The sequence below is a fragment of the Hippichthys cyanospilos genome, chromosome 5 (genome assembly GCF_059441005.1).
Source record: "Hippichthys cyanospilos isolate Australia breed blue-spotted pipefish chromosome 5, RoL_Hcya_1.0, whole genome shotgun sequence".
NCBI lineage: Eukaryota > Metazoa > Chordata > Actinopteri > Syngnathiformes > Syngnathidae > Hippichthys > Hippichthys cyanospilos.
The window spans coordinates 3035001-3321837 of NC_142373.1; the positions used below are offsets into that span (position 1 = coordinate 3035001).

The following is a 286837-nucleotide window of genomic DNA, read 5'->3' on the forward strand; positions in this document are numbered from 1 at the left end:
TCCACTATTGATGAGTGCATCGGCAGAATTTATGAGAGGGGTCTGATTGCAGGATGTAGGACGGGGGCGCGTAGTTTCAAAAATGGCACTAAAAGAACTACACACCACCTGGGGAGGGGTTTTGTCTTTATAGTAAAAAGGGGGTGTAATTTTTTTTTAGGGAGGCCTTAATCCTGGTGTACCGTATAGATCAGACATATCCAAAGTCCGGCCCGGGAGCCAAATGCGGCCCGTGATCAATTTCCATCCGGCCCGCAGTCTCCGTCATAAAATCAATAACGTTTGCCCCGCATGGAGAATGAATTCATTCGGCAGCAGCGCTGTTACCTGCGTGTGCTAAATGCTGCTATCTCTAGGCTCATATAGGAACAGCAAATTAGTATATGACTAATAGACTGTATGAGCCCCTAATTTTCTAAAATGGCGACAATCAACAAAAGGAGGAAAGTTGAGCTGCAGTGTGACGCAGTGAGCTGCGGTCAGCACCAGCAGCTTCATATCGCCAACTTTTACTGACAGCTGGATAAGGACACGTTTCCTAGAGATTCGAGCATTTGGTAAGAAAATGCTAAGCTTGTTCTGTTTGACGTATTTGTGCGAGAAGACATTCTCGCTTATGAACTTAAATTAGAACCATGTGAGGACACGGCTACCGGAATCTCACTTAAAAGACATCTTGCGCATCCACACTACTGCCATAGAGCCACACCTGGCCTTTGTCCTGCACTCTCAGTTTCACCCATTATACTCATGCGGGCAAGTCATTTTTCATTTACTATAAGTCTGAAAACGTTTTTTTTTTTGTTTGTTTGTTTGTTTTCACTCCAGAATAATAACCATTTAAAAATCCAATTAACATTGATAGTTACTAATTTCCTATTATAAATGAGCCTTGCACTTGTTGATATGACTATTACTTGTTTATTCCTCTGTTATTGTGTTTAAAAAGTCTATAAATATTAAACTGCCTTGGTGAGATATATTTGTTTTATGTTTTAAATGTAATTTGCACCCAAGAGTACAATTACTACTGTTCAACTGTTACAAAAAAGTAAATTAAAGTGTTAAAAAAAGTGAAGTGAATATTCCATTTCAATATTTAATGTCAATTCAATTTTGATATGCATGTTTCAAATGAACCAAAACACATGCTTAAGACAGCAGAAATGAAAATATTTATAGAAAAATGTATAGAAATATTTAATTTACATCACATTGATAAATAAATCTCTTACCTATTCCATGTTCAGGGTTTGTTGTCAAGTTATTGTACATATTCACAACATACACATTTGAGATTCATTCATACACAGATTTTACCTAGATTTTATTAAATGGTCAAGCAACCTTTTTCTTCTGCTCTTTTTTTTATATTTGATTAATTTAAACCTTTTTGTGTGTGTGGTAGGTGTAAAACTATATTGAGAAGTTTTTGAGAACTGGTATCTATGTCACACATTTTTGTCTATTATTATAATTCTGTTGCAATAAATGGAGCTCAAATTAACTTAAGATCTTAATGGGAATGCCCTTGTAAGTATGACATTAAGTATGACAATTACGTATGGAATACTAAACAACATTTTGGTATATCAACAAATGTCAAATAATAAAATAATATTAAATAATATTGTTTGTTTTTATGATGATTCTCTTCTAAAAAACACGCATATATAACTGAAGTAAAAGATACCAGTTGTCTCACGTGCCTTGTGACAGCCCAACGTTACCTTGGCTAGGCTTCAGCGCACACATGACTCTGAATAACACAAGTGCAATGAAAAATTGAAAGCTGTCTCATTTTCTTTCAGGTACAGTTTGTACCGACTAGAGCTGGGATTACTCATTGTAGTCATTCCAGATTGTCACAAAATACCCAAATATAGAAGATGCTCATCACTGGAAGGGATTTCTCTGTACAAAGGCAACAACAAGAAATACAAAACCTTTAATCAGTGTCTTGGAAGCAATACAGCGTCACGTGCTCAATGGAAATGTTCCACATGTCATATTTAAGTACTTATCTCAGGCAAAGTGTTTTCTTACCATGCGGAGTGGAATGCAAAATATCTGCACCAGTGGTGAGACCTGTCATTAGTGTCTGCAATGGCATATAATTCTGTCATTGTCATTAGCTGTGTATTGTATCCAGGGATGTTGAGCGGGAGGGCAGACAATGGCCAGCGCAGGATGTTGAACCAATCACTAATCAAGAGCACAGAAAAAAATATTATTTAGTTTAAAATTGTTTTATCCGGCAACTGTTGCCACCGTTAGGTGTAGTAACTTTCATATAATAGAATGGAATGCCTTTGTTGTCATTGTACTCAGGTATACAACAAATTTGAGAGCTCTGCCTCGATTGGTGCATATTATGTAATAATATGAACAATAAATATAATAATATGTAAATAAACGCGATGTAGAATAGCTACATAAACTGTGTTGCGGTGGCTGGAGGTCCCTGACATTTTAGTTATTTTCTGTACGTATATTTTATGCTTGTATTTTGTTTCAAACACATCTAAAGTATTATAGCCCAGTTTCCCGTATAAGGATTAAACCCAAACCTAAATTATAATTTTCATCCAGGATTGATTAAAATTGATTTCTTAGGTATGGTTTAATATTGTTTCAGTCTAATTTTAGTCGTAAGTTAAATAACCTGTTATGAAGAAAGACAAGAGCCTATCTAGGTCTTGATTTTGACTCACATCAAACCTGGCCAATAGCAGCTTTAAATTCTGAATAAAAGATGAATGCTTAGCTGTGATTGTTGATTAATATCTGTCCCGGTTAAACTGAGATGTTTGGTCAACCTACACATGAAAGATAGAAGATAGAGATAAATAAAGATAGAATTTTCAGCACTTTGAGGCATCTGTTGTAACCACTTTTACACTATTGCTGTACATACATTACTGCTAAAATATAGTATCCAATAATGTATTTGTATATTAACAATAGGTCTCAATATACAGTATGCAATGCATCTGTGATAGTTTAAGTAATATTTTCATTGTAAAACAGAAGCTTATTTAACTAACATAAAGGATTTTTTTCAGATTTAAAAGTTGCAGTAAAGACTGACAATATTTGCATCAGTGGAAAGAATTCTGATGAGACAGATGGAACAATAGGCAACACAAAACACAACAAACAATAGCGTCACATACTGCCATACAAACATGTAATGGAAGGTGTCACGCCATAAGTACTTTAATGTCAAGTCTTTTCCCACCATCTTAACGTGGAATGCAGAAATTCTGCACAAACTGCATGTGTCACTACTGTCTGTAATGCCATGGTAAATTTTCTTTGTGAAAGTCAAGAGGTTTGGCAGGACCAAGATCAGTGGCTGCCTATGATATTCACACGAACACCTTCTGTGATGTCAGACTCTCGAATAAATACCTCTCATGTGCACATGTACACATTACTGGGCTACACAAGCTATTTTCCGGAGCTTTTAAATGTCAATAAACCCGCATCAGCCATTAAAACTTTTCATTATACGCGATGCTCTCAAAACTGAAAAATAAAGAAATAAATAAAAAAATGTCCACAAAATTTTATTTCTTATCGCAGTTTAATATAAGAAGAACTGCATTTTAATATAACACAAACATATTAAAAATAAAACAATAAATAAAGAAATGGCTTGCACTCACCAAGTCAAACGGCGGTCACAATCGATCAGGCTTTTCAATAGCTCCAATTTTTCTTGACCTCTTCATGCTCTCTTTCTCTTCGCACTGAGATGTACAGTGTATCCACTCGGGTATCCCCAAAAGTTTTTTAAAACACTGTAACACATTGAGGAGCTCTCTTTACCTTCGAACTTTGATGTACAATACTGTATATCCACTCGGGTGTCCCCGTAAGTTTTTAAAAGCAACATAGTGCGTGTGTCCAGCCGTGCTTTGGTGTCTCGTTGCTGCCTCGGTTAAACAATTTAAGTTTACAAATCCAGTGTAGCTCCAAACACCAAATCCATCCTTTGCAAACAAAAGGCATTCCCATCAGAACTACTTGCCAGGATTAGCTCACGCCCCTGGTAGCCCAGTCAGAGATATGGCCAAGTCGGTACAGGTTAGCTAATAGCTACGCTACGCCTCTCGCCAAAGCCAACACCGCATAGCTTGCATGTTGAGCATTGCACCGCCTTCGTGCAGTGAGCATCCTCTCACGTCACGTTCAACGTGAGGCCTCTAGATGGCGTTCTCATGACTCGATTCGCTATTAAAGCTGTCTATGAAGTTATACGGGCCGCTCATATTCATATCCATCTGCGCTTGCGCAGAAGCCTGCAACTGTTTAGGCAAAAGCACTACCGCCTCTGGGAGCAGGCAGATTACATATAGTCTAATGACAAAATTTAGCTGAATTTTAATTGGTTAAAAAAATCCAATTTAAACCTACAACACGAGAACGAATGTAACCAAATGGATGTGACACGAAAAGAACAGAATATGGAGAATAATTTTTGAAACAAAAAATTATCGAATATATATATTTAGTAAAAATGAATATTAAGTTGTTTATTAAGTTATACAGGCCGCTGATATACATATCCATCTGCGCTTGCGCAGAAGCCTGCAACTGTTTAAGCAAAAGCACTACCGCCTCCGGGAGCAGGCAGATTACATACAGTATAGTCTAAATTTAATTTAATTTTAATTGCTTAAAATATCCAACTTAAAACTACAACACTAGAAGGAGTGTAACCAAATGGATATGACACGAAAAGAACAGAATATGGAGAATAATTTTATAAACAAAAAAAATATACAATATATATATTTACGAAAACTGAATTTAAAATGAAAATGACTTTCATTATCATTATTATAATTTTGATTGTTTATTATAGTTATGATAATGACGTCTGCAAGCAGATGCCCTGACGGACCATATATATATATATATATATATATATATATATATATATATATATATATATATATATATATATATATATATATATATATATATATATATTATATATATATATATATATATATATAGATAGATAGATATAGATATATATAGAGATAGATAGATAGATAGATAGATAGATAGATAGATAGATAGATAGATAGATAGATAGATAGATAGATAGATAGATAGATAGATAGATGGATAGATAGATAGATAGATAGATAGATAGATAGATAGATAGATGATATGAAACTGACCAAATATTGAAATTTAGCCACCTCTCCATACATATATTCAACTTGTGCTTCTCTCTCGAGTTAACCTTTCTAAATAAGATGCCCATTTTTGCACAGTCTAACTCAACAGCTGTCTTTGAAGTCATTGTCGACGCATTTCTGGATGGAATATTTTTCGGTTCTCAGAAAAGTGTGACTGATTAGTCAAATTAAGGCATGGCAATTCTAGGTGGGGGCGGATAATCCCAGGGAAAATGATTGTTTTTGTCAAGTTAAGTGTAATTGTGATAAAATAAGGATTGTCATGTTTTTTTTCAGGCACTTTGATGAACTTGCGTTTTTTTTCTGTTTTGACAAACCTTTAACCTTTACATTGTGTCGGTTGGCAATGTTATTTGCCATTCATTTGTCTGAAGATGGTGCTGTTGTGTTGATAATTAAACAATGTTCAGTTCGATTTTCACTTTGTATTCTGCTTGAAACAGCTAGATATGATTTAAGTCCACCGGAGTAATATTATTTATTTTTCAACCATTTTCAACCCGTAAGCTATTTGAGTTTATTTAAGGTCGCAAAAGGTGTTTGCGGGAAGGTCAATAACGGTCTCGCTGTCACCACGTCAGACTTGACGGCACGCTATTCACCGAAGATATTATAAAGAAAGTGTTTACAGCTTTGTCTCTCGCAGCCCAAAGTGGTATGTATGAGTTAAGGTTTTTTTTTTTTATGTGTGTGCGTTATATGTGTACAATATTGTCCATAGCTGACATTCTTTTTGTATGTGTCAGTTCTATGGTGTGAACTGTTGGAAGCAAGTGAACATCTGTAAACATCAGTGAAAAGAACCTTGGTTTCTCCTTTTTGCGGACAAAGTCGGCATATAAATGATGTAAAATATATAAAAAATATTGAGCGAACACGATGTGGAGCGAGGGAGGGAGGAGTACCGCGAGCGAGAGCGAGATGTTGAGAGAGAGAGAGGGCTATCGCGAGCGAGCAAAAATGAATTTTGAGCGAGCACCTTCTTTTCAATAGTTCTTTTTCTGCGCTCAATTTTTTTTTTTTGGCGCGCTTGCAATTGTGGCACAAACATAACGATTTACACACTTCCCATAAAGTGCTAAGAGAGAGCTTTCCGCTGATGCGGATGCAAAAGACTGGGTGGGGCGTTTTTTTGTGGAGTGGGTTAACCTCACTTTTGGTACATTTGCATCCATTGTGACATTAGTCAAATCTGACGATAATGAGAATTTTTTTTTTTTTTTTTTCAATTGAAGTGGTATTAAAGCTACTGTTTACAGTCTTTCAATGTTTTCAGTTTTTTTTAAATCAAATTAAGTATGAGTAAAGTCAAGTAAAATAATTATTTACAGACATTTTTTTTGTCATGTAACATCCAAACATCGCATTTTTTTAAAGGTATGGTAAAATCTTATATTTAATATGGGGTTTATTTGAAGCTTAGAACAAATAGGCAATGTACATGTTAAATGTGATTCACTATAAGAAAGATTCAGAATACGAACTGCACTCCGGAATGGATTAAATTCATATCTAGAGGTTCCACTCTATATAAATGGAATGGAATTTGTTTAAATTTCCCCACCATGTAGAAATTGTGGGTTCAGATCCAGTTTTGGAATTCCTTATGGAGTTTGCACATTCTCTTGGGTTTCTCCGGGCACATGCCAGCTTCATCCCATATTCCACAAACATGCATGGTATGTAAATTGAACTCTAAAATTGTCCATAAAAGTGTTTATGAGTAAGACTAGTTATTCGAATTTGTGTGTCTTGGGATTGAGTGGCTATCAATTCAGGATGTACCCAGCTGTTACCTTTGGACAGTTTGGATAAGCTCTCGCATGGCTTCGATCCACGTGAGGATGAGCATCTAAGATAATGGATGGACGGATGAATCATAACCACCAAGAACTTATAATGCTTATTTCTTTGTGAAATAATTTTACTGTATTTTTTTTATTCCATTTTATCTTCTGATATTTGCATTTTATGGATTAATTTCCTTTATTTTCATTTCTTATATTATATTTGATCTTATCTTAATGTGTGCAGTGATATGTTACAAAAACATTGAACACCTTAAAATGAAATGACAGAAAATATGATGTAATCACTGCTGTCTTTGCAGTAAGCAATTATAAATAAAATGTATTAATGGTACTTACATTGTACTTTGTCAGTAAAAGTACAAACATTGATGCACTGGTTAACCATGAAAAAAATAAAACAAAATATAAAGTACATTAAGCATTTAGATGTAAAAAGAAATGGCAGATAATAAAAACACCTCTGACAATTGTATTTTATATACAGTATGTAAATCTCAAAATACAAAGCAGGTGCAACAGTGCATATAAATATAAAATAATATAAAAAAAAAAAAAAACTGAAGTACAGAAAAGAGGGGTGGAAATGTTTTTGTAATTTTTTTCTTTTTCATCTTTCAGTTGATATGAATGAACAGAAAATGAGCAAGGAGGTCTTGTTTTAGCACCGGAGAATATGCACTAAATCAAATAAAAAGTAAGCAGAAGCAGCATTTCTGGCTGATTTGTACACATTTCTCGATTTCCTCACAGTTGAACAACTTGACACAATAGTGAAGAAAAGTGTTGTGGCCTCTACATTATGTTGGCTTGGTCAGAGTCGGGCTTCAAAATCTGCAGTGTCACTATGAGCTTAATGGACCTCCTGAACCAGGGATAGAAAATTGCATATATCAGCGGGTTGAGACAGGAGTTGAAGTAGAACATGCAGATTATAAAAGTGGCCGATGATGCATTGAGCACCGTGGTTTGTCCCGAGATGACAATGCAGAAATATGGCATGATGCAAACAATAAACACCACCACCAAAATGCCGAGAGTCCTGGCCGCCTTCAGCTCAGAACTTTTGGTGGTTGCGCCCTGCGGTGCAATGGTGCCCACATAAGAGTGCATGGCTCGTGCTTGAGACACAGCCACCGCAAAGACCTTCACATACAGAACCACAATGACAGTGATCGGGCCTACAAAGGAGATGAAAAGGTCTGTCGTTCCTGCAGCAAATGTGACTGAAATCACACACTCACCTACACACGTGATGAACCTGCCCGGTTGTTTCATACTGTCGATCGTACACAAACAGTGGAAGACAAATGATGATGACCAACATAATAAAATAGAGACATCCACCCTGGTTTTTGTGACCTTGATGGTGTAACGCAGAGGGTCACAAATAGCCACATAACGGTCGACGGAGATGCACACCATGATTCCTATGGAAGCGGATGTGACGGAGTGATCCACAATAAAATACACAACACACATCAATTCACCAAAGAACCAACAACCGCCAAGAAGGGAAATCTGAAAGAACATGAGGAATCCCACCAACAGGTCGGAGGCCGCCAGAGAAAGCAGTAGGAGGTTGGTGGGGGTGTGCAGCTGCCTAAGAATGACAGAAACACTTTAAAAAATACATATCGGCCTTCAATTGTACAAGAAGCAGTTAAAGCATTACTTAAAGTGAGAGATGGAGATGATGACCAGCAGATTCAGAGTGACTGTAACCAACGAGATGGCTGACAGGAGCATGTAGGCGCTTATCGGAGGAGGACCCTGCGCACTGCTGCAGGAAGTGTTGACGAGCAACGGGAAGCACCGCTCAACTTCCAGCGAAGTCTCCATCATCACAGAGAGCAGCAGACGAGCCTCCGCTCCCCCACCCCCAACTTTTGCTGTACTTGGCTTTTTATGTTGTCTCTTTCCAACGACGTAAGACCACATGGTACCATACGTCTCTTTCTCCACCCTCGTCCTCTTCCCTTCACTATCCTCCCATTATTTGGGGTCAAGGTATCAGTATCTATTCCAATCATGAAATATTTTTATCTTTTTAGGTAATATGTTAAGTAACAGGTAAAAACAACAACTGATAAACACTTAATTTAAATTGTTTATGGATCTAAAGAATGGCCCTTTGGTGTGATTGGCCACGCAGCAAGTATGAAACCTGAACTGCTGAATTCATTTCTAAAAATGACCAAGGATGAAAGCACTCACATCGAGCCAGGCTATTTAAAAAAAAAAAAAGCGAGGAACATGCAATGTAAAAAAGAAGAATAACGGTGCTGTAGGAGAAAAAAACTGGCTCTGCTACATCCCAGAAAAGTGAAAGTTTTCTGCGGGGCTCTCCTTTCCGGATCCACTGTTAAGTACAAAGCAACCTCACTCCCCTTCCCTCGTGCGACAAAAAGTGACTTCACAAAAGTGACCCTGCAACAAAACACCTCCCGTAAAGCTTAAATGACATCCTTTGACGCTTTTGGTGTGAACGCAGCATAAGCGTGGGCGACGGGACCTGTGTATAGGAGCAAGCTGAGCGTTGCCTGAATGAAAATGTCAAGGACCCTTGAGGGTGACATGAGAAAACTGCCCTATGGAAATACGCTGATATCAAAAACATTTTTATCCCATTTGTGGTGTGGGTTTTATTTTGCCTGCTTTGGTTGTATTGTTTGAATTGGGTTGTGTATCATGAAATGGCTTTACCTTAGCGTTCGCGGGTTGATGCTTTCTTGCTCGATTTCTTGTTGCTACATTCACTCGAAGCGCACAGAAGTGCCAGAATTATGTGCGGCTATACTTTCAGTTGTGTAGTTTGCTTTGGTGTATACTACGTGCTTCGATCGTGTCATTAGTTTCGTTTCTCGCAAGTCTTATCACAAATTTAAACGAGCTGTCAAATTGCTTCTTGGTGCAGCAAGCATCATAAGAAATTTAGTTGTCGTACGGCAAGTTATATAACGATCTTTCTCATTTTTTAACAGACCGGTGTATTAACTGGTAATATCATTTTATGGGAATAAAGCTGCCAACTCATTTTCCACTGTACACACATTACTGCACGGGTGTCAAACTCAAGGGCCAGGGGCCAGATCTGGCCAACCACATCATTTTATGTGGCCTGTGAAATACTGATTTGACTTTAAGTTTCTTTCTTTTCTTTTCTCTCCTTCCTTCACATTCCTTCCTTTTTCTCCTTTCATCCTTCACATTCCTTCCTTTTTTCTCCTTCCATCCTTCACATTCCTTCCTTTTTTCTCCTTTTCTCTCCTTCCTTCACTGCTTGTGTCTCTCACTCCTTCCTTCCTTCTTCAATTGGTCTCCCTTTCCTCCCTTCCACTTTTCCACCTTCCTTTCTCCCTCTTCACATTCCTTCCTCCTTTATTTCTTCCTTCACCCCTTTCATTCCCTTCTCCCTTTCCTTTCTTTCCTCCCTTCCTCCCTTCCTTCAGATTTCTTCATTCCTTTCTCTCATTTTATCTCCTTCCCTCCTTCCTTCACATTTCCTCCCTCCTTCCACCGTCCCTCCTCCTTTCGTTCCTTCCTTGTACCGAACAAACAACCTGATTGCTAAATGGCGTAATAATCCAAGCTGACTTGCTGCCATGCTGGGGGTCAGGTGCAAAGAGGGGGCCAAATGTTATGTATTGTGGATTCCCATGCGCAAAGATTGTCACCAACCTCATGGACTTTGATTTATAATTGCAGAGAAAATATTGGACTTGTGGTAAACACATCTACCTCACACTTCTGAGTTTAAATCTGGGCTTTGACCATCCTGTCCTGAGTTTGCATGTTCCCCCCATGCTTGTGTGGCAGCATGGATTATCTCCAGGGTACTTTGGATTCCCAGCACATTTTAAAAACATGAACACTAGGCTAAATAAACACACTAAATTGTCCTGAGGTGGAAATATAACACAAATGTTGTCTTCCCACTCTGAAAAGTTGAAAAGTTTGTCATTTTCATGTAATTAAAAATACACCTTTAAAAAGACATAATTCCACAATCTAACTTTGATTGGATGATTAGTGAAAGGTGATGATCTTAGCATGTTGTTGAAAATACATTTTATAATCATGAATGCCTCCCATTCCTGTTTCAGTAGCCCATTCCTCACCTGCGTGTCCTGGTTCCCCAACAACTAGCAGGGACCTGAATGCTATTACTTAAGGATTCAACTCAATAGTAAGGCTTGCCATGATCGTAATCAAACCCAGTTTCTCCTGTGTAGGGTGTAAGGTGCTGGCAGTTTTTTTTTTCTTTCTTCTTTTTAAACCAGAATTATTCTGATTGACCTGGGTTTATTTAATTTCATTCCTGCTATTTTTTATGGTAGTAATGAAAAAACACTGGGTTTTCCTTAAATCAGATATATTTACAATCAATTTTGAAGTAAGTATGGACCATAGTGAGCAAAATTTAAAGGTTTTAGACATATTTTGAAATTCAACAAGCTTAACAGCTTACACATTTGAATGACTATTTAGAGGATTGTTTTGATCACACTTGATGGAATAAATACACCCCAGTTTTAAAGGACAATTTTTAAACGAAATTTGGACCACATTGAAAAGGCTGTAATGGTAGCAGATTTTAAAATAATATTTTTGGACTCAATCTAGAACATATTGGGCTGGCTTAACATAACACAACCCAGTTTTCAGCATTTATTTTTGGACTAAGTTTGGACGTCATTGGACAGGTTACACACAACCAAGTTTTCAATTACTATTTCTGGAAAAATCTTAAGCCTTAAGTGAGACAAGATCAGGGAGCAAGAATAAGCTTTCGTGTTCTTGTTACTTATAATTTTAATTTTGACCGGAGGCAACAATTCAAAACAAGGCAAGATGAAAAAACCCATATAAGAACACCTGGGAAAGACACAAGTGGCCAAAGTGAGTTGATTGTTAGACAGTCATTGGTCAGCTTGCACTGATGTGATGACTTTTATCATCGATCCATTCATCCATCCATTTTCTAGTCCCTTATCCTCACAGAGTTCTTTGGCTTGCTGGTGCCAATCCCAGTTGTATTTGGGGAGTAGGCAGGGGGCAGGGGACACCCTGAACTGGTTGCCAGCCAATCGCAGGGTACACAGAGATGAACAACCATTCACCCAATCACACATAAGGACAATTTTGTATGTCCAATTTACCTGCCATACTTGTTTTTGGAGTGTGGGAGGAAGCCGGGGTGCTGGCAGAGAACCCATGTGGACTCGGGAAGAACATACAAACACCACGCAGGAAGGTGGATTTGAGTGCTAACCATTGCTGCAGTGATCCGCCCCCTTTTGAGTATTCATGTGCTTTAATAATGTATTATAATAATAAAATACTTGTAGTTTTGACTGCTACTAAATGTTGTCACTCATGACATTTTCCTACTACTGGTGACACGTCGTGGACCCGAATGTGACCAATCAGTCCGTGACATGTTAGAGCTATCACCACAAATATCCACTTTTATACCCTTTTTTTTTTTATAATATGAAGAATGAAATCTGAAACCTAAGATGAAAAGATGTTTGCATTATCTTTGTAAATCCTGTCTCTCTCTGCATTTGTGCAAGCAGTTATTTGGAGTGACTTCCTACAAAACAGACCTGTTACTGGAAAAAAAAAATCTAATTAAAACTGTTGAAACAATAAAATGTAATAAGAATGTATTTTCTTTTTATAGACAAATGCATTTTAAATGCAATATTCATGTTGAAACTTTCTGGTCACCACTTGGCCACATCAAATGGCAAACCATGTTGTGATTGACGCAAAAATCGCAAATCGATCGTTGTGATAATTTGACATTAAACCCAGAACACACACATAGCAATTTTAAAACACTCAGGAATTAGCTGTAACCTTAAAGTCTAAAAATCTCAGATAATTTCCTAACCTGCTATTCGAATTTTGAAGTCTTCATTCAAACTCTTTCCTAAAATTTTAGATCAATATCCTTATCTTGTTCCTATTCTTTTTTTGATTGCTCTAGACATTTTAAAGATGAATGTGTCAAAACCTTTAATGTGATTTTCTCAAAGATAGGGATTTCAATTTGGCAACATTCAAATTGCTGTAATTTCATCAATAGTTGAGCTATATCAATATTTAAATTTTCATTTTCACCATCACACCCACACACACCCACATAAATAGTTTATACGTATATATACAGTATATGAATAAAAAAAAAAAACACACACTTTCATAGTTGGGCCATGCCATTGACTTAACACATTTCTGAGCTCCTAACCCTAACCTTAACCGTCACAAAAGATTGCCTAACCCTAACCTCAACCAAAATCCAATTCAAAGACATACTCCAAAACAGTGTTTTGACCCTCAAGAATGCTCTGAACTTGTAGGGTCCATCAAATTTGTCCCCAATTTCAAGAGGTCCCCACAAAGCCAGTAAAACATGGGATTTGGTCCACACTATGTAGCAAAAACCAAGGACACACACACACACACACACACACACACACACAGAGTAAAACATTTGCGGTTCTGCTGTAATGTCCCTGAAAAAATAAAAATAATTTAATTAGATAGTGAATCTCAATAGGTTGGAAGCTCTATGAAATCAAACATTTTAATATCACATTGTTTTAAAAAACAAATATATGCAACGAATGTCCGACACCATTCAAAGCTATCTTTGACAATGTCGAAAAACTTAAAAATAGAATAAAGCTTTAATACATTTACATCAGGTTGTTCTAAATGCTCCTATGATGACCAAGGCATAACTTGCACTGATGTCTGATGCTTTTTCCTGTCATACCAAACATGATCCACACTTACTGAACCATGTGTACCAGTACTCCTCTAGAGTACTCTATGTGGTATGTAAAAAAAAATGAAAAAGGTGCATTGTCATAATTCACACTAACAATGTATCGCAAAATGTACAAAAGTAATACAAAATATACTAAAGCAATACAAGCTACAAAAATCTGTGAGGAATCGTCTGTTTTTCACAACTGAAAATTGCTGCCAGCAAGCTACTGCACATTAAAGCTCCAAAAGGCATAACCGATGTACAGAATGACATGATTAAATATTGAACCAAAACAAATGCAACAACCAAAGTTGTTTGTATTATGCTTTTTTAAATTTATGTGAGACCAAAAAAAAAACCAAAACAAAAAAATACCAACATATTGCTTTTGAAATGGATTTTTTTACTCAGCGTAATTTTTCTTTACGCTGACATAATAGTTATAAAGACAAAAGAAAAGCGGTTTTAAAGGGAGCAAGTGTTTTGATCTGGACAGCTTATAGTTTGAAAGCTTGCATGTCTACAATACAAACTAAATCAATCAGTAGAAGACCAATAACTCCAGACAAAATATCCACGTTTGAAACAGAATGTAGAAAGTGTTCTATTCAGCACGGCGTGAAGGGTGGAAAGCATGCTGGCTCATCTAAACTATGTTGGTCAGGCTGGAATCATGCTGCAGGATTTGGAGTGTCACAATAAACTTGATCGACCTTCTGAACCAGGGATAAAAAATAGCATAAATCAGCGGATTCAAACAGGAGTTGAAATAAAACAAGCAGATGATAAAGGCTTCAGATGACGCATTGAGCACAACATCCTGGCCCGAGATGGCGATGCAGTAGTAAGGCATGATGCACGCAATAAAAACTGCCACCACCACGCCTAGGGTCCTGGCTGCCTTCAGCTCAGAACTCTTGACCGTTGCGCCTCGCAATGTGATGATCCCCACGTGGGAACGCGCTGCCCGTGCATGAGATACGGCCACCACAAACACTGTGATATACAGAACCACAATGACAGTGAGCGGGCCTATGAAGGAGAGAAATAGGTCTGTAATTCCTACAGCATACGTGACTACAATCATACACTCACCGACGCAAGTGTTGAATCTGCCTGGTTGCTTTAGAGAGTCGAAAAAACAAAGAGAGTTAAAAACTAACGAAAGAGACCAACACAGAAAAACGCAGATTTTAACTCTTAATTGAGTGACTTTGATGGGGTAGTGCAGAGGGTCACAGATAGCGATGTAGCGGTCGACCGATATGAGCACCATGCTTCCTATGGAGGCGGATGTTATCACGTAATCCAGAACGTTATACGCAACGCACATCAAGTCGCCAAAGAACCAGCAACCATCCAGGAGGAAAATCTGAAACAACACGAGGAAGCCCACCAAGAAGTCTGAAGCGGCCAGGGAAAGCAGCAGCAGGTTTGTTGGGGTATGCAGTTGCCTGAAAAAAAGAAACGCTTATTACAATCCCTGGACATAAGGCGCGATAGTGCAAATGTAAAAGAGGCATAATGCATCACTTGAAGTGAGAGATGGAAAACATAACCAGCAGGTTGAGAGTGACAGTGATCAGCGAAATGGCTGATAGCAGCATGTAGGAGAAAGCAGCAACTGAGGGAGGACGCTGTGCCTTCCTGCAAGAAGTGTTGACGAGCAGAGGGAAGCAGAGTTCAGCTTGCTCTGACATGGTCATAAATTGCCCCTCAACTCAGATAGCTCTTTTTTATGATGATATTCATAATGTAGTAGGTCCATAGCCCATGACAGTAGCTACGCCTCTTTCTCCATCTCGTCATTAAAATTTTCCATTACTTCTCAATCAGTACTACCTGGGAATTAAAAGAACTGTGAATAACAATTTTACTTGCCAAACTAACCAAATGCAATCTTTCTGTGAATGCTCTTAGCGCTTTTTGCAGTGTATTCATGTGTTTTTAAATGACACACTGTTTGCGTGTTTGTTTTGTCATTAAAACACACACTAATAAAAATAGTGGGAAGATGAATGTTGTCTAAATGGGTGACAAGAGAAATTAGTTTTGGTTGCCAGTGTTTTTTGTTTTTTTTTGTTTTTTTTAAGAGTGTTAGCCCGGACAAAGTTAGTCCACATCAATATTGAATAACCTTTCAGAGTTAAGATGCAAATAAAACCCAACTTTTTAAAGGAGCACCATCGCTAGGATCTGTGTACTTATTACTGACCAATATTCAATAGTTTGAAAATCATTATGACCTGCAGGACTCATTCATTCTTTACTATGGCCGAAACAACCTTCAGCCACTTTTTGTGACGCTAACACAGATGATACCATACCATCACTTTCGAAGATATCATGTTTTAAAAAAAAAAAAAAACAAGCATAGATCTCTCTATATTATTTTTGATATATGCTTCATTAAGATTGATGGAAAATAGCATCAAAGTTTGAGCGATAATTCAAAAATAAGAATAAATGAAATGTTTGACAAACAGGAATTGCATTCTGTCCTGTTTTTGGAGAATTACGGTACTCATGGAAACATATACATGGGCTGCTTACCTCTGTGACTGGTTCATGAATGAAGTTAACAAGGAGAAATAAATAAATGGCACCCGTTCAGCACCATTTCTGTGAAGTGCCACCTTTCATACAAGCAATCTCTGCAGTGAACTTTAAGTACTAACCACATATGTATGTGTAGTTGTACAAACCCTATCAGATTCAAATATTTATAGCTAACTATATGGGCAATTCCTACTTTTACTTCAAAGCCCCACAAATCATTTAACCCTTTAACTAGATAATTTAACCCAATGACAATATTTACTTTCACGAACTGTTGCAGCACAATCACATATTTTATGCTTGCTTGATTTGTTTGAGCCAAGCAAAGTTAATGACACCTGTCATGCTGACACTTTGAGCTCACACAGGCCTGAGCACTTTGAACTGTTGCCGTCAGGCAGATATATGGTAGGAAACATACATGGTCGGTGTAATGTACACTCCAAATTTACCTTAGGTGTACAGAATCTAAGTGTGAGAGGTTGTTCATTTCTGTGTGCCCTGCGATTGGCTGGCAATCAATTCAAGGAAAGGACCGGCATAGGATAATGGATAGATGAATGTAGTACTGTATCTTGCATGAGCCATATATCACAATATGAGTTCAGTGCTCATTTTACCTCTGGTGCCTGGGACTCGCAATACTAAAAAACTATGGGTCCCGACAGAAATGTTTGGAGTCCCAAAAATTGCACAGTAAAAAGGACAAACGAAGTGCAAGGTAAAAACAGCATTTACAATTCGTGAGCAAAAACCAATAACATATTAACAAATGTCAAAATAAAACAGTGGACCCCCGGGTTACAGTGCCCCTGGCTTGCTTTTTTTTCATGTTGCGATGTGGAATACTGAGTTTTTTTCCTCCCCTTTTTACGGTATTTTCCCTGCTTTGCGACAAAAACTACTGTCATGATACTAGGGGCTTGATGACTTGTGCACTTATTTTCTGTTGTGGTCAAACTGCCTCCATGCAATGCGTCACTACAATATTAGTTAGTGTCTCCTCACGAAAATGCTGGTGGGCTATTGGTCACCCTCACTTGTTTCAAAATGGCGTAATGGTAAAGCTTTGTTCTATCGTGAGTGGTTACAACACCATATTTATAGTGCATTTTACTGCCTGATTCAAACTAGAATGGGTTCACCATGGGTCCCAAGGTTGCTAGTGATGTTAAAGAGAGAAGTAAAAAGAGGATTTATATGGAAAAGATGCTAGAGATAATCAAGAAATACGTTAGCCTAGCCTAGGCTACTCTTACTGGGGAATATGGGCATAACAAGCACCACTCAAAGGTAAATAAAATCCTTTCTATATTTTTTTATTCATGTTTTCTGATTGAATACATGTATATTATATATATATGTAGCACTTACTATACTGTTTTGGTACCATTTTTTAATATGTATGTACAATTTTGATGTTTTTACCTGGGGTTATGAATGCATTAGCCATTTAACTTAGGTTTGGATTGCCCGCCATACGGTGAATTCGCCTTATGAGCCCAACCGCCGAACGGATAAATCTCGTAACAAGAGGGCCCACTGTATATAAGGCCCACAGCTTGATAATTGGTAACAATGTTTTTCCTCCTGAAGGTAGACCTTTTGAAAACCAGTGCACCATCCAGAGCACGAGTTTCAAACTCATTTAAGCCTGCAGACCATATGGAGGAAAATCAATTCCCAAGTGGGCCGAACCAATAAAATCATAGTACACATTCATATATGTTAGAAATAACCCTGGAACACGAGCAGATTGAGAACCCCAACACGATAAACAAGATGATTAGCATCAAAAGAGTTTTATTAATAAAAATCGCACGGCAAGCGTGGACGAGTCCAGAACACAAAGTGCAAACACTCTAAAGTACAAAAAGTGGGACCAAAAGAGTCTAAATGCCAGAGTCAATGGAAAAAACACAAGGCACAAGGGAGCAGAGTCAGCAGGTGAACTATCAAAAAAAAGTACAACAAAAAGAGGCCACAGGGGTGCGGAGGGCAAAAAGGCAAAGGCGCAAAACGGCAAAAGACCAAGTACAGACCAAAAAAATGCACGGAAGCAGATACTCAGAAACAGAACGCTGGGAATCAGACTGGCCTTCACTGGGGGGTGTCTTATAGAATAACCCTGCGACTGTCCTCCAGCACCGGCCGCCTTAAAAAGGCCTTGATGATGATAGCCCTCAGGTATGTGGCCGGTGACCCCTGCCCCTTGCTGAGGCTGCCTAGAACAAAATGCACAATCAACAGGGAGTGTGACAATATAACTTTAAAACAAAAACTTCAAATTTATTATTCATTTCTAACACTGTCCAAAATAAAGCAAGTACAGTACATCACTATTAATCATAAAATATTAACAGTACGATTAATCATAAAACATTTCAAGTTTTTAAATTTATTAAAGTAATTCACCTCCTTTTTGTATTTCACAAAATTATCTCCTAGAGTCGGTTTAAACCCATTTGTGGGCCAGGACAAGGGTCGTATGTTTGACACCCCTGATTCAGGTGCTATGTCTGTCAACTAACACTAGCTCAAAGCTGTTTTCTCAAAATTATCATCCACGTAGTGCCAACAGACTATACCATAAATGACAATATTAATAAGCAATGTGTGCCTCGTTTATGTGGAGTTAATATAGTTGCAATGAATTACTGAAGTAATGCAAATTCCCTTGAAAGCTCGGACAGCAAATGAATATGGTTGTCCTGACACAAGGAAATAATGTTAACTGACTTAGTATAAACTTAAGACACACTGAACTTAAGACACATTTATGTTGCCAAGCTAGCTATGACTTCATTTACCTCCCTCATTCCTCTCTGCTTTATCCCTGCTGCATCTCGGGAGTTACAGTTTAAGTTATCAAATATTAAACTTACTGACTTCTTCTTGTGATGCTCCTGTCCTCTCCCATCCTTTGCAAAAAAAAAAGGCATTCCCATCAGAACTATTTGCCAGTGTTGGCTCACGCCCCTGGTAGTCCAGTCAGAAATATGGCCAAGTCGGGACATGTTAGCTAATAGCCACGCTACGCCTGTAACGCAGCCAAAAGCCAACATCACGGAGCTTACTTGTAGAGCATTGCTCTGCCTCTAGATGGCAATCTTATGACTTGATTTGCTATTACAGCTGTCTATTAAGTTATACCGGCCACTCACATATCCATCTGCGCTTGCGCAGAAGCCTGCAACTGTTGAAGCAAATGCCCTAGCGACTCCGGAAGCAGGCAGATTACATACAGCCTAACGACACTACTTAGCTGAATACAAACTGGTTAAAAAAATCCAACTTAAAACGACAACACTAGAAGGAGCGTAACCAAATTAATAATATGACATGGAAAGAACAGAATATGCAGAATAATTATATAAATAAAACAATATCTAATATATATATTTCATAAAAATGAATTTAAAATTAAATTGACATTCATTATAGTTATTACGCGCACATTCATTATAGTTATGATAATGATGTCTGGTTATGTTGGGCCAATTGAGAAGGCCTTGCAGACCCTGACGACCCACCACTGCTAAATAGTATGTATGCGGCATGTGCGCTCTGAAGTAGATTTGTTTTTAATTGATGACATTTTTACTGGAGAATCATATCCCCCAGCTACTGGAGCCCCAGTGAAATGTGTTTGATGACGCAACTACCGTGAGGCTCAAGGCGTGAGGCTCATGGTGTGAGCATAATTTATTTAACAAAGTTGTGTTCTTTTTTTCCGTGAGATCAAAATAAACATGGACCAAGTTGTCAAAAAAGTCAAATTTCTTTGAATAAAAGAGTAGATGGATGATGATTCATATTTTGATGTCAAATTAATGATTTGAAAGTATGCGTCCCCTGTCAAAAATTATGCGTCTGGGACGCAGGTAAACGGGAGACTGTGAGTAACACAAAAGTCAGATCAATCATATTCACAATGGAAGAAACAGAAACATAAATTAATTTAGTAGTAGTAGAAGTAGTACAGCAGTAGTGGTTTTATCTTCAAGTTTTGCATATTATTTTTGTAACATGCTCACAATGATGAAATGATGAAATGAAGCGATTAGGTCAACCAGCATCACACAGGGCCCCTGGGCATTGACAGCTTCAAGCTATCATGTATTGAGTGGAACTTGGATGCTTGTTCACACGTTCAGCTTTTGAAATGTTGCTGATAAATTTCTGTTGTAGTTACCTGCAAAATTATTAGATAGCTCTGGGGCCCAAGAGCAGGTAAAGGTGACCCTGCCCATTAGAAGGAAAAAGTTGGGCCATGAGGTCGGATTGATCCGCCTTCTCCGCTTGAGCATGTATTAGTTTTGGGGAGTGCTGACAGAAAATGTGCTTGGGGTGGGGAAACAGTTCCATAAAATGGAAATGAGGTTCCTCTATGCCCAGGAGGTTTAGCATTATCTCCATGACTTCCAAAGACTTAGTGTTCCCCAACCTTTTGGTTGCAAAACGTGTGTAGCACGCTCTGACCGTGACAGTTTGAAGGGCTTTAGAAAATTGTACCCCCCCACCGCCCACCCAGTCTTTGGGACCCCCAAAAGTCTCAGATATTAAGATTTTCCTCCAGGTGCTTACATGGTCCCCCATTTGTTTGTGTTTCTGCATTTATCTTATTTTACTTGCTATTCCTGATCAGTCTGCCCCGCAAAAAATGGAGGTCCACAGTACAGTCCTATTCCTTTAATCAGCCTTATTGTGTGTGTGCAGCCAGGAAAAAAAAAATCACACAATACATTCATTATTTGCAACTGTATAGTCACCTCATAGAGTTCCTCTTTGCTGTCACATAGCTTCCAAAGTGGCAACATTAAAAAAATTAGTCTGACTGATGCCAGCCTTCATCTGAATTTTTGCTTCTGCCACTCACTCAGTTGGTCACTCACACATCTCCGTCATGTGAGCCATTCAGGGGAATTTAACATAAAACAAACTGTTGTTGACAAGAAGGTTCATTCTCTGTAACTGCTTAAGTAGTCTATTTGTTTCCAACGTATTACTGATTAACTTAAGTCCACTTGATTAATTTGCATAAATGATCAACATAACTATTTAACATACACGCCGTTCCAAGGTACTTTCCCTCCTTCATCGTCAGCTACAAAACATTTACTTATGAGGGAAGGCTGATGCCTTCCTTATGTTCAGCAGCATTCAAAATCTGTTTTTTGCGTTTTGACAAAATTAATATTTTCTCCATTTAGAATTTGATTTAAAAGATTTAAAAGAAATTGTACTTTTAACAAACACTGTACAAAATTGCTGCAGTTTGGAGGAGGTTGGGTCCAATAGTAAAACAATGTAATAGAAATTTAATTTTGAGTATATATTGGGTTTGTTTTTTGATCAAATAATAGAGGACAAGCACTCAATTACACAGTATTAACATTAAGATGCCATTGCTTTATTATAAACATGTAAAAGATGCTAAATGTCATGATCAAGATCTTCTTTCCAACAGTGTGTAAACTGCACATGTGTACATACAGTATGAAACAAATAAAAGGGGTGTAAAGGCACAATTGACAGAAAGATGTGATTTCACAGTATTATAACATACACAACAGATGATCTCTGTTAGGAGTAATCCCTATCCCTCTTCCAACCCCACACACACACCATCATTAGAAAAATACACTTTTTGATGACACTTTTTAAAGGTCCTCTAAATGGATAGTGTGGTCTGATGTGGACAACTTGAAAGTAGAATACATACAATACAACAACATACAATACAAAATAAATCCATGAGTTGAAGACCAATAACTCACAAGACACACAAATGAAGGCATCAATATTCGAAACATAGTCGAGAACATTTTCTGCGCAGCAAGCTTGTCTACATTAATCTGGTGTGGCGAGAATCTGGCTGCAGAATCTGCAACGTCACAATGAGCTTGATGGACTTTCTGAACCAGGGATAAAAAATAGCATAAATCAGTGGATTCAGACAGGAGTTGAAATAAAACAAGCAGATGATAAAAGCCGCAGATGATGCATTGAGCATCACGTCCTGGCCTGAGATGGCAATGCAGAAATAAGGCATGATGCACACAATAAACACCATCACCATCACACCCAAGGTCCTGGCTGCCTTCAACTCAGAACTCTTCACAGTTGCGCCACGCAATGTGACGATCCCCACGTGGGAGCGCATGTTGCGCACTTTAGAAACAGCCACGACAAACACTTTCATATACAGAATCACAATGACAGTGAGAGGGCCAATGAAGGAGAAAAAGAGGTCCGTCATTCCTACAGCGTATGTGACTACAATCACACATTCACCTACACAAGTGTTGAACCTGCCTGGTTGCTTCAGAGAGTCAAAAAAACAAAGACAGTGGAAAACTAATGAAACAGACCAACATATAAAAACACAGATTTTAACTCTTAATTGAGTGACTTTGATGGAGTAGTGCAGAGGGTCACAGATAGCCATATAGCGGTCAACTGATATGAGCACCATGCTTCCTATCGAAGCAGATGTTATCACATAATCCAGAATGTAATACACAACGCACATCACGTCGCTAAAAAACCAGCAACCTTCAAGGAGGAAAATCTGAAACAACATGAGGAAGCCCACCAAGAAGTCCGCAGCAGCCAGTGAAACCAGCAGCAGGTTTGTGGGAGTATGCAGTTGCCTAAAAAAACAAATGTGCATTTTAATCTTTGGATTCGGACACAAGGCATGACAGTAAAATGGAAAAGAAGCACAACGCATCACTTGAAGTGAGAGATGGAGATGATGACCAGCAGGTTCAGAGTAAAGGTAATCAGAGAGATGGAAGACAACAACATGTAGGAGAGAAAAGCGACTGAGGGAGGACGCTGCGCTTTTCTGCAAGAAGTGTTGACGAGCAGAGGGAAGCACAGTTCTGCTTGTTCCGGCAATGCCATCGTTCGGGAGCTGAGATGCCCCTCAACTCACCCAGCTCCTTGTTTCTTGACAATATTCATACTGTTGGTTCATACTATATTACAGTAGTTACGCCTCTTTCTCCTCCTCCTCCTGGTAGTCTTCCCTTATTTTCACATCAGTGTTCTCAGGGAATCAAAGAAATGTAAATCACGTAGTTTTGCTAGCAAACCATGTACAGTCTTTCAGTGGATATTCTTAACTCTCTCAAATCATACCCATCTCTACGTGCAAGTGAGTTCATGTGCTTATCATAATGATAAAATAATTGCATTGACGTCCAGTCAATAACCCATTTAAATCCCACATTGGGAATACATGGGGAATTCTCCCATTGGAAATAAATTATGAATTATTGAAGGTAAAAAAAAAATGTAATTATGGGAAAATATTGGAAATGATGAATTACTGGAATAATGGGAACAATCCCTAAGGCGAGATGAATGAGCTACAGTAAATATTGAAAAGAGGAAATGTGAAAGCTGTAAATGTGAAATGTAAAATCATGCAATGTTAAGTCAATGGGATTTTTGGTATGGAAAACAGGAAATTGTGGGAAAATAATGAATAATGGAAATGAGATAAATCCAAGCAGTCGTCACATGAATACTGTAATTTGAATAATATGAAATTGGAATGGTGTGAATCCGATAAACTCGTAAAGAGTTGGAATGCGTCCAAAAAGGCAGAATAAGAATAACTAGAAAATGTGCAATTCCTTAAGAAATTGTGTGTGACGGCGAAATAGCTGAAGGGAGAGGCATTGAATGGTGGAATGATGTGGAATGTTTGAATGGTATGAATATGTGAAGAAATGTGAATTATACAAAGTTGGAACGGTTTGAATAGCCCAAATAATGAAGAACAGTTGTGTCCAAAGTCCGGCCCGAGGGCCAAATGCGGCTCTTGGTCAACTTCCATTGGGCCCGCAGCCTCCGTCATAAATTCACTAACGTCTGGCCAACATGGAGAATTAGTAAATTTGGGCAGCAGCGGTGTTACCTGCGTGTGCTAAGTGCTGCCATCTAGGAACAGCAATTTAGTATATGAGTAATTAACTGTATGAGCCCCTAATTTTCTAAAACGGTCACAATCAACAAAAGGAGGAAAGTTGACTGCAAGGGCCGACGGTTCAAGGACGAGTGGAAATTGCTAATTACAAGGTAGCTGCGCTGATCGCAAAGCATTGCAAACCTTTCTTTGAATTTGTCAATGACTGTGTGATGACAATGGTAAAGAATATCAATCAATCAATCAATCAAATTTTATTTATATAGCCCTAAATCCCCGAAGTCTCAAAGGGCTTCACAGATGAAAAGAGGGCGTACAGAGACATCTTTTCAGTATAAGGTACACAACAGCATCCCCTGTCAAAGCTCCCAGAAGGGGAAGGAAAAACTCAAAAACCCCAATTTGGGGAAAATCAGAAACCTCCAGAAGGGACCACAGGTGGGAGGAGCCCCCTTCCAGGCCCACAGGTTGAAGTGGATGCTGCATGTACCAAATTCAGACATACACATCAACAATATCAATCACAGAAAACATATTGTGCTATATAGTGCAGTGATGTCTTGACAGCAGGCAAAGCCATTGGGCAGGAACCATCCCACATTCCAACCAGGTGGACCGCAGACGGTCCACGAATATATGTCCTGAGAAGCAGCAAGAGTTTGCCAAAGTCTGCCTGGCACGTAACACTGTGGCACGCAGGATTGAAGAAGTGTCATCAGACATCAAAGGACAATTAAGAGTCAGAGGAAAGAAGTTTGACTTTTTTCACTATCTTGAGACGAAAGCACAGACGCCTCTGACACTGCTCAGTTACCTATTTTTTTTATAGAGGAGTGGACAACAAAATGAATATTACTGCTTGACTTACAAAGCCTGAAAAAACAAACAAGAGGGACAGATTTATTCTCTTCTGTTTGCGCTGCCGTGGATGACATGAAACTAAGATTAAGATTAAGAAAATTAAGATAATTCTGGATGGCGCACCATCAATGACTGGCAAACAAAGCGGATTAGCAACACTGATAAGTAACAGTAAGTGAAGAAGAAGGGAAACTGCAAAACTCCATTGCATCATTCATCAGCAAGTTCTGCGTGCTTAACATCTCCGATACGAACATGTTATGGGACCGGTGATGAAGGCAATTAACTATATCCGCTCTATGCCACCTCCATCCGCGCAATGCCACCATCAGTTCCAACAGTTTCTCAGCGAGATTCATGCGGAATATAAGATATTGTCTATCACAATGACATGAGATGGCTCAGTCGGGGTTCTGCACTGTCACGCTTCTACTCACTTAGGCAAGAAATCGGTGAGTTTTGGTTGAAAAAGGACAACCTATGGAAGAACTAAGTGACCCTATGTGGCTGGCTGAGTTGGGGTTTCTAGTTGACAATACAAAGCATCTTAATGTCCTCAACACCAGTCTCCAAGGACCAGATGCAGTCATAAGCCAACTATATTCACGTGTCAAAGCCTTTGGAATCAAGCTGCAAATGTTTGAAAGACACCTGTCGTCGAGAAATCTTGACCAGATTCCCACAGAGCAATGTCAGTGTGCAAAAAGGAGGTACGCGTCAGATATTTCATCTCTGGCTGAAGAGTTTAAACAACTTTTCAGGATTTTTCCAGGTATCAAGAAGGAGATTGCTCTTTTTTTCCTCACCTTTGTCCGTGGACACAGATGATGTCAAAGACCATTTGCAGCTGGAGGTCATTGAGCTGCAGTGTGACGCAGAGAGCCGCGGTCAGCACCAGCAGCTTTCTCTCGCCAACTTTTACCAACAGGACAAGTTCCGAGAAATTCGAGCATTTGGTAAGAAAATGCTACACTTGTTTGGGTCGACGTATTGGTGTGAGAAGAAATTCTCGGTTTTGAACTTAAATAAGAGCCGTGCCTATCGGACTCTCACTTACAAGACATCTTGCGCATCCATACACTGCCATAGAGCCAGACCTGGCCTTCGTCCTGCACTCCAGATCTCAGTTTCACCCATCACACTAATGCGGACAAGTCATTTTTCATTTTCGATGTCGGAAAACGTTTTCACTCGTTTTTTGGAGTTTTCACTCCAGAATAATAACCACTTAAAAATCCAATCACATTCATAGTTACTAATTTCATATTTTAAATGAGCTCTGCACTTGTTGATATGACTATTACTTGTTCATTTCACTGTTATTGTGTTTAAAAATTCTATAAATATTAAACTGCCATGGTGAGATATATATTTTTTTATGTTTCAAATGTAATTTGGACCCAAGAGTACAATTACCTCTGTTCAATTGTTACAAAAAGCGAATTAAAGTGTTAAAAAAAGTGAAGTTAAGTGAATACTCAATTTCAATATGTAATGTATATTCAATGTTGAGATGCATGTTTCAAATTAACCAAAACACATACTTAAGATAGCTGAAATTCAAATAAAAAAGCAAATGTTAAACACAGAACAGCTCGCTGAAATGTACTCAAATTAATTGCTGTTACATGTAAAGAACGCTGCCAAGGTTGGCTCCCCTACATTTTTAACACACCAAATTTTGTAAAAGGTTTGGACATCCCTGATGTAGAAGATACAAGAAAAAAGTGAAAAAAGTTGAATTGTGGGAAGAGGAAAATGGAATTCATGGAATGGCGGACAGCGGGGTAATCGATTAAAGTTGGAACGATTTGATTAGGCCAAATAATGTAGAAGATACATGGGAAAAAGTGAAAAAAGTTTAATTGTGGGAAAATTTTGAATTTTGGGAAGAGGAAAATGGAATTCATGGAACGGCGGGCATTGGGGGAATCGATTAAAGTTGGAACGGTTTGGGTAAGCCAAATAATGTAGAAGATACAAGTGAAAAGCTGAAAACGTTAAATTGTGGGAACATTTTGAATTGTGGGAAGAGGAAAACGGAAGTCATGGAATGGCGGGCATTGGGTCAATCGATTCAAGTTAGAACAGTTTGAATAGGCCAAATAGTGCAGAAGATACAAGGGAAAAACTGAAAAAAGTTGAAGTGTGGGAAAATTTTGAATTGTGGGAAGAGGAAAATGGATTCACCGATAGAATGGCAGAATTGAAGGAATGGATTTAAGTTGGAAGGTTGGAAATCGGATGAGGAATGGGGAAGAGAGAAAGGTACAATGTTTTGGTGAGAACAAGGGGAATGAGGACTTATGGGCAAAATGAATAAAATAGTTATGAATTACTGGAATGTGTGAATATGAGTAATGATGACAATGTGATATGAATTCGCTGAATGTTGTGAGTGTGATATGGGGAAGATTCAAATAAGTAATGTTAAATCTGACATTGGGATTGAATTTTGAATTGTTATGGGTGAAAAATATGGAATTATGGGAAAATATTAAAATGTATGAATACAGTAATTGGAATGATGGGAATGATCCATCAGGCAAAATGAATGTTAAATCTTATGTATGTATAATGGGAAAGCTCAGAATGTGAATTGTTAAATGTCCAATTTGAAATGAATATTGGGATATGGAGGTGAAAAACATGGAATTATGGGAAAATATTTAAATGTATAAATTATTGGAATGATATGAATCAACCATAAGGCAAAATGAATGACCGAAATATTGTAAATATAAAATGTGAAATGTTATAACAGAAAAAAACAAAAAAAATTTTAATGGCAAAGCAGTTTGCATATGTATATAAACAGCAATATTTTCACATTTGACCAAATATTTACACATTTTTGGTTATTCACAAGGTATGTGTTTATGTGCATACATGTGTTTTTTAAGCCCTTCACTTGATTTGTGTGTGTGTGTGTGTGTGTGTTAATGTGTGGTAAATGTTCCTGGATGCGAGAGTACATTTCAAAATTTGCACACGCACACACACAAAAAAAAAGTGTCCGCTTTGTTCACCTCAATTGCGGTAGCCGCTAGAAATATACAGTAGAAGCACTATGCTAGATGCTAGCGCTTCCCTCTGTGGTTTTTATCGAAGATTCTGGGATTGAATCTCTGCTGATATCAGTGGATCTGTATCAGAATCCATGCCTCTTGACACATTCTGCTTGGCTTCGGTGTATTTGCCAATAGATTCTTGGTCAAATTTTGTAAAAATCTTTGAAACTACGATAAATGCCCCGTATACGCTGGAGCTGGTGATTTGAGATGATGTAATGTCACATACTCATAACCACAGAATCCACTCCATCATCTATGTCGAGGGTATAAAACTGCGGCCCGGGTGTGGATGAGATGGTTTAATTTAGCCCCCAAGATGATTTTGTGTAGCACTGAAAAAAGAAAAAATGAATACGACCAAGTTCATTAGTCATCTATGATACCGTACCACACCTCCATTGTTGCGGCGGCTGAATAGAGTTGTGGCCATAAGATGGTCTGTGCCTTTTGTGGCGGGAGTCCATGAACTTGCTGGTGGACACCGGCAGCAAGGGATGCCGTCAAGCAGAAGAAGGAGTCCTATCGGGACTTTTTGGCCTGTGGGACGCTGGAGCCAGCTGACAGGTACCAACTGGCCAAACAGAGTGCAGCTTCGGCGGTTGGCAACAAACAAACTCGGGTGTGAGTTCGATGAGGCCAAGGAAAACGAATTCTGGATGACTTCGATGAAATTCTGGTCTACCATCTTGTGTCATAAGAGAGGGAAAGCAGTGTGTACGATGGAGACACCCTCCCGGTCCCCCTTTTTAAGGCAGGAGACCAGAGAGTGTGTTCCAATCATAGAAGGGATCTTTCTCCTCAGCCTCCTCGGTAAGGTCTATTTAAGGGTGCTGGAGAAGAGCGTCCTTCGGGAAGTCAAAACTTAGATTCAGAAGGAGCAGTGTGGTTTTTGTCTTGGCCATGGAACAGTAGACCATCTCTGGACCCACAACAGGATCCCGGAGGGTGCATGGGAGTGTCCTGTTCTGTTTGGATTTGGTGGGTTATTTTTGTTGTGGGATATCAGGGTTTTATGGATTCTGATTTTGTGGGTTTTTGTTCATGTTTTTGTTCCCCATGACAGGTTCTCGTTAGTGTCATTGTGTCCACCTGTCTTTGTCAACCTGCCCCAGAGTGTTGACCAATCAGCTCCCTCTGCCAATTATTTCCTGTCCAGCTGTCTTGTGTTGTCTCGTTAGTTGTGTTGGTATTTAGCCTCCAGTTTCATTTCAGTTTTTGTTGGGTTATTGTCATATTGTCAGGCTGTCTCTCTGTCAATCAAAGTTTCGCTAGTCTCCATTAGTTTTATTCTTTTTTCTCCCGAGTCCGTTGATTCTAGTTTATTTTTGTTTTGTGCTTTTTTCTAGTTTTTGGTTGGTGCTTTGTATTTTGTCCACTACATTGGTTTTTGATCCTCTTCACTATTAAACCATTGTTTTTTTGGAATTCATTTTGCTTCTGGCTTCCTGCATTTGAGTTCACTACCCGCCACCACAGCACCACCATGCACCTCACGGACGTAACAGGGTCTTTGCCCAACCAATCTACATGTGCTTTGTGGACTTGAAGAAGGCATTCGACTGTGTCCCTTGGAAGTTCTGCGGGTGGTTCTTCGAGAGTATGGGCTACCAAACCCCCTGATCCCTGTACCACTAATGCCAGAGTTTGGTCCACATCTCCGGCAGTAAGTCAAACCCACTTCCAGAGAGAGTGGGACTCCGCCAAGGTCCCCCTTTGTCACTGATTCTGTTCATTATCTTTATGGACAGAATTTCTAGGTGCAGCTGAAGCGTGGAAGGGGTCTGGTTTGGAGGTATTAGCAGCTCTCACTGGAGCGGTTCATAGCCGAGTGTGAAGTAGCTGGGATGAAGGTCACCATCGCCAAGTCTGAGACCATGGTCCTCAGTCGGAAAAGGGTGGAGTGCACTGTCCAGGTCGGGGATGAGGTAGGCATCAGGTTAGGATGCCTGCCGGATGCCTGCCTAGTGATTGTTCCAGGCATGTCCCACTGGGAGGAGGCCCCAGATACATTTTAAGACACACTCGGGGACTGAGTCTCATTTGGACATGGAACGCCTGGGGATTCATTAGGAGGAGCTCGATGAAGTGGCTGGGGAAAGGGAAGTCTGGGCTTCCCTGCTCGAGCTGCTAACCCCCGCGACCCGACCCCTGGATAAAGCTGAAAATAATGGATGGATGGACATATCCGAGTCTGGAGTAATATATCTGTCAGTACAGAAAATATACTATAAACTATTCCAATTTACAGTACATCTTGTTTAATTCATATTTAATCACCAATATATCGTAGTCCTTGATGTTCTATTAATTTTCTTATGATAATATACAATAGAAATATTCACATTTACAACATAGCTTTAAACCATATTTAACTACAACATACCATATTTTCCGCACTATAAGGCGCACCTGCTTATAAGGTGCACCCTCAATTAATCACATACTTTAAAACTTTTTTTCCATATATAAGGCACACCGGATTATAAGGCTCACCCTCAATTAACCACATATTTTAAAACTTTTTCAATCACAATATAGTAATACTCAAAGTAATAACAATAATAACTCTAAACTCTCAAGAGCATAATTATATAATTCAATGTCAATATGACCAACCTTGTTCAACTGTAAACACACAAAATAAACAGGTAAACCTTACTTTATCTGTTCATTCCCCATCTACGCATCCAAATCTCAATATTGATCCACATATAAGGCGCACCTGATTATAAGGCGCACCATCAGCTTTTTTTTAAAAAAAATAAGGCTTTTAGGTGCGCCTTATAGTGCGGAAAATACGGTACTTATTTGCAATATATCATTTTCATTATATCAATAATCTATAAAGATAATAGTTTTTATGTTTTACAACACTTAGTTAATTGTTTATCTTGCAGCCTCAGTTGTTTGTGTTTTTTTCCTTCATGACCCTCGTGATATCTGCCATTCATGTTCAGGCTGCCCTGGAAATAGGTGTCCACTGTATAATCTGTTGCAGTTCTGTTACCGGTCTTTCTATATGAACAGTCAGGGAAGAATCATGATTTCTAACTTTATCTCAATCATTTTTTATCAAGCATCTTTATTATTTCCTGTTTTGTGGGCATCACATGGATGTTTTCTTTGCCATCACTTCCCTTCTGAAGTGGAATCAGTGAAAGAAACAGCCTCCACATTTTTGTTTCAGAAACTTTTTGTTTCCGTACTCTCAGTTGGTCCCTCTCATGCGCATGGTAAGTCAAATGCACGGGCATTTAATACGAATATAAATACAACTGGTTGACAAGAACATCTCAATACCATCTATTTCCGAATTATCAATGGTGATGGCGCCACACAAAAAAAACACACAAATAGTGTTTTGGGTCAATTATTTAGATACATGAATGTGCCAAAATTAACGTCAAGATATATATTTTCTTTATTGTAATAGTATATTAAAAATGTAATGAACTTTCAATTGATGCTGAACAATGCTGTGCTGCATGCAATGGGAAGAGGAAAAGGGTCTATGACTTGATTTTTTTTTCTTTTTTAGATAAAGAGGACAAGCAAACAACTATATTGCAGTCACTCAAACTGTCACTGCTTTATTGCCATACCTATCTAGACTAATGCTGCAAATATGTCACGATGATCAAACTGTTTCTGAGTGCTTTCTATGGCAATGAAAAACAAAACAAAAGGGGGGCAATGGAACAATTGGTAACAATTCAAATGATGATCCTCATAGTGTCATACATTATACGAATGCATTGTAACTGTGAGAAATCTTACTATTTTACAGGATGAAATGCTTTTAGTTGCTCCCAGCAACCAACTGCAGTTTGACTGATGGTAGATCTCAGGCCTTTTTCAGGATCATGAGATTTGTTTGCAGTATATCTGTGAGGATGTATGGTCTCTTACAGGATAAAACAGATTTGATTGCTCCCAAAAACTTAATAAGCTAATCACATGGCAGAACTGTTGTACAGAATGCCTTGATTAAATATTGAAGCAAAACTGGTGCATCAGCCAAAACTGACTCCGTATTTTTTTTTTGTTTCTTTTTCAGTTCTTTGAGACACATTCTATCCTTCCATTTATGCTTTCACACATAATTCATGTTAATTAGATTTTGTGTGGAGTATTGGAGTTTTTTTTTTTTCTGCACACTTAATAACGCAAAAAAATCAATAAGTCCCGAAGCAAAAAAAAAAAGCCATCAAAAATAAGTCTTTTAAATAGAGAATGTGTTCTAAATGGACAGCTCATAAAAATCATGCATGTTTGTCAACAGTACAAGTGAAATCAATCACGAGAGGACCAGAACCTCTCATGAGAAATGAATAGAGACAGAATGGAGAAAATGTGACTGAAGGGTGAACAGCGCGCTGTGTTGTCTACATTATGTTTGCTTGGCTGGAATCAGGATGCAGAATCTGCAGAGTTAAAATGAGCTTTATGGACCTTCTAAACCAAGGGTAGAATATAGCATATATCACTGGATTCAGACAGGAGTTGAAGTAGATAATGTAAGTTATTATGGCTACAGATGAAGTATTGAGCAGAACATCCTGGCCCGAGATAGCGATACAGAAATATGGCATGATGCACACAATAAACACCAACACAACCAAACCAAGGGTCCTGGCTGCCTTCAGCTCAGAACTTTTGACAGTTGCACCTCGCAGAGTGCCGATCCCCACGTGGGAACGTACGGCCTGCGCATGAGACACAACCACCACAAACACTCTTATATACAGAATCACAATGACAGTGAGTGGGCCTATGAAGGAGAGAAAGAGGTCTATCATTCCCACAGCATATGTGACCACAAAAACACACTCCCCTACGCAAGTGTTGAACCTGCCTGGCTTCTTCAGAGAGTCTAAATGACAAAAACAGTGGAAAACAAATGAAAAAGACCAACACACAAAAACACAGATTTGAACTCTTAGTTGAGTAACTTTGACAGGGTAATGCAGAGGGTCACAGATAGCCATGTAGCGGTCGACTGAAATGAGCACCATGCTTCCTATCGAGGCGGAGGTTACTGTGTAAGCCAGGACATAATACACAACACACATAAAGTCACTAAAGAACCAACAACCATCAAGGAGGAAAATCTGAAAAAACAGGAGGAAGCCCACCAAGAAGTCTGCGGCGGCCAGGGAAAGCAGCAAAAGTTTCGTGGGAGTATGCAGTTGCCTAAACAAAGATAAACACTTGTTAATTTCTCTGGATTAGGAAAAAAGGCATGACTGTATCAATGGAAAAGAAGCACAATGCATCACTTGAAATGAGAGATGGAAATGATGACCAGCAAGTTCAGCGTGAACGTTATCAGAGAGGTGGTTGACAGCAGCATGTAGGAGAGAGCAGTGACAGAGGGAAGATGCTGTGCCTTCCTGCAGGAAGTGTTGACGAGCAGAGGGAAGCACAGTGAGGCTTGTTCCTGCATCGCCATCTTCAGGGAGAGGAGGACAAGTTGCCCCTCAACAGAGTCATCTGTTTTTTTGATGACAATACTCAATGCTGTAGGTAAATAACATATTACAGCAGCTACGCCTCTTTTTCGTCGTCATGATTATAAATCCTCCCATAGTGTAACATCATTATTCTTCGGGGATCAACAACACTTCAAATTAAGAAGTAAATTAAGATATTATAGATTAAAATCTGATATATAATGATGCATGAGCAATACATCTTGAGAAAAGCCCCTCGGAAAGCATTGTTTTGAGCCCTATGTGACTATTCCCTGCATGCATCCCATTTTGCTGTGGACAATGAGTTCCAGCAATTTTGTGTTTTTGCATTTCTAACTTAATCTATTAATTTTTGGGGAATGCATCTCCACCTTTTCATGAAAATCCCTGCTTATTGCTGTTTTTTCTCAATTGTTTTTTTTTGTTTTTTTTTTTACAGTGGATTTTAAACATGCATAAATCTAGTGCATTATAATAACCTGTAAACAAAAAAAAACAAGACTATTAAAATAAACAAAGAAAACATAGCAAAACAGAATTACAAATACTGAACAGTGTTCCCTTGTTCTTGGCAGTTGATGGGGCAGTCGATGAGCCCCGAAATTTAAAGGGGCTGTATCAAAAAAAAAAAAAGAAAAAATTGCAGATTATTTCTTATGACCTATTAGAGCTTTGAAGGAATCAATAACTCTTGACAAAATAAAAATGTATGCGTGCCCATTTTTTTTGGCAATGGCACTTTGGCAATGGATGCTGTTTGGTATATCAATTCGAAACCTACTTTTAAGGGCGGAATAACTAACTCATTTATAAAAATAATTCCATGCATGCCATGGAGGTGGGGGGGAATGTCATTAGAGTGAAAAACTTCCCTTCGTGTTTGTTTTTGCAAACATGTTCCTTGCATTTAGGGTGTGATTAAGGCATTTATTATATTTTTTCACTCACAATACTTATGACAGGCAGAGGGCCAGAGAAAATTATTCAATGCCGACTCGTCTTTTTAGCGATATTGCAAGTCCTAGCTCTGTTCTGCTTCGTAATCTCTGATTGCCTCATTCTCGTATCATTGGAGCCGACATGTATCACTATATCAGAGTAACTAGTGTTGCTTGCACTACGCTGGTGTCTAGGCCTCAATGTCGAGTGCTCTAGCCCCTGGAATACACATAACTGTGGCTAAAACGATTATATGTCTGAGCAGGCTCACCGTGGCTAGCAGTCAGTGCAGGCGGCATAAATTTCTGGGTACGTAGAACAGAAATGAGTGCAAGAAATCTTAGCATGAGAGCAAAATTATCTGGTGGGGACTGGCAGGATGATGCAGGTTCATATAGAGGGCATGTACCATATTTTTCGCACTATAAGGCACACCCAAAAGCTTGATTTTTTTTAAAAAAGCTGATGGTGCGCCTTATAATCCGGTGCGCCTTATTTATGGATCATATCATGTGCTGACTGCATAAACTATGGTTTATGTCTAAAAATCCAGTTCAAACCGACCTGGCCCGAGGGTCAGCGCGATTCATTAACTTGATTTGCAGGCCCAACCCGATTTTTTTTTTTTTTTTGACGCCTTAAGAGTGTGTGGCACCACACTCATGTTTGTCATTTAAATTTCCCTGACTTTCGTTTATTCGTAACTTGTTTGTGCTCCATAACAAAATAGCGGGTTAGAATATATCATGCGTGCCGAGGAAAAACTAAAAAGATGGCGGCGCCAGGCCCTCACCTACGCTTGGCTCCCCACTCATAACGTTGCATATTTTTTGTTTAAATTTCCCTGACTTTTGTTTATTCATAACTTCTTTGCGCTCCATATCAAAATAGGTGGTCAAAAATATATCATGCATGCCGAGGCAAAAATTAAAAAGACAGCATGCCTTCACCCGCGCTTGGCTCCTCATTCATACCGTTGCGTGTTTCTTGTTTAAATGTCCCTGACTCTCGTTTATCCGTAACTTCTTTGTGCTCCATAACGAAATAGCGGGTTAATATCATGCATGCAGAGGAATAAATGAAAAAGACGGCGGCACCATGCCTTCACCCGCGCTTGGCTCCTCACTACTACCGTTGCATGTTTCTCGTCTAAATTTCCCTGACTTTTGTTTATTTGTAACTTCTTTGTGTTTCATAACGAAATAGCTGGTCAAAAATATATAATGCATGCAGAGGGGAAAATCAAAAGGATTGCGGCGCAGCGTGTTCATGAGTGCATGGCTTGATCTGGATCTATTCTGCGGCTCCTGTTTAGTAGTTAAATAGCAATTACCAATAACGCATTCTCTGTTTTATCTGATTTTTTTAATAACAAATATTTGTTAGTATAATATCCATACAACACTTATATTGCATGAATAAAGTTTATATTCTATTAATAAAGTTTGATGACTTTGCTGATTGTTTTTAATACATTCCCTTGTGTGAAGCACTATCTAGTGGCTGCATAACACAACTTTATCTAGTGGATGCATAATGCAACCCCAGCCAGTACTATGGTTTCAACTCTATGTGCGTTTTACAATCCGGTGCGCCTTATATAAGACATTTTTGAAACTCAGCCATTCATTGATGGTGCGCCTTATAATCCGGTGCGCCTTATAGTCCAGAAAATACGGTAATTGGGTGCACCAGGAAGTAATGGGCTGATTGAATGGAATGTTGTCAAACCAGTTGAAAAGGGAGAATGAACTGGCTGAAGTTTGCAGACTTCGGCCTTGTTTACACATTTTCAAAACCTTATCCCGTACACTTTTGCTTGTTAAAAAAAAGCCTCTACAAACAAACACATTCGTGCATATTTCAATCAATTTACAGGCATACCGAGCCATTAGATGGCAGTAAAGATTATATTTTTACAACCTTATTTATAAAACGCAATCCCCAATTGCAACCAGTGTAACATTTTGCATTAAACAAGCAAAGCCTACAACACTAGTCAAAGCACAAAAAGAAATAAAAAGGAAAAAAAAAACCCTCAAAGTTTCCTTACAATGGCCACAATCCTGTCCAACCTGAAGCTGTGTGATTTTGGGTCATATGCAGAGCAGATAAGCAATAAAAGCCGAGAGTCGCTTCCTTGAAGTATGTGCGTAAGTGACCTGTATAAAGTGATAAAGATAAAACTCAGTTTTTGACTGGCCTGACATCTACATTTTTAATGAATAAAAGAACCACAGGGACATGTGGAAAACAATACAGAAAGCAGACATATATCTCCTGTCTGCAAGAAATCCAGTTTTGGGTAAGTTACTTCAAAGCTGTAATGCATTATTTATTACTTATTATTGTAATTTCAAAGTGATTTGTTACATTACAATACAGTATTACTGTATTTCAAATGTAAGGCATTACACTAGTATTGCAATACTTTTATATTACGCTCACCAACATAACTGGAAATATGAACTCTCAATTTATAAGTTTGCTCTGTTGTCTTTTATTTATTTATTGTGCTACATTAGGCTCCGGTTAGTACATCTGCAGAGATCGTGGTTCGCTTTCATCTCTGGCAACCTCTCTGGTGGGGGCATATTCTTTCAAGTGCCCATGTGAGTTTTTTCCTGGTTCTGTTTCCTGGTTCCTCCCACATTTGAAGGCTAGGTTCACACTGCAGCCTAAAGTGGCCCCATCCAATGTGTTTCTGATGTTTTAATGGCTGTGTGAATGACACAGATCCAATGTTTTTACATGCGACCCAAATGTCACATAATTATTCTAAATTACGCTAATCAATATCTATAATATATCTAAATCACACTGATGAAGATGTGTGTGTGGGGCTGATTGTCTGATGAGCAGTGTGAGCGATGACAGTTCTGCACTAATGAGCATTTCTCCTGTGAATGTGATTTTTTTTTTTTTTTTGCGTGATGCAAACATGAACAACCAAAAAAAACCCATTAAGGCTCAAAGACAAAAACAGCAGAGCTATGTTTAATATGAAACAGAACGGAGAAGAAATTGTATTGTGGCCATCATGACATTTGAAAATATGAGTGTTTGTTTACAATATGTTGGACTGGCTGGAGCCAGGCTGCAGAATCTGAAGCGTCACAATAAGTTTGATGGACCTTCTGAACCAGGGATAGAAAAGGGCATAGATCAGCGGATTCAGACAGGAATTGAAGAAAAACAAGTAAATGAGGATAAAGCCTGAGGATGCATTGAGCAAAATGTACTGGCCCGAGATGGTGACACTGAAATAGGGCATAACACATGCAATAAAGACCACCACCACCACACCAAGAGTCCTGGCTGCCTTCAGTTCAGAACTCCTGGCAGCTAAACCCTGCGAGCGCTGCAACATAACAACTCCCACGTGAAGGCGCACAGCACGCGCCTGAGACACAGCCACGAAGAACACTCGCATGTACAGAAGCATAATGACAGTTATTGGGCCTATGAATGACAAAAAAAGGTCAGTCATGCCTGCAGCATAACTTACCACAATCTCACATTTGCCTACACAGGTGTTGTATCTTCCGGGTTGTTTTAGAGTGTCCATAAAACACACATAGTGGAAAATGAAGGAAAAAGACCAGCATAGCAAAATGCTGATTATGATTCTTTTTTGGGTGATCTTGATAGGGTAATGCAGAGGGTCACATATAGCCACGTAGCGGTCAATTGAAATGAGCACCATGCTTCCAATTGAGGCAGAAGTTATCATGTAATTCAGAAGATAGAATATCACGCAGCCCAGGTCACCGAAATGCCAACAACCTTCAAAAAGGAACATCTGAAACAACATGAGAAAGCCCACGAAGAAGTCAGAGGTGGCCAGAGAAAGCAGTATCAGGTTTGTGGGGTTGTGCAGTTGCCTAAACAGAGAGAAACATTTCATGATTATTCCTGGACTTGGTCATAAATCGAGACTGTTCGATTGGAGTCGGAATCACGATGCGCTGACTTGTAGTGAGAGATGGCGATGATGACCAGCAGGTTCAGAGTGATGGTGATCAGAGAGATGGCCGACAGCAGCATGTAGGTGAGAGATGTGGCAGAGCGAGGATGCTCCGTCTTTCTGCAAGAATTGTTGACAAGCTGCGGGAAGCACAGCTTAGCTTGGTCCCGCATCCCGTTCATCACAGAGATCAGAGGACAAACCGACCCTCAACTCGGCCAGCTTTTATGACTGCAAAGCTCAGACATTTTCTATGATGTACCGAAGTGTATCTTCTCCTCCTCCTTAGCACCCTCCCATACTTTGTCAGTAATCTAGGGGGATCCCAAGCAGAGACAGTTTTTTTTTCTGCAGCTTGCCTTGACCACACTGAGAAGGCAGAAAAATCCTGTCCTCTTTAAAATGGAAAGTGATTGTGATGCAAGAATAAAATAAAATAAATATTTTTTAAAAAGCTCACACCCATGCGCACACGTATACACACACACACACACACACACACACACGCACACACTATATGCACTATACAATGCAGGACTCCCATCTGGGCTCGTTTCCGCCTTGGCCACTTCGTTTGGCAGTCGCTCAGTTCAACTGAGGCTGGGGCTGCTACATCGTCCTGGCGTAACAGAAAGTCAAAGTGTGCGAGGCTAAATGAAAGTTCATGATGAACTTTACCGATGTTATTAAGTGTGTCTCTACTGTGGCTTGTGGTCATGCGTGACGTATGTTGAATATCAACAATAAGGCAAAAATAATTTAAAAAGAAGTGTCTGCGACGGGAGAGTGAAACGGAGTCATCTGCTGTGGCAGGCGCCATCTTGCACATAAGATCAACATTAAATGACAAACATGCAAATGCTCACATTAGAAGTCTATTCTCGAGAAATTAAAACGACAACAAAAAAATAAAACACCTGGCGTAAACAGCGTGAAATACATTCCTTTAGCACGAAAAAAAGGTCTATTTTCATGCTCTTATTTTTTTTGGACACTCAAATAACTGTTGGCCTGAATGTAAACAATGCATCGCCACAAGGCGCCAAGGCATCTCTACAGTTTCATGGTAAAGAACATTATTTAGGATGACTTGTGGCCTGGAAATGATGTCACTCACCAAAGACTACTTGAGAGTTCCAAAGAAATGCATTTGTGTTAGCAAGTGCATGGCTATGGGTCCAATTAAGAGCTTGGGTGGGTTGTGTAAAAAAAATAAAAAAACACTTCAGGAGTTTCTTATTTGCATCCGAATCACAACGGCGCCGAATTATTTCTACGCCACCCGTTGTGTCTTTCTAAGTTCCCAGTTGCTGAGTATTTGTTACTTGCCAGCCTAGCCAATTTGACATTGATACTTTCTTTCCTTCCGAGTTTTTCCATAGTTGCTGCATTTTTGGTTGTTACTTTTAGCTGTTTTCCTGTTGGCTCCGTTCCCTGTTTCCTATGGGTGTGTACTTATAGCATAAACAGGTTTTCTTCTATGACTATTTTTGTTGTACTTTAACCTGAGATCGCCTTCCAGTTGTACTTTGCATTTGTTATTTTTGTCCTCCCACGTGATGCGTGCACTTTTTCTTTTATAAAATTTTTTGGGGACTCTATACGAGCTGTCCTTCTATCTGGGGTCCAGCTGCCCAATAGTTCCCTGTTACGAACGTAACACATTTAAATGCAAATTGGATGAACCAAGCAGAGTTTAATTCTCTGCTTGGTTCATCAAATTTTGTTTTGCTTGTTTCTTACAATTTCTTGAAAAAAAATGACACTCAGCAATGACTTGTATTGTCTAGCACTGATGTGATCAGACTATTGAATTCATGAAATAAGAAATGAATGTTTTTAAAACTTCTGAATACCATCTGTCAGAAAACATACACGCAACACACATGCAGTTAGCGTATTTTTACAGCTGATATTTTAAGTTCCAAATCATAAAATCACTGCTATATTTGCTTCATTTCTGGGGCCCTTTTAAGCAGAGATAGAAGCAGCAAACAAGTTCTCTTGCGTGTGAAGTTATATAATACATTTTCATGTCAACTATTGTTCTGTGGGAGCTCATCATTGAACTGGTACATGTCATTGTTCAACTGTCAAATCATCTTTTTGTATTTGTGTCACTTGGGGTTGGAAACTGAACAGGCTTTAGGAGCTCTTTCTTTTGTCTTGAGACATTCAAAATATGCAGCATGCTGTTATACATGGTAAACACACAAGAGAAAAACTGAGAAAAATATTCTGATCTTGCTGAACTTTGCAAATCCTTAACAAAAAGATGTCTGCACAGAACGCCATATAACAAAACCTACAAATGGCATGTGCAGTAATTATGCCAGCTCATGTTTGCCAGCAGTGTAAGGGTTGATATCAGGGCAATCCATTTAGATTTGTCAACAGCAATTTGACCATCTCAAAATGTTTTGATATCGCTGCTGTTCAATTCATTATTTTGTCATATACCGTATTTGACTTTTAGGTGGGCGGCTCGGTGGAAGAGTGGTTAGCACTTTCGCCTCACAGTTGATCGTCTCGAGTCGATTCCAGCTGGCCGGAGCCTTCCTCTGTGGAGTTTTCATGTTCTCGTCAAACCTGCATGCGTTCTCTCCGAGTGCTCCAGCTTCCTTCCACACTCCAAAAACATACATGGTAGGTGCATTGGACACTCTAAATTCTCCTCAGCTGTGATTGGGAGCGTGAACGGTTGTTTGTTCCTGAGTGCCTTGCAATTGGCTGGCAACAAGTTCAGGGTGTCCCCCTCCTACCGCCCGAAGACAGCCGAGGATGGATGAATGAACGGACGGACTTTGAAGTGCAATTTCAGGTTGAACTTTTGAATTCATAAATCCATTGGTTCTGTTTCAGTACTATTTGTACAATTTTCTGTGACTTCTCCAATCTCATCTCATCTGCATCAGCACTTTGTGCGACTCACTTGTCATTTTCACAGTAAAGTCCGTTCCTGTTCTTTTGTTTTTATGTCCAACAAAAAATGGTAGAATAAATTTCAGTGCTGACCACTTCTTTTTTTGCTAAAAACGACGTTAATAGTTTGGATGGATTAAAATATTCAAGAAATCACACGACGTACGACCATATCAGTCACACGTTCACTACTGAGAGCACTAAATTCCCCGCAGCCTTGATTGCCCAAGCAATGAAACGTGATCATCTACAGTTAGTGGTGACCAAGCGTGGTGAGTCATCACAAACTGACACCATGAGTCAGGTGTATCTTGACCTCCACAACAGAGGCTCCACCGAACCCGTAACCAATCTAACGAACCCCTGGGGTTGGATTGAATCCAGATTAGGAACCTTTGATTTGGTTAGTATGTTGTTCGAATGCGCTGCATCTTTTGTATGTAGCTCATTTCTGTGCGATTAAAGCTAAATTTTACACACATTTTTGTCAAAGTTTTGGTTGAAACCAAATGATTCCTTAAAAGTTTGATAAAAGTTGTGTGACATTCAAATTTGTTCAATAATATAACAAATTATTTTGAATTAATATGTATTGCATTAAAAAGTAATTTGCATAACACTGAAAGACATTCAATGAAATGTTACATAATGCAACTACATATAGCATTTATGCAAGTTACACAACAATGACTACAATTTGTGACAAGCGCTGTGAAAGAAAATTTGTTTTTCACCTTCTGCTTGAGATAATTGTCAGCGTCCCCACAGCACAACAACAACTCTTTTGCAATGGAATGTTGAGTGACACGAGGTAATTTTCAAGCAGCTCTCTATGACTTAAAGACACACAAGTAAAAAGATTGAGCCAGTGCTTCCTCAACACAGAGAAATCCAAGCAAACCTCAACATACAGATTCAGCCGAGAAGGTAAGAGCGCAAAGACATCATGATATTTGAAAACAGATTTCAAGAAACACAGTATTTGCAAGTAATGTAAAAACATAAAATAAAAAATAGTATTTAGTTTGATCCTTTAATATGATTCTTTTTTGTTCCTGTGAAACACAATGGTCGAACTATTAAATCTGACTCATCGTTACATGGATTTTTTTCTCTTAGTCTGGTCATAAAAGTAATTCTCAAAATTTTTCACATCTACACTGTAGGTTTACTTCTGCCCAACAGCACCACTCTCCAGCAGTGTTTGTGAGGCCCTGCGGAGGTAACTTGAGCATGGTGTTTTACCCTGAGATGCAGCGCCCAACATGTGCAACGACTATGGTGTTTGAAGTCAGCACAAAGTGTGCAATTTTTTTCAAATTTTCCATTGAGTCCTCAAGCAACCTTTTAAAGTAAAACTACTTAAACGTCCATTTTTGCCTGTCTTTGCGCTGGTGAGTCGCCGCTCTGTTTGGTTGCAAGGTTAGCAGAATTCAGCTGCCAAGGTGTAGTAGTTTGAATTGAATTACCTACGTTCATTTCAATTGAATCTTCAAAGGTAATGCTTCAACATTTGCCCTTTTATAAGTAACTAAATATATTAAATAAATAAACATAGACTGTATTTTCCGGACTATAAACCACACCGGCATATAAACCGTAGGATTAAAAATTGAGAAAAAAAAAAGTCACGGATTACCCACACTGGACGATGCATGTCATAACATCAGTTATTTGTGCAAAAATGGTATGTGGAAGTTTAGTCAACTGTATGTTTGTCTTGCTATACAACATTCTGCTGGAATGGGCTCCAGTTTAGACACAACTCAAAGATGAGCACTTTAGAAAATAGGTGGACAGATTGGGTTCATAAGAAGAAATATTGAGTGTCCACAAAAATGTTTGCAATATTTACTACCCCACTTTTGCGAGGCAGTTTTAAGAAGGGGACCTATAACAGGTGACGGCTCTGGACCACTTTAATTCTGCTTTTATAACCCGGTCATCATGCAACATGGCAGCCCTCGGAAAAATGTGTGGGTGCAGTAGTAACGATTCAAACAAATGCATTTTTGTTTATTTCAGCTGCTTGAGAGGCAGTGGAGCTCCAAAATGTTCATCTTGTACCTGGCAATACTTTGCACTCTCGGTAAGATGGCGAAGCAAATGTGCCAGCAAGTTCTGTGTTTATATTTTGTAAATGTGTCAAAGTTCTTTGCCTGATCAGTCAGCCTTGTCTCCCTGAATCATGCAATTGTTTAAAAGCGAATATTTTGAAATGCTGTTTAGAATGTTAATACACGTGACAGCTGTTCCTACTGTATTCTTCAGGCTCTGCTGTAATGAACCAGACTTTCACCAACTTTGGCAATATCAACATCTCCACATGTCCCATCACATACTACGGACACAAATATGAACTAGTACACGTAAGTAACGCACTCAAGTCATTTTTTTTTTCCTGCAGAAAGAAAGAAAATGGACTTTAAACGGCTGAAAATAAGAAATATTGAGTCCCTCTTCTTATGCAGCAAAATCTTGTTAATGCCTGAAAACAAGTGTTGGATATGAATACCAATTTCATAAAAAATGATTCAGAGTTACAAGATTTCGATTAGAACTGTTTTCGATTCATTTCAATTCTATTCACTCTAGTATTGATTAGTGTAAGTTTATTCATGAAACATCAATCTTTATCAATCAAATGCATGGTTTAAAAAAACATACCTAAACACACAAATATTTAATTCTAAATCAAAATATACAAAAGTATTAGTTGGCCACTTGGTATTACATGAATGTTTCGGTTCATTGATTTCTTTGTGTGTTTTTCTTTTAAACAAATAAAAAATCCTTTCAATGCATCTGTATTCAAGCTCATGATGCTTTGATATGCTACTCTCGCGCATTGAGAAGATCTCATGACATGCTAAGTCACATGAAATTACGAGAAAGAGTATTGAAAGAAACGATTGCCGGTGTGATGAATTCGTAACGAATGAAAATGATGAAAATGAAAATACATTTGTCAGACATTTTTTTTTAACTCCAGCTTAAACCAAAACAAGCAATGTTTTCATTCGGTTTTATTTATGGGGACTATTTCTACATACGTTTAGCAATCCTAAAAGCTTCAAAATGATGTGTAGGGCACAATGACACATAATTAGATTAAGAGCTTCTCAGTTTTCTATGAGGAACCTGCATAACACATAAAACATTTGCTAGTCTTCGGCAGGACTAACTGGTGTTTCTTGAAAGTTTATGCCAACCTCATTTTCTCCTTGTCATCTTGTAATCAGGTGGCCTTCAACAACAGCAAATTTGCACTTTGCTTCTCCGACGCATATGAAGATACAGACCAGAACGACTGTATCCTTGTCTCTGGAGGAATGGCGGACAATGGCAACTGGTCTGTACTCACGCAAGAAATACCCACCGGATCCGGCATTCATGAAATGTTACCAAGCCTGAAGTATAGTGGGCAATGTGTCAACGTTATACCTCTGAAAGACAGTCACCATTCCCAGGTGGGCTTTGTTTTTTTCTGTTTCGCCTACTGACAAATAATTGTCATGTGTTTGTTTTGAATTTCACATCAACAGATTCAACAAGTCGAACTGGGAAACTTTGGAAAACAAGCAATTTTGGCCATCAAAACATATTCCGGGTACACGGATATTGATCTTGTAAGTATTTAGATTACTGTCTAAATAAACTAAATCATTACCTAACGGCCGATACCTACAGTGTATATGATCAAGAATCATACAATCATTTCAAGTATTTTTCTATGTGGACTGAAAGCATCGCTGAGGCAGCAAAGGATTGGGTTGTTAGGCACAATAGCATGAGAAATTTACCCAAGAAAATAAATGTGCCAAGGGTAGCTACATTTAAAAAAAAAAAAGATCAAAAAGCATGTATTTATGATTCCAATGGCAAGAGAGGAGACTGGCTGGGGCAAAGCAGAAATCGACGGTATCATGATGGTAATTTTTCTCGAGTTTTTGAGAAATGGTTGAGATCCTTATGCCAGGTTTGTTGGATACTCAAGTTTGTTGAACTGATCACATATCAACTAGACTAAGGGCAGTTTCAAATTAGGTTTTGCTTTCACTTTTTCCCCATATTTTTTAAATATATTTTTCTGCCCTCACCACATTTTGTTGAAAATGCATAATAAATGTTTACCTGCATTTTAAAAAATTCGTTTGGATTATATCAGCATGTTTCCAATGCACTCGAATGGACAGCCTATCACAGTTGTATGTGGATTTTTGGTGTTCTTGGATAAGCCCGGCTCCTATCATTAACCGGCAGTGGGATAACACTAGAATTAGAACTATTATTCACAGTTCAGAGACTCGAGTTCAAATCCACCTCGCACCAGCCTTCCTGTATGGAGTTTGTATGTTTACACTGAGCCCTCATGGTTTCTCTTCTGTCATCATTTCTCTCTTTGTTCTGGTTAAAGCAAAGTTGTGTAACAAATGCAAATGCAGAGTACAATTGGACATTGATAAATTACAAGCTACAAATGACAGACTTTACCTGGAAAATCAACAGTGGCAGTCAGGCAAAATGTCTCTTTATGCATATATTTACATATCGATGACTACAAGTTGTGACTAAGCGCTGTTAAAGAAAAATAGGTTTTCACCTTCCTCTCATAATAAGGAATGGATAATTAGTAGCTTCCCAACCACCCAAAAATAATAACAAGTTTGCAATGGAATGTTGAAAGACAAGACTACTTCCAAGCTTCTGTCTGCATCTAAATGACTCAAAAGGACTAAAACTGAGCCAGTGTGATGATAAGAATGAGCCAACCAAACCATAAGATTGGCCTCTTTTTCATCAATCTTCATTATAACTAAGACAAAATATATTCTACTTTGTAAGTGTCTTTGGTTTAACCCATAGGTGGCAGACATACAAGTAAATGGCCAAACAGTTTCAAAGCATGTGTTTCCAACCAATGAAACGAGCATGGGCATCATTAAGGACATAAGTGGATGCAGAATGGCAGGTAAGTTGATCAAACAGGACCAACTGTATATTACGATACCCTCACATGGATCTCACCTTCTCAAATCCCAGGCTTTGTTTACATGACCAATACCACTGTAAGTGACCCATACATTTGCTCTATGGTGACATGCGGAGTGAACGGGGTTGTCACTAGGGTCAATAAATGTCCTCCCATGCACCATTGCCAGGGCAATGGCAGGTAAACCAGTGTGCTGCCCAAACGCTTCATCTTCCAGCTCCCTATAATGATGCTATTGTTTGTATGTATCCGTATGCGCTCTTTCAGTTGTGCCTTCAACACCATGTGCACTCTGACCGGTTCCACCATCATCGATTTCGTCGGCCGGGTTCACACCGTCTCTGACCGCTGTGGATACAATCTAATGACGTCAGACGCTGTCCCAAATGTTCGGGTCCATGGGGTTTTCCGCGAACGGCGCCGTAAAGATGTTTGCTTCATGGACCACGTGATCCTGCATCTGGACAGCCAAGATGTTCGGATTAGGTTGTTACAAGGTGGCAGAGTGGAAGTGAGTGGAAATGAAGGATTCTGAAATATGATGATTCATCAGACAGTATATAGTGGTAAATTCTAACCAGAGGTAGCTATTGTAGGCTTATTTTGGTCTTGGTTAGAATTGCACACTGTAAAAACCGCTGCACCACAAATCTGGGGAAGAAAAACGAAAATTTGTACAGTTTCTTGTTTTAAGCAACAACAAAAAATCTGCCATGTTGTAAGATTTTTTTTCCTTGCTTAGAAAACCTAATTCAAGGCTTTTTGTTCCTCCAACGGTTTTATGAACAACCTGAGTAGTTCCAAATAAAATTCAAGCAAATAGTTCTCAAAATAAGGTAAAAAAAAATAAGTAAATGTTCTTAATTTAAATTGTCTTGCACTTTTGTACCATGGGCAAAATTCATTTTCTAATGGTTCTAAGAACAGACCAAGTGCAAAAACAAGCCAGACATTGTTCATTTAAGCAATTTCCAAATCAAATTTAAACAAATAGTTCTCAGTATAAGGTACAATTTAAGAAAGTAGTTCTTATTTTGAATCGTCATGCACTTTTCTACCTTGGGTTTGCAAAGCACATTGAAGTGATTACGCATTTACTGACTAATTTACTGGTAAATTGATTTAAGAAAACATGATTCTCAAACCTAGTTTAACTTATATTACAGTGTGTACAGAATACAGTATATTTTTTATGATAAGCCTTCTTTTACTTTTTCAAAATCGACTTTTTGCACTGTACTTTTATGCTCCCAGTTGTTTAGAGTGCATCCAACAAGTGCACAAGAGAGATCAAAACTGTCAGCCCACATACATTACACAATTTCTCAAGGACTTTGTTGTCAGTCAAGCAACATCATTTGGATTATGATAGGATTCCTGAACTAAAATGTGCTCTTCTCATGGTTTAAAGATAAACAGAGAGCTGCAGGACATAAGCGCTACAGCGAAAATCTTCCATGGCGTGGAAATCTCCAAGGACCGGAGTGGAGTCACTGCCACAATATTAGGCTCCAACTATACACTTTCGGTTTTCTTTGATGGCAACACTGCGCAGATTCACCTAATGGGTATGGATCAAAATTATTTAGAACTTAGTGTTCAGTCTGTCACGTTATGGCCAGCAAAAATTCATGTTGATCTCTTACACACACAAACACACACACACACACACACACACAATGCTGAACAATCAAACAGACAGTGCCATCTTGTTGCTGAATAGAATAGAATAGAATAGAATAGAATAGAATAGAAGCTGAATAGTTTGTCAACATATGCTAAAAATGCTATGTTTCCCTATAAGTAGAATAAAAAAATGGTTACTCTTTGAAGGACATGGCCTATGCAGTTTCTGATAAGCATTGAGAGAGTTATCAATTACATCAGACTTTTATTCTTTGTGAGTGTGTAATTGAAGGTTGTTATTAGTAGCCAGCTCAATGGTCATAAGACGAAAAAAGCTGCAAATTCTTCTGTTTTGGAGGATTATATTGCTGTTCTTTCTCCACTGACCTATTTTTGGCCACTGAACCATTGTGTGCAAAGAGTATTAGAAAATAGTTGGACTTGAAGGACAATACCATTGAAACAGCCAGTTAAAAGGAAAACAAGCCTTTGTGGGCTGCGTCTAAATTAGCCTTTGCAATTGGGATTGCTTCAGTGAGTTATTATGCATGTTCTGCCTTCAAAGGTACCTTTCCCAAAGATACTGTCTGAAAGAGCCATGAAATGAATAATTTCTGTGATGAATCAAAAAAAAAGTACCAGAGTGCGTTACACAACTCATATATTCTCCCCTCAATATTGTCAGGCAAAAATGCATCTGTTGTTCGTGGACTATGTGGCAATTCCTCTTTGGATTTTAATCAAGAGAGAATTTCTGAGCACAGCAACACTGGGTAAGTCCACAAACACTGAAGCAGCTATTTAAATGATTGGACTGTTTGCTAATTGTTTGGTGTTAATTACCCAAAAAGGTGTGAGACGCGACACGAGGAAGCTGATGAAAGTATGATAAACTGCAAAACCTCAACTGAATGGTAAACACACGCTTAGCGGTTAGACACATTCATGGACACAAACTATTTGTTCCCAGTTTAACACCCACATTCCACGTCTTCTTTCTCGATATTCAACAGGTGCCATCTCATGTGGCAAGATCCCTTTAGCCAGTGCCATGTGCACATCGACCCAGAGCCCTATGTGTCAGCTTGTGTCAACAATTTGTGCCAGTATCCTGCAGTGGACGGTCTAAAGTGCCACTTAATGGAGGCGTATGTCCGAGCCTGCCGCAATCAAAGTAACGTCAACATTGACGGATGGAGGTCGTTGGCTAACTGCGGTAAGGACGATGTTTATCATAACACAAGCTCTCGGTCATACAGATTTCTTTTCAGTCCACTGGCTTACTTGTTATAGCATATTTCTATGAGTAACAGCTTGTAAGACTGTCAAGGACACTTTACATAAAAAGCTGGTAGAACATTCCGGAGCTTGGAAGCAGAGTGGCTTGAAGCGTCTGTTCCTCATGGTACAACGCTAAGTGAGAGTGAGTGCTGGTATGATGGAGGTAAAGAAAAAAAAACAGACACCCCAAATCCTGTGGGTTTGACTCAGGAGGAATTTACTGAGATGGTCAAGCTTCAAGCTGGGAAAATGTAATTTTGGTGTCCAATTGTGAGAATTTAGAATGTCTGATAAAAAGGGAACCAGGAGTTCATCTCTTTGGCCCCAGGAAATAAGTCTAGGGCCACAGCTTAATGGAACAATGTGTAATACTTAGACAGTTACTTATTTTAAAACCTCGCTAATAAACTTTAATAAGATGTAAATAAATGTATTCTATCACATCAAAACATTCAATAAGATGTAAATAAATGTGTTCCATCACATCATCATTTTTTTTATATTATTGTAGTCTGGTAAATTACACAGAGAACGCCGGGGCTGTCATGTTTTTTTTTTTTTTTTTTTTTTTTAGCTCCGGGACGTCAAGGATAACTTTTGTCAACGTAATACAAATCATGTGCGAGTGAGTTACTGGTCTGTATGCCAATCACAAATAAAAATAGAAAAAAAAAAGGAAACAGAGGGTTTGTATACGGATCGTAAATAAAAGAAGGAGAAGAAAGGGGAAGGGGGTGCTCCACGCAGAACAAGTTTCAAGATAGTACACAACAATCGGTTTGGGAGTTAGGATGACCAGTTATTCTATGCATTTGAGTTATTCACCCACTGAACAGAAAAAAAACCCACCAACAAAGACATCGCGATACAACCAGATTTTACCTTACTTTGTGGCTTCCTTGTATCGTGTACAGCCTGCTGCATGCGCCGTATTGTCACCTGTTGTTAATATGCCTAGGTTTTGTAGATTCCGCGCTTTTGTGCACTGAAACCAATAGCGAATTGCATTTGTATTCGTGCACTCTCTCAGCATATGCCTCCAAATAATGGGCTCTCTGGGACACCAGAATATACATGCTGCATTCACTTTAAACCCGTAAACGGCCTTTCTTAATTTTACGCTACGCGGCTTTCAGTCGCTTAGTAGGGAACTAATGAGAAGCTTTTTTGCTGACAGAACAGAATGCGGTCTTTGAGGTAGAAATTGAACCAGTCTAAGGCAGTGGATATAAGGGAGTATTCATTGTTATGATTTTTTTTTTTTTCAAAGAACCCTATAAATTTGATGATTGCATTACCCTTCAGTCCAACTGCTTTAGGGATTCTCTGGAATGACGGTTTCATGATAAAGTTGTTGATTTTTCATGATATCGTATCCAGATGCTGGTGCTCAGGACCTCTGCAGAGACAAGTACTGTAGTGAACACGAGTTCTGCGGTGAAGGCTATGATGGAGAAACCCACTGTCTATGCCGGGCCATTTTTGCCTCCAACTATAGATCTACAGACAAGTTTGGTGTGTCCGGAACAACACATCACAATTCTTTCGGAATTTTCAATATTGTATTCACTTTTCGCTAACTATGGTAAAATCTATGTTCAGGTGAGCCAATGGCTTGCAGACATTCGTCTGCATCGATTGACATGTTTTGTTGCCTTCTGGAGGAGAAAGGCATTGACTATACAAAGCTGCACCTTAATGATGAGCGATGCAGAGGTGTCATTGACAAGGAAACTCACATGGTGAAATTCAACTTCACACGGGATAACACCTGCGGTGCAATTATCAAGGCTTGTACCCCTCAAAAACGCTGTTTGATTGCTTGTATCTAGACAGCCATAGATACAGTAAACTAACATTCTGTGCACATTTTATTTGAACTTTAAGGCAAACACCACAAAAATTACATACCAGAACCTCATCGTGACTCCTAACATCTCTACTGTGGTGACCCGTTCCAACAAACTACTTATGGATTTCTCCTGCCATTTTGACCAACCAGACCTTGAGGGCATGGCCATCAGAATGATAGACAGGTGAGCAGTTGGTGTCCCATCTCAGTTACACTATCTAAAAATGTGTATGAGATACAGAAAACAGCTTCTCTATTTTTGTTGCTTTTGCTTTGTAGTCCCGTGATTAAACACTTTACGTCAGGAGAGTGGAATTATACCTTGACCATGGCAGCATACACGGACCCTGAGAGAACGCAACTCATAGAGCTAAGCACTGGCGTCAGGCTAAATCAGAAGATCTGGGTTGAGATGAAGGCTAATGGATTGGGTGGAAGTGCAATATCCCTGGTGACAGATTCCTGCTGGGCCACAAATCAGTCGGCTTCAACTGGTAGTCTTCGATATGACCTTATCAGTGGAGGGTAAGTATCGATCAGAAGGTTAACAAAGATGTGGTTGCTGGCTATATCCGACATTTCTGCAATGCTGTTTCTGAGCAGATGTCCCAACCCGACTGATGGGACGATCAAGATTGAAGGAAATGGAGAAGGAACATCTAACTACTTCTCGTTCAATGCTTTTAAGTTCTCAGATACCAACAATGAAATGTTTCTGCACTGCAGAGTAGAGCTGTGCGTTCAACAGGGGGACTCTTGCAATCGGGTAATTTAGAATTTACATACAGTACGTTCACAAAAATGGTACCAAACCATTTCAAACTCAGGCACTGATTTTTTTTTTTTTCTCCAGAAGTGCAACCATGCAGGAAGGAAGCGGAGATCTGTGCCTACAACTATTGTCACTGGAAGTCCTTCGATCATCACCCTGGCCTGGGCTTAAGATAAAAGCATTATAACCACAAATCTGGGTGACAATTCAACTTTGTAAACTGCTGTTGCTAAAGCTCTTACTCTGTATTATCATTGGTCTTACAATCAGTTGCTTTTTGTTCATCCCATTATTGTATTTGTGCTTTGATGAGTTTTAAAGTTTGTGCCTCAGGAACTGTATAGCCCCATTCGTGTTCTCCCACTGGTTCTCCTCATAAACTTTCTGCTGCTATGGTGACATTCTCTTTGTGTCGAGCTTTGTTGAGCAGCTATTGGATGCTGTGGAATTAAGCTCACCAATAATATTTCAAAGTATTTGCAGCAGAGCTGGGCCATCTGTCACCTCATTGACCAGTCGCTGATGAAATGGTCACCTTTGGCAAGTGCTTCCACATTTTGTGCTTTATTATGTAAAGCTTTGTGGTAAATACACGGACCGTCTGTACGGACCTTGATTGATGGACGTGAACTCGACTCAGCCGGTGGTCAGTCAGTGTAATTTTTTTTCAAGGCTTTGCGTCATCAAGCATGCGCCAGAAATGCACAAGCGCTTGAGTAACCTTACAGTGACAGTGTCGGTGATGGGTCAACTTGGCAACAGATTCTGATATGCTGTTGCTGTAATTCCGTCAACGCCGCAAGTTACTGCTTCGTGCAGCAACATTTTTTCCAAAAGTTGGAAATGAACGCAGACCATGACTATCAGAGTTGTCAAAGAGCCTTGCTCCTGTTTCCATTTGAGTTCCACTGAAAATGACGTCACATGCAGGGTGTTTGGGAATTTGGAGAAATTGTATGTACTCTATATTATGAAAGGCTGTTGCAATGTTTGCTCCAGGATTTTTTTTTCAGTGCTTGCAGGTGGTCCGGAGAACCGGGGAAGTATGAACAAATGACATGGCTGCATTTTAATGCTAGCTGATTAAAAAAAAAAAAAAGAGAGAGAGAAAACAAAGATTTGGTGGGGAAAAAATTACATCTAGAGGTGTGATGTAGGGCTGAATGATTTAGGGGATCATTTCAATTGCAATTTTTGTGACAAATAATGTGATTGTCTTTAAACTTGCAATTATTATTATTCATTATTTATTTTCACAAATCAAGCTTCAGTGCAATTGCAACGTAAAACAACATTTAAAAACATGACAACAAAATGTCAAAACATGAAAAACTACTACTCTAAGAATACAATGACACCATCCGGGGTTCCTAAAGGCTCATGATGTTGTGGGGCTGTCCTGGTTGACAGGCCTCTGCAACATCATGTTGACATCATGGACAGAGCCTCTGGATCAGCGAACTGGGGTGGTGATCCCTCTTTTTAAGAAGCTGGACCAGAGTATGTTTTTCAACTATAGAGGGGTCACAGTCCTCAGGGTCACAGTCCTCAGGCCTTCATGATAAGATCTATTCAGGGATGCTGGAGAAGAGGGTCCGCCAGGAAGACGAACCTCAGAATCAGGAGCAGCAATTAGGTTTTCATCCCAGCCGTGGAAGAGCAGACCAGCTCTACACCCTTGACAGGATCTTCACGGGTGTGTAGAAGTTTGCCAAACCAGTCCACAACTGTTTTGTGAATTTGGAGAAGGCATTCAACGGTGTCCCTTGGGGAATCTCGGGGGGGGGGGGGGGGGGGGGGGGGGGGGGGGGGATTCAGGAATACCTGGTTCCAAAATCCCTAATTTGAGCTGTTCAGTCACTGATAACACCAATGTCAGTTTGGGCCGCATTGCTGGCCGTTCTCCAAAAGTCTTTGCCTCCCTGTGCGTGCAGATACACTCGCACCTACTTGCTATCATTCTTGAGCAAGCTCCACACCATCATTAAAAAATGAGGCAGTAAATTCGGTGTCAAAATGTTTGGCCACGACGATAGAAGGCCTTTAATCGAATGAACTGAATCTGTTGTTTTAGGTGGAAATCTACTGTGGTCTACTGTGTTGGATAATGGAGATTTATTTTTTTAATTTTTAAAAGTGAACCCTGTCCTGTTGGTAGTAATAATCTTGAAGTGAGTAGTGACAGTTTACAGAAGTCATAGTTCAGTGCATGTCTTGGTTTTGATGTCACAGTTTGGTCCACATTTTTGGTCCAAAGGAAAAGCAACAAAAAGTCCAAGAAGCCATGATTTTGGTTTTTGTTCATTTAGTCTTAGCTGAAAGTAGTGCAAACAACAGTTTGACCAAGATCATGTAATTTAGAATATATTGAGCCACCTTGGTTTGCGATGCATATTACCCCTTAAAAGTACTTGTTTGTTCTAATGTTTTTCCTAAAAAAGATAGATAAATAAATACAGGTTTGTTTACATTGTCAGAGATCATTCTAGTGGCATGGGAAGTGTATACAGTATAATCATCATTATTGTAATTGTTAATAATTAGTAATTGTTATCATTTATAGAGTCATCAGTGGTATCTTTTTATATGCCCTGCAAGTATAGCAGCTTTGTGCTTTAGCCTCACTCAAAAATTTGAGTTATGCGAACCTACGAATCGAAACAGTGGAATTGAACCGTCCGAACTGAGATGGGTCAGGATAAATGCATGCATCATTGCATCCCTAGAACATATTATGTAAAGGCAATCAGCATTTCCCGGTGCTCACAATTTACAATACATTGTAATTTCAGCAGTAAATGTGTCAGTTTGAAACAATTCTTTGTATTTTAATGTTACACGTCAAATATTACAAGTGTGTCTAAACTTCAGCTTTTACTTTTTTAATTAACACCAAATTCAAGTTATTGTTTGTTTAAACTTTAATTTTAGTTTTGGTGGGTCACCTGGGAGTCATTAGGAAGACATCTTGCGCCAATGTTGACATGTTCATTAGTGCAATGCTTGTATCATGACAGTTAATGGTTGTTTGTTTCACACCTTTGATTGCATTCACGTCATTACGGGGCCGGAAATGTACAGTAGCAAGTGTGTGTATGTGTGTGTGTGTGTGTGCGCGCGTGGGTACCTGTGTGTGCATGTGCACGCACACGCACGTGCGTGTGTACGTGTGGCAGCATCACACGAAAACATGATGAAACCAAATAAACACAAATGCTTGTCTTGTTATTTAAGCGTAAGAAAGTTTATGATGTAACCTTCACAAATCAGAATAACTTTTATATTATAAACACTACATGCTAAACATGTACACATGCATGCACACACACACACTCGTCATTATTTTATTCTATTCAGATCATTCATTTTTGTTCTAACCCTAAACCCCTTACCCCAAACGTAATATATATATATATATATATATATATATATATATATATATATATATATATATATATATATATATATACCCTATTTATCGGACTATAAGCCGTGACTTTTTCCTCATGATTTGAGCTCTGCGGTTTGTAGTCCAGTGTGGCTTATCTGCTGTTTTTTTTTCCACCGGCCAAGCAAATGTGTGTATCTGGTCAAGGAGTCCGTTTATGGAGCAACTTAGAAATCAAACTCAAAAGATGTGATTCAATGGCTGTGCTCAAAAAGAGTTTTAATATATATTATTAAAAATATTTTTAAAAATGTCTAAATTGAATAAGAGCTTGTATAAAAGTTTGTGGCGTGTAAATTTGATATACAGTATACAGTATATAGGATTGTATCTGTAGTATTATGATTGTATATATTATTTATGTGCAGTGTCTGCAATGTTCACTAAATGAATTTATCAATTAAACATTAAACATTTAGACAGAATGCTGTCAAAGTGTTGATTTCAAGTTTGAACTGCTATTTAATATCGATCTAGCCATTTTCTATAAAAATAATGTTTTGACTAAACATACAGTCTGTTAAAGAGAGGATGTTGCAGTTGGTAGACAATTATTTTTTTTTTTTTTAAATACTTTTATATACCACCTTTTTGCATAAATATCTGATGGAATGACCTGCGGCTTATAGTCCAGTGCGGCTTATCTGTGGCAAAAGATATTTTATTTTTTTTGTTTTTGTTTTTTTGCTCAATTTTGTGGCTTTTCTTTTGATTTCCACTGCCACACGCCTTTGTGCCTCGTCCACCAACTCAGTGAAAAGAGCAATAAATTACGCATGCACCTGCCCTCACCACTGCAGTGCAACACTTAGAATATCAATAATAATAATGACGTGTAGAAGTTAATACTGTATACTGTATTCATTAGAGCAATCACATTGGGTACCTCTTATGTACAAGTATCTTCCACAATGCTGTGACAATATTTCCATCAATATTTCTTTATTTTGTCTTCTTACAGAAATAAGTACTTGGACAAACAGTATGTTGTCATCCAAGATATTATGGTGCCTTTAGTGGAACTTTTTGTAACACTTTAGAGTGAATGGCACTCAACATTTTTGATGTTCATAATTTGAGGTTGTAATTTCACCCATACGTGTGTATATGATGTAATATGTCAGATAACACTGTATGTACCTACATTTCAACTTTTTTCTTATTTTTAATTTCTGTAGCTTAAATTGAGGTTAGCGTGAGTTAAATGTTCAATGCATGTTGTTGATTGGGAAGTCATGAGGAAGATTGACATGTTTATTAGTGCAATGTTTGCATCACACCTGTGTTTTTCACACCTTTGATTGCTGCCAGCTCATTACAGGGCACTAAATGTTGCAGGTGTGAAACCTGTGCGTGTGGGTGTGCGTGTGAGTGCGTGTGTGTTCCTGTACAATTGTACTTGTGGCAACCGATTTGAGTTTTCTAAAGTCAATGAGGATATTTTGGAGAAGTGTGGACATTTAGGCTGATCCTCACTTGTTCAGACCTCTTTGAGGGTCAAAACTTGCTTTTAGAGTAAAGGTTTGAATTAAGTTAGGGTTAGGCCAGCCTTTCTGATGATTAGGGTTAGGGGCCAGGAAATTCATTAGGCTAATGGATGTCCTCACAAGTATAGTTGTAAAACTTGTGTGTGTGTGCGTCAGCTTCACTTCAAAACATTTTGAAACCAAACACATAATAAGAATGCTTGTTCTTCGTTTTAAGTGTAATCTAAGTTTGTCCATCACAGTGCAACTTCGACATTAGAAACACTACATAATAGTATGTACACAATTAAACACACATCCGCACTTTTCATGACTGTATCTTTTTCCAAATCATTACTTTGTGTTCTAATATTTCAAAAAAACAAAGACGTAATAATAAATACGTATGATAAAAATACAAGACTGAATCAAAATCAATCTCTTCATCAATCTGGCAGGCACAATTCACTGGCAGTGAATGTTGCATTCTCATCAATTGGCAGATATTTGTTTGTACTTGTCACAACGGACTTTTAAAATGACAAACATGACCAATCACAGTTCAACTGTTACCAAGTGCCTGGCAGACGTTTTGCAAAGAATTGAAACCTTGAACGAACCTCCACATGAATGCGCATTTTGGTACCTTTGCCAACAGTCAAGTATTTTTGCCCTCAGTGAGATGGGGGCTAGGCTACCTATCTACCAAACCCAACCCCAACCATTTATCCTCAGACGCTACAGTCCAAATGAAACTGAGATGGCATTAGACCCATATTGATGATGTCATCCTTCCCATCAAAATGACAAAACGTCTGCTCATCAGATGTTTCAAATGATTATCCTGGCCGTGCATTCTGTGATGTGTGTTTATTTGCTTAGAAGCGGTTAAGGAACAACAATCATAAATGCCCAACTTGTACAATATTTAACCTGAAGGCCGCATTGCGACGTTATCTTGTGGTTCTAAGAAATAGAGCTGCTTTGATAAACGTATATACCGTAACCCCCCAATTATATGGCACTTTCCCTGATAAGACTTTCCCTTAATTTTGGGGTCAATTTCTGGTATTTTCCATGTTACTGTGTATAAGACGCACCAACACTGGAAACAATTGAAAAACTATTGCAAAATAGAATAAATCTCATCTTTTATAAACTCTTACAGTTTTCTTGTATCTGGTTAGGTCTCTTGATTGACATTTTTTTTAAGAATCAAACTCAAGAATAGCTAAGAACCAAAATCAAAATGAAGAACTGGGATCGGAAATTGAAGAGCTGGTGTCGGAGTCGGACTCGTCCAAATTAATGACGTGTTGGCACGTCATTGCTGACATGTTTGTTATTGATGGTGTAACTTATTTTGAAGGTAATTCTGTGGTTTTGGCGGCTCGGTGGTGCAGTGAATAGCGTTAAAGGGACCCGAGTTCAAATCCAACAGGCCTTCCTGTGTGAAGTTTGCATATTCTCCCCGAGCTCGCGTGGGTTCTCTCCGGGTACTCCGGCTTTGGTGTTCCGGTGTTCCCCGCCGACTGCCCAAAGCCAGCTGGAATAGGCACCAGCAATTCTGCGACCCTTGTGAGGATAAGGGGCTATAGTAAATGAATGGATGGATGGATACTGTGGCTATAAATGCTCAGTACATTTTACCTAACCTTTACCCAAAAAAAATACACTATACATCGTTGCAGCATTATGGAATGGTGGAGCTGTCCATGTGGAGTGAACATTGTTGATTGGGAAACTTTTTTCAACATATTTGCAAGTACAGTGCATTCAAATGCATTAAAATAGAGTCAAGCATGATTACAAGTCTGTTCGAATGGTTTTTGTCTTCTATATTGTCTTCAAAAATATTGTAAGTAGTAGGTACATTAAGAAGGTTGGGAAATGAAAAAAAATAACCATAACTACCTTTTGAACGTTTAGCTTGCTATTTCTCTTTACTCTCATACAATACAAGATAGATTTTTTTTAATTGCTGAAAAGAGACAATTTTTAGGGAGGTCAACGTAAGCAATACTTTGTTTTACTTGTAGTGTACGTGACAAATGAAATCTAGACAAATTCAGACAAATATAAAAAAAAAAAAACATCTTCTATAGTTGTAGGGCAGGCTGTTATAAATGAGAACCGACACCCACTATTTAAGTGTCATATCATGATATTGCCATCCTCGGGAAATAATAGCTTACTCCACTGTCATCCCCCCTGCATTCCCTGAAGGATGCAGGTTAATGAACATTATGGTGCATTAAAGCCTAAGGTTAAACACCATAACTGGCTTTGTTTTCATGTTACACTTATATTACTGTGTTATGATTTAATGTTTTAATGTTTTGCAGTTTAACTGTAAAACCACATACAGGGTGTTAACTTTAAGTGTAGTACAAAAACAGAAAAAAGAATTAGCATGAGTGCAGACAAATGTAGACCAGTGCCTGATGAATGACAGAAAAATGTAAAATAACTTGCCAAATGTCAGCCTCTAGTGGTAGCGGACAGCCAGATAAACCGGAGATTACAATTTTGTCTGGCTTGAAAAAATGACAGACCGACAATGATGAAAAGGGGCGGGGCTCTGACGAATGATGAATGTCGGACCAGCAAAATAATGTAAGTTACTCAGCATCTGATGATTACCAACTACTCGACCTACAATCATGTAAAATAAATGTCCATTGATGTGGTCAATCTTATACACATCTCATTCACATGTAAGGCATGTTGTCTTAGATGTGAGTAGAGTTCAATTTTTGGCCACAGCTAAGTCTCAGACTATGGTTTTACATCGACTGTGACTATTGCAGCGCTACTTCTTACAAGACTGCAACAAGATTCTTTGGGCATTTTTTTCCCAACGATAACTATTTTTTTCCTGTCAAGTTCAATCGCAGGTTTTCACCTGTTTACACTTGTCTCTATTTGTGGAGCACATCTCATTTAAATGTACCATACCACAACAAGTGACGATCTACTGTGGTTTACATACAGATATCACAAAAGAGGGTCATGTTTTCAATAATTATTGTAATTATTGTTAGAATACCCCCGCCATACTCGACGCGCTGACCATAAATAAGATTATATATAAAACTTGTATACACACCCACGTATACACATAAACACACATCCTAAAATACAACATGACTGGAAGTTTGATTGACATTCCTTCTTCTTCTTTTTTTTTTTCCTGGGGACTTTGGCGATGACAGAAGTCCCGGAAAAGAAAACGGAAGTGAAAGAGTGTGAAAAGTTTGTGTAAGGCCTGAATACAAGGAAACTGAGCCCATGCTAACTACCTAAAAGTCAGCCAAGTGAACCATTACACGATGGGACAACAGGTTTATACACTTTTATGTTTGAAGACTTGAATAAAATGATTGAATTTTACAGTGTAAAATAAAGAAGAAATGAAAGTTAGTTGAGGTGAAGAGGGCGGGTGTTCATCCATCAATCAGTGGATGAAATGCCACCACGTGATATTCCCGTAATGATTATAAAACGAACACACCACAAGAGACTCGTCCAGTCTCCGGGTGAGTGGCTCCTCCTCGTTCCTCCTGCTTCTTTCGGCTGGCGATGGAGAGCGGCGAGTTGTCCAAACTCTGCTACCCGCAAGCGAACACCTCATGCAGGACCCCCAAGCAGCCGCCCGGGCAAGCCATGCTGATCTATGTGCTGCTGTCCTCTATCTCTCTTCTCACCGTGGCTCTGAACCTGCTCGTCATCTTTGCCATCTCCTACTTCAGGCACGCTTCGTTTGTCGTTTGTTCACACCGGATGCCGATCTCATGATATTGCTATGTTCTCTCCAGACAGCTGCACACCCCCACAAACCTCCTCTTACTGTCTTTGTCTGTGTCCGACCTCCTGGTGGGCCTCTTGCTCATGCCCGTGGAGATCCTCTACATCGAGGCCTGCTGGCTCCTGGGCGACATGGCGTGCACGCTGTACTACGTGGCCGACTACGTCATCACGTCGGCGTCGGTGGCCAACATGGTGCTCATCTCGGCGGACCGCTATGTGGCCGTCAGCCAGCCGCTCTCCTACCTGAGGCAGGTCAGCCAGAAAAGGGCACGTGTCGGCGTGGGGCTGTGCTGGCTCTGCTCTTTCATCTACCGACTGGTGCAGCTCCACGATCACCTGGAAGAGCCGGGCAAGTCCATCTCCTGTCTGGGAGAATGCGTGGTCGTAATCGGTAATGTGGCTGGCACGGTGGACCTGGTGTTTACCTTTATTTTGCCCGTCGTTGTCATCCTCATGCTGTACCTGAGGGTGTTTGCAATCGCTGTCAGCCAGGCTCGCAAAATACGCACGCGAGTCGGTGTCGTCCAGGGCCAGCGCTTGGTGAAGAAGAGCGAGTTGAAGGCTGCCAGGACTCTGGGTATTGTAGTGGTCTTCTTCCTGATTTGTTTTATTCCCTATTATTTGCCCACCATAGTGGGCGAGGACACCCCCGTGGACGCCACCTCGGCCGACTTTGAAATCTGGCTGACTCACATTAACTCTTGCTTAAATCCCATGGTTTATGCACTTTTCTACCCGTGGTTCCGTAAATGCATCAAGCTCATCTTCACGCTTCAGATCCTCAAGCCTGGATCCAGGGATGCCAAAATAATCTAGTGTGCTTTAGCCGGAGCTCTTTTTCCACATTTTAGCATTAAAAAGTTATTGTTTTTGTTTCCAATAGTTTCTACATATGTACATACAGTATGTGTTGCTCAGCAACTATTTGCTGTCTAAACTCAGCATTCATCTGAATGAATGTGTTGAGCTTTTGAAATAGCATCTATTGTGAATTGGCATTAAAATATATTTTTAATGTTGACTATTGTTACGAATAAACAGTATCCCATTTATTTCTTTTAGAGTTCCATTGGGTTTCATTTTAAAGGAAGCTTCACTGCTTTGTATTGAGTCCACATGTGCTTTGGCATGTTTATCATTGATTTTGTGGTAGAAATGTCTGAATTTGATGATGACAAATTTCAATCAGTACACAATGCCATTTTTTTTCTCGTTTTTCTGTTGCGTGTTGATGTTCAACTTTGAACATTTGTATTGTTACTATTGGTTCCAAGTTCTATAATTTACTTTTTTTTACAGAGAATGCTGACTAGAATGTGCTCATCGTCCTAATGAAGCAGCCGGTGCATTTGTTGGGTTCATCACGAATCTCCCACAATTGGTTTCATGCTTGTGTCCATGCTATTTAAGCAAGTACAGTAAATACTAACTGAAAACATGTTTGGCATACATAAAAAGTCCTATTTAAAAGTTGGGCAGCGGACATACTACTGCATTCAGTGTCACGAGGCTTGCAATACTTTAAAATAAGGAAGGCCAAGCTACATTTCCTCTCATAAAACTAATGAATCAAGGACATAGAATTTCAAGCAAACTGGAGAGCAGTGTCAACCTCAAATTTTATTTTCACTGCTTTATTGTTCTTTTTGGTCATTTAACTGTTATCACACTCACACATGTGACCTAAGAGTGGTAACATTGCACAAATACTGTATTTGAATAAACACATTTCAATAAACGTCAGCTTGAAATCCACACTTCAGTTTTATCTTTAGAGGATTTTAGCCATTATTTTATTCGTTTACTATCACACCACATGTTGAAAACTAAACAAATTATTAGTAGGTTGCCTTAAATGTTTAAAATTTAAAAAATGATGTCAGGCACCAGTAAAGACGACGGAAAACAACCAGGCCAAGATCCTGTGGGACCTCTAGATCTAAGCAGGCAAATTGGTGGTAGCCAATCAGCCTGATAATATTGTGCTTGTGCATTGTCTCATTGAAAATATCCTGTGGTCCAAAAGTAACATTGCGGTTGCGGGCCATCAACTGTATAAAGATCCATGGCCCAGTAGAAGTTTAACTGAAACAAGAATAACATTAGGGATCCTCATCCGGAACGAGTCTGTACCGTACGCTGTTAATCTGTCCGGAGGTCAGCCGACACTCGCGGAAGACAGCCGGAATCGGCCCAGAAGTCATTGCTATCTGGGTAATGATAGATAAACACCAAAAGACAGCAATTGTGATACATGTGGCAAACCCGAGTGATAACAAACAGAAGAGGACACAAAAAGCTGGAGAAATACCAACAATTAATATAGGTGATGATTACATTGTATTAGGTTGCATTTGACTAAATGTCATCTGTCACATGCACTATAAGTAAAAACTTATAGTTTTGCTACGCTTTAATTTATTAAATACGTCTCTTGCGTAAAATACGTAAAAAATGTCCCTTTTTTTTAGGGAATTCAAAACTCCTATCTTGCATTTACTGGTTAAAACCCTATCAGAGTGAGCTTGTCACTTTGCTATGTACCCATTGGTTACTTCAGTCTTTTTCAAATACTGTAACCGATGTCAAGGTATTTTCATGCCGATTTCAGTCACCGTATTATTTTTGCACTCGCTTCTTTATTTTTGCATACTCCAGCCAGTGCATGTCATATTTTAGCCAATAGATGTCGTTGTTTTCCTATTTATGGATTGATGTTCTTAAAACGTTTGGAACAAAACATGAAAATACTGTTTTTGAGATTATGTGTGGATAAATGAATTTAAAGTGTTTAAAATGACGGGTGATGAATGTTTGCAAATGATGAATGAAGCAAACGTTAATGCACAAAGGAGGGTGTGGGGGGCATCTAGGGTATCAGTAATAACACTCGTCATCGGAAAAGGCTAAACAGAAAGACAGCATAGAGCAGACATGTCCAAAGTCCAAACATGTTGCTTTTTTTTTGTTTTTTGTGTGTGTGTGTGTGTGTGTGGGGGGGGGGGTATGAAAAGATTGCCTTCATTTTGACAGGGGGTGAATTCCATTTTAGCAATCCAACTTGTACGTAAGTATAATACACAGCCCCTCAAGGTGTGGTCAGAAGATGTCATTACTTTCATCACGGAGACATGTTGCTGTCACATTGTTGTACAACTTAAGGTCTTCTTCCAGCAATTTCTGCTCTGCAACAGGAAGTGCCCCATGCCCCCTTTTGGGGGAGGCGTAGAGTTGTTGTCGAGGGTCGGCCGGGCTAGCCATGACCCGCCACGCATCTCCTTTCAGCTCCTCAGGGTAGTCATATTCGGAGGGCATCGCTCGCAGAGAACGCCGTTCTTCAACTTGGGGCTCGTCGTAAATGTGATCCGCTTTCCCATAGAGCTGCGCAGGGTTGCGGCCCTCCGGGGCCTCTTTGCAGAGTCGGTTCGGGTTCAACGTCACCTCAGAGTATTCGCCGTCTTGCTGTTGGGGGGGCGCCGTGCACGACCCTGGTGTGACGGGTGACGTGCACGACGCAGGAAAGGTCACCTGTGAATACGTGCCGTCCATCGATGGCAGCTCCGAGGTGCGGGGGCAGCTTTTTCCAGAGACTGTACCTCCGGCGTCATCTAGCTCCAACCCACCGAGGCCTGCCACCATCTGTGTCATGCCCACCTGACACATCGATCAGTGGCAAATCTCATCATCATGTCATGTAATGATGTCAACATATTGTGGCATCACATTACGATGAGTACTTACCTGAGGGACAGAGGATAGCCAGTCATGGGTATGCGGCGTGGGAGGTAAGGGCGGCAGGTTGACCTTCCGGGAGGGATCTCGCCTCATGGGCATGCTCCCTGATGTTTGAAGCGCTCGCTGAATGCTAATGGCCGTCTCCACCGCCTGGAACAGGGAGTGTCCCTCTTTGGTGTCAAACTCAAAACTACCTTCGCCGGATGCACAACGACGACCTGCCTCCACTGAGAAAGAGCTCTGAAACGCACACACATAAAGCGCCTTACTATTATGTGTGAGTGTATTTGTGTGAGTGTGTGTGTGTGTATGGGTAACCTTGTCCCGCCCAAAGCGGCGAAGGAATTTGTATGGCCAGGACATTAGCGTAACGCCCTGAGTGTCCAGCAGGTAGAGTCCATCTATACTCGCTCTTAGGATGCCGTCACCCTTTAAATTGCAACGGTCAGATGATGCCGTACTACGCACATGCACCTGGAAATCACGCCCTAGACACACACACACATATAAATACGCACATGCAGATACACAAAAACAAGCACACACATACCGTATAAGTGTACAATGCATCCGGATAGTATTCACAGCGCTAAATTTGTCCACATTTTGTCTTCCTACAGCCCCATTTCCATTCATCCATCCATTTTCTACAGCCCCTAGGGTCGCAGGCTTGCTGGTGCCTATCCCAGCTGTCTATGGGTAGTAGGCAGGGGATATCCTCAAATGGTTGCCAGCCAATCACAGGGCACAGAGATGAACAACATGCAAACTCCCAATAAGAAGGCCGAAACCAGTTGGAACTCGGGACCCTGAACTGTGAGGCGGACATGCAAATCTCTCTCCCACTGAGCCGCCCAGCTTCATTTTAAATTGTATTAAATTAATCTCTTTACATGAAAAATCCATAAATAATGCCCCAGTATGACAATGTGAAAAAAAATCACTTCACATTGTTATAATGGGGTATTGTATCCTTATATTGTACCCCAATATCCCATTATGACAATGTGAAAACAGTTTTCACATTGTCATAATGGCTTATTGCTTTGGGTATTTTTTGACATCTTATGAATAGCTTAAACATAGAAAACCGAGAAATCCTATTTATATAAGTATTCACAGCCTTTGCGTCATAATTTGTTGACCCACCTGTGGCAGCACTTACAGCATCAAGTCTTCAACATAACATGATGCCACAAGCTTTGCATACGTATCTTTAGGCAGTTCTGCCCATTCTTGATTGCAATAATTCTCAAACTTCATCAGTTTGGATGGGAGACGCTCTTGCACAGCCGTTTTAGGGTCTCTCCAGAGATGTTCATTTGGATTCCGAGTGGTTCTGAAGCCAATCCTTTGAGATTTTGTGCTTCAGGTGATAGTCCTACTGATAAATGAACCTTCACCAGAGTCTGAGATTAAGTGCGCTCTGGAGCAGTTTTTTATCCAGAACATCTCTGTATATTATTGCATTTTTCCTTCCATCTTAAGCATAATACTGGCACCATCATGCTTCCCTGTAGGTATAGTAGTGGCCTGGTGATGAATGGGGCCTGGTTTCCTCCAAACATGATGCAGGCAGGGCATTCACACCAAAGAGTTTAATCATTGTCTCATCAGACGAGAGAATTCTGTTTCCCTGGTCTGAGAGTCTTTCAGGTGCCTTGTGGTGAATTTCAAGATGGCTTGGCATGTTCCTCCTACTAGGGCGTGTTTTTTTTTTTCTGGCCACTCTACTTATAAAGGCCTGATTGCTGGACTGCTGCAGGGATGGGAGTCTTTCTACAGGGGGCTCCTATCATCACAGCTTTGACAGATTGACCATCAGGTTCCTGGTCACTTCCCTGACTGAGGCCTTTCTCTCCCGATCGCTCAGTTTAGATGGACGGCCAGCACTAGGCAGAGTCATGGTGGTTCCAAACATCTTCTTTAATGAATAATGGAGGCCACCGTGTTAATTGGGACCTTCACAGCAGCAGGCGTTTTTCTGTATGTTTATGTGCCTCAAGACAATCCTATCTCTCAGGTCTATAGACAATTCATTTAACTTCAAGCTTTTTGTTTGTGCTCTTACATGCATGGTTAACTGTGGAACTTTATATAGACAGGTGTGTGCCTTTCCAAATCATGTCCAATCAACTGAATTTACCACAGGTAGCCTCCAAATGAACAATGGAAACATTTCAAGGATGATTGGTGAAAAAAAGGAATGTACCCAAGCTCAATTCTGAGCTTCAAGTCAAATGTTGTAAACACTTCTGTCAATGTGATTTTTAAAGTGTTCTATTTTTAATAAGATTCAAAAAATGTAAATAAAAAACACGACTGTAAAAACATGACTTAGTCATAATGGGGTATCGTGTGGAATTTGTGGAAAAAGTGAAGCACTCGCAATACTTTCCAGATGAACTGTATGTCAATGAACAGTTTTCCTTCAGTTGTAGACCAGTGTACATTGCCCCCCTGTGACCTTTTCAGTTACAAGTGTAACACTTTCCAAGTGCTTACAGTAATTTCTAATAATTGGACTAGTGCTAAGTTCGTCTACTAGAGAAGTGATTAAATAAAAACCAAATAAATGATCACGGACCAGGGAAAATAAGTTTAACAGCCGGCTTATTTTAGTTGAAAAGAAAACACACAATTAACATACAGCAACATACACACAGATAAACATAGAATTCAACATGAGAGTGAGAAAATACAAGACTATTTCCCTCTTCTGTTGATTTTGGTTATCTACCTTGTCTATTTTAACTTATTTAGTTTAAATTGACTTCTTTCTCAACCCGGGTTGTTATATTATTAATTCGAATTTTATGTCTTTAATCTGTTTTGAGTACACTCTAATTTCAACCATTTAGTATTATTGTTGTTTTACAAAAGAATAATACTTCACAGCATTTCCATGGGAATACAAGTGACAACGTTCAAGTCCAACAATTCGCGAATGCGTAACGTCAAATGCTCGTTGTCTGAGGTTCCAAGATTAAATCCCGATTTATAGTTCTTCTGGACGTCCTGAATGTTCGATCCTTATAACTGTAATCCACAGTGGTGAAGGGAAAAATGGATCAATCCTACCAGGTTCGTGGCAATGTTCAGTTGTGTCCAAGTTCTGTTGCTCCCGCACGAGGCACGATCCGCGGAGCTCAAGGGTAGCTCGCCATCTTGAATCGCACAACTTGGAAGTCCACCGTCAAGACTATATCGTTCAGTGGGTTTGAACCGATTTAAAGACGTGGAAGACAAGTTGTGAACCGGACAAAAATCCTTTGTCGTGGCAAAAAGAATTAACAAAAGAGTTCCATTGACTTTTTTTCTCAAAACTTCTCGCTGTGATATAAATACAACCGCGACTTCTCCAACAGCCAGAACGGGAAAAAAAAAAAGTCAAGTGCGCAATCATGGTCACGTGCCCATCCTGCTACGCGACGTTCAAAATAAAAATTAAGGGTCATTTAATCATTTAAATTGACCATAAAAATAATAATACCAAATTATATTTGGAATGTTTTAATCTTTTAACACGCTTTTCAGTCATGCTAATCTATTTTGTGTTTACCAGGAAGTAATTTATGACTATTTTATTAATAGACTTTTACTTTGGAAGGTCCGTCTTAACCAGGGTTACACCCTCCCCACTTAAATCTATGCAAGTCCCTTTTGCATAATGCACAGGAATGCACAGGTTAAATGACTTTTATTTCGTGAGTTTCAATAGAACCAGTAACAGCTTCACTTAAGCTCTGGAACAAAGATTGAACTATACTAATAAGTGGATTCCCTAATTGGGGATAGGTCAATTGTTTGGGTTTCGCTCTTTCTCTTGAAGATCTTCTGACAACTTGGTTTGTTTCAGAATTAGTTTCTTCATCATTATCTTTCAAAGCTTTTGTGTCATCTTCTTCAGTTCGGTTTGTCTCTTTATCAGTCTTTGAATTTGGATCATTGTCCATTTCCTTCGACTTAGTATTAGGTTCTCTTTCGGCTTCAAGTGTCAGTACATTCCCTAGTTCTGAAGACTTTTTCATTTCAGGCAATCTATCAATTTCAGGTGATTTGTCAGTTTCGTGTAAGTTGTTTGATATATCAGGAACATCTGATTCAGAACTTTCATCAGAATTGTTAGGATGTGTCCTGGGAAGCACTACCTTGTATTCCTCAAGCGACCTAAAAATCTCCCGTGGAGGACCCGAAGGGTGATACAGGGGGTAGTTGTCCTCTTCCTCAGAATTATGGTCAAATTCAGGATAGTCACAATCAGGCATTGGGCGTCGCCGTGTGCTTGGTCGACTGAGCTTCTCTGGTATTGCAGGAGGAGTCATAGGAGCAGTTGGCAAAAATCCACATGGTAACAAAAGGTCTCTGTGAAGAGTTCTCGTAGGACCATTCTGATGCTCTGGACTTACTACATACACAGGCAGGTTATCCTTTTGACTCATCACCACATGGACAACAGACTCCCATCTATCAGCCAGCTTGTGTTTACCCCGAAGTCGGACGTTCTTCACAAGCACACGGTCACCAATATTTAAGACAGATTCAGTTATGTTTTTGTCATATCTGGTTTTATTGCGTTCAGCGGCTTTAGTTGCACTTTTGATAGCCAGTTGGTAACTCTCTTGCAGGTGAGATTTGAGAGCTTTGACATACTGTGAATGTGATTGTCGCAGTTGCTGGTTCAAGGGAAGATTAAAGGCAAGGTCTATTGGTAGTCGAGGCTGTCTACCAAACATTAGCTCATAAGGAGTAAACCCTGTACTGTCATGTTTGGTACAGTTATAGGCATGGACAAGTGGCTTTACAAAGTCACGCCAATGACTCTTGTCTTCATCTTTCAGGGTACCCAGCATGTTTAGTAACGTCCTATTGAATCTTTCCACAGGGTTTCCTCTGGGATGATAGGGTGAAGTTCTAACTTTCTGTATTCCAGCTAGGTCACAGAGTTCTTTAATAGTTTTTGATTCAAAGTCCGTCCCTTGGTCACTGTGTAGTTTCTCTGGAAAACCATAGTGGATGATAAAATTTTCCCACAGAGCCTTGGCTACAGTTCGAGCCTTTTGGTTTGGTGTAGGGATCCCAACAGCATACTTGGTGAAAAAGTCTGTGATTACAAGGACATTCTTTGTGGCACTGCGGTCTGGTTCAATGGACAAAAAGTCAATGCACACCAATTCGAGAGGTCTGGTAACCTGTATGTTTACCAGGGGTGCAGCTTTTTCTGGCAGTGTTTTTCGACAAACACACCTGTGACAACCTTTGATTTTTTTCTCTATGTCTGAAGCCATTTTTGGCCAGAAGAATCTGGTTCTGGCCAGATCAAGAGTACGGTCAAAACCAAGATGGCCCATGTCATCATGTAGACTTCTCAATACCATAGGTCTCAGGCTTTCAGGAAGAATGAGTTGATACTGAGTTTCACCTAGGTTCCTCTTCCGGTACAGAATACCATTCTGCAGCTCAAGCTTGTTTAGCTCACGTAGATACATGGAAAGTTGGGGAAGTTCATTCCGTACTGTAGGAGAACAGGTTTCACCTGTTTCGAGTTGGTGTATGATTTCATTTATTGAAGGGTCATTTCTTTGACTCGGTCTTAAATCCTCTTCTGACATGCTTGGGATGACAGAAAGGGCATCACGCTGACCAAACTCATCAGGAATAGCATCAGCAGACATAGACAAAGACATTACAAGTGGGCAGGTGAGAACATCGCAGTTGGAGTCAAAAGACTGGAAGACCAGATGTTTTTCACAGATTGCTCTGACTGTCTGAGGAGGAATGTCAGTGAAAGGGTCTGAACCAGGTAGATGATGTTGTACAAATTGATGAATTCTCTCTTGCTCTTTTAGAGAAACACTATCGTTGACTGGTTCGGGGTGAGGACGACGGGATAAACCATCTGCATCAGCATTCTGTTTTCCTGCTCGGTATCGAAGATGGAAATCGAAGGATGAAAGGGCAGATAACCAGCGATAACTTGTTGCATCTAACTTAGCGGTGGTCAAAATATAAGTTAGAGGATTACTGTCAGTTACTACAGTAAAAGGACTGCCATACAAGTAATCGCAGAATTTTTCGGTTACAGCCCATTTGAGAGCAAGAAATTCAAGTTTGTGAGCAGGGTAACGGCTTTCACTCCTTGATAGTCCTCTGCTCGCGTATGCAATTACTCGCATTTCTCCATCCTGTTCTTGATAAAGGGCTGCCCCCAGCCCGGTCGTACTGGCATCTGTATGTAGTACATAGGGCAACTTGGGGTTGGCAAATCCCAAAACTGGGGCAGAAGTCAGTTTGTTTATTATGGTTTCAAACGCTTGCTGGCAACTTTCTGTCCATCTTTCGCCAAAGGGGGACTTCGGCTGATAATACTGCAGATCCTTGGACTTGGACTCATTGCTCTTCCTCAGCGGTGGATATCCAGCAGTAAGATTGGTAAGAGGTTTAACAATTTTAGAAAAGTCTTTTATAAACCGTCGGTAATAACCGGCAAATCCCAAAAAGGAACGGAGCTCTTTCAAATTCTTGGGAGTTGGCCATGTTCTTAAAGATGCAACCTTTTCAGGGTCCGTCTCAACACCGCGTTGGGAAACAATATGGCCCAAATACTTCACAGAAGTCTGGAAGAACATACATTTTTCAAGTGATAACTTCAGACCATATTCTTTGAGACGATTGAGCACATGGAAAAGACGAGCCTCATGTTCTTCAAGCGTATCTGAAAATATGATGAGGTCATCTAGAAAAACGAGGACTTCTCGTAGGTTGAGGTCACCCATACATTTCTCCATCAATCGTTGAAATGTACTGGGAGCATTCGTAACACCCTGAGGCATTCTGTTGAATTCATAGAATCCCAGTGGGCAAGTGAAAGCTGTTTTGTGCTTATCTGTCTCTTCAACTTCAATTTGATAGTATCCGCTCTTGAGATCAAGGACTGAGAACCACTTAGATCCTGTGAGAGTCGAAAAGGCTTCCTCCAACTTGGGAAGTGCGTAGGCATCCTTGATTGTGTTCAAATTCAGCTTTCGGTAATCAACACAAAGTCTTACATCTCCATTCTTCTTCCTTACCACAACTATTGGCGAGGAAAATGGTGATTCAGACTCACGTATTATTCCTGCTTCACTCAGCTCTTTCAAGTGCTGGCGTACAGCATCAAGATCTTGCGGTCTTATTGGACGAGGTCTGTGTTTGAAAGGACTTTCATCACTTAATTTTATTTGGTGCTTAACTTTGCTGGTGCATCCAAAATCTGTGTCATGTAGTGCAAACACTTCAGGCATAGAACTCAACTTTTCTGTAATCCGCTCCTTCCACTCGGCAGGAACTGGAGAATTTGAAAAGTTTGGATTCAGGTTAGTGGCTTTCAAGTTAGATTGTTGATTGGGTTGCACTATCCCGTGCACAGGGTACATTTCTGCAATGACACTTTTTGCAGGAATGCATATGTCATGTTCACTTTCATTTCTCAAGACCACTGCAAGCTTTTGTGAGCGCTTTTCAGGAAGACTTAGTAAACAATTGGTGACCATAACACCACCGGGCAAGGAGGATGTGGAGGGAGACTCGACCACTATCCACTTCCCTGGCGCTTCAAGGTTTACATGTACATTGCCTTCCAAGACTCGACTTTGGCCTGCAGGAAGAATTTCAGGCTCTTTTCCAGACAGAGTGACAAGCCCAAGACTGCCGTTGTCTTCCATTTTTTGTCTTTGTTGTAACACGCTTAGCACCACTCTGTATCCATGTGGAAGAACACTTAAATCTGTGTCAGTCAAAAGAAGACCTTCAAAAAGAGGGTCAAGCGTGTTAGTGCCAATCAAAAGAGAGGATTGGACACTAGAGCGTGTATCTGGAACAATTAATGCAAGGGAAGACACAGTGAGTTCAGTCCCAAAACAATCCTTTGGAAAGGTAATATCAACACCAATGTAGCCTGAATATGGAACATTTCCACCATTTGCGGCTTCGACTTCCAACAGATCTTGAATTGGATGGATTTCCAGGTGTGGGAGATATTTTTCATAGAAGGACTGAGACACTGTGGTCACTTGCGAACCAGTATCGAGAAGACAATTGCATGTGGTTTCATTGATTTTAACCTGAGCAGTGTACTTTGCTCCAATCAATCCTTTAGGTATCTTCTCAGTAGTGAATCGGCTAGTCAAGAACCTCTTCTTGGGTTTTTGTGAACGTTCGGTGGGACTAGTCTCAATTTCAGCACTCATTTGTCCCTCCATGAGTGCTAGTTTTAGTTTAAAGATTGGGTTTTGTTTTTCTTATCCCAAAGTGACTGCTTGTCTTTCAATTGTTTTCTCTTGTCAGCAACTAAAGATGGATTAGGTTCATTTGAGCATGAAGATATGATGTGACCATCTTCTCCACATTGAAAACAATACCAAGGCTTGGGTCTTTTAATTGCAGCTTGAGTTGACAAGGTGGCTGGTTCAGGTTCTTTGGGTTCAGCTTTGGTCTTGCTCTTGGCAGTTTGACTGGATCCTTTCTTATAGCTTTGTGGCTTTAGCTTAGTGATATGGCTCTGGAGTTGTGTGATCTGAGCTCTTAGTTCTGTGATAATGTCGTCTTGAGGAATTGCCGTTGGTTGTCTTTTCTTAGGTTTAAATCTTGCAAGTTGACCTTGTAGCTCAGTTATTTGAGTTTGCAATTCAGCAAGATCAGTTTGTTTGAGAGAATCAGAGACATTATCATCAGTTGCAATAGTTTGAGATGCTAATTTTGGTCTGGTAGCAGCAAAATGTTTTTTCATTCGACTTTCTTTTGCTGTTTGTTTGTCTTCTTCTATTCTCAACTGTAGCAGGAGATTGGTGAACGTAGGTGGTTTATCTTTCATTTTTTCCAGCTGAAGATCTGCCAATAGGGTATTATCCCAACATCCGCGACAGAACTGACGCAAAAGGTGACGATCAGCTTCACTAGGTTCTACACCACCTCTATTCAGGGCTTTGGAAAGAACTGTTTGCAACCGATGAAGATAGTGTGAGGGCTTTTCACCTGGGTCTTGAAGTGTGTTAAGGAATCTGGCAAAAAGTTCATCACCATCCTCTACTATTCCAAAGGCTGAGTTCAAGAGTTCAAGGTAGGATGATGGTAAGGCATTAGGCCCAAGAGGTTTCACGACATTTGCAGCAGGTGCCACAAGACTGTCCAAAATCTTCCTTGAACGGTGTAAATCTGATAGATCAGGATCTTGAAGTATGAGTTCAACACTGTGACGCCATGTATCAAAATCAACCTCATGACTAGGACAAGGTATTTTTCCAGAAAACTGTCGGAGTCGGAAAGAAGTACTCATCTGCAACACAGGAGCTTCACTTCGGACTATGTGTTCAACAACAACCTTTTGCACCTCGGGATGAGTTATAAAGCTTGTTGGTATATTGGATGGAACATCATCTTGTGATGGGTCATTTAATTTTTGTTCTACCGGTCGATCAGCAGTTGTAGTCGGTTCACTTTGTCTTTCAGAGATAGAACTCAAATTTTCAGATGTTTCTGGGTTGCTTGCAACAGATTGGGAACATTGAGAAAGATGCTCTTGCAAAATAGCTTCAAATGACTTGCCACTTACTTTGGAAATTTTCTGCAGTTCACTGAACAGACTGTGGGTGGCACTATTTGTAACAGCTGAAATATACTCTGCTGACAGAGTTCGGATCTCATAGGTTACTTTGTTCGAGCACTCAAGTGTGTAAGGCAGTAATGATTCAAGAGCTGTCACGGCAGATTCACACTCATACTCCACAATGGCATTTTTGTGGTAAGGAGAATGAGGTTCATCAATTTTAAATGTTCTTGCAATTCGGCCATATCTATTCAGAAAGTCTGTTAACTCTTCATCAACTTCGGTGTCAGTTATGCCAGTAACTATAACCGAATTTGGAATTTTTACATCTTCTTTATCAACTATGTCCATTTTTCTTTTGTGGCTGGGCCTATTTTTTTAAACCTGGGTCACGGAAAGTTATTTGGTCCAATCACTTCTCCTGGCTAGCTCGCCACTTCTGTAACACTTTCCAAGTGCTTACAGTAATTTCTAATAATTGGACTAGTGCTAAGTTCGTCTACTAGAGAAGTGATTAAATAAAAACCAAATAAATGATCACGGACCAGGGAAAATAAGTTTAACAGCCGGCTTATTTTAGTTGAAAAGAAAACACACAATTAACATACAGCAACATACACACAGATAAACATAGAATTCAACATGAGAGTGAGAAAATACAAGACTATTTCCCTCTTCTGTTGATTTTGGTTATCTACCTTGTCTATTTTAACTTATTTAGTTTAAATTGACTTCTTTCTCAACCCGGGTTGTTATATTATTAATTCGAATTTTATGTCTTTAATCTGTTTTGAGTACACTCTAATTTCAACCATTTAGTATTATTGTTGTTTTACAAAAGAATAATACTTCACAGCATTTCCATGGGAATACAAGTGACAACGTTCAAGTCCAACAATTCGCGAATGCGTAACGTCAAATGCTCGTTGTCTGAGGTTCCAAGATTAAATCCCGATTTATAGTTCTTCTGGACGTCCTGAATGTTCGATCCTTATAACTGTAATCCACAGTGGTGAAGGGAAAAATGGATCAATCCTACCAGGTTCGTGGCAATGTTCAGTTGTGTCCAAGTTCTGTTGCTCCCGCACGAGGCACGATCCGCGGAGCTCAAGGGTAGCTCGCCATCTTGAATCGCACAACTTGGAAGTCCACCGTCAAGACTATATCGTTCAGTGGGTTTGAACCGATTTAAAGACGTGGAAGACAAGTTGTGAACCGGACAAAAATCCTTTGTCGTGGCAAAAAGAATTAACAAAAGAGTTCCATTGACTTTTTTTCTCAAAACTTCTCGCTGTGATATAAATACAACCGCGACTTCTCCAACAGCCAGAACGGAAAAAAAAAAAGTCAAGTGCGCAATCATGGTCACGTGCCCATCCTGCTACGCGACGTTCAAAATAAAAATTAAGGGTCATTTAATCATTTAAATTGACCATAAAAATAATAATACCAAATTATATTTGGAATGTTTTAATCTTTTAACACGCTTTTCAGTCATGCTAATCTATTTTGTGTTTACCAGGAAGTAATTTATGACTATTTTATTAATAGACTTTTACTTTGGAAGGTCCGTCTTAACCAGGGTTACACAAGCAACCGCAGACATTCAAATATATCATGAGCTCACAATGCCACCTAATCGTCAGAGTGAGAAATTAAGTCAATGGTGGCTATCTTGCATTGCCACTCACTAAGCGAGCCTAATTTACCTTGAGATTGAATTTTCAGCTGTCCTTTTCCTTTTTTTCTCATAGTGGGGCACGTTCAGAAACACGGTACACTCCTATTTGTGTAATTGTACACTGGTTCACGCAGACTGTTCAGACACTGAGCGCATTTCTCAACTGTGTCATTTAAAAATTCAATTTGCACTAAAAACTGAGTGCTGGTGCATACACCCAAGTGTGTTGCCCGATGATTATTTGTATTCACCCATTTTGACTGGTTTGTGGGAAGCAATTTGACATAGCCGCAATTCTTTGATAGCGTCAACAGCGTTCGAATTTTTGGCAACACTTTTTTTTTTTAAAGAGAAAAATAGCTTGTCACGGAAATAACGGCTCTGAGACAAACGTTGTGTATGGTGCTCCTTTTTTCTTGTGGGCTTTTTTCTTAAGTGCTTGTTCATTCTTGTGTGCTCCTTTTTCTTTTTTGCTCATTTTTCTTGTGTGGTCTTTTTTTCTTCCTTTTTGTAATTAGGCTTTTTTGTTTGTATTTCATCTTTGGTAATGTGTTTTTTTTTGTTTGCAATTCCGTTTTTTTGTTTCATTGGTTTATTCTTTTTGTGTGAGTTGCAAATCAGGGTCACCGTAATTTGGCACTCAGATTTGGAACTCAAATCAAGCAGAAACTAACAAAAGGGGCTCGGTCTCCATGAACATACCATTTGGAGAGTAACGCTAAAGCATGGGTCACAAGACAGAGATAATTTACTCTGAATGACAAGTGCAAACAGTGAAGTTGGGATCCTGGCATAAAATGCTCCAATAACCATATTTTCGGGAAAAACAACAACAACAACAAAAAGACAAGCAAGACTTTTCAATAGCAGTGACATTGCAAGAAGGTTGCCTTCTAACTTTAGCTGCAAAAAGCCACTGTTACTGTAACTTTTTTTTACATCTGTGCAAGCAACACAGTGGACCATGTGGTCCGACTTAGCATGTATGCCTCACAACCGCATTTTTCTGGCTAAGAATATTTCAAACAGGTGTTTGCAACCTGTGTACGTACTTCACTTTCCAACCCCATTCACAAAAAACATATGCACGTATGCATGTATGCGCTAAGTCTGTTCATTTGAGAATACATACTTGCTTTGTGATATTCAATGTATGATGTGCTTTTGATGCATGTTTTGGATTTTTTGTTTTTTAAGTATGTTAAAGTTCTCACGTTTACATTACTTCCATTTGTGGTGGCTATCTTCACTTATGTAGTTTAATCGAAGTTATGCCTGCTTCAATAGTTAATTTAATAGAGTCCACATTTGCTTTCAACAAAAACAAAAGTAGTGTTCACAGTCTGGAAAACTCATTTCCTGTTGCATGCTTTGAGGCTAAATTCTCTCTCTCTCTCTCTCTCTCTCTCTCTCTCTCTCTCTCTCTCTCTCTCTCTCTCTCTCCCCTTCTCTTCCTCCCTAAAACACACACAGTTTTTCTTCTATTGTAGTGGGGACACCCCACTGACATAACGCATTTTCTAGCCCCTAGACCATCACATCAGATTGCTTTTACCATACCTTTACCCTGCCCTCAACCAAAATACACCAAATGCAAGTCTTGTCCCTCAAAAAGAGGTCTTGGGGTCAACCACAAGTACAAGGGGTCCCCAGAAAAACTATAAACTCAGAATTTGATCCCCACCATGCAGCAAAAACCAAGGGCAAGCATGCACACACGTGCAGGTTTGTATTCAAATCATAGTGGGGCCATCCCATTGACAAAATGCATTTCCTAGCCCCTAACTCTAACTATCACAAGTGACTGTATAACCCGAACCTCAAACGAAATACAATTCAGCCCTAAACTCTAAAACCAAGTCTTGGTGCACACTAGTGATGCCCACCACATTGGCCCCACGAGGATGTGGCAAGGACAGTAAAAACTTGTAATATGAGCCCAAACATGTTGCAAAACCGAAACAAAAGCACTTGCACATGAACGCACCCTTTGTACCAGTGATGGTGGTAGCGCTGTACAAAGCATTATCCTCCATCCCTTCTTGGTCTTTTACTCGTTCTTGTGATTGTCTTGTTAGTTGTTGTTGTTCCCTGCTTTTGCTAGGCTCCTCCCAGCTCACCTGCACACAGACAATTACAATCACAACCATTAAACAACATAACAACACTATCAAGCAGGTGGATAACCCTAGTTTTCGCTTTGCGGTGACAAGGAAGTCCGGAATGAGTTTCTGAAGAATTCTCTCATTCCAACTTTTTTTTTCACCCAACTTTATGCTTATCAGTACCAGGCGGATAACCATTCATCTCTGATTTTTAACAAGGTGGTTGTGGTAAACGCAAATACATGAATGTCAAACTTTAGAAGCATTAGTTCCAAGCAGATGCCCCTTTAAATTTTATTTTCTTGTGACCTCCCCCCCGTCAGCACGCCCTTGCCAACCATTTATTAAATTTAAAGGGGCACAAATTTCTTACACAATGGCTGGTAGCTTTGAATAGTTATTTTCTTAACTTTGTGCCATGAACGAGAAATTTTGTCTGTAAAATACTTAGTTTGTGTGCCAGTGACAAGACTACAACTACGCACTGGATTATAAGGCGCACTGGATTATAAGGCACACCCTCAATCAATGACATGTTTTAAAACTTTTTCAATCACAATATAGTAATACTCAAAGTAATAACAATAATAACTCAAATAATAACTTTAAACTCTCAATAGCATAATAACTCAATGTCAATATGACCAACCTTGTTCAACTGTAAACACACAAAAGAAACAGGTAAAGCTTACTTTATCAGTTAATTCCCTATCTACGCATCCCAAGCTTAATATTGACCCATATATATAAGGCGCACCTGAGTTTAAGGCGCACCATCAGCTTTTAAAAAAAATAAGGCTTTTAGGTGTGCAGAAAATATGGTACATGTATTTTTTCAGTATTGGGCCATCAAGGCCAGCAAGGCCTTCTCTGCTGGCCTAATATAACCTGATATTATCATAACTATAACACATTATAATAATTATAATAACTGCAATAAAAGTCCATTTCATTTTAAATTGATTTTTATGATTTTTTTTATATTGTTTATATATAAAATAATTTTCCATATTCTGTTCTTTTCATATCATATTATAGCCATTTGGTTACAATCCTCCAAGGGCTATAGTTTTATATTGGAGTTTTTAGCCAATTTAGGAAAGTTTAATCCCATAAGCACCAAAATACAAAAAGTGCACTTAGTAACATTAAGAGTATGCTTTTGTCCCTAACCATTTTCAAGCTACAACCTTTTAAAATAGTGATAGAAAAACTGAAATTGTATGGAGAAAAACTCTAGCACCTAAAGGGTTGAAATCCAAATGAACTGTTTGAGTCATCTTTGATACAGGGCTACCATGGTAGCCCTCGTATCAATGGGATGTTTATCCAAGCCGATGTGGAAACTGCAGTTGTGTTCGTACAGGAAAGGCGAGCTGGCACAGCGTTGTGGCCCATTCGCTGACGTGGTCGACACGGGCCGCCAGCACCACAACCTTGTCGACAGTCTCCAGCAGGAAGGGGGCAAAGTCAGCGGGACACGCCTCCACGTGGAAGTCGGTGCTCACACGGACCAGATCGGACAGACGGATCACCTGAGGGGCAGACGATGAACGCTATGATGAAGTCATGGGCAACACTTGGGCGAAATTTTGACCCAACCCGGACTTAGTTGTTTTTGATGTGTGATATCAAAGGAAAAGCATACAAAAAAAACACAAAAAGGCAAACATTTTGCATAGATTGTCAAAACATTTCAAATGTCACTATGCTGTCCTGCCGTCCTGTCTGCATATCACCGTTGTGAAATGTCAATACAGCATTGAATAGCTGTTACTGTTTTATTTTCTCAAAATGAAAAGCCTTGGATTATATATATATATATATATATATATATATATATATATATATATATATATATATATATATATATATATATATATATATATATATATATATATATATATATATATATATATATATATATATACAGTATATATATATATGTTTCTGTTTCTGCTCCTCTCATGTCTCCCTGCGTTAGTTCTGATTTAGTCCACCTGTCCGCATTACCAGCCCCTCGTGTCCTCCAATCCGCTCCCCTTGCCTATTGTTCCTGCCCAGCTGCCGTGCGTTTCTGATTAGTTTGTGAATGTATTTAAAGCTAGTTTCTGTTACAGCCCTGGTCGGATCATTGTCTTGTCATGTCATGTCATATCGTCTGTCGCGTTTTCGTAGTCCCGTCTCGCCCTTCGTCCCTCAGCTCTGTGTTTACCTACCAGCCTGCCCGTAGTGTTTGCTTTCTGCTTTGCCAGCCTGCCTGCGCCCTTAGTTCGAGTTTTTTGCCGCCCTGTTTTTCCCGCTTTTGTTCCCGTACGTTTAGTTAATAAATATGAATTACATCAAGCCCGTATCTCGACGCTCTCCTGCTTTTGGGTCCTCCTCCTCCGCAACCACGCCGGCCCTCACACCCGCCGCGCACCCCCATGACAGTTATGACCCTTTGAAAGTCAGCCCAAGATGGGTGATAATAAAGCCAGGTCAATTAAAAATCCTCGGACCCTCAGAGATTAATGATGAACAGCGAGACCCATTGACTGACCTTGGTGTGTTTGCGTCCGCTCCTTTGCTTCTTCTCACCGCTGGCACTGTCTTTGATCTCCCACAATTCCAGACGGGAGATGGAAGAAGAACTTTCCCGGAACAGCACGCACCACATGCTCTTCCACTTCTGCATACCCACATGTACATGCACAAGCTGAAACGTTTTTTCATGATATTAACTGGCTCTCTTACATTTGTTTGCTTTTGTTGTTAAAAAGTACAAAAGTTTAACTTGATGTCTTGAAAATAAAGTAATGACTATAGCTGGGCAACAACTGATGGAATTTTTGCCAGTCAATGTCATGGCACATATTTGATTTTATTCAGTGAAAATAAAACTCTATGAAAAGTCTCTTTTTTTAACTTGTACCCAATAAGACTGGCAGCAGCACAGTTTAAAAAAAGATAGGTATCCAATTAAAAGCTATTCATGCTGGAAAATAGAACAGATTTTTTTGGAAAACAACCCTTTTGCGAAAATGTTCCCACAATATCCCTAATGTGATTTAGAGCTCACTTACACAAGGACACATGCAGGTAAAAATGCCAAAATAGTCTATTGGACAGGTAACAAAATCAAGGCCCGGGGATCAGATCTGGCACGCAGCATAATTTGACGTGGCCCGCAAAATGCTCACTGTGATTTAAAGTTTCTGGCTAAAATACCAAATTTTCAAGTTGTCTTCAACTTTTCAAATCTTTTTTCTTATGAAACGTGTGACGATCAAACTTCAAATTTGTTTGACTTCACAGTTGCAACGGCCCTCCGACGGAACCTATAACTACAATGTGGCCCGTGATCAAAAGGAGTTTGGAAGTGGAAGTGCCTTTTCTGCCTTCCAAGAGGCTATAATGACGCAAAAATTTGAAATCTTCCTCCAGAATCGAAAAAACAAATGTGTTCCACCTTTATGGTACCACATATACAGGTTGGCATTGGAATCCTCTTCGGTCCCTCGATTGCAACGTCACGGAGCCGGCTAATATTCAAGATCTTGTGCTTTCTGTCGTTTTCAGGATACCCCAAAGATTTTTATTAGGATTTAGGTCTGGGGACATGCTCAGAGGGTCCATTACTTTTGAATTCAGCCTCTTTACCAAGGCAGGGGTCATCTTGGAGGTGTGCTTGGGATCATTACCACATTGCAGTGGCCTGGTTTCCGGAGGGAGGGGATCATGCTCTGCTTCAGTATGTGACAGTAAAAGTTGGAATTCATATTTCCCTTATTGAAGTGTAGCTCCCCGATGTTCAGAAATCGAGGTCATTAGTCTGCTTGTCTTCAGCAAATGCGAGCTCTCTTGTGCATCATCTTTAGAAGAGGCTTCTTTCCGGGTCTACGGCCAAGCTGACCAAATTGATGCACTGTTCGGCGTATGGTCTAAGCCCCTACCTTCAATCTCTTCAGCAATTCCGGATGCACTCCTATGTCTGTGTTCCGTTGGATGTGACGCTGACAATGTGCATTCGGCATCTTTGGCCGATCATGGCAATCCCTGTTCTGAGCAGGAACCTGTCCTGTTAAACCGCTGGATGGCCACAGTGCTGCAGCTCAATTTTAGGGTGTTGGCAAACTTCGTTAAGCCTCAGCCGTGTATTTGTAGAGCAACAATTCTGTTTTTCAGGTTTTCAGAGAGTTGTGTACAATGAGGTGCCATGTTTAAGTTTCAGCGACAAGTATGAGTGTGTAAACACCTGCTACCTATTCACACCTTGTTGTTGAATATTCTGCTATTCAGATGTTGTTATACTAATGAGTCACACGATACTGATGACTGAGCTCAGTTTGGGCATTTTCACTTACGACTGCACTAACTTTTGTAGTAAGTGGTTTAGACATTAGTTATTGAATTTTGAGTTATGTTGAAGGAACATGAAAATGACACTGTGTTAAAATGTGTTAAAAGGTGCTGTGCTGAGCTGACTTCTATTCATCATGTCAAACAGTAATTTCATCAATTACCCCATGAAAAGATGTAAATAGTACAAATAGTGTACTCACTTGTGTGAGATACTATAAGTAGAACTTGAATGTACTTCATCTTCTTGGCTTCATCATTTAACACATTTTCACAACAAACATAATGTAGTCAGAAGAAGGCAACTTTCCTCTAAGTGGCCCCTCAATCTGACTGCAAAAAACATTGTAAAGACTGGAAATCCTACATTTTGTCAAGATGGGACCAGGAGAGAAGAGACGGGGATATTGACTGTATCACAGTGGAATTCCATGACTGCTTCATAGAATGGGGTAAAGGACCAGCAAGGGTTACAAACATAGTTGTGTCTGCAATCTCAACGACACAAAGGCCGAGCCCTTAAGGACAACACCAGCAACAAGAAGACCCTTTTGGGATTCAAAATGCAGAAATATAAACCGAGTTTCAGATAAGTATGTCGAGGGAAATTGACCAAACCCATGTAACATAATATACAATCTATCAACTACCAAAATTCACAATTAAGAGCAGCTTTGGCACTTAGCCTTAGCACTGGACAAACAAACGACTGGTGACCAGACAACATCAGATCACATTCAAGTGCCTTCCCATTACCAAACAACTCAGTGACAAACTTGCTGGTCTTTATTGAATATAACATGCTAAGATTCCACAAAGAAAGGCCACAGTTGGGATTTGATCCTAGAAACTCAAATTTGGGACGGCCATGTGATAACGGTAGTTACTATACTGCTAACTAACATTTTGTTAAAAATAATTGTCAGTGAAGACCAAAATGTTAAAAACATATTTTTTTGTATTAGATATTCTTGGTTTGAGTTAGCATTCTTTACCTTTCCAAACCTGTGATGCTGAAGGTAAACATGGCCTTCTTTTTTTATATCCTCATCCATCCTTTCACGACGCACTTGTTGTCGCCCTCGTTCTCGTCTGAATCCACTGAAATTCTGTCGTGTGCGTCTTCTTTGTGTCTTGGTGCTGACGTTTGTGGCTTCAACTTCCTGTTCTTGTGTCCTCACTGTTACTTCTTCTTCTCAATCTGCGTTATCAGCTTCACAGACGTCATTGCAGCAACTTCCTGTCGTATGCTTTTTAAAGAACACCCATGCACACACACACACACACATACAAACATACGTTGTACACAAGTGGAACCGCGTCCTGTCGTAAGTGTTTAAAGCAAAAAGATACTGTTCTGTTTGACTTCAGTAAAAATTGATTTATTTGGATTTTGCTTTGTTACATTGCATTTATGTCACTGGAACTTGATGCAAAAGCTCCAGCTCCTTACAGATGACCAAACGCGTTGTCAATGTTTACAGTACAAATAAGTATACGTTTTTATCTTCATCTATTTTTATATTTCTACGGTATTGCTTTCTCTATATAAACTATTCAACCTTTAAAGAAAAGTAAATAGTGGGGAGGAAGCGTCATCATCGTCATCAATAGAGATCATGGTCGTAGTCCAGTGCATCGCTCAGCTGTTTCATGACCGACACGTGATTGGCCAAGTAGGATGACAGCTCCTCTGAATGACAAACACATGACCAATCAGGAGAGAATATGTAATTGAGTGATCGATCAGAAAGCATTTCAATGGGTATCCTATCAGAAGTGAGCACGAAATCGTGCAACCAATAGGAAGTGCGGACTTGTGGACTTCGTTAGGTAAATAATCAGAAGAGAGCATCAGGCTTTCAGAGGGCAGCTATGGTCACGTGACCAATCAGAAGCGACGGCCCATGCGATGCATTCAAGGGAGCATTCAGAAGACAGAACGGAATGATGTGACCTATTGTCGGAGAAGCCTCACCCGCTGGTAAGACCCCGAGCGCAGCCGAGGCGGAGGTCGAGCCTAGGCTGTTGCGGGCGACGCAGTGATAGGTTCCAGAGTCCTGAGGCTCCGCCCCTTCAATCTGCAACCAACTGGAGAGCTCAAACTGCAGAGGACCGCCACGACTCTATAGACGTACACATTCGCTCATCACTTTCATGGCAAATGCAAATGCGAACATTTTTTCCACACCAAGCTAACATTCTAATCATTTTTCTGCTCTGTATGCTATGCTAGACTAACGTTTTATTCATTTTGGTCGGCTGTTTTGTATGCTGTGTTTCTGTCCGTTCTTATGTCCACCTGAGCCTGAAGGAAACTGTCGCGGGCACGGGAAGAACATGCAAATTCATCGCAGGAAGGCCGGGGGGAACTGGAATTGAATATGGGACCTCTGTACTGTGTGGAATTGAACCCGGGACCATGGAACTGTGGGGGAGATGCGCTAAGCAGTCTTCCACCGTGGTGCCCGGATCTTCTTCATCTTAAATCGAGGATGCAACTGTTGGATACTTGTGAAAATGGCTAAATAAATATCTCTCTGTCTTGCTGCTGTCATAGAAATGTGTCTCGTGTGTGCTCTTAGGAAGACCATACTCTTTTGTATTTCATATTGAGAAATGACCATGGTTCTCACGAAGCTGGGTATCATCTTATCTTAGATCTTCAACTAGTCCATTTTGCGGGGTCACACAGGCGTCACCTGCACAGAGATGTGCGGGTCGTCTCCAGGCAGGACGACATCGTTATGGTCGTCTCCATCCTCGTCCGGTTTGTTGCCATCGCCTCTCTTGTCTTTGTGCCACTCCACTGCTGCCATCGGGAAGGCGAATACCTCACACAGGAAAATAAGATGGCTGCCACTCCCGTTCACTTGACTTTTAGGGCCCACTTTGATCACCGGAACTGTGATGAGGAAAGGGGTTAGGAGTGAATGTGTGCATTGAATGTGTATGTGACTGAGCGCCCTTGGTTTTTGCGACATGGTGGGGTTTAATTGTCTTTGGGGACCCCACAAGTTCAGTCGTTTGGGGGGAGGCTCAAGATTTGCTTATTTAGGTTTGAATTGGATTTTGGTTGAGGTGAGGATAGGGGTTACAGTTAAGCAATCTGTTGTAATGGTTAAGGTTGGGGTCTTGGAAATGCATTATGTCAATGAGATATCCCCACTATGATAGTAAAAGCCCTGTGTGTATGTGAGAGACATGTGCATTACGGTGCCTGCATGTCTGCTATGCGCGTGCATGTCTACTATGTGTGCATGCACCAACACAGTCTCATGCCATACCAGTTTTGCAGGGACCCCTCCCGCTGGTTTGCAGTTTGGGGTCGGAGAATGCGGCCTCTTTGAAGTGGCACATGTTTGCATACGTCACTCCGTCACTTCCGCACACCGCCTCGCGTTCCTCGCAAACGCACACTTGCTCTTCTTCCTCCTCATCCTCCTCTTCGTGGTCCCGTCCCCATCCAGCGGGTCGCGGATCCGCCTGGCACCGCAGCCCGGCGCCGCAGAGCCCAAAGCGGACGTTGACCTGTCCCGGGTCGCATGCTTGCCCCTCCAGGTTGGCGCATTCCAAGCAGCAGCCGCAGCGGTCCGTGACCACGCCGGCCCGGCAGCCGAGAGTCGCAGGGCACAAGTCTGCTTGGCACGGGCCGCAGCCCGCCGGAGGGGCCGTCTTGTCGCTTATGTTGTTACCGGACAGCTGGTTGTCAAGCGGTAGGCACGGACGCGGGTTCGGAAACAGAGCCAAAATCAGCATTGGCAAAAACATGTCCGTCCTGCTGCGCAAACTATGCCGTACAAAAAAAAAATCCGCGAGAGACAAAACGAACTATACAAGAAGCTAGAAACAGAAGAAACTGTAACGTTAGTTTTTCTTCAGTTCAAAAGAGGTGAGCCACTCGCGCTGTTCCGACTGCGCGTGTCATTTAGTCGCAATAACACAAACACTTCCCATTTGCTCTTTTAAAACAAAAGCGTAACGGGATGTGTAACTTTGAGTCTTGTCAATGTTGATTTGACGGTGTCGTTTTCAAATAAAAAAGTAATGTATAAATAAAGGTTAAAACAAAACAACTCGCCGATAGAACTATACTTTAACTTTTGTTGTTATTTGTGCTACCTTCTTTGTTTTGGAGGAGCTCAGGCTTTTATCTAAGCACTGCCTAGGTGTTAAAAAAAAGAAAAAAAAATGAAACAAACGTGATCATTCTGGGATTGTCAAATACTGTCCCAAGAAGGCAGCGGTGTGCTACCGTATTTTTAACCCTCGACCTCTGTCTGGGATAATATGCCTGCAAATAGCACAAATTTTAGGTTTGTGTTGGTTTGTGGCACACTGCCGTCGACCAAACTTCGCCCACACATCACATGACACACAAGTAAAGCAGTTTTTTTTTTTTGGGTCCCTTTTAGATACTTTTACACGATCAGGATTTTTGCGGCCGCTCACACTCCTCCATTTGCAAGGTGAAAAAAAAAATCACCAATTTGATCACAAGAGGAGTCAGTTAATGTAGTGGTTCTCAAAGTGGGGTTCGTGGACCCCCAGGGCTCCATTGCCTGACTACAGGGGGTCCGTAAAATAATTTGGGTCATTAATAAAAAATATATATTTGTTAATTTCATGTCATTTTATAGTAAATTGTGAAAGTATTTATGACTTCAATAAGGCAATCGGTTCAACCGTTTTTTTTTTTTTTTAAATATAACTATTTTGAAATGTGTCAAAATGTGTTTTGCATCTATAGTTGCTTGCCAATGAGGGAATGAAGCCAGCAAAGCTCAAGTGGCATTTTATTTTACAATGCCGTTTTTGATTAAATAATTGGCAGCAACCTGTTGGAGGAAATTGATCCGTTTTGTAAGGAGGCATGCAATTTCTATTTTCTAAACTTCAATATAGCTGAAAAGTAACAAAGAGTAACAAGAGGGAACTTTTATTGGGCTTAAATTATTTTTTTTTGTTTTGTTTCCGCAAACATTTGCAATGGCGGTCCTTGTAAAATTTGCTTTCTAAAAGGGGTCCCTGACTCTGCAGTTTATCGAGTATCAACTCAAGTATGATGAAGCATTTTTTGCCATGTGCCAAAAAAAGAAAAAGAGGGAAAACATGACTTACGACTTAAATGTCGAACATTTATTGTTAAAGGGGCAGAACTTGAGTTTTAGTTGCACATGTAACTGCTTCCAAAAATATGCATACAATTACAACTATAAATACTGTCTTGGAAAACTTTTGTTGTACCCCTGCTGCATGGCAGCATTACATTTAGTGAGACGCTGTTGTAGCACAGTAGTCATATTTATTTACACAACTTTAAAACGCTGCAACTGTGGAAAGTACAATGGAGTTACCCTCTGTAAAATGAGCATGGGTGGGGGTGTGAGGGAGGTAAAAACATTACTGTACATGCTGGCTGGCAGCTTTGGTACTTGTTAGAATAATTGTAAATATAGTGATTATACATTTGCTACAAAATATAAATGCTTGCAATGAAGAAATGCTTTGCTGTGTGAATGATTGTGCTATAGAATTATAGTGACTATAAATCTGCTACAAAATATAACTGCTTGCAAAGAAGAAAAGGTAAGCTGTGAGAATGAGTGTGTGAAAAACTGTCTTGCTATTGTTTTGTCTCAAGCAGAAGGAAGGCCGCTCAAGCCTGCCAGTTGGAGCGCTCCCGCAGCTGTGACTCTTATCGATGTCTCGCTATTTTAATATTTTATCTTGCTGCGTAAAATATTTTATCATCCATGCATTAGTTTCTCACCCACATGCTCACACATAGAAGGACAAGTACACAAGGCACCGGCCATAGACTTGCATTTTTTCCTGCCCCTTGAGGGCTGGGACCTTCATGTTGTTAGGGATCTCTGTATGAAATAAAAGTGAGTGGGGTCAGAGAGACTGGCAGAGCGCAGTCGAATTGTCCTTGGCCAGTTCCTCTTCGCTGCTCTCATGCATGAGTTGGAAAGATTGCCTTGTCTCCTTTATTGTGTACAGTTTCTTACCAATGTCTAACAAATGAACCTGACAGTACTCTTCCCAAAATATCTGCTGATGACTAAACGAAGGCCTTGTTCAACATGGAGGTCTGTTTCCAAGTGAAGATACATAACAATAAAACAAAAAACAACACCAAGTGTAATGTGACAAGACAGCCATTACACCTGCTGGAGTGATGTGGGGGATCCAATCCAGACCGTTAGAGCTGTCGATGCTTCTGATACCACTACAAAGGAGCAAAAGAAAATTTTATATAATTTAATGGTTAGAGTGTCAGGCCAAAATCTATCAGTGGTGGCCAAAATTCATTTGTGGCAGCCAACCAAAGATAATGTGGACCATAAGTGAGAAAAACTCTTGGTGTAATGTCTCAAGTAGCAGATCAGATCAATAGCATCATTGATTAGAATCCCGAGGGCAGGACAGAGCTGGTTAAGACAGTACAGTGGTACTTTTACTTGCAAAATTAATTTGTTCCGTGACTCTTTCCTAAATAGAGCTGCTTTTTACTTGTAAATAGCCTAATCTAGGGGTGTCAAAAGTTTTTGCAAAGTGGGCCAGATTTGGTGTGTTAAAAGTGTAGGGGGCCAACCTTGGCGGGCGTTCTTTACATATAACAGCAATTAATTTAAATACATTACAGCGAGCCGTTCTGTGCTCCACATTTGTTTTTTTATTTTAATTTCAGCTATCTTAAGCATGTGTTTTGGTTCATTTGAAACGTGCATATAAAATTGAATTTACATTAAATATTGAAATTGAAGATTCACTTCACTTTTTTTAACACTTTTTTGTAACAGTTGAACAGAAGTAATTGACTTGGGTGCAAATTACATTTGAAACATAAAAAAATCTCACCATGGCAGTTTAATATTTATAAAAAATTTAAACAATAACAGAGAAATGAACAAGTAATAGTCAAATCAACAAGTGCAAGGCTCATTTAAATTATAACATTAGTAAATATAAATGTTGATTGGATTTTTAAATGGTTATTATTCTGGAGTGAAAACTTAAAAAAAAAAAAAAAAACGTTTTCAGACTTATCATAAATGAAAAATGACTTGTCCGCATGAGTGTGATGGGTGGAACTGAGATCTGGAGTGCAGGACAAAGGCCAGGTGTGGCTCTATGGCAGTAGTGTAGATGCGCAAGATGTCTTGTAAGTGAGAGTCCGATCGCCGTGTCCTCACACGGCTCATATTTAAGTTCATAACCGAGAATGTCTTCTCACACAAATACGTGGACCCGAACAAGCATAGCATTTTCTTACCAAATGCTCGAATCTCTCGGACTTGTCCTGATCCAGCTGTCGGTAAAAGTTATGAAATATTGCTGCTGTGAGATTAAACTAGCTTCAAGATGTTTCAGTTTCTCGCTGCGTTCATTACCTGTGATCTTGCCATATACGTCAGCATGTTTTGTTTGGTAATGTCGCTTCATATTGGAACTCTTTAAAAACAGCCACTGTCTCATTACGAATGAAGCAGACAAAGTTGTTCTGTATTTCAGTGAAGAAATAGTCCAATTTCCACCCATCCTTGAACCGTCGGCCCTCGCAGACAACTTTCCTCCTTTTGTTGATTGTCGTCATTTTAGAAAATTAGGGGCTCATACAGTCAATTACTCATATACTAATTTGCTGTTCCTGATTGGGCCTATAGATGGCAGCAATTAGCACACGCACGTAACAGCGCTGCTGCCCAATGTATTCAGTTTTCATGCGGGCCGCACGTTATTGTTTTTATGACACAGGCTGCGGGCCGGATGGAAATTGAACACGGGCCACATTTGGCCTAATCCATTTCAAATCCCCAAAATGCTCCTAAACCCTTTAAATTAATATTATGAAATTATAAAAATGCATAAAAATGGCAACAAATACATACTAAAATGACATTAGTGCATTAGAAGCAAAATATGTCATGTAACAAATAAACGAATAATATATTAATTGTAGCAGTTGACAATAGGAATGCAGTTCACTTGTTTGCCTTGAGATGGTGCTGGTGAGTTGGGGATGAGTGCAGAGAGAGAGAAACACCTCTTCGAACGTTTAATTTGTATGTATTTATTGTATATTTCCAGTGATCCAGGAATAATTTACAAGTCGACAGGAGCAATAATATTTGACGTTTGCTTAAGTTTAGTTTGGAGTTATTCGAAGTGTTTCCTGTGTGATGTCATTACTAAAGTGCTAACAGCGTGCTAACAACGCTAACGATTGAGGCGATGGCCCAAAGTGGTATGTTACATATGTGTTTTTATGTAAATATGTACAATGATAGCCGTAGCTAAAGTCAATTTTATGTTTGTTAGTTCCACGGTGTGAATTGTTGCTGGGAAGTGTAAATAAAAGGAGTAAAGATCAAAAGTGAAAGACCACAGTAAACATCAATGCAAAAAATTATTGTCTCTTTTGTGTGCAAACTGGCATATTAATAAATGAATCACAAACTGACAAATATGGTAGACATCACGGTGGTAATGTATTACATTGCAGTCATGTTGGTGCCAGCGCTTGTGTCTTATCTTATATGCCAACAATGTCACCTTTCGTACCTTGAATTTTGTTACTAGAGAAAATGTTTTTCCGCCGAGACGTTTTATAAGCTGAATTTTTCATAAGAGGTACCGCTGTATTCAAATATGCTGCTCGCTTTTCATGGAATGCGCTTTCTCATATTATTTTGGGGGAGTTCAAAACTATTGTTTGTGAACTGTGTGATGTTTTTAAAATCTGGAAATTTGTTGTTTCACAGATTTTTTTTTTAAATGATGTAATGACAATGGCTGTGTATATACTGCATATTGTGTAGTATGTACTTATGGTGTATGACCATTGTTTTGTTTTATGTTGTTGTAACTATATATTTTTTAACTCCATGCCAGGTCACTCTTGGAAAAGATTTTTTTAGTCTCAATGAGTTTTTTTTATTATTTATTTATGTATTTATTTTTTTACATACAAAGTTAAATAAAAGGAATGAATGGATGCTGATAACAGAATCAACAAAATGTGCAAAACATCCTCTGATCCAAAATAGCTGATCAGATTGGTTGAAAGACAACATCAAGTTGGTGTCAAACTATTTTACTAACCCAATGCCATGAAATTTCAATGGTGCGTAAATTGTCCATAAAAACAGAATGCAATGTTTTGCAAATTCTTTTTTAACCTAGATTATTTTGAATACACCACAAAGACAAATTATTAAATATTCAAACTGATGTTTTTTTTTTTAAATATTAATTTGTTTGAAATTCGATGCCTGCTACATATTCGAAAAATGGGGAAAAAATGATGGGAAAAAAAATAGAAGGGTAAAGAATCCTCATTAAAACACCCGTTTTGATCATCCCAAAAATGAACAGGCTAATTGTGAACAGGTGGGTGCCATGATTGGTTACAAAAATGAACAGTTTAAGCCCAATGTTCCTCAATGTATAATTGCAAGGAATTCAGGGGTTTCGTCATTTACAGTCCATAATACCATCAAAAGGTTGGAAGAACCTGGAAACACCAGTGCATTTAATCAGCAAGGGCGAAAACCAACATTGAGTGCCGGTTGACCTTTGAACCCTCAGGTGGCATATCAAAAATCAACATCAACATGTAAATGATATCTGCACATGGAACACTTCGGAAAGCCAATGTCAGTAAATAGAGTTGAGCACTACGCCGGTAAGGTGGAAAATAGTTGCACTCGCTTAGTTCATCACTAAATGTCACTCAATTCTACACACTGACTTTAACGCACAAATAAGCTCAGATGAACAAATAATATTAAAAATGAGAGCTTTTGTGATGCATCCCAGCAAATGTGTGAACAGAAAAAAGTCAATAAAATTCAAAACATTCAAAGCTTCTCACTGGTTGAGTCACTGGGTTGTGGCTGGGCAGGACCAATGGTGCCCATTCCTGAGAAGTGACTGGCTGGAGCTCCTAAGGCATCGCGTGAAAACGTTATCTGTGTGCAACAAACAAACAAACACACATGTTATAATCACAAACATAGGTGCACACAAAGGTCTATCACACATGTATCACACACAAAAACACGCACATGCGTGTGTGAAAGCGGGACTCACATGAACGTTATGCTGTTGCGTCTTTTCTTTCGTCTCCACATTCTTGACGTCACTGGGATGCGTGCATGAAGATGTTTCCGTGGCATCAGGCTGCACGGTGGCCAGGAGGGCAGGGAGGGCAAAAACGGACAGAAATCGAGCCTTCAACAGCAAGTACGCCGGATTGGAGCCCAAACGATCCTTCACCAAAGTACGTAGCGAACTCTCTGTCAATATCAAGGATAGCAACCTCAGTCACAGTGTGTGGAAGTGTGTCTGCGAGTGCATGTGTGTACCTGTTTCGCCAGAAGTGGCATCAGGCAGGTAAGGAGACGTCGTCTGCATCTGGGCATTACACTCTAAAAGTTTTGCGGCGTTGCAGGTAAGCTGAGTTTTTTTTCTGAGGATGGCAGTGAGGGCACTGAGGTTGCTGCTGCACGGCGGCAGGTAGGGCAGAGAGTTGCCCGTATGTGGCACAGCCACGCCTCCGAGGCCGCTCAGCCAATCATTGACCTCTGTTGTTGACCCCAGGTACACCAGCGAGAGGTCAACATTCAGACTTGCCCTCTGGGAAGGCACAGGCGAGGGACTACTGGCACAGGGGAGAGGTTTGAGGACTGCAGGTAGCATGAGTGGAAGAGCTTTCACCACCTGGACATGCCCCAGAGTCACCTGTGTGGCTCCACCTTTGTCGGGTTTGGATTCATGACAACCAGTTCTCCTCCTTTTAGTAGCCGAAGCCTGCCGACAAAAGTATAACAAGTGCATTCTTGTGTGTCAGTGCATCATTTTACAAGTGAAGTCATGCACAGTATATGTGCATAGGCCACATTCACACGGCAGGGCCTAATGTGCAATTCCGACTTTTTTGGCGAGGTTGCTTGCAATTCCAAATAAATGAGACCTGCCTGTGACCCATGTGTGAATGACAAACAGCCCAAAACTGTCTCTGTGTGACGATAAGTTTGCCAAGTATGTGTGCATGTGTGCACATGCATGTAAATCAATAATGTAAACAATGCCATCAATGAAAAGGGAGAAATTGCCCATTAGTGAAAATCTGACCTGTAATTCGATGCCCTTTTGAGTCAACTTCCTGACTCGTTTCCCTTCATTGGTGAGAACTACGCCTTCAGAATCGTCATCCAGCCCCCGCTTAATCCCCATGGGTGGCTGGTTGACAACGGGGCGAGTGTAGTTATGGTCAATAGTGATGGAGGAGCTGGGTGGGGCCGAGGCAGGTGCAACAGATGAGGAATCGGGAGGAGGTGGAGCTAAAAGGGGCATTTTCAATGGCAGGTGTGTGGGGCCCGCAGGCAGTGACGATGACAAGGACACAGGAAGAGAGGGCGTTGACAGCAAGCAGATGGGAAGAGATGGGGCAAGGGGGAGGAAGGGCGCAAGACAGTGTGACATCTGTGGGGATAGACAAGCATGTTAATCAATCAAGATATCAATCACTGTTTGCTAGAGAGAAAAAAGTTGACCTGTGGTTGACTTGGAAAAGGAGGCGGCGCTCGTGGTGGAGTGGTTATTAAAGGGGGTGTGGTCAGGAGGCAGAATGAAGGAGCGGATTGCAGGAGGAGGCGAGTGGGTGGAGCCTGTTGCATTGTCAACACCTTCTGCACGTCCGGAGGGCGGGCCCTTTTGGCCCGCAACATGCCTGCCACAGTCCCGGGGCCCTTTAAGCATGGGGTGCTCCGCGATTTCTCTGGTGACGTCACTTTCTCCTGACTCCGCCTGAGGATGACGTCCTTACAGCCCGAGATGTCTACCATCATGGCATGGAGGAGGAGCCTAAAGACTGGGGTAGAGCTCAGTGCGGTCTTTTCCCCGAGGACATCGGCCAGTGTGCGTGTAGTTTGGCTGGGCGTGAGCACGTTGCCTACCCAGGGTAACACGGCAGCCTGCAGCCTGTAGTCCAACTCCCTGTCTTTCATGTGACCCTTCTTGAGGTCTTGACGGAGGTTGCTCAACTTGTCGGCCTGGCGACACAGGTGCAAATGAAGGTGCTTCTGTGACACCATCAGCATGGCGCCATCCGCGTGGCGCTCCTTCCAGCTCAGCTCACGGGGCGGGGGGCCCACTACCACCGAATGGCCAAACTTAGCCACCACCGTGGACCGAACAGGTGCTGGTCTTTCTGAGAGGGGACACTCTGATGCTGGTTCCAAACTCACCAGCTGTGGGCTTGGGAAACTCAACTTTTGATTTTCTTCTGGTGGGATCCACTCATGTATGGGTGGGAACAGATATTGTTCCTCCTCCTCCTTCTGCTGCTCCTGCTCTTCACCAGTCCCCTCCACTGGCTCCTCCACCATCTCCTTCTCATCATCAGTGTCCATGTACTTTATTTGGTCTTCATCCTCGTCTTCATCCTGACTGCTGTCCTCCTTTTTGATTTTTTTAAGACGCCTCTTGATGCTTGATCTCATCTTGGTATCCTTTTGCTTGATGGTCTTTTTGTTTTGAGGGGTCTTTGGTCTTCTTTTTGTCTGCCAAAGAAACAAAATACAAACACACAAACAAATATGAAGAATTTTCTATTGTGTGATGTGCTAACCCAGAATGCTAACCCTGTTGTGTACTTTTAAAGGCTCTTTTGCGGGTTTCATCAATTTCTTCCATTCTCGAAGACACTGAGCATCATTACGGTTTGGAATTTCTGCTGCAATCTTCGTCCAGCGACCTGCCGACCAAGATACAACATAAAAAAATACTCTCCAGCACACACAAAAAAAGTTTTTAACATGCAAATCAAGGTGAGAGCGAGGGACACGCACCGACACCATGTTTATCCACCAGCTGGACAAGGAGTTGGCGTTCATAGTCGTCAAAAGCTCCCTTCTTGATTCCTTCCTTCAGGCAGTCCAAATATCTGTGGGTCATGTGACACATGTGGCATCAGCCATGTCTTTCCTGTGCGTCCCGTTAATTATGTTATTCACATCATTCCGGTGAGTCCACTCCACCATATCTATGGGATGGAAACTGAAAACTTGTTGAGAACCGTTCCGTTGTTTCACTTCCTTGGCATCATTAGCCATTTTTACTAAATACGGTCATCAATTCTAGTCAAGACTCATGACATCAGCACACACAATGAGCTAAACAGACGTGGCAACATTATTTACAGTATTAATTTGGCATGGGACCTTGAGGCACAAACGCACAAAACTTTGGTTACATTTTATGGAAGGATGAAAATAGGGCAACTTGCAATTATTGCAAAGTTGATAGGCATGCACACACACAGCTTTTAAATTTTAAAAGCCCGTCGGGTTTCTAATTCCCTTGGCAGCGCTAAACCCAAAGGCAACGTTACCACAACCTCTACTGTTACTAGTCCATGTAACTCTTACAGTAGCTCTGTTTTGCCTTATTGTAGAAAGTTCTGGTACTAACTGCTAATGTGATGAGAATGTTTTTGCGTGAATTTGTTTTTCAATGAACATAAGTAAAGACTCTGTCTGACTCAAGAGGCTGGCAATACTCGCACCGGTCTACTGCTAGGTTCTCCTCGCTTTCACCAAGGCAGGATGGGTAAAATGCTTTCCTCCTATCAAATCAGTCCCCAGTATTTATAACAAAAGCTCCGCCCTTGGGTGAATTATTTACTACTGAAGCTGATTGTCCGGCTGTTTGCTCCCAGGCAGACATTTTAGCCACTTCAACATTTTCTAGAGTAAAACGTTGTGGCTATTGAATGTTTACTATTTACTTGGGCGACTCAGTTCATAATCTCTCCACTTCAGCTCCGGAACTGAAACAAAACTAAATTATGTGGATAAAGTAGGTATGCATTTTCTCATGCACAAGCCGTAAGGGGAGGTGTGTGGGAGTTAGTAATTGCTCGTGTCGTCATAAGCGCACTTCAGGCCATTTTGAGCTGCATAGACGAGGCTCGTGTGAGAGCGCAGAATAAATAAGGAATGCTTAAAAAAAATGCATCAATGAAAGAAAATAATACTTTGGGAGTGTTTGGGGTGCGGAATCAACACAGGAACATGATTAAAAGCTCCAAAAAGTTGCCTTTTCATGATACTTTTTTTCTAACCTGATGCCTCACTCAACACAATTACCTGTATATACTATACAGTATATTTTTGTGAGATGACAGATTCTCACAGCTGAGTGGTTTCTTAAGGCCTTACTTACCTCGGTTTTTAAGGTCATGTTACTTTTGAACATGTATCTTGTTTACAGATACAATTAGGACATAAAACATAGTGGATGCTAATCTACCTGTTTATCATCCTATTTTCCCATAAATGAATAAATAAGAGAATTGATAAAGAGTTGAACTGATAAATAGGACTGAAAAGGGAATAGGAATCATAAAAATCTTATCAATCCTGGCTCTCCTCACCGATCCCTGCAACCTCCATCGGTGCGTCCTGGAACCTCCAAACGGATTTTCCACCACCTCTTTTCCCCATGGCGTGCGACTGCCCTCAGCAGAAGCTGTGAAGAGAGCAAACAAGCAAGCAGACACATGACTGGACACGCACTTCAGAACCATATGATGTATTTGTTCATCAGACATTGTCCTCCTCTTTGGACCATGGTCCTTTTTTCAGTTGGGGGTCCAGAACTGAACTCCATCTGTAGATAAGCTGAGATGTGTCTCGACCCTCCATGAAGTAGCTGACTGAAGAAGGAATAGAAGTGTGGTCAGGGATGGGGTTGTGATGCATGACGCTGCAGGTGTTCTTACTCTGTGTGTATGGAATAAAGTTCCCAATCCGCATTTTCTCAACCAACTGTGTGAGCTTCTGGTCCTCATCTTGGGACCAGGTGCTACGTTTTAGAGAGGTCGAGATGAAACTCTGGTACGTCTGCAGGCACATGAAGGCGGTGCGTCCTGTCTGATAAAACAATGGAAGCGAGTCATCAAAAAACCTCAGGTGATGCACCTGTGATATACTCCCTGCTCACCCCCAACTCCTGAGCGATGAGGTCCCAGTCTTTCCCCTGATTTTTGATGCTGATCTCCTTCAGTCGCTGAATCTCATCTGAACTCCAGCGGTTCTTGTTGACGGCAGGATGTAGGAAGTTCTGCCAGAAGAGCCGAAGGTCGTCCGCCTCGCGAAGTCCTTCAAACTGACACAGAGATTAGCTACGTGCTCTGAATCCAGAGGGTGAACTTTGCACTTGTAAACAATCTTTGACAAGTCCTCACGTACGTCGACCTTGGCGATCTTGTGCCAGTCATGGTCATCGTACCGATCCCCAACTAGCTCCTCCTCTTTTTTTATTCTGTAAAATCACAGCCCACCAGTGTCAGCAACACGCTCAACAAGCACAGACAGGATGCTAATAAGATTCTATGTTTAAACAAGTACAGAAGAACCTCCGTTTTCATGATTAATTTTTCACTCCACTAAAATTTTGTTCCAGCTCTTAGATATTACACTGGAATGTTTTAATTTTGAAGGACTGACTTTAGGAGGTAGTGCTTCAGTGTTGCCCCAACGAGCCAGCGTGTTGCTGAGCAGGGTTAGGGTTGGTAAGTGTCCTGATTAGGCACGGGCCAATAACTGCAATGGCAATATATTGCAATTTTGAAAGTCAGTCATTTAAATTCGTCCAAATCTGACAAAACTGCTAAGTTTTGGGGTTTTTTTTTTGCTCCCGCGTCACCTGCCTGAACTGGCAATTTGCAGCCTGCATCGCGTCCCTCCTCTCAATGTGACTCATACTCTTTGGCTGCCGCAGCCAATCACGTCCACTTCCTGATTTACTGTCTTCGGTACCACTGTACGTTAGCTACTGCAGCTAACTTCCTCGGCTAACGTGAAGTTATGTTATCTTTACGGACGTCGCTCGAGGTAAGACGCAAGCAGTCTATCTCGCTGAAATTTGGGGCAAGAAAGCGAACCCTCATTGACATGAAATGACAGAATCCATATTGTACTCCTAACTAATGGTAGTTAACTTCAAATCAATATTTTTTCTAAATATTGTGCATTTAAATTTATTTATTAAAATATTATTGTGCATGGTAAATGTATGTTATTGTAACAAATGCCATATTACATAGTTTGAAAATAAAACTTAATATAATCTAGAAAAATGGCTATTTACCAAAAAATATTTTAAAGTTTATACATTTTATAGCTGTAATTAAAAAAAAAAAAAAAAAAGCTATTTCAAAATTGCTTAAAAGTAAAGAATGTGCTTGGTTCTAAGAAGGCATCGTTTTTTTCCATTGGTATGCCCTTAGCAAGTAAGTTAGCTGTGTTGCCTGTGTGCCAGGTTTTTGCCATGTCTTGGGTGACTGTTTTAATTATTATTTACTGAGTAATTCATTTATTTATTTGAGTTTATTATTATTTGTAAATAGCAAGCATTGAAACCTTGTTTATATACAATACTAGTTGTTTAAAAAAATGCCAATAAATAGAGATGTTTGCCCAAACATGATGAATAATCATGATTAATAAATGCAATTTCAATACTGACCAAAAATAATTGTGATTTTTATTTTGGCAACAATCATGCAGCCAGCCCTATGTAAAACTATGGGAATCTCTATAAAATGTATTTTTGTCCACATTTTTGGGTCTCTGCTATGGAATAACTGGAGTTACATAGATTCAAATGAGAAATAAGGCTTTGGTTTAGGTATGATTCGATTTTGGTCAGACTTTCTTAAACAGATTAACCATGAAAACCAAGGTCCCACTGTAAAGGTTAATGTCATACTTGATGGATTCAATGTCTTTCTCCAGATTTTCGATGTGAACTTTGACCTGCTGCTTGTCATCTTCAGATTTGTCCGGTAAAGTCAACTTCTGACTCAGGTAGTCAATTCTGACACATAACAAGAGGAAAAGGACAATAATGAAAGACTGGACTGAGGAGGAAGAGAAAAAAGGAAGGGGAAGAAGACAAAGGAGGAGAGGAATGAGAATAAAAATGATAACACAGAAAGAAGAGGAAGAAGAACAAGGAGGACAAGAAAGGAGGAAAAGAAGAAAAAGAGAAAGAACATAAAGAAAAAGAGGATGAGGATAAAGAAGGCAAGAAGGGAAAAATAATGAAAAGGAAAGAAAAGAGAGAATGAGGAGAAAAAAGAAGGTGTGGGGGAAGTAAAGAAAATTAGAAATACAGTACAAGAAAAAAAAAGATGGAGTTGCAGAAGAAGTAGGGAGAGAAGTAAAAAAAGAAAGGCAGGAGGAGGAAGGACCAACGGGGAGAAAGAGCAGGATGAGAAGGAAGGAAAAATGAATCTAAAGAAAAAAGTTGAAAGAAATTAGAAGTTAGAAGTCATAAAAAGTCATGTTAGAAGAAAAAAAAGTAGTACAAATTACTGTAGAAGTTTGGATGAAGTTGAAGAAAAAGGAGGAGGAGAAGAAGGAACTACTAAGAAGTAGAGGAGGTTGAGCAGAGCTGCTCCAACCTGGAAAGCTTGGGCTGGATGAGTCTCCTCATACTGTCTCTGGACACAGAGTCAATCAACAACGTCTTCTGCCAACTCTCCCCTGAACAAACCCAGAGAAAATGAAGACGTAAAAGCCGATGTTGTTTGGGGCCATTGTGATGGTTTGCTCAGCGTCCTTACATCGTTTGACTTTCATCTTATTGTTGTTAAGGCAACCCTTCGTCTTCATCATTATTTCCTTTGTGTCTTCATTGGCAGGAGGACCCTTGAGGCAGACAGAACAGCGTTGCAATCAGTGGAAATGTCGGATGACTAAAAGCTGTCAGGTGAAAGAATACCTTACCAATCCTGTGACTTTGTCTTTGAAATACGGCTTCAAGAAGTGGCCCAGGAATAAGTTGGCCTGCTTTGGGTACGACGAGGATGCAGCCTCTTCTTTGGCCGCTTCTCGGCTTGTCCCGGACAGATGAGACAGTGCCTCCCTCTGCACATAAACAGACATGTCGACGTACACACATAAATTGGCCCCATGTAGACTTGTACTGTATTGTGCATTTGCCACACATCAAATCTATACATACCAAACAAACAAACTACAGTCACTACCCAGCCAAGCAGCTCTCTTTGATTTCAAATACAGTAGCTTCTGAATATTTTGGCAGTGATTTTTATTGTGTAATTAGTTCATTATTTGTGTTATTTTGAACACAACTAAGACAAGTTCAAATTATTTAAAAGCGTTTGATTCGACACAAAATGCTGGACAAAAAATGCTAAACTTGAACACACACTTGTCTTGACTCGTGCCACAAAGGCTTTCTTTGCAGAAGTCTCAATGATCACCCAGTGCAAATTAAAAAAGAAAAAAGGGTAAATACCGTGACCGGCCTGCGTATCATTGCATCCTTACCCTAATGGTATATAAATGTATGAACAGAATTCACCACAGGTTGGGAGACATTTATTTGTACACAAAACTGCATGTATTAGTATGAATGTTTAGTGTGTGATTGCATACATTTGAATGTGTGACTATGTGTGTACAAAGTCGTAAATATCAACATCGAGGGCCATTCAAGAAAAATAACCATTAAATATCCTGAATTATTTTATAGATTGAATAGCTTGGGGCAGGTCAGTCATGCCCTGTGGCTGGTACGGGAGAAGGAAATGACAATTTGTCGAAATCATCTGACCTTGGTGTCTGTCTGGCACAGTGAGTTGATTACGTACCATATTTGGAGCAAGAGGAAAAAAATTGGAGAGCTAGAGGCTGTAAGCGCTATCGTCATCAAGCTTAGCAAAATAACACAGCACTCAAATAGGAAATGACAAAAAGAACCATGATGACTCTAAAGCTAAAATACGTAAAACCAGATGGTGTTTTTAAGCCTAGACAAGGCAAAAATGTAGCGTCCCATCACTATGGCTCTTTCCATGTGCGTTTATTGAAAATTCAAGGCCGCATGGTGTAATGTTTAAAGGAGTGCAGCAGCTGCGTTCCGAGAGACCATTCTTTGTAAGCCTTCACTATGCAAGCAAGCGAATATGAATACAATTTGCCATTGATTTTAGTGCACAATAGTGTGGAATCTACAAAACTTGATCAAATATAGATTTCAACACCGGCCTACCCCGAGTTTTGGCAGACATAAACGAGGAAGCTTCAGCCAGAGGAAGGCAAGGCGCAGAGGAATGACGACGGGCACAAGCGCTGCACAGTACAGAGTCCTTAGCGAAAATCCAACACTTAACGTAAACTCTTATTGTATTGTGATGGGTTTGGTGGATGAATTCAAATGCAGAAACTAACTGTAGTTGTTATTTTTCTTTTGTTTTTTTGGGCAAGAAGCAGTTCTCTCGAGTGGCTGTGTGTGTGTGCGCACACACACAGGCTTGTGTTTAGGGCAGGGGTCTGGGGACACAATACTAATATTTGCACTGGGACCTACCACCATGATGTTACTCCACTATGTGTGTGAATACGTATGTGCAAGTGTATCCGTGTCTGTGTGACTTTTAGTGTGCGTGCAGGCATTGTGTGGGAGTGCATGCGTGATTTTGTGTGTGTGTGTGTGTGTGTGTGAATGTAAGTGTAAATATATGCTTGTGCCTTAGCGACCTGTTGTCTCTGGTTATGCGACAGCTGAGTTTCCAGCTGCTTGAGCTTCTCTTGAAGGATCTGTTGGTACACCAAGTTCATCTGAAGACATGAGTCCACCGTCATGGGCAGACCCAGCTGACCAACACACATACACACACAAGTTGGCTGGTGAGCATGTTGTTGAGCAGACATGTTCAAAATTGTTTGAATGTCCACTGACCTCACTTTCACTGCTGCTGTTGCTGCTGTCATCATTATCTAATAAACACACACGGGGTGATCGTGACTTGATGAACGATTACATCACAGGAAACTGAAGCAGAAGCTACCTGATTCACTGATGGGGCTGTGCGGTCCCAGAAAGTTCTCCAAGTCCTGGATATCCGTTTCGATCTTTTGCCTCTGAGCCAGCAAACCTGCAGTTGACTGAAAACATGCACACACACACATGCTATTGGACATATCAATGGTCAATTTGTGTTTGTTACTTTATTAGGTTAGGTATGGTCAAAGCATAAAAAGTAAATTTCTTTTTTTTTCTATTCACAAAAGCTTTTTATCTCAATTTTTTGGTCAGAAAGCCATGATATAGGGAAATCAACAACAAAAAAAGGCGGCTCCCTACTAGGACAAGAACAATTATTGACGTTGGGTCCCTTAACAGTGAGGTGGATGAGATAACCACTCATCTACCCTCATGTTCGTAAATACAGGACAAAATGCTGTATGACTGGTGATTTAGGTTTTTTTGCTTTTCTTGCAAGTGCAAACTTGAGATACAGGCTGTGTACAATGATGGAAGTGAGCTCAACTCACAAACAACACAAACAACCAGCAGCCTGGCATACAGTATAGGTAAAGAAATAGTCTTCAAGCTGTTATAAGCACTCTGAGCTGAGGTCTACTCTAAAACTACACATAAAACAGAAAATTAAAACTTGTGAAGCTAAAGCAAAATCATAGCTTTGCCTCTAGTCGACTATAATGGGAAAATATATACCAGACTATCTGATCCAATGTACAGTGGTTCCCTGAGATATGAGTTTGTAAGTGAAATCACTTATAAATCATCATCATCAATCAAAATTAACGAATGTGTCAATCAGTTCCAGGCTAGCCCCTCAAAAGACAAAATGTAAAAAAAATAAATAAATAAAAAAAGATGTTATTTTTTTGATGGAAAAAAAAAACACTCGAATGCAACACTCAGTACTTGCTCATACGGTAATGGTGTAATCACATACAAATGAAAATAACTAAACACTTTCTGTCAATCATTTTAATTCATTTCACTTCAACCTTGTGCGGCTGCCAGTTTAGGCCACCTGGGGGCAGTAGATAGGTTGATGCAGTGACGTATATAGTATAAATGGAATCTGGCCAAATTAGAGTTTGTGGCTCGAGAGGCTGCTGATTCGATTTAAGTTTGATGAATTTAACAGAGCCACCTTGTAGCGCATCACTAGCCGTTGCTGTTTAATTGCTTTTCGTGAGACCTAAAAAAACAAAACAACCCTGCGTCAAAAAAAAAAAAATGTTATTTGGTGTCCAACCATCCTGGGGATGCAATTTCTCTGCTATATTTTCCATCTCTTGAGAGTCACAAGAGCTACACGCTGTGGACGCATGTGACACATGAAATCCACGCATTACCATTTTTCACAGTTTTTCACCATATTTTTCCTTTAAAATTAAATGATGAAACACTCGGAAACCTGTTAAATTAAGCACAGACAACACCAATTAGGTGCAAGATGGCTCCTCCATGAAATGAATGTGTCTGTTTGGAGCCAATCAGCATCCATGGAGGTGGGAAGCGGAAGCTCTTAAGTTGATGAGACTCTTTTTATATACGGCGCTGAATAGATGTACTGTTCATAGACCTCTGTAATGTAGTCTAGACTGCGTTGTAGGACTGCACGATTAAGTCCAAAATAATCACGGATATTTTGGTATATTTTGAAATCACGACAATTAATCATGATTATTCATCATGTTTGGTCAAACATCTATATTTAATGTACTTTTTTTAAACAAGCAGGATATAAACAAGGCTTCAAGGTTTGATACTTAAAAAGAATAATAATAAACTAAAACAAATAAAGTAAATAATAATTATAACAAATGTAAAAACTTGGCACACAGGGCACCACAACTAGCTTACTTGCTGAGTGCAAACAAATGGTAGCCTACTTAGAACTAAGCACATTATTTATTTCAAAGCAAATTTTAATCAATCAACCGTCAAAATGGTATTTTCGGTCATTTCAAACTGAATTTACTCCAATATTTTGCCAATTGATTTTTCAAAATGTGTGAGAAAAGCAGAAGCTTTTGTTATGCAAACATGTGGGACACAATGCCATCTAAAGGGTTTTAAGGTGGACTTGAAACCTGAACTCTAGGGAGCGCGCTCACGAAGCCAACTTCAGCGTTGTCATTGCGTTCCAGTCTCTCAGTTAAGGCTGCTGCTTGGTTTATGCTTGACGCGTGAACGCTCCATGTGAAAAGAAGACGCGATATCTCACTGGCTTGCATTAGCGTTTTATACTCAGTGCGACTATCCCCCATAGTCAGATGATATTTTGCCAGTAAATAGAATCTAGAGCATACTAACAACACTACTCTACAACAGTAGTAGAGAATCCTAGTAGATTCAAACGATCGACATTGTTCCGAGCTTTTTTTAAAAGACGCCTCAACCCTCTCCAGCATGCGTGCTCACCAGGAGTTGTTTACAGTATTTAGGTCACTGTAGTCCTTTTCGGCCAAATCATAAAAGTGTTTGTACCACCGAACTTTGATAAGCAAGAAACTCTGGAAGATACACGTTGCGGAAAATCTGGCACGCGCGGCCTCCGCACGCAGGGGTGTGGTTGCCAAATGACGTCATTTGATGTGTGGAGAAGCATCAAGCATAAACCAAGCATGCTGCCGCCCTTCTTGCGGGATTTGCTGGCTTGCTATTTCTTAAGCTTAATGAAGTCTTAACCTTGTGTTTGCCCCCCCGGTGATAGGATGACTGAAAGTGCTTGATTTTACATGTACGTGGCCAGCTTTTTAAATGTTAATTAATCGTGGCAGCCAATATCGTGATCACGATTAAAATTCAATTAATTGTGCAGCCCTAATGGGTTGTTTAATCTAATGCAATAACCGGTTAATTCAAAGGCATGTGTAACCAGCAAGAATATCAGAGAGTCCTCCTACTGAATGATTTTCATTGTGTGTAAAAATTAGGGTTCTTCTGTGCAGGTGTCTATGCATGTGTGCGTATTACCTGCCCCGCATCCTGATCCATGTCCACACTGGAATCATCATCTAATCACAAGACAACACATTAAAATCACAAGTTGGTTGACACAGCATCATGATACGTCTGTTTGCTTCATCAAACAGGACGTCAAAGACACACACACACACCTCCAATTTGTAAAGCTAATTTCCATTTGGCATAAAAACACAAAGTTGATCAAAAGTGTAAAGATGACCTGTGTCGTCGCTGCTGACTTCTTGCAGCTCACTGTTGCTGGCACCTAAACGTTTTTGTAAAAGTTCAACTTCCTGCTGGATCCTCTCCCTCTGCTCAGATAACGACATGACTACACACACAAAGAAAAACACAGTCTTAGTAACTTCACAAAGTTTTGTCTTGAGGCCCCCGCCCCCTTCCACGTGAAGCTAAACCTCACTGTCCCACCACATTATACAAACCACAAAGTTTTGGATTTTTGATTCTTCAAAGTTAGCATTTATGGTGCCAGCTTTTTGCTGTAGATTTTGCTTCATGACCTGGAATGATTTTCAGTTCACAGCTATATATTTTCAAGAATATTTTGGCATCTTAATGGGTTTGAGACAACTTGACCTTGGTGTTTACAAACATTTGACAGGTTCTACAAATCTTTTAATGGGCTATTATTTTGCAAACATACATTTAATGATATGTGACGTAGTCCTTTGGTCCTGTGTTAATGCTCTAGATCAGGGGTGTCAAACTCATTTTTGTTGCGGGCCATTTTGTAGCAAGAACTTCCTTCATTGGGCCGATATGTTGAGGAAACTAAGTTGATTTTAAATGATCTCATAGTATTATTACTGTACACAACAAACTAATGGCTTAGTTGTTTTGAAATCAGAAGTAAAGCAATCTAGTTTGTTCATTAATTGTTTATATTCCTGTAATTGAACAAACCAAAAAAATCTCAACTTTATTTTTCATTATACACGACAAGCTAGAGTTTAGCAAGGGTCATGGAAACTTACATGATTTGCTTTTACGGGCCACATAAAATGACGTGGCGGGCCGGATTTGGCCCCCGGGCCTTGAGTTTGACACATGTTCTAGATAAATTTACATTATTATTATACATTGATTTTTTTTTTTCCAGCGTCAAACAGTTCAGTTGATCAAAGATGTTTCGAGTTTGACATACAGTACTTTTTTTCAGGCACTTTGATGCTTTCAGTTGTATTTTTTTTTTTCTGCTTCAGACTAACCTGTAATTTGTATAAAATGTAAGCATTAGGAAAAGTTTATTTAAATTGCTTTTTTCTTGTATTACAGTTAAAAAGGACAGAATTTTAGGTATACATACACTTTTATAGGTAATGATCTTTTTTATAGTCACCATGTCAAGTGGGGCAGTGAGAAATGTTTTGTCTTTCCTATTTGAGAAGCACAAACGTAAGGGAAACTAACCCTGTGCAAAATGTTTGGACAACGTTTACTTGTTTCAACTGAGTTTAAAAGTGAAGTTAACATTCATAACTGGTGCAAAAAGTAACTATTCATAACTTGTGCATAACGTTTGGAAATGTCACAGTTAAATAGTTAGGAACTTTTGTATAAATGTGTGTAAACCACACATCTATTGTTCTGCCACTTTTGCTTTACCTTGTAGATTCTTGACAGTTTTCAAATCCTCGATTTTTACAATGACACAGTAATCAGACTAATTTGATTTCTTTTTCCCAGCCCTATTATTACCACTTCACTACATTTACAAATTTCTTCTCCTTCGGGTATCCATAGCACAAATAAGGTGGAAAAACATGTCAGCCTCCTGTTCAATGCAAATGTTTTCTATGGGGTGTCACGAAACCTCAGTTAAGGGTTTGTCAAATAAAATAATGAATTTATTTTCATACATTTAAATCTAAATAAGCAGGTATTTAATATAAATTACTGGCAGTTTGACATATGCAGAAAAAGAGAAGAAAAGAGTAGAAAAGACATATATTGAAATTTTTCCACAAAAGACAATGGATGGCCAGAGAGTGACAAGGAGTGGCTGTGGCCACCCTGGTTCACCTTGAATGCAGCAAAATAAGAAAAAAAACAAAAACAAAAAACAAAACATTAAGTGGCAAAATGAGTGGATTAGACCAGTGGTTCTAAAATTAGGATCCATGGACCCCCGGAGGTCCATGGCCTGACTGCTACGGGTCCATGAAATAATTTAGGTTAATAATAAAAAAAAAATATGTATTTGTGTTGATTTCATTTTAATTGATACTAACTCATTCAATGCTAGGGATGCATTTTCACATTTTTTTTAAGAGTCCGGACATCAAATCACAAATACTTAAATAAATAATTAAATCAATATTTAAAGGGACAATGTGTCAGATTTAGATCGTTTTTTCATTACGAACAGCATGAGGTGCTGCATTTACCATTGTCCCTAGCAATAACAGACATGGCAGCCTCCTGAGGAGTGCCACCCCCATGTAATATAATTTAATGATAACTAGACCTACGATTTAAAACACACACACAAAAAAAAAAACATTAAGTGGCAAAATGAGTGGATTAGACCAGTAATTATTTCGTAAACTTCAGTTTGGCTGAAAAGCAATAAATATACTTGTCAAAATTAATTTTAAAAAAAAGAACACTTATGTTTGCCTTAAATTATTTTGTTTGTTTTGTTTCCGCAAACATTTGCAATGGAGGTCCTTCGAAAAATGTACTTTCCAAAAAGGAGGCCCTGACTCCAAAAAATTTGAAAACCCCTGGATTGGGCTACTTATTTAAACTTCCGCAAACGCAATGTGAAACACAGTACCGTGTTTAGACGAGTGGTGGTGCATTGAACAATTTTTTTATTAAAAAAAAAAATTAAAAAAAAGCAATTTATCATCGAACATTTCAACATACACAAGCGAAACCACAAACACAGAAACAGTGGAGATGAGATCCTTCTTAAATTCAGGGTTAGCAAATTATTAGCAGCATAAACTAAACGAACACATTTATACAACAATACATTAGAATAAAAATAAACTTTTCCTATGACTTTATCCATCAATTTATTTATACTGTAAGAAAGTAAAAGTAAGTCTGACATACCTTCTCGTGCACTTTGTAGGAATTCTTAATGCGTTCAATCAACGTAGTTTTGGGTTTAGTATTTTAGCATATTACCCAGCAGGCTTTGCGTCGAAAAAGCAAAAATAACCACAGATCATAGCAGCTTGGTATCACGTCACAATCAACGTGCTAAGAGAAGCTTTGATCATCTAAAAAATTAGAAACATATATAAAATAAGGTGATAAGAATAAAATGCAGACATAAAATAAATGCGTCCCTGCAGTCAGGCTACAAACTGCTTTCTTGTTCGTCACCTCCGATGGATCGCTTTTTACTTCCGGGTCTGTTTTTTAAGACAATTATATTTTTTAATTTTTATTTTTTTATTTTGACACTGGGATTTAAAATGCGTTTGAAAAAACTGTTGGATTAGAAAAATATAAAAACAAAAGAAATAAAGAAAAAATATCTGTATCACCGCGCCGTTTATCCTCATTGTTTGAGGGCGATATATTATTCTTTTCTTGTTCCGCCCGTTTTTCGGCGCGTTTGAATTTATTCCCAGTTCATGTGATTAACACCGTTCAAATTTCATATTATTCCAATTATTCGTGCGACGACTGCTTGTATTTTACTCATTTCCATTATTCAGTCTTCCCACAATTCCGTTTTCCACGTCCAAAATCCCATTGATTTAACGATTAGGTGATTTTAAATTTCATATTTACAGCTTTCACATTTCATATTTTCAATATTTAGCTCATTCATCTCGCCTTAGGGATCATTTCCATAACTAATTTAATACCCCGATTCCCGCCATTCTATGAATTTCATTTTCCCTTGTATCTCCTACATTATTCAGCCTACTCAAACTGTTCAAATTTTTTAATACTCAGAATACTTCACAGATTCAAGCCATTTAAACATTCAACATCATTTCACCATTCAACGTCCGTCCCTTCATCTTTTTCACCGTTTTTTTTTCGCCTTCACACGCAATTTTTTTCAGGAATTGCACATTTTCTTGTTTAAAATTAAAGTTCACAATCATGAACTTACAGTCTGCATATAATAGCATCATGGGATAGCATGGGAGTGTGAATGGTTGATCGTCCCTGTGTGCTCTACAAATGGCTGGCAACCAGTTCAGGGTGTCCCCCAACTACTGCCTGGAGATGGCTGGGTTAGGCACCAGAAAACCTGTGACTCTAGTGAGGATAAGCAGCTATAGGAAACAAATGGATGGATGGATGGAGTGATTCTCAAAATCATCAAACTAAAATAACATTTACTTGTACTTTTCCTCCCCGTGTATGTGTCTTGATATAAACTGGCCAACAGTCTGTTGTTTTGTCTTTACTGTATGGACTCTGCAATTGGATTGTGACCAATTCAGCATGTACCCTGCTTCTCACAAAAGTCAACTGGGATACGGTCCAACACTCCTAATGATGACGCTCTAACAAATCAATAAATGAAAGCAAAAAAAAAAAATACCAAAGTGAATAAAAGTCCATTTAAACTTTATTGATTATTAAAAGTGTTGTGACGTCGCCATTCCTAAATGTGACATCATGGAGGGGGAAGTGTCTAGTGGCGTCGATACAAAATGTCCCAGGTGCTCCTCCACTTGAGCGCTCGCAGTTGACTGGCCGACAACTCTGGGCTACCAAAGGTCAAAGGACTGAAGACACGATAGGACAGGAAAACGCACACCAACAGGACAAATGCACACACCAGTAGCATGTGGCGATGCGTGTCCTTACTGAAAACACAAAGATATCAGCATGGTCACATTCATTTTTGTCTGAGATGGTCAGAAAGTCAGCACCGACAGACTGTCAGTCCGTCTCTGAAGGATGCCTAACAGGACAAGTGACAGGAGCACATAGGTCATTGTTATGGTCAAGATAGACAATCCATCAAACCAATGCTACCATGTTGCCAATGGAATTACAAGACGACTGTTTTGTCTGCTTGTTTGCTGCATTGCTTGCATCCATTTGACGATAAACAGAAATCAGTTTGCAATGGCAGCACAAGGAGTGGCCCACTTCAGTAAATAAACTGCTCTGAGTCAGTTCACTACTTCTCTTTAACAAAAAGAGCATTACTGGAGAGATCATTGTTTGTGCTGCATTTCTGAGTGATGGTTTCATGAACTGAAATGCATAATGTACACAATCTTGCTCAGCGGAATTATTGTGCAGACCTAAAGTAAAAAGTATAACATATAACGCTTGCTGAAAGAGTTAATGGCACCTGGACTATAATGGTTGTTTAACATTTTAAATTGGATAACTGGATTAACAGAAATTAAAAATAATCTGAAGCATGATAATGCCCCCCGGTGGACTAGATTACCATCTATCCATCTTCTACCGCCGTATTCCGGAATTGGGACGCAGGGGCAGCAGCTTGAGCAGGGAGCCCCAGACTTCCCTCTCCCCAGCCGCTTCAAGCAGCCCCTCCAAAAGGCTCTCCAGGCATTCCCAGGCCAGCTGAAAGACATAGTCCCTGCAGCATGTCCTGGGTCGTCCCCGGGTCCTCCTCCCCGTGGGAGATGCCCAGAACACCTCACCAGGGAGGCGTCCAGGAGGCATCCTAACCAGATGCCCAAACCACCTCAACTGGCTCCTCTCAACGCAGAGTTGAGACCCTGACCCTCTCCCAGATGATTGAGCTTCTCACTATATCTATAAGGGAGAGCCCAGACACCCTGCGGAGGAAACTCATTTCGGCTGCTTGTATCCGGGATCTCATTCTTTCGGTCACAACGCACAGCTTGTGACCATAGATGAGGGTAGGAACGTAGATCGACTGGTAAATCGAGAGCTTCGCCTTTCGACTCAGCTCTTTCTTCACCACAACAGACCGGTACAGCATCCGCAACACAGCAGACGCTGCAACGATCTGATATCTCCCACTCCATCCTACCCTCACTCATGAACAAGACCCCAAAATATTTAAACTCCTCGACTTGAGGTAGGACTTCATCCCCAACCCGGAGAGGGCACTCCACTCTTTTCTGACTGAGGCCCATGGTTTGGGGGTGCTGATCACCATCCCAGCCTCTCCACACTCGGCTACAAACCTCCAGTGAGAGTTGGAGGTCACGACGTGAGGAGGCCAACAGCACTACACCTTCCGCAAATAGCAGGGATGAAATGCTGAGACCCCCAAACCGGACCCCCTTAACACTACCTCTGTACCTAGAAATTCTGTCCATAAAAGTAATAAACAGAATCGGTGACAAAGGGCAGCCTTGGCGGAGTCCAACCCTCACTGGAAATGGATTTGACTTACTGCCGGACATGCGGACCATACTCTGACATTGGTCATACAGGGACGGAACTGCCCATATCAGGGCGTCAGGTACGCCATACTCTCGAAGCACCCCGCACAGAGTTCCTAGAGTGATGCGGTCGAACGCCTTCTCCAAGTCCACAAAGCACATGCAGACTGGTTGGGCGAACTCCCATGCACTCTCAAGGATCCAGCAGAGGGTGTAGACCTGGTCCACTGTTCCACGCCCGAGACGAACACAACACTGCTTCTCCTGAATCCGCAGTTCGCCTTCCTGATGGACCCTACTCTCAAAGACCCCTGAATAGACCTTACCGGGGAGGCTGAGGAGTGAGAGCCCTCTGTAGAACACAACCTCCAGTCTTTCTTCTTAAAAAGGTGGACCAACACCCGAGTCTGTCAATCCAGAAATGCTGTCCCCGATGTCCACGTGATGTTGCAGAAGCATGTCAGCCAGGACAGCCCTACAACATGCAGAGCCTTCAGGAACTCCAGGCAGTTATCATCCACCCTTGGGGCCTTGCCACCAAGGAGTTTTTTGATCACCTCTGTGACTTCAGCCCCAGAGATGGGAGAGCTCACCTCGGAGTTTCAAGACTCTGCTTCCTTAGAGGAAGACGTCTCGGTGGAATTGAAGAGGTCTTCAAAGTTTTCTACCCACTGGTTCACGAAGTCCCAAGTTGAGGTCAGCAGCGCCCCATCCCCACTATACACAGTGTTGATGGTGCACTGCTTCACAATTCTGAGACGCTGGATAGTGGACCAAAACTAGACTAGATTACCGTCTGCAGTCTAATCGGATTGCACATGTGAGCACCCCAGCAGGCATGGTTATCTAAATTGTGGGTGCAATCTTTATTTTGACTTTTGGGATTCACGTACAAGATTCGTATGATTCAAGTGGCTACACCATGTTTTAAATTTGGGTGAAGCCAAAACTATACAAAGTATTGGTATTTCTACAAATGTGAAATTATTTTTAAAGGCATTGGTAATGGAAGAGAAAAATCTTTAGCTCTTGTCTTTGCAATGGAAGGGCTTCTGTCAATAAAAATAAAGTAACACAGTCGCAACAGAAGTTGCTTTTAATGTGTTGATTTGATACATTTCGTGATACGTTGAATACTATATGATTCAAGGATGAAATGATTTAAAAATTTTATAATTCCATTCGGTTTGATTCTATCATTGACCGGCCTGTGCTCATTTAATGTCATGTTATGCTGTCCCTCTTTTCAGTCTCGTTAAATTGATGTTACAATTTGATTTGTCAAATCAAAACCAGTCTTTCTTGTTTCGAATCATTTTTTTGTGACACCGGATTGTGTTTCACAACAATACTTATTATATAACAAATGACATGATTATATTTGTGTGTATGTGTAGTGTGGCAAAAGTAGTGACATTTGTGATAAAACTATCTTTATATGGACTGGAAGTGTGCTGTGTGTGTGTGTGTGTGTGTGTGTGTGTGTACCTGAGCAAGTGTGTATACACATGCTCCAACAGGGCAGCACTGAGCAGGTGCAAGAAGACGAGCGCGGGAAGGTAGTGGTACAGGAACAGACGCTTGTCCATCAAAACGAAAGGAACGAAGTTCAACGACCAGCCACCAACGCACAACACGCCCAGGGAAACGAAACGCTCCCATGCAGCTATATATGCACATGCGTGCACACACACATACACACACAATACGTTTTTCAGGTGGTTGTTTGCTGGTTTGTGTGTATGTGTATGTATGTATGTGTGTGTGTGTGTGTGTGTGTGTGTGTGTGTGTGTGTGTATATATACACACACACACACACACACACACACACACACACACAAGCACACACCGTATTTTCCACGTTATAAGTCGCACTGGATTATAAGGCGCACCCTCAATTAATGACATATTTTAAAACTTTTTCAATCACAATATAGAAATACTCAAAGTAATAACAATAATAACTCAAATAATATTTTTTAACTCTCAATAGCATAATAACTCAATGTCAATATGACCAACCTTGTTAAACTGTAAACACACAAAAGAAACAGGTAAAGCTTACTTTATCAGTTCATTCCCCATCTACGAATCCCAATCTCAATATTGATCCATATATAAGGCAAACCTGATTAAAAGGCGCACCATCGGCTTTTTAAAAAAATTAAGGCTTTTAGGTGCGCCTTATAGTGCGGAAAATACGGGTACACAGATACATACCCTCAGGTAAGTCTTTGATGCCCCGCCTCCTCCTAAGCAGGTAAATGACTGCCATGACAATGTAGGCCAGCAAGCTGATATTGGCCACACCCCATGATACTGGGTTACCAATCAGATGTATCTGAGCCTGATAAAACAAACGCATAAATGCTTTGATTGATCAATCAATTAATCACACTTTGATAACTTCTCAAACACACACTTTACTGTCGTAAATATATTCATATTGTATATATATACATATATATATATATATATATATATATATATATATATATATATATATATACACACACACACACACACACACACACACACCCACACACACACACACACACACACAGTGGACCCCCGTGTTACAACATCCCTGACTTATTATTTTCATGTTGCAATGTGAAATACTGAGTTTTTTCATCCCCTCTTTATGACATTTTCCCGGTTTTGCAACTCTCATAACCCTAGGGGCTTGGCTGTAATTGTGATGTTTCGTCTCAATCTGCAGGCGTTTTTAGGTAATTACACATATTTTCAGTTGCCGTCCCTGCAACGCGTCACAACAATTCTGCTATTGGTAGCGTTTCCTCAAGGGGATGGTGGTCTGCTATTGGTCGGCCTCACTTGTTTCAAAACGGTGGAACGGTAAAGCTTTGTTCGATTGTGAGTGGTTACGAAACTATATTTATAGTGCATTTTACTGCTTAGTTCAAAGTTGAAAGGGTTAGCCATGGGTCCCAAGATTGCTAGTGATGTTAAAGAGAGAAGTAAGAAGATGATTTTTATGGAAACAATAATGGAGATAATCCTCAATAGGGAATATGGGCATAACAAGCGGCACTCAAAGGTAAATAAATCCTTTCTATATTTTTTACTTATGTTTTCTGATTGTATACACGTATATTGTACATACGTAGCATTTACTATACTATGTTGGTACCATTTTTTAATATATGTGTACAATTTTGATGTTTTTATCTGGGGTTCTAAATACATTAGCTCTTTAACATAAGTTTGAATTGCCCACCATACAGCAAATTTGCCTTACGACCCCAACTTGAACATGTATGTTTCTCACATTGGTGGAGGGGTGGAGCCAGTAGGCGATGTTTGTTTCCATGGTTATCCACTCCAAAGGGGCAGAGCTATATTTGTGCTCATTGTCTTCCTGTTTCGCAGTCAGCATCCTCCACTGGTGATGACATCGTAGCATGACAACACCACCTTTGACGATGACATTTTGTTGCGGCCCACCTGAACCTCCAGAAACTTTGACCACAATGAAATCTTTCTGTTCACATCAATATGTGTGGGGGAGTGAAGCTCTGCCTGCCTGGCCTCCTGCTCCTCACCTGCAAACACATGAGCACATGCACTCCAGCTACTGTAGGCTGTCAGGGAGTTTAACTGTCATATGCAAAGTAACACAACACAAATGAAATGAAATTCTTATTCTGTTGACTTCCCCGAGCAGACTTACATTCCACACATTAGAGCAAATAATGAAGTAGGCAATAAAAAAATAAAAAAAACTACGTACATTTTTTTATGCGTTTTAAGTAGTGTACGGCGTACAAGAAAATCTGTATGGGGAACCGCAAATTTGCCAAATATAGTACCATCTGGTTAGGACCGACTATCAAACAGTAAATCAAACAAGTTTGCCACCCGCTAGCCTTCATTTCTTTTCTTTTTCTTCACCTCACAAAATAAGTGAGCATTTTGATGCTACTTTGCGCATCCGTGGGCCAGCTAGGTTTTCCCCATGGCATTGTTTGTTGATGAAAGCACACTAAAACATAGTCTTTATAATAATAACACTTTTTAGAAGACAGTACAATCATAAAGTTGCAATATCTGAAATTGAATCAAAATGCGGTAAGGTAAATAGAAGAGGCAAACATAAAAAAGAATGGGAGCAAATGTCATGAGGACGATATATATTCATATTGTGTTGCATTGTGTTGTGTTGCTTGCAAACAAGACGTGAAAGTGGGTGTCTAAGGCTACTTTGATTTAAAGACTCATTTTGACATGAAGCACGCACAAAACGTAGCCGTCTTGAAGACCTATAAATCAATGGATGCTCATTTTCCTACTAAAAAAGAACCATAAAGTTGCGCAACAGCTGTAGAAATGATGTTTGCCATTTCATCGCAGAGCACAATGTACCTCCAACAGTGGCCAATCACTTAACATTGCACTTCCAAATGATAAACCTGCAAAGGTATGTACTGTATATAAGAGTAAATTGTATTCTTTCTGTTACACTTTGAAAAATTAAAGCACAAGCATTATTGATTAATACTTTAGTTTTTTTGTTTTAGTATTTAGAATGTTAAAATATGTATTTACAATTATTGTGCAGTATTTTATTTTATTTTTTTGTAAAAGTGAAAGTAAATATGAAAATTACTGGATTTTATTTAATGTTTTTTTTTAATAATATCATAAAAATGTTTGGAAAAGTAGCAATTTTAAACAATATTAAAATTGTTAAAATTGTTAATATTAAAATTTAAAAATATTGTAAGGATTATTTTATTTTAGCAAGTACATTGTGTATAGTCCACAAAAATCCCAGATTTTGATTCTAACAATGTTTTATTTATACGACATATTTTATGGCAGAATCAAAGTCTATAGAAATGTGTAATGAATATACAGTATACAGGTATTTACTATATATATATATATATATATATATATATATATATATATATATATATATATATATATATATATATATATATATATATATATATATATATACACACACATACTGTGCATAAATAGATATAGGCTTATTCTCAAGAACAAATGAAAGATATTTCATAGATGGATGGATGGATGGATGGATGGATGGATGGATGGATGGATGGATGGATGGATGATGGATGGATGGATAGATAGATAGAGAAAGAGAGAGAGATAAAGGCTTATTCTCAAGAACAAATGAAAAAGATTTCTTGACTTCTATTTTGAATAATTAGCTGGTTTTGTGACAGTCTTCTTGTGTTTCTTAAAGTGTGATTTGTATTTAAGCGTACAATCTTGTTTAAGCTTGCCTGCTTTTGGTGGACTTCAAAACATTTTGTGGACTAATCATTTTATATTCCCTTTTATCTTTAAGTTTTGGCAGTATCACATATAGTGATAAGTTTTCATTTCTGATGCGGGTTTATTGATCTTTAAATGCTAGGTGTAAAATGCATGGACTGCAGTTTGACAGTTTCAGCTTCCCAGATAACAGCGACAATTACTTTAAAAGCAATATAAATCATAATGATAATAATGTGTGAGAATTGACTAGGCTTACTGGTTCCATATCGGTGCTCCTCCACCGTCCATGTCACTCCGCTGGTATGACCTTTGAGTTTCTCTGCAACCACCTCCATCTGACCCGATGCCCAGTCTGGAAGAGACAAGCCACTCAACTAAAACACACACAAGCATGCATGCACACACCCATGGTCTTCGGTGATTGAGGAGAAAATGACGGTACTGTGCGTGAGGCGAGATCTTCCTACTTTGAGGGCTGCTGACGTATTGACGTGAACCAAGCGAACCTCTGACAAGATCGTTTTCCACACCTCGGAATCATCCTCGCGGTTCAAAATGTCCTGAAACAAATGCGTCATCATCAGCATCTTCATCTCTATAACACCATCAATTTCATTGTCAATATTGACATAATTATACACATCACACATTTTCATTACCTCTGTAACTCTCATCTTAACACTTGTTTTTGCACTCTGTCAATCAGTTCAACCACACATAGTATGACAATTGCCCCTTGCTCATGACACCCTCTCTCAGTTGCTCACTCACTCACTTACCTGCAAGCCACATACCCACACCAATATACTGTATAACGGACAAAGATAACTACAAGACAATATGATGAAACTGTAAAGGTGAGATTTATTCTAGCTAATCTATCTGTTTTTACATTGTCGCCAAACTGTCGGTGTGTCCTGTATACCAGTGGTCTTTTTATCACCACGGACCGCTCAATGCTTGAGATTTTTACATAAAGTCAATCATAAAACTGAATTACAAAAGCTATTATTTTCCAGCGAAATACCTGGCACAAACAAAATTTGAATAAGCTAAACGCATACAGGGCAGCTCTATATAACATGATGAAGATAAGAACTAATATTAGCTAGCATGTTACCCACAGTCACAAGTTCTTGGATCTACAAACAAACTAATTTTGGCCATATTATCACACATCAACATTCTTACAAAGAAAGAACAACTTACAGACAGTCGTGGGCCAGATTTCAGAGAGACAAAACAACGTGTGCGGCAACAACTGACTGTTCTCAAAACACGGTCTGGGGGGGGTATAACCACACCATCCTTCTCACTGCAAAACGTAATATCAACAGCAGCCAGAGGCGGCATCAAAAAGCAAAGCTCAAGCCAAACAAAGCAACAAATGAATGAATTGTTAAACTAAATCAGTTCTCAAACATTATTTTGCGTATGCCTGGTACCAGTTGCTCTACGGACCGGTGCCGGACTGCAGACCAGTGGTTGGGGATCACTGCTGTACAAGGTAACATAGATAATATCAGAATTTGACCCTAAAATTAAGGATGCATCCTATACACTGGTACATCCTAGATTTGGGGAAATACGGTAACTTTAATGTGCCCCCTCTCAGTTGAAATACTGTATCGTATTCTGATTAATATTGCACTGCTATTACACTGCCCATTGGTGATGACTGAAACTGACATCAAATTACCCTTGGGAGACCAAAACCAGAAAAGAAGGTGAATTGTGATATTCGCAATACGAGTCCATTAAGTTGACGAGGTGACCCACCACTCTCCAAAGGTTCTGCATGGGCATGGACACGTTAAAGTCGATGTAGCCTGACACTTCCTGAGCATGGGGACTGACAGGGGCTGCAACATCATGACTGTTGAAAACAACAAAACACAAACTTGAGCCCCATGTTCACAGGCATCCCCAAATGCTTCGTCAAATAAGGACTTATCACCTATTGAGGAATCGTGATGTCATCCCATGAAGAAGCTGCACTATGTCCCCGTGATGCACCGCACGAGGAGGACGGCCCACGGCGAGGTCTGCCCTGACGCACAAGTGATACACACGTGACGGACGCTTTGACCATGCTTGCCTACGCCAGGCACCACCTACCTTTCGGCACTCTTGATGATCCACCAGTTGTTGACATCCTTGAAAGGGTAACAGGTCACCTGCTGTTGATGAGAGCTTCCGCGACCATTCTCATACCTGCGCATGCACGCGGGCACACACCACATACAAAAGCACACACCCACAGTTAGTGAGTTACCACTTGAATCGCAAGTGATCACTGTGAGATGGCAGCAGGACACCTGATTGGATAGTTAGCTTTGTGTGAATGCAGCCAGCATGGGACTGGCTGGGAGGTAGAGCTCCTCAAAGTCACTTGACTGCCATAAGCGACCTCCAGAGGCTGACCTTGCGTGATCCGGGACAAACCGCCCTGAATGATGCATACAAACAATCAATCTTTGTTCTGTGTTTTTCAGTTGATGTATGTCTGTATGTGTATGCATGTGAATACTTGTGTGCGTGAGTGTACTGTATATACAGTATGTACTCATTGTAATGAGTGTGTCTCCATGTCAATGACATTCAAAATCAATAAAAACGCACAGGGCAGTTCTTTGTTTACAGTGATCCAGTGTGCTAACTAGTGGTCGCTAAGCTAATGCTTGCTGAAAACTGCTCATGGTATGCTTTTTGTCTGATGGAATCATGCGAAGTTATTGTAAATTGATCATTACCTTTCTAATCGCTATTTTATCAACCATTCCATAGTATCATTAAAACTAAATAAATAGCATGTGTGTGCATGGGTGAGTACCTTAAGGCTGGCTTGGAAGGCGGGGCTCATCAACTGGTCGTGTGGTCCACTGTGGTGTAAAAGAGTGAGGTGCAGATAGAAGCAGAGGACGTAGAGCACGACAGGAAGCACCAGCAGACACATACCACGACATACACACTCAACAAACACGCTCATCTAACACAGACAAACACACCCATATTATAGTGCATATTATAGTGCTTTGGGGGAAGATTTGTGTGCGTGTGTGCGCGCATGTGTATGTGCACTCACGCCGCTCACACGCGTGTCACCAATCAACTTCCAGCAGTGAACACAGGCCACACCTACTAGCAGCAGGTAGGAGAAGATACCAATATACTTGACCCTGAAAATATAAACCCGCACGTAGGTCAGCTTACTGTACGTGCAAGTGATTGTGTCTGCATGTGCCTGTGAGAGTTTCTGACCCGATGGTGGCAGCACAGGATGTTCCAGAGAGGAGGAGCCAACTGTATCTGACAGGCCAGCTGTGACGTAAAAGGTTAAGGGGTCACAACATGTTCTCCTTGCAATATCACAGGACAGAGGGTCTGAACTCACCTGGTGGTGGCGTGATAGAAGTGCAAGTAAGACAAAAAGGACAAAAGGATGAAGAAGATCAGGATGCACTCCAGCAACATCAGTCGCGACTGTACAATTAGAGCGTTGTCTGCAAACAACAACAGGAATACCTCAATTGACTAAATGCATGCTTATGTGAGTAAGACATGCGGTTACCTAGCAACAGCAACAGCGCTGCTCCCAACGCCGACATGTGACCGAAGCCAAACTCCAGAGTCACACAATATGCCAGAGGAACACACAATGCTCCACACATGGCTGGGAGGATACGTAGACTAAACACGCTCACACCGCATGGGTACTCTGTCACACAAACAAGGTTACAATATTTAATTGACCCATAACAGATTATCAAATGAATTGACAATTATTTTTAATATTCAATTAATCAATTAGATACTTTTGATTCAATTCGTACAAATGCGTAGAATTTCATTTTCTCAACATTTAATGATATGTGGTTTCTGTACTCCTCCATGAAAGAGGGCTGCTGATACTTTGTGTAGAATTAACATAAAACATAAAACATGATATTGTCCAGTACTTCGGATGGATTCAACACTTTTGTATTGTTTCTGAAATGTTGCAGACCAAATCAGTTATTGCATCTTAATTTATATTTGAGCAATTCCTCCACTGTCAATTTGAAACATTTGCATGTTTTGTTTTTTTTTTGGGGGGGGGGGGCTCTGATACATGAGTTAATCAACAAAATAATCAAATATTAAAATAATTGTAAGTTGCAGCCCAACAATCAATGAATGCAAAATACACACACCTGCTCCTATTCGGTTCCATGTAAAGTTTCCATCAAATTCTCCCAAGTAGGCTACAAAATGAGCACACACACAACATTAGTGACGCAATATACAAACACGGTAAATGGGTCATCATCATAACCAACCTCCCAAAGCCAGGATCATGTGACCAAGTGGGGGTCCACTGTCATCAATGAAGAAAATCCTCTTCATGTACAGAGACACAAACTGGCCATAATACACCTCGTCAAACCTAAAAGCACATATACACAAGCACGCACACACACATAAAGACACTGAATGTATATTAAATATTAAATTGTGAAATGTGCTGAATGTGTGCTAGTTACACGACAGCATTGGGATGCGTGATACGGTGCACCCTCGTCCAAAAGGCGATCAGCGAGACCAGGAGCAGAAGCAGGTCCACGCGAGCGGTCAGCACCAAAGGGAACGGCTGCACCATCATCAACACTTCACCAGTTGGTTGCTGACATATTAAACATACAAAAAGAAAAACAACATTATCCTGCAGTACACTCAATGACATACAGCAGAGTCTTCGGGTGCAAGTGATCTGACAGATGACTAGATATTACACTCACTGTATTACATAGGATAAATGCAATAATCATTGTTAGGCAGATTTTTCACTTTAACTTGCTAGTGAAAACTTCATGTAGAAGCATTGAGGTGCACTGTAACATTGGATTAGTGTTAAATGATTTATTGCTTATTTGACCGAGATTGCTAACCACTAGGGTGATATTGTGTCATCAAAAACCTTCAGTACTTAGACACGATGGTGGATTTCCAAACGCAACAGTATGCTTATGTAGGGGCCATGTTGGCAGTGCCACTGTTCCCATCAAAACAATTCTTTGAAAATAAGTCAGAACTTTCCCATTTCTAATTTAATTTTTTTTAAGGTTTACATTCTAGTCAGTGTAAAAACCTGTGTTATTGATTTTATGGGGACAAAACAACATTCAACATTGTAGGAACGCAACAAAAGAAGCTGTGATACGAACCATTTAACATGATGGAAAATGTAAATTTGTTATTCAATCTACTTTAAACATGGAAAACCTGTAACAATTGATACTCAGTACTTGGACTGCCCCATGCTAGAGCAAAACAGCTAAGCTTAGATCTGTAAATAGTACTTCACTTACATTCACACTGAAGCACGTAAGGCACAATTCCAAATTTTTCGTGAGGTCGCACACATTTCCAAATTAAGGTGACCTGTGTGTGAACGCTCAAAACTGTACCGCGTGAGCATTGATGACACTGTGATGTCACACACAATGGGTGTGTTTAACATTATCGTTTACAGATGTTTAAATGGCTGTCATACCAGAGCCAGAATATTTTCAATCTGTTACATTTAGGGGGTAAAATTAGGAGGTGAAGAGTGAGGTTTATGGCCATGGCATTTAGTGCGATAACAGCAATGTCCCGCGCGAGAGAGAGACAAAATACATCTCAATCTCCCTCCAATAAATTAACCCCGCCTCGCCCACTATTATTGTTTTACTTTTTCCAACCTACTTGTCCCTTTTGAGCGCAGAATTGTGATATTTGTCGCTTTTTTGTTATGTGTGAAAGATTTTAAGCCCAAGCGCAAACTCCCCTAACCCTAACCCAATTCGAATTTCGGGCCGGGTCGGGCCCAAAATGTCATTCATTACGTTCAGGTCAAGTCAGGTCGGGCTCCTATCTTGCTGACTTTAAATAAATATGTGTTTCTAAAAATGTATACTAAAACGATGTGTGGAATGTGTATACTAAACTAAGGATTACTTGTTATCAAATTAATAATTTGGATAAAACAGAGAAGGCGCTGCAAGGTAATTGCTATTTAACTACTATACGAGCCGCAGAGCTGGAGCTTATCTTAATCTTAATAGAGCTTTTCCCATTTATTTGATTTGCATTATTCTATTTAAAGCCTAGTGGGCTGCAGTATTTCTCCGTGTAATTAAGCAAGTGCACACCAATGATGGACAGGCTTAAAGATTTTCCCGTCAACTCTTAAAAAAATCCATTAATGATGGAAAATTGTCGGTTAATGTAACCTCTGCAGACACAGAAATATAAAAGATGTAAATGTTTATATAGTCTTGTTAAACTTAGATTTCGTTACAAAAGGCTTTAATTTGTTATCATAAATCACCTCCTCCCGAGTCCTCACAAATAAAATAGGAAATTTCGGGTTTGGGCCTGCAAATCAAGTTAATTGGTCGGGCTCGGGCCGGGTCGGGCTTTAATACCGCGGGCCTGGGTCGGGTTGGGCTGAATTTTTTAGTCCCGATCTTACCTCCAATGTGTGAGTTGGATGAATGTGACCTGACAGAAGTTGCATGACAAAATATCAGCTATGGATCTGATTCAGGACTACATACCCAAATGGCCTGAAATGCATTTGAAAGAAATCGGATCTGTGTTGCTCACACTGTCATTAAAATATCAGATAAAGGTCTTATAGGGGCAAAAAACATCGTAATTGGATAATATGCCTGATCAGACGCAGCCCTCAAAGCGCTTTAAATTGGACACCTCATTCAGCTACTGATGATGTCACATGAGGAGCAACTCAGGGTTCAGTATCTTGCTTAAAGATCATTTATCATGGCTGTAGATGAAATACAGCATCTCTGGGTTGCAGGACGACCCCTCTATCGCTTAGCCACACAGTTGTTGCCTGAGTACATGCAATGAAATTTCCAGTTAACACAGTGGCAATGAGTTTAAAAAGGTATTACGTTTTTCCTGCGGATAATAGCTAAATAAGCATTTATTTAAACAATTTCTGCAAACTTTAAGGTTTACATGGACACTTTTGTATTACAACATAAAATGTCAATAGCCATCTATTTATTTGACAGCCACGTTTGTTTGTTTTTTACTGACTCACGAATGGGCATTTTATAATGTATATATTGTGCTCACCTTATGCAGCACGATGTGAACTTTCCGGTTCGTTATTATTATTATTATTATTTTTGTTTGATTTCTTAATGTTATCCACACATAAAAAGCCAAAGACGTCTTTGCCCCTACTAGATTAACATAGTCGAAGACTCGCAACTAAAAAGGATGGAGCATCTCGCAAGGTAACAAATGTACTTTTGAGTAAAGAAAATTTAAGTACACTTCCGTTCAGTGTTCTGTACAAATGCTTTAAAACTAATGGGTTAATGGATGAGCAGACTTTTTAATGGGGCCAATATTAAAAAAAAAAAAAAAAAAAAAATCGGGATATTGTTTTTGTCGTATTCTGGAGTCCGAGTCTGATCCCCTTTACGGGTACTGTTTATGATTATACTAGTGCCACCTCGTTATGATTTTATTTTTGCTCTAGTCCATGAGTAGTTTTCAAAGTGTGTACTTTTACTTAATAAGAATTATGTGATACTCTACCCAACAGTAAATGTACACAAGTATCTACGCCTCTGGTTAACGCGGTAGTATTGGCCTCGCTCGTACGTGAACATCGCTTGCGGCTGACACTGGTTGTCCATGCTAAAGCTAATACTAACGATAACGTTGAGGTAAGTGCTCACAGTATGCTCAACGGTGTGCAAGTCAAGCCAGACGTGTAGAGCGGCTCGTGCTGGCCACCCAGCAGCAGCAGCCGCAGCCAAGCCGCTGGCCGGTGGGATTCGGTTTGATTTGTTGGCGTCTCCTCCTCCGCTAATTCGACATTATCCTTGTGAGCGACGTATTTTGAACGATTGCTTATGCCTGGCCCATTGGCTCGCTCCTCCGCTAGCAAACCCTTGCTAGCGGTTGCTATGGGATTATGGGACACCAGCCCCTTGCGACCAACGAATTAACGATGATCAGCATTAACAAATTATCAACATTTTATTTATTTCAACGTAACGAACATTGCCTTTGAACCTCACACACGCTCGCGTAAATTATAACATCTCTCTTATTTGTAGATTAACTTTTTGACTATTTTTTAAAATAATTAAACATCTATCAGCTAGAAATTGTGTCACCGTCAGAGGCGGAGCTAGAGGGGATGCCTGGGGTATCACTGGACCCCCCTAAAATCTGATCGGACCCCCCCAAGTGCCACCCTAGATTATTGACATATCACGGCAGTTGCAATTTTTAATCAGTGAAGCCTATTGACTGCTAAGTCCCTCCTGTAAAGTAAGTGCCGCTATGTACCACAAAGCGTTGCAACCACATTCATTAGGTCACATAGGTGTCGAACTCCAGTCCTCGAGGGCCGGCATCCTGCATGTTTTCCGGTTTTCTTTCCCCAACACACCTGATTCAAATGATTAGCTCATTAGCAAGCTCTGCAGGAGCTTCAAAATGATCCCAATCATTTGAATCAGGTGTTTTTGAGGGAAAAGGTTTGAAAACATGTAGGATATCGGCCCTCGAGGCCCGGAGTTCGGCACCTGTGCATTAGGAGAAGAAAAAGAATCGCCACTGAAGAAGAAGACAAAGATTTGAATCTGTTATCGATGGTAACGTTGTTTTGAATTCTTTTTCTTATCGTTTCTGGAGACTGGACATCAACAAAGTGACGAAGGATGCCCTTCATGAGCAGTGAAATCCTCGTCGTAAAGTAAGTTCTATTTCGCCCCTCCAGACCGCCAGAGGCGGTGCTAAAATCACGGAATAAGCCTTCGCGCAAGCGCAAGACGAGAATGCATACCAACAAAAACGTCATGTATATGACACCGGGGACATATAAAAGGCATAGTCACCCGGCAGTCTGTCCCTCAGAACCTTCTCGCGCGTTGGTTTGCATGCCATACGAGTACCGCGTTTTTGCGGTTTCCTTATTATTTCCTTATTATTTCCTTTCGTCGCTTGTAGCCCGTTGACTGTGTCAGTCGGGGCTGCGGTTTACTGTCCGCCCTCCGGTGGCTGCGACAATAGTGTTGGTTTTATCCTTGTCTGGTTGGCGCAACGTTTGCTGGAACTTGCTGCGCGGGGTGAGTTGCGTTGTTTTATGAGTTTTCGGTGTTCTTTTGGTGAATTTCGAAGCCGTTTCCTTATTGTTGATACTTAGAGCGCTAACACTTGGTGGCGGGTGACTTTCATGGTGTTCACGGCCTGACGTGTGCGTGCTCGCCATAAAGTCGTGCTTTGTCTTTGCCTGTCTGTGAAGTTTGTGTGCCTAGTTACCCGCCTGCAACTGCATCAGTTAACCGTCTTTACCCCTTTTCAGCCTGAGCCGTGTCGCTTGCGTTTCGCACGCGAACTTGGCTAGTGGCTATTGCCCGGCTCCCGCTGTACCGGCTGCGTTACGCACCCGTTGTAGTTTTTGCGCCGTGTTCCTCTCGCCGATCGCCAGCGTCTCGCCTACGCTCTCGGTCAGTGTCTCCGGCTCGCAGCGGTTGCGTTCCGCACCAGCTCTTGCCTTGTCGTAATTTCTCGGTCTTATGGAGGGCCCTGTGCTGTGCTCCAGTTGTGGCTGTCGCGTTGTGCTGGCGGACTCACGGGATGGACGCTGTTTGCGTTGCCGTGACTCGGCGCACGCTGACACAGAGGTGAGTGTGGCCGAGGATGAGGTGACCGGTCCGTTAGAGTCCAACGAGACTGTGGCTCCTCCTATCGCGCTGGCAGTATCCTTGCCGCCTGTTCGTAGACGTGGCGTGAAACGCCGCTCTGCCAATGTAGCTCCACCTGCTCCCTCTAAGCGTGATCACGCTACAGGTCAGCAATGGGCCTCTGGATTAGAGGAGGAGGTTGCATATTTGCGTTCTCAATTGGAAGGGATGTCGGCACTGTTGCAGGAGCGCCTCCAGCCGAGTGCCCTAGCTTCCGGTGAGCCGTCTTCTTTCCATGGCGCTGTTGCACCGGACTTTTACAAGGATGTTGATGCCATTTCTATCTCTGCTTCAGACTCATGCTTCCGTGGGTCTGAGTTAGATTCTAGGGACTCTACTGTTGGTTCCCCTCCTTCTGATAGAGGTTCGTCGCTCACTGTATTGGGTGATGCAGACTCGCTTGTGTCCCTTTTGTGCGCTGCCTTGCGGGAGCTACAGGTGGACATTCCTTGTCCCCAGTCTCCCCGAACTAATCCCTTTTTCCGACGTGGCCGCCCTTCTGTTGCCTTCGTTGTTCCGCAGTGTGTCCATTATTTAGAACTTTTGCTGTCCTGTTGGGCCGATACGAGTGCATTTGCCCGCCATACTTCTGAGGGTCGGACGCTGGCAGCTTTGCAGGATGCTGCTAACGCTGGGTTAGATCGCATGCCTGCTGTGGAGGAGGATGTCGCTTCCTTGCTTTTGTCGCCAGATGAGCTCGCTCGTAGAACGCGGCGTTGTCCTAACGTACAATGTCGCATGGTGGATGACCTGATTACAAGGGCCTATAATGCATGTGCGCGCTCTGCTCGCATTGGCAACTCTGTTTCGCACCTGTTGTTCGCTGCCATGTCGGTGGCGAGGAAGGGTGATACGGAGTCGGTTGTGTCGTTTGGCGAGGCATGTCTGCATGCATTTGCCCTTATGACAAGAGACCACGGGCGAGCGATGTCCTACTTGGTGCGTTCGCGCCGCCTTTTGTGGTTGTCTCAGTCCTCTTTGACTGAGTCCTCCAAGCGTACTCTGAGGGACTTTCCTGTTGTCCCTGGGACATTTTTCGGTTCTGGTGCGGTGGAGACACTAGAACAATCATTAAGGGTCCGGGAAGCCCGTGTGCAGCTCTCGGATCGTGATAGAGCTTCAGCCGTTTCTGGGCCTCTTCGTTTTCCCGCCTCTGGGCCTCATTTCCGGGTTCCGTCTCGTAGCCAAATGTATGGGGGCGCCAGCTCTCTACGTCTTACCAGACGGTATGCTGCTGCGGACGCTCGCTCTTCGGCTTGTGTGCCTGCTGCGGGTGGCGTTTGTCCCACTGGTGGTTTTCGCTCTGGCTGCCTGACGGTAGACCACGGACAGTTGCCCCTCCGCCTCGCCCCCCCAAGGCCCCGCGACTCCGTGGGTCGCGGGACTGAGGTGTTGGGGCTGGCCGTCGGGTATTTTTCCCCTCAGCAGCTCAGGCTGTGGGCTGCTCTGGGGTCAGACCCCTGGGTGCTTTCCAACCTGTCCCAGGGGTACAGGTTGCAGTTCCGGCGCCGGCCCCCCATACAAAGTCGGGTCAGGGAGACTTATATCGCCGACCCGGCGAAGGCCTTGGCCCTCGATCAGGAACTTACTACTCTTCTGGTCAAGGGGGCCATCGAGCCTGTTTTCCATCCAAGCCTCAGCAGGGGTTTTTATTCCCCTTACTTCCTGATTCCAAAGAAGACAGGTGGTTTTCGTCCGATTTTGGACTTGAGAGGGCTCAATCGTTACCTCAAGAGGTTACCATTTCGCATGCTAACGACCTCCGAAGTATTGCGGTCAGTCAGTCTTGGCGAATGGTTCACGTCAGTCGATCTGACAGACGCTTACTTTCATATCCCCATCGCGCCTCATCACAGACGTTTTCTGCGCTTTGCTTACAGGGGCGCCCACTGGCAGTTCCGGGTGCTTCCGTTCGGCCTCTCACTCTCACCAAGAGTGTTCACTCGCTTCGTGAAGGCGGCCCTTGCTCCTCTGCAGGCAAAGGGCATGAAAGTTCTCCCGTACCTGGACGACTGGCTGATCTGCGCGCAGTCTCGTGCACAGGTAATCAAGGATACTACCGTGCTGCTTCGTCACGTGTCTCGGTTGGGGATCAGGGTGAACCTGTCAAAGTCTACTCTGGTTCCTTCACAACAAACCACCTTTCTTGGAGTGTCACTGGACTCCGTGACCATGCTGGCCCGTCCTTCAATTCAGAGAGTGGACGACGTTGTGCGTGTACTGGAGGGTTTTCGCCTAAACAGGCACATCCCTTTCGGACAATTTTTACGTCTACTGGGCAAGTTGACGTCTCTCACTGCGGTGGTTCCTCTGGGGCTCCTACACCTTCGTCCCCTACAGATGTGGTTGAACGACTTCCGCTTGGATGCCAAGAGACATCGGCACCGATGCCTAATGGTGTCACGTCGCTGTCTTCTCGCATTGGCCCCATGGCGCCGGCGTGCTTTTTTGGCCACGGGCGTGAGGCTGGGAGTGGTGCCGTCTCGCCGGGAAGTGGTTTGCACAGATGCCAGTCTCTCCGGCTGGGGTGCCATTTGGCAACACAGGTTCGCTCAGGGACATTGGTCGTCGGCGGATGCCGCAGAGCACATCAATGTCCTGGAACTTCGTGCGGTGCATCTGGCACTCATCCACTTCCTGCCGTTCCTTCGGGATCGGCACGTCCTGGTGCGGTCAGACAATACCTCGACAGTTTTCCACATCAATCATCAGGGCGGTACCAGATCCATCAGGCTGCTGCTGGTCGCACGCGACCTTCTTCAATGGGCGGCCGCCCACCTAGCCAGTCTGCGGGCAGCCTATCTGCCGGGGGTCCTGAATCAGGTTGCAGACTCGTTGTCTCGCGGAGTTCCAGCGCCGGGAGAGTGGCGTCTGCATCCGGAGATTGTGCTGGCTATATGGGATCGGTTCGGTCAGGCGGAGGTCGACCTCTTTGCCACGCAAGAGTCGACTCACTGTCGCCTTTGGTTCTCCCTGATGCAGGTCAACAGCCCACTGGGGCAGGATGCCCTGGCGCATCCTTGGCCGTTTTGCCTCCTGTACGCCTTCCCTCCCCTTCCCTTGTTGTGGATGGTTCTCCGAAGGGTCCTTCAGGAGGGCCACACCCTGTTGCTGGTGGCCCCCTTTTGGCCGGCACGGACGTGGTTCCCTCTCCTCCACAGCCTGTGCTTTGCCGACCTTTGGCATCTTCCAGCCCAATTGGATCTGTTGTCCCAGCGAGAGGGGCAGTTTTGGCATCCCCACCCTCATCGTCTTTGCCTGTGTGTGTGGCCTCTGAGGGGCCCGAACCGTTGCTGAGCTGCTGCTCTGATTCGGTCAGGCGCACTATTGTCAACGCCAGGGCGCCTTCCACGCGGTTGTTGTATAACAACAGATGGAAGTTATTTGTGTCGTGGTGCACGAAGCTTGCCACGGACCCAGTGACTTGCCCTGTTCCTGTTGTCTTGGAATTTCTGCAGTCTCTCTTGGATAAGGGTCGCTCACCTTCTACGTTGAAGGTTTATGTGGCTGCTATTGCGGCCCGTCACTCGTCGGGTGATGGCGATTCGTTAGGACGCCACCCGCTTGTTTCTTCATTCATGAAAGGGGCCCGCCGTATCCGACCCTACAGCACGCCTACCTGGGACCTGCACGTGGTGCTTGACTCCTTGTGCCGGCCTCCTTATGAACCCCTGGGTGGGGTGCCTCTCAAGTGGGTCTCTCTAAAGACTGCATTTTTGCTTGCAATTGTCTCAGCCAAACGAGTTGGGGAATTGCATGCCCTGTCTGTCAGCCCTTCCTGCATCAGGTGGCACCCTGATGGAGGCGCAGTCACTCTGTGGCCGAATGCCACTTTCGTTCCGAAGGTGCGATCATCTTCCTACGTCAACAAGCCTCTGCTCATCAATCGTTTTGTAACCCCGCCTGGGGATGATGGGGTCTCCGCCGGTCTCTTATGCCCTGTAAGGGCACTGCGTTGTTATGTGGAGACTACGGCATCGCTTCGTAAGTCGTCTCAGCTTTTCGTTTCGTACGGGGGTCCTTCCTTAGGCTCCCAGCTCTCCAAGCAGCGTTTGTCTCACTGGATCGTAGACGTTATCACGCATGCTTACGGGGAATTGGAACTCCCCTTGCCTTCGGGAATCCGCGCCCATTCTACTAGGAGTGTCGCAACTTCTTGGGCTGTGCTGAAAGGGGTTCCCTTGGAGGATGTTTGTGCTGCTGCTTCCTGGTCATCACCGGGCACTTTTGCCAGATTCTACTGTATGGATATTACAGTTCCCCACTCTCTGTCTGTGGTCCTGGGATCCTCAGGGGCGTCTATGTGAGGTTGAGTTGAGTACCTCCTCGTGACTTAGCTGTTATTCGTCATTCCGTGCTTTTAGCACCGCCTCTGGCGGTCTGGAGGGGCGAAATAGAACGACAGTTACGTATGTAACAGCGGTTCTATGAGCCCCGGAGGACCGCCAGATTTACTTGTCACTCGGACTCCCTGTCTCTGCGTTGTTCGCGCGAGTAGGTTCTGAGGGACAGACTGCCGGGTGACTATGCCTTTTATATGTCCCCGGTGTCATATACATGACGTTTTTGTTGGTATGCATTCTCGTCTTGCGCTTGCGCGAAGGCTTATTCCGTGCTTTTAGCACCGCCTCTGGCGGTCCTCCGGGGCTCATAGAACCGCTGTTACATACGTAACTGTCGTTTTACGGTGGTGTCCTAACGAGTCACTATTTAAAATAACTTTTGTACAATTGAGTCGCGATTTATATACGTGTTTCTACAATGATTCTAGAGGTATGAAACTGGAGAATTGACCAGCTAGCTGCTTCATGCTCTATTTGACTTAAATGATACGTAGCTAACGAGACCACGGTAGTTAACTTGCTGTTAACTCGCTGAAATGTCTGAATATTAAACTTACGTCTACAGTGGTTTGTTTGCCCTGACCTTTTTTAAGCTTGAAGTGGGCATTTAACATTGTGTGGTTGTAAGTGATACTTATAACGTTAACAATACTGGGTTATTTTTTCATTGGGTCAGAAAAAGATGAGGCAACCAGAATTCACTTCTGCTAGCAGCTCCCATCCTGGGATGAGTCAGGAGGAGAGAGAATGTGAGTCACACAGCCCATCACCACCAGATCAGAGCATAGAAGCAGTCTTATGCTCACTTCAGTAATTTTAAGTTACAGGGTTCCTATACTAGTATTGAAGTAAATACATATTTTTCAAATGCAATATTTAATAGTGTGTACGTGGAACGGTGTTATTCTAATAAAGATTGAGACGACGCAATGTCAGTATAAAGCAGATATAGTCTTGGCCCAGGAGAAATAGGGAAAGGTCGTCACCTCCAAAAGGAACAGATGGCATCCCCCGACACAACATTCCACCAGGAACATAAGACCAGGTGTGGCCTTCAAGAGAAGATATCAGTCAGGGTTTATGGTGCTCAGACCTACTCCCGCTTCAGAGACTTTTGAAGACACCTTCCCCATGCAAACAGGCCCCCAAGTACGCGCACACTCATGCCCCAAAAGGGTATAAGAACTGAATGTGTAAGGTGAAACTTTGCCATTTTCTGCTTCGACCTGTTGCAGGACTGGCCCAAGGCCTCGTGTACTTTCGGCCCGAGGCCTCGTGTACTTTCCCACTCTGTCTGGATTAAATAAATTGTTTCACTGTGTTGTGGTATGGGCGATCTTTCAACAAAAACGAACACGCGAGGAACTAGTTTAAGGCAAGAAGCTTTTCTAGATTCCTTAAGTATAGAAGGTTAGGAATTTGATTTTCTACATTTACAGGTCTATCGGAGTATGGAAAATGGAAACAATTGTTTGGAAATATGTTTATCTCAATACTTTTCTTGGTTATCTTAAAATGATGGTGTTATTTGCATACACTACCAATCCACAATCTCTTGGAAAAAATTTGGTGGCATGATGGCATACAAATTTAGAAAAATGATAACAAATGAAATACACATCTTATTACTCAAATGTCACAAAAAGATGCCTTTCTTTGTTGCTGAGAAATCTTACAATAAGGGTCATAACATTTTAAATGTGGAGGAACCCTAAAGTTTTTTTGTTTTTTTTTTAAGTGTTGGTTATTGATATGCGTTGTCTTTTTTAAAAGGTGGTTTTATGTTTATTTTGCATACACTAATGTTTTTTTTTAATTTTTATACAATGTAGTTCCATTAAGGAACTCCCTTATTGTCTTCTGTGTCCAGAAGACAATGGATGACTTTGTAAAACATTTTGCCACTTCTCACCATAACCGAAGGAGGGGGGGTGGTGTTGGTGCATTTTCACCATTATTGTAAAAATTAATTTGTTGAAAAAATGTTACCAAGTTGTGTTTTACATTTTCTGCATTAATGAACTGCAAATTATATATACATGAATTTCATGACCTGTGTGCTTAGTAGGTACTTTTCAACATCTGACGCACCGATTGCAGTTGATAAATCGAGAAACAAATTCATTGTTATAGTCTGTGAAATAGCTTTGGCCACCCCAAGGATAAAAGTTTAGCTCTACCACTGGTCATTGCCGTGACTTTATAGTTCTCGGACACTTTGTATTTCCCCTTTATATTATTTTATTTTTATGTGTACCATGCAATGTCTGGCAACCACTTCAGAGTGTGTCTCCCGCCTACTGCCCGAAGACAGCTGGGATATGTACCAGGATGCCAGCGACCTAGTGATGATAAGTGGTTTAACATGATTTTTTTTTGGTTTTGTACCTGCCAAATTTACAATATATGTGACTTTTGTGGTAACTATTGTTCATTGTGCTTTTTTTTTTCAATTAAGCATTTAAAAAGAAGCTGATCTCATTTTTGTGTAGGTACCCACGAACACACTAACATACTGTAATGTACATGCACTAATGCGCACACACCTAATAAGTCATGATCCTTTCCCAATCTGCATATTGTGACTTGCAGTTGGAGAAGTGAGATTTGTATTGAAAAGTATTTGCTCTACATTTTTTGACTGTATATTTTGTATATATTCTAAACGTGGATTAAACTACATCTAATACAAGATAACATACATTCAGTACAAGCATAAATTATATTGTAGAAGACTTGGTGCAAAAACAGTAAGACCCTTCAGGCGTCCCATATGGAAGTGGCACGGTTCCAACAAAGTGTCAATAATTTCTCCATGTGTCTGTACGATTCAGAAAGCCTTGTTAACCCATGACTAGATAAACCAACCCAGGATGGCAGACCGGCGATCCCGCCAAATTTACTGATGGTTTTGTTCTGTTTGACCTTTCTTGGTGCCGAACGATGATATGTTGGTAGCTTCTCAGCTGGTGCCGATGCAAGATTTCACTTTCAACTTGATAATAACAAGCTCATGTAATTTGGATTCAATTAGATTCCTAAGTTGGAACATTCCAGCGATACAGCATACAATCAAATGTTACAGAGTTCCCAAATTTTCTAAGTTGTTGGCACTTGATATTGAGTACTGTACTTCAAAAAGACACAGCCACAGTTTAAAGCAGCAGCAAATCTTTTGGAGTCAGGGACTGCCTTTAGAAAGCAAATTTCCCAATCCCCCCCATTGCAAATCTTTGCGGAAACCCAAGCCAAACATTAAGTGCCCTTTTTATTCACCGACCAATTCAATTTGACAACAATTATATTTGTTAAAGATTATTTCAGAAATGCTGAAGTTTAGGGAAAAAATGCAAATTGCATACCTCCTTACAGGTTGCTGCTAATTTAGACAAAAAAAAAACAAATGAGAGAAGAAATTGCCACTTTAGCCTTGCTATCTTCATCGCCTCGTGAGCAAGGAAATGTTGAACACAAAACGCAATATGACACATTTTGAAATTTGTCAAAATGTGCTGTGTTCAAATTATAAAAAGAAACATATAACTGGTTGAATGGATTTCTTTATTGAAGAGTCATGAATACTTTCACAATTTATAATTAATTACGGTAAACATGTTTTTATTAATACACAACCCAAATGATTACACTAAACTCCTGCAGTCAAGGGCCCAAGGACCCCACTTTGACAATGAAAACATGCAATTTTTTTTTCTTTTCGTTCTGCCTAGTGAAGATTACTTATATATGTGAATACTCCTCAGTTTATGCAATGGATTAGTTTTTGCAAATTGCTACTTAAAAAAAAAAAGGAAAAAAAAAATCAATGACCTTCAATTCCATGTTTTTAAATGAAGTCTAAACCTGTTAGTGCTGTCAGCCTGGTTTGATTCAGAAAAATCATACAGTGTTCCCGTTCCCATCACGACAAATGTAAGACAACATAACATCTACCATTTTCTTGACAATTTCTCGCGGAGGGTGCAAATCATAAGGCGCACGGTGCGCCGCACACATTTTCCAGGCATCCACAAGCATAACGTCAAGACCCTTGAACATGGTGCGCAGTAAAACGTCCAGCTGCATTGCAAACCAGTCGTTGTTGTGCAGAATGTCAGTCGAACGCGAAGCCTGAGGGTTTGCCGTGCGAACCACCACGACTGTTCCCGGAGCCCGGTCCAGGAGTCGCAACACCGCCTTGCCAATATGCCGTAGTCGGCGTATATATACCTCCGCGGGGTAAGTGTTTAAGTCGGCCCAAATGCTGAGCACCACTACCGTGTTGGGACCGCTAATCAATCTGTCCAGCTCGTTGGAAATGTCGCGCAACTGGCCGACTGGGACAGGGAAGCGGAGGTGTGGGCCGTGGTTTTGGTATTTTAGCACAATGTTGTGGGGGCTGTCCACCGCCATTAGTTTTCCCCAGGGAGCTGCATCCAAATGGTGTAATCTCTTCATCCCTGCAGGGTAACATTCAATAGAGGATACAAGTGGTCAAGAGCAACTTAAGATTCAATATTTTCCACATGTACGAACTGTTGGAATTTTATTTCTAAATCAACATAAACTCAAGTTAGTAATCTGACTCCAATTTGTGACCTTACCCAACTGCCACTCATCCAACTACTTGCGCGCTCGTGCTGCAATAGAAAGGTATCAGGAAGCCGGCATTTTCACACACGGGTGGATTTATTCCTAACACACAGATCTAATACAAGCACCTGGGTCTCGGGTCCCTCTCAATACAGCCCTGTACGCCTCTGTTGCCACCAGCAGGCGTACTCTCCATCCGAGTTGCCCAGCAATGAGTTATACTACACGATATGCAAATGGCACATCAACAAAGGCATCCTGGCATTATTTTATTGGCTATGTGTATACTGCAGTTAACTTTAGCTTGCTCTCATTGGTCTTTCTTCCCCTGCAGAATCACTTGCTTACTCCTCCTGGTTGTAGTTTTCCTCAAAGTTGTTTTCCACCAGGTGCCGAGGTCATCTCGTCCCCGCGACTAGCACCGTTTGCTCTGAAACATTCCATTCTTACACTCCCTTGGAACCCAATATTGTTTTGTTCACTTTACAGTCTCACACTCTCATACACAGAATGTAGCAACATCTAATGAACTACTTTAAGCTCAAACTCTTATATTCCTTTAAAACTAAGACCCGGGAGCCATTTGCGGCATATACATTGGTGTTGAAAGGTGATTGGATCGTGGTTGCGACACCCATGTCTCTCTAAGCTACATACGTACCTAATAACTATGACATGGCAACTACAATTAAATAGACTTTATATGGGTTTTCAAGGCAGCTCGGTGGAATAGTGGTTCACACGACCGCTTCACAGTTCAGGGACCCAAGTTCAAATGCACCTCCAGCCTTCCTGTATGGAGTTTGCATGTCCTCTGCGAGCCCACCTGAGAATACTCCGGGCACTCCGGCTTCCTCCCACACTCCAAAAAAAACATGCATGGCAGGTTTATTGAACATACTAAGTTGTCCTTAGGTGTTTTTGGGCGCGTGAATGCTTGTTCCTCTGTGTGTGCCCTGCAATTGGATGGCAACCAGTTCAGGGTTTCCCCCGCCATCAACCCAAAGTCAGCTGGGATTGCCACCAGCAAGCCTGCAACCATTGTGGGGATAAGCGGCTATAGAAAACGGATGGATGGGTTTTCTAGATATGAAAAAAAAAAAATCAACTAAAGTAGTAAGCTTTTTCTGTCTAAAACATTTAGAATAGGAATGGATGAGTACTGATACGAAATATCGGTAGTTGTGATTGTAACCAATACTAGTATCGGCCACTCTCTTGGAAAAGTTTGGTGGGCGAGGGTGGATGAATGGATTAATGGATAGATGTCTAATTGTACAATTAATGTCTGTCAAACATGTTTCCACTTACTGTTGACTGAAAATGACACGTGCATCACCAATCATGGCTCTGCTTATGGACATTAGATTAGCAAACCCACAAATTGGGTGAGATGTGATTACTTGAACCTTGTGCACGTGTGATGTCATTTTCAGTCTACAGCATGGAAAAATGTTTTTAGAATTGTTTTTACTGGTCACATTAATTATAAAGAAAATATGAACATTATCCTGCTTAAAACGACAAAATTTAGTATTCCTGTTCATACATTTCTGTTTCCTATGTTGTCCTTCTACTTCGGTAAATGAGTAGATTCAATACCTCTACTTTTACCACATCTTTCCAACTCATGAGTGAAGTTACCAGAATTCTTTAAGATATAAGTGATCACCTGGAAGAATGGAGACAAGGTACTCGAACCACTGGTGTATGGTCGAGTCGCCATTCATATAGACCGTCTTGTTGGTCAAACACTGAGTGATGGCAGAAGTGGTGTCAAACATTCTTCTGATCCAGCACCTGTCCGACAACACCTACCCTGTCTTTTGTTGAGTGCAGCCGAGCCAACAGCACATCGCCCCCATAGCGCTTGGGCTGGCGCTTGAAGTCATGCACGTGAACCAGTACTTCCAGCTGGTCACCAACATACCAATGCTGTTTGTTTTTGGAAGGGATGATTCTAAACAGGCTGTGGGCTGGGTCACTTGTCTGGGACAGGTTCAGTGTTTCGGGAGCCAGACGGCGGCTGGGGCCAGACAATAGAGTCCAACAAGTTGCATTCCTCCAGCTCTTCTTCAGGTGACGGTGGCTGTCCCAAATGTGGACAGAATGTATGACTGTGATGATATATTGGTGATGGCTGGATTTGGTTCTGGACCTTGTAGAGTGCTGACAATATGTGGTACTTCCAGTCCTGAATCGGGAACATGAAATGTATATGTGTTGACTGTGTCGCCTCCCAAAACAACACAAGCATAAATAAGTATGCAAAGGACACTACAGTCATCGGGCTGATCACCGGTGGCGTCGAGATAGCATATAGAAAGGAGGTGGCAGGACCTTGTGGCCTGGTGTCGCAGCAACAATCTCCACCTCAACACAGCTCTGTCTCAATCTGCCTCATTACCAGTCACTTTACCGCACACACGCATACACCTTACAAATCCTGCACAGTGCAAGAATGTTCCTAAATACATCATATTTCGCTTTACATGATCGTCATATGTACCCAGTTTCTTCTACTTGATCTACTCCATAATATGCTTAGAATGTAAGTCTTAATTTATGAGTAGTTAATTACTACTGCCATTATTGCTCCATTAGTTTTTTTGTTGTTGTTTTTGTTTTATTGCCTACTTTGTTATTTGCTCGATTGTGGAACGTGGTCTGCTCGGGAAAGTGAACAGAACAAGAATTTCATTGTGTAGTATTACAATGACTCTAAAACTCTTGAATCTTGAAGCAATTATTCTCAAGTGTTGGCAGGTGAACATGAAGCATTTATACCAACCAGCTGCTCTAAAAACCACATCATCCTTCTCACTATGTATGTAATATCAACAGCGGCCAGAGGCTGCGCCATAATAACGAAGATCAAGGACAAGCTTATGAACTGTTAAACTAAATAATCTCCAAAACATTATTTCGGGTGCAGCCCACGCGACTCAGTACCAGTTGATCCACGGACCGGACCGGGGGTTGGGGACCACTACTCTAGAGGATGTGGAAATGATCTCCAAAGATGAAGATTCCACTGATGCAAAGCCTTCATTTCTCCAATTAAGGTGATAAACCACTTAAACAGTTCCTTATCTCCACTGGAGTAATGAAGAACAGCATTCCAAAGATATTACGGGTGGATGGCATTCTTTTACCAGTTCATGCATGAGGATAATGGAGAGGGACTGCACAAGTACAATTCTGCTGCGTTCTGGGGCAGGCTCTCCAAATGTTTTTTTTTTTTTTTTTTTTTTTTTGATTCAGAGATCCCTAGGCGACATGAAGGTTAAAAAGGCAAAAAGGGCAGCTAGGGGGAATAACACAGTCAGAACCCAGTGTATTTGTCCGTCTATGTGTGACAAAACATTCTGTGTAGTAAGACTCTGCAAGATATTTTGTAAATCACAAGTGAAGCGATATCGGTCTGCGGTTTGAACTTGGCCAGGCCGGTTTGAGATGGCTTTGTCACAGCAAAGCATTTCTTGATTGCAAGCAGTTATATTGATTGTAGAAAATGTATAATCATTATAGTTACAATTATTCTGACAATTAACAAGCTCATTTGTCAGCAAATTGAGTCGAAGCACCCACCTACCAAATTGTGGTAGGGGTTTGCGCTTTCTAGACCTGACTTTTCCATCTCTGATTATCATCAACTCAAACAAAAAGCAGCTTCAAATATGTCTCTTTGTATGCCATGAACTAAAAATACAAGTGTTTTTTTTTTTTTTTAATGAATGGGAGACATAGTAGACCTAACTGTAAAGGCCGCTGATTTGACATGCGTGAGAAGACCTTTGATCAAGTGAAAGAAACTTATTGTAATGATGCCCCATCATATGACCTTGTAAAACGCTGGCATCATGAATTCAAACATGGCCAGAAATCTGTGGAAAAAGCTCCCAGACCTGGTCACCCGCCTGATCAGGCATCAGTCAGTCAAGTTGAAGGTGCCATTTTGGAAGCTCGACACAAAACTATTTCCCAAATAGCCCTAAAGTTCAAGGTTAGTACAGGGTCTGTGGAAACTATCGTATGACCGTTTGCAAATGCATCAGATTGTCTGGCAGATAGATTCCCTGGTTGGTGACATCTTTCCAAAGGCGAGAACACATCGAGTGCTCGAGGATGAATTGGGAGATGTCTTAAGATGATGAGTCAAAGTTTTTCAAAAGACAGATTAGACAGGATGAAACCTTGCTCTATGACTATGATCCAGAGACCAAAGCCCAATCAATGCAGTTGAAGCACTTGGGACTCTCAACCTCCAACGAAGGCAATGGTGCAGCCCTCTACTGGCAAGGTCATGCTCACAGCCTTCTGGGAGTTGAGGATGGTTGAGAAGTTGTGGGGGGTTGAGACAATGGGAGACAGAATGCTGTTAGAGAATGTTGCAGTTGGTAGACGATTAAAAAAAAAAAATATATATATATATATATATATATATATATATATATATATAAACAAAAACAAAAAATTTAAGTGCTTGAGCAATGAAGAAAAAAAAGCCATATTAAAGCCACTGCTATTGTCAGGCTGTGCTTGTGTGTGCGTGCGTGTGTGTGTATTCATCCAAGCTACAGCCGGGGCAACGCTAACACAAAGTATTGAATCATAACATCCTAGCAACAAGCACTATGCACTAACCCAAACTGAGGAAGCAGCAGCTACACATCCATTGATCTCTTCTAAAGAAGGTTTTACACCATTAAGGATATTCTGAGATACATGTTTGGAATTATAACATAATCGAACCTCGAATGTGTGATGTTTGATGAATGCTTCTTTTAATGAGATAGGAATTAACACCATGAAGGATTTGTCTCTGTCGCCGCTGAGTCAAGGGTGTGGTCGTGTCATCACAACAAACGCAGGCGATCATGGCCGCTTGGAGGTCTACTTCACACCGCAGGTGCCCACATGATGCATTTCTTTTCAAATCCTAGTAATAGCAAAATGTAAGCATTGTTTTCCACTTTGCAGCCTATTTTGGTTGAATAATGTGCGCTTTGCGTAAAACCCGTGTTTGGGGTGATGTAGTGCCAGTCTGGGTGTACCTGTGCACATATGGTGTCCACGCTCCTGACTGATAATTTGATTGCAGAAAGTGGGCAGGTATGTCTTATTTTTTATGCCTGTGCAAGTCTATGTCAGCGTGTCTGTGAATTTGGTTGCCTGGCTATTCCCACTGGGCATTCCAGCAGTCACGCCGGCACGACCCCAGCTGTGCAACTGCTATGGTTACAAAATGTAGTCGAGTAGATTTAGTGTAGTGCAGTGGACATATTCTGTGCTCCACAACGTGTACGTGGATGTCATCATATTTCATTCATTGCTATGGCAGCTGCATGTGAAAATCCCTCCTAAGTATAGACAAATCATTTATTTGAACAAATTAGAATCACTATGTGCACAGGTGGGTTCCCCTTGACCTTTTTGGTTCATTTGCCAGTCATCATTGACTGGCAATCTTGTTTGAACTTACAGTATTTGCAAGTACAGTATGTGTAAATACAGTACATTCAAATGTCCATGGTCAAACATTTGCACGTTTGGAAAAATTTCTAAAGAAATTCAAACTTATTTGCAAATACTGTGTGCTCAAAGATATTTGTGGGCTTAATGCTGAAACCATAGCATTATTATTCCCGTAACAATATGGGGTGTTGATGTGCTCACCCCATAGCATGATTGGAAAACATGGTTCTTTGCATTTAGCGTGAAAGTACATTCAAACATTTGCAATTAGAAATTAATCTCAAAAGTACTTGTAAGTATATTAAAAAGTACTTGCAAGTGTATTCAAATGTGTTTGCCGGTCAAAAAAACATTGCCAGTTCCACACCTCTCTAACCTTTTGATTAGTCGAAATGGAAAAAAAAATTCTCACTTGCAATAGGTACTACAATCCATCCATCCATCCATCCATCCATCCATCCATCCATCATCCATCCATCCATCCATCCATCCATCCATCCATCCATCCATCCATCCATCCATCCATCCTTCCATCCATCCATCCATCCATCCATCCATCCATCCATCCATCCATCCATCCATCCATCCATCCATCCTTCCATCCATCCATCCATCCATCCATCCATCCATCCATCCATAGCAGCTTATTGTAGAGAATTATTGTCACATGCATACAGTAGCTTGAAACCACACAGTGAAATTCTTACTCTGTTCACCTCAGCCTCACTGGGATTGCCGGCGTCAGGTGTTAATGGGCAGTAGTCGAGGGACACCTAGAACTGGTTGCCAGCTAGCTACAAATCAACACAAACAAAAAAAACTCTGCAAACATAAAATGTAATCGCAAACCAAAAACACCTTTCAAGAGATATGCGCACGGTTATGTTCGTCAAGATATATGTAAAACAAAACGTCTGTTTCTCAAATACAGTACTGATTGTCTGCAAGGGAAAAAAAAAAACCTAACCACCGAACCACCCCACTTTACCAAGCCGCCTGGCGCAAGTTAATATGGTGCTTAATTTCTATTTGCCCGTTTTGACTGGCTCCTGGAAAGCAATTTGACAGGGCAGCAATTCTATGATAGCAGCAGCAACGTTTGAATCGCTGGCAGCATTAATTTTTAATAAGAGACAAAAAAGAACTTGTCACAAGATTAACCTTTGGCTTGAAGACGAACGTTGTGTACATCCCTTAACGTACTGCTCTAAGACAAACGATGTGTACGTCCAATTGCCCCCTGACGTCCAATCAGCAGTGATTCCACACCCCTTTCCCTCAGCCATACCAACCACTTCCAATAGTGAACATTTATTTTGCTCCTTTTTTCCTACATGCTTTTTTCTTGTTTACCCTTTTTTTCTTGTGCGGTCTTTTTTTCTAGCATGCTTTTTTTGTGCGCGCCTCTATGTTCTTTGGTTGCTTGTTTTTCTTGCATATTCTTTCATTCTTGCGTGAGTTTTTGTGCATGCTCCTTTTTTCCTACATGCTTCTCTCTTGTAAGGTGTTTTTGTTTGCGAGTACCTTTTTTTTCTTCATTTTTTTGTTTGTGTGATTTTCACTTCAGGGCCACCATAACTTAAATACAGGACATTTTGTCATTCTAACGATTTTGATATTGTGGCTTCACATGAGGACTGCATCAATTCACGAAATGGTAATTAAAATATTTAACCCCATCTCTGTAGGACTATCACACCTGGCAATCCTATGATGCAGGACTACGTCTGACCACCAGCGCAAGTCTACTCAGGATCGATGAGTCAACCATCCCCAAGACGTACAGCACTCGCCGGGGACCTCTCCTTCTGTACTCACAAGTATGAGTGAGGCCTTGTCAAAAAAGAAAAAAAAAGTTCCTCAAAGTACTCAAACTTCAATGAGGACAGCACCAAAATGTTCCTGTGTCTGTAGGACATGGTTACATTAGAAGCAGAATGTGGGCCACAGGTGTCAGACAGAAGGAAACAGACCACACAGCAGATAATGCAGGAAGTAGACCACCGGCCCCATGCTCTCTTGTGTCAAAAGAATAAACAGGTAGGTGGGCAGGCAGAAAGTGAGTGTTTATTGCCTTTCACTTCATTACAAACATCTGCACCATAATATTCTAAAACTGAAAGCGACTTATTGTAAGTAGTTCAATGCAAAGGCTAATAATTGGATCCATATTTGAGAAATTAAACATTTACCCAACTAACTTTTAATCATACGTTAAAATTAATGGTATTCATCTATGTTAAGATCCTGAAATCTCGAGTGTCCATGATTGCGTAGTTAAAAGTCCAGAATTGGCATATTTTCCATTCACATACATAGACAAAACTGCCTTTCTAATTTCATTAAGTTTTTCACTGTTCACTTATTCACTTTACAAAAAGTAATTTAAAGGACTATTTTAAATTTTTGAACTCATACCTTCAAACCTAAAAATTTAATTTTTTTTGACAGAGCTTTATTTTTGAGAGCCTCAAGAAAACATAATAATCCAGCAGTTACAGTATTTAATACATTTTACATTCTCATTTAGTACATTAAACATTTACACACATTTATTGTATTTCTCAAAGACCTCGCTTATAAGTCGACCCCCCCTTTTTTACTTTAATTCGGGTGAGTTTTACAAAAACGGGATCATAAGTCTACCCCTGACTTTAGTGGTTACATAGATCATGGCTGTCTAATTATTACATACGGTGTGCGTTATTTACAGTAAATTACATTACTTTTAGATGCATTTCTTCATCATATATCGAATATCATACAGTTGCGGTTGGGGGGGGGGGGGGGGGGGGGTGCGAGGCATTGTGCACATGCCGTAGATGCAAATGCTGGAACTAATGTTGAAACCATGAAATGATTTTGAAAAGAAGTTTCAATGCTTTATTTTTTAATTTTTTTAAACAACTGAATATTCGTTTGTCGAAAAGCCCTTAAAGGCATTATCACTATCTGACATCCCAAATAGTTCCTCCCATTTAACACCCGGATGTGCTTTCCTATCTCCTCATCAATTGTTCAAACATCTTTATTACAGTTCTTCTTCGGACCCACCCAATTTGTCTTAAATGGTCTTCAGAGATGATTTGCTGATCATCTTACTTGGGATGTTCTTTACCCAAGTGACGAATGTTGTAAGATCAGAGCGTGGGAGTTTGCCTTTGACTGTTTCTACCCCCCACCTGCCGACATCCATGCCGGCTTCTTTAAGCACATGTCTAAGGGCTGAAGGAGACAAGTCAAGATCAGAGTGGAGAAAGTTGCCCTTGCTGTTTTTTCCGCTCACCTGCAGACATCCGTGCCGGTTTCTTCAAGCCATCAAGAGACAAGTCATGCCGTCCTTTCCTTTTTATAATGTGTCAAAGTCTGACGAAAAATTATCCACTCAGCCTCGTTATTGACAACAACAAAGTGGCAATTAGGGACACTTGACAAAAGTACATATTTTTTGTGCCAATGCTCTAAAACGGACGCACACTATATCAAATTATAGGTAAATGTAATAATTTTAAGCTCAGTAAATGACATATTACTTATTTCACATTCAGATTAAAGTTATTCAAACACAGATACATGTTAAAGAATTAGTCTGTTTTGAGGTATATAGTTATAAATTGACCCCCCTAATACAGGGTTGAAAATGAAGGGAAAAAAACTTGACTTGTACTCTGAGATATATGCTAACTTTATTGCAGGCTTTATCCCAATATTTATTATATTATGGTATGATTTGCGTGTAGTTCACCTTTTGTCTGGTATCTACTGGGATGGATCGCCCTGAATCTCTACACAGGATAGGCTAAGGGTTAAAGAAAATGTATGGATAAATTTTAAGGGTGCTCATCTTCGACCTAGTTGACCTGGAAGTTAAGCAGTCCTACCTTACCTCCACTCCCTAACAACCAACGTGCAAGCATACGAGAACACCCCAAGTTGCTTGGTGGCCATCAGGAACACAGCTCTCATTTAAGGAGTCGGTCTGAGGGTAAAACACAAAGTGAAGATCTGCTTTAAATCATCCTGATCTGCTTGAACTTTTAAATCGAGCTTATCTGCAGATGAGAAAGTTACACATGGAAGTGAGCAGAGGGTCCGGTTGGATCTGGTCCTTGATCTGCAGTCCTGTATTAACCGCACAACCCTCATAAAACCAGAGGAACATAAGGTGATTCGAGATGCATATGCTGTATTGTATTTGTATCCTGTAATTTGTTCTTCAAGGTTGAAAAGTACATCAAAGCCTAAAAATCAGACTCCAATATAAATGATCGTATATTTTCTCAGATGAATTTTGACTTACTCTACTCAGTCATGTAAGCTAATAGCCTATTTTTCAGGTCAATATGTCACATGCTAAGAGCTCACAGTCCAAGGAGACGATTGACTTGACCCTTGTCCTAAGTCCTAAATATGCAGCTGGAGTTCCCCGAGTATCTGCGACTATAGTCGATCCTCAAACTTCTGTGAGCCAGACCAATGATAGCAGAGGTGAGAATGTTTATTTGTGTATTACCAAAACAAAGAATAATGAAACAAGAATGTGTGAATAATGAAGCTTTCTTGTTGACATATTCCTGCAGAGCCAAAGCCACACGAAGAACAGGGAGCAAATACAAACGCAGGTACTGCCTGTAGAGGAAGTCCGTCAAAGTTCATGTGCGTAATACTGTAATGTTCACCCCACAGACTTGTTTCTTCCCTCACTGAGCGCTGAAGCACCGATCAATCCTGAATCCGACCACCAGAAACCACTTGCTGTAAGTCCATCTTAACACAATACTGTACTTAAATTCTGAAAGGTTCTCTTCTCTATGTATTGTAAAATAAGTGTAAACCAGGGCTGCCTGAGCTGATGTGGCGCCTGAGCCGAGATTATTTAAATACGGTTACAAGTTGAATTTTTAACAGCACATCGTCAAACAAATGAGGCGTGTGACTAGCTTCAAACACATCTGTAATTTCATCGGACAAGCCAAAAGAATTCTAATGCGTGTGTCAAATGTCCATACTTTTTTAATGTGAATCAGCAGCCTACGTTAAGTAGCCTCCACTGGTGTGTGAATGTGCGTGTGAACGGGTTGATGACTGTGAGTCTATGTTAAGCGCTATATGTATAGAAGTCCACTGCATTTACCATTTAAATCCAACACTCTTCAATGTATTATTCTCTGTAGTAATATTTATAAGGTATTACTTTAAAAAGGTGCTTATCAAACAGTGAGGCGGGCCCCCCTGGGCAGGCGTGAGGTGATGTCATGTGAAGTGTAATTGCAATAAAGTGTTCATCAGTTAATTTTTTAGTTTCAAGCACTTTGATGCGCTTTGTTATTTTTTTCAGTTTAAGACTAAACTGTAATGCATAAATGCTGTAAAAAATAATGACAAGTTGTTGAAAGTTAATTTAGGATTAGGGTTGCAAATGTTAAAAAAGATCAAGTGGGGGGAAAAGTTTTTTTCTTTTCTAGGTGGGGCTTTGCGAAATATTGAGAAGCACTGCTTTAAAGGGAAATCTAGGTTAAATGTTCCATGTTTAAGGTATTTTATCCAGTTATTATAAAAAGTTGCGGCTTTCCTATTTGAAAGAAATTCAGTTATCCACAGAAGAATTGATCTGGATTTTATTTGAGGATCATGTTTTTGTCTTTTTTTTTTTTTTAATCGCAATGTTCCGTAGTTTGACAGATAATCAAGACGTTTTAGTCATTGCAATAGTCACTGGCAGTGAGTTGCATGAAGTGTATTAGCATTTGAATTACTTGTTGTACATTGAGAATATTATACACACGTGCACACACATACAGGCACACACACATTATCTGAGATTTGAACTTTAAAATCTGAGAACGTTTACCATGCCAACAAAATGGGCAAAAGGTTTCGTTGGCCTAAACCTCAAAATGTATTTTCCATTAAACTTACAATTAATTCCTTAGGCCAAAGTTTGCTTGTTTTAATGGTGTGTTTGTGTTTTCATTCAGAGCAATCTCAATGTTGTTTAAATATTTGGACTTTTATTTGTTGGGTTGTACATTTATGTAACTACAGTATTTCATGAACTGACGTTCGAGAAGAGTAACTCCAGGTCATTTGTTGGCAACGTCAATGGGACGCGATAGCTAGCTTGTCAGATTAAAAACTCCTTAACAAAGGTGCACATTGTCGACCAGTCTCGTGTTTTCATGAATTTAAATTACAATTTGAACTTTTTGGCTGCTGGGAAATAAAAGTCACGACCTTGAGGAGGTTGTTTTTGTAGAAATCCTGAAATGGATGTCTGCCGAAAATTCATATTTTTGTCAATAATTCAAAACCAATATTGCTGACATAAGAATTTTTTCATGAAAACATCACAATTTATGAAACTGTATTCTTTTTTTTTATATATGAAATAATACATATACAGTGGGCCCCCGGTTTAAGAACCCCCTGTTTTAAGAATTTTTCATCTTACGACGTGGACCGTGGCGGTTTTTTGCCCCCCTCTTACGTACAATTCTTTCGTCTTACGAACCATCCAACATGCCAGTCAGTGTGTCCACACTATTTTTTTTGCTTTGCTGCATCAACAAAAACAACTTTTCTCGCATGTCATGGAAATGCCGATATGCTATTGGTCGATTAAGGTCACAGTCACGGTCTCAGTCACAGAAATGCCGATATCTATTGGTCGATTAAGGTCACAGTCACAGTCTCAGTCACGGAGATGCCGATATGCTATTGGCCGAACGTTCTCATCTAGCCTGATCGCACGAGTTGCTCTGTTTGTTGTGAAGACTTTGCAAACTTTATCTGTTAGTCATGGCTTCTAAAATTGCAAGTAGCAGTAAAGGAAGAAGTAAGAGGATGATGACAATTGTAACAAAGCAGGAGATAATAAAAAAATACGAAGGAGGCGCACGCATTGTTAACCTTGCTAGTGAGTATGGCAGTAACCGCTCGACGATCACTACAATTCTATGAAAGCAAGCAAGTCTTCTAAGGGCAAGACTTTCCTTGCCAGGGGACGGACCTCGGTCAACAACAAAATGGAGAGGCTTCTTCTATTATGGAATAAAGAGAAGGAAATTGCCAGTGATATGTTCTTGTTTAAGAAAAAAAGTAAATAAATTCTGCGGGTTGGTCTATGCTCCCCTCCGCCTCCACCCAGCTCAAGTCACGTCGCCCCAAAGGTAAATGTCATTATTCCTTTGTATATGTTATTTAATTTAACTGTACAGTAGATTATGTTACTCATTTTTAATATGTGTATAAAGTCGTGATGTTTTTACCTAAGGTTTTTGCACGCGTTGCACGCATTCATTAATTAACATAGGTTTGGATTGCCCGTCATACGGACAATTCGAGTTACGAGCCAAGCCGCTGAACGGATTAAGTTCGTAACACGGGGGCCCACTGTATACGTATTATAATATAATATATATGTCATACAGAATAGAATAAATTGTGATTTTAAACGATGACCAAAACATTTTATGTCTGACTTGAATGTTACAGGTGAGACGGGAGTGTTCCATTACCGATGAAGGACAACACAACCAGTGTTTACCTCCTATAGAAAACCACCACGTCACTATAGGGCATGCCATTGGAACACTGACTCAGGAGGCGATCCAAACAAAACCAAAATGGCTCTCGTTTCATCCAAAGGCATATCAGAAGGACTCCCGTCAAAGTTCCGTGTTTCTTCCTCTACTACTTCCTGTCAAAAAATATGGTGAGAAAACGTCACAATGGTGTTTTCACTTGATATGTGTAAAATTGTGCTATCCTTCAACCATTACAGAAGAGATGAAGCGTAAAAAGAAAGCTGGAAAATGTGACAAAATCGGAAAACCATTCTATGGGAACATGTTACAGCATGGGCAGCAGTCCAAGAAAACATCACAGCTTTTGCTGCCCCTAGAGAACGGTGCATCAAAATTGAGCATGATCATATGTGTATATATTTTTTTCTTCAGAGTCTTTTCTGTGTTTAAAATGTCATTGTGCTTTGCTCTCTCCTCCACTCCCAAGATTCTCAACCTCTCCGAGGGGGAGTCTCAGGATGCATTGAAGGATGCAGAGGTCCAGGCAGGCAGAGCTCCTCTGCCTTTTTACAACACCAAATATTGAATCTCCAAGATTCCTGTGACTTCAACAAGAAGAGAAACGTGGTTAGGGGGGTACTCCCATTAGAGCTGAGAGGTACAGATGCCTACGTTAAACGTACAGTAACATACAATATAGCATTGCATAGCAGAATTACTCATACTGCTCTTGTATCAGAGAGGTGCAGGCATACCAACTATTGTGCAATTTTGTTAGGGTTTAAGTCAGATCAGTAAAAGAGTGGAAAACAAATGGTCTTTTTTGGGATTATTTCCTTAAAACTTCAAAGACACGTCTTAACAGAGCAATCTGGTGATTTGTAAGAGAGTGTTAAGGGACAAGTATGAGAGAAGATTCTTATTCACTCAAAAGAGGGAACTCCTACAAGATGAAAGTCAGCAATAAAGAGTAACATCCTCTGTTCAACTTGCATATCAGTCAGCAGCAGAGGTGGGCAATTTACAATTTTTTTTTTGCTTGTCCAACATTTGTCAGGGCTCCTCCCCCTGTCTGTCATCATTGATCTGTCATTTTCTTTAAGCCAGACAATAATGTAATTGTCAGTCCGTCAGTGTATTTTTGCCCCTTTTTTTCTGGTCCATCGTTCGTCAAGCGCTGGTCTACTTCTGTATGCACTCATGACACAATGCACTCATACTAATTATTTTTTCAATTTTTGTACTTTGTTGGATCTTTCACATTTAATTTAAGCTTTGATTGCAGGCCCACATGAAGAATGCTGTTTACTTACCTTTGTGAAAGATTCCTGCACGTTTGGTTATGAGCTGGGATAAACACGCCCACGTTCGTCGCGTCAGTAACACTTCGAAAATTTATTGTTACCAAATTGTCTAATGCAGTTTACAAGTCAATTGTTAAAAATAGAGATCCCTGGATCATTCCCTGGATTCATTTACTAATCAATCCGAAGTGATCTTGGTCCCCTGATATAGCGTTATATTTGTGCCACAATTACGAGCGCGCGAAAAAAAATTGAGCGGAGAAAATCAAACTGAACGAGCAAAAACAGATTTTGAGCGCAAGAAAAAAACTATTGAGGGCGTAATGATAAGAGTTTGAGCGCGCGCCGATGGAGTTTGAACACAGAAAAAGAAATTGCTCGCTCAAAATTCCTTTTTGCTCGCTCGGGATAGCCCTCTCTCGCTCAACATCTTGCTCTCGCTCGCGATACTCCTCCCTCCCTCGCCCAACATCGCGTTTGCGCAACACCGAGCTCTTGCTCGCTCGAGTCGTCCTCTGCGCTCGCTCAGTTCTGCTCACACGTTACGTTTGTGCCACAAAACCAGCCAATCAGAGCTTGTAAAAGCACTTTGATTGACAGCTTGGTATCCAATGAGATTGCTTGTACGTTATCCGTTGATGCACACTCGTTTGCCCTGTGTTCACCTGGAAAGGGCAAACGAGAGTGCGTCAACACGGACTTGGGCTGGAGAATTACTTTTAATATGATTATTATTGCTGTATTGTATCATTTGACAGAAATACCTTGTTAGTTTTTGTACTTTAATAATATAAGCCCACCTCCTCCCGCCCACGTCGATGTGACGCACTCTCAATTGCTTGTTCCGGGTGAACACAACAAGCAATCTCATTGGATACCAAGCTGTCAATCAATGTGCTTTTACAAGCTCTGATTGGCTGGTTTTGTGGCACAAACGTAACGCGTGAGCAGAACTCAACGCGCGCAGAGGACGACTCGAGCGAGCGAGAGCTCGATGTTGAGCAAACGAGATGTTGAGCGAGGGAGGGAGCAGTTTCACGAACGAGAGCTAGATGTTGAGCGCGAGAATGCTATTGCGAGCAAGCAAAAAGGAATTTTGAGCGAGAAACTTCTTTTCAAGAACTTTTTTCTGCGCTCAAAATCTGTTTTCGCTCGCTCAGTTTTATTTTCAACGCTCACATTTTTTTTCCGCACGCTCGTAATTGTGGCAGCATGTTGATTTGTTTTCGGTCCTCTGCTCCCCCCTTTCGAGTGGAGGGTACGAATCTAGCCACCTCAACACTGGAGTTCCCCCACAGTCCCAGACCTGTGCCAATCGACTGATATGTGTGTTCGATGTTGAGAATGAAACAATAGGCTCCGGTGGCGCTCTCCTTCACTTCTAGGTATTATGGCGCATGTTCCTGTTGATGTCACAGCAGATCACAATGCCCAACTGATCTTATCACAAGTCAAGCAAGAAGAAGCAACCAATCTACCGTATATTACACAATGTGTCCAGAGAAAATTAATACAATTCATTATCATATGTTAAACTATAAATCCCTTCAACTTACATTTAAAGTTAACACCATGTCTGTAGTTCTACAGTTACACTGCAATTGAGGCACAATACAGTAATATAAGTGCAACACGAAAACAAAGCCAGCTAAGGGGTTTAACCCTAGGCTTTAATACACCATCATTATTATTAACCCACATCTCAGGGAATGCAGCTGGCACGAGAGTGTGATTAGCAATCTTGTCCACTTGATGGCATTATTATGCTTTACATGATACTGATAAATGTTGGTTCTCATTTATAACTGCTTGACCAACATTTGTTGAATACGGTTTTCAAAACCTTTCATTCATATTTATCTAGATTTAATTTGTGACAAAAAGTGCAAGTAAAATAAAGTCTGGCAGCAAAACGGTTGTCCATCGGCGACGGACTGACGGACAGTCTGTCAGTGATGATGAAGTGCCCACCTATGGACAGCAGAGTAGAATCAGTTACAACAAGAAGTGGGGCAAAAACCATAACATATAATATGCCTGTGTAGAACTCACTTATCTGTCAAGGTCATCTCATTCTAGCTACAGTACATGTACTTGAATGAAAGGGTCTTTGATTAAATAAAACCAGGTTGTCAGTGAGCAACAAAATGTTATGCTAGTACTTATTTTCCATTACACTAATAATGTGGTGTGTTGTCAGATTTGCAGAATGGTCAAGCTGTTGGGTGCCTGATTGTTGGCCCTGATGGGGAAATTATTCAACTGTCACTCAATGACACGTACCAGCACCAACTCTTTGGTGACAACAATGACACAGAGCACCAAAGTGAGCCAATCTTCTTCCTGAAATGACTTCTAAAGCCGGAAATGAGCTTTTTTCACCAAAACTGCTTTTGCTAAAACTTTGACACAATATTAGAGAAATTGTCATTATTTTAAATACCTCTGTTCAAGAATAAACTTGACACGGCGGAAGAAAAAAAAAAAACTGATCTGCCCGAGCCCAAGGAGAGGTTGATCTGGGTATAGCACTCTACATTTTTATGGCGCTGCAAGCATACTTCTTCAAGCGGTATATTTAAAGTTGGCCAGGGAGAAAACAGATCTTAAAAAACATAAATATACGACCTCTGAGTTTGAATGAGTTAATGATTTAAATACATTGAACTCCACCACATACTGTATGTCCATCGGGATAAGAATTTTTTGGATGACTTGTGCTAAAACTTAAACAATACAGAAGAATGTTTGAATGGGTTTAATCTATGAAGAAATGTGAATATTACAAGAGTGGAACGGTTTGAATAGGACAAATATTGTAGAAGATGCAAGGGAAAAACTGAAAAAAGTGGAAATTGTGTGGGTATTTAAATTGCAAAAACATAAATTAATAGGTGAAAGGAAGTGTATGGCAAAGGAAAGAACAATCTTTAATATATAAAGTAGGAACGGTTTGAAAAGGCAAAATCATGTAAAAGATACAAGGGAAAAACTGAAAAAGTGAAACCGTGTGGGTATTCGAATTGCAAAACATAAATTAATAAGTAAAAGGAAGTGAATAGCAATGGAAAGAACAATCTTTAACAGATAAAGTTGGAATAATATACTGTATTAGATACTGGGTAAAAACTGGAAAAGTGGAAATTATGTGGGTATTCAAATGGCAAAAACATTAATTAATAGGTGAAAGGGAGTGTATGCCAGTGGAAAGAACAATCTTTAACATATAAAGTTGGAATCATTTGAATAGACTAAATAATGTAGTATGTAATATGGGATTATGGGAAAATATTACTATATATGAATGATTTTTATTCATATTGGAAAGATGGGGATGATCCCTAAGAAGAATTTAATGAGTTAAATGTTGTGAATGTGAAATGGGAAAGCTCAAAATGTAAAATGTTAAATCTCCCAGTGTAAATGAATATTGAAATATTGAGGTAAAAATATGGAATTATAGGAAAATATTCATATGTATGAATTATTGGAATGATGGGAATGATCCATAAAGTGATATGAATGAGTTGAATGTTGTGAATATGAAATGGGAAAGCTCAAAATGTGAAATTTTAAATCTCCAATTGGGAGTGAATGGGAAGCTCTCCCATTGGAAATGAATTGTGAATTACTAAACGGGTGAAAAATATGGAATTATGGGAAAATATTAGAAATGATAAATTACTAAAATGATGGGAATATCCCTAAGGCGAGATGAATGAGCTAAATATTGAAAATATAAAATGTAAAGGCTGTAAATACGAAATGTAAAATCCCTCAATGTTAAGTCATTGGGATTTTTGGGGGTGGAAAACAGGGAATTGTGGCAAAACGATAAATAATTGGAATGAGAAAAATAGAAGCCGTCGTCGCACAATTATTTGGAATAAAATGACATTGGAATGGTGTGAAACTGATGAACTGGGAATGAGTTGAAACACGTCAAACGGGAAAAATATAAAAGAGGAATAACGTGTAAAGGCTTTTGTCTTCACACAAGAAACAAATAAATGGCAGTGACATTTTCTAAGCCCCCCTTTTTTTTCTCTTCGCAGAGGAAGATGAAGAACTAAAAAGGGTACTGTTTGGAGATGTTCAATATTGTGCACCCATTCAAATGGTGAGTGTTTCCTAAGAATGTGCAAATTTGTGATTCTTTGTTCTTCTGTGAAATCCAAACAATCTTTTGCAACAATTGTTGTTAAACTAGTGCTTAGATCTTGACAGGTCTGCAGAGCCGGATTTAATGCCACATAACAGCCATGTTAATTCAGGTAATCCATTCATATATCCATCATCAATTTAACTGCTTTTTTTCTCTAAAGTATTAAAGTCAGTCCTTCTTGTTTTAGTGGTTACAACAAATGAAAATACAAAGAGAGCAGAACCAGTAGTGGAAACACGGTTGGAAGCCAAACAAGATGTTAAAACTCAAGTTGTAAAATCTTCACTAAGGGCAGGTAGCAATGCTGAGGAGGAGGAGGAGAAGTTTAAACAAATGTCAAAAGCCAATTCCGTTCCAAGTGACCAGTTTGTGAATGACACGATGACTTCGCTGGAATCTAGACTTAGGTATGAATCTTAATTTTTAGAATTAGCTCGTTTAATTCAGTTAAATGGATTGATAATTAGTTACGGCTGTAACTATAGTTCTGTGAGCTCTGTGAGCTTCTGCCAGAGGCTTTGGCATAAAGCATGGAATAAACCTTTTGTGAAAACACAGGTCAAGAATTCATACCAAGAAGAGACTTTGGTGACCTCGATTGAGGGTGGAATTCTTTTTGGCTCTTGAGGTCACTAAGAAACTGACATCTTTTCAGCTAAGATTTTTGGACGAAACATACAGTAATTCTAAATCGGTGAGATAGGAAGATGCTTGGCCATAACATATTTTACAAGTGATCAACAAAATCTTGAAACCTCAGGTGCATTTGAAGCCAATACACATTGGTTAGAATGTGGGTAATGTGATCAAACTTCCTCATTCTCGTTTGGGGTCTTGTTGCACCATTTAGTGCTGACTGCAAACTTTTGAAGTTAGACATGGGAGGACGAGAAAATAAAATGTTACAGTACACAAGCCGGACAAGACAAATGCATAAATTTATGTTTCTGTATCCCTAGGGGCAGTTCTCGTAATGTCCCCAATGTGCACTTGAAAGGAGAGAGTTGAGTCCGATAACACGCTGAGGTTTTTTTTTTTTTTTTTTGCTGAATCACTTCGGGTAACATTTATCAACATTCAGACTGGTGTTCCTCAAAAGGTGCTGAAAATGAGTGGTGCTAATAATCAACCTCTCAAACCAAAAAGTCACAAGACATCCATTGTTTGTTCCCTCAAGACAAGCCTCCATGTTAGAGCAATTATATGGCTCAGTTATTTGTAAATGCATAAATTTGGGTATCATCAGTGTAGCAATGAAAACTAATACGATATTGAGATATCATATCACCAAGTAGATACTAAATTATAGAGGACCAAGTTCTCATCCTTGCAGAACAGCACATGTGACATTATACAACTCAGAGGCTAAATTGCCACAGGTAAGATCTGAACCTAGGAAGTGCTGAGTCTGAAATACCAAAACATATTTAAAGGAGATTCTCCGAATCAGAGTTAGATTGCTAAGTAGTGGTTGAATAATAGCTGTCTTAAAAGCTTCTGATACCGTCACAGTGGACAGTGATATCTTCATAATATTCAAGACAGAGGGTCCTAAAATCGGAAACTATTTTTTAACAATTTTGCCAAGAAGCGGGTTGAGCATGCAGGTTGTCTGTTTTGATGCACTGATATGTGTAAGGCTTTCCAAAGATACTAAATCAAAATGGAAGAGGGTTATCAGGGATTTATTTGTTTGACTGTCCCTATTAATTTCAGTAATCACAGTATTCCAGTGGGTTTTAGGCAAGGTGTTCTTTATATAATTAAATGTGATGTGAACACAGGTTTTTGCATATTGTTAAAAATTTACAGTAAATATATATATATATATATATATATATATATATATATATATATATATATATATATATATATATATACTTTGAAATGCATTAATTCATCCCCAGGGTTACTCGTAACCCCCAATTGAGAACCGCTGGTATATGGGACAGGTGTGAATCATACTTTCTACCCTAAACATTAAAAAAAGTGCAATAATTTTCTTTACATTTTTATTTGAATTTGCTATTTAAAATTCACCTTCAATGTGTTGTGCCCAGGCCAAAACAATACAAGTAAGATAAGTGAGATAATGTCGTCTTTGTCCCAAGGAAGTACAGTACAGTGGGCCCCCGTGTAACGAACTTAATCCGTTCAGCGGCTAGGCTCGTAACTCGAATTGGCCATATGATGGGCAATCCAAACCTATGTTAATTAGTGAATGTGTGCAACACATGCAAAAACCTTAGGTAAAAACATCACGACTTTATACACATATTAAAAATTAGTAACATAATCTACTGTACAGTTAAATTAAATAACATAAATATGCAAAGGAAAAATTACATTTACCTTTGGGGCGACGTGACTTGAGCTGGTGGTGGGTGGAGGCGGAGGGGAGCAGAGATGAACCCGCAGAATTTGTATTATTTTTTTTCTTAAACGAGAACTTTTCTTAAACGAGAACATATCACCGGCGATTTCCTTCTCTTTAATCCGTCATAGAAGAAGCCTCTCCATTTTGTTGTTGACCGAGGCCCGTTCCCTGGCAAGGAAAGTCATGCCCTTAGAAGACTTGCATGCTTTAATAGCTTCCTTGTTCTTGAGAATTGTACCGATTGCCGAGTGGTTACGGCCATACTCACTTGCAAGGTTAACTATGCGTGCGCCTCCTTCGTATTTTTTTATTATCTCCTGCTTCATTTCTATTGTCATCATCCTCTTACTTCTTCCTTTACCGCCACTTGCAATTTTAAAAGCCATGTCTAACAGATAAAGTTTGCAAAGTCTTCACAACACACCAACCAGCTCGTGCCATCAAACTAGATGAGGGTGTTCGGCCAATAGCATATTGGCATTTCTGTGATTGACGTGACGCCGGCCAATAACATATCCGCATCTCCTTGACTGAGACCGTGACTGTGACCTTAATCGACCAATAGCATATTGGCATCTCCGTGACTGAGACCGTGACTGTGACCTTAATCGACCAATAGCATATCGGCATTTCCGTGACATGCGAGAAAAGTTGTTTTTGTTGATGCAGCAAAGCGAAAAAAATAGTGCGGACACACTGACCGGCATGTTGGATGGTTCGTAAGACGAAAGGTTTGTGCGGAAGAGGGGGACAAAAAAACGCTGAGGTCCACGTTGTAAGACGAAAAATATGTAAAACGGGGTTCGTAAACCGGGGGCCCATTGTTATGTTGAAAAAAGTTGTGGAATTTATTTAAGACAAAATTTGTGGTTTTGGAGAATTTATGGGCGGTCAGCAATAACTACTAAATTGTTGCTTTTCACTGTAAATACTGTAATACTATGAATTTGCTCAATATTAGGGACCCCACTGTATGTATTGAGCTTCTAAAGAAATTTAAATATTTGTAACTTTGCCTTGACAGTACCACCTCCATCCAGCAAGGTATTGACACCAGAAAAACACCAAGAGAGGAAGCAGTGAGACTAAAGACGGACATAGAGAAAGACACTGTAGAGGAAGCTGCGAGGTGAGACAAAAGCACAGATGGCACTTTCAATGACCATTTCTATTTTCATTTATTTCACTGGAGCTCACTTTTGAACTGGCCATTGTAGATAAGTCAAGCCATCCCTTTTTTTTAATCACTTTCTAAAGAAATGTAAATATTTGTAACTTTGCCTTGACAGTACCACCTCCCTCCAACAAGGTATTGACACCAGAAAAACACCAAAAGAGGAAGCAGTGAGACTAAAGACGGACATAGAGAAAGACACTGTCGAGGAAGCTGCGAGGTGAGACAAAACACACTTTCAATGACCATTTCTATTTTCATTTATTTCACAGGAGCTCACGTTTGAACTGGCCGTCGTAGATAAGTCAAGCCATCCCTTGTTTTTTTTTTTAAATCACTTACCCCTGGTTGTGCGAACTTGACTGCAACTTAAGTAAGGATCATTCAGTGCTCAAGATATGGTCTAGTCCACGTTTGGTAAAAATCAAAATTAAATGCATTCATCCATTCTTTGCTATTATGACTTTTACTCATTGTTTATGAAGCTGACCCTTATGCCTTTGAGCATTATGTACTTTATATGGCATAATCTGGACAGACGCGTTCAGATTTGCCTTCAAATGGTACTGTCTAGAGTTTTACCTCCATTAAGAAAAAAAAAAGCAATTTAACGATAACCCTGCCAACATACAGCCTAAAGTGAAGGATCTACCATGTATCTACCATGATGTGCACAATTAGATGCACAAGTGTAGTTGGAAATCACAGGCACTTAACATTAGTGGAGCTAACAAGGTTTTGAAAATTTCTTACAAGTCACAGTCATGGTTTCATGTTAACAAAGTGCAACTCAAGCTAAATGAAAAGCGAGACTCATTTAGGAGGCACAATTGACAAACTATGGTAACGTAGGCAGATCTAAATGATACTGGATATCGATTATATGATGAAAAAAGTTCAGTATGTATCACAGTACTTCCTTGAAACTGAAAAGGGCCTGTTTTGTGGAAAATTATACAACAGATTTTTTTTTTTCTCACTAGAACCATGAACTGTTTTAAAGTGCACAGAAAGCTAATTTGATGTTCCCTTCAATAGATAATGATTCTTACTGTTTTTTTTCTTAAACCTGAATTCCATAGACCACTGGGGTCTTTTGAAAGGCATTCATTACGTCCAAACAAAAGAGGCACTGAGTGGTTCGAAAAGGCCTCTGCCTATTTGCACCATTGGTGTAGATTTTAAATTATGAACAGTACTTGTTCATACCGAGGAGTTCTTATGTGAACCCTATACGGTACATTGCATTAAAAAATGTACCTTGGAGAAGGAGAACAAAAATAGTACCCGTTTTTGTCTTTAACCTTGACAAATTGCCAGCCAATCATAGTGCTGGTTGTCTGTCCTGATAAACGTTTCCATCTGATGGGCCCTCCCTTGTGAATTGGCGCCTGTACATACGAATCTCTTCTGTTTTGATTTGTAGTCGCACATTGTTGCTCTGATTGGGGCGGCATGGCTCGGGGCAGCATGGCTTGGTGGTAGAGTGGTCGTCTCCCAGCCGAGAGGCTGCAAGTTCGATCCCCTGACCATCGCGACCATGTCGAAGTATCCTTGAGCAAGGCGCTGAACCCCTAGTTGCTCCTGATGCCTCGTCATCAGTTGGTACACTTTGAGTACCGGAGGTAGAAAAGCGCTATATAAGTGAAACTCCATTTACCATTTACCATCGATACGAATTATTAATCACGCATACTTCTTTTTGAAAATGATCATGCCTCATACTTTCCTGTTTTTCAATCCAAAAGTTCAGTGAACATTTAAAAAAAATAGCCACAATATACCCTGTCCCCACATTCTGCCCTAATCCTCATCTGTCCCTCGTTGCAAAAAACTTGGACGTCCCCTTAAAATGTTAAAATGTTTACAACAATTCATTTTGAACGATGACTCTACATTTATATTAATGATGTATGTTCATGAAGGGGGAAGGATATGAAAACTGTGAAGTCACAAGAAGAAGGAAAGATGCAATCCAGAAAGAACTCAGCTGGAGATGATAGAAAGAAAGAGAGTGATACCAGCCTGACCAAAAGCCACATAGATGACAAGCAGTCTGAGAAAAATGCAGCAGAAATACAACAACATTCTGCACTAACACCTGTGGTGAGAACTCGTATGATTTGTTATCAGTTTTTTTTTCTCTTGCTCACCCGCATGATAGTTTCAGAAAAACAAGGGAGGTATCAAAGGAAGAAAGAACGGTGAGAAGACAATAAAGGAAGCAACAAAACAGGAGAAAAGAAAGAAGGATGAATCAAACAGAAGAATGCGACGAGCAAAGCTAAACCACAAATATGGTAACAACCTAGTAATACAAAAGTATTTGGGATCAAGGAAAATGTGTGGTCAAACTGTGCATGTGAATGGACCCAAAACATCTACCTGTGAAACTACAGTACAACTCTTGTAGTAGGAACTTCCCTAAACGATTCCCGCAAAGTTGGACACATAGACATATAAATGTTTATAGAATCATTCAACTCTAATCCAACACGTGAATAATTTATTAAGAGTTGTGTCCCAATTGGTTTGCCTATGATTCCCTGGGTAAGCCTTAAGTACGTGTGAAAAGAATGGTTTAAAATATTAAAAATAATTATGCTTTTCTTTCTCATTTGCAGATGCTCTTAATTTTCCCCCACATAAACAAATGGATGATGGTCTGGAGAAAACTGAGGTGTCAGATGAACAGAAAGCACGCGAAGACGTCAACCTTGATTCCCCCAGACGTTTTAATGAAAAAATAAAAGCTGACACGAGCATAAAAGAAGATGATGAGTGTTTTTTCACTGACGATAAACACAGTGTTCATTCAGTCAGTTTTCGGATGTCTCCTTCTGTGTTCATGGGCCTCAATGCGAAAAGCTCATTGAGGTCTTCCTGTGAGAGTGTATCGACCGACAAGAGTGTCCTCACATCCGCTCAAGGTCAACTGCTGTCGTCATGCACCCCCATCATAGTAACCGAGGAGAAGCTGATGTTAAAACTGGTGAAGTCTGAGGTTGGTCATCAGCACTATAAAGGCCTTGTATAAGTTGTGAAATAGATGCTGAGGAGTCAACTTTTGTGATCATAAAAATGTGTTCAGGTAATGTAAGAGTTCATTGACCTGGAATAACTTTCACTTCACAATTCTGCATCATCAAGAGTTAATAGCTGGAATTTCTCAATCTCCGAAATGTGTTTGTGAATTTCAAAGGTGTTTCCAGACTATTCATTGCCATGAATTTTTTTTTTTTTTTTTTTTTTTTATGGCTGAAGGGACGTTAAAAAGAGGTTGACTAACGCTTGGGTTTTAGAACTCCAGAGGCAATGAGGAGCCTCGTCGCCTGGCCGAACAAGTTGAGATACGAAGGCAAGAAGTGGAAAGGACAAGGAGGGAACAAGAGGAGGAAGAAAGGATACAGGTGCAGGAGGAGAGGAAGAGGATGAAGGATAACATGAGAAATGAGCTGGAGGAGGAACGGAGGAGGAGAGTTGAACATCTCAGGTAAGAAACATCTTAAGCCTGTCCTGCAAAGCTTTCTGTGGTCGCTTTGGTTCACCAACCATAGAATGAGGAAGCTCGCAGAGGAGGAGGTGAGGAGGAAGCGTGAAGAAGAGGAGCAGGAGCGAGCCGGACGTGAGCAAGCGGAGCGAGAGAGGGCAAGGAGGCGACAAGAGGAGCGAAGACGACAAATGGAGCAACTTCAGAAGATGAGGGTGGAGGAGGCAAGGAGGAGGAAAGGTGATGTAAATAATAGTTGTGATATCATTTGCTATGCCTTTTCTATGTTCATGCATTTTTCACCTTGGCCATTATGGTCATATCATTTTTATATATTTATTAATGTTATGGGGTCTTGTTGTGACTGGTTCCTCAATTTGTCAGGTGCTAGGGTCCTTTACTTATGTAAAATATTAAGCTCCCTGTTAGCTGATGTATGTTGTCCGACTGTCAGTATCCGAGATTCTAATCTTCTGTGGTTACATTAGATTTTTGTGTATAAAGACTTTCACCTTTTCCGCTCGCATGTTCTGCCTGCCCCTCCATGGGACGTCACCTTACCCTGCCCGAAGGGTTTGCGTGTCCCAATGATCCTAGGAGCTAAGTTGTCTGGGGCTTTATGCCTTTGGCAAACAGGTCCGAGGTACTGTAAGGGACCGGTCTAAGCACAACCCATAAACCCTTAATGAAGAATAGAAATATTGCATCTAGTTTTCCCTTGCCTCGATGCGAGTAACCGGGGGCACCCCTCTGGAGCCAGGCCTGGAGGTGGGGCTTGGTACAGGGGTACCAACGATGTCAGAGTTTGTTCCGCATAGCTGGCAATAAATCAGTTTTGTTTCCAGTGATGGTTGGAATCCACTAGGGCTGCCCTTTGTCACTGATTCTGTTCATTATTATTATGGACAGACTTTCTAAGTGCAGCTGAGGCATGAAGGGGTCTAATTTGGGGGTCGCAGCAATGCATCTATGCTATTTGCAGATGATGTGGTATGGTTGGTTTCTTCAGGCCGTGACCTCCAAATCTTCCTGGAGTAGTTTGCAGCAGAGTGTGAAGCAGTTGGGATGAATATCAGCACCTCCAAATCCGAGACCATGATCCTCATTTTGAAAAGGGTGGACTGCACTCTCCGGGTCAGGGATGAGTTTCTACCTCAAGTGGAGGAAGTATCAAGTATCTTGGGGTCATGTCGAGGCAGGGAAGGATGGGGCGGGAGATCGACAGGCGGTCGGTGCAGTGTCCGCTTTGATGCAGACTCTGCCTGTCTATTGTAGTGAAGAAGGAGGTGAGCCCAAATGCGAGGCTCTTAATTTACTGGTCAATCTACTTTCCTGCCCTCTCCTATGGTCACGACCTGTGGGTGGTGATCGAAAGAACAAGATCAAAGATACAAGCTCGGTCATCCGGGAGGGACTCTGAGTAGAGCTGTTGCACCTCCACGTTGAAAGGAGCAAGCTGAAGTGGCTCGGGTATCTAGTCAGGATGCCTCCTGGACACCTCCTTGGTGAGACATGTCCAACCAGAAGGAGACCCCAGGGATGACCCAGGACACACGGGAAAGACTGTGTCTCAGCTGACCTGGGAACATCTGGAGATTGTCCCTGAAGAGCTGGACGAAGTGGCCGGGAAGAGGGAAGTCTGGGCTTGTCCCCACAACTTGACTCAGGATATGGTGGTAGATAATGAACGAATGGATGGATAGATGGTGTTCTGCTTGCTTCCGGGTCCAAATCCCGCTTCTCATGTGACAACACCACCACCATTAATGCTACCAATAATAAATATTATTTTTATTTTATTGTAGAGGAATTGGAGCATCTGCACCTGGAGCAACAGAGGAGGCAGGAGGAGCTCTTGCAGAAAATGAATGACAGTGAAAGAGATAAGTACCTTACTATGAAACAGCAGGAAAAGGAGGAGAGGAGGACCAAAGATGAAGAGTATCAGGGGGAAGAAGAACAGGCTTTGACGGGCAATGAAGAGTCCAGGAAGCAGGGAGATCTACTCTCCACGTAAATGCACTTCAGTGTTTTCTAGTATGGTTAATATCAAGTCTTGCTTATACTTTCTTCTCCATGCAGGCAGATGATGCTGTTGCAGCAACAGATGGCATTCAAAAGCAGTCTATTGCTCGAGGCTGAAGGGATGGGGCAAATGCAGGGTATCTCAAGGCCCTGGGTCTACTCCTATTTTACTTTTTTTACAGCTTTTGGACCTGAAGATCCTGAGATCAACCTGAGATCATACGGTCTTAAAGCTAATAAGTAACCCAAATTTGATATAACAGCTAACCCAGGTGCTAGGTCCGAAAACTTAATTGCGTCAAGGAAATGAACCAGCACATTGGGTCAAGATTTTGATCCAACAAAAGTGGTTAAAATGACCCATAACAATGAGTTGAAATGAACAGTTTTGAGAACATCGTTCCCTGTCAGCATGTCATGTGCTTAATATACTTGCACAGTTTTTAAACTGAATGCCTTTTCTGTGTAACCCACCCATTATCCATGGGAGGCCAGTTCGTCCTGATTGAATTTTGATCCCTGTTGATGTCTAAAGTGTCCAAGATCAGCGGTTTCACCCACTGAACCATCCACCCGCCACTAATGTTTCCTAATCATGAAAAAGTAAGACACTATTGTGTCAGTTTTACAAAAAGAAAAAGTGAAATGGTTGTGCAACAGGATACTGATTTGGTAGGTAAATTCTATGCTTGTGACACTGGGACTGGTATTTAGGTGTTTTACATATTTTCTAATCAAAAATAAAATAATTTTTGCAGCATTTAGTTCCTCTTTTTACTGAGGACCTCTTCAGTTTTAGAGAAGACCCTTTCGCATAGCACCGAAGCTGCAGGCATATGCAAATATGCACACACGCACACAAGACATACTTTCACCTTGCACCAAGTTGCAGGCATATGCAAATATGCACACACACTCCTATACACACACACACGCAATTGTACTGCTACACTTGTGGACAGAATATAACAAAGAGTTGCATTTCCTAGCTCCTAACCTTAACTATCAGAAATGATGATTATACTGTTGTAATATACTGAATTTTAACAGTTGTCCAATAGGGATGACTTTTGCAACCCACAACTGATTGTCCCAAGCCAAATGATAAGTAAAAGGGTGACTGTTTTTTTTTTTAAGGCTACATAACTCCCCATGTGTTTATTCATAGTTGTGATGATGTTAGTTCGAATCTACAATGTTGTGGCAAGACGATGAAACTACACGTTGCTGTTCTAGTCTCTTCACTTGCCGTCACAAAACTGTACAACATTGTGCAAATCATCAAATACAAAAAGCCACAAGGATATAAAGCACCAAAGCTTCAGTCCAAATTGTCTACTGGGTGAGAGACATGGTCCTAGTGCCCGCCCAATGTAAATACAGTACTGTACAGTACTGTATTCCTAAATAAAACGTATTGAATGAGGTGTGTCCAAACTTGTTGCTGCACTGTAGACGTACAATACAGCAACACAGACTTGAAATGATTAACCTAATCGTTTAACATTGACACACAACAAGCGTGAGACGGATTACTATCAAATTGAAAGGCAAAGGCACAAAGTTTGAAGATGACGTCAAGGAGAAGCAAAACCTTGCTGATTGTGCCTCGCCGAATGCGTATTCAAGGACCAGCATATAGGAAGGAGGACATTTCAAACACCAATTGAGGTTGATGGGCGAGATCCTCGTTGAAAACTATTTATTGGCCAGGTAAAGTCACATGGTAACATTGCCCGGAGTTGGTAAGAAGATCCCCATCATTTTAGCCTTGCTCGGCCTTATCGTCCCGCTGAGCAACATCGCCATTTCGAAGGTGAATGGAGTTTGTCCAATCTTTGTTCTTTTGTGTGCTTACCTGGGATCGTATGTATCTTAGCAATGTATGAAAACGGGTACCATCCTTAAACAAAAATCTGATCGGTCAGTCAACCCCCTCATTATTTTTAGAAAGATTCAATAAGGCAATTCTTCTCAATTATCTGGTGACTCGGGACTCAAAGATGGGTCACGCTCTGCTCGTAAAATACATAAGATTAGATTCATTGACAGTGAGGAGTGGCATGTATTTGTGAGTCATTCCTGCATCTTTGTTGAATAAACATTGACCTCCACGCACAGCAAGAGTTGATGTTTGCAGAGACCGTCTGCAAATTGGAGGTTATTAATGATGAATATGAATAAAATATTAAACAAATATTAAACAAAAGATTTTTTTTCTCCAAAATAGAGGTTTTAATGATGTCACATAGAGCTCTTTGAAGTGTTTGTTGACTTAGTATGGTGTTATCACCCCCTGCATCTTACAATTTCCAGACGGTCTCTGCGCGCTTCACCTCCTGCTGCGTATATTCAGCAAAAATTACGGTTTAAATATTTTGCAAATGTTGCTTTTGTCATTGTTGCTATTAGTCCGCGTCGTCGTTGAGGGATCTACACAAAATCTGCCACTGTCCTTTCATCTTTACTTAAAGGGACAGTGTGTAAGATTTTTTTCATTAAAAAGGAATAAATTAAATGATTCTAACTTGCAAATGAATGAGTTCTTAATGACCAACGATGTTTTAAATATAATTATGGATCTAGTTATCATTAAATTATATTACATGGGGGGTGGCACTTCTCCAGAGACGGCCACGTTTGTGATAGCTATGGACAATCTTACACACTGTCCCTTAAACTATTAATAATGCAGCGTGTCCTGAATGAGGTGTTTGTGAAGGGAATCATATATTAGGTTGTTATCATTATGTGCTTATTTCTTGTCTAGAATAGTGTGCATTTCTATCCATCAATGCAGTTCTCGTTCATCTTGACTGCAGCTGTCCACGCAGGTAAGTGTGAGCCGGGACCTTGGCCCAACTGTTGGTGGCGCCCGGACGCTTGAGCGACGAGAACGCTGTTGGCAACGCATGGGAATGCACGCCAAGCGTTTCCCTTTGCCGGCAAAGAAAAGTCAATCTTGGCTGGTCCGAGTTACTATCTTGCTGTTTTGCAGCAGGGCTTGTCTTAGTCTACTTTTAAAGATAACCCCGACAGTGTTTCAAACACTTTTCATTAGACAGGAAGGAAACACAGAAGTTGTAATTCTTGGAGAGAACAGCCGACACCCGTTTATACCATATGTCAAGAGAGAGCAGTGCCCGAACAACCACACAGAACTGCGCTTTAAACAGTTTATTGGTTGGTCAGCACTGTCCAACCTTAAATACTAAAAGTCAACCATAAAACGCATGCAACTGTCCTGGCCAGCATATCCAGCCTGATTGGCACAGTTAGAGTGCCTTCCCATCTTCAGTTTCTAATCAGCACCACTCGAGCAAAGACCAGAGGGCAACAGACTTACGTCCACCATTTACACATATTCCATACTCACTCCAAACGCTCCCTCTCGTCTCCCCACTCTCACGTCATCACCCAGGACACCCCCCTTCAACACAGCGTTTACAGTTAACTGCGGGTACTGTTTACTAAACAGAGCGAACGGTTTAGTGAACTGAGCGAACGATTTACTAAAACGAGCGAACGGTTTAGTAAACTGAGCGAACAGATCAGTAAACTAATCAAACGGATTAGTAAACTGAGAAAACGGATTACGAAACTGAGCGAACGGATTAGTGCAAGTACTTTTTTATTCATACCCTGGCACTAAAGGGGCTCCGTAAAAACACAAATCAACGTAAACGTAAATTACTATCGAAGCCAACCGCGCACTCTGCACTTCTAAATGCAACTAGCTACAACATTGTCAAATGATGTTGTGACCTTTTAATATGATCGAAACGTCTATTTGTTCCAATACGAAGATAAACAAATGAACTCTATGCCTTGCTAGTACAGTATTGGCTTTCAGTCTTGTGTCGTTTTGCTTTCAAAAACAACTTCATGGCTGGGAAGAGGTGAGAGTCAGAGGGTGCAAGGTTAGGAGAGTCGGGGAAACGGGGGGGAGAATTTCATAGCCACTTGCCCGTGCTTCTGATCTGGCGACATGTGCGTTTCGGACAGGAGCAGTGTCTTGTAGGAGGGAGATGTCTTTGCTGATCTTGCCCCGCCTCTTGATTTTGATAGCTTCTCTTGATTTCCTCATAAATGAAGCATAATAGGCTCCAGTAATTGTGTCACCCTTAGCTAAGAAATCTGTCATCACTACTCCGCCCTGGTCCCAGCAGGCTGTGAGTATGACCTTGCCAGCAGAGGGCTGCACCATTGCCTTTGTTGGAGGTTGAGAGTCCCAAGTGCTTCAACTGCATTGATTGGGCTTTGGTCTCTGGATCATAGTCATAGAGCAAGGCTTCATCCTGTCTAATCTGTCTTTTGAAAAACTTTGACTCATCTTCTTAAAACATCTCCCAATTCATCCTCGAGCACTCGATGCGTTCTCGCCTTTGGAAAGATGTCACCAACCAGGGAATCTATCTGCCAGACATCTGATGCATTTGCAAACGGTCATACGTGATAGTTTCCACAGACCCTGTACTAACCTTGAACTTTAGGGCTATTTGGGAAATAGTTTTGTGTCGAGCTTCCAAAATGGCACCTTCAACTTGACTGACTGATGCCTGATCAGGCGGGTGACCAGGTCTGGGAGCTTTTTCCACAGATTTCTGGCCATGTTTGAATTCATGATGCCAGCGTTTTACAAGGTCGTATGATGGAGCATCATTACAATAAGTTTCTTTCACTTGATCAAAGGTCTTCCCACGCATGTCAAATCAGCGGCCTTTACAGTTAGGTCTACTATGTCTCCCATTCATTAAAAAAAAAAAAAAAAAAACACTTGTATTTTTAGTTCATGGCATACAAAGAGACATATTTGAAGCTGCTTTTTGTTTGAGTTGATGATAATCAGAGATGGAAAAGTCAGGTCTAGAAAGCGCAAACCCCTACCACAGTTTGGTAGGTGGGTGCTTCGACTCAATTTGCTGACAAATGAGCTTGTTAATTGTCAGAATAATTGTAAATATAATGATTATACATTTTCTACGATCAATATAACTGCTTGCAATCAAGAAATGCTTTGCTGTGACAAAGCCATCTCAAACCGGCCTGGCCAAGTTCAAACCGCAGACCGATATCGCTTCACTTGTGATTTACAAAATATCTTGCAGAGTGTTACTACACAGAATGTTTTGTCACACATTGATGGACAAATACACTGGGTTCTGACTGCGTTATTCCCTTTTTGCCTTTTTAACTTTTTAATGGGGGCACGACTCAAAGTTAGCCTGCCATCCCGGAATCAGCCGAACGGTTTTTCTGATCAGCCGTCGGTTTTGGTGGCCAGGTTGGCGGCGAGATGTTGTAGACTTTGTTTCTGCCTGCTCTGTGTGTGCCCGAGGGAAATCCACTCACCAACCACCTGCCGGCTTGCTGCTGCCGCTGCCTACCCCGTCCAGACCTTGGTCCCATATTGCGCTGGATTTCATCACCGGACTTCCGGCGTCCCGGGGGAGAACTGCCATTCTCACCATCATGGACCGGTTCTCCAAAATGGCTCACTTCGTGGCCCTCAGGGGGCTCCCCTCGGCGCTGGAGACCTCCCGCCTCCTTACAGACCATGTGTTCCGCCTCCATGGCATTCCTACAGACATTGTTTCGGACCGGGGACCGCAGTTTGTCTCCAGGTTGTGGAAGGCGTTTTGCCGTGCCATGGGGATGTCGGTGAGCCTGACCTCGGGATACCACCCGCAGTCTAATGGGCAGGCCGAATGCACTAACCAGTCCCTGGAGGCTACGCTGCGCTGCGTGTGCCAACAAAACCCGTCTTCCTGGTCTATCCACCTGCCTTGGGTCGAGCATGCCCACAACTCAAACATTTCTGCTTCTACAGGCAAATCCCCCTTCCACGTAGTTTTTGGCTACCAACCACCCGTCTTCCCCTCTCAGGAAAAGGAAGTGTCAGTTCCTTCCATTCAGTGCCACCTAAGGAGGTCCCGAAAGGTGTGGAAGGACACCAGGGCTGCATTGGCGCGGACGGTGGAGCGAAACAGACTACTTGCTAATCGGCGGAGAATGGAGGCCCCGGTCTACCAACCAGGACAAGAGGTGTGGTTGTCCACTCGGGATCTGAACCTGGCCGGGTCGTCCAGGAAGTTGGGTCCGAAGTTCGTCGGACCGTTCAAAATTGACTCTGTGGTCAACCCAGCCGCTGTCAGGTTAGTCCTGCCCACGTCCATGAAAGTCCACCCCGTGTTTCACGTCTCTCTCCTCAAGCCTGTTGCCTCCAGCCCGCTGTGCCCTCCCTCCGTGTCGCCTCCTCCTCCTCGCCTGGTGGATGGCGGTCCGGTGTACTCGGTTAGGTCTATTCTGGACTTCCGTCGCAGGGGCAGGGGTCTCCAGTACCTTATTTACTGGGAGGGTTATGGTCCAGAGGAGTGTTCGTGGGTCCCTCGGTCCTGGGTGATGGATCCAGGCATGATCAGGGCATTCCACCTGTCCCACCCTGACAAGCCAGGGGTCCGCCAGGGGGCGTCCGTTGAGGGGGGGGCACTGTCACATCCCTGGCTTATCATGTCTTTTTTGTTGTAGCCGAGGTCCTCCTGCCACGACGAGAGGGCGGGGTCACTGGCCGCGCACCTGACGACCATCGTCATCAAGGCCTTACTTAAGGCGGCCGGCGCAGGAGGACAATCGCCGGGTTATTCCTTGAGCCTCCCTTCGTCGAAGCCCTAGTCGTTCCAGTGTTTCCTAATCTCGAGTCTCCGCAGTCGCGCGTTTTGTTTTGTACTTTGCCTTATGCTTTTTTGCTTCGTTGCTCGTTTGCCTTTTGCTACTCCTCCAGGCCTCTTTTTGTTGTTCCTAGTTTTTTGATTGTCCTCCTGCTGACCCTGTCCCCTTGTGCCAGACTATTTAGTCGTTTAGACCCGTTTGGTCTCTCCTTTTGTTGCACTTTTTTCTCCCCACGCTTGCCGTGCGATTTTTGTTAATACATTTTTGAAGCTGAACCCAGCGTGTCGTGTCGGGGTCCTCCACCCACTCGTGTCTCGGGGTTATTCATAACACTCCCTCAGCCAGGTTTCAGTGAAAGTGAAAACTTAACATTGATCTCACGATGAATGTTCTCAACTCATCCATCCTATTCCTGAGGGAGCGGACATTAGCTAGCAGCAGGCTAGGTACGGGTGGCCTGTGTTGGAAGTTATTTCTAAATCAACATGAACTCAAGTTAGTAATCTGACTCCAATTTGTGACCTTACCCAACTGCCACTCATCCAACAATTTGCGCGCTCGTTCTGCAATAGAAAGGTATCAGGAAGCCGGCATTTTCACACACGAGTGGATTTATTCCTAACACGCAGATCTAATACAAGCACCTGGGTCTCGGGTCCCTCTCAATACAGCCCTGTACGCCTTTGTTGCCACCAGCAGACGTACTCTACATCCGAGTTGTCCAGCAATGAGTTATACTACACAATATGCAAATGGCACAGCAACAAAGGTATCCTGGCATTATTCTATTGGCTATGTGTATACTGCAGTTAACTTTAGCTTGCTCTCATTGGTCTTTCTTCCCCTGCAGAATCGCTTGCTTACTCCTCCTGGTTGTAGTTTTCCTCACAGTTGTTTCCCACCAGGTGCCTCTGGGTTATCTCGTCCCTGCAACCTCCCCGCGAATAGCACCGTTTGCTCTGAAACATTCCATTCTTACACTCCCTTGCACCACACATTCTGTTTTGTTCACTTTACAGTCTCACACTCTCATACACAGAAAGTAGCAACATCTAATGAACTACTTTAAGCTCAAAGTCTTATGTTCCTTTACCTGGTAGCCCTAGCTTTTAGCCTTGCATGCAGGCCTCCCCTCTTACCTCGTTTCCGCCTTAGCCGCTTCGGTTTCCGCTGCTTAGTCTGCCCGAAGCCGGGGCTGCCGCGTCATCCAGGCAGAAAGGCAAAGTCCGCGAGGCTAAATGAAAGTTCGCCATGAATTTTACCGATGTTAAGAAGTGCCTCTCAGCTCTAGCGTATAGTCGCGCATGAGTGAAAAAGAAGTGTCTGCGACGAGAGAGTGAAACAGAGACGTCTGCCGCAGTGGCCGCCTCCAGTTTCTTACAGGGCTTTCTGAGAATAGCGCAATCATCGACATCACAGCTTGACTGGTTCCTTTTATTAGACAACGTTTGGCAGAACAATGCTTTCCTCAACCATGAACTCTTATCTTTGACTGCAACGTATCCTTCAGGCTTCTATGGTCAGTACAGTGGTCCATAATAAAAATGTCAGCACATATACATTTCATGGTATCTATTCAGGACTGGAAGTACCACATACTGTCAGGACTGTACAAGGTCCAGAACCAAATCCAGCCATCACCAATACATCATCACAGCCATACATTCTGTCCACATTTGGGACAGCCACTGTCACCTGAAGAAGAGCTGGAGGAACGCAACTTGTTGGACTCTATTGTCTGGCCCCAGCCGCCGTCGGGCTCCCGAATCACTGAACCTGTCCCAGACAAGTGACCCAGCCCACAGCCTGTTTAGAATCATCCCTTCCAAAAACAAACAGCATTGGTATGTTGGTGACCAGCTGGAAGTACTGGTTCACGTGCATGACTTCAAGCGCCAGCCCAAGCGCTATGGGGTCGATGTGCTGTTGGCTCGGCTGCACTCAACAAAAGACAAGGCAGGTGTTGTCGGACAGGTGCTGGATCAGAAGAATGTTTGACGCCACTTCTGCCATCACTCAGTGTTTGACCAACAAGACGGTCTATATGTATGGCGACTCGACCATACACCAGTGGTTCGAGTACCTTGTCTCCATTCTTCCAGGTGATCACTTATATCTTAAAAGAATTCTGGTAACTTCACTCATGAGTTGGAAAGATGTGGTAAAAGTAGAGGTATTGAATCTACTCATTTAACGAAGTAGAAGGACAACATAGGAAACAGAAATGTATGAACAGGAATACTAAATTTTGTCGTTTAAAGCAGCCCACCCCTCCGCTTCCCTGTCCTGGTCGGCCAGTTGCGCTACATTTCCAACGAGCTGGACAGATTGATTAGCGGTCCCAACATGGTGGTGGCGCTCTGCATTTGGGCCCACTTAAACACTTACCCCGCGGAGGTATACATACGCCAGCTACGGCATATTGGCAAGGCGGTGTTGCGACTCCTGGACCGGGCTCCGGGAACAGTCGTGGTGGTTCGCACGGCAAACCCTCAGGCTTCGCGTTCGACTGACATTCTGCACAACAACGACTGGTTTGCAATGCAGCTGGACGTTTTACTGCACACCATGTTCAAGGGTCTTGACGTTTTGCTGGTGGATGCCTGGCAAATGTGCGCGGCGCACTGTGCGCCTCATGATTTGAAATTGAAATTGTCAAGAAAATGGTAGATGTTATGTTGTCTTACATTTGTCGTGATGGGAACGTGAACACTAGGATTTTTCTGAATCAAACCAGGCTGACAGCACAGGTTTAGACTTCATTTAAAAACATGAAATTGAAGGTCATTGATTTTTTTGTTTTGTTTAAGTAGCATTTGCAAAAACTAATCCATTGCATAAACTGAGGAGTATTCACATATATAAGTAATCTTCACCAGGCAGAACGAAAAGAAAAAAAATGCATGTTTTCATTGTCAAAGTGGGATTCTTGGGCCCTTGACTGCAGGACTTTAGTGTAATCATTTGGGTTGTGTATTAAAAAAGAACATGTTTACCGCAATTAATAATAAATTGTGAAAGTAATCATGACTCTTCAATAAAGAAATCGAATCAACCAGTTACATGTTTTTTTATAATAATTTTGAACACAGCGCATTTTAACAAATTTCAAAATTTGTCAAATTGCGTTTTGTGTTCAACATTTCCTTGCTCACGAGACGATGAAGATAACAAAGCTAAAGTGGCAATTTCTTCTCTCATTCGTTTTTTCTGTCTAAATTAGCAGCAATCTGTAAGGAGGTATGCAATTTGCAGTTTTTCCCTAAACTTCAGCATTTCTGAAATAATCTTTAACAAATATAATTGTTGTCAAATTGAATTGTTCGGTGAAAAAGGGCACTTAATGTTTGGCTTGGGTTTCCACAAAGATTTGCAATGGGGGGGGATTGGGAAATTTGCTTTCTAAAAGCAGTCCCTGACTCCAGAAGATTTGCTGCTGCTTTAAACTGTGGCTGTGTCTTTTCGAAGTACAGTACTCAATGTCAAGTCCCAACAACTTAGAAAATTTGGGAACTCTGTAACATTTGATTTTATGCTGCATCGCTGGAATGTTCCAACTTAGGAATCTAATTGAATCCAAATTATATGAGCTTGTTATTATCCAGTTGAAAGTGAAATCTTGCATCGGCACCAGCTGAGAAGCTACCATCATATCATTGTTCGGCACCAAGAAAGGTCAAACAGAACAAAACCATCAGTAAATTTGGCGGGATCGCCGGTCTGCCATCCTGGGTTGGTTTATCTAGTCATGGGTTAACGAGGCTTTCTGAATCGTACAGACACATGGAGAAATTATTGACACTTTGTTGGAACCGTGCCACTTCCCATTTGGGACGCCAGAAGGGTCTCACTGTTTTTGCACCAAATCTTCTACAATATAATTTATGCTTGTACTGAATGTATGTTATCTAGTATTAGATGTAGTTTAATCCACGTTTAGAATATATACAAAATATACAGTCAAAAATTATGTAGAGCAAATACTTTTCAATACAAATCTCACTTCTACAACTGCAAGTCACAATATGCAGATTGAGAAAGGATCATGACTCATTAGGTGTGTGCGCATTAGTGCATGTACATCACAGTATGTTAGTGTGTTCGTGGGTACCTACACAAAAATGAGACCAGCTTCTTTTTAAATGCTTAATTGAAAAAAAAAAAGCACAATGAACAATAATTACCACAGAAGTCACATAAATATATTGTAAATTTGGCAGGTACAAAACCAAAAAAAAATCCTGTTAAACCACTTATCACTAGGTCGCTGGCATCCTGGTACATATCCCAGCTGTCTTCGGGCAGTAGGCGGGAGACACACTCTGAAGTGGTTGCCAGACAAATCGCATGGTACACATAAAAATAAAATAATATAAAGGGGAAATACAAAGTGTCCGAGAACTATAAAGTCACGGCGATGACCAGTGGTGGAGCTAAACTTTTATCCTTGGGGTGGCCAAAGTTATTTCACAGACTATAACAATGAATTTGTTTCTCAATTTATCAACTGCAATCGGAGTGTCAGATGTTGAAAAGTACCTCCTAAGCACACAGGTCATAAAATGTATGTACATATAATTTGCAGTTTATTAATGCAGAAAATGTAAAACACAACTTGGTAACATTTTTTCAACAACATTAATTTTTTCAAAAACGGTGAAAATGCGCCAACACCACCCCCCTCCTTCGGTTATGGTGAGAAGTGGCAAAATGTTTCACAAAGTCATCCATTGTCTTTGGTACACAGAAAACAATAAGAGAGTTCCTTAATGGAACTACATTGTATTAAAAAACAAAAAACAAACAAACATTAGTGTACGCAAAATAAACATAAAACCACCATTTAAAAAAGACAACAAACACCAATAACCAACACTTAAAAAAAACCAACAACAACTTTAGGGTTCCTCCACATTTAAAATATTCAGACCCTTATTGTAAGATTTCTCAGCAACAAAGAAAGACATCTTTTTGTGACATTTGAGTAATAAGAGGTGTATTTAATTTATCATTTTTCTACATTTATATGCCATCATGCCACCTAATTATTTCCAAGAGATTGTGGATAGGTAGTGTATGCAAAATAATTAACCCCATCATTTTAAGATAACCAAGATAAGTATTAAGATAAACATATTTCCAAACAATTGTTTCCATACTGTTATAGACCTGTAAATGTAGAAAATCTAATTCCCGACCTTCCATACTGAAGGAATCTAGAAAAGCTTCTACAAACCACTGTAGACGTAAGTTTAATATTCAGACTTTTCAGCTAGTTAACAGCAATTTAACTACCGTGTTCTCGTTAGCTACGTTTCATTTAAGTCAAACAGAGCATGAAACAGCTAGCTGGTCAATTCTCCAGTTGCATACCTCTAGACTCTTTGGAGAAACACGTATATAAATAGCGACTCAAATGTACAAAAGTTTTTTGGAAGAGTGACTCGTTAGGACACCACCGTAAAACACTTTACGACGAGGATTTCACTGCCCATAAAGCGTATCCTTCGTCACTTTGTTGATGTCCAGTCTACAGAAACAATAAGAAAAATAATTCAAAACATCGTTACCATCGATAACAGATTCAAATCTTCTTCTTCTTCAGTGGCGATTCTTTTTCTTCTCTTAATGAAGGTGGTTGCAACGCTTTGTGGTATATAGCGACACCTACTTTACAGGAGGGACTTAGCAGTCAATAGGCTTCACTTTTTAAAAAATGCAACTGCCTCCTTCCGACAAGACGCGCGTTGCCGTGATATGTCAATAATCTAGGGAAAATATTGTCGAGATAGCGGAGGAGGAGACGCAAACAAATTCAACCCAATCCCATCGGTTTATAAATAAAATTTGATTGATTGATTGATTGATTGATTCGCTCCTGCTGCTGCGTGGCCAGCATGAGTCGCTCGACACGTCTGGCTTGACTGCACCCCGTTGGGCACACTGTGACCATGGACCTCTACTTGTTGGACAAAAGTGCCACTACTTTTTGAAAATGAGCCACTAGTTGGCGTTTTTGTGCAACTAGTACGACAAAGCTGTACGTCCAACTACAGCTGGCAAAGACCGAACTAGTGAAAAATGCAGATGGATGATATCCATGATATCGAATACATGCTCTAAAGGCTTGCCATAAGCTGATGACATCTTATACAACAACCATAACAAGAATTTAGCGCACATATAAAACTATGTTTCCAAATGTGCCAAATCAGTCACTGAAAGGGCATTTTGGGCTCCTCAAATTGCACTTGATCAAGGTAGGCCGATTTTTACAATACGGGATGTATTGTATGCATTCGTGCATTCGTCACCGATCTTACTTTAGGCAGTAGAAACGTTATTCAATGCCATACAAGCGATCATTGACCGTGTATGTATCAATAAAATAAATTAACTGAATATTACACAGATCATTATTATCAGCCTTGTTAGATTCGGGTAGCGACGGAGTCTTCTTGTTGTAAGGTGCCGCTACAGACACTAGGTGGCAGTGCTTTCACTTTTTGCTATTTACATAGCGCTTTTTAAGGACCTAAAGAAGAGTAAACGGAAGCCAGATATCCGCACGGTCTTGTTTACTGGACCACAGAGAAATTGTGGAATTTGGTTCTAATTATCGCGTCTGACTGCTGAGATTCATCTATCGCGCTTGGTAAACGTGGCCCCAGCGTAACGGTTCGTCCACAATTTTTAATTATTGTAGATTTTGCCCGTCTTTGCGATAACATGTTTTTTTTTGTTTGTTTTTTTATTACACGGACTAAATGAGCACCAAAGTCACGTCAAATAGCTAGCTTACCTTCCACGAGCCATGTTTAATCAAATGTCTTTCTTGATAGTTCTGACCAGACATCACCACAATGGAGTTGTAGTACGCATTTGCTCTTAAATTTACGATAATTATTGTATGCTAGACGTATGTTTCAGGCCGCGGCATGCATCCGTTGTATAAAATGATTTTTATATCACTAATTCTTCTCATTCGCTTAATAGTTAAAGACACTATGTTTCACCGTAAACCAACACGCTATCCTAGCGCCAATTAGCTGTGTCCTTGATGACTGTTTTTTTTTTTTTGCATTATTTCTACAGAGAATATAAAATAACAAACATACAGTTTGTACTCAAAAGGAGCAGGTTGAAGTTTAAAGAACTTATATCTATCCTACACTTTATTCTCCAAATAAATGACAAAGCTGTTTTAGATGTACAGTTCATCCGCAGTGACTTAGAATAATAATAATTAAGAAGAAGAATAAAGAATAGAATAATAGAATAATAAAGAAAGAGTACCCTGAAGAAACTCATGTGGGGATCGTGTGTACACACAATGACTGGACAGAGTCAGACCTGAACCTCTGAGCTGTGAGGCGGACATGCAAAGCAGTTTTCCACCGTGCCCACCCTATAGATGTTTAATCAGCATATACAGCATTCCCTCATTAAATCAAGCTTCATCTTTCACGCCCTAGGTGCTCCCTTTTTTATTTTCTACAAGGGACAGTGTATAAGGTTAAGGCCGTTTTTCATGAAAAAGGAATACATTAAATTTGTGAAAATTTATAAAACTTGCACATAAATGCGTTCTTAACAGCCAGCAGTATGTTTTAAATATAATTGTAGGTCTAGTTATCATTAAATTTTACTACATGGAGGGCGGTACTCCCCTGGAGGCTGCCATATCGGTTAAAACTATGAACAACGGTAAATGCAGCACCTCCTGCTTTACTTAATGAAAAACGGTTTAAACCTTTCACATTGTCCCTTTTAAGTAAAGAAACTATACTTTATTGTGGAGGGATGTGCTGTGACGTTTCCTGCATGCAAAGCAGATGAGTTGACTGTAGTGTAACACATGGCATGGGCACTCCTCCGAAATTGACTTAGAGTGGAGCCTGTAGCTGACCAAAAGTCAGGGAAAACAGAATTTACACTAAAAATTCCAATTTATTAGATTTAACAGAACAAGATCATGTTTGACTCAGAGCATTGGCTTTTCTCCAGTCTCTCATTATTGATAACTCTGACATAACTTGGTCCTTCGAGCCGGATCCCAACATATCTGTGGCCGTGGGGGGGCTGCTGACAGCGACTGAAGACTGTGCACAGCCAGACTGGTTCTGTCGAAGAAGTCCACTTTCCCGTGGCCAGTTGCGTCAGCGTCCTCCCCGGGATTGTTGATTGACGGCATCCGTAACCAGCAACAGAAATTGAGACAGGGAGAGACATGAACTGTGAGTATAGTCTTATCTTGTTGGCATGCTTGGTGAAGTAAAAGGGAGGTTGAAAGCCCTGCCCGTGGCCCAAAAAACAAATATGGAGGTTGAAAGCCCTACCCGAGGCCCAAACGACGAAACAGAAAGCGGAGCAAGAGGCTTGCGCTATTGATACCTAGAATAAGAAAAGCTAGAAGTTCTCGAAGATTAAGACAAGAAAAGGTTCCAGTCCTGTGCGTCTTAATATGAAAAAGGGAGGTTGAAAGCCCTACCCAAGACGCAAACGACAAAATAGAAAGTGGCGCAAGAGGCTTGCGCTATTGATCCCTAGAATAAGAAAAGCTAGAAGTTCTTGAAGATTAAGACAAGAAAAGGTTCCAATCCTGTGCGTCTTAATGGCCTCATAATATTTTGGCATAACTGTTGTGGTATGATAGCCGGTTTGTGAGATGTGAAAAGTGATTGTGAGTGTGTATGCAACAAGTCCACCAGACTGAAGCAACAGTGTCATCACTGCGCACTGTTGCCTGATTTAAGTAGGTTTTGGTGATAAGTTGACATTATTGGCATTTGTTTTGGGGATCTAAAACAAGTTAGGCCTATGATAGCTGAAATTAAAATAAAAAATCAAATGTGAAACGTAGAATAGCTCACTGAAATGCATTTAAATGAATTGCTGTTATATGTAAAGAACGCCCGCCTAGGTTGCCCCCCCCCCCCCCCCTACATTTTTAACACACCAAATCTGGCCCCCTTTGCAAAAAGTTTGGACACTCCTGCCCTAGGGTCATGTTTTTGTCACAAAGTGGGGAAAATACCTTAAAAAGGGGACGAAAAAATTCAGTGTTTCACAACGCAACATGAAAAAAACGTAAGCCAGGTACGCTGTAACACGGAGGTCCACTGTGTGTGTGTGTGTGTGTGTGCAGTATATGTGTATGTGTGTATATATATATATATATGTATATATATATATATATATATATATATGTATATATATATATATATATATATACACACACACACACACACACTGTGTAACTAATGCTGTGTTATGAAAACTATTTCACTGTCAATTATATTATTATTTACGAAATAAAGTGTTACAGATAGCACTACAACCACAATAATAACATCAGTTTTGGCCTTACTGTCCATTTTGAAGACACATTTTTTGATATATCTCTTTTGTAGAATCGAAACAGAATTGTGGCTTCAAGTGAAATTCAGCGGTGTGTCGAGATGGATGTCAGCATTGCTGTCTCACTGATTCGAGGCCAGATGGGCGCAGTGGTGGAGCAAGCGGTGAACGGAGCCGTGGAGACGGTTCTGGCTGAGATGCTGAAGGTGGTGGGGGTCAAATTTGAGGAGCTGAAGTCCCAGCTAGCGCACATGAAGCGTGATGTCATGACGCTGCAACGAGAGAAGGCCCAGAAAGAGAAGGAGAACGACAATGTCAGAGCGAAGCTGCGCTACACAGAGTTGAAACTGAAGTATTACAGACAGGGTGTAGAGGAGGAGCTGCAGCACCGAGCCTCCAACACCTCTCTGGGAAGAAGCCACCAGGCTAAATGCCCTCCAACACAGGCAGGGGGAGCTGGCATCTCTTCCACAAGAGCTTCACCATCGTGCTCTTCTCAGACCTCCACAGCAGATGATCCACCTTCAAGGAACACAGGTAAGCACTATGAGGATCTTTTTTGTTCATCAGTTCGGACGGCATGCTGGCAGACTGATTAGCAGGTCCGCCTCACAGTGAGGTTGTTGTGGGTCCACTACCGGCTCTGGCCTTCCTGTGAGGAGTTTGCATGTTCTCCCAGTGCCTGCTTCTGTTTTCTTCGGGTACTCTGTTTTCTTCCCACAATTCAAAAAGCCAGCATGGTAGGTATGTTGGAAACTAAATCATTGGTGTCAAACTCCAATCCTAGAGAGGTGGTACACATACATGTTTTCCAGGTTTCTCTTCCCCACACACCTGTTCAAATGATTGGGGTCATTTTTAAGCTTCTGAAAAGCTTGCTGACGAATGAGCTGATCATTTGAATCAGGTGTGGTAGGAGGACAGAAACCTCCAAAACATGCCGGATAGGCAGTCCTCAACTGGGTTTGGACATGCCTGGCCTAGGCAAAGGGAAAAAAGCTGGGCGTACATACCCATGCGTTGCCAACAGCATTTTTCATCACTCAAGAGTCCCCGCTTGCTTTTTATTCATTCAACAAAGCATTGCACATTACAAGACATAACAAAAAGAGCCAGCCGGGCGCCATCAACAGCTGGGCCAAGGTCCCGGCTCACACATTCCTGCGTCAACAGCTTTATCTAAGGACTGGGGCGAGATGAACTAGGACTGCATAGATGGATAGCAATGCACGCTATCCTAGACAAGAAATAAGCACATAGTGATAACAACCTAATACAGTGGGCCCCTGTGTTACGAACTTAATCCGTTCAGCGGCTATACTGGTAACTCAAATTGCTCATATGACGATCAATCCAAACCTATGTTAATTAGTGAATGCGTGCAACGCGTGCAAAAACCTTAGGAAAAAACATTACAAATTTATACACGTATTAAAAATTAGTAACAATCTACTATACAGTTAAATTAAATGAGCTAAATATACAAAGGAAAAATGACATTTACCTTTGGGGCGACGTGACTTGAGCTGGGTGGAGGCGGAGGGGAGCAGAGACCAACCCGCAGAATTTATTTATTTATTTTCTTAAACGCGAACTTTTCTCAAACTAAATCATATCACCGGCGATTTCCTTCTCTTTAATCCATATAGAAGAAGCCTCTCCATTTTGTTGTTGACCGAGGTCCGTCCCCTGGCAAGGAAAGTCTTGCCCTTAGAAGATTGCTGAGCGCTTACGGCATACTCACTCGCAAGGTTAACTATGCGTGCACCTCCTTCGTATTTTTTTATTATCTCCTGCTTCGTTTCTATTGTTATCATCCTCTTACTTCTTCCTTTACCGCCACTTGCAATTTTAGAAGCCATGTTTAACAGATAAAGTTTGCAAAGTCCTCACAACACACCGACCAGCTGTGCCATCAAGCTAGATGAAGGCGTTCGGCCAATAGCCTATCGGCATTTCTGTGATTGACGTGACGCCGGCCAATAGCATATCGGCATCTTCGTGACTGACACCGTGACTGAGACAGTGACTGTGACATTGTAAGAGCGATAGCTTATCTGCGTTACTGTGACATGCGAGAACAGTTGATTTTATTGATGCAGCAAAGCGAAAAAAATAGTACGGACATATTGACCGGCATGTTGGGGCATGATGAATTGTTCGTAAGACGAAAGGTTTGTGCGTAAGAGGGGGACAAAAAATGCCGTGGTCCACGTTCGTAAGATGAAAAGTTTGTAAAAGAGGGAGTTCGTAAACCGGGGGCCCACTGTATATTATTCACTTCACACCCGCCTACTCCCCGAAGAAAGCTGCGATTGGCTCCAGCACCACAGGGACCCTTGTCAGGGTAAGCGGTTATGATAATGGATGGATGTTCATTAATTAATTTCACTTCACAACATTTTAGTACCTGTTGTTAGGAGAACTAACCAAAGTGGTGTGGTACCTAAGACTAGTCCTGGGAGGAACACTTGGCGGATCTGAAACACCAGAATGGCAGACTTTCAGCTTGTGACGGTGATTCAAGTGGAGCATGTGCATGTTATTACCAAACTCTTCACCCTGGAGTGGTTGCCAGCCAGTCACAGGGCACCACGAGATAAACAAACATTCACACTCAGAATGGCATTTAGAGCAATTTGGATGGTCCAATGCAACTACCATGCATGTTTTTGGAGCGAGGAAAGAAACTGGAGTGCCTGGAGAAGACCCACGCGAGCACAGGGAGAACATGCAAGCTCCACGCAGGAAGGCTAGGGCAAGCTGGAATTGAACCCCCTCACCATTGTTCCACCGTGTTGCTCTTTCTTCATTCTTTTCCTTCCAATTGTTTTTTTTTTTTTTACAGAATCTCCACAGCACATAAATCAGCAGTGCATTATAACATGCATACAGCCAGATGTGCAAGTGGTTAGTTCTGAACCGGCAGATTGCGTGTTGGCAGTGTCTCTCCCCATGAGCACAGAATGTGTAGATAATTCCAGTTAGGTGCATCCTAATATCCTTTATCACCAAAAGCTCACCTTCAGTGTCTTATTTTAACATCTGCTATTGTGCACATAGGCCTGCTTTGTCAAACGGACCAAGATGTTCTTTTGAGCACAAGCAGTGGAAGTCAGGAGTGCGACTGGAATGTCACTGTACGTCCAAGCTTGGATGGTACCAATGCCATTGTGACTCCGCCTCCTTTCCCAACTCATGACACCAGCCAGCAGTCTGCCACCAGCCCTAAGCCCCCTCATGGCTCACAACACGCAGATAGCTCAACCCTGGCCATCTCCACAAGACAGGTTAAGTATTGCCTGTGTACTGACAACACTCTAATGGAAAACCTAATTGACGGGCTAAAAAAAATGTAGACGTACACAATAAGTCACGGGATGGATTTACATTCAAATAGCAAATACAGTATTCACACACAAACAATGTAGTAACATACAGTTGACAGTCTTAGTAGATGTGCGTTGATTAATCAACAGCTAATCAATTATTAGATTATGTGATCAATATTTTACAATTTATTAATCATCAAGATACCTTGTTTAATTTAAAATAGTTCAAATACGAGCATTTCAACAGTACATTTAGTCAGATTGCTATAGCCATTCATTGAAGCAATTGGCTGGAGACCGTGCAGTTGTGTGACTTTCTAACTGTGTTGGTTCTGTAAATTGGAGGCAAATATCACAAGTAGTTCCATTATATTAGTGAAACAGCCCCATTTCGCAAGGAACTTTTTTGTAACCTGAGTTTTCTCTGTTCTGTCAAAGGTGAAGGTGGAGGAGGATCAACAGGTGATCTGCATCAAGGAGGAGCCGGAGGAAAATCAAGAAGTGATGTCGTGCCAATTGATGGACAATCAGATGAATCGTGGCCACCTGGTCCAGTCAGAGGTGACAGTTCATACTTAAAGAACCCATTACATTCTGTTGCAGAGCTGGATGAAAGTGCAAAATTAGCTACCGGTATTTGTTTGCAGTTACTTGCACTTGTATTGTGAACAAGTGATAGTGGTGATAACCAGATCCAGCAAATTGGACCTGTGAGGGAAAAAAAGCTTCTTATGCGGCAGGTGGTACTTTTTGCTATTTGCAATATTCCTGCCGGCTCATTCCATGTCCAATCACACATGCCTCGCTCTGGACTTTTATTCCATAAGTGCCTTCTGATGTCAAATGAAAGAATCCTGTGTTTGAGAATTCTGCCTCAAATGGTTTTCGAGTTACGACTCTTCAAAGTTTGGGTGCCGCACAATAATTTGGGGTTTCAGATTTTGCAATCTCAAAATTGGATACATTTGCTGGTCCTCATCTTATGTTTCTAGGTAGGTACAGAACTGTAAAGTGTTGTATCTGTGTATTTTGACCCCATCTATCAGAATCTGCACTCCAAACTATCACAGGTGTGATAGTTGAGAGAGATTATGCCTTATAAGGTGGATTTTGAAATGACACAATACTGGCTGCCAGAAAACAACACTTTCTTGTTTGTGGGTTTGAGGCAGCACCGCTCTGCTGTTCATCTCAAATTTTGGATTCATGCCCAAATAGAATAAAAATCAGGCATGTTGACAAGGTGTCAGTGTAGACTTTCTGGGAATATTTGTGAATTAACCTGGTATTTTGTGGTATTGCTGGAAGCTCTTCACTGTTCTCATGCTGTTGTTGTTTTCAGGTTCCGGTGTCTTCTACACAGTGGACAGGACTTCAGGCCGGCCAGAGAAAAAGCTCCTCAGGTTTCAGCACAGCTGGTCCCAGCTCTTCTTGTGAGTACCTTCTTTAAGTGTTCAGGTACAACTGCTAACTAGAAAACAGCAACAGCAAATATTGCAAATATAGAAAATGACCTGACCAATTTGTTTGAAATGGAGGTCTGCTGATCATCTTACTTGGGATGTCTTTTTTTACCCAAGTGGTGACTATTGTGGAGTGTGGACGTTTGCCCTTCGCTCCTCACCTGCCGACTTCCATGCCGGCTTGTTAGAGCACAAGTTCAAGGGCTGAAGGTCAAGTCAAGCTGCCTTTTCCGTTTCCTAATGCGTCAAAGTCCGCCAGAAAAATGATCCACGCAGCCTCGTTATTGACAACAAACAGGCAATAAGGTGGCGTTTGACCAAAGAGCATATATATGTACACACACACCTCTAAATTGATATAAATTGAGATATATGTGTGTGTATATGTATTAAAGGAACCTAGAGAAAAACGTCTTGCATCAAATAGTTCCTAGCGTGCTGGTTTTTGTTGAAAGATCACCCATACCACGCACGACATAGTGAAACAATTGATTTAATCCAGACAGAGAATGGGAAAGTACACGGGGCCTCGGGCCAGTCCTGCCACAGATCGGAGCAGAAAATGGCAACCTTTCACCTTCCACACTCAGTTCTTATACCCTTTTGGGGCATGTAGTCCCACTGAGGTGTGTGCGTGGGGATGGTGTCTTCAAAAGTCTTTGTTCTTTGGAAGAGGGAGAAAGTTTCTCTTGATGGCCACAACTGGCCTTTTTTTCCTGGCGGATTGTTGTGTCGGGGGATGCCATTTGTTCCTTTTTGAAGGTGACAACTAGTCTTGAGTTCTCCTGGGCCAAAACTTCATCTGCTTCATACCGACTTCTCAATCAAACTATTTTGTTGATACATTGCATTTAAAAACATGCATTTACTCTAATATTTATGGGGGTTAAAAATGAGGGAAAAAAAACCCAGGCTTGTATTCAGAGAAATACAGTAATTGTAACTACAGAGATGAACAGTATAACATTTTGGGACCGAAATCGCCATCCCAGGTGACCTGAGCTCTCCAGTTAGTGACATGCAACTGTGAATAGGTCACGCTAACCATTTCCGAACTTGTTTGAGAAAAAAGAAAAAAAAAGGGCAAGCAGGGATCGCGTCTACTTCACACCATCCGCTGTACTCATGGGAAGTAATTTGTTCCACAGCAGCAGTGGTTCAAACTTGAAATTCTGTAAAAAAAAATCCGGTTTACACTTGTCATTTAAACTCCTAGTTGAAGCATCAAATTTGTGAATCTGCTAGATGGAACACCCCAGCCAGGCTATCCTCCCATTGCCCCACTACCTCCGGGCACTCAACGGCAGGTGCGCGGTCCGTGTAATAAAGACTTCAGCATATACGAAGAGTACAAATTGCGGCGCAACGAACGACGCCGGCGAAGCCTCAATCGTCAGCGAGAGCTGGAAAAAACGCTGCCTCAGCCTCTGCTAGCCGATCTGGTGAGTGAGCAGTTGCTTGTTAAAAAACTGAAATCACGTGATTGCACAAGCAACTCCGGATAGAAATCGTGTCCAGAAGGAGTGAGCTATTAGTATTATTTATATCTTTTTTTCTCGGTGTAAGGTACGAGAACGGCGGGAAAAGACCAGACTGAGGGTGGCCAGATGGCGGGCAAAGCGGAAACTGCAGGCTTGTCTTAACCAGGTTCAGGTTGGTGGTGATACCACTCGACAGCAAGATAGCATCGGTCAGTCCTACTTGCACCGTAGCAATAAACATCATGCTCACTTCCAGACTCAAGGTGGAACAGTGGCTCTCTCCCAGGATGCTTTTCCTATCAGTGGTCCTCAGCAACTCAGAGTATCTTGTGGTAAGATGAGCACCGAGATCTAATTGTGCATGCATTTGCCGTGTCTCACACAAGGAATATGAATTAAATCTGGATCAAATGTTCAAAAGCTTAGGCTAGGCTAGGTTGGGTGAACATTCTGAAAGTTCCAACTTTTCTCACTCCTAATATGTTACCTTTTCAGCGTCCACTTCCAGTCCTCTCAATAACGTGGTCATCTCCGGAGTCACAAACTTCCCATTCATCATGCCGTCGTCCTCATCCTCCGTGTTTCTGAGGGGCCCTAATATGGCCGCACCGGGTGATCAGCACGCGTTGTCATCATCACATTTGTCTGCCTCTTACGCGCAGGTTAGCCTATCGCAGCCGAGCAACTCCTGAGAACCCAGGCTGAACTACCATCGTTTGCCTGGTGGTGGCACCGTTTCTCCTTCTGTATACAGTAATCCCTCGTGATCGCGGTTCATCTTTCATGGGTTCGCTGCTTCGCGGGTCTTTTTACAGTGTGGACATTTTTTAACAGCGCATTGTGCTCTGAATCCTGATTGGCTCAGGGGCTTTACTGTTGTCTTGAAGTAAAATATTGACGCTGTACTGTATTGGTTTTTCACTCGTCAATTTATTACAAAAGGCAAGAGGATCCAAAAGCTTGCTTTCGTCTCTCCTGTGTCTTTCCTGTGTCCGAGCGCGCTCAGCTCAGCGCGCAGGTTGCAAACGTGCTAGTAAGCACATTGATAGACAGCTTGGTCTCCGGGAGCCGATCACGTGACTTGTAGGCGTGCCGAGAGCAAACGCACATGTCTGTGTGTCTACATATAGAGCGCAACGGAGAAACGCGCAGCTTTGGAAATCTTGACTTTTTCCTAGATTTCTTTTGTAATAAATTGAACTTTCAAGTGTATTGTTATGATATAAAAGGCTTCACTTTAATTCGATGTCCTGGCATATCCGTTCATAAAAATCTTCTTGCTCAGAAAAAAGAAAGACCTCAAAAATTACTCATAACAATGTGCGGGGTTCAGGAAGAAGAGGCATAGCTGGGACTGTGAAATACGCGAGTGACAACGTTTCCAACGTTGTATTACTATATTAAAAGGATTGTTTTAAACAAATTTGGGGCTTTAAAACAGGTTTTGATTTTTGTTTTTATTCTAAAGTTTAGTATTGCGTTGTAAAAAAAAATAATTTGGCCTGCGCCTACGAGTCACGGATTTCACTTTGCGCGTGTTAATTTTGGAACGTAACCCCGCGATAAACGAGGCATTACTGTACTGTATGTAGTTTACACTGAATGCCAGGCATATCCTGTTTCACCTTAACACAAGCAACTTGTATAAAAGGGATGGGAGTTAAAGTTACTGAGAACTTAAATATCAGTCCATCTTTTCAAATAAAAATGTTTATGAAATGTTATCTTTAACAAATGAAATGCATTGGATGGCGAACAGTTAAGGGTGTACCCCTCTTACCTGTGGGTAGCTGGGTTTGGCTCCAGCATGCCTGTGGCCATAGTGGAGATAAGTAGTTTGGATAAAAATAATCGGAAGTTGAAGAAAACAAAAACGGATACAAATAATCCGAAATTGAACAAAGCAAAAACAGTTTGTCAGCTGAATTCCTGTTTGCGTAAGGCGGCTCAGCAGTGCCCTCTGCTGGTTATTGCACTTCTTTTACCTCCATTGAGATGACTGCATAGAGAAGGGGGGAACAATCAGGTGGCCCTCAAGTATTTTTTAAATAAAAACGTATACTGTAGTGTGGAATTTTGAAGTTGTAACAAGTGTTCACCTCTACATAGTAGACATTGTTGAACTCTTTCACTGCCGTGGACAAGAATTTTTGTCAGGTAAAATACTCAGGTTGTGTGCCAGCAGTGACAAGAATTCTCATTGTTTTTTTTTTTTTTTGTTTTCTTTTTTAATGACTGGATTGATGACATTTGTGGCCAGTGCGCCTCTTAATATTAAGCCATTCGAGGGCTGTTGTAATGTAGTTATATACATACGCAAACTGTTATTTTGATATCAAAACCACATTTCACTGTGTTCATGCTTTATTGAAGTGGAGGACAGTTGAAATGTTTCACATTCTACTAAAAAAAATATTAGCGTCAAAGTCACTGTTGTGCAGAAAACACGTTTTTAGAAAAAAATCTCCCTTTGTGGGAAATAGCTTGGTGTCTTTATTTTCAAACAGGGATTACTAAAGGATGGAATAAGGTAAAACTCTTTTTCTAGAAACAGAGCAGAATCCAGTCTTTCATATGGTACCACCGATGTCTACATAAACATGTAATACAATATTCTGCCGGCCTTGAAAGATGTGTCAAAATGCTCGAAATGGGCTTGCCTTTTCGGATAACGCTGGGAACTGAAAGCACGCCACCTAGCCCAAAGCTGTATGATAATCACAGAAGGAATGGTTCCTGCATTACATTTGCTTAGATTTGGTTACAGTATTTACTAAGTGTCGTAAAGTCATTCACTTGCAATGTCGTAATTGAATTACAGTAAGTTGTTGAATCCATTATTTCTGTCTCACATTATTTGTGTTTTACCTGACAGAACTGTAACTTTATGTCTGACCAGCTCTCAATGCCTTCTTAGAGGTCATTTATGTTTTTGATTTGTGCATCTCTGTCAATTTGGAAAATTGCAAGAATCTTTGAATTTATAAATATTTGTTTCTTTTATTAGTGTAGAACTACTGTATATACAGCAAATAAACAAGTTAAATAAATTATACATTTTGCCCCATCGCCATTAATCGGTTATTTATTTTTAAACTCGCTGATTGCGATCATGATCGGCTGTGCAGCAGATTTGTGCCGCAATTTTTTATGTGGAAACAAAAATTTGTGGGCACTACTGTCTATGTTGCCCATCCATGACAGGATAATACCAATTGACGGCCTCTGAATCTCAGTTTTGCTTTGGAAATTTCCTATATCTAGCAATATAGAAGTACTTGGAAGACTGGTCGTTCACATTCTAGAAATGCCTCCAAGCAACCTTTAGGCCACCTTCAGCAAAGGTTACTTCTGACCAAGCTTTAAAAAGGAAGGCGTTCTAGAAGAGCGATCAATGATGACAATTCTTTCATTTGGTAACTGAAGATTTCCTAAGCCTTGTATTGTTAGAGGAAGTCCTCACAGAATTAAAGCTGAACAAAGGCTGACTTGGCTTGGGTTTGGCTGTAACAACCTTGACTTCCAGAGATTTGCTGGGATAAACTTTTTTTTTTTTAATCAGATCAAAAGTTTGTATTTTTGCTTCATCTCACTTTATCAAAGACAGTGTGCGTGTGTGTGAGTGAGTGAGAGTGGGTGAAGGAGAGGCATTAGCTGCACTTTGTAAAAGGCACTTTTTGAAATGATCCATTTCCCTGCGGTAGCCTACAGGGCAGATCTGCCACTGTTGTTCAGGCCAGTGTTAGTGTTTGACCACAAAATTTACCAAATTCTCAACAGTAAGTATATTGAATGCCCATCCCTGCTTAAGACACATGTCCTTTCCTCACTTTGTGTCTTTAATGAGCATCGTATTCCAGTTATCAGTTGCACAAAACTAATTTGTAAAATGGATAACATTTTTCAAAATACAGTGGTACCTCGGTACTCGACCGCCTCTATACTCGACCAAATCGGTGCTCGACCAAAAAATTCAAGTAGGTAATGCATCGGACCTCGAACAGATTTTCGGTTCTCGACTAGCCGAGCCGAGCCGAGCCGACCCGAACGCGCTCCTCGGCCCTTCTCGGCCAGCGGGTAAGCGCCAGTTCAACTCAGACCGCCAGCGGAGTAAGACGTTTGTTCGAGTATTTCTTCCCGGATTTAAACTTTTTCGTGTCGCTCTAGCCCTTAATAATGGGTCCAAAGAAAGACAGTGATAAGGGGAAGGCAAAGAGGAAAACAATGAGGACCACTATTGAACCGAAGAAGGAAATTATAGCAAAATATGAACGCGGTGTACGAGTGTACCTCGCGTCGCAGTTAGCTAGCGTCATCATGGAAGGAGTAACTCCCTCCCGTCCTCTCCACATCCATTCCTGTATGCCATCAACCACTCTCCAAAACGTAAGTAAATTATACAAAATGGTTTATAATGCTTTATTTGCACACATACTTTCCATTATTTCTTATGGGAAAATTGCTTTCGGTGTTCGAACAAATCGGTGCTCGACCACCACCTCAGAACGGATTATGGTCGAGTACCGAGGTACCACTGTACAAACTTAATTCTCCTATCTGTTGAAATGAAACATGTTAACTGTTTTGTGTTGCATTGATTTGATCTGATTTGATTTGATCTGATCTAAACGTGGTGTGCACAAAACCTTTTTTTTTTTCATTTTTGCTCAAAGAAATTCCAGATTGATGAGTCATTTGTATATTTATTTTGTTGTGAGAGAAATGACAAAAACTCCCCTCCCCAAGTAAACTTTAATTATTGTAACAACAAAACAACTTTGAAGTATGACAGTGGCTTGTCACACTAGTTTTTGTGAAACCAAAAAAAAACAAACATGTAATTGTCGTTGTACAATAACCTATATAATTTAGTTTAAAAAAAAAACTTCTACATGTGGGTATTATCCATTAACAATCTTTTGGGATATAGCACCCGGCAGCGTGTAGAGCAACAAAACCAAGAAGAGCGCTGTGATGATGAGGAGCAGAGCAATGATGATGTACTTCTTGTAGTTCCGCCACACCAGGTAGAAGAAACATTTGAAGGGATTGACGAACCACGAGAAAGAGGTATCGGGGCGACTGGGAGGCGGGCACAAAAACAATGTGGTCAGGCCCATAAATATTTGGACAAATATATACAGCCACACTTTTTGTGGGTTGTATGGATGCATCATTCTCTATCATAACATGCAGTCAGGATTTTAGAAATAATTGTTTCTATTTGGATTCAAATTTGATTACGTATTCAATAGATATAACTTGTGACAGGTTTCAAGAGGTCTAATAATGCATGTAAATCTAGCACTAAAATATGTCAAAAACTTCTAGGTGAGGGACCTGCCAAAAGGGTGAACAGAGCGTGACAAAAAGTGGCTATGACCACCCCTGGCCACCATGTTGCTCCACCCCTGCTCGTGGCGTTTTACGAGCAAGATACCAGAGGTGGGAAACTTGCGATTTTTTTGCAGGTCCGACATTTGTCAGTTGTCAGTGCCCCGCCCCCTTACATCTCGTCAGTCCGCCATTTTTTCACACTGAAAATTGCAACCGTCAGTCCATCAGATGACGGCCGGCACTTCCGTCTCTAATACTCGGTGCAGCTTTCCCCCGCAGTCAGCTGGTATTCTCCCTATACTATCAGGTGGCAGTAAATGGAGTCTAAAGCTACGTGCACACCTAACGCGAAGATTTGCGTCGCTACGCTCATTTGCGGGGCTTTCTGTTGCTGCAAGTTTCTACAAGCCAGGTAAGTGCTCTTGCTTGGCTTCGTTTTTGTATTGAAAGCTCAGCTGGCCGTGTCGGATAGCTCCCGGTGACCGCAAAGCGGCCGCCATGATTCAGTCCTGCCCCCTGCGTGAGATGTCGAACGTTCCCCAAGTTGATTGGCTGTCGCGACAAGCGACAAAACGTAAAAAATTTTAACTCCACGCGACAGGCAAAATTATGTGCCGCGCGACGTCGCTCCATACGCGTTCATCGCGTCGCCGGATGCGCCGTCGCGCGACATTGACTACAATACAAAACTGTCCGCTTTTAAGGCATGCAAACAACATTACTCTATAACAAAGGAATAGTAGATTCAATCGATCCAAATTCTTCCAAGCTTTTTTGTTTAAGATTCCTCAGCAAAAGTTGTTTATGTTATTTAAGTCACAGTACTCCTTTTCATCCGAATCATAAAGGTGTTTGTATCGGCGAATTTCCATAAGCAATAGTTCATCCGCCATGTATGCCGCGCGGCGCTTTAAAACGCATTCCAGAATGCTCGTTTCAGTAAGCAATTTCTTGATGTAAAACATTCAAAATGCAAAATAACAAAAGTCTCTTAACACTTGATTCTAAACATTACTTTTAACTTTTGGTGGGCGAGATTTTGTACAGTAGGCATTTTGGTAATGGCTATCCCGACAATTACAACGATGGATGAATATTGCACTTCTGACAATTTTAATTTGCCGTTTTTTTTCCAGCATTCCCGTCATTCGTCATCTGTCGGCAAAACGGGCGTCTGTCGGTGACAGTGCTGACAAAGTGCCCACCTCTGCAAGACCTACTGTAGTAATGTGAAGGGGTTAGGATAAGCCTTATCCTAACCTGATACCTTATCCGATAAGGTATCAGTCGCAGATTTTGCTTTATGATGAGTCTTACTTGGGTTTGGGCAGCGGTTCTGGTTCCTTGCGGGCTCGCCCCACTGGGTTCTTCTCAGCCTCTTCAGCTGTCACCAGGTGAAACTCTGCCTCCACCTTCCCCTGGTGAGGTAATTGGGCAACACCTGTCAATTCATCTTCAGGGACTTACAAGACTTGATTCTCAGTCCTTCAGGAAGCTCCAAATGTTGATGGGAGCATACCGTCAAGTCTCCAGATTTGCTGAGAGGCCACCAACCTCTGGACCTCTTCTGTTGGAAGATGGAAATCCTCTCTGTCCCATCCGTGAAGACGTCCGCCTTGCAAGATTTGGCTGTCTTTGCTCCACGCGGGAAGCCGTGCAAATCTAACTCCACCGTGCCTGAGCGTGCGCACACAAGCACGAGTTGAATAACATTTGCCGTTATGTTGAGTCGGCGACGTTCCTGTGACGTACCGAGGAAATCGTCAGAGGAGAGCGTCTCAAAGTCCCACACCTGAAGACTCAGGACAGAGGGGAGCTTCTGTTCACTTTTGTCCAGGGAGAAAATGCTGTCTCGCTTCTTCACAACTATTACCTTATGATGAGAAAGTATGATTGATATTGTAGTACTGGCAAAGTCTAATGGCAGAACAAGGTCATAAGGCTCCTTTGCTAACATGTTGTTAGTTATTTACAACTCATCTAAAGGTTGTGTGATACAACTGTATTTTCAGTAATCTTGCAACATTGATAAATAAAAAAGATCATTTGTACAAAAGCTGTCAGAATGAAAGATGAAGTACAATTAATCAATTGCAGTCTTAGTTAAATGCAATATTTCTTTTAATCGCGTTAATCCAATATGTAATCTCTAACTTTATGCTTTCTTTATGATGATTAAATCCGTTTTTATGCCTGAGTTGTTGGGACACAACCTAAAGGGCAAGTTCAAGAGCAGAGGGTGCGTGAGAGCGCAGTCGGTCTGACAAATGGTAAATCAAAACCACAAAAACCGCCCCAACGGCAACTTTGATTGCAATAGAGTGATAAGCATTCTTTTTAATAAAGTGTTTGCTTACCACAGAAGCAACTCAGGTTTAGCATACCACATAAATGCAAAGCACGCAGCCACAGCTAATGATAGCGACAAAAATGCAAATGAAGTGAGCCGTAACGAAGCGCTTAGCTACACTGAAGTACATGATGGACACTGTTTTAATGTTAATTTCTAACTATTTGGCAACTGACAAAAGAAAACCACCATTCCATCTGATGATTGGAGCCAGCACTTGGGACTAGTCTCAAATACACCACAGGGTAAATGCGTCTGTTAAAGAAAATACATTATCTGCCAAAATAATGCACCGTATCCAAAAATGGTTTGGGGTTTTTCTCAGAAATCCTTAGGTAAGATTGAAATTAGTACTCATTGTTTAACTTTTTGCCAGCACTAATTTATACACATATTTGCCCCCCCCCCCCAAAAAAAGGAAATATCCTCATAACATAGAAATGCAACATACTTTGTTTGTTTTGTATAGCATCCCAAAAAGGATGAATAAGTACAGACCGTTCATAAGCAAAAGTTACAAACTACAGCTCTGATCACCTTCTCAGCAGGTAAGTAGCTGAAGGGGAAAACAAAACGCCAGTTGAAGTTTCCTTCCCCCGTCAGTGAATTGTAATGGACATCAGTCTCCTGACGGTCATCCTCCAAACCTTTTAGCCAGCTTCAGATAAAAAGAATCACTTACTGTAGCTACTGCTTACGTACAAGAATAAAAAAACAATGCAAATGTTACCCTTTGATATAAATATCGCTGGACTTTTGACCAGTCAAGAAGTTGCTGTCCTCTAGAATGACATCCTCCGTGTTCCATATGATAACGCGCAGCTCATACCTGCAAGCACTCACTCAATTTTGATACCCTGTCCCCCAAAAGCTGGCATGCTTTGTCTTCAAGTGCCATTCATGATGATCTCACCCTTTGGGTTTGCGAGGGGAAATGTCCACTGCAGGACCGGGATGAGGTAGGTCCATGGGGAACATGTCGACCCACATCTGAACTTGACCCTGCAAGTGCATGCACAAACAAAGAATCCATGTAAACCCACACTTGAAACCATTTAAAAACACACACAAAAAAAGACTCAGACAAAATAAAGACTCAGTTATACCTGATCCATTCCGGGCCGAGCCTTGTGAAACAACGCCCTGGTCTCAATATGCTCCGGTACCAGCTTGCATCCAATGGTCGGGAACTCATCCCAACGATGCAGAATCTTCAGGGACAAGTGCTCATAGGACTCCACAGGTTCCTCGTCTAGCATGTGTGCAAACATCAAGATCATCTGCGTGACCCTCCTGCATACCGGAAACTGTGTTGCATACCTTCAAGCATGAAGAGTGTCTTGCCGGGGAAGACTTTGTCAGCCACGGTGATGCATCCTGGTCTGAAGTGAGGGCCGTCTAGGTTGTTTTCCCTACACATCTTTGACAGCAGCTCAGATGGCTTTAGACAGTCTCTCCAGGCGTTATAACCTTCACTAAGGGGCACAAGCAACAATCAATCAATCAATCAATCAATCAAATTTTATTTGTATAGCCCTAAATCACCGAAGTCTCAAAGGGCTTCACAGATGAAAAGAGGTCATGTGGAGACCTCTTTCGAAAAAAGAAGTCGTACACAGACATCTTTTCAGTGTAAGGTACACAACAGCATCCCTTGTCAAAGCTCCCAGAAGGGGAAGGAAAAACTCAAAAACCCCAATTAGGGGAAAATCAGAAGCCTCCGGAAGGGACCACAGGTGGGAGGAGCCCCCTTCCAGGCCCACAGGCTGAAGTGGATGCTGCATGTACCAAATACAGACATACACATAAACAATATAGATTACAGAAAACATATTGTGCTATATAGTGCAGTGATGTCTTGAAAGCAGGCAAAGCCATTGGGCAGGAACCATCCCACATTCCAACCAAGTGGACCGCAGACGGCCGCACTCCTAACCCGCGATGGTCGATCAGCGCAGGACCAAATGGAAGCGGTCGAGTCAACCCTCACCATCTAGCTAGCCCCCTCTCCGAGCCGGAAGAGGGGGGCAGGAAAAAGGAAAAACAGAAGAACGCTGCACACAGGCTCAATTCACTAAATGCTTTTCAATATAAATGTGTTTTTAACAGGTGCAGAATGGATGGTCAACACTATCAAGTTGGGCTGAATATCATCGTTTTACTATTTGAGGATATTCACACTGGTGTCATGATGTCCCTTAAGGATTTGCTGCAAAACACTGAGCCTGACGGTGGTACAATTGTCCTTCTGTTTGGCAGAAGCGGATGGGCTAGTTTAGCAACAGAAGGAAGATGTGAAAATAAACCATATGAGAGTTGTCGGTCCAATGAATAAGAACTTAAAAAAAAAAAAGACCATGATGGCAACCGATAAAGGCAGAGTGATTCTTTGTGAGAATCACTCTGGCTTTCCACAGATGAAGCTCATGTTTAGCCTACCACATAAAGGCAAAGCACCCAGCTGTGACCGGGATGAGACCTACCTCAGCCTAACAACAGCAACAAAGGCACTAATGTAGCAAGCCATAGTGAACATACCGAATTCAAGAACACCCATGTTAGAGGAAGTCTGTGGCGAACAGGATGAACAATGTTTTATTTGAATGTGGTTTTCTAATTATTTGGAGATTGACAAAAGGAACATCATCATTCCTCATGATGGCCCAAACCAAAGACTGCGTGCGGGCAGTACTTGGAACTCGTCTAAAGTACAGCAGAAGATAAATGGTCACACCTGCATTTGTTAAAGGCTGTTAAATAAATGACTGGAGCAACCTTTTTTGTTGTTAATCAATCTTTTGATCTGCCACAATAACATGGGCTATCTGGATTCCAGTTGAGGGTTTTTCGCAGAATTTTTAAAGTCAGCAAAAGGTTAATTATCATTATTATTAATTAATTAATTACACATCTTAATGAGTGAATCTCTCAGTTTTTTACTCTCTTGACAGCACTATGTGAATAATCACCTCAACTAAGTCATTATTAAATGTAATCTATCCTATAGTCAATACCCCAAACAGCAAACTTAAAAAGATTTTATTTTTCACAAGCATACAGTTATGAGCAAAGCCAAAGTGCAATACTAGAATGGAATGCTTATTACTCACAGACTGTACTCAGTTGGAAGTCCGCATGTGGCCCGGTGCCGGCTATAGAAGCGGTTCTCTAAGTCAATCCGAGTCTCCCCAATCAGGTCGTCGCCTCCCACTAGGTCGTAGTCATAGATGAGTACCGACAGCAGAGATTCCTGAGGAAATGTCGCCTGCATCTCAAATGACCTGAGGGAAGGCAGAACAAATCAACCAGTGTATACTATCAAAGACTAAACTGTCAAGACGGAAACTGACACCTTCCAAACACAGGGTTTAGCTGCTTAGGGACGTAGTTCTCACGGTCTTTGATTTCATTCTTGCCGAGTTGGAGAACAACGTAAGGGTCTGCCTTTCCATCTGGGTCGGCCGGATGCAGGTTTGTTGCCTTCAAGTATGGCACAATAAAGAACAGTAAGACAATAAAGAGATCAGAACACAACGCAGCATAACTTACGGAGACGATGTAAACCCGAATAAGGACTTGAACTGAGGTGTTCTGCGGAATGCCTCTGTTGACTCGAAGATGTCCATCATCTTCCTCCCACTCTCCTTCCTCGTCCTCAGTGAGCTTATACAAGCAAAAGCGTCCCTACAGAGAAAGAAAGTGGCATCATGCAGTAGAGCAAATGCGATGTGATGATGGTCATTCGACACGATTCTCTCACCTTAAACTTGCCAACGAACCTCTCCTCTGTAGAACCCTCTTCGTTGGCCTTCCCGCGGAACAACTCGTATGTGTTGACCCAGTCGTCAAAAGGTCCAAACTCTGCCTCCAACTCTTTGTCGTACAGCTGCAGAGAGTCCAAGGCTTTGAGGTTGGAGGTTAGTCTTCACAAGACTTCCATTATCATTCCAACAAAGTAAAATGATTCCTCATCACAGTCAGACTATTCTCAGTATTAATGCTATCAATGATTATTGGTCCATAACCAAACACTATGTACGATGCTCTTCCCTTCATCCATCCCAAAGATACTCGATGATTTCGCCTCTTTTTTCCACACCAGTTCAGGCTGGTGCAGTCTAAACCAAACCTTTTTGCATGAATTGATGAAACCTGTTCGGATGAGAGGTGAAATGTCTTCAATGCTGTGAAAATGAAATGACCCTTATATCGAACAAATTATACAGTATAAACGTTCGGATGAGAGGTGAAAAGGTGAGAGGTGAAATGTCTTCAATGCTGTGAAAATGAAATGACGATTATATCGAACAAATTATACAGTATAAACGGCCAAAGACATTTCCTAAGCCTTTATTCAGTCTGGTGTTGGTTTGATGAAAGTTTTTTTCATGGGTTTTACGACTATGAATACCTGCAGTGTGGCCAATTTGGTGGGCAGACTCGGATTCCAGTTCACATTCTGCTCTGGCGTTCCTTTCCCCTTTTGTTTCTTTTTCTTGTTGCCATCCGATGAGCTGCTCACTGACAAGACAAAACCATATGTACAGCTTTGAGAATGGAATAGACAAAAAATAAATCAAGCGCTGTTCCTCCCTGGGCCAAAACAGCCATGCCGTAACAGAACCACACCACAATGCAACCTAACTACCTGAATCGACCAAAACCTAATGGCAGTATCAATACCTTTGTACCACTCTTTCTCCCTTCTATGTTTGTCCTTACCTAAAGAGTCTATTCCATCGCTGAGCAAGCTGTGGTACGGCAAAGCTGTAATACACAACAATGCTATGTGGGTATGTGGCAGATGGCTGAAAACTCTAACCAGATTTGTACTATTGTCTTTCTTTCATCCAAACCTCCCAAGGAACATAGACTTCTCAATACCAAAAAGAGCCCTGAAGCAGAACTTTGTGGCCCTTAATAAAGCCATTTGCTTTGAATAATACTAGTGTAACCTTTAACATGGATTTATTTGGACAAAAGTTTAATATCATGTTGAATAAGACTAGTTTTTGAAACGATATCTCGCTGCATAGTGCTTTGTTTTTTTAAAATGCTTATCCAACAATTCTATTACCACAGGCAAAATGCAAAAGTTCCATAGCAGCCAGTGGTAGTACGTCAGGCTGTTAAACACTCAGTGCTCTCAGTGATGTTTTTAAATGCATTCACAATCACCATTTCAAACCATTCAAATCTCTACAATGGCCATCATTGTTGTGCTTAAATACTTGGTCCACATAGAAGACCCATATGTCTACACTTCCACCCACAGAGAAGGCTCTAAAATAATCCACATACCCTAAGCAGAGGTATACGATACATCTATTCTTGCTTGCTTTTCATGAAAAAAATAACAAAAAACTAAAAATCTAAACATTCTCACATAAACCAACTGAACCATTATTTCTGCCTGGAAACTGGATCAAAAAGGTTCCTACCTTTTTCAAACACTTGTGGGAACAGAGGTCCTTCTGTTTGCTTGGTCTGTAATAAAAACAAGGTACACAGATTTGAATTTGAGAAATCAGTGGTACTCAGTAAAAAGAAAAATATGCCCCAAACTACACCACTTTTCAGTCAGCATCTAAAGGCCAAGATACAACAGACAACGTAAGGCGAGAAGAATACAGATGTCAGTTTACCCCATTTGGTTAACATTCAGTACAAGGTTACATGGTTTCTTTATTGTCATTACAACTGCTCAAGTAGAAGGCAACAACATTTCACTCAACAGTCTCAAACATCCAAGAAACATACAAAGACAACAACCAACAGAGGGAGACAGGACGTCAGGACAGGGATAGGGGAAGGCATGTCAACACTCGCTCAGAAGTGTCCCAAGATCTCAGATGAGAAATGAAAAACATGAGATATAGATGAGAAAAAAAAAGACTCGGACCATGTCCCCAGCAGAGGCCATAATGTAAACCTGGGGAAAAAAAACAACAACAAAAAACTCAAACATGCCACATAAACGGCATCAAAAATCTTGAGAGACTAAGAGGGAGGGGGCAGGGGGCAGAGTGCATGACGCAACTGGCAGTCATTCATACATTCCCGCAGCACGTCGGAATGTCGGGACCAACAGTGGTGTCGAAGCTAAAGTTGTGCGTGCGGCTTCTGTGGATGTGCGGGCAACTTAAAATGAAATGCTAAGCATATTGTATGATACCATGGAAACAGCCGTGTCCGTATCAGTCCAGGTCACTTGGTGGGAGGGGGTAGGGAAAAATCGTAGCATCTAGCGCGATTCCTCATCCAGGAGAAAAGTCCAGATAACAGACAGATGTCTTAGGAACAAACTGACAAACAGTGTAGTCATCTTGAGATGGGGCTTCATTTAGCAGAATTAGCAATAAACTCTTTGAGGCGAAACACCAACTTCTCCACAATGACAACCGTTTTTTACGAGAACTCCAAAACCGCATCCAATTTGCTACTGAGTTCACACGTCGCATGGGTCTGAATGTTGATCCCTTTTCAATGCCATCAAAGAAAGCAATTTATTCCCCAATGAAGCTGCATCCCCCTGGAGTATTTTGTGATGAATCAGTAACCAACCAACTCCAATAAGGAGGATGCCTCTTATCAAGATTCCCTTTCATCAAGATACACATCATCTTCCACTTTTTCTAGGAATCCCTCGACTACGTCCCAGAGGGGTAAGAAGGCTCCCCTCTACATGCTCTAAAGTCGAGAGCCCAGCCGATCAATCCCATGGTTAGTGTTGGAAGAAAAACACTGCACAAGTCTAAAATAATAGTTGAGACAGAAGACAGAACAGGACGATGACAGCAAAGCATGGAGTTAAGGGTGGGAGAGGAGTAGAGCAAAAAGCATGTACCACTGTCAAGAACCAAGGTGAAAAAAAAAAACACCATTGTGATGCCATTGGAAAGAAAAGTTTGGCGATTTGACATGCTGAACCATCGTGACATTTGATCACGGAGGAAAAGGTCTTGACATTTCCGCTCATTTTGCACATCGATACCCTCCGCAATTGGACATAGAATACAGTAACGGTTGTTATTCCTTTTCATTTCCATGTCATGGCTGTACGTCGTCGGGATTACGGTGAGCCACAGTTGCCCTATGAGTAGGCGCTCGGACATCTGACTAGAGCAGGGGTGGGCAACTCCGGCCCTCGAGGGCCGGTGTCCTGCATGTTTTCCAGTTTTCTCTCCCTAACACACCTGATTTAAACCATTAGCTCATCAACGAGCTCTGCTGGAGCTTGAAGTAATGTAATCCTTATCATTTGAATCAGGTGTGTTTGAGAAAGAAAATGGGAAAACATGCAGGACAACGGCACCCGAGGCCTGGAATTGCCCATCCTTGGACTAGAGTTAGTAGCAAACATGAATAAAAAGCAGACTTTACACTTGAAATTCCAATTTACTACAAAAGGTAAGAGGATCCAAAGCGTTCTTTCTTCTTTGCTGTTCTACTGCAGCCACTTGTGTGTGATTGACTCAGAGAACTTGACAATGACAAAAAACAAAAAACAAAAAAACAATTGTACTGTTCTTACCTGACTGGCCAGTCAATCTGTCAATAAGTTCAAGGGGCACTACTATAAGACACAGGCCTCAATGAATGGATTCAAACTTCCAAGGAGGAATGGGTTACAACTTGTGTCCTCATTGGTTGATAGTCGAACCGGGAGCCAATCACATGTCTTTTAGGAGTGCCCCTTGACTGGATTGACAGACCCCATAAAAAACAAAAATCTTGGCAATTTGTTTTTGTTGTCAGCTGCCCGTAGACAGCTGGGATAGGCATCGAGCCAGTGGCCCTTACAATAAGAAGCAGCCACAATTTTACTTAAAACGTTTAGATTGTGGTTAATTCACAAAGTGTAAATATGTGGGGGTTCACTGTACCTGTTTCTCCACAGACGCATAATATTTGGACCACCAGTCAATGACACACTCTGCTGACTCATCTGCAATGGTCCGCCTCCTTCTCTTGGAGGAACGATGGGTGCTCTTTTTGTGGCTCACCTGCATTTCATAAAAAACAAAGAAATATCATTTACATTAACATGGATAGCTAAGATATGATACCTATGTGTTCATTGAAGTCACCGTCTTTCTTATGGGTGCTGTCGTTTGGGAGGTGGCTTCCTCAACTGTAATTTGAATGTCAGGCGATGTTGACCCCACACTTGAGTTCATCTCTGCGGCACGCTGCGAATATTCTGTTGGACAAGAAGTAGAATTAAAATCAATAACCATATCTATTTATTTTGACATCATAATTGATATACAACATGATGTTTGATGAACTGAAAATATATGTATCTTAATAATAGAAACAGTATTTCCATAACACTAATACTCAACAATAATAATCAACCTTCACGGTATATGATATACAAAAGAAGATATAAAACGGTAAAAAACATGCATAGTTATAACAAAAAAATTGGGGGTAGCAGAGGTGTACAGTATATATATATATATATATATATATATATATATATATATATATATATATATATATATATATATATATATAGATAGATAGATAGATAGATAGATAGATAGATAGATAGATAGATAGATAGATAGATAGATAGATAGAGAGAGAGAGAGAGAGAGAGAGAGAGAGAGAGTGAGAGAGAGCGAGAGTGAGGGAGAGAGTTTTTGTCATAGCGTATATAAAATGGCGTACAGAGTGGACAAAAAAATTGCCGTGGTTGACATCATAGGGTGAAAAAAACGCAAGCCAGGGACGTCGTAAAACGGGGCTCCACTGTATCTGTTAAACTGTCTGTTAAACTTAAACTTATCTGTTATGAAATATTACATGAAAATAAACGAAAAATAAATATATTTAGAACTAAAGTAAGTGATTCATATACAAACAACATTAAGAAAACGTGAAACAAAAAATGTATACAACAAAAAGTAAATGTATACTTACAAGTAAAACTAGGAATGAGTACTGTATTTTCTGCACTATAACGCACACCTAAAAGTCTTTTTAAAACAAAAAAAAAGCTGATGGTGTACCTTATAATCAGGCCTTATATATGGATCAATATTGAGATTGCGATTCGAAGATGGGGAATGAACTGATAAAGTAAGCTTTACCTGTTTCTTTTGTGTGTTTACAGTTGAACAAGGTTGGTCATATTGACTGAGTAATTATGCTATTGGGAGTTTAGAGTTATTATTTGAGTTATTATTGTTATTACTTTGAGTATTACTATATTGTGATTGAAAAAGTTTAAAAATATGTCATTAATTGAGGGTGCGCATTGTAATCCGGTGCACCTTATAGTGCGGAAAATATGGTAAATAAAAAGGGCTGCAAACACAACATTTTGATAGAACAAATTCAATACAATAAATGGATAAAAGATGATATGTAAGAGTTAAGAAAAAAACCTAGTTTGTCCATATGTAATATTACCATCATATCTGTGTGTTGGGGTGTTCGTCAGTGCATGTGGCGTGGCCATTTGTGTGGAGACAGGAGGGGGTGGGGGAGCAATGTATTTTAAGGTAATTAGATTGTTGATTGTGTGGTTTCCAACCAACGTGCTACGACCAAAAGCCCTCCAGTCAACAACAGTGATGCTGAGGGGTGGGTGGAGGTGCTCATTCTCTGGTAACTCCTACGAGACAAGAACAAAATATCTTATTTCATTGTGAGGATTGTTTATTTTCAGATAGTAAGATCGTAGAAAAATGACAAAATATGAGGAAAAAGGCACGAACCAGCTCCATGGTGTCAACCAGCGTGGTGAAGTTAGGGTTGGATTTGTAACGTTGAATGACGGAAGAACGCAATGTTTTTCCAGCGCATTCTATGAACACCTGCAAACACGCTATGGTTAAGTTTTGTTTTTTTTTTAATCATTGTGGCAGAAAAATTATAGATTATATCAGTTTTTTTTTGCAGTCCTTCTCGTGCTACATATTATTATAATTATATATTACAATAGAGTTTTTCCATTCTTCTGCCGGCTCCCGATGGAGGTGGACGCTTTCTGCTCTTCTCTCCACTACCCCTTGCTTTTGCAGGTCTTTGACCTGTGCTGTTTGCTGTGACAACTATCATTGTAGTCTCCTGCAATATTCTATTCCAAAATTAAATCATGGAATTTGTCAGCTGTGGTCTCAATTCTATTGATGAAATTTTCTTGACGAGAAAAGGTGGCGGGAGCCTTCCTGGACCTTTGCGACAGGCGCCGTTGGACACACCACCACAGTGGGGGCTGTGGGTCTATTGATGTGTCCAAACAGGATGTGGGGAACATCTACAGTATTGCAATGTTGATAACGAGATCCACCTTATTGAAGATTATGGATATCTGGTTCATAGCAAAGTTTCCCAGACAGGTGCAGTTGGATTAGGAAACAAGCTGCCGGTCGTCTTTGAAGGCGTTCGGGCGAGCGTACAACACAGACTCATGTGGAGAGTGGATTAAACTACAACTTGATTGCGGTTATAGAATCCTCATGTGGAACGAATGTCATCAAGGAGAAGTTGCAGTTTTGCCTCAAGGTAACAGATTTGGCTAATTTGGCTAATTGAAGCCCCAGGCAGAGTCTCATTGTCAGCCTGGACCCAAGACAACTGTTATCCAGACTCTCTCCTGGATAGAATTTTCACAGGGACTACAAACTTACCAGCCCCTCTCCTACCAAGGGCTTTTGGACTGATAAACAGATTTCACCTTGTCCAACTGGGACACTATGCTTGGTGTATCAGCTAAAGGACAACCTTACACAACACATACACAGAAATCACATCGACCATCACAACTCAACACCTCTGTCTTTCCTGAATTCACCCACGTGACGTGACTGTCGCTTGAGGAAGCATCGCACCTGGAAACTGCCAGCAGGACCACGTCATGGCCCCCTTCCCTCATCACCCTTCTCCCAACCATCTACATGTTGTGTGAGATACGTGTAGTGTTTTTATGTTGACGCATGTGCAGTTTTTTTTTTTTTTTTTCCCCAGACTTGAGCCATATCCTCTGTTTGGGGCATGGCCAAAACCTCTTTTTTTCCCTCCTCAATCACCCCCCCCCCCCACCCCCATGTAACCTAATCTGTTCTAAGATCTGAGAGCTCAGCATTAGGGTATCCCACCGGGCCTTGCTGTCTGTCTCCCCCTAAAAGTCCAGTGCTCCTATTTGCCTGCGTCCACGTGTCCCAGATGCATCATTTTTGACTGGGGACGCATACTTTCAAATCAATGTGCGTCCTTTGCACGCATTTATTTTCAATAAAATATTGATCATCATCCACCTACTCTTTTATTAACAAAACTTGAATTACAAAAATTTTTGACAACTTCGACCGCCATATTTGGTTTTTATCTCGCGGAAAAAAAAGGTGAATCGAGAAAAAAAAAAGAACACAGCTTTGTTAAATAAATGCTGCTCGCGACATCAGCCTTACAGCATACTGATGATCAAGTAGACAACAACTACTGAAGGTCGATGTCACGACCATGCATCCGGGAGTAACTTCCAAAAAAAATTCTTTCAGTGCCATTCGTTTCATACTTTACTTGATAATCTTACGTTTTATTTTGAAGCATTTTCTGACTTCCTTTACAAACAGCCGTGTCGCCAGACACATTTCATTGGGGCACATGCTACTCTGGTAGGTTTATTTTTTTGATGTCTTAAAGTGTTAAGCGCCTTACTATAATACAGTAATTCATTGCTACTGTATTAACTCCACATAAACAAGGCGCACACTGCTAATTAATATTGTAATTTTTTCACGTGTAGTTGCATAAAACATAATGCTGCTTATGCTCTGTTGGCTCTGCGTAGATGATCATTTTGATAATGCAGCATTGAGCTTGTGTCAGTTGACAGATATAACAACTGAATCAGGGGTATCAGACATACAGCCCACCTCCTGGCCCACAAATGGTTTTAAACCGGCCCAGGAGATAGTGAGGTACAAAAATGAGCTGAATTTTGTGATAAATGAAAAACTTGAAATTTTTAAGATTAATAGTAATGTAGATATTTTACGATTAACAGTGATGCGGTTGTTGCTTTCTATTGGGCAGTATTAAAATGAATAATAAATATGAAATTTTTGTTTTAAAGCCTGTGATTGGATAAGTTCTCCTGGGAGTCCGACAGTGCCATTTTAGTGCCAAATGCCATGAATTTGAACCAGGAGATTTGTTATTTATGATGAACCTTCCAAAATAAGTAGATATTATGAGCACAGGTCAGCTGATCCCCTGTGCTACTAGCTGGGAAAAGGTTTTGATTAAAATAAAACCTAAATTTATACATCCACCCATATCCATCTTCTATAGCTGCTTATTCTTACTAGGGTCACCGGCTTGCTGGTGCCTAACTCAGCCAGCATCAGGCAGTCGAAGAGGGACACTCTAAACTAGTTGTGAGGGCACACAAAGACAAACAACCATTCAACTTCCCAATCATGCGTAAGGACAATTTAGTGTCCAATATACTGTACCTAACCAAGCATGTTTTTGGAATGTGGGAGGAAGCTGGAGTGCCCGGAGAGAACCAATGCGGGCACAGGAAGAAAACGCAAACTCCACACGGGAAGGCCGGAACTGGGGTTGAACCTGGGACCACTGAACTGTAAAGCGGATGTGCTAACCACTCTTTCACGCCAATATAATTGTATGAAATACAAAACTGTATAAAAATGAAGAAATAAAAATATGTACTGTATTGTGTGATTGTTTGCATACCTGAGGGCGATCAACAGTCAGTAACTGAACTTTCTTAAGTTCTCGTAGACCCCAAAATAACACCTAGCACAGATATAGAGCAAACATACGCACACACATGCACACACACACACACACACACACAAACAACCAAACACACACGGGTATTACTTGACATGATAGAAAACATACATTGTGTGGGTAATATTTCATTGAAGTTTAAAGAAGCATTGTTTGCAGTTTTAAAATTGCTCTTAAAAAAACACACACACACACCTCTAGTCTGTGTGTACTGAGAACAGGCCTGATATTTTCAGGCACGGTGTAAATTCCTCCTTCCTGTTCCTCTAAGGGAGGCAGACTAAGCTCTCCAGACATGGGAATCTATACATAGACAACCTCCATAAGATTTTCAATTTGTGGTATGGAGCTATAAGAGCAAGAGTCGCATTAGCTGACCTGCACCAGCTCAAAGGCAGCCAGCAGCTCTCCTCCTGATTGGCTGGCGTGGTGTAGTGGGCTGTACTGCAGAGTAGGCGGCGTATAGGACTCTGTGAGCAGGCGGACCTCAGGCAAGACCACTGTGGCCCCCAAATACTCTGCCTTGCCCTGCAAACAAATTCCGTCGTACTTGTATACATCAGTGGTTTTCAAACTGGGAACCCAGAGTCCATTCGGGCCTGTGTGCCAAAAATCTGGGCGTCCACAAAATGATTTGCAAGAAAATATGACATTATGTAGTGAATTAAGCTCAGCAAAACCTTGCTTTTTACTTGAAATGCAAGTGAATTATGTTCAGATGTAAATTTTTGTTTGTCAAAGAATGAGGTTGAACAGTGTTCATAACACAATGATGTGAATGCTCTTCAATGGATGTGATTGCTTATTGCAGTTTAGTGTCAGGTGAAAACATGGTGGCGTGGATTGTAAAATGCCCACCTCGGGTACGTACATACAGTCGATGGCATATCTGTTTTAAATCAAGGCTATCTAACTTACCAGCGCATCATCATCATATACTTCAACAACAAGTCTCGGCGGTTCCTCCCTGATGTGTTGAAGATCTCCATTCAGCACGATATGACTCATTTGCAAGCACTGATTCCACGTTGGACTGAGAGTCTGGCTGATCACCTGGCACACACATTAAATACACTCAACAATGCTGACTGTGACAAACGTAGTTGCCGAGGATAGTTGTAGAAATGATTTCTTTTACGTTGGTAGTCTGGCAGTGTGACAAGTATGTGACCCGAGCAAAAGGGTCAGAAAGGCCCGTGCTGTCAGCTGCAATCAGTCCACGAGCTTGATACATGTGACACCTTAGCTGGAACTGATGTTGCTCTGCAGTGCACATGGAAAAGTATTAATACACAAACACACACGCACACAAATTTTTATTCCCTAAGTTTATGGTTTCTGTATGCCGATTAGATCCGTTTTTTCTATGCATCGGGTTTCTTGTGCTTGAGTTGTTGGGGGTTGGATAACAAAGATAAATCATAGCTGAAGTCGCCACTGATTGGCTGCCATTGTGTTTGGCATAACCTGAGAGGCTCCTTTGTGGGTGAAAGGACACGTTCAGAGATTAAAAAGAAGACGTGAAAATGAAAGAGCATGTGAGAATTAGTAATTCGATGGATGTAACTTTAAAAAATGCCTCAACGGCACCTTTGATAAGGGCAGAATGAGGAGTTTGCTTACCACAGAAGCAGCTCAAGTTTAGCCGACCACATAAATGCAAAGCATACAGCTACAACTAAAGCTACAGCTAATGACAGCAACAAAGACGTTAATATAACAGGCCACAGCAAAGCTCTTTGACAAACTAAACTCTGTTAATTAATTGATCTCATTTTTTTAAAATCAACACCTTTGATCAGTTAAATTTTTTATATCACTAGCCTAACAGCAAAATTTCCCAAGGTTTTTAAATTAATATCACCAATCCAATAATTTCAAATGTGCTTGCTAAAGTTTGTGTTTTGCCTTTTATATCATGCTATTAGGCTAATACTAAAATTAAAAATCGAAAGACCTGTCTAAATGTGACAGTGAGCAATTCTTTTCCTGATGTGATAATCATCCTGCCCTTTAATCACCACTTGACATGCTACACTTGTGAAGCAGATGCCACAAGTTTGTTCTGAAGCACCACATTGATTGCTCAGGAGAGAGCACAATTAAAAGACAAAAGTTAAGTTTTGACTTAGACTTTACCGTCGCTGTATGTTTTTGGTATACGAAATACAAATTCAGATTTTGCAACAAACTGAGGAACCCCTCAAAGAATAATACGACAAGCCATTCGTGTCTCTCTCTCACCTGTACACATCAGGTGAATTGGGGCACTGTTGACGTCAGCGCTCCCAGTGACAGAGCTGAAGCCTTCAGGCAGGTCATCCAGCATGTGAGCAGAATCCATGCAGGATCCAAACCACAAGTACACATCCACTTTGGCCTGCACTGAAAAACCCACCACACGCTTCCCTGCTGGCTAAAAACATGCACATGTCATTATATTGTTATTTTATTGGACATTTGTTCACGTTTTACCTTGAGGAAGAGCGTCACTATCTTTCCACAGTGGACTCCTCGAGCCTCCCGACTGCTGCAGAAGATGACGTCTCTGGCTGGGAGCCGAGCGTACGCGACACGCTTATTGTTGCTCAACAACCACACAAAGATGTCTGGTACTGTGTGTTGAGGCTGCATTTCACAAATATGTTATTAAAACAGCTGGCAGTTGATTTCAAGGGGAAGTCATGTTAAAAAAATATACACGTGATAAACACCCCCACACACACACACACACACACACCCACGCACACACACACATACATATATATATAATGTGATTTAACATGTAAAGATATTTTATAAAATTGATTTCCCCTTGAAATCAACAGATTCCGTTTTAAAGGAGAGTATCAACATGTCCGTCTACTTCATTCAATATATTGTGAAAAATACATTTTGTACCTCCTCAACCAAGAAGCGTAGCTTCTGTATAAGTTTTGCCGCATCCTCGAGCGCTTCCTTCACGCCGCCCGATTTCCTCTTTCTCTCCATCAGAGACTGAGCATCTCCGATCATACTTTCCTGCAACACACGCATACACTGTAGAAAAGAACTGGACAAGACTTCAAATAACTGAGTGAGAGCTTGGTTCATCTATAAGTTCGAAATTGGGTATGAAGAGAAGAACAAAGGCGAAAATTTAAATAAGAATACACACTGGAAGTTATGTGACGTGAGTATCATGGAGTTAAAAATATTTTTAAAATGTTTTTTTTTTCTCTGCCAAGTACAAGTACTTATTACGTCACCTTTCTAAACGTAAAAAAACCTCTTTACCATTAAGTCATTGAGATCAATGTTATCTAGTGTTTTATTATTTTTACCTCTACCGCTAATGTGTGAAAAAGTGTGAAAATTGGTTAACACATGAATGCCATTTAATAGAACACATTACTACAACATTGCCTGAAATTAACTAAAGATTTTTTTATGTAACCACTTGACCTCCATCAATAAATTGAAGCATTTGTTTTTTGAAAATAAGTTCAAGTATATGGTTGTCCTTTACATTTTTTTACTGGTACACCTATTTTAACGACGGAAACACGACTGTTGTAAAAAATATATATATATTTAAAAAAAAAAGATAATTCAAAAAAAAAAATACTGTAAACAAGCATGCACTTCATCTGCAGGACTTAAGTTGAGTCTGTGTTATGTTGTTACATCCTGATATTAACCTAATCAATGCAATAAGTAAAACATAATATTGATAACCCTTGATTACATTTTCTTAGATTTTAGAGTGAAAGTTTTTCTTCTGCGAGTATTTTGCTTTCTCCTACCAGTTCCTGTTTGCACATTGAGAGGCGTTTCTTGTCTAGTTGTGTCAGGTAGTTGGACTTTAACTGAGCCTTCAACTTGGCCTCTGCTGTAGCTATGAAACGCCTGCAAAGACATAACGCATAATGGATCACATTGAAAGATGAAAGTTGCACACTTTACAATTTCAAGGATTGATCTGACTACCTGGCATCCATACAAAAACCTTTGACTGTTAATTTCAGGGTCTGCTCAGCCCCAGGATACGACTTTCTGTGAAGTTCAGCCGCCCTGGTCACTCCTTCCTCCTAAAATTGGATGCTAAGTTCTAACAAATATTTGACATGATGGCTGTACAACATTCATGTGTTTAAGAGTGCGCACGTACAAACAAGGCTGCTATGTTCTCCAGCATGTTGGAGTTGTACAGTCGATATGTCCTGTCCTCCCACTGACTCAACACACTGATGCATGGCTTCTGTTTCTCCAGAGGCAAATACATGTAGTACCTATAGGACATAAAAATATAAACACGCATATATATATATATATACATATATATATATATATACATATATATATATATACATATACATATATATATATACATATACATATATATATATATACATATATATATATATATATATATATATATATATATATATATATATATATATATATATATATATATATATATATATGCACACACACACACACACACACAAAGTATATACTGTATATATACATATAATATTTGTCTGTACAAAATCCACCTGTTTCCTTCGACAGGGAGCGGTTTCTGGGCACGCGTGGTGGACTTAGAGGTCCTGCTGGGGTCTTGAGATTCTCTGGGTAACAGCGGAGAAGAAGGGGAGGCCCTGTCCGAGGAGCCTTGTGCCTGTCTCCTGCGGCTGAGGGCTGGACTCGTTGTGGTGAGGCTAGACTGGCATGCAGGCTCCTGCACATTACCGCAGTTGCCTTGACAACAAAAATTGCAAAGGCACATAACTGATTTTGTTTTATAATTGAGATTCATCTAATTTTTTTGACATATATATATATATATATATATATATATATATATATATATATATATATATATATATATATATATATATATATATATATATACATCTCAGTATATCAGTGGTGGACCGTTAAGGCCTTCTCTGCTGGCCTAACATGACATAGCTATAATAAACTAAAATAATCATATTAACCCTAATGAGTCAATTTCATTTTAAATACATTTTTATAATATACTGTATATATTATATATTTTTTTAATTTATAAACTTATTCTCCGTATTCTGTTCTTTTCATGTCATATTATATCCATTTGGTTATGCCCCTTCTAGTGTTGTAGTTTTAAGTTGGAGTTTTTTGCCAATTAGAATTCAGCTAACTTGTGTCGTCAAGCTGTATGTATTCTGCCTGCTCCCAGAGGCACAGCAGTTGTGGGCTTCCGTGCAAGTACAGATGGATATGTGAGCGGCCTGTGGAATTTATAGACAGCTGTAATAGCCAATCGAGTCATAAGATCGCCATCTAGGCCTCAGGTTGAACGTGATGTGAGTGGATGCTCACTGTAGAATGGCGGTGTAAAGCTCAACAACCAAGCTACGCGGTGTTGGCTTTAGCAGATTGCGCTACCAGCAATAACCCTGGCAAATAGTTTTGCTGGGAACGCCTTTTGTTTGCAAAGGATCTATTTGGTGTTTGGAGCTACACTGGATTCTCAAACTTCAATTGTTTAACCAAGGCAGCAACGAGACACCAAAGCACAGCCGCGCTACGGTGCTTTAAAAACTCCTTGGGACACCCAAGTGGATATACTGTATTGTACATCTCAGTTCAAAGGTAAAGAAAGCTCCTCAATGCGCTAAGTTGCTTTTAAAAAACTTTTTGAACACCCGAGTGGATACACTGTACATCTTAGTGCGAAGAGAAAGACAGCATGAAGAGGTCAAGAAAAATCGAGAGCTATTGAAAGGACTGATATTTATTTTAAATGATTATTAATTTTTGAAAGTTATGACAGCAGCACATATAACAAGTTTTAATGGCTGATGCCGGTATATTGTCGTTTAAAAACTCCTTAAAATAGCCTGTTTAGCCCAGTAATGCATATGTGTGCGCATGAGGGGTATTTATTCAAGAGTCTGACATCACAGAAGGTGTTCGTGTGAATATCATAGGCAGCCACTGATTGTGGAATTAGATGAATCTTTTTCTCATTTGAAAATGCTTTTGACAAGTTTAGTGGGTACTTGGAGGTACATCATTGAGAACCACTGGTGTAGATAATCATGCACTCCAGTTCCCCTTTATTAGAATATGCAATAATACAGTAAAGCGTGCATTGCTTCACTTACCCAGTGAAAACTCAAATGTTATAGGCTTGTCTCCGATCTTTCTGTCAATCATGGTGGCTTCAAACAAGACCCCAAAGAGCAGGAAGTTCTCTCTGTTCTCAGTATTAATCTAAAACATGATCATACATCCTTAATCATCCTGCATGCATCTGCTACCTCCTCTTGACAATATTTTGATTGAAACTTCCTGTCATAAATGGCGTCCTTACTGTTGGTGGACATTCCACAGGTAGAACCTCCGCAGCTGCTTTCCCTTTGTCGTCATCCCCTGCACCTCCAGAGGTCCCTACGGCTAGTCCACCGCCTGCCGGGGTCTTACTCTCTTTCCCTCCGGCTTTTACTGCCCTTGCATCCTTTGCAGGCTTCACCATTCGGGCAAGTTTGGATTCAGTGCCTGTCCCGCCTGATAGTATCTCTACCACCAGCTCTACAAAGACACGCCCCCTGTAGGCAGAAATTCACATACATAATTGGCTGTTTCTGGTATCCTACACTGTTGATTCTCTTATCAATATTCTCAACGAACCGAAAAGAGACGCCCTCGCCAATGCCCTCATTAAGTTCGGCAGTGTCATCACCCAGGGAGTTTCTGACAGAGCCATACAAGTTTATCCAGGCAGGACCAAAAGTTGGTAAAAAGCCTGTAGAAATATCAAGAGCAGGGTTATCTTTTAACAAAGAGTTCCTACATCCCTCAGCATCCACTGCCTTACCTCTGTCGCCATCTTGCTCATTGGAAATGCGCCTCAGGTCAAAGTAGTGGGTTCCTATGGCAACGTCACTCACACTTCCTTCATCCCAAACCTATCAGCATATAGGTTTGGGATAAGAAAACATGTACAAAAGATGCTTGGGCGTTTTACGTTTGGTCAGTTCTTGAGTTGCGCAACAGTTAGAAGGCATGACTCTTGGAGTCTGTCAATCATCTGTAAAATCAGAATGCTAAACCACTGAGGCAAGCTTAGCTAAACAGAGAAACAGAGTTGCTAAATCAGGGAAACGATTTGCTCAACCATCAAACCCATTAGCAGAACCCAACAACAGAGTTGTTCAAGAGGTAAACTGTCAAGTGGAGTGGCTCAGTTGTTAATCAATAGTGGATCCATGTTGTTCAACCTCAAAATGGAGCATCCACTGTTCTCTATGTACAAATTCCCCAACATAAGCACTGCATAAACTTTAGACCTGGATCTTCATTCTCTGGCACAGAGGAGGAAACATCTCTGTGAAGACAATCTGTTCATTCCACACTGGATCAGCGTTGGACTTCTGTGTCGAAGTGCGACCCTAAAAGGTGAGAAGAAGGTGGTGGGTTTCATCATTTGTTTTGAATAAGTGCTCGAAACATGGTATCTATTTGAGTAATGATAGTATCAATTGAGTAAATATCTGCACTAGTGTAATTCCTTGTAGTATCTTAACATTTGATGAACGTTTGAACACTTAGGGACCATAAATGGTCCCTGTTAGTGGTGAAACAAATAATACAACATCTATTTTTTATACTCATCACATCAGATCTATTCAGTAAGCTCCAGTCTAACTCTAAGTAAAGAAAAAAGTAGTTTTTATGTTTTTATGTTGGCTCGAGCCATAAAAACAAAATATGTAATATTTCTACCCTAAAAAAATATATATATCTAAGTGAAATAATTGAGATGATTACATTAAAGTCTTTGGTAAGTCATTAATTGATAACATAATTGATTTTACAGAATTTTTATTTTTGGAGCAATGGCATAGTTTTCAAAAACACTATAACCCTTTGTGATGATAAATGGTACCCATTATACAATTGTTTAAATATTAAATGGATTAGGTGTTTTTCCATTCATCAAATTTTATTTTCATCAATACTGACGGATTCAACCATGGCTAGAAAGTGGTATTGTTTTTTTGTTGTTTTTTTTATGTTATATGATGTTATGATCAGAAAAACAATGTTTTTTTTCAAGGAACAAACACAAAGTATGTATTTTTCCTCCAAAATGTTTCAAAGTGGAATAATTCAGATAAATGTAGTGGGGCCTTTATCAGGCCAATAATGCATCACATCATTGATTTTAATACACTTTTATTTTTGGAGACACAAAAGTATTTTTTTTATTTTTTAATTCACTTTTTTTTTCATTAATGATTTTTTTCCTATATTAAATTTGAATTCTTTTGACAGTTTTTGTTTAGTAAAACAGCCTAGATCGGCACACAATTGACATTGTACCTACCATTTGTTTGAAGAAGCTAACAACCACAAAAGGGTCAATGAGCGCTGTATTGTCTCCTATGAAAGCTTTGGTGACGTTGGCCATGATGCTGGAGTTGTTGCGGGGAAGGCCTTCCGCTCGATACACCCTCACAGAAAAACGAGCCCAGGGACGTTCTGACGGGAATCCTTCAGGTATCAAGAGGTTCCTGGGTAAAGTATATCAAAGATGTCGTAAAAAGTAACGTGTCATGTAAGTGTCATCTGATGAGGATGAGTGATACTTTTTAATCAGCGGGTAAAAGACAAAACAAGACGAGCAATATAGCTTGTTCACACACTTTTCTATTTGCTCCTCAGCATCAGTGGCTTTCGACCCGGGCTGCATGGCGTCACCTTTTGCCGAGACACTGATGTCACATTTGACGTAACCTTTGCACCCTGTACTAATATCACCAGGGATCACCAACATTGCCCACTTGTTGAGGAATTGATGACCTCAAATAGAAAAATAAAAAGTATGTTAAGAAAAGCACACAGTCATTATTTCTTACATTATGTGGATCAAAGTAACCACACCTCGATCTTTCATTTCTCAGATGTGGAATACACCTTGATACATTTGCACGGTTTGATCGACCGATTATCGGCCAGGCGGATTATCCGGACAGATATTTTGAAATTTGACGTTTTTGTTGTTGTTGTTGTTGTAGCCGTGTCCTCACATGGTTCTAATTTAAGTTCATAAGCGAGAATGTCTTCTCACACAAATACGAACATGAACATGAACATGAAACCTTGCCAAAATGTCCACCTGGTTGTTTGTAGACTGTCCATACATCCAACTTAAAGGAGCCGATGCAGAAGCTCCTCAGCATTTTGGAGTGCATCACCTTGCAGATCGGAAGCGAAAACAACAATGAGGCGTAAAAGCGTTTGTCAAAAGGATCAATTATATTTTTGTCTGATGCTAACTCACTGTTAACTTGATGACTTTGTCAAAGAAGATCTCTTTGTAGGCAAAGAAGTCAAACACAAAATACTGGAAGGAGGAAAGGAAGGATGACTCAATTAGACGAGTCACACTTGACCGGAAGACATATTGTACTATTTATGCACCATTGGTTTTTCATGGAACTTTGTTTGTCGTCTTACCTCATTGTAAAAGGGCGCGTTGGTTGCCTCTTTGACTGTCGTCTGCTTTTTCTCATCGCCAATTTCAATCACAACACTGGGGTCGATGTTTTCACCGACCAGCTGCTTGGCCTCCGTGATGTTAATGGCAATCTGAACGTACGGAAATGCACATAAGTTCAACCACAATCTGAACGTACGGAAATGCACATAAGTTCAATCACATTATTTTATGTCAAAATTAGAGATTCTCTAATCGTGTGAACTAGTATGTACAGTATATGTACATATGCACAGACTCACACATACATGCACACTTACACACACACCTATTTACAGTATACGTAAAATTACCTGGAAACTCTGTGGTTTATCTTCATTGTCCTGAATGCGCGTGTTGAGTTTGGACCTGAGCAAAGCCAGTGCATTGGAAGCGCAAGGACAGGAATGGAATTTTGAACAAGTAAAAAACACGACAAAAAATACATGCGTTATTGAAAAAAATGACATGAATCTAAATATTTAATGGTGTAGTGAAAAAGTAATAAAATGATCTGATGTTGTTCAACCTTTCAGTGTTTATTTTGTGTATTTGTATTGTTAAAAGTTTCATAATGAGTATTTTTCATTATGAGTAAATATTCATTTTCATTAATACACCACAGTAGAAGTGTCAAGTCAAATGACCACCTCATTCTTCCTGCTGATTTAATAAGGCATGTAAGGAGTTCATTATTGCTTCTTTAAAAATGTTTTTGAGTTTTTGAACATGCATGTCTAATTGCCACAACTAAATCAATGATCAATATAAACCACAACCCTACATAAACATAGTGCTCAGAATTTAGAATCCCTAAACGGTGTAAGTGTGATATTATGAAACACACATGACAGGTAAAAACAACCTTTTGATGTTGGGTGTGATTCTGGTCCGGATATCCGATAATCCATGTTGATCCTCATCTTTTTTTTCCTCCAGCAACTGAGATGCTTCTGAACTGCCCTCTCCCTCACTCTCTATTGAAATAAAATGAAAACAATGAAAGAAAAAGGGATGTAAGAATGAGAAACTTTCTTGGTTGAATGAGAAACATTTCCATACAGATGATAACGTTTTTTATTTGGAAAAGAAACCTTCTATTTCACATTTTCCCCATGTCACTTAAGAGGTGCCGTAGACATGCACATACAGTACATACACACAAAAACAGATTTGCTTTTATTATACTTTTGCCAGCAAAACAGTTTCACAAGAGGGGAGAAAAGAGAAAAAGGGATCAATGACCCTTTCTCTTTTGTCAAATGGGCCCTCATTTTGAGCAAGGACTCAGCTTGTTAAACGGTAGACAACATTGCTAACGTGTAGTATGATTTTTTTCCCTCTTTAAATTTCATCTTGTAAAAAAAATGTACCGCAATTCCCCCAAAACAAGGGACTTCATTTGGTTATCGGCCGTACTCTTGCTTACAATAATTAACGTAACGCAGTGCTTCTCATTTATATTTTGGAAAGCCCCCCCCTTGGAAAAAGAAAACATTTCACCCCCCCCCCCCTTTCCACGCAAACCCTAATATTAACTATGAAAATTGTACAAGTATCCCCAAAATTGTATCATTTTTAACATTGATACAAGCAAAAAGCGAAAAACGTATGAAAAAGGAAAAAAAAAAACATTCAACTGTTCACTAGTTTTTCTTACAGCATTCATACAGGTTAAAAGTTTGTCTAAGCCTTGGTTGTGGGTTTAATCCGGTCGGCGAGATGATTTTGTAGAGTATAAAAATTAACTGAATTTTTTGAGAAATGAAAAACGTGAAATGTCTTATTATTTTTAATGTTTATGATTATTAATAATGCTAAAGTTTTATGATTAATAGTGACGCTGTGCTTTTACTATTTTGGACAGTAAAACAAAATACTAATAAATAAGAGATTGTTATTTTAAAGTTATATAAAAAGTTATATAAATATATACCATGATTTTATTGGTCCAGCCCATTTGGAAATAAATTTTCCTCCATAAGGCCCGAAAGCTAAAATAAGTTTGACACCCCTGGTCTAAGCAGAAAAAACTCAAGTGCTTCAAAGTACCTGGAAAAAAAGACGCCAATGCTTGTTTTCTCACAATTACAGGACACTTCATATCGCAAAAACAAATCCTCTTCCTTGGCGTCATCCGCGCAAGTATTCCATTTGACTCGTTCATCTTTTCTTTTGGCATATACAAAATAATTATAAACTTGATAAAACGCGGATGCTGTGAAACTTGGCTGTGGGTATTTATGGTATGTGGGAAATCTGATACACAGAACTTTAGGCACAAGGCTGCAACAAACATATAATTAACGATATGAAAAGTTGAGAAAGATGAGATTTATTCTGTTTTGCAATAGTTTTTACATTGTTGCCAAAGTTGCGTCTTACACACAGTAACATAAAAAAATACCAGAATTTGGCCGCAAAATAAAAGAGTGCCTCATATAAAAAATATCATATATAATCTTGTATTTGGGGAATTACGGTAGTTAAAATGAATCACGGTTCTAGATACTTTACTCTATTTTGTATATGAAGTATATTCTATTGTGATAAGTAATATATACGTAAGAAATAACTACGTCTTCACACAAGTCTGGCTGCAATATCAAGCTTTGCACATCAAAATCTCAGGTCTGGGTTATATTTTAACAAGTAAGAACAGTCTCCTGTGCTGTCGAGAAACTTACCAGTTAGACAGCTGATCGGGAGCGGCATGCACACACTTGTCGATCAAGCCACTGATGTTTATGAGCGTCATATGTGAGTAAATCTGCCTGAATGAAGCCGATTTTCTGGGATTTTAACCACTGCAAGAGTGTACTGATTGCAGCAAAAGCTCTTTTTCAGTCAGTGGCATCTGATTAAAGCAGCAGCCTCCATCTCGGCCCTTCCCCATCTTTCGAATGCAATGCAGCATTTTCTTTGTCGGACAAATCAGTCTTGGCATTTCCATAACAGAATCGGAGGACTTTTCTGGCTCAATTGAATATCCACATTGGCCCATTTCTCCTCGACTTTCAACAGAATACAGTAAGTATTCTCCAGTGAGGAATCATCTTTGCGTTTTCCAATTTTTCCTTATAACGGGAATACCTTGTGTGGGAAACGACCGTACATGTCCTCCGCGAATGTACAACTACATTAACAAAATACAGTAAATGTGTAACAACGCAAACAATTAAATAAATCAATAAAATGTGTATTGAACAAAAACTGCAGTATTCAGAACATGTATGGCATATGAACACAACACTGGAAAAAGTATAAACATGGTCCAGATACTGTTTATAAAATAACACCAATACAGTACAGTACAGTACTATACTGTACTTAACTACATTATTGTAGAGCGGTAACTTCCTGTGTTTGCACTACAGCGGGCTTCCGGGTACTGGAAGTTCTGTTGCAAGGGATCGATAGTTCATGTAAAATAGTGTAGAAAATTTTATGCATATGTTTTTTTTTCTGGGTTCAAAATTTTCATTTGACAGAGGTCCATAGGTGGGCAGTACTTACTTTATTCCATTTTGGCAACAAAAACAATGAATTGGCATGATGGGGCAAGGGACGACCTTGTCAACCACTTGCTGCCACATCCGTTCCCAAAATGGCACCTTCCTTTCATAGCAGTTCTTCTGAAATAGTGGGGTGGGCCCCCCTGGGAAAAGGATTTGTTTTTACCATGTGAAGTGTAATTGTAATAGAAAAGAATTGGCATCTTTTTTTTCTTGCACTTTGATGCACTTGTTTTTTTTTTTTCTGCTTAGACCAACCTTTAACCTGAATTGCTGTAATAAAGTAGCTAACAATTGTTCAACATATTTTTTATATTGCTTTTTCCTTATGTCAATGTTATAAAGGATACAGTTTTAGGTATACATATACCATTTTTATAGATAATAATATTTATGATCAGCATAGCAAATGGGGGCATAAATGTTTTCTCTTTCCTGGGGGGGGGCTATGCAAAATATAATTTAGATGCACTGCTTTAAAACTAACAAGACATTTTAATTTTTGGATGAATTGTTGCGGCAAATAGAGAATGAGACACAAGAATTGGAACACTAGCTATTTATCAAACTTACAATATTGCCCACTTTTGCCATGAAGATCTCAATTACACTTTTAGGCTCATATATTCTGTTTGTTTGTCATATTATGCTGTGAAGGCTTATAATTCATTTTTGATTTCCTCATGAATCTATTCCTGTAAGGCACATTATGTCATTAGCTTTGGACAGCCTGCCTTGGAATTGATAATTTTGTTGTTGTTTTGACCAGGTCATGTTCAAAAAAATACACGATTCATGTTTAAGATGTCTTGACATGAATTCAACCTCAAACAGGAGAATGTACTGACCTTGAATAAAATCTGTATAAAAGAAAATAAAGAAAGAGATTTTGGATATGGACTTGGTTTTGTTTTTGATATCCAATATCAATATCAGATCAGGACACCTCTAACGTAAATTAATTGGTTTTAATCCTCATCGCGACTACTCGTGTTTTTACTAATGCACCAAGTTAGAGGAGGAAATTTCTACTATTTGCAGCACTGGTTCTTCTGACAGTCTTTTGTATGTCAGTAAAATTGGAACTGCATTGGCATCCTTATCAGTATAAAAAGTGTGAATGAAGTGAATTGAATTGGGGCCTTCTAAATATGTGTTTATGTGAAACTGGTCTGTGGTGTAAAAAGGCTTGGGATCGCTCTACTGTGCCAGAAAATGAAAATGATGAAGAACTTCGACTCAAAACTCAGCAAAATATAGCCAGTTTCCTTGATATTCACAACTCATAGAAAGATAGAAAAAAAAAGATAAACACTGTTGTAACGCAATGCATTATTGTATGTACTTGGGAATTTATATGTTGCTTGAAATAAACAAGTCATCTGTGATGAGGATGATCATGTGTCTGTTTGACAAAGGTTAGTCTTTTGCTCACTTGTGCATGCAGATGGGTGCGTTTGCATGCATGCGCAAGCGCGTGCGCGCACACACACGCACACACACACACAGCGATTGTGTGATTGTAAATACAGTTTTATTTGCATTGAATGTGTCTGAGGACTTACCCAGAGCCGCCTTGTTTGCCAGGACCAAGTCAGAGTGGACCTTTTTCTTCTTTTTTCCTTTCAGACCGAACATTAGCTTCGCCTTTCTGCTCACAGCAGAAATAACAAAACTATGTCAGTACACCTTCACCATCTAAACGCTCTATCGGGAATGCTACGTCACAATGCAATCATATCATGCTCAAACATACCTGAATAAATGTGTCAGTTCTAAATGAGCATGTTTTTACTGTAAAGCTCACTCAGTTCATCCCAATGAAACTGGCTACAGGGCTTGAATTAATAGCAAATATGAAGGCATCTGCTAGGATAACTTGTTTGGGTGCCTGCTATTCCCATTTTCAACTGCACTTCAAATAAGGAAAAAATTAAAATAAACTGCATAAAGCTATGGATTATATAATTACTATTTGCTATCTGAGTCTGAATCTATTCTAACTTTGACATATACTAAGTTTAAGACTTACGTCTCTGTTTAACATCACTAGAAATCTTAGGACCCATGGCTAACCAATTAATGTTTGAATTAAGCACTAAAATGCACAATAAATATGATATCGAAAGCACTCTCAAATGAGATCAAGTCTTTAGGCAGCCATCTTTGTGACCCTGTTACGCCAACCAATAGTAGACCAATATCTTAAGGAGGCATGACGCCGACCAATAGCAGACCAGCATTGTCGTGATTCAAGCGGTGACGCGTGTTGGATGTGTCGCGCACACACTGCCATGTTGGATGTGTTGTAAGGCGAAAGAAATGGCATAAAGACGGGACAAAAAAAAACGTTGCGGGCCACGTCGTGAAGTGAAAAAGAACTTAAGGCAGTGATGTCGTAAACCGGGGGTCCACTGTATGAATATATATATATATATATATATATATATATATATATATATATATATATATATATATATATATATATATATATATATATATATATATATATGCCCCATTAGAGCAATTTCCAGCCCTTGGCGGGGACTACGTTGAAAAATGAATGCTCAGAATCGATCTATCTATGTATCTATGTATGTACAGTATGTATGTACTGTATGTATCTATCTATCTATCTATCTATCTATCTATCTATCTATCTATCTATCTATCTATCTATCTATCTATCCATATCCAGATAGATATATATCTATCTATCTATACATCCATCCATCCATCCATCCATCCATCCATCCGTCCATCCATCCATCCACCTACCTACCTACCTACCTACCCATCCATCCAAATGTGTGTATGCGTGTGTGCGTGTGTGTGTGTGTGTGTGTGTGCGACACCTTTTCACAATATCAGGATTACGATGAAAGAGTTGAAGAGTGAAAAGTGGCACGATAAATTGTAATTCTACACTTAATTCCCTTTAAAATGATATATACAACATGGAGTTACCTTGTACAAAGTATAGTAATCGAGTGGGAAATGAAAGTGGACACCTTAAAGAGGTTGTTTTTGTAGAAATCCCACAGTGAACATCTCTGTTGAAAGGTCATATATTTGTCAATGACTCAAAATGGATCATGACAGGGTTATGTATATATATATATATATATATATATATATACTGTATATATATATATTCCCACTTTTATTTTTAGAGCCAGCAATATTAATCAAAAATATCTTGCACAAAACTTAACAGACGATGCTTCGTGGCGAAGGAAAAAATGTGACTGAAAAATGATTTACATTTGAATTGTTTAAATTTTGTGGGAAAATAACTTTTCCTTATTCCCACTCTCCAAATACTTTATTTATTTATTGAATGAAAAATTATGTTTAAAAAAAAAAAAAAAATCTGCTCACCGCCGTTGCGTTGCAGGGCTCTCTGTTGTGTCCATCTTGTTCTACATCGGACTAAAGAACGTTTGCGTATTTTTTTTTCTATTGGTCACCATTGAATAAAAAAATACAATCAAACTAGTGCACAGATAGGCAAAGTCTCTTCTCTCCTTCCTGCTGCTCTTTTATATTTACAAGTGTGTTGGTCAAACATCCTCCTCACGCTAAACAAAACATTTAGTGATGGTAAATTGTGATTTTAACTCATGGACCTGCCCATCCCAGGTAACGCACATCCATCACGCACAATACGTGTGTGTATATACTGTATATATATATATATACACACACACACTCAATTAATTTTCATATATAATGTTTGTTTGTTTGTAAAATGACCACGCTGTGAAATTAAAGCCACTTACCTGAGTGCAGGATCCATGGTCGTGGGTGCTTGAGGTCACCACAAGCAGATGGATGGTGTCTTGATCATGTGGATGACACAATGTCAAAAGGTACATCACAGAGAGAACTTTACGAACATGAGAGTCTGGCTGAGTCACTCATTGGTTCCTATGTTTGTCCAAAGGATAGAGCCGCTGTGTTTCCATAACTCCTTGATTAGGAATGACAAATTGTAGTCTGTTTTATAACTATGTTAATTGGATAATTCATTTTATAAATGCAGTATATATGTAAGTATATAATGACAATGGCAATACAAAATAAAAAAAAAAATCACAGGTGAATTACAAAATAATTTTTAGTTTGAAATAATGCTCTGATTCTGTGACACTAAATGACATTTTGTTATCCTTTACAAGCCTTTTGAAAAAAATCCTCTTGAATACAAAGCCACATGTGGGTGGAACCATGTGACCAGGATGTAAGGAACTGTCAGCATTAACAAACCCTCCTCTTGTAAACAAAGCAGTCAACTCATATCGACCATCTGCCTTAATATGGCAAGAACAAGATTAGAGCTTCCTTTTTTTTTTTTTTTTTGGAAACAGACATAATCTAAACGTAGCAGTTGATTAACATATCTGGTATAGGCTTTGGAAAGTTCATGAAAAACAGTTTTTCAAAACTTTTTTGTTCTAAAATGTACATAAATAGCAACAGCTAAGAAAGAGGTTGACACAATGAATCTCTTCCGACTCTCTCCCGTCATCTATTCATTAAAAAAATAATTCAAGACATTGCAGATGCAGAACAACAACATTGCATTTGTGGATGATTTTTTCAAAACAAAGTCTAACATTCACTTGAAATGTTTGAAGCATCATTACATCATCAAATGAAGTTGATGTAAGACATCCAAGTGCTCCATTTTATATGGTATTGCTTTAATGTAAGGGGACATTATTGTGTGAAAGAAAAAAGGTTTTTCATGGGATGAACTATGACAAAAGGCATTTCCGATATTTAACATTTTTGTTCACAGTAAAATTATTGTTCCTCTGAATAAATATTCAAAAATTACATTTAAAGGCAATTATATGGAACACAAACTATTTTAAGAGTTATTGTTTCACACCATGTATATGAGTCTGAAAAGAGATTTGTTTTCTGTCAAAGTTTACAAGCATGCTTTGTTTATTTAAAAATAAAAATGTCATATTTAAAGGGACAATGTGTAAGATTTAGACCTTTTTTATTACAGACAGCAGGAGGTGCTACGTTTACCATGTCTGTAACAGACATGGCAGCTTCTGGAGGAGTGCCACCCCCTCATATAATATCATTTAATGATAACTAGACCTACGATTATATTTAAAACATACTGTTGGTCTTTAGGAACACATTTATTTGCAAGTGTTTTAAAATTATAATCATTTAATGTTTTCATTTGTAATGAAAAACTACCGTCTAAATATTACACATTATCCCTTTGAGGCAACTTGATTTAAGTCTTCCAGTTGTATTTGTTTTCACACGGAGTCTCATTTTTCCTGGTGGAATTTAGTTCGTTTTGGTGGGTCATGCATCTTTGCAACAACTCTTGGCAGTCATCTCATTTTCCTCCCTCTTGACAAACACGATCATCGATAAATTCTGGAAGAAAAAAAAACAAACAAAAAAAACCTATGATAAATCATTCTGCAGGAGAAAAGTGCAAATCAAGTACAATGGTACTTCTACTTATAAAATTAATTTGTAATTAACCCTAACCCTGATCAAATCAATTGTAGCAGTGGACAATATGAATGCAGTTCACTTGTTTGCCTTAAGATGGTGTTAGTGTGTTGGTGATGAGTGAGAGAGAGGGACACCTTTTTAGGACATTCAATTTGTACATTTTTATTTTACCTTTCCAGCATGTAAATTTACTTAAGTTTAGTTTGCGAAGTGCTTCCTGTATGATGTCATTGTTAAAGTGCTAACAAAAGTGAACGTCAGTCGAGACAGCCCAAAGTGGAATGTTACATATGTGTTTTTATGTGAAGATGTGCAAAGTTAGCCATGGTTAAAGTCAGCCTTATGTTAATTAGTTCTATGGTGTAAATTGTTGGTAGGATGAAATGAGGAAAGATGAAAAGTGGAAGACCACAATAAATGTCAATGCAAAAAAACTATTGTCTAATTTGTGGGCTAGCCACCAACTTATTAAATTATAAAAATGGTGCCACACACGCTGGTGTCTCGTGTCTCATATTTTATGCTAACAATGTCTCTTTTCGTATCTTGAATTTTCTCTCGTTACAAGAGACAATATTTTTCCACTGAGGTGTTTTGTCAGCGTAATTTTTCGTAACAAGAGGCGTTGGTAAGAAGGGGTAAGGTAGAGCTTCCACTGTACTGTATTCTCAAAGCTTAAGATTTGTCCTAAAACGGTGTGCTTGATGACCAGCATATTTCTACTAGCAGCAGTGCTTGCAAAACATGATAAAGAAAAAAAAGTAAGCAGCCCTGCAGACAATGTATTGAGATGCTTTTTTTTCTGAAATTTCACACTAAACTTCAAAAGCAGACTATGTTTTGGAAGCTCCACCCACTACAATCTGATCGCCCCAGGGTGCAACCAACAGCAGTACCTTAATTTATGAGTTTAGTTGCTCCATGGCCAAGCTCATAAAGCAATTTACATGTGAAAAATGGAGATAGAAATATTATATACTTGCGTTATTTTCAGAATGTCCATTTGGTAAAGTAAAAAAAGCACAAGAACAACAAAAAACTATTTTTTTTTTTAAACATTCAGAAGCCTGTTTAGTTGTAATAACAGAGCATTTTTGTTTGGGAATTTTTTTATGTGTTTTTTTTAAGTCAGTACCTTCCCAAACTAAAAAAAAAAAAACACGAAATGAAAAAAAATCTTCAGTGGTGAAAACTGGCTCTTGACAGTTTAAAAAAAAGAGAATGAAATAATAGATAATACACGTGCAGAAATGGGCTTCTGACAGTAAAACCACAACAAGAACAATAATAATGGTAATAATAATAATAACAAATAAAACATTATTTCCTGCGGACAGAAACAGGTTTATGACTTTTTTTTCAACTGGCAGCAATTAGTTTACATAAATGGGTGAGTCAAAGGCCTAATATTTTTTTTTAATATTGATCTCTCTACTAGCTTGTTGACGCCACACAATATGGTTTAACTCAGTCACTGCCAGCCATTTTAGAAATTTATGGAGATTTTTGAAGCTCACACAATATTGACTGACTATAATAATTAAAAACAGACTTTCTCCTTTCTGCCTTTTTCCATTATTTTATAAAGAGTGGGAGAAAAATGGTAGGTTTACAAAGTTCTACCAAGTGGACTCTCAAACTGTGCTGATCTCATATCTAAAACGGGGCATTGATGTCATCTACTGGTGGTTGTGCATCAGTACAAGTCGTTTCCTATTTACTACAAACAATGCCCTCACATGTCAAGCCCTGCTTGTAAGTCAAATCAAGCAAACAAGCAAAACAAACAAAAACAAAAAGCAGCGGCAGCTTGTAACTCAAGATAAACGCAAGCTTAAAACATGGGCTTGCTTGCGGCGTCATACCTGCGAGGTGAGAGGCTGAGGAACTGCTAACTTTTTCTGCCAGTCATGAAGGTGCGTTTGCAAGAGCTGCAGAACGGGGAGGGGACTCTGTCTTTTGCAGAGGCTGGGGGTCTGATCGACTCCTTATTTTGGTGGATTTAGCCAAAGGTGCACACAGTGCTGACATACACAGGCAGTTCAGGGTCGAGCACATTGGATGAGGTTTGAAACCATCTGGAAGCACTGGTTTTGTTGTTTTAGTCGACAAACACATTGTTGTCTTAACTTAAGACATGCTACTTTTTGGGAATGGAAAAAGCGGTCGGAACATAAGCCACTACTGGAGAAGCTGGCGAGTGGACCACGAGAAGCCACTTGTGGCCTTAGTGGATGAGGAGTGAGCCAGCCACATTTCCGAGGTGGGACTGAGAGAGAAAGCAAGGCACACGTATGGAGGTGATGATTAGGTGCACAGTGCGTCAATACCTGCTGGGCTGAGGACCAGAGCCTGGAGGAGGTCCGATAGTGAGACGATTCCTCTCACCACATCCTTACCGTCAACCAACACCAAACGATGCACCTAGCACAGGCAACCCAAATCAATGCGGCAGACTGTGCCAGCTGTGCCCCACTCTGTGCCACATTTAAAGGGTATGAGGGGGCCTTTTGTCATTAGATGGCAGACAGACTCAACATTCCATCCCACAAAGACTGAAATCCCCTCTCTATACGAAAGTGCAGAGAAAACAGTAGGCAAACTGTGATGTAATCCTTTTTTGAGCTACCTCTATGTATTGATTGTCATTTGAAAGGTAACTACTGTATTTCTCCGTGTGCATGTCCAGTTTTTTCTTATGACTGCATAATTCAAACTCAGCATAACTCACAACATATACCATTAATTAGAAAGTAAAATAAGTGATATTATGTTGTTTACAAGGTTTAAAAATCTAATTCGATTTAGAATGCATCCGTTTTAGAGCATTTGCACAGAACATGGCAAACACGCACTTTGTTGTCAACGATGAGGCTGCATGGATAATTCTTCCAGTGGACTTTGATGCATTATAAATAGGAAAAGACGGCTTGACTTGTCTTCTTCGGCCCTTGAACAAGCCGTTATGAATGTTGACAGGTGGGGAGAGAAACAGCGAAGGGCAACATTTCACGCTTTGATCTCGCAACAGTCGTTACTTAGGTAAAGAAAGCTTGGGGTAATATTCCAAGTAAGATAATCAGCAAATCTCTGAAGACCTCCATTTCAAATAAATTGGATGGGTCCGAAGATGACTACCCAAGGAAAAGTAACTAGGATGTTTGCGTAAATGACGAGCAGTAAGGAGAGAAGGCCGGGAGTTAAATGAGAGGAGCTATTTGGTGTGTCGGATAATGATGATGACTTTTAGTGTATTTCGAAAAATTTATATTCAGCTGTGTCAAAAAAAAGTTAAGCATTGAAACTTCAAATCATTTTGTTGTTGCAACATTAGTTTCAGCATTAATGTTTAAGCGCATGTGCCATTGCCTCACACTTGTCCCTTTTCCACACCCTCCATAACCGTAACCATAATGTAATTTGATACAGGATGAAATGACAAAAAGTTTCTAAAGGCATCGTAATTTTGTCATTTTAATTGGACAGCCATGTAACATAAACTAAAGTCTGTGTTGGACACTAAAGTCAAGGGTAGACTTATAATTGTGTTTTTGTAAATTTCACCCAAATTGATTAAAAAAAAAAATGGGGGTCAACATAAGGAGGTTGACTTGTACTCAGAAAAATACAGTATGTGTATGTATATATATATATATATATATATATATATATATATATATATATATATATATATATATATAGTATACTAAGGCCAAAGTCAGCTGAAAATGGATATGTACATGCCCCCTTTGAAACAATGGAGCCCTCATGGATATCATGAATGAACAGCAGCCAGCGGAAGAAAATAATTCCTTCATGTTCGAGTTGTTTGCTGTCTAAATAATTTGTCACAATTAGGAAGAAATAAGCCTCTTACCTCAGCCTTGGCAATGCGGTCAATGATCGTCTCTAAGGTTTCATGAGGGTAACATTTGAGTACCCCTTCCATGCAGCAGGCTCTGGAAGCAACAGCCTCTGCCATGGTCATGTCCAAGTTGTTGTAGTTCTTCTGGGCTGCAAGATTCTTTCATACACAAAGCAAAATCAGTGGTTTTAAGGACATTGGTCCTTTTCATATTCACTCTATGTGATAAAAGGCACAATTGCTCATTTTGAAGCAAAAATCTAAGTTTGGATTGTCAATATTTTTACGCAACTTGATCAGTATTAACTCATGAAACTTACAATGACATCAAATCTGGAGTATAGCGCCACCACTTTACCTGAGAAAGTAGTAGAAAATAAATATTAAGACCAGAAATGCATGGTTATAGATGAAGACAATGTAACTCACCGGATATGCTTTCAATTTTCGTGTCTTTGATTAAAAAAAACTACATAGTGTGAAGCTCAGGAGTCTCCAAGTTCAGTTCTCAAGAGCCCCCTATCACACCTGTTTTTGACTCCAATACATTATTACAATGATCAGGATTGTTATCAGGCTTCTGCAAAGCTTGCTAATGATGTGTTCATTTGAACCAGGTGCTTTGGAGGAAACTTCGAAAAACAGGCTTGATAGCGATTCTTGGGGACCAAATTAGGAGAATTCTGAACTACTTTGATGAGGACATGTAAAGTCTCAAAGGACATCACAGATGAACAAGAAATCATCCAGAACATCAAAAAACACACAACGGCATTCCCTGAACAAAACGCCCAGAAGAGGAACGAAAAACTCAAGAACCCCATGTGTGTGTATATATATATTATATATATATATATATATATATATATATATATATATATATAATTATTATTATTATTATTATTATTATTATTATTATTCTCCATATTCTGTTCTTTCATGTCATATTACATCCATATGGTTACACTCCTCCTAAGTGCTGCAGTTTTAGTGTGGACTTTTTAGCTAATTAGAATTCAGCTAACGTGTGTCGCCAGGCAGACTTCATGACAGACTTCATGCCTGCCTGAGCCGGGAGGCACTGGGCATTCGCTTGAACAGTTGAAGGGTCCCCATTTTTTGGGTCCCCTTCCTTCCTCCTCCCAACTTACCATGCCCAGACGTGACATTTTTATTAAATTGTTATTTGTAATATAGCATACAATCTAGATAAATCTTGCCTGCTCTTCGGTGACTTCATAAAACTTTGTTGAAAAATATTTTTAAATTATTACTTATTCTTATTCTTTACTTAAGTTTTGGCATGTAGAATGACAAGTTTTAATTGCTGATGCGAGTTTATTTATGTTTAAATGCTCTGATAAATAGCCTGTGTAGCCCAGTAATGCAAATGTGTGCGCATGAGGGGTCCAATCACTAAAGGCCTAGGTATGAAACGCACAGACCGCCGCTGGTTTTTAGTCGGAATTTAAAGATTTCTTTTGAGGTGGCTGCTTGAACTTCCATTGGTAGGGCATTCTAGAGTACTGCTGCACAAATGGAAAAAGCCTGGGATCCAGTGGGCTTTCTTTTCCAGTGGTCATTAATCGGAGTTGTCAGAACAGAACATACAGTGATACTAAGTCAACCACATGTTCTGATGTTCAGAACAAAATGAAGGCGAATCTATAGCTCATGTTTTGCTGGAGCCCCATTTACCAGTTTGGCAAAACCAGGACTGTTCGTCTTTAGTTACAGTTAAATGCAGGATTTGATGTTATAGACCTCAGCGTGTAAAAGGCTCATGTGAATATGTCAGCTACCTTGCTCATTGACCACAGGCAGAGCAGACACACGCCGCTCCACAAAGATGCTCAGAGCGTCATAGACTGATGCAGATTCCTGAACTGTTGCAATCTGCTTAAAGGTACCAATAGCCAGCTGACTGATCTGTTTTTGCAGGAACCACGGCTTTGGAATCATAGAACCCTACAAAAGAGGACATTTAAAAAAAAAAAAAGTCAAATATAAAGGCAACAGACAGTGGGATCGAGCTCTGTTTCAAATAGCAAAATTATTTGTTTAATCGACAAAAAAGTTGTATAATTACATGTAAATGCCACGCGATGATACCAAAGCATCATTTTCCTATTTAGCAGGTTTAAGGTTTGATTAGATTACACTCCTCCCCTCATTTAAATAATATACAGCGTGTCCCCAAAAGCCACAATGGACTTTTCTTTTTTCTATCTAGTTTCAGGTATCATTTGGACAGATTTGAGCCCATCATCAAATCACTCAGGTCAATACCCTTTGGATCAAACTCGTCTGCCTTTATGCAAACACCTGCTCTAGAAGTATGGTATTTTCAATATCTGTAGTGGCAGCAGACCTTCTCCTGTGTGATATGACTCTAGAAGGTCTTGTTTTGGAAAACTTGCCAAGGATTGTGGACATTTTAATAATATGTTGGAGCAGTGTATCAAAATTCACCTCAATCTACCAATAAACTGCTATTGCTATGAAAAACATCTTGACTGCAACAGTTTTCCAAACACTGTTCCAGTAGGAAATATATGCCGAGTAAATAGTGGTGATTTTGGAGGGATTCTGTTGGATCTTTGTGCCAAGATGGCGCCAAAGCAATAACATTAACACAGGATTTTGTCTTGAGGACAAAAACAGCAAATATGCTGAGGATAGTTAAGAAAAAAGAACAACGTGAATTGCAAATCACAAACCTATAGAGAAACATTCCAATTGTTTTGCTTACAAATATGTGGAGGAACTTGAGGATGCGCTTGTGTGTCAGGATATGCAAGACATTCCCGGATGTCGGGTCAATGACAGGAAGTCGGTGTATCTTGTTCTTTAACAGTGAGTAGATGGCATCAAACAGACTAGAAGAAGGATAATATGGTCTTCAAACAAATGTAATAACTTGAATAATTTCTAAAACAGGGGTTGTTGACCTGGCCTCAGGGGCGATACTGATGAGCCTGTTGGTGGAGTACTGCAGGTAGATTTCTGCCAAGAAGGGAAGCAAGTTCCAAACCTCAGCAGACTTAAAATTCAATGACAAGTTCTGCTTTTGCTGTGCTATTGTTACATCCCTGTGTCATGTATACATGCCTCGCCATGTCTCTATCTTGTGCTCCTCCAACTCGTAGATCTGAACCTGTAGTGGACACAAATATGCTTTAACTGATCTTGTTGAACCCAGGCGCCCACATGGTCAAGGCATGGCAAAATGTAAACACCTCCGAACGTTTATTTGGTACAAAAAAGAAACATCAGTTGGCTCACCAGAGGAGATTTGTAATAACGATGGAGAATGTTGATGAAGTCTGTAATGGTCAGCATTCCTACATACAAAAACAAGTTCGAAATAAATTATTAGTTCTACCAGTAAATGCTAGTCCACATAAGGGGGATCTGCTATTTTACATCACTCACATTTTGTTGTCAAGGGATCCCCAGTTTAAAGGGCCTGTTTTGACCATGTTACAATGTCCATTTCTTACCTTAAACACCCCTTAAGTTATTTTCCTTCATTGGTGCATTCTAAGAATTACTTGCTTAACTCTTGTGCAGTTTTTTTGACCATTTTAGGGCCATTTTCTACCACATCATTCTCATATTATAAAAGCATTTTATATTCATAGTGTATTTTAAATTATAGTATTTTAGGAAAGGAATGGCACACTTCTGGTCGTGATAACTCAGTGGTCATGCCATGTGGAAATTTGACACGTCGCCATCTGGGTGAAATTTTCTTTCAATGCTTTTCCTTTGATGTAAAAATCGGAGGATTGGACAAAATACAGCACAAGATTTACCATGATCTCAGCACCGGCACCGCCCAAGAAAATAATAAGGGATTTTGTTCTCGGGTCACTGTAACGTCACATTGGGGTGGAAGGCCCTCATATCGCCTCTACACCGCCCGCGTTCAATTGTAAATACACACCCACCTTATCCAATGAGACTTTCACATTTTTTACTTTCCTTTTCATTCTGTAGTTGGTTTTACTGTAGAAAATGCTCAAGTGGAAAAAATATGTGTTTGGGAACACACAGCTAGATAATCAACATTGGACTACAAAATTAATTTGTGGGTAGAAGTAGTGGTTTCTTGAGGAGACCAATTTCATAAGAGGAATGGGAGGTCTCGTGACCAGGTCTCGTCAGTAAAACATCTGTTACGGCTCCTTCAGTCACTCCTTTGGGATAGGTTCTAGAACAGGGGTAGCCAAGTTCAGACCTCAAGATCCACAATCCAGCCTGTTTTCATTGTGTCCCTTCAACTAACACACCTGATTCAAATGATTAGCTCATCAGCATGCTTCGCAGGGTCCTGATAACGATGCTGATTTGAGTCAGGTGTGTTGGTTGAAGAGATACATTGAAAACAGGCTGGATTGTGGCTCTTGAGGACTGAACTTGGCCAGCCCTGTTCTCGTGCTCTGCGACCCTTGCGTGGCAAAGCTGTCAAGATGGCCGGCATTTGAATGACACCATGAAGGGTGTGCCGTAAATCAGTAAATGAGACATTTCACTTGCCGGTTAGAAATGTTAAAAAAAAAAAAACAACAACAAACATATTTAATTGTAAATTAAATTGCCAATGTGCCAAATGTAATTGATATGCTAATATTTAACCGTGGGAAGTTTAAAACACAAGTGTCAAACTCAAGGCCTGGGGGCATTTTTGGCCAGACACATCATTTTATGTGACTCGCAAAATGCTAATTATGACTTTAAATTTCTGGCTAAAATGTACTAAATATGTATGTTTTCTTCAACTTTTACACATTTTTTAAATACCTATTAATACCTATTTTGAACAGTTATTAGAGGCCTCTGATATCAAAATGTGTAAAATTGATTTAACTTCACAGTCACAATGGTCCTCCGACAGAAACTATAACTAAAATGTGGCCCATGATAAAAATGAATTTGACACCTATGGTTTAAAATATCCAAAAAGGTAACATGGATCCCCCTTCCCATGGGCTTACCACTTGTAGGATGGGCCATAGGGACCCGGGTGCAGTGAGAAGGGCAGCAGCCAGGGGCGGGGACCTTGGGGGTCTGATCCCTGGCTGCAAGACCATGGCATGTCACCTCTGTGGTGGGGGAAGGAGTCTAAGCTGCTGTGCAACGCGAAAATGCTCCAACTAGACATAGAGGGGTTGAACTCCCTTCAATTGTTGGACTTGGCCAAGGTGAGGAGCGTAGAGTAGGAAAGGGCATACTTATTGCCCCACAACTCTACTCCTGTAAATTGGGGTTCACTCCGATGGATGACAGGGGAACTTCCCTCCGCCTTTGGGTGGGGGGACAGGTCCTAACCGCTCAGAGTACGAACCCTTAATGGAGTCATTCGAGGGTATGCTGGAGCGTGCTCTCTCCGGGGACTCCCTCATTCTTCTGGGGGGGTTTAATGCTCATGTAGGCAATGACAGTAGTGGGGCATGATTGGGAGGTACCCCCTTCCCCCTCTCCCAATCTAAACCCAAGTAGTGTTTTGTTATTGAATGGCTGTGCCCATCATGGATCGTTCCCAAAAACCCACACAATTTTGATTCATAGTTACACAAGAACATTTCAAACACAAATGATTACTGTTATTGATACGAATTGTTAACCGCGCATCTTTTTTACAATGACCACAGTCCAATTGTAAGGAGCGGAACCTACGAGTTAGCAGTATGTTGAAAAATTGTACAAAGACAAGAATGGGAAAGTGCAGCTCACCTACAAAACATTTGAGTTTACTGTCCCACAGAGGTGCTGCTCGTACACCGTTAGCTACGAGAGCAAAGAAAGCCTTCTTCACCTACACAGAAAACACAACTATTTGTTTCCTCAATTGATCATAGTCAAATAGTGTTAGTCTTTGATCAAGCTTCTCTTATGCTACCTGCAGTGCGGTGTCAAAGATGACAAGCTTAGAGCTGGTGGGAATAGCGTCATAGCAGCTGTGGTTTTTCATGAAATTCATGTAAATCAAGGCATCTCGCTCTGGGCCAGCAGGGGACGCAGAAGCATCCGTCCATGTAGATGAATGACTATCTGTCAGGGCACACACGCACACAAACACACACTCCTTTTATGCTGTTTGTAAAACAGAATAAAATAATAGGGAACCGCAGGGTGGCAGAAATGTTTGACGACTTGAACTAAAATAATTGTACGGTGGCCCTGGACATGCTAATCACAAAAACAAATAATTAAGCAAACAAAAAAGGTCATCACAAAAGTCAACAGCAGGCATAGAGCTAGGGTTCTTGCAAACCTTTGGTAAATGTGTTGTATGAATACAGATGATACGGATGTATCAGCAATTTTTTAAAATAATGAAGATATATGGATGGATTTTTTTTTTTTATTTTAATCACGAAGAGGGGGAAATATCTTGGTTTAAATAGACCTGGTTGTGTGTAGACAAAGCCTAAAAAAAGTCACAATTAAAAAAGCAAAGAAAAGAAAATTTGATTCTAATGCATTCTAAAAGACAAACCAACAAAGCAAAACAGGAATCACAAACAAGCAAATAAACCAATACACAAAGAAAAACAAAAAAACATTCAAAAAGATGAAATGCAAAAAAACAAAAGTTGTTCAGCTCAGGCTTGGTTGTTGTCGTGTGTGAAAGTTAGGTAGGGCAGCGGTCCCCAAACAGCGGTCCGTGGATATATATGTATATATATATATATATATATATATATATATATATAGATAGCCTTCCTTTACGTAACCGCTAAAGTCAGGGGTAAACTTATACTCGAGTTTTTGTAAAATACACCTAGATTTAAGTAAGTAAGTTATAAGTGAGGTCGAGCTGTACACGGAGAAATACGGTAGTCAACATCATTACCTCTGTTCACTGTCAAGACATCACTCTCCTTGTCCTCTTCAAGCTCCATCTCAAATAATGGCACCTGCAAAAGAAGCACGTTAGACAAAACATTTATGTCAAATCTCAATCTAACAAAGGATAACCTAACTCAAACTAACCTAAGATACTGTGAGCTAACCTAAAGCAAGGTAAGCTAACCAACTCTAATGCATCCTTAAGAGCCTAACCTAAAACAACTACATAAACAACAACTAAACAAAATAACAAAAAAGCTAAAGAAAATATCATTATTTGTGAGACATATGCAATAGCCTACAGCCGTGTGTGATAGCGGTGGCCCTAGATACCTGCAAAGGATCTTACAAGTAGCAAACATTGGGCCTCGCCCTAGAGCATCACTAGTCTAAAGATGTCATAAAAAGTGCATTTAAAAATACTAAATCGTTTAGAAAGTTGACAGTTTTATTTTCACAAGAAAAAAAAAAACCCTTGTTATTTCTCTTTGTTTGTAGCGTACTGGAGATGACCACATACAAGACTATATCTCCACCGACCACTGCAAGTCTACTACTTTACAGTACTGTCTGTATGACTTCTTTTTACAAAAGAAGTCTCGACATGACCTCTTTTCAGCTGTGAAGGCCTTTGAGACTTCAGTGATTTAGGGCTATACAAATAAAATTTGATTAATTGATTGATATTCATTTAATGCATATGACGTATCGTGTATAGTGATAAGTTTTAATTGCTGATGCGGGTTTACCGATGTTTAAATGCTTCGGAAAATAGCCTGTGTTGTACACAATTAAGGTGATGCAAGGCCCAGTAATGTGTATGTGTGCTTTTGTATGTGATTCCTCCATAAATGATGGTATTATGAGGGGTATTTATTCGAGTTTGACTCAAGTAGAACAACACTGAAGGCCTAAGTGTGAAATGTACAGACAGCCACTGATTCATAGATTTATCTCTCCTCGCAGCTGAAGTGAAAGCAAAACAGTATTGCAATAGTGGCTCATGTTTGTGAAGCACAAACACTAGCCAAATGATTTTATTGGCTCATCTAAGAATTGTTATTTGACCTCTATTGTACAACTCAATGATGATGGAATCCACTAAAAGCTTCTTGATCCACAGGAGTGAATAGTTAGCACAAGACAGCTAAAAGCTTAGTTATTTTACATAGTTGCTAGGGAGCTGTGACAATTTGGGTCAAATGGGATCCCCTAAGACTTGTCATCTACACAGGTTGGCATTTCCCCCCAAAAGGTTTTGAGAAATACTCTTCTTAGGTATACGACTAGTTAACACGGACTGACGAAACGACTCCTACCTCTGCAAGAGGCTCCATGATTTGGAAAGTGTTGGCACAGACTCCCTTAGCATCAGAACCTAAATATCCTTTGTTCCGCTGACCAACATCTGGAGGGTTCTGTCCCCATGTTGATGAAGAGGACGAAGCTGGTGAAGAAGTTGAGCAGAACAGAGCAATTCAGTCGGCTGGGCTTGAAAGTTGAGGTCTAAATCTGGCCTGAGTGGTGGGAGGCTTCTGGCATTCACCGCTAGAGAGGCAGAGAGGGGAGCCAAGAAGAGGCGGGCGAAAACATGCAAAAGCCAAGAGTCAGCAAGGGAGGGAGCTCCGGGAGCTAAAAACAGTCAGGGTAGACACATTAGGACCACTTACAAAATCGGATGTGATCCAAGACAGAAGCTGTCATGTTTGTCTTTAAAGGGATTATGTTAAAGTGAAGCGCGTTGCTGGAAAATTATTCTTTCAGCTGCTTGTAAATGCAAAACAATGGAAAAAAAATCTAGAAAACAAGCGTTTATATAAGCAAACGAAACCCTTTCACTCTCGTTGGGACACGGTGTCCATGCATTTCTCAAAAAATGGCACTGGGTTTAGGAATGTTTTTTTTTTTATTGCCTACTTTATTATTTGCTCAATTATGGAATGTATTCTGCTCTGGGAAGTGAAAAGAATAAGAATTTCAGAGTGTGGTACTGTATTACTATGCATAAGACAATAAAACCTTTGAGTCTTGAATCTTTTGAATGGAATGGTTGCAATGAGATGAAATTGCATCCCAGCAGGTCATTACACACCATCCACAGATTCAAGGGGCATTTATCAACTTTAGTACTGCGGAAATATATTGATAATATGTGCTATAAATGTGTGTTGCTATAGAGTACAATGATCAATAATTTTCACTTCTCTGGCACATTTTTTGTACAAGTATCATGGTTTATGGCATATACATACATACAGTCCCAGTGGTATTTCTTGGTTGAAATGGAAGTGGGAATTTTTAAACTAATTTTCCAAGTATATTAGACTAAATACATACTTAATACAAACATTAGACTTATAAATAGACCCCCCCCCCCAAAAAAAAAAATAAAATAAAATAAAATAAAATCGGTAGTGCAGGGGTTGATTTTAACATAACATTTTGAATTAAAACGTAGGTTTTACGGCAGTAGTTGAGGAATTTGGGTTAAGATCGGGGTCTTGGGGCCAATCTAGGGAAAACGCTTTAGATTGGATTCAGAGCTGTATATCCTGCTCTAAGATAAATGTACTACAATACATTAATTTGTGTGAAAACGATACAACAAAGAAATAGAAATGCACACCGGAAACAATAATGAGGGACATCTTGCTTCTGATAAAATCACTGATAAGACAACATGCTGTTTTTTCATTCATTCATTTTTCATTCTAAAGTGCAGGATACCTAATAACGAACAAACTATTTTCATACAAATTTATGGAACTTAGAATTTATCATGTATATGGTCAAAAACATCAAAGAAATGAGAGAATCTGGAGAAATCTCTGCATATAAATGACATGGCCGAACATTGAATGTCCAAGCATAATCAGCATCATTGTGTAAAGGAAACTAATGATGTGTGCACAGGAACACTTCAGAAAACAACTGTGTCTGTTGACAGTTTGCCATAGCGTCTAATGCAAAGGCTTACAAATGAAGAGAAAGCAGGTGGAAAAGTGGACTGAGGTCTGACAAGGCCTTATTTCACCTTGTGGGATAAAATGATAGATCCTGTCTCCTCTAAGCCAACGAGGAAAAGCATGATTATCAGTGCAAAGCTCAAAAACATACTGTATATGGATGTGTGAGAGGGCCCAATGTATCGGTAACTTGCACATCTGTAAAGGTGCCGTTGGCACTGGGAGGTACATACAAGTGTACATACAGGTGCACATGTGTTTCAATAACGTAGTAAACGAGTGAGTGGTGCATTCAGATGCATTAAAAAAAAAAAAAAAAAGAGACGTTAGACGAGTGCTTCTCAATTATTTTTGCAAAGCTCCCTCCAAGCAAAGAGAAACACTTTGTGACCCCGCTACTTCCAGCGCTTTCTCTAAATACCATTATCCTGTATCAGCTAAAATTGAATGATGCAATATAAATTAACTTTCAAAAACTTTAACTACTTTTTACAATGTTTATACATGTAACAGGTTAGTCTAAATCACACACAAATCAACAATCAAAATTCACCTAGAATTCACCTATAAACCTAAGACAGCCCCCCCCCCAAAAAAAAAAAAAAAACCCCACCCCAAACCCTTAATCAAAGAAAAACATTATCTTATTGGCGTTTAATGTTACAGACAGAAAGCTGAAGGCAAGGACAGCTGTTTTCTAGGATCATACTATTAATACATGTGGTTATCCAAACAGGCCTGCCGCTCGAGTGAAAAGCCGGGATATTAATAGATTACAACCATGTTCTATTGCAAACGCTGTGGGGCCCCGACTCAACAGCGACATTACCTTTTGCTCTAAGACTATCAAGTGAAAAATTTACTGCGACAGGACCACACAAAATTTAAAAAACAACGAACAGAAAACACAAGCTCCATCAAGTGTAACTTTTATTTTCAAACTTAATCTGAGGAATACTTTCAAGCCCTTAAGAAATGTTACATTTATCGTCAGTAAGAAACATTAGAATCTCAAATGATTATTACACCTGTTACATTAGCAACATTTTTCCCTCTCAACATCAACATGGACTTTTTTTTCCCCCTAAAGGGGCCAACAAAGGTGTCGTTGTCAGTGGCAATGATAGCAAGTAGCTGTGTTTATATGTAGATTTTGAAAGGACTTGTGCTGTGCAAAAAAAAAAAAAAAAAAAAATATATATATATATATATATATATATATATATATATATATATATATATATATATATATATATATTATATATACTTCTGAGAGAGAATTCTCTCAGTTAACTAATACTACAAGCCTCCTTGACACATTTTATTTTCCTATCTGTTAACAGTCTACTTGTTACCCTAACCCTTGTTAATGGACTTTATTTCGAACTAAAGGGCGAAAATATCGTTGTGTAGACCCCTTTATCTGGATCCTCACCAAAATGCACAACTTCTTATTGTACAGTGTAAACACTTTGTTTTCAGAATGTGTTCTCACAGTAGTTGAAATGCCTTCATATCAATACTAAAGACCCCCCCCCCCCCTCCAAAAAAAACAAAAAACAAAACTACAAACTGCCGGCTACTAATGGCCTATTTGTCTAAATTAGAAAGCAAGTGTGCTTCCTGTGGACTTGCATTAGGCTCAGGTGAAGGACTTCTAACATCAGCATCCAAATGCAACAACTGAAAACAAATGAGTTAGAGTGGTCCTTAATGCCCCTGACACAGGGTGCCCATGGAACATTCATGAAACTGCCGTCAATCTTTGACAAACGAGACTGATAATGTTAAAAGTTTCCAAGTAATCAAGGACTATGATTACAGTGGCATCAGGTTAGTCACAAAGGCCACTTCTCTCGGAAGCAGCCAGGGGCAAGTCTGGATTGGATGCCAGCTCTCTAAAATGCCAGAAAAGCACTTCAAATGTAAGCATTTAGTCCTAATAACACACAGTAAGCGCGGTCGGAGTTGGAACATGCACATCCATTCAAGAGAAGGTGTTCCATATGGTTGCACAACGTTTGAGGTCAAGCCTTACTCGTCAATCCAACAAGCTGGTTGGTGTCGCGGTTTTAAGTGAAGTATTCTGCATTTCGTTCTAGGAGCTTTTAAACACTTCAAAGGAGAGCATGGCAGTGCTGTAATAACAAATATCTGTAAATCAATAATAAACTATCCTTAGAATACTAAGTGTATGAACTTGGTTGTAGAATTGCACAGGGAGCCAGATGAAATTCTTTAGCGTGGCCCATTCGGCTCTTCGGCTCTGACTTGGTCAGAAACTAGATAAAATTGCATTTTTTTCCCCCCTTCAGGCACCATCAACCAGCAGTCACAATGATCTCAAATGATCTCAATTGTGAAGTGGAATCTGGCTGAATGTAACCTGTAGTGAGGACATTTGCAGGAGGCAGTAGAAGACCCTGAGCAAGATGTTGTGGGTGCGAGGATGCCTCATAAACTGAGCTGAGGACTGGCACAGGCGCTGCTGCCACAACTGGATCCGGAACTTTGCAAAGCGGGAGAACTGGATACCAGGGAATCCCCGTCTGAGCCTTCGTCCATGTCCATGTCCATGTCCCCGTGGTCCGACTGGTCCTGATGGATGACCGCCACTCTGAAAGATGAAAGCAGTTTTTTCCCCTCAACTGCAACGTGCGCATTTGATAAGTGTGAGAGCGTTTCAGTCAATGTGCACACCTGGATTTAGGGGAGTTGGCTGATGCCTCTCTGTGATACTCAAATTTGGAGATGTAGCTAGACTTGGACCACTAGAAGGACACGCCAAAACAGAGGTTAAGCATTTGAAAATCGATGTTCATAGAAAAAGGGTCAAAAGAGTCATGCTGCTTACCATGTGATCAGGATCAGTGGTGCCAAGATGGACTCCTTTTTGACACAAAGGCCAAAGCAGATTGATACCTGCACATAGAACGTACATCTGTCAATTCAGTCATTTTATAAGAAAGAAAACACATTAGGCCATAAATGATGAGGATTTGTTTAACCAATGTCCGAATTCTATTAAAGCTATTTGAAATTTTACTGTCCTTTACTGCCTGTCGAAATATCAGGTGCCAAACTTTCACAAGAAGTCAGCCTTATGGTACAAGTAACATATGACACGAACAGCATTGCTACGCTTTTATTTTGAAGTTCTTTTCCGGCAGCTTAGTCACGATAACACTCAACCAACTTGATAACTGTTGGTTCCTAGAGTGAACGTCTTCTGTTGTGAGCAACACAGTGCTGCTTTCACTCAGTGGTGTGCTTGGAAATGAAGTCCTTTTGAAAAAACCTTCCGTTCTACTTTTTCAGTTTGTTTCGCATGTCTTGTTCATTCATGAGCACATGCAAGCCTTCATCACATTTTTTTAGTGAGGTGCATCAGTATAGCTTAGCGATTGCTAATGCTAACTATTGTTCAGCTAGTAGCTAATGTTTACAGTGCTCTTTTTATACAATTTCACTTTTATGCACAACAGCAGAAGTGACCAAACTATGGCCCAGGGGGGATCCGCGGCCTACCATTCACAATTTTGTGGCCAGAGCCATATACTAAGACTAAATTTTGACAGCGTTTATATAAAACATTTTTATAAATTGCTTGCAGCTAAGTCTAAGAAAACTTAAGCGCTCTCTTGCCTGGCGCTCATGCAACTGAATTTTGCCATTAACTGAGCTAGCGGGGGCTCCGAGGAGGAGCGGCTACGCTCTGGGGAGGAGCCCTGGCACACCACAGTGACTGAATGGCACACATGAGCTGCCATCAGGGCAATCCAGCCGGCCATGGGCTTGTGCTCAGGTAAATGGGTCCTCTGGGTCGACATTTGGTTAGGGCCAGAGCCAAGGCGCGCGGCACTGGTATAAGCGCACCAGAGTGAGATGGGCTGGCGGACAAGACAATGAGATCCTGCTCAGCGGGACCATCTTGGGGGGGGCATATGCTTGGAGCTTGTTCAAAAACTATTTGGGACCGAAAGCGAAATAATGCTCAGTCTGTGAGTACGTATTTAGATTAGGCGCAAAGTCCAATATTTACGTCGTAAACAGAGATCCGAACCAGCTTATTTTGAGCCTTGGGTTGATTCAATCGCACAAGCAAACCTCGCACCATGAAATAAAACCCACTGACAAACCTTTTGTCCTGTTGTTGGAGTACTTGTGCTCCCACTGGTCCAACACAATGTTGAAGTAACGTGGACACTCAAAGAAGCGCAGATATTTGGATGATGACGCTGATGGGAAAATGCGCTCAAACTCTCCGCTGCGGCTCAACTCGTCTTCAGTCTCGGCAAGGACGCGGACATCGTTGGGTGTCAAAACATCCAAGACTGTGGCCAGTATATTCTGAAAGAAGACAGACATTCACAATACTGGAACACTGGATACAAAATCACAGGCGGCAAGATCAGGTAAAATCTTCTCATATACTTTTTTTTTTGTCCTCCTTGGAATATTTTGCCAAAAGGTAACATATTGAATGCAAGGATGACAGTGTGTGAACGCAAGAACACCAACTGCTCCAAATTCACACTCATTTCCTTTCAAGCTGGAACAATTATTCCAGAACTAATCGATTAACAAATGAATCATTATGTTCTCCCCGAACTCGCGTGGGTCTTCTTTGGGCACTCCAGTCTCCTCCCACATTCTTAAAAACATGCATGGTAGGTGTATTGGACACTTCAAATTGCCCTTAGGTGTGATTATTTGTGCTTGTTTGTCTCTGTGCGCCCTGTGATTGGCTGGCAGCCAAATGAGGGTGTCCCAGCAAGCCTGCGACCCTTGTGAGGATAAGCGGCGCTAGAAAATGGATGGAAGCATTATTAACATTTTTGCCCCTTTACCCCCTGACATCTAGCGGACCAAAAGCAGTTAAGTACATTTTCATGCTTTTCAATTAATGAGTGGTGTCATGGGTGTGTATGTATTTGTTAGTTCCAGCCCATGTTCAAGTTCAATACCACAATCCTAGGATGGAAACAGATCAGTACAGTTACTGTATGAGGCATTCATAATTAAAGATAAGTAAACATGTATTGTTGTAATCTTTGTCTCAAATATAAAAAAAAAATAATAATTTTCGCATAATTTGTATGAACTGCATACAAAGAGTTGTTGTGTACCTGGTCAGCAAAGCGCTGTTTGAGATAAAAAGCCCGTTTCGCTTTCTCGTCAAATGAAACCTCCAGATTGGTCGTCTCCTTGCTTACGACACACAGACTGCATATGCACACACAGAAGACCAAACAATCAGTATGCATTTTCTTTTGTATGTATCTCTGGTGTTAAATGCATTCCCTTCTCATACCTGCTGTTGGAGCTAGATATGCTTCCACTGGAAGCAACAACATCCTCTCGACGTGGAATACGGAAACCCGCCAGGTTCAAGAGGTCTCGAACCATTTGACTCTTGACAGAAAGGTCCAGTGCTGTACTGGAATGGAGGCTGCATGACACAAACAGCAAAACGTAAAGCATAGATTTAGTTAACTATTGAAGATCGGTCATGGTTATTTCAAAGAAAAATAATCGAGCATTGTTCGTAGATACAGTGGGACCTTGTGTGCATGTGTGTGTTACCTGGGTGAAATGTTGACCTCGAGGATCCAGGGTTTCAGGTTTTCATCCAGCATGATATCAAAGCCGAAAAGCTCGTGGCAGCTGTAAGGTGTACGCACGTGCATCTTGAGCAGCGAGTTCACGTATGGTTCGGATCTGATGACAGATACACAAAAGAGTTAATAAATCTGCTTCAATATTTAGCTATTATTTTTAAAGTACCATAATTTTTCATGTATAATACCCATGCTGAAAATGATTGGGTGTATTATAAATGGCTACAAGGGAAATTGAAAAAAACAACAAAAAAAGTCAGATTTCAGTGATGAATTAGAGATATATATAAGGGGAATACAATGTCAGCAGTAGGTTTAATTTCAAAAGGACCTGTACAGAGAAGCTCCAATTTATTGGTTTGTTTATTGTGTTTCCTTATATCCAAACACAACAAGGAACGTGTGGGAATACAGGCAATCCATATATACCTTTTATTGTTTGACTATAACAACGGTTAGTGGCTACATTTGGCGAGGTGAACAAGAACACTGAATTCACTTGATCTTGGCACTTTCAAACAAATGCAAGACAAACAAAAGCTATCAATAATTCAAACATTAATGACTATAAATATTTAAACATTTTTTTCTCCCTAAAACTAAATGTAAATTAAACCTAATATTTCTGTTTATGTTTTCTAGTTTTTTTTTTTGTACAAAACCAGGTTCCCTGAAAAACACCCTGAAAACATTGCCAAATATGCAGGACTTTATAAGACCATGTGTTACATCAGCAATTCTAGTGTGTGTATAATACATGGGAAGATGGAAAATGTAGCTGCATTCAAGTGATTTTGGGGGTGTTTATTATAGACTAGAATGTATTCAGCACAAGAAATGAATCTGTTGTCTTACGCAATTATTGTTTTGATGACGATGTCTTTAATCTTCTCCCAAATCAAAGTGGTGTTTACTCCCCTGGAACCAAGATACTGCCACAGGGCCTTCACAGTCCTGAAAACACACAAGTGTATTCAGGCTATGTCCAAATATATGCAGGAAAGACAACTTTTTAAAATTCTTCTTTAAAAAAAACAAAACAAAAAAGAACGCAGCAACAAAAATTTTAAAATTTTCAATAATCAGTTAACATGAGTACTTACATCCCATACAGTGTCATTACATGAATGGAGACATCAAAAAGTAACAAAGTCAACTGTTTTCTCTGACTAATTTTCCAAAAGCGAGTGATCATATTTTTCAGACAATAAATTGCAGCAGCATGTCTGGTCCTGCGACTTATACACTAGTGCAAATTGTATACATTTAAACTAAAATTGGATAAGGCATCCAAAAACCCCGCTGCTAACCCTTTTGGGGTGCGAATGTTCTAGATTTTTTGAAATATATTTTAAAATATATATATTTTTAAAATATATTATATATGCCTTAAAATAATCACTGGCATTATGCAGTCGCATCAAATGTCACAATTTGGTCAGTTTCTTTTTGTTGTTGTCTTTTTGTTTGTTCCAAAAATCTATATTCTTGGTCAGTACACATGTGAGTGTTGATTTCACAAATTCTTGACTGACATTGATCTTACGTGTTAAATGGCTTGCTCTCTTTGCAAACGCAATGTGAACGGTTGAATATGAAAAGTGACTTTTTTGGAGGTACAGGTGCGACTCTACTCTGAAGTGATTTATAGTCTGAAAAATATATTTCATGGAGCAGATCTGCCTTTAAGCATACCACCATTTTGTTACCATTTGTGTCCCTGGCAGGCTTTGTCATCGCTATTGACCTGGTACTCCGAATTTTTTTTGTTGACGCTGTAGTTGGTCAGATGTATGAACTTGTTACTCAGTGTCTTCATGGAGGACGAATATCTGCGGAGGGACAACAAACACGTTTAAATTATTAGTTGCCAAGTTGCACACTTTCCAGATAGCCGGTAAAATGTCACTATGTTAAATGGTTACTCAACACATACTTGCAGCTTGCAAAGCGGACCAGCCCATCTGAGAAGATGTATAGTCTGAGTGGGTCATAACATGTCACATAGACATATATGCGCAAGTCAAACTTGTTACCACTGATGAGGTAGGGCTTGTGGAGATACCTAACAAACACAATGTTTGTCAATGCTTCTAAAATAAATATGGATTCTTTTTTTAAATCTGTGGACAAAAGTATTGGGAAAATACAGTTTCTAATGGTAGTTCCCCGTATGGTAGTTCCCCGTGTTTTAAACGAGAAAATATAACGCATGACTTTTTTTAATCCCCTTTAAAGCACCTCGAGGACGTGGGGGTGCAAACGCTGAAATGATTGAAGAGTATCCCAATACTTTTGTCAACACAATCTACTTCATGACTCATTACTTCTGGACCAGAAGTGACTTCTTGCGTGGCATCTGGCTCCATTTGTGAATGACTGAAATTCCCATTCCTCTGGCTGAGGCCGGCTGTTGGGAAATAATAAATCCTTTAAAATGTATCATTTACAATCGTGGGGGTAGTTGTGAAAGCTATGCTTTATAAATTTACAGGTTTGATGATCCACTTCTGCCTGGAGCCGTCCTTCCATGCCTTACGTAGCTGCAGGATGTCCTGAGGAAGTACAAAGGTGCGTGGGAAAAAATTGAACTCCTGCTTGCCAAAGCGACACTGCATCTTGGACAGGTTCTTCCACAGTCGGTCCTTCCTGCCAATCTGGAATGTTCCGGGAAAGTGATTCAACTAGAAAGTGCCAGAAAGAGAGAAAATTGAGTTTATTGGGGAAACAAACTACATTTTATTTAGACTGAATGATTCTAAGCAGTGTCGTGTTATCACCTTCTGGTGCTCTTGAAGGGTCTTGAAACAATGAGACTTCATATGGTGCCCCCAGCAGCCCAACCAGTCATGGCTTTCTATCAGGTACACAATGGTGAGCGTTTTGATCATGTAAACAAACTTTCACAAAAACACAAATTTCACTTGAGGAAACCTACTCTTGGTGTGTACAAAGTGTGACCTGGCGATGGCGCTTTTCACAACATTGGGTGTGACGGAGCTAATCTTCCACTTTAAAAGTCGCATTTGCTCTCCAGGCAGCAAATCAACTGCAGGAAACACAGCAAAATAATAATAATAAAATGACAAAAATGAAGACACAAGCAAGGCACATAAGATACACAAAATTGTGGGGACCTCAGATCAGTGTACTGCAAATGTACAAGTGGCTAAAATTGTCATCTCTATAAAACGTAAGGTTATCCTTAATACTGTGCAAGGAGAAACAAACACTTGAAATAAGAGAGGAAACGAACCCAACTGAAAGACTGTTTATCACAGGCAGGTGCTACTGGGAGGAAAAAAACAAAACAAAAAACAAAAAAAAACTTTTAACCTATTTTACCTGAGTTCCATTTTCTGAACTATCATTAAACTAGATTATACAGGCTATAATGTCATAAAACTGCTGATTTCAGAATTTAATTTAATTTTGGCTCTGATGTATTTACTTTTGAAAAATTGAAATACAGTGCATATAAAAGACCTATTCTCACGAGTTTCTGGATTTATTAACACAAGTTTAGTTAATTTGTTATTATGAACTAAACATTTGAAAAAAAACTTTTGTTTTCTTCAAAATAACATAAAACGGAGCAATTTTGCAGAAACCCATTGCTATGGAAGTTGTGCTATTTGCAAGAAGAAAAAACGTGGGACTGTCCATAAATGAAAAGTTACCGTTGATGTTTTCCAAATCGCTCAGACAAAAAGCTGAATCATTCAGGCTAATTATGAAAACCGGTTCTAGTAATAACTTTCAATAGCAAAATAACTATTAATAATAAGTAAGTCTTTGAATTGGCGAATGTCTGTCCAAAACAAACGGGTAGTAAACAAGGCATGAGGGTATGCATGAAGTAAAACATAAGATGGACTATATAAAGGTTACATTGCCTTTTTAATGACTGGTGCAGACTAAATGAGTCAGCGCAAATAAAAGTAGAACTCACTAGCTGAACATTTCTCTTCACACCCTTAAGTCAGTAATGTATTCTGGCCATTAAAATGGTAGGGATACAAGTAGGACATCTAGGGTTCAGGTATCGTCTCAGAAGAAGAGACAATTGGCTGCACGGAGTGCGTGTTTGTGTGTGCATTTGGGATGGGACAAGATCTTGTTACACTAGATCTCTTTTGAGATTTCAGGGCCACGAGATTTTCCCGTTCTTGCAGATCTTTTGGCTTTCTTTTTTTTTTTTCTTTCTTTTTTTTTTTTGCAATGAAGTACAGAGTGCACCACTTCTTCATGCTCTGCACTGCTTGTTTCGACTCTGGATGACGGTAAAAAAATGTCGCTACAAACTTGATGAGACTTTACAATTAACATGATCGTACCAAAGAATGTATGAACACGAACGGTTGCAGTCTGACGTGAACACCTTTATTTTGAAGTTCTTCCGGGATGAAATCACTTTCCATCGCTAATTCGGGGCACTAAAAACAACACAACTCAATCACGCTGACATATTATTGTACGACGCCTGTTGTCAGCGTTTAGCAAAGCCTCTAGCATAGATTAGACATTAGCTAGCTGCACTCAAGTACTCTAAATCAGTGGTTCTTAAAGTGGTGTCCGATTTCAGGGGTCCGTGAAATAATTTGGTTTCTTAAAAAAAATAATATGCATTTGTGTTAACTTTGCTTTACTTTATATTAAATTGGGCATGTATTCATGACTTCAATAAAGTAATCGTCAACCAGTTTAATATGTTTAAAACATAATAATTTTTTTACAGTATTTGTCAAATAGACCCACGTAATCAACATCAACGCGCTTGATTTTTTTTTTTAGTCACTAATATTTGGCAGCAACCTGTTAGGGGAAATTGACTAGTTTTTCACGAGCAGGCGTGCAATTTGCAATGTTTATTTTGTAAACTTCAGTATGGCTTTGTTTGATTTCGGCAAACATTTGAAATGGGAGTCTCAAAATGTGATTTACAAAAAGGGGTTCCTGACTCCAGAAAGTCTAAGAACCCCTGCTTTATATCATTAAGCAAGAGCAACCGGATTACAAGGCACTTTAATGTAAATGACTGCACGCTTTGATACGGACAGCTGTGGCTCACAATAATCACTTTTGAACAAATCAGGGTGACTCAACTTTGTGCTGTGGTTCTGTCATCACTGTTTCAACTAAAATTTATGGGGAGTGGTCTAAAATCTCAGTTCATAATTCATTAAAAATGTAGATGATCAAAAAAGATAAACGTCCTTTACCTGTATAAGTGAGAAAACGTGTATATGGTCATGTAGATTATAAAAAAGATTAATGTTTGTCATTTACCTGTATAAGTGTGTGTGGTCATTGGAACCAAACAAAAAATTAAACATAAATAATACCAAAACACTCGTTATCTGCAGCCCTACAGGAGATATATAGGATGCTTTGATCACTTTCAAATCACATGTGACAATATTTTGGTTTTTCAGTTGAAGAAAGGCATGGTAAAAAAATTGGTAAATAAGACAGTTTGTAAACATTACACCCCTCAACATTAAATCACCATACACCAGAGCTAACACGAGCTGTGTGCATTTCGTTAAACTATTCAGTAGTAGGAAAGACATCAGCTGCAGCTGACAAATGAGCCTTTTATGTTTATATTTGTACCCAGGGCATTACAATGTCAGGCATTATTTTATATTGTAAATTTCGTGAACTCAATTTCGTTAGACAACATGTCTCATGGGATTTGGTTCTCAGCCCATCCCTGGTGTGGATGTTTACCTTGTTCATTGGCAGTACTGAAATAGAGCGTGGGAGGGATGAATGGGAACAGGCTGGGGACAAGAGCCGGTTTTTTCTTTAGATTGTCCTCTACCTCCACCGACATGGGCTCTTCAACACTGTAAAACAGAGGAAGAAAAAAAAACAACAACCAAAAACCCATTTAGTTTATTACAATATGAAGGGTGATTCGATTCCACTTAAATACTAATTGAAAAGCACTGTTATGTATCATTGATAAGAACTTTGATAAGTCCACTTAATGGATATCATTGACTGTACCTCATATTATGGCCGGTGAGAATGTGTCACCAGCAAATATAGCTGGTATCAAAATCAATTAACGATACCAACTCTCTTAATCCCATTGTAATGATATGAGCCAGTTAGAGAAAATTATCTAATCAAAATGATGAATCACTCACATGACAGTCATATAGGAGGTGAAGTTAAAAGAACAGACGAAGGATGAGTGGATGTTCGTTTCCCGCTCTGAACGCAGCTAACGTATGGTGACTCTACCTGCATGGGCTTGCATGTTACCTAAATGACTACATAAAGCCGACAATGGCGAGCGAGCTATTCTGCAAAGCAGCTACGAGTGTTTGGTGGACACTTGTAATGGTGAGAGACAACAATGTGGTGCACAATGCTACAGAGTTTTCCACTGCACTCTGCTGCTTTCACCCTCATCAAACAATGCCCGCCCAAAGAATGAACACAGGAACTGATGCATGTACGATGTATGTCACTGAAGCCAGATGTCAGTTCAATGACCACACCATAATTCATAAAAGGATCTAAAATAAAGGTATTTGCCGTTATCTAAGTGAGGCAGAATGCATGACACGGAAATGACACCTTTTTTCTCATTTTGCAAATCATCATCAATCAGGAATCAACCTCATGGCCAACAGCATTCCAGGTAAATATTTGTTTTCAAATATATTTGAACAAGAATCTGCTAAGAAGGATCCAGTTTTTGAGAGCAAAAACAGAAAGTCTTGTCAGAATCTACTTTTAACAGTCCATCTGATATGCAACCATTAAGCACAAAATTGATCAATTATTTTGATTTCTGATATATAATTTCAATTACAATTAAAACAAAATCGCAATATACCGCTATCCCCTTAAATGTACCAGCATTCAGACTTACTAGGGATGGGACGACAACTCGCGAGATCAAACGCCACAAGATTTCTCGATCCGGAATGCCACGGGATTCATTTCCTTTTCAATTTTTTTGGAGGGTCCTGCTTACTGAGCCAACAGTGTAATGGAGAGCATTGAGGTTGATGGATAGGCGTATGGTAGATGGCGGTATGCACAAAAACGTTGTTTGCAATTCACCATTAATTGAAAACAAGAAAGGAGAAATGTGGGATGCTCAGATTACTTTTAAATCATTTGTGTGGCAACATTTTGGTTTTCCAATAGAGGAAAAAGCTTCTGTATCACCACTGGACCCATCAAGTGTGAGCGCTACCAAAATAACAGGGGATTTTGGTATGTACATGGGGCTTGAGATGAAGCCATTTTTGACAGTGGAAGGCAATGGATTTCAGGGGGTAATTCACCCCCTTGAGCCGCGGTATGAGATACCGTCACATCACTTTAGTTGCACAGCTGCCTGCTGCGGGAGCCTCCTCTCCATGTGATTCATACTCTTGGTCGCCGCGGCCCATGGCTTGGTAAAGCTGTAGTAAACGCAGCTAACTAATGCAGCTAACTGTTTATGCTACTTTCACTGAGCTGTTTATGAGACACCAGTTGCCAGTTTGTGTTTTTTCCACAGCAAGTGGTATAGTTACTGCCTAAAGAGCACAGTTGGTCCCTTATAATGTGGACATGCTTGTATTTCTAAAAAAGAAAATGACCATTAAAGATTAGACAAATAGTTAGTTTGCTGAACCACGGATAGCTTGTTGTCGTGCCCAGAACTAAAATCACTATTGCAGTTACTATTCGCATTAATGTTTATTAGCTTAATGTTTGGCACTTTTTGTTCATGGTCAACTATTCTGAGAGAGCTCAGCTGCATCATTTGTTATGACAGCGGCATTTGGAACAGTTTACATTGTTAATTTCAGCCTGCTCAATAAAAATAAATCATTTTGAAATTGGAATATTTATATTAGCAGTTTTTGTTTTTACATTTTTGCAAAAATCTCATATGTCATTTTTGCGGACCCAAGCTCGTAAAGTAGCTTGTCTCGTGGAATTAGTATCTCGTACCATGACTAAGACTTACATGAAAGGACTTTTGTTCAACCGTGGAATTCGCTAATTCCAAATTTAGCTTTAGATCAGCAGTGTTTTCATATTTTTTTGCAGCGACCCCCCCCCCCCCCACTTAAACATTAACTTAATCATCTTATACATTTTAACATGAAGAGAAAGGTAAAAAACTTTGTGCTGATATTTTTCTAAAGCACGAGTAATTAAATTGATTTAGGAAAAAAATGTTAAGAGCTATGGAAAGCTTAGAACTCTCGCATAGACTTTGACAATGAGAGTGCCACTGCACTATCTGGTGTCGTAGAAGTGCAATTACAGTACACAACGCAAAAGCTACACACCCCACCTGCAAGCAAACTAACAACCTTGCTATAATAAAGTAACTGAACAAAAGTAAAACTGAAATAAAAAATAACTTAACAACCTTGCTATAACAAAGTAACTGAACAAAAGTAAAACTGAAATAAAAAAATAACTTAACAACATTGCTATAACAAAGTAACTGAACAAAAGTAAAACTGAAATAAAAATTAACTAATGAATATTTAAAAAAAATAAATGACCCTGCTGTGCGCATGTGTGCGTGTGTATATGCATACATAACATGAAGCCTCACCCAGACAGATGTGGAGCAGATGAAATGCTGTTGATACATGACGCCTCCGAATAATCTAGAAAAGCATCAAACTGAAAATCAGTCAGCAGATCAAAGGAGACAACATGACACTCTGGAAACTGACGAGCACTTTCATCACAAGTGTTTTTACGTTCAACAACTTTACCATCATCACTGCAGGCCGTCTCCAACTCGTAAGGAAGCTCCTCCTCATCACAGCAATCGACCTGCATGCCGCATTCCGAGCTGGAAGATACAAACGTGTAGTACCAAAGCAACAGTCAGATGTGTTACATTGACATGTTAAACTGAAGTTATTCACAGATAAAGTAGCATAACAGCAACAACGACAACAAAAATCTATCCCAAAAATCCCTGTTAATCAAAACTCATCAGAATAAGCCTGTTCCACTATATAGCTACCTTTAGAATAACAAACCACACATCATTGATACAGTTTCAAATACAGCAGAAACCCGCATACTCACTTAAATCCAGATTTTTTCTTTTAATTTTTTTTTATTATTATTTTATGTTTTTTTTTCCTGGGGTGTCTGCAGGATTTTTGACATTACACCGAAAATAAACACCATGCACCTTAAAAGATGTAAAAAAGAGAACGATGATGTTTCGAGACATGTAACAAATTCAAATGACAAGGTCAAGGAAAATCTGTCATGGAGTTGAAATAGAATATTTTTTCCTCTACTTTCTATTTGTGTTTGAGTTGTTTCATGATTATTTTGTACAATTAAGAATTTAGTGAGTATTATTTATCATTATTTTGCCAATTTCTGTAAAATCTGGGTTTCCATAGCTATTTCCACCTTCCCTAAATTTGCGGTGCCACTTGCTCAGGGTAAGATGAAAATGGCTACAGATGATAATTTGTTACATTATATATTTACAAATTTGAGCCATTAGTGTATGTAGATGCTACTGTTAATGCCGTGTATGGTGAGATGTTGTTGCGAGGTTACCGTTATCAAATACAGGACGCAGCTATGTAGAGGACACACCCTTAATTTTCAGGTCAAATTCTGGTATTTTGTATGAAGAGTGTTTAAGATGCACCAACAAAAACTAAAGCAAAACAGAACAGATCTAATTTTTGTAATTTGTTATGTTTTCTTATGTTTATATCCGTACGTTATCTACTTGCAGCGGGTTAAGTATCTTTCAGACTTCCCATCGTGCGAGCAGTCAGTGAACACTGAATACTCTCAAAGCAGTTGGTTTTCCTTTACCTCGCGATGCAGCTATAGTGCATGGTCATATTTTAGCCACTAGATAGCACTATTTGTCTGTTTATGCATTCTTTAAAACAAAATACTGTACAGAAATTCAGTGATCCTTCACTACTATGCACCTACCTTAGTGCCCTCAGTGCATTGCAATTTTTTTTTTTCATGAGAGAAAAAATAAAAAAGCTATATTGCAGAGAGACGTGCAGTGAAGATTCCCTGCATGCCAGACAGTCACGGTCTCAGTCACAGTCTCAGTCACGTAGATGCCGATATGCTATTGGTCGATTAAGGTCACAGTCATGGTCTCAGTCACAGAGATGCCGATATGCTATTGGTCAGTTAAGGTCACAGTCACGGTGTCAGTCACGGAGATGCCGATATGCTATTGGCCGGCGTCACACCAATCACAGAAATGCCGATAGGCTATTGGCCAAACGCCTTCATCTAGCTTGATGGCACAGCTGGTCGGTGTGTTGTGAAGACTTTGCAAACTTTATCTGTTAGACATGGCTTCTAAAATTGCAAGTGGGGGTAAAGGAAGAAGTAAGAGGATGATGACAATAGAAACGAAGCAGGAGATAATAAAAAAATACAAAGGAGGCGCACGCATAGATAACCTTGCGAGTATGGCCGTAAACGCTCGGCAATCTTCTAAGGGCAAGACTTTCCTTGCCAGGGGACGGACCACAGTCAACAACAAAATGGAGAGGCTTCTTCTATTATGGATTAAAGAGAAGGAAATCGCTGGTGATATGTTCTCGTTTGAGAATTGTTCTCGTTTAAGAAAATATTAAATAAATTCTGCGGGTTCGTCTCTGCTCCCCTCCGCCTCCACCCAGCTCAAGTCACGTCGCCCCAAAGGTAAATGTCATTTTTCCTTTGTATATTTGTTATTTAACTGTACAGTAGATTATGTTACTAATTTTTAACATGTGTATAAAGTCGTGATGTTTTTACCTAAGGTTTTTGCATGCATTCACTAATTAACATAGGTTTGGATTGCCCGTCATACGAGCAATTAGTTACGAGCATAGCCATAACACGGGGGCCCACTGTGTATATGTGTGTGTGTATGTATATATATATATATATATATATATATATATATATATATATATATATATATATATATCATCATCATTTTAAATGAATATTTATATATATATATATATATATATATATATATATATATATATATATATATATATATATATATAAAATATTCATTTAAAATGATGACTCATTCATTTTAGAAATGATTGGTTGTTGATTGATCAGTTGATTTTTGCGGTGCTGCTTGCTGAGGGGAGCAGGTCTGTAGATGAGAACTTATCAAGACAAACCTACACACGCACCGCACCCATTAAATATATTTTGCAAGATCTTTTTTGACAATCTTACCCAGCATCTCTGGCCTCACACTGAGAGGACACGCACAAAGATGTGATAGAGGCGGCTTGTGCCTGCTTTGTCAGGTGGATGGCTGAGATCTTGGTGGTCACAGAGCCCATGAGAGCACCTGCGGGATGGGACAGTGGTTAAGCATGTCATCCACATGTCCACATATTTGTAAGCTACAAAACAAGTCAATTTGTATTACCTGAAAGTGTGTCCAACGGTCTCGGCTCATCTTTTTGTGCGGCACTGACAATTACTTCATTTGGCGTGTGCTCGTTGATCTTCCCATATACAGCTCTATTCCCATCCAGTGCACTTAGTGAGAGTTTCTTGTTTGCATCCAAAGCTATCGGCATTAGAGGCTTAACACTAACTTGTGGCGGACCATCATCAATGTCTTGAAACTGATTATTTATCGCAGCTGATTTAGCATGACCGTTTTGCGTCTGACTAAACTTTGCTGCAGAGTTCCGTTGATTACAAGGAGTCAACAGAAGGCTCTTGCTCATTTTCACTTTGGCGTCAAGAATGGAGGCATCTTTCCCCATCTTTGCTCCATGGTCTTCAAAAGGAGTAAGGCATACAAGAGGCACTGAAGGTGTGAAGGACAGTTCTGCAGCATCAACCTAAGGAGACCAAAGGACCAGAAATGTGAACCAGAAATCTCTCTTTCATCCATCTATGTCCAATCGCAAGAGTCATTATGGCTGTGCAATGTTTCCCTTTTATTGATCTATTTGAACCAGGAAATATTTAGATGGAATCATGGATCATTGACCTTTTGTGAGACAAAATAAAGTTATGTGAAAAATACGAAATCACTCACGGGATTTGAGTCTACGAGAAAGATGAGATTTTTTTTAAAGGTGAGAATAGAAATAATGCCTAACAAACTTTCTAGTTTTCAAAAGGTTGTCTTTACATTGAGATGAGAACAACAAAACAAAGATTATAGTGAATTAAACATAAAAGGAGAGCCAGGCTTATTTTTCATCTGCAGTTCATGTTTTTTCTAATACTGACTACTATAATTTCCCAAATATAAGACACACCTGCGTATAAGACACGCCCTTAGTTTGGGGGTCAAATTCTGGTATTTTCTATGTTACTAAGTAAAAGATGCATCAACACTTTGGCAACAATGTAAAAACTATTGCAAAATTAAATAAATCTACTCTTTTTTTTTTAAACTTTCATAATTTGTTGTATTCCAATCCGTAAATTATATATTTGTTGGGCGTTAAACGCGAATCAGATTTTCCACATTGTGAGCAGTCAGTGAATGCCTCACCAGAGTAATGTTGAATGTGCCGGAATGACTTGCTTTTCCTCTTCCTCGCAATAGTTGAGTTCCTTTTACCATAAAAAGCCCAAGTTGAGCAGCATTTGTGTTCCATCAAGTTTATGACCGTGTGTATATGCCAAAAGACCGCAATTAATAAACGAGTCGAATACCTTTCCATGTTTTCTAAACGGAGCACGCGGCTGCTTACCTTGCCACTCCTAATTGAATCAGCTGGAGACATCACTACTTTTACATGATCCTCACGATTTTAGTAATATTCCTGTGTGTGAAGAAGTGTGGACTTGGACGGTGGTTCAGCCTGCTCCCTTCTTTTATTGAAAATATTGCCCTAACAACCTCAGCTAACACAAGCTGTTGTTAGCTGCAACAAGTACAGGCAGCCAACTAGCTTCCCCTCTAGCTTGTCTCATTACGGTAATTATTTTAAGAACAAATACAATATAAAAATGCACATCTGTATGTCAACAATTTGGCTTATGTGGCTGACAGATCGATTTTTCTCAAATTCCATCCAATAAAAAAAAAAGTTACTGTTATAGGGCGCACCCATACTTTTGGTCTTCATTTTGGGGGAAAAAGCCAAACCCTGACCCTATTTTAATTAATTTAATTACGGCAGTTTAAAATGTATGTATCTTGCATTTGTGATGGTGTCAGGCCTATTTTTGTTTTTCCAGTGTTTACAAACCGTATCTGCCAATAATATGCCATCAGTTTTTTTTTTTCAAGTAGGAAAGCAAGTTATTGCCTCAATTGTTAGTGGACATTATTTTGACTCGTACAGTTATGTGGATGCAGATGAGCTCGTCAATTGCAAATTTTCAAAATCAAAAGTCCTGCAAAGTAATCCATATACTTACTTTACTTTTCATGTTCTTAAAATCTTAGTATCAAAGTTTAAACACTTTAAAATGATAGAAAAAATGTTTCTGTTGATTTACAGTATGTTTGTTGGCAATTCACAAAAGACCATATTTGAGGGATTTTATTTTAAATTAACACTTCTCTCTGACTGTTCAATAAAATTGAACCTTGTGAAAGCTGATTGTTCTCTTAGTAAAATAGTGAAAGTGTGTGTATCAAATGAGATTGAGCAAAATGTGTTTTGTACCTCAAACTCATTTATCTGCACTGAGGGACGTATTTGGACTGGTTGCAAGGCGCTGACACTCAAAGCGTTGAGGGTTTCCCTATTGAGGTTGGTAATGGAATGGTCGCCTGTGTCCATGGCGCCGCTGCCAATAAGCCTCGCCCCCTTTGACTTCATTGAACAAGGAATGCCATCAAATGTCAGCGTTTGGATTGGTATGGCTGCAAATTGGCTTTTTGTCACATTTCCTTGCTCCTGAGCAGTCGAGGAGGCAGGAAGTTTGGTGGACTCCTGTTTTGGAAAAGGCACTCGAGCAGTCGGAACAGTCTCCAGACTGATGTTGATGAACACGCAGGGAGACATGGGCGTGTTGCAGCATGTCTGGGGGCTACTGCCATCCCAGGGTGGGGATTTGGTGATGGGCATGACACTCCAAAATGAGATGACTAATTCTTCTCCTGTGAAAGGACTCTTGAGGATTTGAGACGTCAGCTCAAATCAAACCATCTTAGGAACTTCCCACATTGATTTGAAGTGGAAGATCTTGCTAGGTGCTGCTGAGTGACAGCAATCATCACTGCCAACCAAGTTCAAACGCCTGCAAAGAAGACAAAGCCAAGTGACATTCAGGGGCAAGGAAACACTGTAAGCGGTCTTGAAAAGCTCTTACAGGCCTGAAGTGGTTCGGAATCAAATTCAGTCTTGGACACATGATCTTAATGAGTGAGATGCTGTTTAACCTCTAATTCTTAAATCTGTTAATTAACTCCTAGGTGGAGAAACATAAGCTTTAGGTTGAAAGGGTCTTCACAATGTAATTGTTGGGTGTTCTCAGATGGCTTCTCATACGGGTAAACGCACACACGGGCGCACATACACTAATTTGGTCTCAAAAATATCTTTTTGAGGTTTTTAAAATCTGAAGACCACTTGCAAGTTTGGTATTCTAGCCAGAAAGTTTAAGTCAAATCAGCATTTCCACATAAAACGATGTGGCGAACCGGATCTGGCCCCTGGGCCTTGAGTTTGACACCCATAATCGAAACCAAGATAAGCAGGAGGCGATGATAGGGTCCATCAATGAACTCTTAAACAATATACACTCAGGAATATCCGTTTGGAGTGTGACAGTGATGACAATATGTTAACGAAGTTGTGGTGAATGGAAAAAAAACTGCACAAGAATTAAAAGTTCACAAGAAAAATCTAGCATATGTGTGACTTTGTTTGCCCTATGTTCAAGTTGATTGATTTGTGGATTTTTTTTCTTTTATGCGAGACAAACATACTTAAAAAAAACATTTTTTCGTGGCATATAATTTCAAACTGTATCGGAACCCAGCGCCTCGTATTTAGAGGGGGAGCAGAATCGGCATTTTCGCTAGCCACTTGAGGCTAACTTTCAATCGTGTGTTTATCGCAGTTACGCCATGGCAACAAGGGCCATTGCGGTTGCTAAGATTCAACGATCAAATCTTGTACCTTTTGTACAAATTGAAAAAAAATAATATAAAACTTACAGACTTGGACGTGGAGAAAGAGGCCACCACGTTGTGTGGCAGTTCCTCGATCCACCCTAAGAGGAGCGAATAGCTCCACTTTCACATGGTAAGCGTCTGACATGGGGCTGACACAACCATCCTTATCCGGCGGATGGTGACGCATTCCTTTTCTTCTTCTTTTTCTTCTTTTTCTTCTTTTTCTTCTTCTTCTTCTTCTTCTTCTTCTTCTTCTTCTTCTTCTTCTTCTTCTTCTTCTTCTTCTTCTTCTTCTTCTTATTCTTCTTTCTTCTTCTTCTTCTTCTTCTTCTTCTTCGTCGACAAACAGCGAATCAGTTCAACAGTGCAAAACATGTAAAACTATTACTATCATATTGTACGTGCAATATTTGTATGTATGTATGTATGTATGTATGTATGTATGTATGTATGTATGTATGTATATATATATATATATATATATATATATATATATATATATATATATATATATATATATATATATATATATATATATATATATATATATATATATATATATATAAAGAGAGAGAGATACACACACACATTATTTATATATATATATATATATATATATATATATATATATATATATATATATATATATATATATATATATATATATATATATATATATATATATATATATATATATATATATATATATATATATATATATATATATATATATATATATATATATATATATATAAAATGAAAAACTATTACTATTATATTATACGTAGCCTACAGTGTTTGTAATTACGGTACAATGATGTAGGTCTTGTAGATCTGTGGTTTCACCAGCAGAGGACTCTCAGGACGCGTGTATAGTACCTACAATTTCTTTAATGCTATTATTGATGGCTATGGTGGATGGGCGCTTGGGGAAACGTGCTCTGCTTTTGCCCTGCGTATTGTAATTGCACATCTGCGGCCTCAGCTGGATTAGTGGCTAGCTCATTGTCGACGTCTGTGCGGGAGTTCTTAACTTTTTCAATTGCTGGCAACATTAAAAAAAAAAACAAAAACAAAATAATGATCAATGCAAATTTCAATACAATCTTTTACACGTTTTTCTTCAGGTTTGAGATATTTGTCTTCCAGAACAATTTACATTTATGATTACAGTGGGATTACTTGAGATATGAAAGTCCGAGTTTACAAAAGAGTGTACTAAATACCCATAGTTGGAAAAAATAGAAAATCGAGATGTGAAAAATTAGCGCACCGCCCAGACTCATTTCTGTCATCCTTCTCACCCGTTGGTTAGCTCCTGTCCTAATGCTAGTTGAGCTTCCTGCGATGTGGAGGACTAAGGCAAAAAATGGTAATGAGGCAGTATTTCAGCCTATGTTTCGTCCTGACCGTAAAGAAATTTTATGATGCTGATGCTGGATAATGACACAACGCCCCCTTGTGAACAATATTCATTCATCAAAGTTCTCTGACTTCCACCAAACACCACGTCCACCTTCTTACCCATGGACCACCAATTGACTTCAAACAGTAAGAAGCTGTATACAGTAGTAACATTTGATGCCATTTATTCCGTATTGTTTTCTGCCATTGATTTCGTACGGTATTATTTTCTGCCATTTCCTCTCCTCCTCCCCGAATGCTGTCTCACTCGAAAGGTAAGAGTGCACATTTTTCTCCATACTTTTTGAGTGAGTGAGACCTTTTTAGGTCGCTTAATTTGTACATTTTTATGATACATTTCCAGTTATTCAGGAATCATTTACAAGTCCACAGGAGCATTAATATTTATTTTTGGATAATTTTGAGCATGTAAGTTTATTTAAGTTTAATATGTTGCCATGCAAAGTGATTCTTGTTTGATGTAATTCGGCCCACTCGTTAAAGTGCTAACGATGTGCTAACAATGCTAAAGTCAGACACGACAGCCCAAAGCGGTATGTTACAAAAGTGTTTTTATGTGAAAATGTAAATTTTTAGCCATAGCTAATGTCAGTTTTATGTTTGTTAGTTCTATAGTGTGAATTGTTGGTCGGAAGAGTGAATGAAATGAGTAAACATGAATAGTGGAAGACTAGATCAAACATCCGTGCAAAAAAAGAAAAAAAAGTCGTGTCTCATTTGTGCGCAAGCCGGCATAATGAATGATAAAAATGCATCATAAACTGTCACAAATACGGTCAACATGACAGGTTGTGATAATGTATTAGAGTACAGTCTTGTTGGAGTGAGTGCTGGTGTGTTGTGTCTCATATCATATGCCAACAATGTCGCCTTTCATATCTTGATTTTTCTCTCGATACTAGACGATATTTTTTCAGCCTTGTTTCATACCCTGAATTTTTCGCAACAAGAGGCATTCATAAGTAGAACTACCACTGTATACAACTTTTTTTTCTCATATAGGGTTTCTCTGACTTGGCATGTTCCCTCAGCGACAAGCCGTTGATTTTATTTAAGAGGGCTTCTAAATTAGTTTGCATTGGTTTTACAACGACAAAAATATGTAATACGTTCAACAACAACTATCAAATTGTAGAACACCTTTATTGTCGACAAACATCATCACCATCACCGCGTCAATGCATTGGTTCACTTCAGAATCTTCAATTTCGGAATGTGGGAGGAAGGCGAGGTATCCAGAAAAAAAACCCATGCAAGTATGGGAAAAAGTGCAAAGTCCATTGAGGGACAAAGACAACGTTTGAATTGTGAATTTCTATTCTATTCTATTCTATTCTATTCTATTCTATTCTATTCCCATTAGTTTTCTAGGATTTCTCCTCCCTCCATTCGTCTCCCAACTTTCTGCATGCGTTTTCTTCCTTCTTTTCTCACCTTTACCCGTTGCCCTTTCCCTTCTCCTCTTTCTTTTGTCACCTCTTTCTTTTTCGCTAGCATGCCCAACATTGAGAGGGGAGGAGAGAGAGTGCGGGATAAAGAGAGAGAGAGAGAGAGAGAGAGAGAGAGAGAGAGAGAGAGAGAGAGAGAGAGAGAGAGAGAGAGAGAGAGAGAATGAGTAGGTTGAAGAGCTGCTGTCCAGTCACTGAGTAAGGAGCGTGCAAGACTAAAAAAAAAGGGGGGGGGGGGAGTAAAATCAAACTGTCCTCCTCCTGGGTGATCTTTTAACTTGTGAACCTGACAGGACTATAACAGAAGAGGACTTTTAATTAAAGGCAAAAACAAAAAACAACAAAAACAATCATTTTTTTTCTGTGCGGAGCTGACTATGGAGCTCATGTTTTTCCTCAACATCTAGAAGGAATGAAGATGAAGACAAAGACGTGAAGAAAAGTAAAGAAGAAAAATCTTTTTGTGTATTTCCCAAAGAAGAAAAATCACACAAAAGTATCTAGAATTACTACAGTATATTTGTATAGGATACATTTTAAGGAGCATAAGGGATGCAGGAGTTCCACTTTGGATAAAAGAAGCAACTCAGCAACCTGTATTGACAGAAAAAGGGAGTAGCAACCAAGTCTTTAAACTTTCGACAAGGGACGATTTTTAACATGGATGATTAAAAACTACGGTAATTAAAATACTTATTTAAGAAAAAAAGAGGGTATTAAAATTAAGTCAAAGTGAACAAGCGCAAACAAAAGTTGATAAGTAAAGAGGAAAACAAAGTGATCTGAAAAAACTCAAGGATAACCTCAAAAAAGAACCAAGAAGAAGCTGAGTGGGACAATGAAGCATCCCCTCTTCATCTTCATCCTTCACTTGGCGGCAGCGACGATGACAAAAGGCGTGCCTCAGGTCCAACTGGAGCGCTGGGTGCGCGCGGGCCTGGAGTCTCTGCAGTGGGACCAGCTGGATCGCTGCCTCCGCGGCACCTCTCACTCCGAAAGCGAGTGCCGGCGGCTTGCCCACCTGCCGCCCTCCGCCGTGGCTGTTTATGCATCTGAACTGCGCACTGCCGCTGCAGGTGAGAGATCCAATCTTGCCTCTTTAGCATTTACTGTCAGTCTATTTGTAAGATGAAATCATTATTTAACCCTCCTGTTATTTTTGATTACAAGGAATAGCAATAACGTCTCACTTTGACCCGGGTCCGTTTAGGCACGCATACGTGTCAGAAAAGTGTATTATCGAAATCCAATATTTTGTTGTAACCAGTGATTTATGTTCATTTTCTGAGAACAACAATTATGTCTCTGGGTCAATATGATCCGGAGAGATGTGTGTTTATTCAAAAGTGTAAATACTCACTCAGTATTTTGATTGGAAACCCATTCAAAATTATCAAAGGTAACACTTACTTTATACAATGTATTGTATTATTTTCCCTGTAATAGTAGTAACATCCTGGGTCTTCTGACCCAGGTTTGGCTCATAAAGAAGTTTAAAAAATTGAAAAAAAGCATACAAATGACAATTGTAAAGGACATGCTGATCAATCATACACTGACAATTTGAGTTCAACATTTACTTTTACGTCTAAATCTGTCAATTTGACCAAAGACAAAACAAAAAAAAAGTATGTACTTGGGGTGAACAATCTAATAACTGAGCAAAATATATTGTAAAAAAAAAAAAAAAAGAAAAGAAAAAGAGTAAAAGCTCAAACAACCTCCACTAAAAGCCTCTCTCTGCAGATATAATGAAGACAAACTCACAAGTTGTAATGCTGTGGAATTTCCGTTTTTTTCCCCAATAAATGTACTAATTTAGAATAACAAGTACTTAGGTTGAGTTTTCGAGCATTGATTGAGGTTTCAAGCAAAGAGTTGAGTTTCAAATTATGTCTCAAGCTAAAGTTGGCCGTGAAGCTACAGGTTTGAAAAAAGGGGTTTGAGTTTCAAACAAGCATTGGGGTTTATAATGAGTGAGGGTTGGGCACGTTACTTCAAAACTGTAATGCATTATTTCTCACTATTATTTCTCACTGTTACTGTCATTTCAAATTAATTATTTAACTTACAATATGACTGTATTTGAAACATAAGGCATTACACTGCTATTGTATTACTTTTATATTACTCTCACCAATGTAACTAAATATGGATTTGCCATTCTTAATGTAGTTCATTACGCTCATTACACATCAGTGGAAGGTTAGCTTAAGCCTAAAAATATTTTCATTTGTATTGTATTGAAAACCTTTAAAGATATGATACAAAAACGTTTAACCCTTTATTACTTAGCTACACAGCATCGTGATGCATTGTTTATGCTTTAGGCAGAAACATTTAGTGCATTCCACAATTTCGTGTTGTTAATATTCAAATTCAAGTTATGTCGGCTAGGTTCGGGACAGAGTTTTGAAAAATAGACAGTTTCGTGGGGCCAACGTTAGCAGCTAGCCAACATTGTCATTAATGTACTGTTTAACATGAGTTTTTGTATGCCTCATCTTAATACACATTGACCAGAACTATTTATAGACTATTATTAATCGCAATTGTGCAGTGAAAATTAGCGTTAGCTTACCCTGAAATTACTGGTGCTATTTGGCAAAGTGGATAGCTCTTTAGGTGTCGTGTACAAAGTGCATCTAACCATTATATTCTTCTTGTCTTTATCTCTGACAAACTACCTTTTCCATGGGGGGCGGAGGTCCTTGCATTTAAGTGAAAATGCTAACATCCTTGTGTTTTGTCATAACTTCTTTTAGCGTATGAATGAGTTTATTAGATTAATAGTAGAAATAGACTCTTTACAGGAGAAGATTTCAGAACTGATGAGTAACTACCATGATTAACATTGTAACAACATTGTAATTGATATGGCCATATATGAGGTAATCCTCTGTTTGATTTCCTGCTGAAGGCATAAACTGTTAAAAAATGGATGGATGGATGGATGGATGGATGGATGGATGATCGATTGCAGTGGTTCTCAAAGTGGGGTCTGTTGCCTGACTGCAGGGGGTCTGTGAAATAATTTGGGTTTTTAAATCATTCAATTGCAGTGATATATTTTAATATTTTTTAAGCATCTGGGATTGAATGTCTGGACTCTTAAAAAACAACAACAACAAAAAACATGAAACTACATCACTGGCATTGAATGATTTAAGTTTATGGGTTTCATCATCTGGACTCTTAAAAACGTGACAATACAGTATGTTTCTGGCTTTGAATGAGTTAATACAAAATATATATTTGTGTTAATTTCATTTAATTTGATATCAAATTGTGAATGTAATCATGACTCTTCAATAAAAGAACCAAGTCAACAAGTTTAATGTATTTTTTTAAATGAAATCATTTTAGAACTTTGTCAAATAGAACCACTTAATCCATGTCATCATCAAAGAGTGTGATTATTTAGTCTAATACTTGGCAGTTTGAATTTGTGATAAGGAAGCGTGCATTTTGCATGATTTATTTTGTACTTTAGATTAAATCTGTTGGTGAACAAAAAAGAACACTTATGTATGGCTTGAATGATTAAAAAAAAAATGTTTCTGCAAACATTTGCAATGGGGGTCCTTGGATAATTTTCTTTCCAAAACGGGGTCCCTGACTCCAAAAACTTTGAGAACCCCTGATTTATTGTTGTCATTTAGGCAAAACATCAGCCAACATGCGGACCTTTTTGTCTGAGCAAGTCAAATATACTGTAAGTTCGTCAATATCATTCAAATTGAAATCTCCACTGCATTTAATTATCAAAAGCTTGATTGCATTAAAATAACTCTGCTATGTATACAGTTTCACAAACAATTGGAAGATCACCATAGACTCCAGTCCCTTGTGACTCTGTACAGGTGAAGAGGCATAGAACATGAGTAATTTACATTGTTATCCAGGTGCCTCCGACAAAGTACTGGCCATCCTTCCAGATTCTTACTCGTCCAGTGGGATGATCAGCTCTAAATTCCAGCGTGCATTCAGTGCCAGCCCCTTGATGAACGGGCGGGAAAGCCGCCACAGGTACCAACCGCCTTCCCCTTCCTCCATGAGCCACGACGCGGTGCTGGTGCTCGACCCGAGTCCCGGTGAGAACTTTGGACATCCGGTTGCACTTTTCTACGTAGACCTCAATGTGACAAAGAAGAGATGCTCCCATCTAGATGGCATTTACCTTGGTGAGTCTGATTGCTTGCATCCTAGCTACATCTACATTAGAATTAAAACTGCATAACTCAATACAGACCAATTTTTTTGACATCTGTGTATAATATATATATATATATATATATATATATATATATATATATATATATATATATATATATATATATATATATATATATATATATCCCTTAAAGAGGTGGATTATATCACTAAATACCCACTGAAGGCACAGGTCGGAAACTTCCGGTTTCATGTGTTGTATAAGTTTCTTGTATTCATTTTTACACATTTGATATACTGTAATTGTAAATCATTGTTATGACTGTGTCATACATACATCAGAATTAGTGTAGAAATATAGTGAGAAAAAGTGATGTTTTTCCATTATATATATATATATATATATATATATATATATATATATATATATATATATATATATATATATATATATATATATATCTCAAATTCAATATACTATGCCTCTGTTTTAGAGTGTTTGCTCAGAACATCACAAAGTTGCACTTTGGTCAAGCTAATTGTCTCTTTGTTGTTAACATGGCTATTTTTTCGACAGACTTTGAAACATTATGAAAAGGAAAGGATGGCTTGACTTGTGTCCTTCAGCTCTAAAATGTGTGCTTGAAGCAGGCATGGATTTCGGCAGGTGGGGGTAGAAACAGGAAAGGGAGTAGAAGCGGGGAGCTATTTGGGGTATCAAGTGGATATTCAGATGTCAAAAAAATAGAACATTGTGACTTCAAATCGTTTTATTGTGACATTAGTTTTAGCATTTGTGTCTATGCGCACACATACATTGCCTTGTAGTTTCGTCTTGCCCCCACCCCCTCCCCCCTTTCATAACCACAACTGTATTTTACTCGATATACGGTATAGAAATGCTTCTAAAAGTAGCATAATTCCGTCATTTTAATAACACAGGCCATGTGTTTTAATTGGACAGACATGGTCTGTGTAACCATTAGTCAGGGGTAGACTTATACACACTTTTGTTTTCTTGTAAAATTCACCGAAATTGAAGAAAAAAATGAAGGGAGGGACGAATTATAAGCGAGGTCGACTTGTACTCTGAGAAATATGGTATTTGCTTATGACAAAGCTTTTCAGTACCACTAGATGACAGCACTTTCCTTCTCCATTGTGTCTTTCACTCGTATTCAAAGTGTGAGAAGCCTTTTTGTATTTTAGTGTCATTATACAGTGATGACTTTACTTGTATGATAGTTGGTCAAATGTTACTTGTAGTCTTTTTCCATCCATCCATCCATCCATCCATCCATCCATCCATCCATCCATCCATCCATCCATCCATCCATCCATCCATCCAGAAACCTCAGCAGGAAAGCCCAGACTTCCCTCTCCCCAGCCTCTTCATCCAGCTCCTCCGGGGAGGATCCCCAGGAGTTCCCAGGCCAGCCGAGAGACATAGTCTCTCCAGCGTGTTCTGGGCCTCCACCAGGTGAGACATGCCTGGAACACCTCACCAGAGCGGCGTCTGGGAGGCATCCTTACCAGATTGCGGAACCACCTCAACTGGTTTCTCTCAACGCGGAAGCGCAGTGGCTCGACCCTGAATCCCTCCCAGATGACCAACCTTTTCGATAAATCAAGAGCTTCGCCTTTTGACTCAACTTTTTCTTCCCCACAACAGACCGGTACAGCATCTGCAACATAGCGTCTGCACCAATTCGCCTGTCGATCTCCCGTTTCATCTTACCCTCACTCGTGAACAAGACCCCACGGTACTTAAACTCCTCCACTTAGGGCAGGACCTCATCCAGACTCAGAGATAGCACTCTACCCTTATCCAACTGAGGACTATGGTCTCAGATTTGGAGGTAGTGATCTTCCTCCAAGCCGCTTCACACTCGGCTGCAAACCGCTCCAGCGAGAGTTGGAGGTCATGACCTGAGGAGGCCAACAGCAGCACATCATCTGCAAATACCAGTGATGAAATACTTAGACCCTCAAATTGGACCCCATCAACACTTTCGCTGTACCTAGAAATTCTCTCCATAAAAGCAATGAACAGAATCGGTGACTAAGACCAGCCTTGGCGGAGTCCAACCCTCGCCGGAAACGGGTTTGACTGCGGACCAAACTCTGAAATCGGTCGTACAGGGACCAAACTGCTCATATCACGGTTGAACGCCTTCTCCAAGTCCACAAAGCACATGTAGACTGGTTGGCGAACTCCTCGAGGATCCTGCCGTGGGTATAGTGCTGGTCCACTGTTCCACGACTGGGACGAAAACCACACTGCCTTTCCTGAATCCGATGTTCCAGCACCCCTTAATAGTCCTTACCGGGGAGGCTGAGAATTGTGATTCTTCTATAGTTGGAACACACTCTCCGGTCCCCCTTCTTAAAAAGGGGAACCACCAGCACAGGTTGCCAATCCAGAGGTGCTATCCCCGATGTCCACGTGATGTTGCAGTAAGCGTCTCCACCAGCACAGCCCTACAACATCCAGAAGCTTTAAAAACTCCTGGCGGATCTCATCCACCCCCGGGGCTTTGCCACTAAGGAGTTTTTTGACCACCTCGATGACTTCATCCCCAGAGATGGGAGAGCCCACCTCAGAGGTTCCAGCCTCTGCTTCCTCAGTGGAAGATGTGACGGTGGAATTGAGGAGGTCTTCTATCCCTTTGAATTAGAAATTAAATAGGTCAAAGTAACACAGAATAGAATTTGACTGCAATGGCACAATTTGTTCATTTCATTAGTCCATACATCACATTGTACACTACAGCATTGTGTATGATAAATTGTACTAATTGTTGCAGTGCTGGTATTCCAAAGGTGGCTGATCCTGCAATTGTGTTTTATTTAGTGTGTTCAAGTAAGAAATTGTGTCCTTAACTGAAGCAGAAGAGACAGTGAAAGTTTGGAATGTCTGAAAGCACCCTTTTATAGTTCATTGCTTTATGCAAGAGATTTCTTTCACTGGAACTGTGATACACATACATGTTTATCCACTCATCTTCCGAAACATTAGGTGCAACAGCATTTTATCAGATGAATAGCAAGAACTCTGTCACAAATACAGCCTTAAAATTGTATTACTTTAATGTAATTATAATTGTTGTGGATTGCAAAAGTGTACAACGTTAGCAAGTATTAATATGAGCATTATTTTTGTGTTTTTTTCCCCTGCTAAATTTACAAGCTCTCATTATTTCTGCAGGTGAATTTGGGCAGCACTCTGGTTGATTAGAGGCATGCAAGTCAAAAGTTGCTGGTAGGCCAATAGCATGCAAACTTGAGCTTTTTTGTTAGAAAAATAACATTAAAAGCTCAAGAGATACATAAAAGCCCATCAGGGAGAGTGAACAAAGTGCTTCAAAGCATGAAATAGTCCGGGAGAGGAGCGGGTGGGGGGTGTCAGGAAGTGAATATCAGATCCCCACAATCCCAGTAAAAGAAACAGTGGTAAAGTGCAAATTGCTGACCCCCCACTGTGAAAGGGGTTGCAACCAGATGTTAAGGTGAGTTTGGTCTGTGTGCTTCACAAAGACACACCAGTCAATTATTTATATACACGCGTGCACACAAATGCACACAAACAGACATTCTCAAATGCACACGCACTGACAAGCACACTTCTACAAAATGGCCCCCTGTTGGGTTCTAAGGATAGATTTGGGATAGTATTTTTGAGATGAGTTGTCTTCAAACCTTTTTTTTTTAACCTGAAGAGAGAAAAAAATACCCCAAAAGTCTTTGTAAGTTTATGTCCTCCTTTAAAAATTTGGCTCCAGGAATGCTGGATCCTCAGTCAGGGACCAAATGTATGATATAATGGAGAGGGCCATATGATCCAGGTATGGCCATTCATTGTGTAGTAATTCACATTGCTGTTCACAACCACCCTCCAACTGACTTGCAATCTGATCAACCTTTGCCCTCGGTTATCTGGGATAGGCTCCAGCTTGTCCTGCGACCCTGAGCAGGACAAGCGGTATAGAGAATGGATGGGTGGGTGGTTGGATGGAGGGATGTACTGTACACCCTTTGTCACAAAACCAAAAGCAGTCGTGGCATGTTAAGCAACTTTGATGTCATCTCCTGATTGCACATTAGACTGAATGATGAAGAAATGTGCCATCACATTTGACTTGAGAACCTCAATGATCTTGACTGGAACATCATAGGCCCTTACATCTGAACTTTCAAAAGCAACTCATCAGCCCGTTTTAAATTTCTGTTTGAAAGTTATGTGCTCTATGTTCCCATCTTCAGGAGAAGAATGTTTGACCCAGGCCTTGAAAGGTCGCTGTCAGAACCAGCTGAAACGTCAGCAGGCCGGTCCCGAGAGGCTTATGGGACACGGGCAGAGCTGGCTGGTGGGTGGATTTTCACGCAGAGGTACTTTTACCAGTTCAGTCAGTGGACGGCTCTGTGAGGTCCACTTTCTTCCCTTGGTGGTCAGCATAGGAGACAGCAACCGGACCCAGAGACTCAGATGTGTAGGTCAGTTTCGAGACCGCTGAGCCCGGTGTGACTACATGTTAATGAGTCCTGTTGAAGATATCTCATACGCTCATTGTCAACAGATCTCTCAGAATTTTCCAGATGTCCTCAAACAGTGCCCATGAGGTCTCCCAGTTTGCCCATCTCAAGCTGTGAGCTGAACAAAAACACCAGACGCTGTCACCAGCAGCCACTGGCCACTCATCTCTCCTGCCGCCTATACCAGACATGTGACCATGCTGTGCTTATCTCTGGTATGACTCAAGGCTGTAGTCAAGGCCACCTTTTTTGAGTCCAAGTCAATTTCAATACATACAGTATATGTTTGAGTCCAAGTCAAATCTAGGTTACAAGTTAGTGCGGGGCGATAATATCCATATATTGCAATACTTGGTACTGCAATACAATGTCCAGTTTCCAATAACCCGCGTATCAGTTTTGAAATGCCTTATATTCATAATATTTCCTTTTTTAAAAAATCAATCAGCTCCGGAGTGGCTTTCATATCATGAAAGCCATTCTAAGCGCTTCAAAAACACCACATTAACTGTTACAATACGTTACCTCTCAAGTGAGGCCATGATCCAAAGCAAAAGTGGCGGCAGAGAAGGAAAGCAAACAGCAGAAAAAGAAAACTTTATGATACAAAAATAGCATTTTCTTCGTTTCTACCGTTGTAGTCATATCCGCACAGTGTTGAAGTTATTTGCTGTAAGATAAGTATGTGTTCCAGAAAAGTGCAATAATATCGGAGCAGCCATAATAACAAGCAGTAAACTCTCATGTTGCATTTAATTCAAATGGAAATTTTGAGTTTTCAAGTTTTGTTTTGTTTTATTTCAATTTGTTTCTTTGATATGCTAGGTATTTTTTGTAATATGACAAAAAATACCTGAACAGAAGCGATGGCATCTCAAGGTTACACTGTATTTGATAACCTATAACAGTAGATTTTCCTTGGTTTTGTCGTATTTTTTTGTTTGATATGCGCTCATATATGTCAATGATGTGTGGCTTCTGAAAAAATAAATTGAATTTGTCTTTTCTCATAATTTCCTTCAGTTTTTGCCAGTCATTTTTATTATATATGCCATAGATTTTTTTTTACAAACATTGTCCAATACATTGCCATTGAATCGCATGTATAGCAATACGCATTTGCTGTATCACAATATATCTCAATTCACTTTTAAGACACAATACCCAGCACTATAACAAATGTCTGTATCCAAATCCAATTCCAAGTTCAGATGGGATCAGGAGTAAACCTGTAGATAGAAAATTCAATTTTTTCATGATCACAAAAGTAGAGAAATTTAATTGCTCCACACCCTTCTTGGATGACATGGAATCTTTTGCTTAATTAACCATGTGTACAGATAAAAAACAAAACAAGACAAAAACAACGCTTGACGCAGTGTTGTATGTGTCTGAAATTGTCTTCTGACTTCATGTTTTCTTCCTTTCTCAAGACATGGTAAACCTACTGTTGTTTGACATAACTGAAAGAAAAAAACTCAGGTTAGCGTTGAGGTTAACTAATCAGATGGCTATTTCTGACTCGCCCTAAAACTTTAATTCATGTTTCTTTTGAAGGACATGAATTTTCATGAATAAAAGCATAGTTGGACTTTTGAATATTTTGCGAGTCCACTAGTCAAGCGTGAGACAAGTCCGACTCAACAGCCAATGAGTCCGTGTCAAGTCCGAGACAACAAAAAAACATGTTGAGTCTGGTTTGAGTACTACAGCACTGGTATGACTCAAACCTTTTTCCACCGTGTTGGAAAATCAACTCCAGTAGAATGTTTTTGTCTCAATGTCCAACAGAGAAACAGTTGATGGATGCATAATTATTCGATAAACCGTTTGTTTGTTTGCGTTAGGTGGCTGGCGGCAACAGATGACGTTTCAACGACATGTGCAGAATCTTCAGAAGTTCTATAGAATGCTTCGGATCAATGGCTTTCACAAAGACCATATCAAGACCTTCTTTGCCAGCAGTGGGCACGTTTCAGGTATTGTTTCCAACCAAAATTCATATTATGTTATTCGAAATGAACGCTGTAGGTAACCTCTTTGTCGTGTTGTGTCTTAGCAGAGGAGCTGGAGAGTGTCTACTCAGCCACAGAGAAAGCAGTGATCCGTAACCATGTGTCATACGTCTGCAGGAAACAACACTGCGCCGATTCACTGGTGCTTTACTTGAACTCGCCCACGCGCAACGATGGGACCATGCTCCTATGGGACGCCAACCTCAATGGCATCGTAAGATTGCGGGAGACACATCATCAGATACTGTTGTCGATCAGATTTAGGCAGATAACCAAGGAGCTAGAATGAATACTTTTCCTGGTTCAGTGAATTGTTTTTTATTCCAGGCTGATCTGAAGGAACGCTACTCAGTCAATGAGCTGTTGACTGACCTGGCCGGCTGCAGAGCAACTCGTGTTTTGTTGTTTGTGGATCAGAGCTACAGCGGAGTTCTTTCTAAAAGGCTGAGGGGCTCCCAGAAACATCTTAATGTAGTTCTAATCCAGAGTCAGAAATTGTTGACTCAAAATTACCAGAGCCAGAGGGTGAGCATGACCTGGGAGGACAGCAGTTGGGCTCGTATTGGTCCATCTACCTGCTTGCTGGATTACCTGGAGAAGGTATTTGATGAGTTCTTCACACTTCTCTCAGCAAAATCTAATTCAGTCAGGAAAAGCTTGAACACTTTTTCTGTTTTGTTGATCAGATGTTTTTGATAGAGGGAAGCATCATTGGATTCAAAACATTTGAGAAACTAATTGAATAATTCAATTTTTGTTTTGGTTAGAAATGATATGCTCTGAAGTACTAAACAACATTACACTCCTCAATTCATAATGTGGCATGCGGGCTTGACAACATACACGACGTAGAACATTAGAGTGGGTAGACTGCTTTGTTGAGAAATTGATCAGTGCGAGCTGCAGTTATGTCAGGTTGTTGTCAAGTCATTTAAATCTGTTCAGCTGCCTTTCGTCACTGTCAGCATGATTACCATATTTTACGGACCACTTGGTGCAGCATATTAAAGCACATATTTTGTGAAGCTATGCAATGTCAAAAAAATTTTCCAAGTATATTGTATGTTTTTTAAATTGATACAGCACTTTATTGCTTTTTTTTTTTTTTTTTAATCATCTTAATCATGCAGCTACCTGAGCAGCAGCTACTTGAGTAATGCTTCCAATTGAGAAGAGGGAGGATATGTTTGGTAATCAACTGACTGGTGGTTGCGCTGTAACTTGGACTATTGCTGAATGCTATCTTGGGTGACCACTGTAAACAACTCATTGCACTCATCATTATCCAACCATTTTTGCTCAGTCCCAAGTTTACCTTGAGCCGGTCCCATATTGTAAACATGGAGAATATGCTGCCAGAAAAGGTCAATGGGTCAGGTCTGACCAGCAAGTTGACTACAACATTTGGTTAGTGGGGCCATTCTTCTCCTTCTTAGACAAAAAAGTAGATAATAATTTTAGTATCACAAAACATTGTCACAAGGTAGTGAATAGGTGTGGATGAGAACATGAGATTGAACATGAATGGGGAAGTAAATTGGAAGGAGTTTAATTTTACATTTACTATTATGATATAGTCCCATACCCTGCCAGAAATAGCTTGCATTCGGATAGCAGGACTAAATTTCCCATGATTCTTGGACATGAAAGCAGAATGTACTGTAGTTCTAGTTCTGAAAACAGACACATGCAAAATAATGGAGCGTGATTGAGAAAGCAGACATAACAAGTAAATTGAATTAAAGACGACCAAATGAAAAGCTAGTTTCCATAAATACATAAGGTACTCAGATTTTATAGCAAACTCTATATTTTTTAGGAAATTAAATGATTTTCAAGGCGACATACGGTCAGAGAAATACTATAATTGTAGTTTTTTTTTTTTTTTTCATCGATTGCCAATGTTGATGATTGTTGATCAGAAAATGGTAACAATCTAATTACAGAGTGCGTTTGCTTCCCACCTCTTGGACCAATGGGCCGGCCTCTTAAACATCACCCTAGCAGGAGCTCCATGCAATGCCACACCTCCACTAACAGACAGCGAGATGCGGCGGTGGTACCAGGGATGTCAGAACCTGCCAACCGCCCTCTGGCACAGAAAGTACCATGGGTTCAACTAAAAAATGGGAAAGGGACCCAAAGAGACTGACCAGACAGAGAGTGGAAAAAAAACCCCACATGCACAGAGCATACATGTTAGTTTATCACATGCATGTGTAGACGGGCAGTAGAAGTGTGTCTTTGATGTGTGTCTGTTTGTGTGTACAGGTATGTATGTATAGTGTATGTGTGTTTTCTGCCCTAACGCTGAACTCGGATGGTAACCATAGCAATGTCGGCTCATCACATGAGGGTGTCCTGAACCTGAATGCCATTTTACTATGTATGTGGGTGTAGGTTCAGCAAAAGGACAGCCACTTGGGTCAGTGTATTCGTATGTGTGTGCAGGGGTGTACGTGTGTCAGCCTGTTGTAAACATTTGACGTCTCATCACAATTTTTTTTCATTTCTTTGCTCCATTTGATCCATCACGCACCACTCACTCCATCTAAATCTACCCACGTTTTCTTTCATCAAAATGAACTCATTCACTTAATTGGCTTCACATTATTATTATTATTATTGCTGCCTTGTGAAGAAGTTGCAAAATTAAGATCCCAAAACATTTATATCGTCTAAATGAATATATGGAGCCAAATTTCCACAAAAGGTGGTTTGTGATTTTGAGATGCTGGGGGACATTTATCAATAACAAAAAAATGAAAATTAAACAAGGGAATGCAGGTCGTTCTGAACTTGTGGAGGTTTGATCACACATAGGGCCTCATTTTTGTGGCCAGCATAAGTCTAGCTCACAGTGCAGTCTAATGGTGTGGATACGAGAAGAGTTCTTTCTTTTGCTATTTTGGTACACTGGCCCAGAAAGAAAGGGCCGTTCTCCAGCATTTTTGCCGTTGTGGGATGGAACGCTGATGAACCTCAGTCCATATAAACTACTTTGCTGGGAAACCATGAATCAGTCCAATGGAACGTAAATTGTTGTTTAAGACACTGATTCCACTTAACATAAAATCATTTTTATTATTGCACAGGGAACTCATGTTCAACAGGAGTAAGATTTCATGATTTTACTTTCATCATTCCTCTGAGAGCCTTTAGTAGATTGTTGTTTTGGTTAGCAACAGGGTTCAAATAGGTCATGCAGTTAACTCTTTAATGTCCGTATGACTGTTGCCTTTGTGAACTAAGTTCACAGAAGCGTCATAAAAGATATATTCCAATTCCTACAGTAATTACACATTTTCCCTACTTATCTATTTGCTAAGAAATGTGGAAATGCGACCAGCTCTCTGCAGCCATTCAACATTTTCCCACATACCTTTTTATACAACTCGTCAGGGTCAGTTCATGACCTTTGAGATTAATGAGACCAGACTTGATAGGAAGAGCCATCCTAGGTGATGAGTCATTGATCTCCAAGCTCAAACGTCAGAGCCAGGGGAAGAGTTGGATTTTGCAAAGGCAGAAGAAAGCGAGATACTCGAAGCTCAAAGTCACAGTGGCAGATGATCAGTCTAAAATGATAAACTAAATATGCCTTGAGCATCTGACACCTCCTGGCTAAGAAGAACATGGCCTTGCCGGAACATACGCCCTACTCACCTGTTCTGACTCAGTGTGATAATGTATATTTTCCTCATTATCTTAATAGGGCCTATATCGTGGTATTTTAAAATTTCCACAGGTAAATAAATGCATATAAATGATAGAATCTTACCTTTGGCACAGTAGAACATGATTTTTTATGAAATATGGGGTTATTTGGTGGGCTGGATTCTTACCAAGAAGAGAAACGGCTTCTTCACTGAAACTCACCTGGTGGCTGCCATGCCTCCTTCTGAAGCTGACCACCATGACAAAACAACAAATAATCTATTGTTGAACGATCAGAAATGGGACTCAGAAATGGAGTGAATGAATGAGGCGAAAACAGATTTACTGACACTGAAATTAATTGGAAGTGCCAACAAAGTAAATGTCAAGCGAGCCCACACAGTAACGCCCTGGAAAACCACTACTCATTACAAGAATTCAGAGTGAATTATGTAGTGCAGTGTTAATTGCACGGCCGTGTGGTCCCACCCGCACATTTTTGCTACTTGGACATTTTCAACAGTAAAACTTTGTAACTAATAAATGTAAAGTTGCCGTTTACTTGGCCAGTTCAAAATCTCTGGTCGTGGATTTTTAACCTTCAATTAGCTGGCGATCAGTCCAGGGTGCACCCATTCCTTGGACAAAAATGATCTGGGGTAGGCTTGGGGTCAGATGACCCCAAGAAAGAGATGTCAATTTTTTTATTTATTTTTTTGTCACAGGCCACTGTGTAGTTACAGTTTTCCTCAAAGTGTCATAACTATCTTGAAACCACAAAAGTGTGGACACAACAAACTGATGAATAACTACCTTTCTAATTAAAAGTAAAGAATATTAGTTTATTTTGCTCATGTTCAAGCTTTGTGATCACAACTGGAATGTCACTATTTTATTATTTCTTACACATGACAAATTTGAAATGAAGCATCATGATTTTAGCAAGTCTTTATGCTTACATTGGCTCCATAAAAGGATGTGATGGGCCAGATCATGCCTTCCCACCTTGAGTTTGATACCTGTGCCCTAAAATGAGAATAGAAAAAAAAACATAATGGGTGTAAATAACTTTTCCTCAGGAAAAAGTTTTCCTTGGTTTTACCAATGATTTCTTTTGAAGCTGGAAAAACAATTGTGAGAAGACAACATGAAAACTACGGCAGTTTTGCAAATCCGACATTCCAGAATGATTTTGGACTTTAAAACATGGAAGTGTCTTTCCGTGTTCCGAAGAGGAAGAGGTATGAGGGATGCTGAGGACATGGTAGGAGAAGCCGAGATTGGCCTGCAATGATCATGATTAAGATATGAAGCACTGAGACTGCCCTCACTGCTACACCATCTGGCCATGGCTTTTTAATAAGGGCACTGCTCTTGTGTGTTTGTATCTGCATGTGCATGAGTGCTGAATCACTTGAACTAGAGCACACACTGGTAGAACTCATCACTGACGACTTGTTGTGACAGTTGCCTACCTTTTCATTGGTTTTGTCCTATACCTGTTTTTTCAACCTTCAACTAACAACGTGCGCTCCATGGACAAAAATGATGTGACGTATTTCACTTCACAACAAATGAAAAGTGATAAAGAAAAAAAATCATTATATAACTTTCTGTTGGGTAGACCTTCGGCATGTTTTGGACATTTATTTTGTAATTTATCCTAATATCATTTGACAGCCAAGAATGTCTTGATGTCTTGAAACAAAGAAACAGAGGAAATATACTATTGCATAATCAAACAAAAGATAAGAGTGTCTCTGAATCCTTTTGTCCAGATAGTGAATAATAATTGTTTTGCATTGATGTTAGTTTATGTTTCCAGATGGAAGCCAAGCAAAACGTTCTTAAATGTGTGACAAATTGGAGTAATCACCAAGGTTGTGTTTAAATGTTGCTGGGCGTGCAATTCACAAGATGTCTGTACAGAGTATAAAATGAAAATCAAGCAAAAATAATTTGGTGGCATGCAGTATTTCACAGAATCTAGTCAATAAAAATCTTATAGCAATCTATATTGTATGTTTTGCGTTCTTTAAAACAACTTTTTTTTTTTTTTTTTTACTCATGTAAATGAATGGAATGGCTCCCTTTTGGGCTCTTATGATTGTTTGCTTCTGATTGGCCATTCCTATTTGGGCGTTCCATTTTGCCTTTATAAAGACTCCAACATTGCTAATAATTATACAATAAATAATTATAATTGCTCCTGATATTTTTACTTGGTTAACGCTGTCTAACTGCTCCCATTCAGGCACTAATGGATTGATTGGATGTTCAATTTTTGGAGAGAGTGGGCACAATTCCAACATGAATTCCCCAACAGTCATGAATCATCACTTGTTTGTTTATTCGAATTTACCTCCGTTTTGATCGCTTTTTTTGTGACCATCAATTAAGTATATACCTTTGTAAACTTTCTTACCACTCGTATTTGGTTGTTCCTTTTGAACACTACTTTGGTGTGCTCCCTGAATGCTCCGGATTCAAAACATCTGATTGGGTAGCAGTTTATGAGTTCCTAACCACAAAAAAAATCAAACAAAAAAACCCCCCCTCAGCACAAGTCCATAGGTGGTACGTTAAAGCTCAGTTGTCAAGACTTAAAAACGCTGTGCGGCAGAATACCCATTAAGAAATTGATTATTGGTCCTTGATCATTGCTATGTGTCAGTTTAATACCACAAAATTCAATACAATTCATACAATTCAATACCACAACATTATGTGGCCTGTTGTGTTTTTCTAGCAGGGACCCTTTGAGATACTGTTCTCACAGCAATGCGCCATCTGTCTCTGTCAAAATCACCCTCAGGCCGCTCATATAGTTTTACTCCAAACACTAACCTTTGACACTGGCACTCACATCCCATCCAGGATGTTTTTACCAAAACAAGCCCAGTAACACAACCAACTTAGTGAATAATGAACGACTTGACTTTTTCACACAATGGTACCAAACATAGAGGGTCTGATTAACGTACGATGTGTAGAGCAGCGCGGTTGCTGAGCTCAGAAAAAAAACCTTGAAACCATACACTGTATCAGTTTAAAACTGTTCAAAATAAGTTGGGTTCGATATCATAATTGACATTGGCTTCCAGTAAAACTGAGATGCAATTTTAAAGTTTTGCTAATTACATATAAAATTTTACACTGCTTTGGTACTTCTTATCAATTTGACTTAGTATCGCCGTATGTTACATCCTTAAAACTTTACAGTGGTACCTCGGTACTCGACCATAATCCGTTCTGAGGTGGTGGTCGAGCACCGATTTGTTCGAACACCGAAACCATTTTTCCCATAAGAAATAATGGAAAGTATGTGTGCACAAGTAAATGTGCACAAGCAGTACATGATAAAGATAAAGATAAAGATAAAGATAAAGATAAATAAAGCATTATAAACCATTTTGTATAATTTACTTACGTTTTGGAGAGTGGTTGATGGCATACAGGAATGGATGTGGAGAGGACGGGAGGGAGTTACTCCTTCCATGATGACGCTAGCTAACTGCGACGCGAGGTACTCCGCGTTCATATTTTGCTATAATTTCCTTCTTCGGTTCAATAGTGGTCCTCATTGTTTTCCTCTTTGCCTTCCCCTTATCACTGTCTTTCTTTGGACCCATTATTAAGGGCTAGAGCAACACGAAAAAGTTTAAATCCGGGAAGAAATACTCGAACAAACGTCTTACTCCGCTGGCGGTCTGAGTTGAACTGGCGCTTACCCGCTGGCCGAGAAGGGCCGAGGAGCGCGTTCGGGTCGGCTCGGCTCGGCTCGGCTCGGCTAGTCGAGAACCGAAAATCTGTTCGAGGTCCGATGCATTACCTACTTGAATTTTTTGGTCGAGCACCGATTTGGTCGAGTATAGAGGCGGTCGAGTACCGAGGTACCACTGTATTCTGTTACAAACTGCCAGCATGTTAATGACCCTGGGTGCTAAAAAGAAGTCCGCTGGATCCCTGGCTTTTTGTATTTGTACACCAGTGCTCTGGAATGCCCTACCTACTAAAGTTTGCGCAGCCACCTCAGAAGAAATCTCTAAATCTCGACTAAAAACACATTTCCACACGCGAACATTTCGTTCATGGGTCTGCCTGACTGCAGCTTTCTTTTTTATCCTTCCTGCTCTCTTCTCTCGGTCTCCTGGGGAGAGGGCTAGATAGTGAGAGACGAATTGAATGCAGCCGTGCAGATTTGCGCCGATCGACCGATGCGGGTTTTGAGTTGGAACACTTCAGCTGCAGCTCTTTTGTTGGGATGGACCCACCGAGCCAGACTGTGAGAAGAATCTTACCTGATGACATCCCCTGGTGTCATGGCATTGTTGAACTGGACACTTACTGCTTAATATGACATAATGGGGGATTTTTGGCACTCGCCACCTAGTGCAACTTGTTGAGTGTGAAAGAGGGCTCCTCCAACCTGCGGTCCCTTCTGAAGGGTTCTTATTTTCCCCCGATGGGGTTTTCCTGCCTTTTCTGGGAGCTTTGTTCAGGGGATGCTGTATGTGTTTATATTGTTCTGTGTGATCCTATGTGTGTGTGTTTTTTTTTTCACCTGTTAAGCTCTTTGAGACTGTGGTGGTCAGGGCTATAGAAATAAATTTGAGTTGACCTCATAGGTGACACTGGCACACAAGTATATATTATTTCTATTTTTGTAGATGTTATAAAATTAGAGGTCTAATGGCATAATTTACTTTGCAGCTGTGGCCCTGGTAGAGCAAGTGCATTTTAATTCTTGAGTTTGCCACTGTTACAATCACAAAGAAATGCAGAGTAGGGGGAGAGAAGAGCAGGCAAAAGGCAAAGATACTAAAAAAAAAAAAAAAAAAAGTCTTAAAATGCTCACGCAGTCTTGATGCTAGTTTAGTATGAATTAATAAATACACAAGGCTGCTGCTGTCTGGGCTGCCAGACAGAGTCAAAGAGAGTGAGAACTTTAGAAATGGTTGATGCAAAGAATTAATTATTGGAGGAAGCAAATGGGAGTGACTTTTTTTTTTTAATGATTTTTACATTTGTATGGATTTTCTCAGTGTACTGACAGTGATCCTTTGCTATGATCACCAGGTTTTAGGGGTGGGCAGTCTTTGGAAAGACCACTAAGCTTAGCTTGAGGATGCGATGAACATTTACTTCCCGTCTATGTGTGATCATTCGCTGCTTTGTGCCTGTGGCAGTTGCGCTGGTGTATTCTGACACCAGAGGTGAAATGGGCTTGTCTTATGTTTGCATCACAGGACAATCAAAAGATGAATGGTTTCCACATACTACTACTTGCGGATAGAAACAAATCACTAACACTACCATTTTGCAGAATTATTAGGTTATTGCTGCGGACATTAAATCAACAGTTAACACGAATGCTTAGCACCATGATTAGAACATACAGCATAGATAAATACTATTAGGGCTTTGTTAGCATATTTTGAAGCAATTATAATTATATACAGTATATTATTATAGTTAATAATCATATACATATATATATATATATATATATATATATATATATATATATATATATATATATATATATATATATATATATATATATATATATTTAAAAAGAAAAAAGAAAATAAATAAGTAGATATAAGAAACCTTATCAGTAGATATTGCCCAAACTTAGTTGTGAAGTTTCTGATTATTTACATAAAATTTAGATGGTCACCAGTTTATCGCAAAAAAAAAAAAAAAGACCTTTGTGAATGGACTCTGCAAAGTCTTCTTACTCATCTCTTATATCAAAGGACTATGTGCTTCAGCAGGTAAAGTGGGTCTTTATCTGTGTGTGTGTGTGCCTTGAGGCCTGAAAATGACACCAACTGGTTTAGGGTACACATGTAAAAACAAACACATAGATAAGTTTTGATCTGTGGGTTAATCAGCAAGCACAGTGAGTCAGGCGTATCTCACATCACATGCATGAATGCATTGACACGCACGCACGCATGCTTGCACGCACACACGCACGATCAATACCGATATTATTCAGTTGTCAACACTGATTGCGGTGTTTCAGAGTGATTTTTGGGGTTGTCATGTCGCAGTTTTTGCAATCCCTTTGTTCAAAAGTGTGCAGCTGAAAATAATCTCGCTGCCTTTCTTTTCAGTCGTATCTTTGCCACAAAAATAATGTAAGTATTGTATTTTTCGCACTATAAGGCGCACCCAAAAGCCTGATTTTTAAAAAAAAAAGCTGACAGTGTACCTTATAATCCGGTGCGCCTTATATATGGATATTATCATGTGCTGACTGCATAAACTATAGTTTATGTCTAAAAATCCAGTTCAAACTGACCTGGTCCAAGGGTATTAAATCCAACTAGGCCCAGTGCGATTCATGAACTTGATTTGCAGGCCCAACCCGATTTTTTTTTTTTGGAGGATTTAAGAGTGTGTGGCACCACACTCATGTTTCTTGTTTAAATTTCCCTGACTTTCGTTTATTCGCAACTTCATTGTGCTCCATAATGAAATAGCGGGTCAAAAATATATCATGCGTGCCGAGGAAAAAACTAAAAAGACAGCGGCGCCAGGCCTTCACGCGTGGTTGGCTCCCCACTCATACCCTTGCATGTTTCTCGTTTAAATTTCCCAGACTTTCGTTTATTCGCAACTTCATTGAGCTCCATAACGAAATATCTGGTCAAAAATATATAATGCATGCCGAGGGGAAAATCTGAAGGATTGTGGCGCTGCGGATCTATTCTGCGCGCTGCGGCTGCTGTTTAGTAGTGAAATAGCAATTACCAATAACGCATTCTCTGTTTTATCTGATTTTTTTTAATAACAAATATTTCTTAGTATAATATCCATACAACGCTTATATTGTATGAATAAACTTTATATTCTATTAATAAAGTTTGATGACTTTATTAACAAGTCTTTAAAACAATCATACATGTAGAATAGTATTACATTTTTTTCTGAATGCTTAAACTCTAAAAGTTCAAAAATGATCTGGCCGGCCTTTAATTTGACACTTATGATTTTGACTGTTCTTCCACTGTCTTGCCACACTGTTCCTGGAGAAAACTGTTTTCGATAATTACTTCAGTTTACAATCTGCCTGAGCACTATTAGGAAAACCTTCAGAGTGGAGTATAATGAAGGGAGCAGGAAGATTTAGCAGAGTGAGATGAAAGTAAACCGAAGATGAAAATATGGTGTGAGGAAGTGAGAGGGCTTGGACGAGGAGGTCAAGGTAGAGGAAGGAGAGTAAAAGATAGGATTACAGATGATAATGATGATGACATTAGAGTTCTTATAGTACATATGGTGAAATCTTAAATAAAAGTACCGTATTATCTAGATTATAAAATGTACTGGACTATAAACCGCAGGTAATAACATCAGATCTTTACGCAAAAAGATGGTATATGAAGTTTAGAACTTTTTTTTAGTTTTTTATTTTTCTTGTAATTTTCTGCCAACAGCAACATCCTTTCTTTAACAGACTGAACATGCCAGCATGTTTAGTCCCAAGATATTTATAGAAAATGGATGTATGGATATTTTCAACACTAACAGAATACTGTTAGTCAAATAGCAGTCCAAAATCGAAATCAATACTTCAATAGCATCTTTTTTTTTTTAAATCGCCCTGTGTTTGATAGATTATTTTAGTGAACATAAAAACACATCGCACATAATCCATATACACAATCATAAATACATAAATAAAATCATATACAGTGTGTACTGTATATAAAATTTACACATTACAAATTTACCCAAAATTGTATACATTCTTTTATTCAATCTAGACATATATATTTTTTTAAGAATATATTTAAAAAACTTTTTGAGCACAGCCATTGATTAACATCTTTTCAGTTCTATCTCATAGTTGTTCCATAAATTGAAACCTCGAACAGATACACACATTTGCTTGCTGGTGGCTAGCAAAAAAACAAACAAACAACAACAACAAAAAAACAATAACAGATAAGCCGCACTGGACTATAAGCCGCAGGGCTCAAATCACGAGGAAAAAGTCGCAGCTCATAGTCCGAAAAAATATGGTACTTTAAACTGTGACTCCTATGTGTTTGCAGAACAGTAAAGGTATTTCCTCAAACTGATATTCATATTCATATTCAGATATGTCCACAGAAATCAAAACTCAGATATGTTTTTCATATTTCCCATCAGTCTTTTGTTGTCTCCTTACAAATATAATGTGTGTTAATTCTTTTATTCAACAATAGTTATTTTTTAAAGAGTTAAGTAAAACATGGTAAAGAAAATGTTTAGTTTTGATTGACAGTGAATGAACCATATGTTCAGGATTGTGGTTTTAGTGGTCGTTACAACTGCACTGCATTGAAGTAAGAGCTGTTTCTAATATTTTGCCCCAAGCTATTGGATTTAAACAACATGGACAAATTGTATGTAAATTATTTAACTCAAAACTGCTCTAAATTAGACCCACATTGAACAATTGAAATCAATAAGATCGATATTTTCCTTCAAGATATTATTGAAGACCTGCACCATTGTAACATCCAGTAGATCAGAAAATAGGTGAACGCAAAGAGGGACTTTGTGCTTTTCCTAAAAAGGCGAATACCACTTTAAGATGGTGTCAGTCGCCGCTTTCTTTGCAAGACAGCAAGGCTATCTTTGGATGGTCAAACTCAATATTTTATAGAAAACCTGGGTCACAGGTAGAAATATGTCTCCTCCATAGAGAAAACAGACCTCTGTGGCCCTGTGATGCATCAACTAAAATTAAGTTGATGGTTATTTATTTATTTATTTAGGACTGACAAAATAATGTTAAAACTATTTCTGTGAAATAATGCCTCTTAATCAACACCAACACCAAAGTGATTTTCCTGAATATCTGTAATAAATGTAGTAACTTCATTAAAAAAAAAAAAAAAATATATATATATATATATATATATATATATATATATATATATATATATATATATATATATATATATATATATACAGTATATATATATATATATATATATATATATATATATATATATATATATATATATATATATATATATATATATATATATATATATATATATATATATATATATATGCTGCCGCGAGACTTCAGAGGGTGGAAAAGGTTATTGTTAAATTACTGTATAAGGTTTAATAATTTAGGATTTTAGTAAATATGTGTACTGCAGTAGTTCCACGTCCGTGGCAAGTGCATTTATAGTTACCTCGTCTGTCCGGCATTTGATTTAATGCTTTAAAAGATACAGTAAAAGCAAGTGTTGTCACAAAAGCTTTTCTTTGTTTACAATCTCCACCGCGGAGATAACAGCCAGTCGTCTAAAGTTTGAAGTCAGTATCTTTTTCCTAAGGCACTGGTTCCTTTGGATATTTGAAAGATGAACGTACCAAAATTATTCAAAACAACGCATTTTTCTTAAAACTAAGAATTTCAACTTGGCAACGTTCAAATTGCTGTAACTTGATTATAACATATAGTTTTAAAGAGAATTGTATGTAGAATTTGAATATGCTGTTTCGATATGTCAATTTTCATTTTCGCTGACATAAGCCTGGGTTTGTGAAAACGCATATTACATATGATGCGATATACGCTACTTCTTATAAATTAATTGGATGTTTTTTTTTTTATGTCAGACTCTACCTCGGCAAAGGAGATGTAATCATATTATCATATCATTTCTGAGGTCTATTGCTACTAAATCCTTCAATGGCAGCACCAGATGGACTCTTGTCTTTGGATCAAGACTCCTTCCATTTCTAATATTGGATTGAGGTAACGCTTTGTCTGTTCCCGCCAGCTGTCTGTTATTAAAACCCTGCTATAGGTGCAGTATTCAGTGCTAAACCTAATAACAAACAACTTAGAAATGCACTTGAGAGAAAGATATGTTTTTCATACATTCATGCTCGGAAAGTGTTCTTCAATTATGATAAAATAGTGGTGTTTGGGTTAATTCAACAATTAATAATATGAATCATTACCATTGTAATGAGATGATCTTTTTCATTGTATTTTTATTTTTTTTTAATCTGGATAATTTTTTTAAAGCTGCAAAAGAAGCGCACTGAATGGGATACATTTTGTTTTATTCTGTTTTTTTTTTAAATTATGAATGTGCTTGTAGTAATATTATCCGCGATGAGCTCCCCTCACTCCCCGAAAACATTAGAACTGCCCCCCCCAAACTAATTTAATGGCACAGACGTGTTTTGCTTTTGCTTTTTTGGTCCTTATAACTTGCAGAGGGCGACTCGCTGGACCTGTTATTAGCACGTCTACCTCACAGTTCAGGGTCCCAAGTTCAATTCCAGCTGGCTCTGGCCTTCCGGTGTGGTGTTTGCAAGTTCTTCCCAAACTGAATGAAGTGACCGGGGAACAGGAAGTCTGGGCTTGCCTGCTTAAGCTGCATCCCCTGCAACCTGATCTCAGATGAAGCAGTAGATAATGGATGGAAGGATGGATTTTTCATAATAGCCACTGTTGTTCTCTGTCATGTGTATGTGCGACTCTTGTGAGTTGAATTAAAACAGAATGAGAGAAATCTATTTTGCTGGCTGTATAACAAGTCGACAAAGTTCACATCCACAATGGCACAAATGGCCATTTTTAAATGCATGTGTGAAAATACCAAAAGGAAGTAAACTCCACCCATGCAAATATATCGACCACACTTTCTGCTAGACTTGTGATGGACATAAAAATATTGCCCGTTGTCTGACACAGTGAAGATTTCACCAAACCTTTAGGAGATACTGTATAGGTGTTCACTGTGGAAAATGGAGTATATGGAACTTTTTTTGTATTATAGAAAGAACATAATCATAAAGTGTGCACAAAATGCTATTTTATGGCCATTCAATAACAATTTACACAACCTTACTCAACTATTTGGGAAGTAATTGTGAGCTCCTTTGAT

At 40.1% G+C, this 286837-nt stretch overlaps 17 protein-coding genes and 2 pseudogenes across 40 annotated transcripts; 6 read left to right on the top strand and 13 right to left on the bottom strand.

Moving 5' to 3' along the window:
- Positions 1–7822: 7822 nt before the first annotated feature.
- LOC148423170 (trace amine-associated receptor 13c-like) lies at positions 7823–8872 on the bottom strand. The gene is made up of 2 exons (XM_088415245.1): positions 8703–8872; positions 7823–8630 (listed from the first exon to the last, which is right to left on the bottom strand). Exons 1-2 carry the CDS (start codon positions 8870–8872, stop codon positions 7823–7825), a joined length of 978 nt encoding a protein of 325 aa, XP_088271371.1.
- A 5588-nt stretch (positions 8873–14460) lies between these two features.
- On the bottom strand, positions 14461–15520 carry LOC148423171 (trace amine-associated receptor 4-like). Of its 3 annotated transcripts, none has more exons than XM_088415239.1 (2): positions 15442–15520; positions 14461–15269 (listed from the first exon to the last, which is right to left on the bottom strand). In XM_088415239.1, exons 1-2 carry the CDS (start codon positions 15518–15520, stop codon positions 14461–14463), a joined length of 888 nt encoding a protein of 295 aa, XP_088271365.1. The 3 variants fall into 3 exon arrangements, with proteins under 3 accessions (XP_088271365.1, XP_088271364.1, XP_088271366.1); XM_088415238.1 differs by having other exon boundaries at positions 14461–15268; positions 15348–15520; XM_088415240.1 differs by having other exon boundaries at positions 14461–15274; positions 15318–15493.
- A 6701-nt stretch (positions 15521–22221) lies between these two features.
- Positions 22222–23285, bottom strand: LOC148423172 (trace amine-associated receptor 4-like). Of its 3 annotated transcripts, none has more exons than XM_088415265.1 (2): positions 23198–23285; positions 22222–23030 (listed from the first exon to the last, which is right to left on the bottom strand). In XM_088415265.1, exons 1-2 carry the CDS (start codon positions 23283–23285, stop codon positions 22222–22224), a joined length of 897 nt encoding a protein of 298 aa, XP_088271391.1. The 3 variants fall into 3 exon arrangements, with proteins under 3 accessions (XP_088271391.1, XP_088271390.1, XP_088271393.1); XM_088415264.1 differs by having other exon boundaries at positions 22222–23029; positions 23113–23285; XM_088415267.1 differs by having other exon boundaries at positions 22222–23055; positions 23103–23258.
- Positions 23286–32635: 9350 nt separating this feature from the next.
- LOC148423173 (trace amine-associated receptor 13c-like) lies at positions 32636–33702 on the bottom strand. Of its 3 annotated transcripts, none has more exons than XM_088414816.1 (2): positions 33624–33702; positions 32636–33444 (listed from the first exon to the last, which is right to left on the bottom strand). In XM_088414816.1, the coding sequence occupies exons 1-2, from the start codon at positions 33700–33702 to the stop codon at positions 32636–32638; spliced, it is 888 nt and encodes a 295-aa protein (XP_088270942.1). The 3 variants fall into 3 exon arrangements, with proteins under 3 accessions (XP_088270942.1, XP_088270941.1, XP_088270940.1); XM_088414815.1 differs by having other exon boundaries at positions 32636–33443; positions 33530–33702; XM_088414814.1 differs by having other exon boundaries at positions 32636–33473; positions 33530–33696.
- A 4028-nt stretch (positions 33703–37730) lies between these two features.
- LOC148423174 (trace amine-associated receptor 1-like) lies at positions 37731–38840 on the bottom strand. 3 transcript variants are annotated; one of them, XM_088414819.1, is made up of 2 exons: positions 38731–38840; positions 37731–38548 (listed from the first exon to the last, which is right to left on the bottom strand). In XM_088414819.1, the coding sequence occupies exons 1-2, from the start codon at positions 38810–38812 to the stop codon at positions 37731–37733; spliced, it is 900 nt and encodes a 299-aa protein (XP_088270945.1). In that variant the 5' UTR covers positions 38813–38840. The 3 variants fall into 3 exon arrangements, with proteins under 3 accessions (XP_088270945.1, XP_088270943.1, XP_088270944.1); XM_088414817.1 differs by having other exon boundaries at positions 37731–38547; positions 38637–38840; XM_088414818.1 differs by having other exon boundaries at positions 37731–38583; positions 38637–38782.
- A 4994-nt stretch (positions 38841–43834) lies between these two features.
- On the top strand, positions 43835–52475 carry LOC148423175 (uncharacterized). The gene is made up of 16 exons (XM_088414961.1): positions 43835–43921; positions 44795–45022; positions 45098–45181; positions 46419–46524; positions 46596–46725; positions 46813–47056; positions 47957–48113; positions 48857–48944; positions 49023–49085; positions 49185–49387; positions 50833–50967; positions 51055–51242; positions 51340–51488; positions 51584–51829; positions 51908–52070; positions 52158–52475. Exons 1-16 carry the CDS (start codon positions 43835–43837, stop codon positions 52245–52247), a joined length of 2361 nt encoding a protein of 786 aa, XP_088271087.1. The 3' UTR covers positions 52248–52475.
- Positions 52476–60572: 8097 nt separating this feature from the next.
- LOC148423176 (trace amine-associated receptor 13c-like) lies at positions 60573–61616 on the top strand. The gene is made up of 2 exons (XM_088415268.1): positions 60573–60742; positions 60809–61616. Exons 1-2 carry the CDS (start codon positions 60573–60575, stop codon positions 61614–61616), a joined length of 978 nt encoding a protein of 325 aa, XP_088271394.1.
- Positions 61617–63811: 2195 nt separating this feature from the next.
- LOC148423177 (docking protein 2-like) lies at positions 63812–83400 on the bottom strand. Of its 2 annotated transcripts, none has more exons than XM_088415402.1 (7): positions 83241–83400; positions 80447–80575; positions 79269–79439; positions 77787–77919; positions 64854–65023; positions 64542–64775; positions 63812–64454 (listed from the first exon to the last, which is right to left on the bottom strand). In XM_088415402.1, exons 1-7 carry the CDS (start codon positions 83298–83300, stop codon positions 63900–63902), a joined length of 1452 nt encoding a protein of 483 aa, XP_088271528.1. In that variant the 5' UTR covers positions 83301–83400; the 3' UTR covers positions 63812–63899. The 2 variants fall into 2 exon arrangements, with proteins under 2 accessions (XP_088271528.1, XP_088271527.1); XM_088415401.1 differs by having other exon boundaries at positions 80447–80602.
- A 211-nt stretch (positions 83401–83611) lies between these two features.
- LOC148423178 (kazal-type serine protease inhibitor domain-containing protein 1-like) lies at positions 83612–86158 on the bottom strand. Its single transcript, XM_088415547.1, has 4 exons — positions 85533–86158; positions 84948–85150; positions 84224–84371; positions 83612–83938 (listed from the first exon to the last, which is right to left on the bottom strand). The coding sequence occupies exons 1-4, from the start codon at positions 86014–86016 to the stop codon at positions 83853–83855; spliced, it is 921 nt and encodes a 306-aa protein (XP_088271673.1). The 5' UTR covers positions 86017–86158; the 3' UTR covers positions 83612–83852.
- A 1297-nt stretch (positions 86159–87455) lies between these two features.
- LOC148423179 (snRNA-activating protein complex subunit 4-like) lies at positions 87456–108508 on the bottom strand. Of its 4 annotated transcripts, none has more exons than XM_088416035.1 (23): positions 108172–108508; positions 105308–105418; positions 105097–105137; positions 102146–102242; positions 102037–102074; positions 101835–101951; positions 100056–100196; positions 99893–99977; positions 99731–99812; positions 99034–99141; positions 97512–97584; positions 97264–97428; positions 97043–97193; positions 96870–96976; positions 96695–96789; positions 95109–95203; positions 94902–95014; positions 93813–94820; positions 93391–93741; positions 92622–93066; positions 92347–92552; positions 92129–92225; positions 87456–88480 (listed from the first exon to the last, which is right to left on the bottom strand). In XM_088416035.1, exons 2-23 carry the CDS (start codon positions 105414–105416, stop codon positions 88413–88415), a joined length of 3792 nt encoding a protein of 1263 aa, XP_088272161.1. In that variant the 5' UTR covers positions 105417–105418; positions 108172–108508; the 3' UTR covers positions 87456–88412. The 4 variants fall into 4 exon arrangements, with proteins under 4 accessions (XP_088272161.1, XP_088272162.1, XP_088272163.1 ...); XM_088416036.1 differs by having other exon boundaries at positions 87457–88480; positions 94914–95014; positions 108172–108507; XM_088416037.1 differs by lacking the exon at positions 87456–88480 and having other exon boundaries at positions 91179–92225; positions 108172–108506.
- Positions 108509–109639: 1131 nt separating this feature from the next.
- LOC148423180 (protein O-mannosyl-transferase 1-like) lies at positions 109640–124651 on the bottom strand. 2 transcript variants are annotated; one of them, XM_088416044.1, is made up of 20 exons: positions 124449–124651; positions 121230–121369; positions 121026–121132; positions 120900–120950; positions 120278–120424; positions 120101–120209; positions 119968–120027; positions 119792–119885; positions 119540–119695; positions 119025–119155; positions 118825–118920; positions 118664–118756; positions 118486–118582; positions 117149–117266; positions 116963–117058; positions 114898–114995; positions 114722–114835; positions 113650–113776; positions 112917–113094; positions 109640–109898 (listed from the first exon to the last, which is right to left on the bottom strand). In XM_088416044.1, the coding sequence occupies exons 2-20, from the start codon at positions 121346–121348 to the stop codon at positions 109724–109726; spliced, it is 2166 nt and encodes a 721-aa protein (XP_088272170.1). In that variant the 5' UTR covers positions 121349–121369; positions 124449–124651; the 3' UTR covers positions 109640–109723. The 2 variants fall into 2 exon arrangements, with proteins under 2 accessions (XP_088272170.1, XP_088272171.1); XM_088416045.1 differs by having other exon boundaries at positions 116963–117080; positions 117174–117266; positions 124449–124649.
- A 9822-nt stretch (positions 124652–134473) lies between these two features.
- On the bottom strand, positions 134474–135574 carry LOC148423181 (NXPE family member 3 pseudogene; annotated as a pseudogene).
- A 4444-nt stretch (positions 135575–140018) lies between these two features.
- On the top strand, positions 140019–163699 carry LOC148423182 (uncharacterized). 4 transcript variants are annotated; one of them, XM_088416039.1, is made up of 25 exons: positions 140019–140097; positions 140200–140312; positions 142567–142698; positions 142793–142918; positions 144734–144863; positions 144937–145043; positions 145216–145366; positions 145459–145500; positions 145565–145635; positions 148373–148592; positions 148662–148787; positions 148892–149062; positions 151909–152034; positions 153764–153828; positions 153919–153982; positions 154061–154280; positions 157275–157379; positions 157540–157644; positions 159350–159530; positions 159589–159724; positions 160049–160428; positions 160727–160917; positions 160982–161154; positions 162720–162927; positions 162997–163699. In XM_088416039.1, exons 2-25 carry the CDS (start codon positions 140211–140213, stop codon positions 163181–163183), a joined length of 3519 nt encoding a protein of 1172 aa, XP_088272165.1. In that variant the 5' UTR covers positions 140019–140097; positions 140200–140210; the 3' UTR covers positions 163184–163699. The 4 variants fall into 4 exon arrangements, with proteins under 4 accessions (XP_088272165.1, XP_088272168.1, XP_088272166.1 ...); XM_088416040.1 differs by lacking the exons at positions 140019–140097; positions 140200–140312 and adding an exon at positions 140453–140515; XM_088416042.1 differs by lacking the exons at positions 140019–140097; positions 162720–162927; positions 162997–163699 and having other exon boundaries at positions 140135–140312; positions 160992–161148.
- Positions 163700–164616: 917 nt separating this feature from the next.
- Positions 164617–186207, top strand: LOC148423183 (uncharacterized). Of its 4 annotated transcripts, none has more exons than XM_088416048.1 (10): positions 164617–164652; positions 179022–179505; positions 181817–181951; positions 182032–182258; positions 182739–182861; positions 183643–183733; positions 185009–185205; positions 185330–185416; positions 185501–185576; positions 185740–186207. In XM_088416048.1, the coding sequence occupies exons 2-10, from the start codon at positions 179070–179072 to the stop codon at positions 185934–185936; spliced, it is 1569 nt and encodes a 522-aa protein (XP_088272174.1). In that variant the 5' UTR covers positions 164617–164652; positions 179022–179069; the 3' UTR covers positions 185937–186207. The 4 variants fall into 4 exon arrangements, with proteins under 4 accessions (XP_088272174.1, XP_088272172.1, XP_088272175.1 ...); XM_088416046.1 differs by lacking the exon at positions 164617–164652 and adding an exon at positions 176158–176286; XM_088416047.1 differs by lacking the exon at positions 164617–164652 and adding an exon at positions 177320–177845.
- LOC148423184 (NXPE family member 3 pseudogene) lies at positions 171599–172550 on the top strand (annotated as a pseudogene).
- Positions 186208–189879: 3672 nt separating the features above from the next.
- Positions 189880–222159, bottom strand: LOC148423185 (fer-1-like protein 6). 2 transcript variants are annotated; one of them, XM_088415707.1, is made up of 46 exons: positions 222125–222159; positions 220309–220394; positions 216094–216205; positions 215543–215597; positions 215210–215341; positions 215034–215096; positions 214869–214947; positions 214396–214552; positions 214077–214263; positions 213037–213138; positions 212565–212655; positions 212378–212492; positions 212061–212295; positions 211852–211960; positions 210250–210454; positions 209862–209982; positions 209681–209781; positions 209497–209599; positions 208613–208732; positions 208187–208339; positions 207956–208127; positions 206850–206974; positions 206630–206764; positions 206090–206239; positions 205907–206014; positions 205652–205714; positions 202663–202761; positions 202355–202559; positions 201022–201113; positions 200818–200937; positions 198373–198418; positions 197654–197698; positions 197343–197452; positions 196692–196817; positions 196481–196615; positions 196284–196411; positions 196042–196212; positions 194252–194406; positions 194038–194183; positions 193845–193933; positions 193662–193760; positions 193469–193589; positions 192334–192454; positions 192101–192258; positions 191899–191999; positions 189880–190326 (listed from the first exon to the last, which is right to left on the bottom strand). In XM_088415707.1, the coding sequence occupies exons 1-46, from the start codon at positions 222157–222159 to the stop codon at positions 190146–190148; spliced, it is 5562 nt and encodes a 1853-aa protein (XP_088271833.1). In that variant the 3' UTR covers positions 189880–190145. The 2 variants fall into 2 exon arrangements, with proteins under 2 accessions (XP_088271833.1, XP_088271832.1); XM_088415706.1 differs by having other exon boundaries at positions 201022–201134.
- Positions 222160–223108: 949 nt separating this feature from the next.
- Positions 223109–236506, bottom strand: LOC148423186 (5'-AMP-activated protein kinase subunit gamma-1-like). Of its 3 annotated transcripts, none has more exons than XM_088414968.1 (13): positions 236285–236506; positions 234970–235033; positions 234013–234164; positions 233847–233928; positions 231393–231451; positions 231219–231264; positions 231059–231113; positions 230860–230986; positions 229910–230075; positions 228428–228465; positions 228120–228266; positions 226573–226666; positions 223109–224158 (listed from the first exon to the last, which is right to left on the bottom strand). In XM_088414968.1, the coding sequence occupies exons 1-13, from the start codon at positions 236300–236302 to the stop codon at positions 224118–224120; spliced, it is 1089 nt and encodes a 362-aa protein (XP_088271094.1). In that variant the 5' UTR covers positions 236303–236506; the 3' UTR covers positions 223109–224117. The 3 variants fall into 3 exon arrangements, with proteins under 3 accessions (XP_088271094.1, XP_088271096.1, XP_088271097.1); XM_088414970.1 differs by having other exon boundaries at positions 226108–226666; XM_088414971.1 differs by lacking the exon at positions 226573–226666.
- Positions 236507–238844: 2338 nt separating this feature from the next.
- On the bottom strand, positions 238845–258851 carry LOC148423187 (tubulin monoglutamylase TTLL4-like). Its single transcript, XM_088415958.1, has 21 exons — positions 258704–258851; positions 257205–257781; positions 254990–255413; positions 254791–254908; positions 252309–252388; positions 252143–252197; positions 249286–249404; positions 246491–246601; positions 246333–246409; positions 246045–246236; positions 245880–245962; positions 245489–245617; positions 245262–245384; positions 244408–244506; positions 243518–243652; positions 243246–243383; positions 243061–243157; positions 242071–242281; positions 240786–240853; positions 240632–240702; positions 238845–240548 (listed from the first exon to the last, which is right to left on the bottom strand). Exons 2-21 carry the CDS (start codon positions 257607–257609, stop codon positions 240386–240388), a joined length of 2898 nt encoding a protein of 965 aa, XP_088272084.1. The 5' UTR covers positions 257610–257781; positions 258704–258851; the 3' UTR covers positions 238845–240385.
- Positions 258852–262263: 3412 nt separating this feature from the next.
- LOC148423188 (uncharacterized) lies at positions 262264–277927 on the top strand. Of its 2 annotated transcripts, none has more exons than XM_088414205.1 (8): positions 262264–262610; positions 265440–265718; positions 269971–270201; positions 270285–270455; positions 272088–272219; positions 272300–272469; positions 272583–272855; positions 274202–277927. In XM_088414205.1, the coding sequence occupies exons 1-8, from the start codon at positions 262373–262375 to the stop codon at positions 274376–274378; spliced, it is 1671 nt and encodes a 556-aa protein (XP_088270331.1). In that variant the 5' UTR covers positions 262264–262372; the 3' UTR covers positions 274379–277927. The 2 variants fall into 2 exon arrangements, with proteins under 2 accessions (XP_088270331.1, XP_088270332.1); XM_088414206.1 differs by having other exon boundaries at positions 272303–272469.
- Positions 277928–286837: the final 8910 nt, after the last annotated feature.

Coding starts and splice junctions, on each gene's coding strand:
- LOC148423188 (XM_088414205.1), top strand. CDS start 262,373: ATGAAGCATCCCCTCTTCATCTTCATCCTTCACTTGGCGGCAGCGACG. Junction 270,202..270,284: donor CCAGAGACTCAGATGTGTAG/GTCAGTTTCGAG, acceptor CATTGTCAACAG/ATCTCTCAGAATTTTCCAGA. Junction 270,456..272,087: donor CCATGCTGTGCTTATCTCTG/GTATGACTCAAG, acceptor TGTTTGCGTTAG/GTGGCTGGCGGCAACAGATG.
- LOC148423174 (XM_088414817.1), bottom strand. CDS start 38,812: ATGAACGGGATGCGGGACCAAGCTAAGCTGTGCTTCCCGCAGCTTGTC. Junction 38,548..38,636: donor ATCGCCATCTCTCACTACAA/GTCAGCGCATCG, acceptor CTCTCTGTTTAG/GCAACTGCACAACCCCACAA.
- LOC148423170 (XM_088415245.1), bottom strand. CDS start 8,872: ATGATGGAGACTTCGCTGGAAGTTGAGCGGTGCTTCCCGTTGCTCGTC. Junction 8,631..8,702: donor ATCTCCATCTCTCACTTTAA/GTAATGCTTTAA, acceptor TGTCATTCTTAG/GCAGCTGCACACCCCCACCA.
- LOC148423182 (XM_088416039.1), top strand. CDS start 140,211: ATGAAGGATTTGTCTCTGTCGCCGCTGAGTCAAGGGTGTGGTCGTGTC. Junction 142,919..144,733: donor TGTGTCAAAAGAATAAACAG/GTAGGTGGGCAG, acceptor TCTTCGACCTAG/TTGACCTGGAAGTTAAGCAG. Junction 159,725..160,048: donor AAAGCTAAACCACAAATATG/GTAACAACCTAG, acceptor TCTCATTTGCAG/ATGCTCTTAATTTTCCCCCA.
- LOC148423175 (XM_088414961.1), top strand. CDS start 43,835: ATGAACCAGACTTTCACCAACTTTGGCAATATCAACATCTCCACATGT. Junction 45,023..45,097: donor AAGACAGTCACCATTCCCAG/GTGGGCTTTGTT, acceptor TCACATCAACAG/ATTCAACAAGTCGAACTGGG. Junction 46,726..46,812: donor CATTGCCAGGGCAATGGCAG/GTAAACCAGTGT, acceptor GCGCTCTTTCAG/TTGTGCCTTCAACACCATGT.
- LOC148423186 (XM_088414968.1), bottom strand. Junction 231,265..231,392: donor GTTATTACAAATCTCCTCTG/GTGAGCCAACTG, acceptor TGTCCACTACAG/GTTCAGATCTACGAGTTGGA. Junction 224,159..226,572: donor TCTGGTCCTCAGCCCAGCAG/GTATTGACGCAC, acceptor TTTTTCTTCCAG/AATTTATCGATGATCGTGTT.
- LOC148423183 (XM_088416048.1), top strand. CDS start 179,070: ATGGATGTCAGCATTGCTGTCTCACTGATTCGAGGCCAGATGGGCGCA. Junction 182,259..182,738: donor TGGCCATCTCCACAAGACAG/GTTAAGTATTGC, acceptor GTTCTGTCAAAG/GTGAAGGTGGAGGAGGATCA. Junction 185,417..185,500: donor CTTGTCTTAACCAGGTTCAG/GTTGGTGGTGAT, acceptor GCTCACTTCCAG/ACTCAAGGTGGAACAGTGGC.
- LOC148423172 (XM_088415264.1), bottom strand. CDS start 23,285: ATGGCATTGCCGGAACAAGCAGAACTGTGCTTCCCTCTGCTCGTCAAC. Junction 23,030..23,112: donor ATCTCCATCTCTCACTTCAA/GTGATGCGTTGT, acceptor TTGTTTTTTTAG/GCAACTGCATACTCCCACAA.
- LOC148423171 (XM_088415238.1), bottom strand. CDS start 15,520: ATGACCATGTCAGAGCAAGCTGAACTCTGCTTCCCTCTGCTCGTCAAC. Junction 15,269..15,347: donor TTTTCCATCTCTCACTTCAA/GTGATGCATTAT, acceptor TCTTTTTTTCAG/GCAACTGCATACCCCAACAA.
- LOC148423176 (XM_088415268.1), top strand. CDS start 60,573: ATGGAGAGCGGCGAGTTGTCCAAACTCTGCTACCCGCAAGCGAACACC. Junction 60,743..60,808: donor TTTGCCATCTCCTACTTCAG/GCACGCTTCGTT, acceptor TGTTCTCTCCAG/ACAGCTGCACACCCCCACAA.
- LOC148423178 (XM_088415547.1), bottom strand. CDS start 86,016: ATGTTTTTGCCAATGCTGATTTTGGCTCTGTTTCCGAACCCGCGTCCG. Junction 84,372..84,947: donor ACCCGCACATCTCTGTGCAG/GTGACGCCTGTG, acceptor GTACGTCTATAG/AGTCGTGGCGGTCCTCTGCA. Junction 83,939..84,223: donor GCTCGGGGTCTTACCAGCGG/GTGAGGCTTCTC, acceptor TTTGTCATTCAG/AGGAGCTGTCATCCTACTTG.
- LOC148423185 (XM_088415706.1), bottom strand. CDS start 222,159: ATGGACACAACAGAGAGCCCTGCAACGCAACGGCG. Junction 209,600..209,680: donor GGTTTTTGTATGGATGCCAG/GTAGTCAGATCA, acceptor ATGTCTTTGCAG/GCGTTTCATAGCTACAGCAG. Junction 192,455..193,468: donor GCTACTTACCTGCTGAGAAG/GTGATCAGAGCT, acceptor TCTCATCATAAG/GTAATAGTTGTGAAGAAGCG.
- LOC148423180 (XM_088416044.1), bottom strand. CDS start 121,348: ATGATGGTGCAGCCGTTCCCTTTGGTGCTGACCGCTCGCGTGGACCTG. Junction 119,696..119,791: donor GTGACACGCGTGTGAGCGGC/GTGAGTGCACAT, acceptor TGTCTGTGTTAG/ATGAGCGTGTTTGTTGAGTG. Junction 114,996..116,962: donor GGAGCACCGATATGGAACCA/GTAAGCCTAGTC, acceptor ATGTGTTTGCAG/GTGAGGAGCAGGAGGCCAGG.
- LOC148423177 (XM_088415401.1), bottom strand. CDS start 83,300: ATGGATGAGGATATAAAAAAAGAAGGCCATGTTTACCTTCAGCATCAC. Junction 77,920..79,268: donor TGTGCCAGCTCGCCTTTCCT/GTACGAACACAA, acceptor GTCTGTGTGCAG/GTGAGCTGGGAGGAGCCTAG. Junction 64,776..64,853: donor GCCGCTTTGGGCGGGACAAG/GTTACCCATACA, acceptor TGTGCGTTTCAG/AGCTCTTTCTCAGTGGAGGC.
- LOC148423173 (XM_088414814.1), bottom strand. CDS start 33,696: ATGCAGGAACAAGCCTCACTGTGCTTCCCTCTGCTCGTCAACACTTCC. Junction 33,474..33,529: donor ATTTCCATCTCTCATTTCAA/GTGATGCATTGT, acceptor TTCCTAATCCAG/AGAAATTAACAAGTGTTTAT.
- LOC148423187 (XM_088415958.1), bottom strand. CDS start 257,609: ATGCCCATCACCAAATCCCCACCCTGGGATGGCAGTAGCCCCCAGACA. Junction 254,909..254,989: donor ACCGTTGGACACACTTTCAG/GTAATACAAATT, acceptor CCCATCCCGCAG/GTGCTCTCATGGGCTCTGTG. Junction 252,389..254,790: donor TGTGAGGCCAGAGATGCTGG/GTAAGATTGTCA, acceptor TGTATCTTCCAG/CTCGGAATGCGGCATGCAGG.
- LOC148423179 (XM_088416035.1), bottom strand. CDS start 105,416: ATGTCGTTATCTGAGCAGAGGGAGAGGATCCAGCAGGAAGTTGAACTT. Junction 97,585..99,033: donor AAAGACATTGAATCCATCAA/GTATGACATTAA, acceptor GTGATTTTACAG/AATAAAAAAAGAGGAGGAGC. Junction 93,067..93,390: donor AAAAGGGCATCGAATTACAG/GTCAGATTTTCA, acceptor TTTTGTCGGCAG/GCTTCGGCTACTAAAAGGAG.